The sequence below is a fragment of the Panthera tigris genome, chromosome A2, assembly GCF_018350195.1.
Source record: "Panthera tigris isolate Pti1 chromosome A2, P.tigris_Pti1_mat1.1, whole genome shotgun sequence".
Taxonomy (NCBI): Eukaryota; Metazoa; Chordata; class Mammalia; order Carnivora; family Felidae; genus Panthera; species Panthera tigris.
The window spans coordinates 117,532,383-117,818,183 of NC_056661.1; the positions used below are offsets into that span (position 1 = coordinate 117,532,383).

Here is a 285,801-nt window from a genome sequence, read left to right on the forward strand (position 1 = left end):
TCTCAAAAATAAATAAACATTAAAAAAAAATGTTTAATAGTGTTAAAGATTTCCATATGAAAAAAAAATCTCACTCCCTCCAATCACAATGATCTTGACGATTTAATGTGAAAAGAAACTACGGTTTCCTTTTAACTATTTGGGTTTAGGGTTGTCTGGTTAATTCTTGGTTTACTGAAACTGTCATTACTCTCAGTTGGCAGAGGTATGAATTACTCTGTGGTGTCTGCTAACCCTCGTTAGAAGATGCCATACTGTTTTCCTCCCAGACCCAGAGCCTAACTTCACATAGGTTAGCTGACCTCATGTTGTGACCCTCATACCAGCATCCCCAGGCTTCAGGTCATGACCTATGAATTAGCATCCTGGAAGTAAGGGCCATACCCAGTTTCCCTTACAGAAGTGAAGACGTGAAAGTAACTTCCTATGCCTTTCTTGTTTTGGTTTGCAACATGCTAAACAACCAACCTTCAAATCCAAAGGAAGACAATCAGGTTACCCGCACTCTCAAGTATTTCAAACCAATCAAACTGAACTCCCTTCTTTGAACATTTCCATAGCATACACGTATTCACATCAAAAGAATCACAATGATAATAAAAAAAAAATCATTTGAAAAAATTTTGTCCGTGTTTCCAGACATAAATTGATACTGTCTTTAAGGCAATTGTCCTGTAAAAACATTATTACCTCGGAACAGCCGGCCCCAGGCCCTCCTGAGCCTACTATAAAATCATCTCTGCTGTGGCAAATGGTGTTGGCGTGGTATTTCACCTGTGCTTTACCAAATCATTCCATGCGTAACTGCAAGTATATCCTTTTCTTAACACATTTCGGCCACAACGTGCTTTAAGAAACATTAACACCTAAGGATAGCAAATACATAAGATGTCTGCACCAGATTGTGCAGAGTAGATCCTGGATATGCTTTTTAATTTTTTTCTCAGCAGGGGGAGCTCGCACTCTCATCTTGAAAGTCTAGGTATACAATATGGAAATTTAAATTTTGATCCCAACTATCAAATGTCAGTATGTGTTAGATTACCCTACCGAACCTCTCCATAAGAAAAATAAAATGTCACGTCTGACAAACTTGAAAATTTACCTTTGTCTTGAAATTCCTGAAGATAGCTGGAAAAGAAAGCAAGAACATTATATTTTAAAATGAGGGCTGACAAACCAAAACAAGGTCTGTTTGTTGGCAATAATTCAAATCTATTTTAAAATCTGCATTATAAACACACATTTAGAGAAAAAGTACTTCCCATCCTGAAATGACAATTCCAAAAGGCTTATGGGTTTATAATAAAAGTATTTTTAGAGACTGAAGTTAGAGTAGTAAAATCAGAATCTTTAAAATGCACCACATACATTTACTCATTTCCATATCTAGAGGTATTGATATTAAAATTCTCAACCTACCTTTGTCCTAGCACGTAAACCCAATACACCCTCAAAAAATCAAACGAACAGTTGGATTTTGGTAGCATGCTTAGAAAAAATATATAATCAAGAACATCCACAAAAAAAAAAAGAAAGGATAATATGATAAGCATGTCGGTTTTTAAAAACTATTATAGAGGACATATATTTTGTCTTTACAGTATTTAACACCAACCAAATTGGACATACAAAAAGTTAATTTTGTGATCATTCTTTATTAAAATGTTAACTACAAAGTTGCTTCTAAGTAAGAAATAAGTAACAAATGGCAAGGAAGTGACTTACATAGACTTCACATCTTTTATCTTCTTAATAAGGGATTCTCTCTTTTCCTTTGCTTTCTTGGATAAATTTTCCCCTCTCAGTGTGTCTGCTACAAATGTTTCAACATCTAAACCATGAAATATAAGAAACAGGATACAAATTATTGGAAAGAATCATTTTTTGTGAAGACAAATAGGACAATGATTGTTTCTACCCATAAGTGTTAATATCTGTACAATTTGTTACAGTTATTTATCAATCCAAAGCATAACAGTTGAAATATGTTTCAAATACTAAGTTGGACAAATCTGTTCACCACTTAGCTAATAAAATTTGTATGCTCTACTTATGCTTAGCACAGCAAATGCTATTTGGATGTTTGGCATCATTAAACCGGGGAGAAGCACACAAGTTTTAATAAACTACGGTGCCCCATAAAACAAATTCTCTCATATAAAAGCAAGCACAGAGCTTTTATGCATGTGTTACTATCATTTTATAATATTTGGGAAGTTCCTATGTGAACAGGTCATTCACAACATAATATCGATATAAACTAATGTCTCTGGCAAGGGCCTGTTTTTCCCAGTGTAATCCATTTTGAGGTATGGGCAATATTTAATGTTTTAAAGGAAAAACTAAATCCCTTTTTCTAACCAAGATTCCCAGATCAAACCCCCTCCTTCCTACCTGCTCCACCCATTCTGACCAGCCACCTTCAAAAATTGAAAGAAAAAAAACCCCAAAACCTCTGTTGTGTGGTTTTGTGTGTTCTTGCTTCTTGCCTTGGTATTACCACCTGGAAATATTTTTTTAAATAAAGTTAAGAAGTGGCAAAAATACATTTGTCCACTATTTAGAAATATAGTAACCTAGAAATAAGATTTTCACAGATTCATATAACATTTCCACAGAGCCTCCTTTTTTTTAAAATTTAGTAAACGTGTAAATTATTCTGCTTTCTAGTTCTCACTAGTACAAGATTCCAACTAATCCTTACTGGTTTGATTTTATAATAGCCCCATTCTTATTGTTCATGAAACATTATGCAACTTTAATTTTTATTCAGGAGTTCAAATCTTTGAGATATCTAATATAAAGGACCATGAAAAAATTTAAAAGTAGGTATGACTGTAAACCATCCATATTTCATATTGAAAAGACGTGTGTATGTTTTACTTTCTTTTTATTTATTTAACTACTTTATCTCCTAACTCACACTGACAAAAAGATAGGATAAAAGCATATGATAATAGTATATATAATTAATTCAAAGCAGTATAACAGTCTTTCAACTGTACTTATAATTAACAATTTAAAACCGAGTAGTTGAGATAGAATGTTATAATCGATTTTAAATTCTTGATTACAAAAGTATCTTGACCCAATAAGCAAGTTGATTAAACTGTTATCCCATATATTCATAATAAATGTATAGAGGTAATTTTTCACTAAATCAGTATGACAAGTGAAAGAATTAAAATTTAATCCTGGAATAATTTTTTTAAATAGCTTTCTGGTTTGACGTCCATTAATGACTAATGTTACAAGTAAGTATCAAGATGAAATGAAAGCAAAATGTCACAGCTTCTCTTTACAAAATATGGAGCGGTCCATATTTTGAAGGGGACATAGAGGCATAATCTACAACCAGTGCAAATTAGACTCAGATTTCTAAAGTGAGTTCAAAATAATGAAACTTTTTTTTTTTTTTAATCACTCTCTCCTAAACTCTTTAATTTTTGTACACAGAGAAACAAGCAACCTTTGGACATTCACACATCAGGTGAAATGGAAAAGATCACTGGCTTCTCTGAGGTGGTTAGAATGAATCTAGTAACAAAGTGGAATAAGGGAAGGAGCAGCATGTCTGCTGCTGATTCTTTCTTCCAACCGGACTCAATACTTGGGAGAAGCTCTTGCACAATGATTGGTGAATTGTCTGCTTAATGTGACTCTCACTCAGTGTTTGTCTTTAATTCCCTCACCCACAAGTATTTAATTGCCTATTTTACATTTTCATTATACAATCCAAATTTAAACAAACGGGATCTATTTTAAATCTCTGGAAGCAATAACAGAAGGAATTACAGCCCAAGAGTTATTTCTGTAAGAGGTCATTTCAGTTCTATAAAAACTCGGAGAACATAAAAAGCTGCAATGCTCTATTTAGGGTTTCCTAACACTCCCCCCAAATATTTTTAAAATACTGACCCATGCTATTTTATGAGGAAATGCTTGCTGAAAGAATGTGTGATTCTAGGAAGAATCCGTGTTGTTTGTTTGTTGAGGGGGAGGAGATTCGGAGATCCGGCACGGGGAAAAAGATCTGTATTTTTATAGGTTTGATGTATTTATTCTTAAATTAATCCCAGAAGGGGGGTTAAGGCAACTAAAAAGATTTAATAAACACCGATTTCTTAAAATAAATTATTTTCCAAGGAGACGTGAAAAGTGTAAGAACCGTTTTTGCTGTTTTCGGGGGGGGGGTCTTCCCCTCTTTTTTTTTTTTTTTTTTTTTTTTTAAACAAATGAGTTAGGAACTTGAAAGTGGAATTGATTCCTGAAATCTTAGTTTGTTGGTGCCCACAGATTCAGTCGGTTTTGAAGTTTTTGAACTCCGGGCTATTTCTTAAAATCCACACTGTGCCCATTTATTTTCGAACTGAACCAAAGCAGCCTCTCCCGAGCCCCGGACACCCTCTGGGTGCGCGGGTGACCTTCCACCGGGTCCCTGCGTGAAGCAGGCGCCCCGTTCGTCCAGCGCAAAGACAGGGCGAGCGCTGCAAAGTGACTCGGGCTTTCGTGGGAGACGTTTCGGCTCCGCGGTCCTCAAACACTCTCCACTCCCTCCGACTGTTAAACCCCAGGGTCCGCGTCACGGGCGCTGTGAGCAGGCAGCACTGGGTTTGGGGTAGCGCCCTCGCCAGACAAACGCGACTGGATCTGCGGCTTTGTAGCCCAGAGCCAGGGTAATATTTCAAAAGCGGCCAATAAAAGTCCTGGACAAATCAAGCGCTCCTCCGGCTGGTCGGAAAAGAGATTTGAAGCTTTTGATTGTGCCCTGAGTAGCCCTGCAAACGATAAACTGGCAAGCGTGTTAGCCCTCTCCTACCTTCCTTTAGGGGTCGTGTCCCTCGGTTAGTATGTAGATTTCACTGACTCCAGACTGCCTGTAATTCGGGGAACAGCCGTAATTCGATTGCAGGAAAAGGTCAGCCCGCCTCCTCGCTAGCCTCTCGGCCTGGCGAGTTAGAATTCCTCTTCCTCAGAGGGAGGGGTCTCCATTCACGCAGTCACCAAAGCGTGGGGACCCGCCCGGCTCGCGTGGAGAATGCGCAGCTCCCAGGAGCCCCGATGCAGCAGGTTTAACCCCCACTCCCGCTCCCGCCCCGCCCGCGGCCACACAGACCTCAGGTCAGCGCGCTGGTACTTAACCCCAGAATTAGCTCCATCTCCATCAGCCTCTGCCCCGGAGTCATCACCAAGGAAAGAGTTATCCCAGGGACTGTAAATGTGGTAGTGATTTTTGTTCCTGTTACCCCTTAACACTGTCAAGAATAAACCTTATCTCCCGGTACAACTGTAAAGATCTGGGGGAGAGGGCCCTGAGATCAGACTTACAACTGCTCTGTAGATAACTATTAACGTCTGAAAACAAAATGAAAAGATGACATCATGTCTTGGCTCAGCAATCTTCAAGCAGTTGAAGTTAAAAATCTCTCACAAGCCATAGGAACCCCTAACAGGCAAACAGTAGTGTACCCCAAATCATCCAATGGTACTCCAATTACCCTTTTTTGTCTGTACATATGGACCCCCCAGAAAAACTGCCTACCGCTCATGTCTTCCCTTAGAGCCCAAGTGGCTAGGACAGGTATCTAACACATCACACACACACACACACACACACACACACACACACACACACACACACACACAGCCTCTGTGCTGGCCTGAATTGTATGGGACTGAGTCCACTACCATTTGCTCAGCCCCAGATCAATAACATAAGTGTAAAACCAATTACACCTCACCCCCAAATGGCTTTACTACTTAATTGCACATCTTTCTCTACTTTATGAATTGGGCCAGGTTTCACTATGAATTCACGAAGGTACTATTACTAAACTTAACATGGTAAGAGTCCCAGCCAAACTTTAGGCTGACATCGGAACAAAATAAATAAATAAAATAAAATAAAATAAAATAAAATAAAATAAAATAAAATAAAATAAAATAAGCTTTTTTTCTCAGCTAAAGGGAGGTGTATGGTCTGACCAAACACCTACTGGTAAAAACATAAAAATCAATCAAACGGGGCACATGTAGATCAATGGAGCCAATGCCCAAAGTTGGAAAATGGCTAATTGAAAAGTTATTGATTCCTCAATCAATGTCTTTCTCCTGATTACCTAGCACTTTTACAGGTTACGGTTATATTGTGAATTGTCCAAACATGGAAGAAGAAATGTGAACAAGCACAAGGAGTTCTCATAGTACAATAAGTAAAACATTCCTAAGTCTTAGAATCCAATCATCTGACAAAATTTTCAAAATTGGCTTTGGAGGCTAAATGATTTATTCTGATAGAAAACTGGGCTGTTGAAGAATACAGATGAACATCTTTCACCTCTAAAAGATGACTCTTGATAAATTACACCTTATAATAATCAAAATCTTTTTACCACTCATTTTCAAAGAAGCCACAGTGAATAACAGATTAGTCTGAGATATACACTAGATTCACTGTTAGGTAGCATCTATTGTAATGTGTTCAGTATGTGATTGAAAAAGAAATGTAAACTCAGTGGAATGAAAAAGATAGACTTGGCTTTAATTGAAAAAGACAAACTAAGTGAATAATGAGTATATAAAAACTAGCCTATGCCACTTTTATCACCCATATATGACACTTAATCTTAAATTTATGAGAGACAACTGAACTGTGTTTCAAATCACCAGAGGGTTTTCCAATGCTGTTGTTTCTATCTTCCTTCTAGTAATATTTTAATGCTGATAATGTAGAGATAAACTCATTTGGAAATTTTTTATAGACTTCTCATTTTTCAATATATTTAGATTCCTTTTTTTTTTTTATTAAAGAAAGCCAGTGATAACTTGGGTTGAATAACTATAAAAACCATACATACTATCAAGAGCTTTATTTAGTAATCTGAGATAAAAATACTTTCAATGGAAACCGATGTCGGAAAACAAGTCAGCCAAAGATCCCCTCCTAAAAAAAGGTAGAATATTATATGCTTAATAGAGGCAAATAATTTTTTTTAGTATCACATCTTAATTCATCTACATTATTTGACCCATACAAGAAATTTAAAATTTTTGATCCCTTGACTTACAAACACATATTCCTGTTTCTAGAAGAGAAAACCTTAGAGGTGTCATAGTCTGATTTCACTTTGAGATCAAATGTCTTCATATCAGCTTTATGCTCATTAGCTATTACCGCCAAAATAGGGCAGGCTTATTCTTGCTCTGTAGGAAAATCCAGGTGCTAAAGAAGTAGGTGACTATTGGTGACTCAGTAGGTGGCACTCTTCCCTTTACATACTCAGCCAATGCCCCAGAAGGAAATTATGGGACACTAGACGTACCATAAATAATTCTCATAGGAAAAATAAACCCAAAATGTTGACCAAATTATAAACAGAACTTAGGAAAGGTGGAAATCAAACCATACTATTCTCAGCATTGAAAAAATTCTCCCTCTATTTCAACTGAACTGCATTCTGTATAGATTTTAATGTGTGAAGGTTAAAAAAAAAAAAAAAAAAGAGTTCTGGAAATCCCCAGTAGGGGAAAATGCAATATTTCTAACCAAGCCTGCTGTGTGAAAAAATTTCACACAGATATTGCAGAAACGATACGGCCACTTTGTTTATTGTTGGTTTGTTTTGGTTTTGATTTTTCAGAGTCCTGACAACCACTATGTTTTTCTTTTAAAGTTGGTGTCATTTTCTAATTTAATAAAAAGGAACTTATATCCTCTTACAGGCTTCCTTTTTAAACATGTTGTCCTAAAACAAATGTATGAGAATGAATGGGAATATCTGATTGCAAACCACTAAGGCTCCAGTATTCAAAGGGTGATTAAACAAATGAAGGGGGTTGGGGGCCAGTGTTTCTAGTTCCTCTCACTTTCCTGCCTGCCTGGAGGAAAAACTCACATAAATCAAGATTATTCTTGCTGTTAGCCCTAGTCAAAATATTTGGATGTAGGAAAAGATTAAATGCACAAGATTTGGAATTATCCATTGCTTCCAATTATCCAGGCGAAACCTCTCCTTCCAATGTTGCGAAAAAAAACATTAAAGGTTGCCTGTAGTGCCTATGGCAGGTAGAAATTGACTTTTAACAAAAAATCTGTAAACTTTTTCTCTATTCATGTAACAGAAGAATAATACAACACTTTTATAAGGAGCATAGGCTTTCAAGATTTAATATACTGATTCCACAGAAATATAAATCGCTGACAGTCAAAACTATACAGCCACTTTTCCAAGAGTATCATTAAATGTGAGTTAAGAATGATAGCATCTATGGGTTTTTGCATTTCGATAGAACGTTTTAGAGGGAAAGAAATGAGAGGAGAGGGGAACAAATATCGAAGCCTAAAACTGCTACAATCAGAAAGAAAAATAGAGAGAAAATAATATAAATTGGTAAGAATACCTTTGAGCACCTATAGCGCAATCAAGCAGTTGAAATGTCAAACATTTGATACAGAGGACATATAACGCTTTGGAAAATAGGCACACGAAACACAAAGGGAACTGTCCAAAGCAATGTTATTTTGATAGGCATTATCTTTTGACTTGATATCCTTTTCTTCTGTAGGCAAGGGATTTCAAGTGCCTGAAAAGTCTAGTTCCTTGTCTTCTCTGGCTTGGAATTCTAGCACAGCACCATGAATTCATTGTTAGAGAGCTCAACTGTTAACTACAACCACGGCTACCAAAATCTCCTTCTTGGTTCCAAAGAAAGTACTAGGTAATCCAGCAATCTCTAAAATGTAAGCCAATGCTCTCCCTGTAGAGTTTTAGTAATTTTTAAATCTAGCCATGTACTATTACCCAACACACTTGAATTATGCAAATAATCATGTACAATCCCAACAGAAGTTTTTGGATGGAAACTGTGAAAAGGCTGCAGAGAACGTTTATTCCCGAAACCTTTCCTACCCCCAAAAGATTTTAATTACAGTCAAACATAAAATGTTAAGCAACTTTATTTGAATGATGAGTTAAAAAAGAAAACTGAAAAACACTGGTTCACTTGCTTCATTTCTTTAAAAAGTATAGATAGACAATAGATGTTTTCTCATATCCATACCTCTTAAAAATGTCCTCTGAAAATAAAGTATAAGCCAAATTTACAATCTCCAAAATGTTAGTATTTTAATATCTGTTTTTAATACTTCATGTGTTTTAATATGTGGCTTGTTTTCATTTTTTCACATGAAAACAAGCATTTTTTCACAAGCATTTTGTCATGTGAAAAAATGAAAACAACAGTAAGATGACTTTTAAAACACTCATTTCAGACATTATGCAGGCATATTAACTGACTAAAGAGAAATAAAGGAAGTTAGCATTCGGAGATAATTTAAATATTATGTAATTCTAAGCTTTCAACTAAATTACAAAAATAAGAGCCACACGAAATATGTGTAATTATGGGGATCAGAGAATAATGAGTCTCATAACCTATAAATCATACTATGTGCAAATGTTTGATTATGGACGCAAACAACAAACTGCTTACTGTTGGGAGCTCTCAAGCTTTAAAGGGGTGCACCCAGAGGTCTGCACTTTAGTTCTTAAATTCAAAAAGTTCACACCTAGAAAATCCTGAAAGTGGTGCCATCTACTTTTGGAATAATGATAAACACTTCTCTGGTCTGGTTATTAAAATAGTATTCTAAACATACAATTCCAGCAGTGTAACAATGAAAATGTTAACTGTTGTAAAATAAGAGAAGTACTCGTGTGAAACTCTCATATAATGGAATAAAAGCTGCCTTAAATCAGTCTTTACAGTTCTTTATATCTCCCTTAGTGATACCCATTAATGACAATAAGCAATTCTTAGAGTAAAATACTATACCACCACAAATGCATTTATCACCCTGTAATCATGTTCAAACCCAAGTCTCCATTCACACACTACTGGTTTTATTCTCTTGATCATATTCATGATGCTAACCAGTAAAACAGCATATTAGGAGATTTGGTCTCACACTGCTATAATAGCAACTTACTATTTAAAATGCCACATGTCAGATATTAAGGGTTAAAATAAGCACCTTGTAATATACATCCAAAAGAAACTCTTTTAATCCAGTTATCCATGAGCAATACTGAAAGATAAATACTTAGGAGATGACTCAAGTAAAACAATCCAAATTCAGTTTCTAGAATTCTGATGTACGCAGGACAAAGTGAATGATAAGAATTCCAAGAGCATCAGGATAGGTAAGATTTGTGCTACCCTAAAAAGATGTATTTTCTGCCTTGTGCAGAAATACACATCTCCATATCTAGTATAGTGATGCACTATAGCAGTGGATTCGTCACAGCCTTGAAGAACCGCATCCTGAACTCCTAACGTAAGTTCCTATAAATGGTCATTTAAGACTTAAAAGGGGAAGATGAGGATGCAAAGATGTACTTTCATCGTGTGACACAGGAAGTTGGACCTTAATACATACTTCCTTTTTTGTTTTAATATGTTACTCAGGCTGAAAACAAGTGGCTATTTGAGAATCAAACCCTCTTTCAAAGTCTTAAATATGAGCACAATGAATGTTTAAGAAAAATGGGAGTTTTGGAAATGACAAAACCTTGCGTCCCTGTAGCTCAGACATCTTTTTGCATTTTTACACCCTTCTCCTCCATTGGTCAGGCCACCAAAGAACTACTTCTTTGACTTCTGATCCCTTCCCAGTTCTCACACACGCATTATTATTCCCTCTCCCTCCCTCGCCTCTCTTTCTCACACACGCACACGACGTCCTCACAATGCATACAGAAATGTCCTGATCCAATTAGTGTAGCTCATCAAAAAGGGCTCCCCCAACATCCTCGGACCAAATTTCAACACACGCCCACTCCCTTCCTCAAACCCCTTTCCCCATTCCCAGTCCCGCTCCCACCGGCCAGGACACATGGGAAGCGTGGGGAGGGAGGGCATAGACTCTGAATGCTTCTGTCCCCACCGGCTCGCCGTCCCCTGGCCCCCGCCCCCGCCCCGGCAGCGTTACCCGCCCCCTTCCCGCTCTTTACCTGCCAACAGGTTCCTAATTTCCTCAGGGAGGGGGTAGGGAGAGGAGGTGCTGCTGGGGTTGGGCATGTTAGGGAGCGCGAGGCGTGCGGAGGGGAAAGACCTGTGCTGAAAAGGGAATCGACGGGCTGGAGTTGCGGCTGCGACCTAGACTCGGGCTAGCGGTCCCGCTAAGGGCAGCGGGGCTACGAGTCCGGACACTGCCGGGCCGGGGTTCACAACAAGGAAGTCACTAAAGCCCCAGCCAGCAGCTGCCGGACTCTCGGCCCAGCCCCTCCCGGCAGATCGGGGCGGGGCGATGGGCTGGGAGGAGAACCAAAGGGCCTGAGGGGCCGAACTGCGCATGCGTATCCTTCGGTTTTCCTAGCCTCGGAAAAGCGCTTCAGAACAGGCCACGCCCACCTCTACGTAAGGGAGCGGGAGGAGCCGCTGGTGGGAAGGGAGCGAACCCCCGCTGCATCAGCTGATCCGGAGCCTGAAGCGCCTTGCAGCCATTTTGGTTACTGGTACCCCCACAACTGCTGACCGTTTCTCCAGGATCCCGAAAATTAAGGTGTCCATAGTACCTCTAAGTTTTCCGATTAAGGGACCTCTGGCCAACGGTAAGCCCGGCCGAGGTTTAACACCTCGCGTAGTAACCCGCAGGAATTTTCAGCCTCCCTAAACTATTATGGCTTTCTTTGTCCGATTGAATGAGGTAACCAAGACCCATCTTCCGCCAGTCTTCCCTGAGAGGTCAGTCTGGAACTGCTCCAGAGAGCAATCCGATTGGCTCTTAAAATTACTTTTCTGCCTGATTCTTATTGTTGGGGCGACTTCCCCCGGTACAAATGAAGAGTGAGGAGTTCTAGTCACTGGCCTTTTGAGTTAAAAAATATATATAGCTAAATAGACATCGATACTACTGTCCCATCTGTAAACATCAAAAAGAAAATTGCTAGTGATTAGAATGGAATTATAAAATGTGTTCAATCCAACCTGATCGTTTAGTCAACAAAATGCTTATTGCATGTCTTCTATCTGTAAATCGTAACAATTTTCTCTAAAACCCCAAAGACACGTTCTGGTGTCTTTAAAGTAAGTGTGTGTGTGTGTGTGTGTGTGTGTGTGTGTGTGTGTGTGTGTATTCTGTATACGGTGTATATTCTCTATATATGTATATACCAAATATGTGTGTGTGTGTTTATATATGCCTAATGCCCCCCCCCCCCACACACACATACTTCATATGAGAACTGCCCTGGCAAAACTCTTTCCTTCGTGCTACTATTGTATTGTAAACACTGTATTGTGGTTCCAATCACAGTGTAAATTGTTTATTCCTCTACCCTCCAACCCTCACTAAATCAATAGTCCTCAAATTTCAGTTTGCATTACAATGACAGAACTATTAACAATACAGAGTCTCAAGGTCCACTCCCAGAGATTCTAATTCTGTCTACTTAGGGTGGGACCTGATTATTTGCATTTTAAATGAGCCCCAGGTAGTTCTGATTCTAGACATCCTGAGATTTGTTGGGGCTTTTTGTTGTTGTTGTTTTTAATTTAAATTTCAGTTAGCATACAGTGCAATATTGGTTTTAGGAGTAGAATTCAGTGATTCATCACTTACATACAACACCCAGTGCTCATCACAGTAAGTGTCCTCCTTAATACCCATCACCTGTCTAGCCCATCTCCTACCCACCTCCCTCCATAAACCTTTAGTTTGTTCTCTCTTTTAAGAGTCTCTGGTGGTTTTGTTTCCCTCTCTTCTTTTCCTCCCTTCCCATATGTTCCTCTGTTTTGTTTCTTAAATCTCACATCTGAATGAAATCATATAGTATTTGTCTTTCCCTGATTGTCTTCTTTCGCTTAGCATAATACATTCTAGGTCCATCCACATGGTTGCATATGGCAAGATATCATTCTTTTTGATGGCTGAGTAATATTCCGTGGTGTGTGTGTGTGTGTGTGTGTGTGTGTGTGTGTGTGTACCACATCTTCTTTATCCATTCATCAGTCAATGGACGTTTAGGTTCTTTCCATAGTTTGGCTATTGTTGACAATGCTGCAATAGACATTGGGGTATGTTTACCCTTTCAATCTGTATTTTTTTTATCCTTTGGGTAAATACCTACTAGTATAATTGCTGGATCATAGAGTAGTTCTATTTTTAGTTTTTTGAGGAACCTCCATACTGTTCTCCAGAGTGGCTGCACCAGTTTGCATTCCCACCAACAGTGCAAGAGGGTTGCCCTCTCCCCGCATTCTTGCCAACACCTGTTGTTTCTTGTATTGCTAATTTTAGCATTCTGACAGGTGTGAGGTGGTACCTCATCATGGTTTTGATTTGTATTTCCCTGATGATGAGTGTTGAGCATCTTTTGATGTGTCTGTTAGCCATCTATATATCTTCTTTGGAAAAGTGTTATTCATGTCTTCTGCCCATTTCTTACCTGGGTTATTTGTGTTTTGGGTGTTGAGTTTGATAAGTTCTTTGTAGATTTTGGATATTAACCCTTTATCAGATATGTCACTTGCAAATATCTTCTCCCATTCTGTAGGCTGCCTTTTAGTTTTGTTGATTGTTTCCTTCACTATGCAGAAGGTTTTTCTTGATAAAGTCCCACTAGTTCATGTTTGCTTTGTTGCCCTTGCCTCTGGTGATAGTAAGAAACTGCTCTGGCCGAGGTCAAAGAGGTTGTTGCCTGTGTTCTTCTCTAGTATTTTGATGGCTTCCTTTTTCAACATTTAGATCTTTCACCCATTTTGAATTTATTTTTGTGTATGGTATAAGAAAGTGGTCCACGGGTAGCTGGGTGGCTCAGTCAGTTGAGCATCTCACTTCGGCTCAGGTCATGATCTCATGGTTTGTGGGTCTGAGACTCGCATTGGGCTCTGTGCTAACGGTGTGGAGACTGTTTGGGATTCTCTCTCTCCCCCTCTCTGTCTGCCCCTCCCCAACTTGAATTTTCTCTCTCTCTCAAAATAAATAAACTTTAAAAAATGGTCCAGTTTCATTCTTCTGCATTTTGCCGTCCAGTTTTCCCAATATCATTTGTTGAGGAGACTCGTTTTTTTCCCATTGTATGTTCTTTCCTGCTTTGTAGACATCCTGGGATTTGATGTTGAGAATCACTTTTATCACTTTCCAGCTCCTAGATGGCACAAAATTTGTCATAACATATCTTTCATCCCCACTTGGAACCTTAAATCTGACAGAGTAATGGCTCTGTTAATATTTCATACAAAAAAAAGTCTAGACAGTAATAGTAAAAAATTAACTATGACATTTTTGTACAATTCTGTAAGAGGTACAACAAACACTAATTGGAAAAGGAAAAATTAGAACATGTTGAAGTCCTCTCAAAACAAAGCAAAAAACAGGGGTGCCTGGCTGGCTCAGTCAAAAGAGCGTGTGACTTTTGAGCTCAGGGTCATGAGTTTAAGCCCCACATTGGGTGTGGAGATTATCTAAACAAATAAGTAAACTTTAAAAAACAAAAACAGGACAAGAACTTTATAATGGAAGTAAAATACACAAATAATAATAATAATAAAACACACCCAAAACAAACCGACTCCCTAAAATGGAATCTGAAATTCCTACTCAGATTTAGTAATGTGATGAATTATAGAAAGAGTACTGAGGGGCGCCTGGGTGGCTCAGTCAGTTGAGCATCCAACTCTTGATTTCCACTCAGGTCATGATCTCACAGTTTCATGGGTTCAAACCCTGCATCAGGCTCTGCGCTGGCAGTGTGGAGCCTGCTTGGGATTCTCTCTCCCTCTCTCTGCCCTTCTCCCACTTGTACTCTCTCAAAATAAATGAACATAAATAAATAAAATGTAATTTATTTAAAAAAAAGAATATTGAAAATTAGAATTCTTTTTGGTGGAGGTAAAAGTAAATAGTCTTTTTACAACACAGGCCCTCCAGCTTCAAAGAATTGAGAATTATTACTCTTAAACTACAAAATTATCTTCCTTCCTAAAGAAGAAAGAAACTATTTCTTGGGCATTTTATATTAGTGAGGATTCTTTCCTCCCTTTACAGTTATCACATATAATTCTTTGTCTTGTCACATTTTTTATTAAACCAGGCCTCCAAATGTTCCTATCCTTTGTTTCCTTCTGATAGAACTGACCACATTTTTTCTTTATTCTTGTGTCTCATTTATTTATTTACACTCCACTCATCCCACAAAGGAATTGAAGTGATTTACTCTTGTATCAAATAGACAGTTTTCTGGAGTGGATCAAATGGACAGTGTCTACACTGCTCATTATGACAAGTCATTCTTGTTAGTGACAGGAAACTATTAAGATTGCCTTAAAATATATAGCATCTAGTAGTCCAAATAAAAAAGGCAATAACAGAAAATGGACTTTTTGTGTGAAACACATTTCCCCTACTTAGGAAACCATTCTCAGACACAGGTTTGTGATGGATTCAGTTGGGCAATGCTTTGTATACTCTATCATTTTTACTGTTTATTGTTAAACTTACTGAAATTGATTATAAGACAGAAGAGAAATAAATAGAGGCCAGAAGAAATATTATTTCTCTTGTTTCCAAATGTTTCCTTAACAAAAACTAGGAAGGAAATCAAATCATACTTTACATTCTTTAAACTAGTCCCATTAGGTAAAAAAAAAAAAAACAAAAGAGTAATAAATGAAATTTAAAATCTCAACCTGTTAGAGTAGTAACAGCTTCCCTACCATTCCACAAAGAAGACACTAGAAAATCTTATATTTGTCTTCTCAAACTGGAATCCTCCAGTTCAATGAAGAGTATATATGGATATATATATACTATATATATATATATATACATGTACATATACATATATACTATACATATACATATACATATATATATACTATATATATATATACATATACATATATATACACATATATATGTATATGTATATATATATATCCCTGTAACTAAAGCTGACCCCTTTCCTGATGTTTTTCAAATTTAGCTGAATAAATATTTGCCAATAGGCCTAGGATTAAAAGAATCTAAAGGAGCACTGAAGAAAAACAATGAGCTAAAACACAATTTACCTTTTTTTTCTCTACCCCTCTCCTCTTTCTTTAGTTTGGCATTCATAGGCATGTGGGGAAAAAAATTATATTTTATACTTAGGCATTCTATAGTTCCTTGTTGCTGCATAACAAAACTTGGCTTTAAACACTTAGTATCTCGAGTAGTGTCTGTCAGTCAGGAATCCATGAACATTTTAGCTGGGTGGCCCTGGTTGCAGTCATCTGAAGACTCGACCATAGCTAGAGGATCAGCTTTCAAGGAAGTTCACCCACGGGACTGTTGGCTGGAGTCCTCCAATTCCTCTCTGGCTGTTGGCAAGAGGCCTTAGTTCCTCACTCCATAGACTTCTCCCCGGGCTGCTTAAATGTCCTCTTGACATGGCAACGGGCTTCCCCCAGAGCAAGTGATCCAAGAGATAGCACAGCTAAGACAGAAGCCGCAGTGTCTTTATCACTTAATCTCAGAAGTGGCATCACTTTGCTGCTGCTATATCGTATGGGTGACACAGACCAAACCTGCTATAGAGAGGGAAGGGACTATACGAGGCTGTGAATACCAGGAGGGGAGAATCACTGGGCCTGTATTGAGAGCTAGCTACCACAGTCAGCCCTCTTCCCCCCACCCAGTCATTCACATTTCTCTCCCATGCGAAATATACCCATTCCTTCCCAAAGCCACCTATAAAGTCTCATCCTATTACAACAGCAGCTCAAAATCCAGCATCTCATTATCTAAATCAAGTCAGGGTATGGATGCTGCTGCTTAAACACAGCTTCTTGAGTACAGTTTTCTCAATTTAAAGACCTATGAAGTAAAAAGACAAGTTACCTGCTCTCCATATAACACGCAATGGTGAGACAGACAATGAGATGGTTATCTACAAAGAGATAACCATTGTAGACGTTCCTATTCAGAAGGGGTAGGGACAATAAGAAGTATACAGTGATTACTGGTTCGTAGCAATTCTAAAATCCAACGAATGTTCTTTGATTAAAAGCAATTCTATTCCCACCTGGGATAACATCTCTATGGGTCTTGGTTCTATCTTCTGAGTCATCCTTCTTCGCCCATGAAAGGTAACCCATGTTTTCAGTTGCATAGTTTGCTCAACCAGCTTTCTGTCAATGGTCTTTGGGAAGTCAAAAGACCCCTTTTCATTTTGTACTCTCACTGTCTCCATCTCTGTCAGGGTTCAAGCAGAGAAGTGAAACTACCAGAATGGAGATAGAGATATATGAAGAGATATATGAAGATATATGAAGATATAAGAAGAGATATATGAAGAAATCTGTCACAGAGGTTTGACCCTACAAAATTTGGGAATGTGGTTAAACTGTCTCTGTAAGGCTGTTACTTTTGGATCCGTGGCTGGAGCTTGAAGTCCACAAGGCAGGGAGTCACGAAGGGAAGATAGAGGAGACTCACGACAAGCTGGAATGCAGAAGCACAAGCCATGGTCACGGGGACCGCCTGAAACAAAAGCTACCTTCTGCTGCCCCTGACCCTGACATCCTGCAGAAGCCGGAGTCCTTTGTTCCAGAATTAAAAACACATTTGACTCAAGAGTCAAAACTGAAAGGAGGATCCGGCAGAAGACCGAGCAACTTGCCCTCTCTGGCTTTCTGGCCTGGCTGCTGCCACATGCCACGGAGGTGAACCAGAAGACAAGCAACAATATATGTGAGGTACAAAGTGACTACTGTATCACTCCTGTAAATCTCACACAAGAATCTCTTTTGTGACCCACCCCAGCCAGAAACACATAAAAGGGAATTCCAGGAAAAGTTGGTTGACAGATTGCAAAGCCACCAAGCACACACTTGTACTATTATAAGAATGGAAAGGTGCCTGGCTGGCTCAGTCAGTGGAGCGTGCAACTCTTGATCCCAGGGTCATGAGTTTGAGCCTCACACAGGGTGTAGAGATTACCTAAAAATATATATATATATATATATATATATATATATATATATATATATATATATATATGGTGGACTAGACAAAAGAAGCAATTGAAATCTTGATTTTTTAAAGTTCATTTATTTTGAGAGAGATAGAGAGAGAGCAGAGAAGAGGGAGAGGCAAAGGGGGAGAGAGAGAATCTCAAGCAGGCTCTGTGCTGTCAGTGTGAAAATGAAGAGTCAGACGCTTAACTGAGCCACCCAGGCTCCCTGAAATCTTGAATTTATTTTGTGGCCTAATACCTATTTAATACTTTTTAAACCTGTGTCTTTCAAGGAATCTAGTATGGGCTTTTTAAAGAATTTTCAGAAGTGGGGGCAGGGAACCTGGGTGGCTCAGTCAGTTGGGTGTCCCAACTCCTGATTTCGGCTCAGGTCATGATCTCAGGGTTGTGGGATGGAGTCCTGCATTGGGATCCACACTGAGCATGGAGCCTGCTTAGGATTCTCTCTCTCTCTCTCTCTCTCTCTCTCTCTTCCTCTGCCCCTCTCCCTTGCTCACTCTCTCTCTCTCTCTCAAATCAAAAATAAGAGAATTTTCAGAAGTGAAGGTTTGTTGTCATTTTCTAAATTCTTATCCCTCTCTTCATTTGAATCATCTAGGGCTGCTGGGGATGAGTTTATCGTTGTGTGGTGCCAGCCAGAAAAACACTATTTTCTCACTGGAATTCATATGAGGTCATTTACCCTTAAAAGATATGACACATCAGGGCGCCTGGGTGGCCCGTTCGGTTAAGCATCCGACTTCGGCTCAGGTCATGATCTCACGGTCCGTGGGTTCGAGCCCCGCGTCGGGCTCTGGGCTGACAGCTCAGAGCCTGGAGCCTGTTTCAGATTCTGTGTCTCCCTCTCTCTGTGACCCTCCCCCCGTTCATGCTCTGTCTCTCTCTGTCTCAAAAATAAATAAAAGTTAAAAAAAAAATTAAAAAAAAAAAAAAAAGATATGACACAGAACCCACCAGAGCCAACAGGTTCCGACAGATGCAGCTCACTAACTTGCCTTTTCAGTTTTTAGGTCATGATTATTGTTAATCCTATTAATGTAATTTATTGACAAGATAAGGAAACACATTCATTCTCTTTCGCTCTCCATCTCATTTGCATATACACAAACGTGTGCTTAGGCACTTTGCTGCCCTAGCCAATTATGTTAAAAGAATAATAAGCAACTTAATATAGACCGGATTTGAGCTCTTAACAAGGTGCTGCTATATGCCTTTAGGATTCTACCAATCAGGAATAAGGTGAGAGAATGTCCGTCCCATTCCAGACTTGTCAGTCAGGGGCTACCCAGCTCTCTCCCCAGGTAACAGCCCTCTTCGCCCTTTAACTGATGTTAATTTCCCCTATCCAGACTCTCAATGCTTTGGAGACATCACCATTGTAAGGTCAGTCCTGATGGTAACCTGGCTCTGACCTTATATCCTGGTTCTAGTAACTAAGTTTCTCCAGCCTGGGTTCTGAAACCAAGTCTTTTACCTTGCCTACTTTCAGTAAAAGGGACATATTTGTTTGGATTACTTTTAGCCCTCTTGGACTATGGCTGTCTTATTCTTACAGTCTTGATTTATATCTGGTAGATTCTAGGTAGATCTCCAGAGAAGGGATGGACCCATGTCCCTGTGTTGCCTTTTACTAATCAGGCTAGGTTAGTATGTGCACTAACAACATACCAAGAAAATGCTCATTCTTTATATTATATAAAATTGAATGCAGACCTCCCTCCTCCTTTCCATGTAAACTGTTTTACTCCTCCATGGTTTGGTGAAGTCACCTTGAACTGTGAATAGCTACATCAAAAGACAAGAACTTTTGATTCTCTCCCGTAATTATTTTCTTCAAAATCTTTATTTTCTACCTTAGAGTTCCAAATTGAGTGACCTTGAAGATTCCATTTTATTCTTGGCTCAGAAGAGACAGAGATTATCCTGGAGCTTAATATAAGACATAATGTGCAAGGACACTGGTATAGTTTAAGCCTTTCCAGGGGTGGCTGACTCAGTTGGTAAAGCATGTGACTCTTGACCTCAGGGTTGTTAGAGCCCCATGTTGGGTGTTCACATTACTTAAAAATATATTCAATATAAATTAAGCCTTTCCAGTCCACCCCATTCCCAAGGATGATCCCAACCTGCACTCCCTGAAGTTCTACCAATCAGAGTCAAGAGAGTGGATGGGTAACTGTCTCCCTGTACACCTCAATCTAGACTGGTTTGAGCAGTCAGGTCATCTTATACCTGGATTAAGCACCCTGTGGCTTGGATGAAAGATAACTGAAAACAGTGTTTTGGAATTTCAAACATCCTGAGAGAGGCACCGGGGTGGCTCAATCATTAAGCATCCAACTCTTGACTTTGGCTCAGGTCATGATTTCACGGTTTGTGAGCCCCACGTTGGGTTCTGTGCTGACAATGCAGGGCCTGCTTGGGATTCTCTCCCTCTCTTTGCCCCTCCCCCACTTGTGCACGCATGTTCTCTCTCTCTCAAAATAGATAAGCATTTATATATTTTAAAAACCATATTAAAAAAAAATCCTAAGAGAAGGCAGGCTGCATACACCTTCCAAGGAATGGTTTCCAGACCAGCTGTGTAAACCAAGCAAGGCGTTCATGGGTATATTTTATTCTGTGTGCCCTGCTCTTTCTTTAGGATAGCTCTGGTCCCCACAACATCCTTAACGACATTTGATGAGAAGACAGTCTTCTAGAAGAAAGGAACTGGAGAGCATGACTGCTTTATTAATTAAACTTTGGAAGACTCACATTTGGGCTCTGAGTCTTTTTTTTTTTTTAATGTTTATTTTTGAAAGAGACAGAGAGTGAGTGGGAGAGGGTCAGAGAGAGAGGGAGATGCAGAATCCGAAGCAGGCTCCAGGCTCCAAGCTGTAGCACAGAGCCCGGTGCAGGACTTGAACTCACGAACCGTGAGATCATCACCTGAGCAAAAGTCGTAGGTTTAATGAATGAGCCACCAGGCATCCCTGGGCTCTGAGTCTTAATTGGCTCAATATGAACTATTTATTAAATTTTAATTATTTTTGTTACAGGAATTTTATTTTTGTTTTGTTATTGTAGCTATTTTTTTAAAAAAACACAAATTTAGATGAAACCTAATTTTCTAATACACTTCTAGAGTCATTTTATAGCTAAGTTAGCAGAGATTTTAGAACATTAAATAATTAGAAACGGACCTAGGTTTCTTTCTATATGCAAAGACAACACAGTAAATTGTGATCAGAGTCCTTCCTCTTATTATAGTACATCTATTCTCACTAGGCAATTTTAAAATACCAAGCTGTCTTTAGCAACAGTAATTCAGTGGGTTTGTGCCTAATATATTCATGAAGGGCTTTGATGGATTTGATAACCATAAGCAGCTGTTAACATTAAATTGCCATTTAATTTTTTTCAGTGACTTTCAAAGTTGTCAATATTAAACAGTAGTGTTTTACAAATGACTAAGACCAATAAGAATAAAATTAAATAAAATTTAAAAGGCTCAAATGCTCCTTTTTTTCTGTAATATCCCACTACGAAGCAAACAGAAAGGAAAAAAATTTTTTACAGGACCATAAGTCCTGCTTTGTATATTTGACTATAATTTCCATTGTATATTACTATACCCAGTAATTCTCCCATCTCTTCCCCACCCCACCCCACCCCCATTTAATTTTTGTCCTTTGTTCATGTAGCTCAGCTTTGGTTGAAAAAAAAAATGAATTGGAAAAACTACTGGGCAGGTCCACTTAAGTATGAACCTTAACTACAGTGGCAAAAAAATTAAGCACATTTGTCCTCATCCTCCCACAAGTAGGTGAGGTATGTGCTTTTTTATTGTTATTATTTCTTTTTGTTTTTCCAGCTTTATTGAGATACAACTGACATATATAACGTTGTGTAGGTCTAAGGTGTACAATGTTATGATTTGATATATGTATATAATACACAATGTTTACCATAATAAGATGATTGCCACGTTGAGGCATGTGCTTCTTAATGATCTAGGTGCCCCCCAAAACAGCAATGGACCACAATATTCTCTTAGATTCTGTGCTGATGCCTTACTCTTCAAGAATTAAATAAGAATTCTAGCTCTTATATTAAAATTATTTACTTTTATTTCCTCACCTGAAATAAACTTGATCTGTTATTATATTATGTTTTATTTATTTATTTTTTGTTATATATTATGTTTTAGAAAATATAAAGCCAACACTGAAGCTGTGGCATTTGCTTTGTGAAAATGGAAGCAAGCAGTTTCAAAACCTGTCCAATAATAAGATTCTTTTCAATATTGTGAACCTGGGGTCTGTCAATAATTGCTCATAGAGTAGATCCAATTCATCCAGGACCAAAGGAAGAGGCTGGAAATGCCACAACTCAATGCATGATTAAGAAAAGGCAAATATTAACTCAAAAGATTAAATGGTCAAAAGTAAAAGACAAAAAAAAAAAACCTCCTACAAATCAATAATAACACAAACAACTCAAAACATCAAGAAAAAAAGACTAAATAGGGAAGAGATTGAGAAGATATGACTATAACATAGAAAGAAACAATATTATTTATATTTACATATGTAAAAATACACGGTATTATATATATGTATAAATATATATATCCATCAAAGCCATGTTCAATCCCATTTCATAATACAACATTTTGAGGGTCATTTTTTACCTTCATCCCCCCCAACAGTATAATTTTATGACATACTTAATCTGGATCTCAATTTTCACCCGTATACTTTCTCCTTGTTGGATGAGTAAGGTGATTTTATGGACTAAATTTTGGTAAGCAAAGGAAGTCAGTACTGCTGGTATCTACCTAGTCTCCGCGTTTGTGGACTGCTGCAGATGTGTCTATGGCACAGTGGGGGCGTCGAGAATTATGCCGTGTACCACACTGTTGGGCTTCACTGTCCCTCAGTCCGTTTGCTCAGCATTCTGAAGACACGTTGCTGTGCGTCAGGAACATGCTTCCCCCTTGTTCTCATTCTTTGCTTTAACCCTGAGACCACACTATGGCTTCCTACATTGTGCCTCCAAGAACCATCTATAGGAGGAAAAAGACTGACAGAACGGATCCCTCTCCAGCCAGTTTGCTTTATATCGCCATGAGCATTTAATTTTTGTAATAGCCATTTTAATTTTTTTCAAAGGTAAAAAAGTACTCTTAGATTTTTATGCAATGCTGTCGAAAGGTATATTAACTTGCCAGAACAATTAACTCGCCAGAGTGCGTGCGCACACACACACACACACACACATACACACACACACACACACACACACACAAGGAATTCCTAAAGCATCCTCCAATTATATACTTTCTTTTATTATGTCTCCTCATTTTTACATTTCAAATAAAATATAGCCATGTACTTGTTGGGGGAACAATGTTCATATGGACCATTTTCAGAGAAATATTTGGTTTTTTCTTCTTTTAATTTTTTTAAATGTTTTATTTATTTTTGACAGAGAGAGAGAGAGAGAGAGAGCATGAGTGGGGGAGGGGCAGAGAGAGAGGGAGACACAGAATCCGAAGCAGGATCCAGGCTCTGAGCTGTCAGCACAGAGCCCGACGCAGGGCTCAAATTCACAGACCACGAGATCATGACTTGAGCCGAAGTCGGACGCTTAACCGACCGAGCCACGCAGGCGTCCCAATATTTGTTTTTTTCTATATAGAAAAATAAGGGGCGCCTGGGTGGCTCGGTCGGTTAAGCGTCCGACTTCGGCTCAAGTCATGATCTCATGGTCCGTGGGTTCAAGCCCCGCGTCGGGCTCTGGGCTGACAGCTCAGAGCCTGGAGCCTGTTTCAGATTCTGTGTCTCCCTCTCTCTGTGACCCTCCCCTGTTCATGCTCTGTCTCTCTCTGTCTCAAAAATAAATAAACGTTAAAAAAAAATTAAAAAAAAAAAGAAAAATAAATTCCACATCTGTGATAACTGTACTGTCATGACATTAAGAACTATTTAGCCCATACTTCAACATGGCAAGGTGAAATATTCTCTAAGTCATTCAAATAACATTAGAAACATATTACTTGCCTAAAACAAAACACTATACTTTTAAAGCTAAAACTATATTTTAATATATTTGTTAAAAAAATGTACTGCACCTTGACCGCAAAAGATAAGCACCTACACAAAATCGATGTTAATTAGACAAACTTGATGAAACAGATTCGATATATAATCTGCAAATAGGCCAATCTTAGATAATATCTGAAATGATTTCCTCTGGCAGATAATGGAAACAAATATCTTCTGCTCCTCTAGATATTCTTGTGGTTCACTTTGTTGTAGTTGTGTTTTTATTTTGTTTGGGTTTTTTTTTCTCAATTGAAAATACTTGAAAACCATTATTCATAATTTAAAGTTTCAGTTACTTTGAAATTTTCAGTCTTTTCAGTCATTTTAGTTTCTGTCAAAAGACATGACATGTAAATACAGGAAGACAGACCTGAATGAATGACTAGAAAGCATATCCCATTTTCCTTTTCACATATTATTTCTTAATGTTAAAACTAATATAGAAAAACAATAAATTTGACACATGAATTATTAGTAAAAAATCTCACATTTGTTCCTTCAAATATATTCATGTTCTTGATCTGTCATAATGAAAGACAGTATCAGTGTTACTCAGAGTACAGTCTACTGACAGGTGCCAGGCCACAAACTGTTACCAGTGCATGAAATGATAAGCATAAAATGTAAGTGTATTTAGAAACTTTTATAGCAATTTGTATCAGTCAACATGGATTAGAGGTTTAATAACAAAAAATAAATGTTCCTTGTATGTAAACCAATTTGACAATAAATTTCATATTAAAATAATAATAATAAAATAGAGAGTCTGTTTTCCTCTATATGAAAAAAAAAAAATGTTCCTACCCCATAGATAGCTTGAGAAGCACCGGTATAAATAACCAAAATCAGTAGACACTATCCATACTCAAACGAATAGTCCTAATTTTTTTTCCTATTAAATTATGTTTTTTAGAATCAGAGTTACAATACATTATGAATATACAACCAAATTGAATAGAGCACAAAGATTTCATTAACCTGAGATCATTTTTCAGAACACCGTTATCAGTAACATAATTTCTAAATACTATTTAAAGAAAGTCTGTATCTTCTTGTACGTATCCCTAACATCTAACATACTCACAAACTAGCTACTAAATAAAAATTTGTTTAATTAAGGGCACATCAATGTAGATCGGCCATGATGAATCAAGTCAATCAAATCTTTGCTATCCAACTCAATCACAGAATAACCTCATGTTTCATCTCTGACTTATGCCCTTTCTCTCCTTTAGGAATATCTGTGAGCTCCACATGAATGGAGCATAGAGTTCCATCTGTCCAGAACTTTGCATATATGATTTTCCATGCCTAGTCACATAAGCACTTTTCAAGCGTTTGAGTGCATCACAGATGCTAAAATTTCATCGGTCAAAAGGAGTCAAATGATCGATCTCAGAGCCAAGCAGTGGGGAAATATTCCTTAACCACAGTGGATGCTGCAAAATTACTGCAAAGAATATGGATGTATAATGCTACTTCTGGAAAGAGAATGAAAAGTTGGAATAATAATCCAGTCTACCACACTGCAATAGGCAAGAGTAATGACCCTCACCCAAAGGTGTCCACATCCTAATCCCCAGAACCTGTGAATATGTAATGTTACATGGGAAAAAAGGACTTCATAGAAGTGATTAAATTAAGGGTCTTGAAGTAGGGAAATTATCCTGGATTACGTATGTGGGCCCAATATAATCTCAAGAATCCTTATAAGAGGGAAACAGGAGGGTCAGAGTAAGAGATGTGACAACAGAAGCATAGAGATATTTTAAGATGCTATGCTGCTGACTTTGAAGATAGAAGAAGGGGCCACCAGCCAAGGAACGCACTTAGAGAAGGCAAGGGAAAGGATTCTCCCCCTGGATCCCCCAGAAGGAATGAAGCCCAGCTGACACCTTGCTTCTAGCCCACTGAAAGCCATTTCCAACTTCTGACATCCAAATAATACAATTGTATTGTTTTAAGCCCCTAAATTTGTAGTAATATGTTATAGCAGCAATTGGAAACTAATATACACACTTACAAAAAATCTATAAACTGGGTAAGAGATTTCTAAATCATCAATAGAACCAGAATATGTAATCATACTACCAACTAAATATAATTTTAGTTAATAGGACTATTGGTGTGAAACATAGTAATGCTTATGACATTAATTTCCCTAGTATATAACTATTAAACAGTTTTCTTCATACCTCAAACACATTTCCTGACAAAAAGTACTGAGACCATCATCTCTAAACTCCAGACTTGAATAATGAATGCAGTTTGACGACATCATATTTACAAAGGCCATAACTATGTTAGTCCAACCCTGATGAACTTCCCTGAGTTTCTTTCCATCTCCAAATTTGTGCCAGTCTGCCTTCCAATCTGCTTTTCACAACTCACCATCCACTCACTAATAAACTTACTCCGGTCTGGTTCTCATATTCATCCCTTTAATGAGACTCTGAGGTCAGAAGGCACCATTTCGTTAATTAATCATCTAGAAATCTCTACACTTCTTCCTGATTGCCAAAATGGTTTCATTTTTTCTTATTTATACTTAGAGTAAAATTTCTGTAGGTGGAACTAAGAAACATTCCAAGTATAAACATGTAATTTTAAAAACTGAATTGCACAGTGCTTGTTTAAGAAACTTTTTAAAGTTTATTTATTTTTATTTATAACTTTTAAAGTAAGTTATTTATTTATTTATTTATTTATTTTTAAGAGGTGGGGGGGGGGGAGAGAATGTCAAGCAGGCTGCACATTGTCAGCACGGAGCCCACGAATCATGAGATCACGACCTGAGCCAAAATCAAGAGTCGGATGCGTAACCGACTGTGCCACCCAGGTGCCCCAGAGAAACTTTTAAAATTATGTTGTGGTTCTCTAAACTGCATAAAAGCAACCCAAGCTTCAATCTTTGAAAAGGCTTGACTTTTTTTTAGAGTGAATTTTCATTGAAAATTATTTTCAGTTGTTTATTTTTGATGATGAGAGCCTTTGAATGCAGTATCTATGCTGTGCTGATTCTCTGAAAAAAAAAGCCACTTAAGAGTTAACATGTGTGGGTTAAATGAAAACCATCCAGTTTAATCATAGTGACCCTTACAAACTCATCACACATTCATAGGACCATCTTCTATTATTTCTGTTCATGAAGGTTTATCTGAAGGAAACTAACACTGGAATTTTTCAGTACTACATTTTTTGATGTTTTGGGGATTTGCTGTCCTTATGTGATTGCTTTAAGTAGTGACAAATCAGAAAGCTATCATAAAATTCAGATGAATCAGCCATTCTTCCTGTCTGGGTTCATCATTGGTACTTGGGAACACGTAAATGAAAGTGTGCTCCTAAAAACATAAATAATCTTCTGATAAGCTTAAATCAGAAAATATCTTTTTTTTCCCTCATTGTTTTAACATTTTTCCATGTGGGTCAAACACTCTATTTCTTTTTAGTGATGCATATAATCCTTAAAAACTTCAATAAACATAAAGCATTTATTGTTTCTCTACAAATATTCACTCTGGTTTTATTATAAATGTATTGCTAACTTCTTTTTTTAAGATTTTACTTTTAAGTAATCTCTGCACCCAGTGTGGGGCCCAAACCTACAACCCCGAGAACAAGAGTCACATGATCTACCAACTGAGCCGGCCGGGCACCCTATATTTGTTAACTTCTGTGGCAGTGGGTTCCATGAAAGTAGCTAAATTCTAATTTGTAAAATAGGAAATCTTAACACACTTTTTTAAAAGTTGTTTTTTAATGCTTATTTTATTTATTTTTGAGAGCGAGACAGAGTGTGAGTAGGGGAGGGGCAGAGAGAGAGGGGGGCAGGGGATCCAAAGCAGGCTCTGCGCTGACAGCAGGGAGCGCCAATGCGGGGCTGCAACTCCGACCGCCCGCCAGATTATTACTTGAACCGAAGTCAGACGCTTAACTAACTGAGCCACCCAGGGGCCTCCTTGATAAACTTTTGATGTAAATTCCAATTATTTCAATAAAGTTATTAGGAATAACTTCTTTTTTTTTTTCCATTGGAACTATTCAATTAACATTGCACTTCTTAGTTTTATATACGAAATTTGAAGAACATAAGATCAAATTGTGTAGTGAAAGTATGTATACTGGTTTTGAGGAATTATTTACAAAAATACCGTGAAAACTCGCGCTGTATATTTGGTAGCCATGATGAGGTACTCTCTAGGAATAAAGAAACTGGGAGAATAGATTGCCCTCTGAGAATTAAACCAAGAAATCAACACATAAAAGGGGCAGGAGCAGATATATGAAACCACTTAAAAGAAACAGAAGACCTGTTCTTCTCAGTCCAGAAGACTTAGCTGTAACCTGATTAAATATGGAGACCTATATCTCAGCCTTGTGCTCAGCTACAAAAGTATGGAAAAGAGAGAATCACAGAGGCGAGCAATGACATTATTCACCTAAGTACTAGGGAAGAGACAGCCTTTGCCAGCAAACTCTCATTTGATAGGTGAAACAAGTTTGTTTATAAGCAGAGGGGAATAATCCAGTTGAGAAGACATTTAAAATATTTAAGATCCATGAGAGAGAAGTGATAATCTGTAGCATATGTTTCCTGAGAAGGCAGGAGGTGTTGGGACTCAAAGCACAGGTAGAGAAAGTGACCTTGGACGGGAAGAGAGACAGCTCTTCTATTGTAACAAGAGGGAAGGAGGAAAGGATAATAGACATAGGTGAGTTTGGAAATCTGGTATTAGAAAGTTGAGGGACGTTCCATCTGAAGGCTTTTCTCTAAGAACAAGGCGAGATCATCTACGGAGTGTGTGTGTGTGTGTGTGCGCATGTGGAGGGGGCAGGGGATGATGTGGCAGGGGTGGGAAAGAGGAGGAAATTCAGGTGTACCTTTTGTGTGTGTTTAATAAAGATTAGCAGCAATCCCTTCTTCTTTGGCTAGCAATTTGACTTTAAAAATCTGGAATGGGAATAGTTTTAGATCTACATAAATAAAAGTAAATGTGCTCTTATGACATCACACAACAAAGTGACTATTCACACACCCTTGAAAACAAATCATGCTAATTTGTATCTATTATGATTGATACATCTATTTTATTTCATTGTAAGTAGTGGAAATTAGTGATACAACTAGAATAAGAAGTCTTGCCTCCCTTCCCATTTCAACTGACTTGTAGAAAATGTTTTCCACTATGATGTCTAGTTTGGTTTGTTTTGCTTTTTTATCTGTTATCCACAACAAACAAAGACAGTTCAGTGTCCTTTTAATTGGATTTTTAAATAGGTAGCGGTTTGCTCCCAATGTGGACTCCGTGAACCTGAAAGCTGGTGTATTCATTAGAGTTAGATTTGACTGGGAATGACAGAAAGCCCCAAGTACAGTGGCTTAATCAGAATAAATGTTTATTTCTCTGTCGTTGTAAAGTTCAGCCAGACAGCCCAGGGTGGTATGGCGTTCAAGCTGACACAGGACAGTTCCACTCTTAGTTACATGGCAACACAAGCTCAAAGGGGTCTGGGAAGTATTTACTTGGGAGTGGTCCCAGGCTCAGGTAAAAATTCTGGAAGAAGAGGAAACACATATTAGGGAATGACTAGCAGCCTGCCACAAATGTTGAATACATTTCTTCTTGCTGAAGAACAGCAAAACGTAACCCATGCCAGCACCAAGCTCTGAAATCCTACAGGATTTGTTTAAAACAAACAAACAAACTTTCTGACTCATCTCTCCTGGCTGAATGTTCTTGTATGTCACAAAGTGTAAACTCCTTCGTTTCTCTGTTTTGGTTTGAGAAAACCTTTTTTCTAAATTCTGGCATTTTCTGAATTTGAAAGATTAGCAATCTGTTTCTACCTCCAGGCCAAGTTAATCTACATCTGTTTTATTTCATCCATGCAAGAAATGGGTTTTGCAGGATTTAAAAAATGAAATAGTAATTGTTATTAATGCATTGTCTTAGGCTTAGCTATAGAATCCACTGCCTGTTAGCTAAAGCAGAGCATTATCTGATTAACTAACTTACCAAAGAAAATGTATTAATCATAAACTTAACTGACATTGAATTGAACTTTCACATATCGTTAAGACAATCTGACTCTGCATTTTGGATGTACTATGCAAAGTAAGTGGATTAGAGTGTTTATAAAAATACCTTATTTTAAAATAGGAAAAAGTTGGGGCGCCTGAGTGGCTCAGTCAGTTAAGCGTCCGACTTCAGCTCAGGTCACAATCTCGCGGTCCATGAGTTCGAGCCCCGCGTCGGGCTCTGGGCTGATGGCTCAGAGCCTGGAGCCTGCTTTGGATTCTGTGTCTCCCTCTCTCTCTGCCCCTCCCCCGTTCATGCTCTGTCTCTCTCTGTCTCAAAAATAAATAAATGTTTAAAAAAAATTTTTTTTAAATAAATAAAATAGAAAAAAGTTATAAAGCTTTTTTTTAGTTTATTTCTTTATTTTGAGGGGTACAGGGGGGAGAGGCAGAGAGAGGGAGAGAGAGAATCCTAAGCAGGCTCCACACTGCCAGCGCAGAGCCTGATGCAAGACTCCATCTCACAAATGGTGAGATCATGAGCCAAAATCAGGGATTGGGCCCCTAACCCAATGAGCCACCCAGATGCCCTTATAAAGCCTTTTTATATGAAAAATTAATTCAGTGCTCACTAACAGAGGATGATTTAAGCCTTTAGTAAAGTCAAGGTTAAAGCAGAATTTTGCAGCCTAAAGTATTTTCAGAGAACAAAATTAAAGCAGAGATTTAAAACATTTTATTATTGCCCTATTGCTAAAGCTGGTCATTTCTTGGGATGCTTTCTATTTTTTTCTTTTCTTTTTTCTTTTTTTTTTCCTTTTCCCTCCAGATTTTCTGGCACTTCATACAACAGTAAAAACTTTAGAAAGGCTCCTAACCACCTTACTGATGAAAATTTGGAAGCAGCTTTTGTTCTGGTTCTTCTTGTTGCTCTCCCTGACATTAGCGGTTTAGAGTACAATTTGAATAAATTTGAGGTGGAAAGAGGGTTTCTCCTAAGTGCTTTCAGGCTGTCCAGAAGCATTTTTCCTTGAGCCACTATGTCGTCTGCTCAGAATACAGCATGTGATAACCTATGATGAAGCTGTTATCATGGCACACTAAGCTATTAATATGTCACCATTCTAAAATAAAAAATTCAACTTATGTAACCGATTGGTATTCATCTCCTCTAAGGAATAAAGACAAATGTTAATGTTTCCCTTTACTTTAGAGCATTCCGACTTTCAAAATGCACAATAGTCTTTATTTTTAAGTATTTAACTAAAAGTGATAGTGTAGGAGGGCCTGGGTGGCTCAGTCGGTTCAGCGTCTGACTTCTGCTCAGGTCACGATCTCACAGTTCATGGGTTCGAGTCCCGCATAGGGCTCTGTGCTGACAGCTCAGAGCCTGGAGCCTGCTTCTGCTTCTGTGTCTCCCCCCTCTCTCTGACCCCTCCCCACCCCACCCTCAAAAATAAATAAACATTAAAAAAATTTTAAGTGATAGTGTAACACATTATCATGGAAAAAAACAAATCAAACTGGTATAAAAAGCAAAAGTGCTTTTTCCCTTCCCCAATATTATTACCCTAAATTTTATTTTATTTTATTTTATTTATTTTTTAAATATGAAATGTATTGTCAAATTGGTTTCCATACAACACCCAGTGCTCATCCTGACAGGTGCCCTCCTCAATGCCCATCACCCACCTTCCCCTCCCTCCCACCCCCATCAACCCTCAGTTTGTCCTCAGTTTTTAAGAGTCTCTTATGGTTTGGCTCCCTCCCTAACTTTTTTTTTCCTTCCCCTCCCCCATGGTCTTCTGTAAGTTTCTCAGGATCCACATAAGAGTGAAAACATATGGTATCTGTCTTTCTCTGTATGACTTACTTCACTTAGCATAACCCTCTCCAGTTCCATCCACGTTGCTACAAAGGGCCGTATTTCATTCTTTCTCATTGCCAAGTAGTATTCCATTGTGTATATAAACCACAATTTCTTTATCCATTCATCAGTTGTTGGACATTTAGGCTCTTTCATCAATAGACACTTCTCCAAAGAAGACATCCAGGGGCGCCGGGGTGGCTCAGTTAGTTGAGCGTCTGACTTTGGCTCAGGTCAGGATCTCGCAGTTCGTGAGTTCAAGCCCTGCGTCGAGCTCTGTGCTGACAGCTCAGAGCCTGGAGCCTGCTTCGGATTCTGTGTCTCCTCCTCTTTCTGCCCCTTCCCCACTCATGCTCTGTCTCTCTCTGTCTCTCAAAAATGAATAAACGTTAAAAAAATTAAAAAAAAAAGAAGACATCCAAATGGCCAACAGGCACATGAAAAGATAACCTACATTTTAATAGGTATTTTCAAAATGCCTTGTAAAAGGTTTATACTTACTTACATTCAACTATTCTTGAAACACACTTATAAATAAATGCACTTAATAACTTGGTATTCATTTGCTCAGAGCCTTTCCATATAGATTTGTTCTTGATCTAATTTAGTTTCACAGCTTTCCTACGAGATGCAGATATTAATCTCCCAATTCTATAAAACAAAAATAAGGAAACTTTAAGTTGCACAACAGTAACTCTGTGGTGTGCTAGGAATTGAACTTTAACTTCCTACCTTGTAGTAACATTATCTAGTCACTGACCTATACTCTCAGGCTAATTGGGAAAGACAAAGAAAATCTTACAGAAAATTCTTAGAAAAGATATAAATATTGAGAACTTGGTAAGCATAAAATATCAGCCTACTATTCTGGTCACCTAATTTTTTTCTCTGACTTAGAATAAAAGTCACATTTATGACTAATTCGATATTGTTTCTATACATATGTCAATTGGGACTCATTAGCCAACAGTTATAGAGACTAATACAGGTGTCCACTAATAAACGGCATAGAACACTGCAAACAATGCAGTTCCTGTATTTTAGAGATTCTGGGAAATGCTTTCTTTATCTTTAGTTTCACATCTCATCACAAAATCTCTGTGGTACCTGCGTAGCCACTGTGTCTAGTTGTGTATTATTACTTGGGAGACAAAAAAGCACCTCTGGTGTAGAGTGGTTCTGATTCTAGAAGGCTTAATCTCGACCTCAACTGTGACAGTCACTCTCTAGAGTATCCAGAAAGTAGATGGAGCTTCTGTGAGGATTAAAGTTACAGCTCTCCTCTACAAAAAACCTGATGGGCAAAACTGTCTTTCCTAACGTCCCTTAGGCTGTCAAATCAAATTGTGCCCATCGTTCTCACTCAGATGTCTTAAAAGAGGCTCTTTTCCTGCTGCTGTTACCTCTTAGATTCACACTTAGCCTTCACATGAGTGACGTAGGATAGGAATGCGTAGCCCATTACTCACTTAGACCTCTGAGTAAGAAAAATGGATGTCCTCCTCTCTGTTGAAATAAATAATAACCTTATTCCAGTAACAGCTTTAGAACTAGGTTGTCAAGTTTCCATCAAATTTAATTCTCTAGGTCTAAACCTATAGGACTAGAACCGTATTTATTCAACTAGCGTTCATAGTTTTACGATAGGTTGTCTCTGGATGAGAAGTGAAAATGTTAAGTAAACATCTTGAAGACTAAAACCAAATCTCATTATTTTGGGAATATCCAGGTAACAAATTCGTATTCAAATTCACTTTGAAACTGAAAGTTTGAGGTCATATGGGCACAACCTTTATGTCCTATGAATATGTAAGAAGCAAGAGAGAGACTGAATATATAGGCTGAGTTTTCATACCAATTTTGTTTACCCCATGAAATTTCATCTCTCATCAACAGCTCTGTATTTTCTCATTTTGATGCCTCTCAGTCCCTATTATTGAATCCTAATGGTTTCTGATGGTTTCTGCAGGATTGGATTGGTCTAGATTCAAGGTATCTAATGCAGAATTGGCTTCTCCATTTAATTGTGCATTTGGATGAGAAAGAAGTAGCTTTCCTAGTAGAACTGGGAATACAGTCAGGATAGACTTGATGTATAAATGAGCAGATGGGAACTTGACCTTGTGGATGCACTGAAAAGATAAAAAATCAGTAGCCTGATACCTAGCGGCCACCTCTGTTTTCGGCTCTAACCCTGTACTGCACAGCTTCGGGGAGAAACAGAGCAAGTCTGGAGTTTCAGCTCTATCAATTTATGCCAGAACTTGGGCAAGTTACTTATTCTGAGTACCAGTTTACTCATCTGAAAGATGAGAATCAGATGGTTGTTACAGGAATTATAGATTATATTTGCATGCCTGGCACACACACAATAGGCATTCAGTAAATAGTAACTATAGAGGGGTGCCTGGCTGGCTCAGTCAGAAGAATGTGTGACTCTTGATCTCAGGGTTGGGAGTTCAAGCCCCACATTGGGTACAGAGGTGACATAAATAAATAAATACTTAAAAAAAATAGTAACTACAGAACTAATCAGAAAATAGTAAACAGGGGTGCCTGGGTGATTCAGTTGGTTAAGCGTCCAACTTCTTTTATGTTCATTTATTTTTGAGAGAAAGAGAGAGACAGAGTATGAGCAGAAGAGGGGCCAAGAGAGAGGGAGGCACAGAATCTGAAGGAGGTTCCAGGCTCTGAGCTGTCAGCACAGATCCCAACGCAGGGCTTGAACCCATGAGCTGTGAGAGCAAGCCGAAGTTGGGCCCTTAACTGATTGAGCTACCCAGGTGCCCCAAGTATCCAACTCTTAATTTCAGCTCAGGTTATTATCTCACATTCGTGAGTTCAAGCTCCATGTCAGGGTCCATGTTGACAGTGCAGAAGCCTACTTGGAATCTCTCTCTCTCTCTCTCTCTCAAAAATAAATAAATAAACTTAAAAAAAAAAAAAAGAAAATAGTAAACATTACCAAGCTGCCAACCAAGACATGAGACATTTTTATCACCTCTCTCCCATTAAACTCTTTCAAATGGTCTGGAACCATAGAAACATGCAAAACTGAAGTTCATAAGGAGAAGATGCTGGAAAGCCCATTCATCCATTCAACAAATATAAGCTAAAAGGACACAAAGATGTCAGTCTGTAAGGTGGTAAGTCATGTATGCACATCACCACATTGTACAGTAGAACAAGACACATGCCACAAGATAAAGTGAGTTGGACTGTTATGAGCCTTTGAGAAAGAAAGTATTTCTTTCAACTGAATCACCAGACAATATTATATGGAAAGGGTAAGTTTAAACAGGATGTTGTAGGCAGAGTGGGTAAATACAGTGTGTTTATGATATAGTGACTAATTCAATTTGACTAAAGCATGGAGTAAATGACAGGGTAAAGCGTGACACAAGACAAAAAAGATAGGTTTGGACCATACCATAGAGGCCAGGCTAAGGAATTTGAGATTTTTTTTTTTCAGCAGAGTGATAATATGATTGATAGAATAACAGCTTTATTAATAGTTGACCTGGAAGCTTTGTGAAAGGACCAGTAGAAGGGAGAAATACCAAATCCAGTTAGGAGATTGCACGGTGATACAGGTGAAAGATTGCGATGTGCTGATTTAAGGTAAGAGCAAATGGAAGTAGAGGGGGAGGAGTGGGGAGTGGATTCAAGAGTTGAGGGAACTAGCAAATACGCTGTTTATTCATAAAGAAAGGAGGGTAATGTGGTATTTCAACTTCTTACTTTTGTTATCAACATAAAAATGTATGTTCTGTTTGATCCGGCCTTTGTTCATTTATTAAGCTTAATAAATATGGGATGTTTGACAACCAGTCTTATCAGCTGCCAATATGATTTCATTAGCAATTAAAATAAAACTTAACACTATGAAAAATAAATAAAAATAAAATAAAACTTAGCACTATGTTTGACTTCTGTGTTATTCTTCCTAAGAGCACTAGTCTTTCATTTTTAGAAGAGCGTTCTCATTGCTGGATGCTCATTAGAATCCCCTAGAGAACATTTTTTTTCATGTTTATTTATTTTTGAGAGACAGAGAGAGAGAGCCAGAGCATGCGCAGGGGAGGGGCACAGAGAGAGGAAGACACAGAACCCGAAGCAGGCTCCAGGCTCCAAGCTGTCAGCACAGAGCCAACACGGGGCTCGAACTCGTGAACCACGAGATCATGATGTGGGCCCAAGTTGGACACTTAACCAACTGAGCCACCTAGGCACCCCATCCCCTGGAGAACATTTTTAAAATTCTAATATCTGGGCTCCAGCCCTGGACAAATGAATCAAAATCTCTGGGAACTGGACTGGGGCATCGGTTTTTCGGTTTTAGTCTCCCCACTGATTCCAGGGTACAGCCTCAGTTGGGAACAGCTGACCTTGCATACGATGCACTATAGGCTCTAAATAAGCACACATGCTCACATGCTCCTTATCCATTCATCGTAAAAGTCACTGAGCGTTCTCATGGTCGTTCATACGCAAGTCTCAGCTGAGGGGTGGTTCTCCAGAATTCCCTGACGTCCGGCATTCCTTGCTGGTCTCTCTCCACTCTACACCACTCCATCGTGGGACAATAAATAATCCCAATTCCTACTGTAAGTACAGATATGAGAAAAAAATAGCCTGAAAATAAAGTAGACGCTATCTACTGATAGCAGAGAGCAAAGACAGAAAGAACACACGTCCTTGGTTAATTGAACTACTATATCAATCAGCCCAGAAGCCTAATCTACCACTGGACTTCAGGTTTATATGAACCAAGAAATTTATTTATCATTGAAGCCACTTTGGGTTCGGGTTTCTGTTACAGTCAAAAGAATATTATATTAGAAGCCCTTTATGCTCTTAAAATAAAGGGTTTTAGATCTTGTTGCTATCAGACTTCAGAAGCGACAACATGCTAACCTGAAATGTGCATCTTTTACAGGATGCCAGCTACAATTCTGTTGTCCTAGTGACATAAACACGTGGGCTGCAAGTGCTACACAGCTGTGAAAACCTGGACTTTGAAATCTGATGCATTTTCCAGCTGTACCCTGACCATTTAACTGTGTTCTTTTGTTTCGTTTTTAGCAGCGTAAACTACATTACCTGAAATTTCCTTAGAGCGGTATTTCAGTGTATTTTCAAGGAAGAAAATGATTTCTAAGTTCTAGGCTCTGAATATGCCCTTGAAATGTAATCACACCTATAATATTACCAGAAACTACTATCTATTAAATTATGTGTTGAAAATAAACTGAAAATCCATTTCTTCAAAAGATGCCTACGATACAGAAGAATGTGAAAAAAAAGGGGGGACACAGAACCTACATTTATATTTGATTATATGTACATCAGAAAACTCTAAGAGGAAGAGGTCATGAACAATGGTTAATTTCAAGGAAAGTGGGGGACTGGGCAAATGAGAATGTTGGGGGAGACATATCCCTATAGACTTTTTATACTTTATGGTCTTTGAAGTAATGTGATTATATTACCCATACACAATTTTAAAGTATCACTTTAACAAAAATAAATTTTATAATTCTAAAATATACTTTTTACTAGAAGTACACCCAAATTAATTGACTACTCTACCATCAAGAACCCACCCACATGATACCTGGGTGGCTCAGTTGGTTGAGCATCCAACTCTTGATTTCAGCTCAGATCATGATCCTAGGGTCATGGGATTGAGCCCTGCCCTGGGCTCTGCGCTGAGTGTGGAACCTGCTTAAGGTTCTCTCTCTCTCTCTCTCTCTCTCTCTCTCTCTCTCTCTCTCTCTCTCCTCTCTCTCTCTCTGCCCCTCTCCCCCGCTCATGCTCTATCTCTCTAAAATAAAAAAGCAAGAACCCACATGAGAACCCTACCATTTCCACTCCATGCCATATTAGACTTTTAGCTATAACAATACTCAATTTGAGATTTCAGAGCCTTTTTTGTGGAATGCTCTTTTTAGTGATTCAATTCTATTAGGACATCCAAAACATTAAGGCCACAAGTGACCCTGAAACCACAAAATGGAAACATTGGTTGTCCAAAATGGGTTCAAGCACTCAGCGTAAAGGGAGAGAAGACACGGTTAAAGATGCAGATCAAAGGAGGCTGCGTCGGCTTTCCAGCCCTGAATATCCAAAGAACACGCACAGCTCACAAACCTGATATCTAACAACTAGATGTCCTACAAATGGTACATGAGGATTGATGGGTTACAGCTCATTGAAGGTTGTTTGCGTCTTTGTCCTCCAACTTGCCCCAGCCACCATTTCAAACCAGATCTTGTTTGAAAGATCTAGGGACAGACAGTGGAGTCCAATCCTAATACCAAAAATAATGGTGCCGGCTAACATTAATTGATGATCTGATACTCATTTACCAAGTATATATTTCAGACTCAAGCTAAGCATTTAAGAGGCATTCAGAGACTCAGCCAGATTCATTAGAAAATCAACAAGCAAAAAAAGAAAACAGCCAGATCACTAATAAACCTAATTTTTTTTTCATTTTTTAAGAAGGCTTCATACCCAACGTGAGGCTCCATACCCAACTCATAGCGCTGAGATTAAAGAGCCCTGTGCTCTACTGACCGAGCCAGCCAGGCACCACAATAAACCTAATTTTTGAAAAATTATGGACTGAATAGATTCATAAATTATAGTACAGCAACACTATGATGATACAAAACTGCTAAAAATAACTGACCACTATATTAAAATGCTGAATATATAACATAAGATTTGATCTTTAAGAAGCAGAATGTCAAATGGCATGTAAACTCATTACAATTATGTACAAGATGTGGATGAGGCACAGAAGATAACATACAAATTTTAAGATAGCTGTATTAGGAAAGTGGGATTACAGGTGGTCTTTTTTTCCTTTCTCAAAATTGCTTTCAATCTTGCCGTTAGCCCATGTATTATTTTAACCTATGTTAGTCAGCATATATAAGCAGCTGCAGAACAAGATCCAACATATTGGCAATTTAAATAAGATTGCAGTTTATTTCTCTTTCCTATTACAGCCTCTTTCCTATTACAGCCATGCAGTGCTGATTCGGTGGTTCTAAACTATGTGTCTACCTAGAAATATTGTTACTGAGAGGGAAAGAAGGGATTTGGAAATCGACCAGCAGTTTTTTTGCCTCACTACTCTCTTTTCCTAAGGGTATGAAAATCAGTTTGCAGTTGTTTAGGCTTTTAAACCCATATTAACTGCAAGCTCTCTACTCGCCCTTCCTTATCTAGTAACCAGTTCCTTAAATCAAGGATGCTGTGCCTCTTCACCAAGCACATAGCACTGGTCTTGTCACCAGAATAAGTTTTATGTTTCCCCAGATCCCCATATGGCTGGCTCCTTCTTCTCACTCAGGTCTCTGCTCAAATGTTGCTTCCTCACATACGGCATTCCTGAACTCCCCTATTTAAAGCAGCCTCCCATGTAGTCATCATGTCTTACCTTGGTTTTTTTTCTTTTCAGTCTATCATTACTTGAAATTATTTGTCTTTATGATTTGCCTTCCCCCCATAGAATTGAAGTTCCTAAGAGCAGAGACCTTGTTTACCTCTGTGTCCTCAGCATTTGGTATACAGCACCAAGCACAGTGCCTGATGCGTAGAAAGAAGACAAAAAATTTTCAATGAATGAATGAATGATCAACCCTACTGTAACTACAGTGCTGACGGGATCCAGCAGAGAAATAATAAAAGACACTTGACAATGCGGTGCCTGGCAGGCTCAGTCGGGAAGAGCATGCAACTCTTGATCTTGGGAGTTGTGAGTTCAAGCCCCATGTTGGGCGTAGAGATTACTGAAATAAATAAAACTTAAAAAAATAAAAAACCACTTGACAATGACTAGATAAAGTCCTCTGATGTTTTCTCATCGACCTTAAAAATATCAGGGGGAGGAAAAGGTGTTTTACAAGCTAGTGAGAAAATACCCAATAGTTATCTAAACTCATTTAATCTTGTACGACTGATTCAAGGTACAGGCATATACTTTCCAATAGCAACGTTGTACCACTCAGTTCTATTAAACCTGATCATCCAAATTCCTGATCAACTCATTTTCCTGTAAGCTTCAGAGTTCAATGTAACAGCTGATGGTGTTAACAGAAATCATCCTAACTGGGACTGTAATAACGAATACCAAAAAGAATTAAAAGTGAATTGTTATTTCCCTTCCTTCCAGTCTGAGACAAGTACAACACCCGCAGAATTCAAGGGTACATTCCGGTGTGAATGTGTGGGTGAGGAGAATAAAAACACTGCCATCCAAAAGGGAGATCTTGTTCTAAATTCAGTTTGTTGACTTTTTGACCAAATTTGGCATTTTATGAATTTTAATCATAGCTCTTAAAGCATGCCTTACAGATAAGCCAATAACAAACCCTTTAAATATGCATGGGGGGGCACCTGGGTGGCTCAGTCGGTTGAGCATCCGACATCAGCCCAGGTCATGATCTCGCGGTCCGTGGGTTCGAGCCCCGCATTGGGCTCTGTGCTGACAGCTTGGAGCTCGGAGCCCGGAGCCTGTTTCAGATTCTGTGTCTCCCTCTCTCTCTGACCCTCCCCTGTTTATGCTCTGTCTCTGTCTGCCTCAAAAATAAATAAACATTTAAAAATAAATAAATAAATAAATAAATAAATAAATAAATATGCATAGGAGTTAACTGTAACAAATGTAAAGTTAAATACACACAAATGTGAAGAGGAATTTCTCCTGCTAAATTATCAGTAATCATACCTTGGATACTAAGACCCTACCTCAAATACTAAGACCCCACCAAGGTGTGAGGAGATGCTGAGGGATTATAGAGAGTGTCTGGCAGAATAATACTCTTAGTGGATTCTTGCACTGAAAGCATATAATACATTACATATTATATGACTTCCAAACATGACATATAGGAGGCCACTTGAAAATCCAATTATTCATGTGTTATTGCCTCTGAAGCTACACAAAACTCGAGCTTTCACAGAATCATTGATGTAAGAAATCTTTTCTTGAGGAAATAATTTGTAACAAACCTGAGAACTAAAACACTCACTAGTTTCCAAATGAGAATTCATTGTTTTCCCTCGTAAACCAGACCTTTCTCTTGGGATGCACACTCGTGAGTGGTTACACATTCTTTCCAGGCACTTGTTGGTATCTACTGCTTTCCCACATTTCCCGTGTCCACAGAGAGGCTCACAGTGCCCGTCTCCTCTCCTCTCAACTAGGTAACAACTAATATCTCTTTCACTTTTCCCTCCACCAACAGCATAAAATTTGAATTCTCTTCGTATGACATTCCAGGGGCATTCCAATTTGGATTCATTTCACCTTCCAGCCTTACCTCTTGCTACAAATCCCCCAAGCATATGCCTGATCCCTAAATAAGTTAAAAACCTTCATCTCTCAGTGTCATTGTCCACATTTGTTGAGTCTGAAATGCCAAAATACTATCCCCTTCCTTCTGTTCCTTCTTCCTGTTCATCTTCTAGTGCTCAGCTCTAGTTAACTTTATCCCAATACCATCAGTAGAGACTCCTTCCACCTTGCTCCCATGACATTTTGCTTGTTTATAATAAAATTTAAAATAACATTATTATTATTATTATTACTACTACTAATACTATTATTAAGGCCTTACTATGTGCCAGACACTTTGCTAAGCAGGCATTAACTCATTCAATCATAGCCATTATTATTCCATCTTATAGAAGCCTCTACAAGATTAACTCATTTAACATTTTTTTAATGTTTATTTTTCAGAGACAGAGAACACAAGCAGGGGAGAGGCAGAGAGACAGAGGGAGACACAGAATGGGGAGCGGGCTCCAGGCTCCGAGCTGTCAGCACAGAGCCCGATGCGGGGCTCGAACCCATGAACCGTGAGATCGTGACCTGAGCTGAAGTCGGACACTAAACTGACTGAACCACCCAGGTGCCCCAAGATTAACTCATTTAAAGCCATGCACTTAGGAATTGAAATTAAGATACTCTGACTCTAGAGACAATGTTCTTCTAGAGAATTCTGCCTGACACTGTAATTAGTATTCAGAACTCTGTCTCTCCATTGATACTGTAAGTTCCTTGACATGTGGGCTGGGTCTTTGTAGCTCCGTACACCCAACAGTGTCTACCGATGCGTTTTGTGCGCGATAGTCTTGTGCTCAGATTCTTTAATAAACAGAGAAGAGGATGTGGCAGTTTGCCAACTCCAATAAAGTATAGTTTTCTTACACCACCCCTTTCTTTCCTACCATCCACCTCCCCACCTTATTAGTTCCGATCACCAAACGTGCACATAATCCATAAAGCAGAAGCTGGAGCTATCACAGAGCTCTGGCACCCCGTATTAGTGGAACTGTCCTGAGAAGTGAGGCTGTGCAAGTACCACAGGATGGGCAGCCTAACACAGGCTCACCATCTGAGAGTCAGCTAGAAACATAACAGCAGTTCGAGCTAATTTCCACACGAGCGGCAACAGTTATGTCTAAGCTACAAGCATCCCGGCCCTCCAAGCATTACTACCACAATATTCATTGAGCAATAACAATTGCTAGACGCGGTTGAGAATGTCGAATCGGATGTCATTCTTTACCTAGGAGACTGGTAATTTACAGAAACATAAGAATGGCCATTGCCTTCTCTCCTCCTTCTTCCACCCATACACGTATCCGCTAAGCAGTGCGGCAATATTCCTCCAGTGATTCGAAGTACCCATGGATACTGAATTGGCCATTCAGCAAAGATGCATTAACTTAATCAAGCTGAGATGATCGCATTTAGTGTGCTGCCATACTGACTCACCATATAGATCTTAGCGTCCTACACAAGTTAGTACAGTTTTTAAATGTGATTAATGTCCTCACATAGTTTATGATGTGAGATCAAAGATATAGCCCAGGTTGGCCCTGGGAAAAAAATGAAAGAGAGGCAGAAATATAATTCTCACCTCTCCTAATAGCATCACCTTCTGCTCTGTGATATGTGCCCCCTTTATTCCGCTAGGCTCCATCCCATTTCTAATTTCAACTAATCTCTGCTAACAACATTTCCCTGGCAATGGGCCAATTAAGACATTACATTGTTAATTTTAATTCTGATCAAAGTAATACATGCACATCATTTAAAAACTAAAACTTGACAGAAAGCAGTCCTCTCACCCACCCTTTCCCAGCCCCTATTCCTGTTTCTTTGGAGTGACTGCTTTCAGTTCTTTTTAGCTGTGTCTTTCAGTGCTTATATCCAATTTACAAATAATGTGCTTATGCTGTTACTTCTTGATTTTTGTATTTTAAACATTATTTGCTTCTCTCTGTGGAAGATGAGGAATTACCTCTTTTAATACAACCCCCCCACACAAACACCCAAAAACACACACATATTTCCCCTTCCCCATCTTCCCAAAGTAACTACACCATATTTTTAGGTTAAACCCATAATTGAAGACTACATAATTATGAATCTATTAATATTGTTTACAGTTCAGTCATGCAATTTATCATAATTATATCTCTTGTACAACTTTTTATTTCCTAAAAGTTTATACTGTCCTCTATTTTTTTGGTTGCTTGATTTTCTACATACCTGTCATCAACTCATTCTCAAACTCTCCATTCAAACTGAAAACTCTTCCCAATAGGGTCAAATCCCTCGTGTAGTCTGTCAGCTTAATTTGTTTCCTGGAGACTTCCCTAAGGACTCCTCTGTTCTTCCCTTACAATCCGGACGAACTGTTTTCTAGGTTTCTGGATATCTGCCGCTGTGGGGCTTCCTTTGCGATCATCCTGGGAATTCCTTTTGCCTCCTTTCCGTGTTAGATCCCTTATCTTTTCTATTTCACGCCTACCTCTTTCTTATTTTACTTACTCATTTTCATGGAGCATATCCTTCCATATTGTTTTGAAAAAGGGTCAGTAACTCTGTTGAGACCTCATATATCTGAAAACACATTTATTCTCATGTTTAGACAGGTATAGAATTTTTGTTGGGGGGAGCGCCTGGGTAGTTCAGTCCGTTGAGCGTCCGACTCCTGATTTCGGCTCAGGTCACAATCTCGGGTTTGTGGGATTGAACTCTCTGCTGGGCTCTGTGCTGGGTATGGAGCCTGCCTGAGATTCTCTCTCTCTCTCTCTCTCTCTCTCTCTCTGCCCCTTATATGAGAGTAAGTCTCTGGAATACTGTAATTCTAAAAAGTTCACTTATTGTGCTGTCACCTTCCAAGGTCAACCTGGTATAGAGGTCACTTAAGAAAACTAGAGGAAGGCTCTGGGATAGACCAAAACAGCACGCTGATGAACTTTTCTGCTAGAGCTGAGGTAAAGAATACAGGTTCCGGGGGCGCCTGGGTGGCTCAGTCGGTTAAGCGGCCGACTTCGGCTCAGGTCATGATCTCGTGGTCTGTGAGTTCGAGCCCTGCGTCGGGCTCTGTGCTGACAGCTCAGAGTCTGGAGCCTGTTTCAGATTCTGTGTCTCCCTCTCTCTGACCCTCCCCCATTCATGCTCTGTCTCTCTCTGTCTCAAAAATAAATAAACGTTAAAAAAAATTTTTTTGAATACAGGTTCCGGATTCCAGAGAAGGCTATCCAAACTCCAGCTCCTCTCTGATCCATCATGAAGCTTTGGGCAATAGTTTTTTTTTACCTTTTCTGAGCTCAACTTCCTTGTCTGAAACCTGGCTGTGGTAATACCCAACAAGACTCTTTTGAAGATCACAAGATAATGTTATGTACAAGTTTCTGGCACATAAAGGACTCCTAATAAATATTCGTTGAACCCAAATTGCAGAGTTGCCTGGAGCGGTGCTTGGCTTTTCCAGATTAAAATGACACCGGAGGGCGTCTTTTGGGACAAGCACTGGGTGTTGTATGGAAACTAATTTGACAATAAATTTCATATAACAAAAAAAATAATAAATAAATAAAATAAAATGACGCTGAATCCTCACACCCATTAAAACCCTGAATGTTTTTCCTTATGTAAAGTGCTTTTCCTAAAAGTTAGGAAAAGTTAAGCTCTTTCCTGAGATTACTGTATTAAGATGGCGGGGGAAAGCAGAGGTGATGCCAGTAACAGTCTTGAATGCCAAGTAGGGAATTTGGGCTTTATGCCATGAGGAAATGGTTAATGCTTCTAAACTAGGGAATGACACCTTAGGGGAAATTACTCTGAGAGCATTGAATAAAATGATTTGGTGTTGGGTAAAGAGTATAGTAAGAAAGATTGGTTAGGACACAATTTAAATATTCCACGGGGCGCCTGGGTGGCTCAGTCGGTTGAGCGGCCGACTTCGGCTCAGGTCATGATCTCGCGGTCTGTGAGTTCGAGCCCCGCGTCGGGCCCTGTGCTGACAGCTAGGAGCCTGGAGCTGCTTTGGATTCTGTGTGTCCCTCTCTCTCTGCCCCTCCCCCGCTCATGCTCTGTCCCTCTGTCAGAAATAAATAAAAACATTAAAAAAAAATTTCTTTTTAAATATTCCAGAGCAGAGGCCTCAGACATTCAAAGAATGATAGTAATATTGGCAGACCTGACATGAGGTCAAAAAATCTCTTACTGGCTACAAAGTGCTCATGGAAAGGGAGTAGAGTTTACCCGTCAGATGATAGTGTGTTTATCATACATTAGTAACCACTTCACGAAGTGATTCCTTAAGATGGTTGATAGTCTCACATATCACTCATAATAACGTGAATATAGAAATGTATCTTGGCCTAAAACACTTCAAGTGAAGTTTATTTATTTATTCCAACACAAACTCTTCAGTTTTGAGGGAGGAGGATAGAAAAATGAACTTGGGAAGCCAAGACGTGAATTTAAGAGCTCAGTGAAACAGAGATAAAATTTTGGCTTCAGCCTTTAGTTTATAAACATGTTAATAAGCTTTTTATACAAGGAGACTAGGAAATAGACGAATAGGAACACACTGGGCATTCCCTTGCAGGTCTGTGGGAACCAGAAGGCTCACCAGTTGTAGGTAAGTGTGGCTCACATTGCAGGTTATGCAGGGCAGAAGAAATCGTCTCATTATTTGTGTTCCCTTTATGACTGGAGACTCATCCACTCAAATATTGCCATGGTTTTCAGCAAGCGAGATCATTTAGGTTTGCCATCTCAGGGGCTATTAAGAAATATTGGGTGGACATCACTAGGTTCAAGTACTTGTTTACTTCTTTCATTTTTCTCTTTGCTGACCAAAGGAAATTACAAACCATTATGTGCAACCATTACAGATTTATGAGAGAAATAAATGACTCCTTTGATGGATTTAAGAATGCAGAAGGCTTAAGTGGATGCTTTCCTCAAAACATAATTCTATTTCCCACTTACAACTCTGACCCCTCTCGAACTCCCTCCTTCTTCGTAACTACTAATCCCGATGCAGAGAAAACAGAATGTTGAAGAAAAATAAGTTTCATATAACCCACCGCTACAATATGCAATTCCCCAAACACATTCATAATTGTATTCAATATCTGTGCACGTAAGGACAAGGTAAATTTCAGGGAAAATGTTAGTTCCCTAAAAATAAAGAATGACGTCTGAAAGCTCCTAAGTGGTACACCATGTCCCCCAAAGTATGACAGTTTTAATCAACTACATCTCATAGTGAGGAATCACTGAACATTTTTGAGTATGGAATTCTCCAATAGAAACTGGGAAGAGTTAAACTTCCCAAGCAGACTCAACATAGTTCAATTAAGCACTAAACAAATACTCTGCCAAATACACGGTTCTAGGAAATCTTGATCAGGTAGCACTAAGAAAGCCAATGATCGGTAGGGCAACCAATCGAGGTGCCAACGAAGCCAAGCCCTCTTAGCGCTAAGTAAAGAAGATGAGAGAAACTGAAGTGGAAAGAGAAGGGATGCGACCGAGTGCAAAAGGGGCCCGCAAATGCCTCCCATTCCTGCACGTGTGCCCTGTACACGGACTTTGTATCATGTGGAGGAGCCAGGCAAGCCTAGTGATGATGACAGACATGTGGCTATCATTCAGGCAGACACGGAGCAGCCACCAGATATACGTAGAGCCTCCCAACCCCAACTGAGCTAGTTTCGATGAGAAAAAACAAAAACAAAAAAACAAAACCCCCAGCCAACCCACAAAACTGTAAGAAACACAGCTATTGTTGTTTCAGGGCAAAGCTTTAAACAGCGTGTTGTGTGGCAAAAGTGAATACAGAAAGTGGTATGAGGGGGCACCTGGGTGGCTCGGTCGGTTCAGCGTCCGACTTCAGGTGATGATCTCACAGTTTGTGGGTTCGAGCCCCACATCAGGGGCTCTGAGCTATCAGCTCAGAGCCTGGAGCCTGGAACCTGCTTCAGATTCTGTCTCTCTCTCTCTCTCCCCCCACTCCCCTGCTCATGCTCTGTCTCCCAAAAATAAATGTTTAAAAAAAAAAGTGGTATCAGAACTGGAAAGCTGCTATAACAGCAACTTCAAATATGTAGCACTCACTTGGGACCAGGTGGGAGACAGAGACTGGAAAGGTGGCAAAAATAAATGGTAGCCAAAACTGAGGACATTGTGAATAAATTGTTAGCAGGGGGCTAGAAAATCCGTGGAGGATCTGCTACAGCACCCTGGAACAATGGAGTCTGGGTCATACAGTAGGGACACGATGGCAAAACTGTTGTCTGTGATAATTTGGAAGACAGGAAATTTACCTAATGATCTTGTAGGTTTGGCTACAGAGCTTCTCAGGCAAAAGGTTAAAGGAGTATTTTCTTTTGATTTTTGGTTGCATATGACAAGGCACAAAAAAGAGAGATGGGCTAAAGAGAGAACTATAGTTTTGCTGCAGAATTCTATAGGCATTATAAAGGAGCCAGGAGTTAAGAGCTTAGAAAATAAAACGATTTCATATCTCTGGGCTTTCAAAGTAAAAGATTAAAAGAGTCTCAAAATAAGAACTGATATTGGGGTAAAGATCCAAATAAAGGGTGTGGCTGAAAGACCCTTTGGTAAACTGCTGAATGCTATAGTGGTACATAGAATCTTAAGGATGTCGTATCACAGCAGCCTGACATGCAGCCCGAAGTTGAAAGTGGCCTTCTCAAAAGGAGTTGGTGATATGGCCTGCAGGGCATAGAGTAGGCCCAAATTAGATTCCTAGAAAGCCCACAAGTATGTGTGTGTGTGTGTGTGTGTGTGTGTGTGTGTGTGTGTATAGACATATATATATATTTTTTTATTTTATTAATTTATTTTGAGAGAGAGAGCGCATGTGCACAAGCAGGGGAGGGAGAGAGAGAATCCCAAGCAGGCTCCACAATGCCAGTGCAGACCCCAGCGCAGGGCTTGAACTCACAAACTGGGAGATCATGACCTGAGCCGAGATCAAGAGTTGGATGCTTAACTGACTGAGCCACCCAGGCGCCCAAAGACCACAAGTTTTTAAGAGAGTTGCACTAGCTAAATTCTGGCCAAACTTGGACTAAAACAGAAACAACTCAAAATAAAAAGATTCCTCTGGGCCCCCAATTTTCTACATGCAAGAAGCAAGCTGAGAAAGCAACCCAAATACAAACGTGAGCTGTTGTTTATTGAAGTGGGAGGGAGGGAGAAGAAAGAGCCCTGAAGGCCATAAACCCCCTTTCTCTGAGAAGAGCCTGAAAGGACAATAAGCAAGAGAGTCAACTTTAGGAAAAACTACTGGCCCTTATCAAAAAATGCTCCCTGCTTCTTGAGAAGAGGCAACCTGGCAACATGTGCCTGGCTAAACTTCAGAACTGCTGTGGACAATTTTTTTTTAAGTATTAGCAAAAGTTTATTATTCTGATTGTTCCTTTTTTTTTCTTTTAGAGTAATCTCGGGGTGCCTGAGTGGCTCAGTCAGTTGGGCATCCGATTTTGGCTCAGGTCATGATCTCGTGGGTTGTGAGTTCGAGCCCCACATCCGGCTCTGTGCTGATGGCTAGGAGCCTGAAGCCTCCTTCAGATTCTGTGTCTCCCTCTCTCTCTCTGCCCCTATCCCAACTGCCCTCTGTCTCTCTCTCTCTCTCTCTCTCTCTCTCTGTCAAAAGTAAATAAACATTATATATATCATATATATTATATATCATATATATTATATTATACATTTTATATTATATTATACATTTTATATTATTTATATTATATTATATTATATAAATGAATAACCTCTACATCCAACAAGGGACTTGAACTCACAACTCCAAGATCAAGAGGTGCATGCTCTACCGACTGAGACAGCCAAGTGTTTCTCTGATTATTACTTCTTAAGAACTTTAGTATACAGGGGTGCCTGGGTGGCTCAGTCGGTTAAGCGGCCGACTTCGGCTCAGGTCATGATCTCGCGGTCCGTGAGTTCGAGCCCCGCGTCGGGCTCTGTGCTGACAGCTCAGAGCCTGGAGCCTGTTTCAGATTCTGTGTCTCCCTCTCTCTGACCCTCCCCTGTTCATGCTCTGCCTCTCCCTGTCTCAAAAGTAAATAAAACGTTAAAAAAAATAATTTAAAAAAAAAAAAAGAACTTTAGTATATAAAGTGTTCCAGGGGTGAGGGCTTTGTTCCCTAGGGATTGAAGGTAGAACCACAACAAAATAGCCTGCCCGAAATAGCAGTTCTATTCTTGCTTAGATCTTAAGAAGGTGGTCACTTTCCACATTAGAAAACTATGTGAGATTTAAACAAATAAAAAATAAAATTTAAAAAAAGAAAGAAAGAAAACTATGTGAGGCCACCCATTTTAGTTAGCAACCTTTGAATTCCAGATTATCAGAACAACAGGCTTTGATGAAAATTGTGCCAGTTTCACTAATTTGAATTGCAGTTTTTTTCTTCCCTGCCCCATTTATACATGCTAGTTGTTTGCACCCCAAAATCCTCATCTGAGTTTCCTACCTCATCTCTTATGTTGAATAGAAAGGGGTTTGTGTTGGTAGTTCCGGGGGGAAGATAAGAGGCTCTCTGAAAGTAGTATTTATTAACTATAAACAGAAATATCACAGTTTTTCCCAGAATTCTACCTCCCTAATTACTTTAAGTCATATCCATTATACACCTCAAAGGTCCGCTGAGAAAGTAGCAGCAAATCGCATTAATCTGGCCAAGTACAAGAGCACAAGTTCAGGCCCAGTGTCCCTGGCACTATGATTAAGGATACAAAGAGCGAGGAAGGTAGGACTTCAGCTGTGAGTGTTTATTGGGTTACCCTGTCCCCCTCTCTCTATCTGACACAGGGTGTGAGGCCAGACAACTTCAAGAGGTACTGCACCTGAGAAGCCGCATGCAGAGAGCCTCATCCATACCTGGACTAGCTGTGTATCATAAGATCCTGGACTTTGATCCTGATACCTTAGGATAAAATTACAGGGGTGGGGGGCGAGGGAGGGGAGGGGAAGAGTCCTGTGATATGAATAAGCAGATTTGACAAATAGGAGAAATGTGAATGATTTGCAGCCAGAAGGCAGACTGGTAAACTGTTAAAAAAAAAATAGCCACATATTCCTGCCATCCCTGAACGCAAGCCCTTTTCCTATATGACTTTACAACTCAGCCCATCAAGAGATGGAATCTACTCTTCTGGTAAATCTGAATTTGACCATGTGATTTCCTTTAGCAGATAGCACACTGGCAGGCATGATCTAAGTAGAGGCTTAGAAAGTGCCAGTACATTGGGGCTTGCCCTCTGTTGCTACTTGGAATTTTTTCTGCTACCATGTAAAGGAGCCTGGGCTAGCCTGGGGGACGGTGAGAGCTACATGGCTGTCATGAAGAGCAAGTCAGAAACAGACACAGAACACCTCCCATCCTGTGAGGGAAGATTTCTCAGACCACATTCAGCTTGGCCTAGCCAGCCCAGACCAGAAGAGCTCCCAACCCCCACAGAACAGTGGGAAATAATCCATTAAATTTAGGTATGGTTTTTAGTCAGAAAAATTGCATGGATAAATGGGGTTCTTCCTAAAGAATCTTCTTCTTTGACATTATAACGAGCAGAAAAGATGAAGGAACCTGTGACACAGAGCAAGATTTTACAGAACAGCTTCTAAAAGAAATTGGAAAGAGGAAAGCAAAGGGACAATTACGGAGAGGGAAACAAAAGACAATATAACTGACACATCCAGAATTTGGTCTTTAAAATAAAAGCTGGGGGCGCCTGGGTGGCTCAGTCGGTTAAGCGCCCAACTTCAGGTCAGATCATGATCTCATGGTTCATGAGTTCAAGCCCTGCGTTGAGCTCTGTGCTGACAGCTCAGAGCCCGGAGCCTGATTCAGATTCTGTGTCTCCCTCTCTCTCTGCCCCTCCCTGACTCAAGCTCTGGCTCTGTCTCTCTCTCTCTCTTTCAAAAATAAACAAATGTTTAAAAAATTAACTAATTAATTAATTAATTGAAAGTCAGCCAGGAATCTACAAATTTTCAGTTCATGCATCAACAGTCTTACATGCTACAGTAATGGACAACTGGACAACCTCAGTTTAGATGAGTAGATCATTAAATTGTGCACATCATTTTATAATACTAAGGTAGGAAAATTATTTGATATTTCTGGAAAAATTTGCACCAAGAAGGGGAGAAATGAAAAGGATTGTAGTATTTTACATAACAAAAATTATTCAGATTATCTTATTTCCTTGAGTCTTCTAATTAATCAAGAATATGTATATTTTTTTTTAATTTATTTATTTATTTCGAGAGAGAGAGGGATTGAAAGCCCACATGCAAATGCAAGCAAGAAGAGAAGCAGAGAAAGAGAGAGAGAGAGAATCCCAAGCAGGTTCTGAATGCTGTCAGTGCAAAGCCTGATGCGGGGCTTGAACCCCACGAACCGTGAGATCATGATCTGAGCTGAATTCAAGAGTCAGACGCAGAACCAACTGAGCCACCCAGGTGCCCCCAAGAATATATTTTAATTAATAGATTGCTCTCAACAAGTCTCAGGACCTTTCTACTTGCTCTTCTGTCTGTCACACTCTTCCCCTGTGCATTTCCATGCTTCAAATGTCACCTTCTGGTGATGCTTTTCCTGACCACCCTTTTTGAATTGTAAACTATCTCCTATTTCCTTTCCCTGCTTTATTTTTCTTTGTACTTAAAAACCTCCCACGTACTATATAACTTACTTACTTGTTTGGCTTAGACCTCTCCCCCACTAGAATGTAAATTTCACGAACACAGGGACTTTTTTCTGTTTTTCTCATTGTTGTGTTCTAAACACCCAAAAAACTGACAGGCTCATGGTGGGCCCTCCATAAATATTCACTGATTCCTTCGTCATTGCATTGCTCTTTGGTGTTGTATCAGCGGATACTTGTGGTTTTCATTGCCAAAACAAAACAAAACACACTGTGACCTAGATATGGTATCCTGTTCACAGCAGTAGTCAATACGTTCAAAAAGAGGTAAAACTTCAGTAGGAACCAAGCCACTTGCTCAGAGAATCATAAGGAAATAGAGAACTGCAAAACTCCTGTGATGATCTGTTTGTGCCCTGAAGCATGAGATTCTATTACCTTTATCTTAATATTCGTAACTGCAGTAATATGACTAGTCATAAAATTATCTAGCCCTTTCTAATTCATCCGTTGACTAAATCTATGACCTCCCAGGGTAGTAAATTCCACAGGTTGGCCATACACTGGGTGAAGAAATATTTTCCTTACGCTTTTTTTACTCTACATTTGTATCAGCCATTAATTTTGCAAAATGAGTGACCCTCGTCTTAATAGTTGGAAGACACAAAATTACGTAAATTGAGCCTGCAATAAGGATGTCATCTTAGTCATTTTGTATGGTCGTGTTCCATGTATCATGTGAACATGTGGCTGTGTTCAAAGGGTAGAAATAGCTAATTGTGCTCCCGTTAGGCTTTTACCTTCTTAGGCGTACAGAAAGGACATGTCAGAATAGAGATAAAGGGAAAAGGAGAAAAGGAAAACAAATAAACAAGGAACAAGGATCACTATCCAGATTGCAGATCACTATCGTTCTACTTGGGTTCTTTAAAATTACTATGGCCGAAGATGGTAAGGAAAATTGATGCAATCAGTTTGAAAGCTGAGTTTTTCCTGGGCAACCATAACAAGCATTTGACTACTTCTATCCCTTAGGTTAGAAGCAAACAAAAGAAGGATTTGTTCTTGACAGGATCTTATTCTTAAGGCTAAGGTTGCCTTTAAAACCTATTAACGAAGTCTTTTCTAACACAATGACTGCATGGGATTTGGGTGTGTGTGTCGTTTTTCACAGGCTGTAGTCCGTTTTCGTTGAAATGGGTAAGGTCAGCTAATAAGGGGCAGTCTACTGCCCACTGCATGATTAATCAGGTTGGGGGCCTCAGTGGGATTAAGCCTTGGAATAAGAAGGGATTGTTTGTTTGTTTGTTTATGTATTTTTTCATCTTTTAGCTTTGGCAGTTCAGAAGAACGTTACTCATTGTACTCATTACAAATTTTTGTAAGAACACAAGATTCTCCATTATTTAAGGTTAGACGTCCAACTAAGTCTTGTAGGGATTACATACAGTTTTAATAGAGAGCCAGAAATGGTAGACATATGGGTGTGAGACGGTGAAGCATTTTGGCACCTGGGGTTTTTAGGAGATGAGAAGTGCGCCCACTGAAAAACAGTTAATATTGCAAATTATAATACACTGTTTATCGATATCTATGCGGGTTGGCACACATGCATTAGAAAAAAAATCATCGTAGCTGGAAAGGATTTTGCAATCATCTGGTACAATGTGAACATTTTACAAAAGAAGAAATGAGAGCTAGAGAAGAGATGTATTCATGATAACAGAGCGACGTAGTGGAAAGCACAAAGGTCAGGCAATAGTGCTGGCTTCCATCAATGGCCGACAATTGGGGTCTCCATCGTATCTTCAAGAGGAGGACCTTTTGACATGTGACCAACGGCTGGTCACTTCAAGATTCCATTCCAGGCCAGAGAAATGTGCTCCTCTTTCTCAAGATCTGGAACAGCAAAAGGACTACTTCACTTTGGGCATAATCAGTCAGAAAAGCAACTTCTAAATGTACAAGGCAAGGGTTGCGCTCGCACCCCTTCCTTTGTGACCCCCTGCCCCAACCTCAGCTAAAAGATGACCAGAGTAACTACAGTCTTTTCAGTAGTGCACCTTCAGTGCATATGACAACACTGATGAGAATGTTGATCAAATACCTACTAAAATATTACTTCCAAACCCACATGATTCCAGTTTTCTTTACACTTTGGCACATAATTATAACTTTAGGTCACATATTATGAGTCTGGCCGGAGGCTTGGAATCATGCCACTGTTGCTTCTACTATTACTAATTCTCTATTCTTTAGAGATATTTTTATGCTTTGTGCGTCATTCTGTCACATGGAGTATGTTGTAATGAGTATATTTATGAGTCCAGCCATTGGGAGTGGGGACTGATGTATTATGTAGCCTTGCACCTCGTGTGCAGCTGAATTATAACGCAGACCTTAACAGCCAAGAAGTCTGTGTTCAGAGAAAAAAAAAAAGAATTTCCAAACATAAACCATGTTCTTGGCACTAGCCTCGAATACTGGACATTCATAACCCACAAATGCCCAGACTATAAATTTGCAAGTTGCTTTAATATGGCAGTAAAAGTCACTCTTCTGAAAGCTGCACTTGTAAAATATTTATAAATTCACATGGTTGTTCCTGGCAAATAACTACATCTGTCAGCTCTGTCTTTTTGCTCCCAAAGCAGCGGAGTTGTGTCCTGTGTAATTCACGATATGTTCATAAAAAATTATTTTGGAAAACTCAAGATGGAAGATATTTTGTTCTAGGGGGAAATAGATCTGCTCCTTCAATGGTTTGTGTTACTGTTTGATCTCCTGAGATTTTTTTCTCATCAAGACTTTTTCTCTGAACAAGTTTTCCTTTTATTGGACTTATCTAGTTTCCAAATTAGCAAGCTACCTCTTATGGGGTTGTCTTAAAAATCCCATATTAATACATGCAACACAGTGGACTTTTTCAGTCCCGAGGTCAATATGTATCAGTGCCATATGATGAAGAAATGTTCTAGGTATATTATTATCTCCCTACAGTATTTAGGAGACATTTCTCTAGGGAGATGTCCATATAGACTGTCCAGATAGTTGTTTGTGTATTTTTAAGATAGGAGAAAAATAAAAAGAGAAGAGACACCAGATTACATTTTCATACAGATGTATGCCATCTAGGGTTATTCTTTTCAGCGTCTTGTTTCTGAAAAACACAGACAAACAAACAAAAAAAATGCCCTCTGAAATCACACCTACGAACAGGCTGAGTACTTGACAATAAAATGGGCCATTGTATTTACGTTTATATAATTTTTACGGACATCTAGCTTTTCCTTCCCTCTTCTCCAACAAAAGAAAAAAAGGATTTAGATTGTTTCTAATTGCAATAGATTTGTTATACAGACAGAAGAGTTAAAGGTGAGATCAAAAATATAAAACACCATGTAATACTATGGTCCTTATTAACTTTTTCTGGATAACGCATCCCCTTCAGAATCTGGTGAAAACTTTGGGTTCTTTCTACAGAAAAATACATACACAACACACACACCTTTGCATACAAATTCAGATGTTCAGAGACCACCAATACTATTTCATAGTCTACCAGAGAGGAAGGAGAAAGAAACTGTGTATCAGAAAATTGGAAGAAAATGATCAGTACCACTAGGCATAGAATTTAACTCTAATCTTTGTAACACGGCAAAAAGGAAAATTCAATGGGTTGTGTAGATCTCAGTGTTTAATAGAGGAATACACACCAGGTTTTCAGGAGATACATTTTAAGAGGAAGTTGTCAGGTAGATGGATCTTTGATTAATAATTAAACATTCAATGAACAATGTCTTTAACAGCAGTTTTACAAAGGTGTAAACCTATTTTTCACGTGGCCATTTCTACATTGTTCCCTTAATAAATCCTGAGGATATCCTTATTAAATAGTAATTTTTATGAGCGGTTACACCAACTGAGCCTAGGTAATCTGGCTTCTGTATCTGACCTGACATAGCAGAGAGTGATTTTCCTCTAGAGAAAGCTCCAGTATTCATAAGGCACAATGTGTCCGCAGTGGCCTTCCCTGAACTACACCTAGAAACTGCAGCCTCAGCAGGGCCTCTGGGAAACTGTCCAGATTCACCGACCCACATACCTGGTGGGCCTCCGTGGAAAGAAGGTAACTCTAAGCAAGCAACAGATACATGACTTTAAGAGGTAGAACTAAAAACTACAAATAGGTCAGAGTGGGACTGAAGTCTTGTCTGCCGTGATTTCTGCACATTGTAGGGAACTGTATGGTTTATGTGTTGATCTTTTCTCAGCCAGAAAGCTGTGCCAGTCAGGCATATCACCTGGGAACGGGAGAGAACTGATTTTGGACCAACTCATCCATCACCAAGGAAAAGAGATGCTGGTCAGGGAATTGCAAAGCTAAGGAAGGAAGAGTATTATTAGATCACTAGCTGGAAATGGATTGCCTGATTATATTGACCCATCAAACACTATTCTGGTGATTAGCAGCCCAAATCATACACATATACATATAATTTTTTTCAAAGAGATTGCCACCTAAGCTTCCTTAAAGCACTACGGCATGATGCCTTACCAAGTCAGAAGAGCACAATTTCTTGATCAGATACTTAAGACAGAAAGACCTGGTATCATCTGTGTAAATAAGGTCAGAACAGCTATTGTTTCCCTCCACACATAGAGGGTGGGTTTGGAGATTTGCTTTGTGGCATTCAGTCAATTTTGTTCCAACATTTGGGCCTGGAGGGCCTGGGCTGCATGTTCGTACCAGTGCTTGGGGCATATTCAGGGGCTAGAAAAGTTTAAGAGCAGCAGCCTTCTCCAGAACTTTCTGTTGAGTGACATCTGGGGTAAATTAAGTTTCTGTTCAGTCTTGGCTTTGGCTACAGATGTGGAGGTGTAAATGTGCTTTCCAGGAACAGTAGATTATATGGTCATGATGTAGACCACTTTTATTAGGAGCTCAAGTACCACATTTCCAGAAATATGAAGAATGACAGCAAGGAAAAAAGCCTTTAGAGCTTAAATTACAACCACATCTAATGAACTCAGAGGTGTTTTTCACTTACCAGGGTATTGCTTTTCAACTCCTGTAGCTTAAATGAATCTAGTGATCATAACAGTAAATATGGGTTCCAGAGGTATCCCAAGAGGTATCATTAGTCACATATTACATCCTTTTCTAATTTGTACACTTTCCATGTTTCAGGGTTTCACAGGACTGCTGAAACCTCCAGAATTTCATGTTTCCCTCAGCAGTCTACAATAACCCTTAGTCTGAATGACATGTATTATTTCCTCAGCAAACATGTGATGTGGGAAGCTTAGTAAAAGATTTATTATAAGAAACGGCTCGATGTTTTATTTCCTCCCTTAATTGAATACATTATTGCTCTGTGTTTAGAAATGCTGTGTTGATGTATTACACCTTGGAACAACTATGCGCATGCCATCTGCGGCAGGAAGGTTTATTAGACTACAAATCAGGATACAGATGTTGGCGGGAAAGCTATGTATGCTAAGTCATGATACATTACAGCACATTTTAAATCTGTAAACCGTGGTGGTCCAGCAGGTTTTTATTTTTTTAAAAATTAGATATTGGTACTTATGAAAATGAAGGAACTAGAAACCCTCTCTTTCATCACACAGACGATAGGTAAAGTGATAAGCCGCTGGGGTGGTTGCTATGTCCCTGTAGACGGGAAAAAGGACTAAGTAACTCCAAAAGAAAAATCTCACCTTCTTATCCCTTAATACTAGCTTTAAGATCCATATTTAAAGTCAGCACTCAGAAGCAAATGAGCAGATACATCTTTCGGAAGTGTAAATGATCACATATTTATTGATCCATTTCACAAATTTAAATTTTCATCCATTTATTCAAAGAGCATTTATTGAGTACCTGCTACTTGCTAGGTGATACTGTGCTCTGGGGTTTTATTAAAATGAGACTCACTTGTATTATTTTGATGCAAGAGGAGCTGTTGTTCCAACTATTTCAAGTTCAGTCCTCATAATGGACAAGCTGCCTCCAGAAAGTTTACAAGAATATACCAACTACTTCACTGGTCAAAAGGATTAACAGGCTAGAGCTTGGCCAGGGCAGCCGCCAGAATTGCTTTCCTGAGAGATGATGTGATTCTCTTCCATTGGATTCTCAAAAATATAACTCAGTTGTATCAGTCTTAAATAAATAAAATCCAGGATGCTCACACGTTCAAGAGGGATTAGTGTTCTGCAGATCAATTGATCTTCTGCACGCTTCTTAAAGTATCTGGGGGAAGCATTAACAACACTTTGTTCTGACCTACTTGCCGGTCATCCAAGGCTCTTCCAGCTCTCCATAAATACATTTGTGTTTTATTCATCATGCTTATTCTGTAATAAAGACCTAACATTACTGGCATTTACAACTGGGAGGCTGAAGAACTTTTAAAAGTTAGATTACAGGGGTGCCTGGGTGGCTCGGTCAGTTAAGCTTCCAACTTCGGCTCAGGTCATGATCTCACGGTTTGTGGGTTCGAGCCCCGTGTCGGACTCCATGCTGACAGCTCAGAACCTGGAGCCTGCTTTGGATTCTGTATCTCCCTCTCTCTGTCCCTCCCCTGCTCGCCCCCCCCCTCAAAAATAAATAAACATTTTTTAAAAAATTTTAATGAGATTATATATGCCCTTTAAGTAGGGTATAGATTTTCAAAACAAAGTGGTCTTTTTTTCCCCTGGAAATATTCAGAAGAGAGTTTGCCTTTGGTTGGGCAGCACAGGCAAATGCAACAATTCAAGAGACCACTATAAAAACGCACATGTCACCACCACAAAAAGGAGAACATCTTACTTTCTCTTAAGCAGAGTTAAATGGGTGATTATTATTAACCATCTATTACATTTGAATAACAGTTAAGTTTCATGGCACTGTCACATGCAGTGTCTCATTTGTCACAAAGGAGGGTATGTATTCATCCATTCCTCAAACTTTCATGAATGCCTACTAGGTGCCAGGCATCTGACTCTGTACTAGGGACACTATGGTGAATAAGACACATTCTCAGCAAGCTTACTTTCTGGTTGAAGGGTAAGATATAAGCCATTAGATCGTTCTAACATGTTATAAAGCAGATATGATGAAGTATTGAAACAACACGAGCTAGCTTCATTTTACAGAAAAACAAACTGTGCGGTACTAATGTTAACAGCCTAGGATAGTTTTAAAAGTTAAATGAGAAATTGTATGTACCTAACACAATGTCAGCCCATAGTAAGCACTCCATAAATGTTATTGCTAAAGAGGTAGCATGAGTAACAGGAGCATGGCCTCTGTCAAACTTTTTGTCTTGAATCCTGGCTCTGACACCTCTTAGTTGTGTGGCCTTGGGAGAGTAATAGAATCAATCTAGGTTTCAGTTTCCCCAGGACTAAGATGGGAATACCAAGTGTACCATTTACTAGGGTTGTTATTGTGAGGATTAATTTGACGTACATGCTCAAAAAATGGTATGCTTAGTAAAGATCAAAGCTGGGAGGAGGTCTGAAAACTTTCAATCACACCAAACCCCTAGTTGACTTCTCACAAAATAAAGACATTATGAGCATAAAGATCGACAGGCCCTTAAGTTTTACTATGGCAGAGGAGAGCCCCCTGCAAAGAGTTCAAGACGGGAGAAGGCAGCAAAGGATATTTAGCATCTTGGGGATTTAGGGAAAAACTGGCCCAAAAGAGAGAGAGAGCATGGCACTAGTAAGGGTTGGGTAATGGGACTTGGGTGGGAGTCAGAGTGGACACAACAGAGAGAAATGGCTTTAAGAAGAGAGGAGGGATATGTCATCCACACATCTTGTATTCTTCTGGCATTAGGTGAGAAATAATCTTTTAATATGTCTGATCCATATTTTGTAAGTGAGGACATTATTTTTTATTAAATAACTCCTAAAATGTTATGAATGGAACTTAACTAAGTAAGAGTATCCAAAATACACCAATAATGACCTTTGAAGATATCTGATAGAAATATGGGCTCTTTGGGGCGCCTGGGTTCTCAGTCAGTTAAGTGTCTGACCCTTCATTTGGGTTCAGGTCACGATCTCACCTTCATGAGATTGAGCCCCATGTTGGACTCTGCACTGACAGCACAGAGCCTGCCTGGGATTCTCTGTCTCCCTGTCTCTCTGCTACTTTCCTCGCCTTCCCCCAAAATAAACAAATAAACTTAAAAAAAAGAAATATAGGGGTGCCTGGGTGGTTCAGTCAGTTAAGCCTCTGACTTTGATTTTGGCTCAGGTCCTGATCTCACAGTTTGGGAGTTTGAGCCCCATAGCAGGCTCTCTGCTGTCAGTGCAGAGCCCTCTTTGGATCATCTGTCCCCTTCTCTCTCTGCTCCTCCTCCACTCGCGCTCTCTCAAAAATAAGTAAACATTAAATAAATAAATATACACACACACACACACATATGTATATACATATACATACATATATGTATATGTATGTACGAGTATACATATATATACATATGTATATATGTGTGTGTGTGTATATATATACATATGTATATATATGCATGTGTGTGTGTGTGTGTGTGTGTGTGTATATATATATATATATATATATATATATATATTCTTTTTTCTCATTTGGATTCCCACAAGGAAATTGTTGTACATGAAATAGAAGCAAATGTTACTCCATAATATGTGTCATGATACTGAGAGGGTTTTCATATTTGCTACTTTTTTCTTTTTTTTTTTAAGCAAAAAGTGATTTAAATTTCTTTCTGTACATAATGGAAAAGAAGTGGCTGAAAATAAAGCCCATATATGGTCCTGAAAGTAAACATGACCCAAAAACAGAAATAGTAAGAACAACAGTAACATAACTAAGAGAATCCCATTGTCTTCTATGATAACCCCCCCCAAAGAATCTTACCATGTTATTTTTCAAATATGTCTTCTCTTGGTCACTGAACAACAAAGAATCATGGAGTTTGGGGGCTGAAAGGGAAGTTCAAATAATTTAATCCAATCCCCTATTTTAGAGTTGACAAAACTAAGGCCTTTAAGCAATTACTGACTTGACAGTATTTAACAGCCTGATATACTAAGGGCATTTTTCTGTCTGAACTCAATGATAACTGCAAATTTGTATTGAACATTTAGAATGGGTCAAGCTCTGGTTGTTCTACATGTACTATTTCTGTCTTCCCTCGAAATAACCCTGTTAAAAAAAAAAAAAAGTCCTATTGTAAGAAAAGTCCATTTTGCCAAGGAGATAGGAGCCTTAGAGAGGTTATTTAACTCACCCTATGCCATCCAGCTAAAAGAGCCAGAAATTGGGGCGCCTGGGTGGCTCAGTCGGTTGGGCATCTGACTTTGGCTCAGGTCATGATCTCGTGGTCCGCGAGTTGGAGCCCCACGTCAGGCTCTGTGCTGACAGCTCAGAACCTGGAGCCTGTTTCAGATTCTGTGTCTCCCTCTCTCTGACCCTCCCCTGTTCATGCTGTCTCTCCTTGTCTCAAAAATAAAATAAACATTAAAAAAAAATTTTTTTAAATAAATAAATAAAAAATAAAAGAGCCAGAAATTAATAAAAACTCTAGGTCTGCATGAAATCCAAGTCCAAGTCCTTAATTATTAATATTGTCTGTGGTGACTCTGTGGAAAGGATGCTTGGGCTCTAGTGCCAACTTTATTAATAAATAAATTCTTTTAATTTATTAAAAAATTTTTTTTATTAAATTAATTTTTTATTAAAAAATAAATTTAATCTCTCTCTGCTTCTCAATTTCCTGATACTAGAAAGAGGAATCATTTTCATCCTGTCTGTCCCACAGGATAATTGTGTGGGCAAGATGAGATGATATTTATTACAGTTATTTTTTTATTTGTTTGTTTTTGTTTTTTAGTGACCTATACCTCCAACATGGGACTTGAACTCATGATCCCAAGATCAGGAGTTGCACCTCTACCAACTGAGCCAGCCAGGCACCCCCATATTACAGTTATTTTTAAAGTATTTTATAAATGTAAGGAGCTATCTAAAGCTGGAGAATAAAACAGCAGGGTACAAAGAGCCACTTTTTTCTCTACAAGCAAGAAGGTATATGGCCGGGTAACAATCCATTTGCTTGTTAACATTTTTACTCACACAGTTGGCATGGAAATGCCAGCTGTGCCCCCAATATAAAAGCTGTTGCAAGTGTGGACAGGGAGCTTGGTTTTCTGGAATAACGAAGCTACTTCACAACAGAGTTCAGAATTGGGCCTCAGTTTCTCCACAAGGCAAATGGCACACATTCACACATGTCACCCAGTTTCCCTACAGTAGTGTTTCTCAACCTCAGCAGTACTGATATTTGGGGCCAGTTACTTCTCTGTCGTGGGGGGCTGTCCAGTGCATGGCAGGATGTTTAGCACCAACCCTGACATACCCCGCACTCAATGCAATAGCACCCCCAGAAACAAATTGTGACAATCAAAAGTATCTTCAGATATTGCCAAGTGCCCCTCCCCACTGCACTAGAATATGATTTTTTTTTTAATGTTTATTTATTTTTGAGACAGAGAGACAGAGCATGAATGGGGGAGGGTCAGAGAGAGAGGGAGACACAGAATCTGAAGCAGGCTCCAGGCTCTGAGCTGTCAGCACAGAGACTGACGTGGGGCTCGAACTCACGGACTGTGAGATCATGACCCGAGCTGAAGTCGGACGCTTAACCGACTAAGCCACCCAGGCGCCCCTAGAATATGATTTTAAAGTAACTAATGAATGTGAACTGAGGAAATGAAGGAACGAAGCACGTTGTTTTAAATACTAAGAAATAATAAAGGGGAAAAATGTGCCCCAAATAGCACATTATCAACTTCCAAGGTGAAACCGGTTAGTACAAAATTACACAGCAACAAAATTATAAACAGAGATCTGAGGAGAAAAAAGGAAAAGGGGACCCCAACAAAAAAGTAGTGACTTCCACTGGATGAAAGCAAATGTGGGTTTTTAAACAAATTTATTGAGGTGTGATTAACACACTGTACAACTTACCCACTTAAAATATGCAGTTCAGGGGCACTTGGGTGGTTCAGTTGGTTAAGCGTCAACTCTTAATGTCAGCTCGGGTCATGATCTCACACGTGTGAGATCCAGCCCCGCATCGGGCTCCATGCTAGGCATGGAGCCTGCTTGAGATTCCCTCTCTCCCTCTCTCTCTCTGCTCCCTCCCCTATTCACACACGCATGCACATACACACTCTCTCAAAAATTATATATATACATATATAATTCAATGGGGCGTGCCTGGCTGGCTCAGTGGGAAGAGCATGTGACTCTTGATCTCAGCATCATGGGTTCCAACCCCACACTGGGTATAGAGATTACTCAAATGAATAAACAGATAAAAGCTATAAAATATACAATTCAATGATTTTTAGTATATTCATAGACCTGTAAAACCATCACCACAACCCAATTTTATAACAGTTTCAGAGAATGAAGGGATTTTAACCTGTGATTAAAATGCTGCCAGTTTAATGTACTAGAGATTACCGGAGGTCTCTTCTCCAGAAGTGAACATCCTAACCAGCAATCACCAAATGACTGAGTAAAACATGACTATATTTCACTCTTTGAGTGGCCACCTTCCTGTCAAAGGATATGTACACCCTCTTTCCTCTTTCAGGAGCTCTCTAATATTATTGGTTATGTTGTAGGCCGATTTATTACATTTGAGAACATTTGAAGCAAAAAGTGCTTCAATTAAAACCCTTTATATATAATTATGAATCTCTGCTGTGCATCACTCTCACTAAGATGATTCATAACTATGTAGCATGTCTAGGCCAGTTCAGATCCTTGTCAGTAATAGTAGGATTCTTTTAATGGCCACGCTCCAATAGATAACACTTCGACAAAGGCATTGATTGTTTGTTCTGTTAGCTACTGAGCCAGTCTTTGCATACATGGATGCATAAGCATGCAAAATGGAAATTTTTATTCTAAGTTATGGGCTATACTTTGCATATAGAACAAAAGTTGTTAAAAATATATGTGGGAGGGGCACCTGGGTGGCTCAGTCAGATTAAGGGTCAGACTTCGGCTCAGGTCATGATCTCACGGCTTGTGGGTTCCAGCCCCATATCAGACTCTGTGCTGACAACTCAGAGCCTGGAGCCTGCTTCGGATTCTGTGTCTCCCTCTCTCCCTGCTCCTCGCCCACTTGTGCTCTGTCTCTCTCTCTCTCTGTCTCAAAAATAAACATTAAAAAATAAACACACACACACACACACACACACACACACAGGTAACTCCAATGTGTTTTCTCCATGAAGAAAATTAATCTGTGAACAAAGGTCTAATTTAAAATTGTATAGAAAAGGCAAATACATAACCTCTGATATGCTCTCACTCCTGTTCCCCAACCCACCCTATCCCAATCCCCTCATTAACAAAAAGTTGTCACAGTTCTTTAACATGTTGGAATAAGAATGGTATTTCAACAAAAGATGAAATACTAAGAAATCTCCTTTAAAAAAAAAAAAAACAGGTTATACGTTTATCCCTGAATCAATAAGCCAGCAAAAACAGGAACATATTTGATCTGGCAAAACCTCCTGTGCTTTTAGATTCGGTGAAAATGGAAAAGGAAAAAAAGAATTTCTCCCATATTCCTTACGCATAACAAGAGCACTTATTAAATGATGTTTAGATATGATGGTGACAGAATGTTTAGATTCATTCATTGCTTGGCATTGGAAGGGCAGTGCCCTGGAGTCTTCCCCCAGTTCAATCTTAAATAAACAGCAGTCCTTTTAGTTTTCAATGTACCGACTTGGCTCAAACCATGCCATGAATTACTTTTGTATGAGGACTGCCACAAAAAAAATTGCTACAGAATGCTTCACTGGCAGCTGGGGCCAGTACAAGCTAATGCAAGCAAGTTATGCAAGTTAAAATAAACAGCAGAGAATTGGGTGTGAAAAAATATTAATCAGGTATGTCCATCTGACCGATTTAACTTTTAAAACATCTGTGGCACGAAGCCAGTTCTTGTCAAGGTCACTTACTGTTCCAAAAAAGCTTTTCAGCTTCAACAAAAATATCCAAGAAACAAAATGAAGGCAAAAAATAACATTCAAATACTGTAGGTGTGTTTCATTTTATGCCACTTGTAAGAGGTGGGGTTTTCAGCCTATCATGAGATTCCCAGATCTTTATTCCTCTCTAGAGGCACTGTTCGGATAAGTTCAAGGGCTTCAGACAAAGGAGACATTTAGAAAATGAATGATCACCCATACCATCAACATGTCTCTGAGAGCTGAGGGGACCGTTGTTGGAGGAAGTCACAAGAACCCATTTGTCCCCCCCAGACAGTTGCCCCACCAGCATTCCTCAGAATGGAAAGCTTCTCCTATTAGCATTAAATTGGGGTGTTCTGTCTTCAGAAAGCCCTTGTTAAGTATACATATGCCGTCTATAAGGATTAACACTGCATGCTAGATTTCGATCAGCCCTTTGGATCTCCATTTTACTCACCTTCTATTTAGAGGGATTAGATAAGCTAAATGCATTTACTCAGAGCACAGATGCTGGAGTCAAAATTTAGCCCCATCGCTTGCTAGTTACATGACTCTGGTCAGTGTACTAGCCTTTTCTACGACATTGTGAAAAATACCATAAAAGCGACAGACACAGAAACTGAGCCCATCGGAAGCGGAAAAACGAGATGGTGTGGGCTGGTGGATCCTAACCAGGGAATTGGGGCAGTCCACAGCTTCTGGGTGTTTGTGGCCCCAGGCTAGGAAGGTCAACTCGTAGTTTCTCAACTACAAAAGAAGACTGATACTAATAGTACCCACTACAAAGGAGGGCTTTTAGGGGGATTAGATGAGATAAAGAATATAAAGTGCTCAGCACATGCCTGGCACTCAAAAAAAGCCTGACAGATGTTAGCTATTTTTTCCCTTAGGTCCTTAAGAGGCTCCGGCAGCAGAGAGAAAGAATGAAAAAAGAGGTAGGAGACCACCCAAGGCACAAGTGGGGTATGTACTGGCTAAAGAATCCTTTATCTTTAATTTACAGTGAGAGTGAGAAGAGCCAAGTAGGACTCTGCAACTGAAGCACCACAGCACACGATTAGGCAGGGACACCCTTCTAGGACACCCTTCTAGGGTAACTTGGCAGTGTTCGGCGGATCCTGTTGCACTAAGTGTCCAGGAACCCCCCCCCCCACCCCCAAGCTGGGTATGTGGCCACTTTTGTTTTGGGGGGATTTTTTAAGTTTATTTTTTGAGAGAGAGAGAGAGGATAGGGGAGTAGAAAGAGGGAGAGAGATGGTGGTGCTGTCGGTGCAGAGGCAGACACGGGGCTCAATCACACGAGCTTCTCATGCACTGAACCATGAGATGGTGACCGGAGCCAAAACCAAGAGTTGGACGCCGCTCGGGCACTCCCAGCCACTTTTGGATCCACTGGCATATGGGCCAGACGCTGAGCCTGCGTCTAAGCTGTAACTGTTTCTCTCTTCTCTGGTAACAAAACTCTTATATGCAGGTTATTGGCAAAGATTCCTTGATTTCAGGAAGGTTAGGCCCCAACCTCAGCCGCAAGGAATGAGCTGAAATTGCCTGAATCAGTCATAGTAACCTCCTTCCCTTCTTAAGGGATTGGCCAGAGAGTGGGCACATGACATCCTGGCCAATGAGGCATAGGGTAAGTCCACTAGGGAAGCTCGTTTCCTAAAGAAAAAGATAAGACTTCACAGAAGAATCTTCACAGAAGAATCTCCACCTGTTCTCTTTCTTTCCGTCCTGAAGGTGGATGTGGTGGCTAGAGACACGGCAGCCATATTCTGGCCAGGAAAATGACAAGGAAGTTGGCCCTATAGTCATTAGATCAACGCAGGCAAGCGCCTACCTCCAGACTTCCTGTTGTAGACGAAATAGGAAATGCCATCTACAGATGGGTTTTCTATTTCTTATGGTCAAATGCATTCCCACACAGTGCTTATTTCTTACCCCTGCCTGAACCATCTGAAAGATAGTTTTTCTTACCTGGCTTTATTTGAACAAAGATTTTAATAATCAACCAGAAGAAACCAGTCTGTTGATCCACTGCCCTATATAAAAGGAAACAATCATGTCCTGTAATAAGAATTTTGCATCCAACTTGTTTACACTTTGAAAACATAGGTTGAGCAGAAAGACAAAAACCAAGTGGTCTGTTACTTGTTTCTCATCTCTCCCTGTATAGCAATTAGCTTCAAAGAGACACAAAGGGATGCTATTTCATTATTTTTGACAGAACCAAATATGTAATGCAAAAAATATGCTAAAATTTTACAACGATTTGGATTCCTTGAGCAGGAGTGGGATGAGCCACTTGTGTAATGGTCCCTTCTCTGTGTCACCTGCCACCACTCTAACCTGATGCTTTCTCTGACATCAATGGCCAGAAGCAATGATTGCCATTATTATTCTAATGACTTACAAACGGATGCCCTTTAACAATATTTCTGAGTGCTTTTGCGTATATTCTGTCCCTGAAGGCTCACAACCCTGCCCTTTACCAGCTATATCATCCCCATAAAAGGTACTATAAAACTTCTAAGGGAGGGGATCCTCATTTTAGAGGAGAGATGTCATTTTCTTGCTCCCCTAAGTCTATCTTTGCTACAGGAACTAATGATATACTATCTACTCAGCACCACTGCACTCCTCAACCAATCATGCAAAATAGCATGTGAAAATGACATGCCCACATATGGCCCTCTGGTCTTTCATCCTTATGTGGGTTTTTTCCCCCCTGTGATCAGATATGATGTCTGAATCTCAGACTGGAACAAGAGTTCTATCCAAACCTTGGCCTTCACCAATCTCCTAAGCCCATAGACTGAATTTCTGTTCTAAACTGGATTGATCCTCTATTAGAACATGAATGATATAAAGCCAGGGAAGTTATTACTATTTTATTGAGTTATCCTTAGCACATAAAACAGATTCTGGTTGATTCCCAGCAGCCGCTTCATAAATATTTGTTAAATGAATGAATGATTCTAGAGATTTCTGCTACTGTGCCCTAATCACCAGATCAGACCTGTATGGGGTACTAACATCCACGTAGGCCCATTTTTACTTTCCTTATCTCTTTAAATGACACAATATGGACTGTTGGACACCCCTCAACACTGGCCTTCTATTTCTACCTTCTTGCCTTTTCCATGCAGGAGAGGTCTCAGGATACAGAGCTCTCAGCTGAACCTGCCTAAAATACACCTTGATAAAAGAGACCTTAGAGAAATTATCACACCATAAAAGGGCAGAAGGCCTCAAAAAAAGAATAGAAAAGTGAAAGTAAACCTTGTCCCTTTCATTTTTCCAAGCGGTCAAAAAGTAGCCCCATGAAAAGATGATCAATATCTTTAGCTACCAAGAAAATGCAAATCAGGAACTCAGTGAGATACCACTTCACACCCACTAGGATGTGGGTGACAACACACACTAGGATGACAACAGTCAAAAAGGCCAAAAATATCAAGTGTTGATGAGGAAGTGGAGAAATAATGGTAGCCCTTTAAACAATGATTTGGCAGTTCTTGAAATGTTAAACATAGACTTACCATATGACCCAGCAACCCCATTTCTAACCAAAAACCATTATCCATATTTGTCAAAAAGTGAAAGCAACACAAGTGTCCCTCAACTGATGAAGGCATACACAAAATGTGGTTAACGCACAAATAGACTGTTACTCAGCAACAGAAAGGAATGAAGGAGGATTCTGGGAATGTGACAGAGTAGGAAACACCAGTAATCTGTCCTACCTAGACAACAGTTACACTGGCAGAATGTGCCTGATATAACTATTTTGGAATGCTGGAGTCTATTGAAGTCATGCAACTTCCCCAGTTGAGGAAGACTAGAATTGGTTGATTGGTAAATTGCAGTTAATTTCAATTTCAGCTCTTATCACAATAGCACCTACTCATCACCCACTGGCAGGTAGCTGTGCCTATGTTACTGGAGCAGCTTGCCCACAGCTTGTAGGATTCGGGGATCTGTGCTCTAATCACAGAGGTGCAAACAAAAAGGTGGTGACCACTGTTGTTGCACCTCTCCCAAATGTTGCAAGCCCCTCCCCCTTTGGCTGAAGTGACTTCCCAGGGGATTTAAAGGGCCAATGCCTTTACCCCCATTTTTCTCTTTTCCCATTTTGGAAACCAAATATCAAAGAGTAGGACATTCAACAGCAACTTTACATATGAGGAAAATTAGAAAATCACCATGCATGTCCAAGAGCAGGTATAGACTCAGAAACGACCTGAACAGACCTTAAGTTTACACTCAGTCTGCTCCTTGGCACAGAGACAGCCTACAATTAAAATACAACAAAACAAAAACAACAACAATTTAATAACACCAGCAAACCGGGGCACCTGGGTGGCTCAGTCGGTTGAGCGGCCGACTTCGGCTCAGGTCATGATCTCATGGTCTGTGAGTTCGAGCCCCGCGTCAGGCTCTGTGCTGACAGCTCAGAGCCTGGAGCCTGTTTCAGATTCTGTGTCTCCCTCTCTCTGACCCTCCCCCATTCATGCTCTGTCTCTCTCTGTCTCAAAAATAAAAAATAAACATTAAAAAAAATTTTTTAATAACACCAGCAAACCCTGAAAAAAGGGGAGAATCTGATTTCTAGAATTATCACATTATTGGATATAAATGTCCAGTTTTCAACAAAAAAATCACAAGGCATACAAAGAAACAAGAAAGTATGGACCATTCAAAGGAAAAAAAAAACTAAAATAAGAGAAACTATCCTTGAAAAATGGTGGATCTACTAGACAAAGACTTTAAAACAACTATTTTAAAGATGCCCAAAGAACTAAAGGAAGAGATGGAGAAAATCAAGAAAATAATGTATGAACAAAATGGAAACATTAATAAAAATGTAGAAAACCTAAAAGAAACCAAAAAGAAATTTCGGTACTGAAGAGTGCAATAACTGAAATGAAAATTTCTCTAGAGGGATTCGACATCAGATTTGAGTAAACAGAAGAATCAGTAAACTTGAAGACAGAACAATGGGAATTATAAAATCTGAAGAAGAGTAAGAAAAAATACTGAAGAAAAGTGAAGAGTCCTGTGAGGCACAGATATGTTGTGGGAGTTCCAGAAGAAGAGAGAAAGTGACAGAAAGGATATTTGAAGAAACAATGGCTAAAAACTTTCCAGCTTTGATGACAGACATAAATTAAACTTCTGAGAATCTCAAAAAACTCCAAGTAGGGTCAACTCAATAAGAGCCACACTGAGACACATTAAAATCAAACTATCCAAAGACAAAGAATTTTAAAAGCAGCAAGAGAGAAGCAACTCATCACGTACAAGGGATTCTCAGTAAGATTATAAGATTTTTCATCAGAAACTCTGGAGGCCCGAAGGAAGTGAGCTAATATATTCAAAGAGCTAAAAGAATAAGACTGTCAACCAAGAATCCTATATTTGGCAAAACTGTCCTTCAGAAGTGAGGGAGAAATTAAGACATCTCCCGATAAACAAAGGCTGAGGAAGTTTGTTACCACTATACCTGTCCTGCAGGAAATGCTAAAGAAGAGTTCTGCAGGTGGAAACGAAAAGACACTAGACAGTAACACAGAGCTGCATGAAAAATAAAGATCTCAGGAAAAATAAACACATGGGCAATTTTACAAAAGCTAGTTTTATTGTAACAATGGTGTGTAAATCCATTTTTTGCTTTCTACACAATCTAAGAAACTTGTAAATTAAAAAAAAATAGTCTAAAAGCTACTATTATTGTAACTTTAATTGGTAATTCCACATTTCTTTTTCTATATAATTCAGGAGAGTAGTGCATTTAAAAATTATGAATTTATGGTTTGGGTCACAAAATGTACAAAGATAATTTTGTGATATTAACAACTGAAAGGAGTGGGGACAGACCTGTTAAAGGAGCAGAGATTTTGTAAATTATTTGTATTATTTTTATTTTTAAGTTTATGTATTCTGAGAGAGACTGAGGGAGTGCAAGTAGGGGAGGGATGGATAGAGACGAGAGGGAGAATCCCAAGCAGGCTCCGCACGTGCACAGAGCCTGATGAGGGGCTTGCACCCACGAAACTAAGAGATCATGATCTGAGCTGAAGTCAAGGGTCGGATGGTTAACCGACTGAGCCACCCAGGCACCCCGAAATTTTGTAAATTATTGAAGTGAAGCTGGTATTAGTTCAAATGAGACTGTTATAAATTTCAGACATTAAATGTAATCCCTACAGTTACCACAAAGAAAATAGCAAAAGAATATACACAGAAGGAAATGAAAAAGAGATTTAAACATTTTGCTACAGGGGTGCCTGGGTGGCTCAGTCGGTTAAGTGTCCGACTTCAGCTCAGGTCATGATCTCGCGATCCGTGAGTTTGAGCCCCGCATCGGGCTCTGTGCTCACAGCTCAGAGCCTGGAGCCTGCTTCAGATTCTGTGTCTCCCTCTCTCTGACCCTCCCCCGTTCATGCTCTGTCTCTCTCTGTCTCAAAAATAAATAAACGTTAAAAAAAAAAATTAAAAAAAAAAACATTTTGCTACAAAAAAAATCAACCAAACACAAAAGAAGACAGTAATACAGGAAATGAGGGACAAAAAAGGCTATAAACTACACAGAAAACAAATAGCAAAATGACAGAAGTCCCTCCGTTTCAGTAATTACTTTAAATATAAATAAACTCTCAAATCAAAAGACAGAAATTGGCAGAATAGAAAAAAAAATAAAAGACATGATCCAGGTATAGTCTGTCTACAAGACACAATGGAGTTATTGCTTAATAAGTATAGTGTTCCGGTTTTGCAAAATGAAAAGAGTTCTGGAGATGGATGGTGGTGAGGGTTGCTCAACAATATGAATGTACTTAATACCTTTGAAATGTACACTTAAAAATGGTTAGGATATTAAATTTTATGTTATGTGTATTTTACCACAAGAAAATAATTGGGGGGAATGAAGGAACGAAGGAATGACAAATAATAATGCAACACGAATAAACCCTAAAAACACTATACTAAGTGAAAAAAGTCAGACACAAAAAAACCACAGCTTATGTGATTCTGTTCGTATGAAATGTCCAGGATAGGCAAATCCATAGTGACAGAAAATAAATTAGGGGCTGCCAGGGGCCAGAAGGAGGAGGAATAGCAAATGACTAATGGGCACCAGGTTTCTTCTGGGGGTAACGAAAATGTTCTAAAAGTAGATAGTGGTGATAGTTGCACAACTCTGGGAATATACCAAACACCTCTAAGTGTACATTTTAATGCATCTTACGGTACGTGAATTATATCTCAACAAAGCTGTTACGTTAAAACAAACTAGCTAACGACCACAAACCTTCCCCTTTGCAACGTTTTCAGGGCTAGAAGCCCCATCTTAGGGGCTGTGATGAAAACGTCTCCCCCCCCATTCCCCCCCCCCCCCCGCGTGGTCTCCCACTGCTCAATCACTCGGTCACTGCTGCCCCCAGGCACTCCCTGCTCCATCAGCACACAGAAACAGTAACAGGTAGAAGCAGGAGAAAATCACTGTACCAAGCCCCCACTCCCGGAGCCAAAAAAGGTGAGAGATAAACTCTGCCCCCCAGAACTTCTGCCTCTGCCTTCCTTTGTCTAGGGCAGCATTCTGCTCCTAAATTATGATAACGCCAACAGGAAATGTAAGATTTTTTATCTTCTCTATGACCTAAACAAAAAAATTGTTCATTTGACCTTTAATATATTCTTACAAATAATGGCAATCTGAATTACGAATATTTAACTTTCTCCCCATTTAAACCATCCTGCTTCCATGTTTCCCCTCTTCTTGCTTGTTAAACAAGGAAAATTGCTTTCCTACAAAATATAAATAAATATCATTGCGATGTTCCCTGGATATTCTTTCGGAGCCAGTATGTCCTCCATCTTTACTTTTCAACAACTAATCCTCAGTCTAAAAGGGGCAAACAAGATAATCCCTTATTTAAATGATCAATGGAAGGGAATTAGTATGGCAAAGCAGACAACTCTCACAACTCTATCACTCAGAACCTACAGAATTCTTTTTCTTTTTTTTTTTTAATGTTTATTTATTTTTGAGACAGGGAGAGAGAGAGAGAGAGAGAGAGAGCACAAGTGGGGGAGGGGCAGAGAGAGAGGAAGACACAGAATCTGAAGCAGCCTCCAGGCTCTGAACTGTCATCACAGAGCCCAACACAGGGCTTGAACCCACAAACCGCGAGATCACGACCGGAGCTGAAGTCAGACGATCAACCGACTGAGCCACCCAGAACCTACAGAATTTTTAAAACAGTACTGCAGAAGTAGAGATGCATTAATATTTTAAAGGCAAGTTTTTCCGCCTCTCTTAGGCTTCTGGCATCACATATCCATTGTTGGGCCTTACTGCGTGCCGGGCACTGTGCAGACACTTCACAATTGTCTTCTTTCATTCTCATTACAATTCTTGTGTCTGTCAACTCAGGAGACTTCCAGTTTGGGACAAGGACCAAGAGTGGAAAAAGAGGGTGGTCAACTGGGGAACTGAGTCAAGGGTGCCTGCTCCAAAATCCCTTCCTTTCAGTTTGTCACACTCCCTGAAATTCCACAATTAGATTTTGAAGGCTTTTCTGTCTGGTTTTAGAAAGTGGAGCCTCCTTAACCCATAATCAAGCAAGACCTCGGTGTCAGAGATTCCGGGAGCTCAGACTTAAAACCAGGGGACCAAGCACAAGCAGGCGAGACCAGAGAACACAATGCGGAATCTAGCGGTTCAATCCAGGAGGCTGCCCCACGTGAGGATCATTGGTCACAACTCCTATTTCTCAGGACACCCTAGCAGGCCCGCATTCTACAACGATGCAGGGTGGTTTGCAGAGTCCCTGTCTTCCTAGCTAGTTCGTCTACCTGCTATTTTAGTGCTTCTGAAAAAAGACTGTTGTTTTTTTGTTTTTAATATTTATTTATTTATTTTGGGGAGAGTGCAAGCAAAGCAGGGGCCAGGAGACCAGGGCAGGGAATCTGAAGCAGGCTCTGTGCTGACAGGCTGACAGCAGCGAGCCAGATGTGAAGCTTGAATTCACAAACCCCAAGACCTTGACCTGAGCTGAAGTCAGGACTCTCAACTGATGGAGCCACCCAGGTGCCCCCAAAAGATTGTTTTTTTTAAATTCTGTCCACCTCCTACTGAGAATCAGAATGCTTAAGTGACGTGCCCAATACCATAGAGTAAGTCATTAGAACCAGGATTTGAACCCTCACAAAGTTGGTGTTCTTAATTACTACCCACTCTTTTTCCCCACTACACTAAAAAAAAGTCCAAGCAGAGTCCAGAAGTAACCCCAAAACATTTTGTTTTGGGTATCCCCAACTACTTACTTTGCTTTCCAAATACTATTTCCCTTATGTCTTCTCAAGCCTGACTTTTCAGATTTTTTAATTCTACAAGGGTGAAAAATGGCTAAATTGTTGGCTTTCCCAGAATAGCTTCCGTTTAACAGAAACCAATAACTGCAACTAAAACAATGAAGATTTAACCTTAGATTTACAGGTATTATAGAGGATGGCGGCCAGTCCCAAGACTGACTAAGTGGATTTAGAAGAAATATCTTAAGCTTGGAAAATATGAAAGGCCCTTCAGCACATTGAAACATATTTTCAGCATTATATCACTATAAATAGGACTGTGGCTCAAAGACGATGTTTTCCGAGATCCTAATTTAAATCAGCAAATGAATGGTTTCAAAGCCCGCGTAACACCTGACAATTGATGGAATATTTTCTTAGCAAATATGAAACACAACATTGCCATGGTGCTTCAAAGGGGGAGATAAAAAGAATGGTTGCTAGCTGAAGTCCTTTACTCTTGATTTAAAGAAAGTGGGGGGGGGGGGAAGCTCTGCTTTTTAAATTCTTCTCAGTCTAGTGTCCCTGACAAACCTGTTTGATGGGCATCAGGGACCTGAAGCAGACCTGCCAGGGAAAAAGTAGCCATCATTCATGCTTCATTGGATTTCCATGACAGAATGATCACATTCTGTAGAACCTGGCATAAGCACATCATTATTAAGCCTTGCTTTAGCATTTCTTAACTGATCACGGATGCTGTGGTCCTTGGTGGCTCCTCTCTGCTGGCACTGTTTGTAGTTATTTGACCTTTTCTCAGTGGATAATCCACACAAAAAGCCCTAATTACTTCCCCAGCTTTGACCAGCCAGCAGTGTGAATAATCAATGACACTCATTTAGGTATTGCACAATCAGATGCTTATGGTGTTTAAAGAACATTTTTCCATTGAGCTGCCACAGCTGTAGGACAATTACACGCAGTAAAGCTGCTGTTGTAATCACAAGATGACCAAGTGACCTTGTGGGTTTAAAGTTGATGACTGGGGCCTTGACTGGGGCATAGTCATGATACAGAACATATTTTGGGAGAGAAAGGAAGCTTCATTGTATGCTAATGTGACATGCTGAGCCCCAAGAGCAATGCTCTGAAATATTGACAAATCGGGAGACTCATATTGGCAGGTAAAATTCAGTATTTGTTTCCATGGTTGCAGCTACTTCTTCCTATTGTATATAAAATAGTAAATAAATAAGATCGGGGAAATATTTGAACTCTAGCCACACTCTTTTCTACACCTTTTTTTAAGGTAAACATGAAAATAAAATTGAAGCAATGTGTCCTATCCAAATAGATATTGAAAGATTACGAGGATGTTAAAATATTGTAACATACTCAAATCACAATAAATCCTTATCCATTCTCAGGCCAAACTTTCCCCACAAAGTTCACTGTTAAAAGATATGAAGTCTGTGGTTCTTTGAAATTATTAGTTACCAAATTACATATAAAGCTAAATTATAAAATACGTTGTAAGAAAATGGAATATGGCAACATTTCAAAGAGTGTTCCTTAGGAACACTACTCTGTTGAAAATCTTTTGGAAACGGGAATTCAACATCTAATAAGTTTGGGAAATGCAGCATAGATATCCTCCTCTTAGAGATTTATAATGTTCATTAGTATATCAAAGGTTCTGGGATGTGTTTCTGAAAACAACTTGGGGTAATACTACATCTATAGATCTTTTTTTCCTTGTTACCATCTTATATGAAAACTGAATTTGTAAATATTGGTTCTTGACTCAAGAATGTCAATGAATTGACTTTCAACTCTACTTTTGAACTTCCTTACAATTTTTATAAGCTTGTATACTTACTTATTAAAAGAGACACAAAGTAAAATCGATAGAAACAAGTAAGAAAACTGGCAAGAAACACACTAGCAAGACAGAAACAGTTACGTTCCTGGTAGAAAAGATGGAGGAAAGGAAGTATCCTAAATTGAGAACATAATGGAAGAGTTTGGGAGCCGAAAAAGTCCCAGATAAAAGAAAAGGAAGGAAAGGTCAGAAGTAATGGCACAAACCATCCTCTCCCTTTCCAAACTCCGAAGGCTGTCCTGATTTAATCTGGCAAAGAAGGCAAACCAGCTCATCAGCATGCACTTGACGACTTACCCGGCCTGTCAGAGACAGCGGTATCTAAAGACACAGTAGAGAATGAGGAAAAACAGGCAAAACCCAGTGGGTAAGCCAAGAAGGCGAATCACTGAAAAAAATATATACATCAAGAAAGACTGCACATTTGATGGGGTGATCTTGATTAATCCCAAAACAGCTGAAGCCTTCATGTTGGGGGCTCCTGGGATGTGTAACCCAAGTTTTTCCTGATACTGGCAAAATCCAATTCATAATATTTGTAGTGAATGAGCCTGTTCTTTAAATTTATTTTTAGTTTCAAGAGGCATCACTGTTTTTTCATTTAGTATAAGACACGCTCGGGTGATATTTGTAACTCCTTCCTTATACGTGTTTATTGCTTTGTTAGAAACTGAAACCCATATTTTTTCTGGGCTCAGAAGTACCTGGGGGCTTACAGCAGATCTTGTCCTTACAGCCCCCTTGCAGCACTCTCTTTCAAAGTCCCAGTGACTCTGCACAACTGGTTCCAGCTTGTAATACATCTGGAAATTTTCTTTTGGAATCCAATGATCCCCTCACAAAATATCAATTCTTACATGTTGCCGAACTGTCAAGGATATGAGGCTATTATCAAGGTCAGTAGTGACAGGGGTTAGAAACTTAAGTGGGGAGGGGGCTTAGAAGCAGGGGTAGCAGCATCAGGAAATTTTACCCATGCAAACTGCTGAGTAAGGAATTTCTTTTGCAATTCTGAAAAACTCAGCCTTGTGATTAAAAGCAGTGAATGTGGCAAGACAGGGTAGAGGATGTATTCAGAAGGGCTGCTCCCTTGCATCACACATTTCACCTTCTTCACCCCATCAGGCCCGTACATGGCCTTTATGTGAATGGGAACACTCTAGATCCCATCCTAAATCTAAGCAAGAAATCTCTAGAATAAACTAAGAAGAAAAAAGGATTGAGAAAGCACACACTCAGGAAATTCCAGGAAATAAAAGATATGAATATCTTGCTTCATATTGAGCCCTGGAGTACTAGGAATATGAAATTTTGAGACCTGGTAGATAAGATATGTACTACACACAGCAAATTTTTAATCCTTTGTGGATGAGGAAACTGAGAGACAGAGAAGTTAAATTCTTGACAAAGACCGTAGCTAGCGTGGAGCAGAGTAGACCATAAAGGGCTGACCTTCTTTTAGTGCTTTTTATTTTCACTGTAACATATTAAAAAAAAAAAAGTCTATTCAATATAGGGTATATAAATATGTTACATGTATAACAAGACATTTGCAGATATACCAATTAAACTTTCCTGAATCATTCTCTTTGTATAAGACAATACCAGGTGGAGTGCCTGGGTGGCTCAGTCAGTTAAGTGTCCAACTCTTCGTTTCAGCTCAGGTCATGATCTCACAGTCTGTGGGTTCGAGGCCCGTGTCAGGATCTCTGCTGTCAGCACAAAGCCCGCTTCAGGTCTTCCATCTCCCTCTTTCTCTGCCCCTCCTGTGCTTGCTCTCTCTCTTTCTCTCTCTCTCTCTCAAAAATAAATAAACGTTTAAAAATTTTTTTCTAGGAGTGCCTGGGTGGCTCAGTCCATTAAGTGTCCGACTTCGGCTCAGGTCACGATCTCACGGTTTGTGAGCTCGAGCCTTGCGTCAGGCTCTGTGCTGACAGCTCAGAGGCTGGAAGCTGCTTTTGGATTCTGCGTCTCCCTCTCTCTTTCTGCACCTGCCCTGCTCACACACACTCACTCTCTCTCTCTCTCTCTCAAAAATAAAACATTAAAAAAAATTTTTAATAATAAAAAAATAAAATACCACGTTTACTCTAAGTATCAGAAAAATACTAAAAGAGTTAGAAGTGAGAAATATCATCTGAACCCTATTTGTGTATAACAGAAATTACTTTTAGCCACACCGATTCAGCTGAGAAAAGATGCTTCTTTTACAACACGCAAAATTCCAACCCAGAATCAAAAACAGCAGGACGGTGATGGTGAAGGCATTTGCCCTGCGTTTGTGTCTCCTTGGCTTTGCACCATCCAGACCTGCCAGGAATTATTTGGCTAATCTGGACAAGGACACCTAATTTTCTTACTCTTGTTTGATTAAACCACTGTATACAAGACAGCAGTTTCTCCATTCAGGATGAGTCCCTGCATGATTGAGAAACCAGTCCAAAGGAATGCTTCTTAAACTTGCAGCAACTTAGCAACTCATTATTACTAAGATTGCCATTAAACCATTCAAAGCTTTCTTTACATAAACAAAATTTCTTTTTCTAATCAGTCAGCATATCTGAACATTAAAGCTTGTTTGATTTTCCCAGAGTTTTGATTGGTTGTTTGCTCTGGGGTATTTGGCCACTTTTATAAAGTTAATAGGGTTGAGAAAGGTGCCTTAAGAAAGCTTCCAATGATGAAATGGGGTTTGTTTACTAAGTATTTCCAAGAAAAGACTTTGGTCAGTCGCTTGGGTATTTTATCTACAGAATGCCAAAAAACTCAATGTCACAAATATATTCTTGCACATTGGCTAAATGCTATAAATTGGACTGGTTAAACAATACCAAAGTACTCATAACTTATGAACTTATGTCCCTTATGCAAATGTATCCCAAATTCCAGTTTACCTTGCCAGGAACAAATCTCTGCTCAGTCCCTTGGCTGACAATTTATCTCATGACCCAGTAAGACAGCTCCCTCAGCAAGAAGTAGATACCCTTTTGTTTTTTAAGTACTTTCTACACCCAGTGTGGGGCTCAAACTCATGACCCTGAGGTTGAGTCTGGTGCTCCTCTAACTGAGCCAGCCAGGCACCCCAAGAGGTAGATATTCTTACTAGCCAGTAAGTGTAACTCTAAATTTGAACATGGAAGGAAAATGCTTAAGGCACATAAAGTAATACAAATTGTGATCCAAGAGTGGTCTGGAGACAGACCCCCCACACACACTTGTATAAGACAAGTGAGAACCAGGCTGTCCTTACTCTTAAAAGTACACAGCAGCCCTACCGACTTCTCTGAGTCACACCCTCTAGCCTTCTCATCTCTACAACATTCAGGTCCTAGGACCTCAACCTATTAACCCTATGTTAGGGCTGGTTCTAACATATAGACTGGAACATGTCATAGAATCAGTCAATTTAGGAACATCTTAAAGATTATCTGGTGCCAGAGGTGCCCAAACTTTCCTGGTTCATGGCACTATGGGTGTGTCAGTAATGTTTTTTCATAGTATCCCTAGGCGAAAAGCAGTAAATAATAGCTCCATTTATTAAGTAGTGAGACACAAACACTTAATAAATTTATACTCTTTCCCTTTCCTTCTACCTGTTGGCTAAACTAAAAAACATGATGCGTAGAGTTCAAGCTGCTACCTTAGACCATAAGGAGGAAGCCACATATGGAGGGTGAGGGGGCAACAACACAGAAGGATCTAGGTTCCTGTTGATCTTGGGGCTCCTTATAAACCCTGGTCTGTTTACCTCTGGATCGCATATATATACGAAATAAATACATTAAAAATTATTCAAGCCATTGTTACTTGAGAGGTTTTGTCAATACCAGTTAAACCTAGTGCTAATAGACTAATCTTCACAATATAATAACACATAATGTACTATAGAACAACTATAGATTTCCACTGTTACACATTTAAAATACGTAAAAACTTAGAACACATAACTCCAGGTACCTGTGAGAAGTCATGCGACCACTCACTATTACCCTCTTGAGAATTAACCTATTTCTTCATGCCCTATGTTTCACATGGAGATATAATTCATAAACCAAATGATATCTGACTAGAATATATAAAGAAGTTAATATATTTTCATAAGGGGAGAAATTGTCACATCAAATTGGTCTAGTTTAAAATGACAAATTGAACACATCATTTATCTCTGCTTCCTCCGCCAAACCCATGAACGATGGCAGAGTTTTTAAGACAAACCCACAAGAAGAACAACAATGAAAGAAGCGACGAAGTCACAAATTTTCAGAAACTAGAAGGCAGTTGAGCAAGCAATAAGACTCCAAAGAGCTGAATCCTAAACTGGCAGCGGGGATAGCTGAGAAGCAACCTAATTTGCTTCTAAGAACTCCCGAAAGGCCGAGGATTGACATCACACATTGCAAGGAAGTGAAGAGGTTCCAATTTCACGTAGCTGGACAACTGCCCCTTCCCAATGTCAGTAGACAACAGGAAGTTTATTCTCTGAAGAGGGTAAAATAAAGGGATTCTGGACTGGAGGACTCTTGGCACAAGTGAGAGAGAAGTATCATCCTAAAAATAGGGAAATGAAATGAAAGTTTATAAACAAAACTTTGAAACCTCCAGCTCTCTGCCCTATTCCACTCCTAGAATTTGGCAGCCACGTTCATATCTTCTGAGAAGAAAATGCATGATTCTTTTTGGGGAAATATGACCAGCCCAAGACAACAGACCTAAAGATTCTGATACTGGTGTGTTCCCCTAAAAACAGCCCACAGAGATCAACCCACAGTAAAGCTCAAAGCCAACAAGCTCTCTCACATGCTCACAGCGTTCAAGTGGCTTTTTAATCTCACTACACTTAATCACCAACAGATAGGCAAGATACACCACAAAAATCTCTAATGTTAAAGTCAACTACCAAAACGAAGAGAAAAAAGCAAGGTGGAGGAAATAGAGACTGCATAGAGAAGAAAATTTCCAAAACACAAAAGAGCTATCTACTCTTACTATACCTCAGAGAGATATGAGAAGTTATCGCATTCATGAAAGAAGAATAGCATGCTTTTTTTAAAACAGAGAGTAAGAATGAGATCTTGAGAATTAAAAATCAAACATTGATGGAGAAGTTAAGATCATCTCCAAGAGAGAGGAATGTTAAGCAAGCCCCATGCCCAACACAGAGCCCGACGCAGGGATTGATCTCACAACTGCGAGATCATGACCTGAGTCGAAACCAAGAGTTGGATGCTCAACCAACTGAATGAACCACACAGGCGCCCAAAAACTGACTATTTTTAAAGTACTGAAAATCCCTCTATGCACTACTACTCTGCTTAGGTCATCACTATGGAGAAGAACTTTAGTGTAAATACTAACCCTTCTACTTGATCACATAAAACTACTTAAAAGATCTAATGGAAGGGTGTTTATATTATGATAGATAATGTGGTAAGAGTTAATGTGAGAATAAACTATCTTATTAAATAGATCTTCCAAGAAAGATTTCTGGTTTCTAGCTAAAAAATATAAACAAATAGGGGCGCCTGCGTAGCTCAGTTGGTTAAGTCTCTCTTGGTTTCAGCTCATGTCATGATCTTGTGGTTTGTGGGTTCAAGCCCTACATCCAACTCCAAGCTGACAGTGAGCCTGCTTGGGATTCTCTCTCTCTCTCTCTCTCTCTCTCTCTCTCTCTCTCTCTCTCTCTCTGCACCTCCCCTGCTCTCTCTCTCTCTTACTCTCTCAAAACAAACTTTTAAAAAAATATACATATAAAATGAACACACTAATGCTATAATTATAAATAAAACAATGAAAGCATTGCTAGTAATTGGATATTCAGTACATCCCAAATTTGTGTTTCAGTGTTAGCTTTCAAAGTCACTTAAACCTGGCACCTATTTTTTAAATGTCCTTGATTTTAATGATTTGTACACAGGGCTTTTATTTGAGGATTTATACTGATATTTGACAACCAATTTCAAGCTGGCTTAATTTGCAAGTTTATTCCCTAACACACTGCCTTGGTGTTCTCTGTTTTTTAATTTTACCATTCTTCATCTAAGTGATGATCAGTTTCTAGCAACCAGCTTTTAGTCAGGGAAATGGCTGACAAACTATTCCTTTCTACATACATTTTCTAAAGAGGAAAAAAAAAGGCTATTTAGTTTAATACTAACAGTATTTTAAAATTGTGCCTTGAAATTCATTTAGAAAATAACTTGGAAAAATCAGAATGGCTAGGAGTATTTACCTGCATCCCTAATTAGACTAGAATGGCTTTTTCTAAGAAGACTGTAGGCACTCTCCCTGTTCTAAATGAAATGTAGCCACTGCTTCTCAAATCACCATCATGAGAGCATTACGCAATTTTATCTGTCTACATTCTATTTCTGCTTTATGTTGTTATATGGGAGCTGTACGGGAGTGTGTTTCCTATCACTGCAAAGACCAGATAAAGTAGTTTAACTACTACATCAAATTGGGAATTATACATATAAATTGTCTGCTGCTGTCTATAGATTATGTCTGTAAAAGATAAAAGCATTTTTCTCCTTTTAGAGAGAACACTCCCATGCCTTCTTTGCCTCACATATAAATTATCTTTTAAGGGACCAGGTGCAATAGGCAAAGAATTGGCTGTCTTCCCAACCCAGCTTTGAGTTTTGATTTCTAAATGTACTTGTCGAGTTAGGAATCACAGAAATGCAGAATGCAGAGTTTAAAGACACCAACAAGGACTGTTTTCCTGCACCTTTTGCCTTAAGGGAGAGAAAAAGGTGGGGGATGGCACATTGGGAGAAGTCATCAGAATTGAAATGAACTTAATTGCTTTTCCTGTGGCTCTCCCTCTGCCTAGACAGGTGGCTATGAGAGTCCTATGTGTCCTCACTGATCCATGTCAATGTAAACATAAGAGGGACCTAGAATTTGGAAAGCAGGTTAGACATCCAGGCAGCTCTCCAGCTTTGGTCCAGATGCAGAATGAACATGATTCCGTGGGAAGCATTTGTATGGCATGATTAAGTTAATGATACTCAACACAAAACACCAATACAATAGTGGCCCATTCCTCTCCAACCGATTCAAAGCCAACCCCTGGAGGTATATAGATCTACGCTGGGCATGGGACCTTTGGGTATTGTTGGCACTGTACAAGTATCGCTTCGTTGATACAATTTTGAAATCTGGGAGGACTGCTCCAGAGTACTGTTGGGAGGACAAGAATTTTCTAACTAACTAGGAAATGGCCAGCAAGGAGGCTGGTTAGAGTGGTGTGCAGAGAGAAAGTAAAACTACCCTTTACTCTGGCTTGTGCATTAGCCACCATATCCCTTCTACAATCCTATGTCCATCATGCTATAACCAATCAGAAGAAGATGCTTTTTAGATTCTGCTCTACTTAAGGAAGGAGTGCAATCCCATACATTTCTGATGGATTAAACTCGGGTCTCACTCCCATTCAGCCCAATCTCTCAGAGTACTATTATTATCTGTTAGAAGCTGATCAAGCCGGAAGTCGAAGAAAGACACAGAGCTTTTTTGCGTTTGTTGTTCCCTGACCCAGAATGCTCTTCATGTGGCCATCTTCTTATTCTGCAAGTCTTCGTTTGAATGTCACCTTCTTAAAGATATCTATCGTCAACATGCTTTATGAAGTAGATTATTTCAACTTTCATCTCTAGTTATTATGGATCACAGCACTCTGTTTCTCTCCTTCATGAAATTATTACACCCGCGATTATTTAATTGTGTACCTTTTTTCATCTCTTATCTATCTCTCCCACTGAAAGCTTTCGCACTTGAAGCTTCATGAAATATCACATTTCCAGGATGTAGCAAATATCTGGAACACGAAAGGTATTCAATAACATTTATGAGTGATTGAGTACTGAAGATTATGAAGGGACTTTACTTAAACATTTAAAACATTTTATTTTTGCTAAGTATATCAGTTAGCTTTTAACTATATTATTCAGCACTAACAAACAACGGCCAAAAAATCTCAGAACTTAAAAATAAAAATGTTTCTTGCTCACTTTTCACATGAGCTGCAGGTTAGTTGTGGCTTTGAGCCCAAGATCTTCATCCCAAGGCCCAGGCTGAGGCAGTGGGTCCTCTCTAGCACATGCCCTGGGTCATCTCATCCTCAGAGGGAAAAGAGCAAGAATTGTTGAAAACTTATAATGTGTCTTAAACTGGCATCTGGCACCTAACATTTCTGCTTACAGGAAGATGTTCTCTTAAAGGTAGAAGTTACTGGGGAAAATAATACAATCGACCACAATTCTGCTCAGAAACAGTTACTTACTAATAATTTATAAACGATATTGCTGTCCATGTACTCTTCATTCGCTGGGTTTCTTGAACTACAGTTTTATCAGAAATCCTTTCTACGGTAAAAATTAAGACTTGTGAGTGGTGAGTGGTACTTTAACTCCGTTCCTTTGCCCAATTATACCTTTACAAGTCCAGGGTTGTGGCCTGAGTATTTCCTGGGTATGTACCTGTCTTCATCCTTGAGCCGAGGGCCTCCAATTCCTGTATGACTACGGTTCTACCAGTATCAGAGGGTGGCATGGGAAGTTCTTGTCCCAGAGAAAAGTTCTTCCCAGTCGAAGTAAATGACTGAAATGAACGAAGAGAGGCCATATCTGGCCTAAATCCTCAGGTCGATGTTGAAGTAACAAGTCTCATCTTACATACAGTGCATGAACATGAGGCTCGTTATTTAGTCATATGCTATTATGTGTTCAATTTTAACTGCTCACTTGGGCATCTATCTACCTTTATTCTCTAGCTTCAGTATTTACAACAGATCCCTCTGAAAGTTTTCAGCACTACGCCAGTGAATTGTTGGGAATTCTTATGTAAGATAGAAGTTTTGAACTATGGTCTTAGCCAAGGTTAAAAAGAACATTAAGCCAAAAACAAGTCTCAACTGAGAGCTTCTATATTGAGTTTTTTTGATTTGTGACCTTTCTCCAATCTAGTATCATGTGGAATTACACCCTGTGGTATGCCGCAGATGGTACTCTTTGTAATTTATAAGAAATCTTCTTTTAGAAACTACTTACGATGTAAATCAACATTGCAAGGCTTTATACGTACATGTTTGAAAATTGAAGATGTATGTGTGGATGTGCAAAAAGAAGCTTTTTAAATGTGAATTCTACTTGTCCCTGTATTGTCAGCCATGTCATCCAGAAGAGAGGGTACAGAACTTGAGAGCACAGTCTCCCCAGTTCCATAGACATCTCCCACAGGCCCGAGCCAAAGAGTGTGAATCCCACCCCATTAAGAATTTCCCTGTTCATGTTTCCGGCCTCTTCCTAGATATTATTCTCAGTTGCCTTATTATTTCCTTATAAATCTCAATTTTCCACATTTTGGGTCATTCTTTTTTCCCACCCCTGAGCCTTGGCAAGTCTTGACTTCAGTCTAGGCGTCAAGGCTTATAGAGACAATAAAAGGATGCACCAGCATACGAACAAAATATGCTCCTTTTTACAAGGTTTCTATATCGAAATTAAAGAAATTCCTCAAGTTTCACATTTGCAGATTTGTATAAATTCTATGGGGAACTCTAAAGAGAAACTATCACTTCACCAAGTTTCACTTTCCTCTGTATTTAAAACCTGCAAGGGAAGGAGGCAACGATATCCACTCGCATAAAAGAAATAGGACCACGTTCATTTTCTGTTCCTCTCCTTTAGAGACAACTGCAACCATTTCTGAACCTTTTAGCACCTGCTGTGGTTCAATCAACCTCTCTAATAGTTGTGGAATGTGAAATGTCTACATAAGATTGTGGGAGACCTTTTTTTCTTCCTATAGTTGCTACCAGATGCAAACAAGGTGATGTGTCCCTGCATGCTACTGTTGCTAAACTGAGAGTAAAGGAAAAAGAAAGACTGATTTAGATAATACATCTAAGATGCTTGTTGAGTGAAATGTCAAGTAGATTCATGTCTTGCCTTGTCCATCATCAGCCAATCAATGACACTTGAACCTGGGATGACCAGGTCAACTTGCTACCACTGCTACCAAGTGGGAGAGGGAATGCATAGATCACCTCTCCGAATGACAATTACTATGTGGAGCTATGGTAATTCCACAAGCCCCAGTCATTGTCCTGCCTGGCAAGAGGCTTCCTAGGCTCCCACAGCTAAATACCAGCTCCCTCAGATCTTGACACAAGGGAAACAAAAAGGCCTTTGGGATATCAACTCCCTGGTGACCCAGGTCTGCTCAGAATTGAATTTCACTCTGTTTAGAACAGGTTTGCGAGGGGGGGGGGGGGGGGGGGGGAGAAAGAAGAAAGAAAGAAAAAGGATTAAAGGAAAGGAAACCTTTGAGTGAGCTGTGTTCTTTCTTTTGCATATAAATGAATATGAATACGGTCAATAGACAGACTTTTGCCATCTTCCTCCCACTCCCACCCATCCCAGTGACATTTATTTTTTTAGTGACTCAGACTAGAATGTCGTCATAAGAAATAAATCCATCATATTCCTGTTTGGGATCAATACTACATATTTACTGTTAATTTGTCATGCTTTCATATGTGTACTTGTTGTAGCCTGTAATCCTTAAATTTGCTCTGGAGATTTGGAGATTTCATCAAATCCCTGAGATCAAAAGCCTTAAAATTTTTGTTTGCATTTACATGCAAAGCTTACAAAGTTCTCCAGGGGAAATGGTGGTAAGAGCATTCTTCAAACCCTTGTTAATTGTTAACTGTCAAAGCCTGAGGGTGAAATCTCAGAGGTTTGTTTTAACAGGGGGAAAAAACATGACATTAATTTTAAGTTTTCTTCAAACTCAATGGTGAACATGAACAATATTTTTTCTCATCAGCTCTCTTAAAATATAAATGTAATTGTTAGTCAAAGCTAAAAGGGCATATAAAAACATCAACTTGTTTTTTCTCACTGGAAGACGGATGTAGAGCCTGCCTGGAGGATCATAACCGAGGCGAACTAAGTGGGGAAGCTGGTATTTTAGGTACATTATTTTAAATCACTCAAGTCCCCAAAGAAACTTTCAGTAACAGCTGTTACTTTGATCATCTCAATACTGTTGAAAAATAATATGTAAAATTAGACTACTGTATATTTATCCCTAAAATTAGCAATAAGCTGAAAGACAGAGATATAAATCGCATTTTAAATCTGCCTGTCTTACTATAGAATGACTCAATTACCAGTGATACTATCTGAGAAGACAATGCTAAATCAACTCCGTAGAGACCTACTATTTCAGCATTTGAGATGACAAATTCAAGTATATCATATATACTGAGTGTGTTTATTAAATATTCCATATATTATCATTGTATTTCTATAAAATAAAACCAGTCATTTACAAAAAGAATCACAATTCACTTTAACTGGCTGGCTTTCTAAATAACTAATTTTTTAGGGGCACCTGGGTGTCCCTAAGTCGGTTAAGCGTCCAACTTCAGCTCAGGTCATGATCTCACAGTTCATGAGTTTGTGCTCTGTGCTGACAGCTCAGAGCCTGGAGCCTGCTTCGAATTCTGTCTCTCTGTCTCAAAAATAAATAAACATTAAAATAAATATTTTTAAAACTTCATTCAAATGACAAAAGATGAGAGTTATAGGGGACTGGTACATGAACACCTCTCAAAAACACTTAGACTTTTTAATGAGTCTAATGTTAGAGGTCACATCCGGTCTGTACCTCCCCAAATGAACCTACATATGGCTAACGTTCTCTGTACACATCGGTTTCAGAACTGGCAGGATTTTCACAGCAACTGACCATGTTCAGGTGGCCTTGAAATATTCAGTGATAATGACAGCTATCCCATTTTTTATCTCCAGATCAAGCTACTTAAAAAATTAACACCATCAAAGAAGAAAAGCATAAAGATTATTTTTTTAAATGCAAGCCTTGTTTTCTTTTGGCTAAATAGTATACACAGAAATACTCACTTCCATTCAGGAAATGATAAAAAGTGCCAGAGACTTTTGCCAAGATAGTTTACTTTCTAATATTTCCGCTATATGATATGTACTACTTATTCTCATGTCTCCCATTTTGTATTTCCTGGAGAGATTGAATCAGTGCAATTTCATGCCTGCAGATTTGTAGTTTCCAACACTCACTGACTAAACGACTGGTGGCTGTACAGTACTAAATTATGCTTTTAGGAGGAATAACTGTCCAAAAGAAACTCATTTAGCAGTGCACTTCCTTTGCGAGCATTTGTCATTCACTTTTCTTATGTTTTCTTTAACTGTTTATTGCAATTACTAGACACACTTTTACCATTTCCGTTTGTTTTTCTCTGATTGGCCAGAGCTCTAACATTATTCCTGGAAATGCCAGTCAGGGGAATGAGAGCACTTCCAGGAATATAACCACAATGAAGTGATTTGGCCTAAATACAGGCATTTTAATTGAGTATGTGAAGGCACAGAACGTTTCTTAAAAGCAGTGTGAATATTAGTCTCCTCAAACTGCAATTTCAAATTTACTGGCCTATTTCCTTAGCTCAACGACACCATTTCAACCCTCTGTGGGGAATGGAGTGGGGGGAGAAGTCGTACACAAACTCTGAAAAGGCTGATAATTTTACTCCAACTGCTCTTTTCTTCCAGAATTTGCTATAACCCACATATACCTCTCTCTGAGGAAAGGTAACTACATTGATTTAAATTTATAACAATGACGATAAGGAAATACTTTTCACCATTTTGGATTCTTTGGGGCCAATAAGGCACTAAATTTGCTACTAGTGGTGGTCAGGGGCTGAAATGCAAAGAAAGACCCTATTCTACGTATCCCTACGGTTCAGTGATATTTTAGGTGCATAACGTAATCCTGTATAAAATCCGAATCACTGGAGTTTGAATCGATTATATAGAATTTAGCTTCAGCATTAACTGAATTTTAATCTATTATATTCTTTGAAAATCACTTGTTTATGTAGAGCTACTCTCAGTCATGTGAATATTTTAACAACCAGAACATTCTATTTCCAAACTGCCTATTACAGTTGATATTGGCCATAATATGCTTCTTAAAAGTTTGGTAGTTGACATTCCACTAAAATGCCTCTTTGTCCTCTATCATTTTAAGGTATTTCTTGAGATGCTGCTTCTAATTGAGGGGCACCTGGCTGGCTCAGTCAGCAGAACATGCAGGCTTGCTTGCCTGCATGCCTTGATCTCAGGCTCATGGGTTCAAGCCCCATGTTGGGGGTAGAGGTATACAATGGAGTATTACGCGGCAATCAAAAAGAATGAAATCTTGCCATTTGCAACTATGTGGATGGAACTGGAGGTATTATGCTAAGTGAAATTAGTCAGAGAAAGACAAAAATCATTATGACTTCACTCATATGAGGACTTTAAGAGACAAAACAGATGAACCTAAGGGAAGGGAAACAAAAATAATATAAAAACAAGCAGGGGGACAAAACAGAAGAGACTCATAAATATGGAGAACAAACTGAGGGTTACTGGACGGGTTGTGGGAGGGGGGATGGGCTAAATGGGTAAGGAGCACTAAGGAATCTACTCCTGAAATCATTGTTGCACTATATGCTAACTAATTTGGATGTAAAATTAAAATAAAATTAAAAATAAAATTAAAAAATACAAATAAATAAAATAAAAGTAAAAATTTTAAAAGTAAAATCCAATTGAGATTATCACTCTCCTTGTACCACATTGCCTGGGATCCTTCTTTGATTAACCATGGAATTTGCCACAGCCTTTTACGCAGCTCCTGACTGCAAAGATTGCAAACAGTATTAAGCATCAAGCATTCCAAAGTTTCACTCATACAAATGCACCAAAGGGTAATCAGATTAACTACCCTTACTATCCTAAGCTCACAAAGGACAAAACAAATAGATCTTCTTTTCTGTTTACCCTTGGCACCCCTGCTCTCTACTTTGAATGAATCCCTCAGAACACCACAAGTGAAGACAGCTGGCTATAAGAGCCATTGAGATTCGACCAAAGGTATTTTTTCTCCCCGAGAAAAAACAAATGTAAAATAATTCTTGTTCTGAGAATGAAAACTAACTAACCCCCTGGAGAAAAGCTGTTTCCGTTCCTGTATGTGTGCATCAACGAGGACTGAGAAGTGCCAGCAGCGGTAAGGGGGATAAGGACAAGAGGTCCCATAGTGGGGTGCTCCCCAGCCACATCTGATCTCGAGAACCCAGAACTGTGATGTCCTCTGCTCTGCACTGTGGGCACATCAATTTCTACAGCTGCCCCATATAACTGTTGTCTCACAGCCTTAAATTTTACACGAACTACATGTATTGGTTTCCTACCACTGCCATAACAAATTACCACAGATTAAGTCCCTTAAAACAACACAAATTTACGAGTGTCTGGGTGGCTCAGTTGGTTAAGCGTCGGACTCTTGATTTCGGCTCAGGTCATGATCTCATGGTTCGTGAGATTGAGCCACTTTGGGCTCTGCACTGACATCATGGATCTTGCTTGGGATTCTCTTTCTCTCTCTATCCGTCCCCCTCACGTGCTCTCTTTCTCTCTCAAAAATAAACATTCAAAAAAAAAAAAAAGAACAACACAAGTTTATTCTTGTACAGGTCTAGAGATCATATATCTTAAATCAATTTCACTGGGCTAAAGTCAAGGTGCTGGTCAGGCTGGTTCCTTCTAGAGGCTCTGAGGAAGAATCCATTACCTTGATTTTTCAGCTTTTAGAGGTCATTTATATTCCTTAGGTTGTGTCCCTTCCTCCATTTTCAGAGCACATCACTCTACCCTCTACTTCCGTCATCACCACATGACCTTCTCCCTGCCCGCCCCCCACCTTCTTACTCTTTTTCCTGCATCCCTCTGAAGGACCACTGTGGTCACAGTGGGCCCACACCGATAATCCAGGATAATTTCCTCATCGCAAAACCCTTAATTTAATCACATCTACAAAGTCCCTCTTGCCACATAAAAGGTAAGAGTCACAGGTTCCCTGAGTTAGGACAGGGACATACATGGGGACCTTTATTCAGCCTTCAGCACTAAGGTTAGGGGTGTCTGCACTGATGACGGGGCTACGGAAGTGACTGGACTCTCCCGTATGTATAGCTCTGAAGCCCTTTCAACCACACACACGCGGTTCCAAGTGTGCAAGAGGCAGAGATTAGAATAGGCATTTTCCATCTCCATAATTCATGATAATCAACAATGGGGTAAGAAGAGCTATGCAGAAAAGCAAGGCATATTTAAGCTTAAATGAACCTCAGGTCGGAGATAGAATATTTTATAATGCAGTACAATTATTATAAAGTATAGATCACAAAAATGTAACTTGAAGTAAGTGGTGTTTCGATCACAATGTCTACTAAAGGAAAAAGCTAATCTTGGGAGAAAAATGAGGTGTAGTTCTGATTATTTCAAGAATTAAATGAGACAACTGATGTAAGACCCTAAGCATAGTTTACAACAGTAAAAGCTCAAACATGTTAATTATTATGCTCTCTTCCAATACTCTGAGATAAAAACTGTTTTCTTTCTCTGCGCTCTCAGTGACGAATCTACATGTAGTTCATTCCTTGTCAGATAAGCACTTGTGTTACTCCCCACAAAGAGGGTGCTGACAGTGAGCTGAAGGCAATCTCAGAAGACGGCCATCCCAGCAGTCCACGATCTTCCGCAGGGGACCACCAGCACAATCTTTGACATGCTTTTCTTTCCTACGCTGACCTCCTTTCCCCGGGTTAAAGTTGAGTAGCCGGGCATCGGCTGCTACTTGGAAAAGTGCTGAGTGGCTGATGTGTATTATCAGCATTGTCCACGGCCAGCCGGAGAATGTCCGCGCGGCTCCTTCCCCTTCTGCCTGCATCTGGCAAGGACTTAACATTGTGGTGCTTAGGAAGGTGGGAAGTGATGAAAATGCATAGCTCTTTCCAGCCATATCATACACCCACTTAAAGTGCCATCTTCCCAACAGTTTGCTGAGCTGGTAGGAACAATAATGAAAATGACAACAGGAAACCATCAACTGAAGGGAAGTCTAGTCATTGCAGACAAATTTAAGAATCAGTCTGTCGGTTCCCTAGTCTCCCAACAATGACCTGTAAAAGGCTAAATAGCACTTATTCCCCATCTGTAAAGAAAAAAAAAAAGGAGGGTATTTATAATTATTAAATAAAAACTGCATTAAAATGCACCTATCTCAACAAGCAGGGTAAATAATGGGCAGTCTGCCTTCACGAATCCTCCCTTTGTCCTCCTGACCTGACACAGTTTAAATTCATCCCTGGGTTTGGTGGACTTGACTTTCTCCTTCTCCCCTCACAACTTTGTACCCCAAAAAAGTCTTCTGGCCTAACTATTCACTTTTCATTTTTTTAAACTTAGTGACATGTGCCAGCAAAGGAAGCAAGAGGCAACCATCCCTCATGTTGGAATCATCCATCACTCTTGTTCTTTTTTTTTTTTTTTTTTTAATGTTTTAATTTACCTCCAAGTTAGTTAGCATATAGTGCAATAATGATTTCAGGAGTAGATTCCAGTGATTCATTCCCTAGGTATTATACCCAGTGCCCATCCCAACAAGTGTCTTCCTTAGTGCCCCTTGCCCATTTAGCCCATCCTCCTACCCACAACCCTTCCAGCAACCCTCAGACTGTTCTCTGTATTTAAGAGTCTCTTATGTTTTGTCCCCCTCCCTGTTTTTATATTATTTTTGCTTCCCTTCCCTTATGTTCATCTGTTTTGTCTCTTAGATTCCACACATGAGTGAAGTCATATGATATTTGTCTTTCTCTGACTAATTTTGCTTAGCATAATACACTCAAGTTCCACCCACGTTGTTGCAAATGGCAAGATTTCATTCTTTTTGATTGCCGACTAATACTCCATTGTATATATCTACCACATCTTCTTTATCCACTCACCCATTAATGGACATTTGGACTCTTTCTGTATTTTGGCTGTTGTCGATAGCACTGCTATAAACATTGGGGTGCACGTGCCCGTTCGAATCAGCACACTTGTATCCCTCGGATACCCAGCAACTGCTGGGTCGTAAGGTAGTTCTATCTTTAACTTTTTGAGGGACGTCCGTTCTATTTTCCAGAGTGGCTGCACCAGTTTGCATTCCCACCAGCAGTACAAAAGGGTTCCTCTCTCTCCACATCCTCGCCAACATCTGTTGTCGCCTGAGTTGTTAACGTTAGCCATTCTGACTGGTGTGAGGTGGTATTTCGTCGTGGTTTTAATTTGAATTTCCCTGATGATGAGCATCACTCTTGTGCTTCCAAAATCTTTTTTTCTTCTCTCGAAGTCACCTCTGTTTCCCTATAATGCTGGCAGCCAAGTCCTTTGGTGCTCTGGTTTGCCTCCAGGACATTACTTCTCTCCCTTGGTTTTAATTCGATTTGTTTTTATATGAGATACAGTATAGGCAGAATGAGGTGTTTTTAGTGGTTTTTTTTAACCCCACTGTGACATGTTCCTAAAATATTTGACAAATGAGACTAGCTTGTTAAAATGTTTTTGTCCTCTAAATGGTACTACGGGAAATACCGTCTCAATGAGCAAGAATTATAGAGTGGATCAAAAACCTAAGACTTGGTCCTCTTAGCGAAAATAATTACCACCTGGTATTTGAACAACTATCACTTGCAGAAGGTCATTACAAATATTCAGATTAAGGGCTAGGCAAAAGTAGTTAATTACAGAGCTAAGAAAAGAAAGGGAAGATGAGGTCATAAAATAATAAAGAATTTAAAAAGTGAGGATTAGTGTTCCCTCTTCAAGGTTATCAATTCAGTGGAGGTTTGGGGCAAGGTAAACTGCCTCTATATAAATTATTATCCTTTCAGAGAGTGATTACCCTGTTAAATAGGTTAACTACCTAACCCAAACTCAAATACAAAAGGATGAATCATAAGGGGGATAAGGGTGTGCGTGTGTGTGTGTGTGTGTGTGTGTGTGTGTGTGTGTGTGAAAATATCAAAGTTCAGAGTACAAGGGGATGGGGGAATAAATAAATAACACAAACTCAGAAGGAAAAGGTAAGCAGGACAATATTTATTATGTCAGTTTAAAGACTAAGACCTATTAATATTTCCTGCCCAAGGCTTCAAAATTGTTCTCACTCTCCTATAATCTTCTAGCCTCAGACAATGAGATTACATGTACACATACAATCATGCAGTGAGACAATTGGGTTACATATACCGTTTTTCTACTTCCTCTAGGGCTTCCTAGCATTGCTTGAAATCTAATAGGAACAGAATGTTATGAAAGAAAATGAGTCTGTACAGTCCATTTCAGACTTACTTTCATACAATATATTTAAATGCTCCCATAATTTACTTGAATATCTATGTCCACTATGTCATAAAGAGAATGATTAATATGTAATGACTAAGGAACAAAAAAAGGAATTGGCACACCCAGCCATGAGTCCTAGTAATTTGCATGGCAAATCATTAATACCTCCCTGCCCCTGCGGGGCCAAACTCACACTGAACAATCTTCATCTTGTGTATATTACAAGTCATTGTACATATAAACCGGGTTTCTTAAATAAAATGACCACCTCAGCTTATAGAATGTAGCCTGGTATTCAGGGGCAGGCCCCCTGTACACAGTCCCAATCTTCTTTTCCAACAACGTCTCTCAGCACTTGCTTACAAAAGCTCTCCACTCCAGGCAGACTAGCCTATTCCCTGTTCCCATGCACATTCCCATCTCCCTTATCTTGGGCCACCTAGAAAATCAATGGAATGTCCTCCTACATCAAACCATTAGAATAAGATATCTTAGAACCTTGGCACTAAACGTGATTGATTTTTCAGATCATTTGATCTAATCTCCTAATTTATGAAGTATCCAAAAGTGACCCAACCTAGACCTGAACACCCATTTCTTCCGCCTTTTCATCCTGAGCTCTATTGCTGTGCAGATTATCTTCAGGAGTAAAGAAAGCAAAGAAATGCAGAGCCTTGTATTGAAGAATTACTGGTTAACTATGTGAACGGTGGAAGTCAGAGGAGTGGAGACACCCAGGTTGCAAGGAACACATCTAGAGCCCAGGTCTGGGTCTCTAATACGATTCTCCAATAAAAGAACCCAGGGCCCCTTGGAGAAATGGCTAATTCTAGGACTCATGTACAAGTTGAGCGTGGAGCATCCTGTAGTGCCAGTGAGACTCAGAGCTCCAAAAAGCCCACAATGATCGGACGTGTCCGAGAGCGACAGGAGCCAACCGAGAGACACCCCAAGAGCCAAAACCGGAACTGAAGCAACGAAGTAAATACAGTAGTGTTGGTCATAACCCCCCCAAATAAAATAAACATCTATGAGTTCATACCAATATAAATCAATGATTAAATAGAGGAGACTAGACAAACGTTTTGATTAGAAGAATTCCCAACCTTTTATATAGATACTCCACTCTCAAAGAAGGAAAATTCCCCACTCTTTTAAGCGTGGACTGCACTTCCAGGAAATACACTGTGGAGAGGGGAAGAAGAGAGTTACTTTACAGTAGAGAAACCTGACAAACACTACCTCCGCCAGGACACAAAGGCTAGCATCGACAGTGATAAGCCACGCTGACGGTAAATTCCTTTGATATAATTTGATGAAAGTAGTGCTTTACCTCTATGGTCTTCTCCCGAAAAACACATAACCCCAGTCTAACATGAGAAAAATACCAGACTAATCCCCATTGAGGGACGGTCTACAAAATACTTCATCAGTATTCCTAAAAACTGTCAAGATCATCAAAAGCAAAGAAAAACAAGGAAAGTCTGAGAAACTGTCACAGCCAAGAAGAGTCTAAGGAGGAGACATGACAAAACATAATATGGCATTCTGGATGGAATCCTGGAACGTCAAAAGGATATTATGGAAAAACTAAGGAAATCTGAATAAAGTATGGACTTTAGTTAATACGAATCTGTCAATATCCATTCATTAACTGTGACAAATGTACAATAGTAATGTCAGATGCTAATAATAGGGGAAGCTGGGTGTGGAATATATGGGAACTCTAGTCTACCTTTGCAATTTTTCTATAAATCTGAACTATTCTAGGAGCGCCTGGGTGGCTCAGTCGGTTAAGTGTCTGACTTCGGGTCAGGTCATGATCTTGCAGTCTGTGGGTTCAAGCCCCGTGTCGGGCTCTGTGCTGACAGCTCAGAGCCTGGAGCCTGTTTCAGATTCTGTGTCTCCCTCTTTCTCTGACCCTCCCCTGTTCATGCTCTCTCTCTCTCTGTCTCAAAAATAAATAAAATGTTAAAAAAAAAATTTAAAAGAATAAAAAAAAATCTGAACTATTCTAAAATTAAAGCTTTATTTAAAAAAAAACACAGCAGGGGTACTGAGAAGTTTGGAGGGGTGAGTGGGCAGAGGGATAGAAAAGAAAGAAGAGGGGGGGACACCTGGGTGGCTCAGTCAGTTGAGCATCCGACTTTGGCTCAGGTCATGATCTCATGGTTTATGGGTTCAGGCTCTGCATCAGGCTCGGGGATGACAGCTCAGAGCTGGAGCCTGCTTCAGATTCTGTGTCTCCCTCTGTCTCTGCCCCTCCCACACACACACACTCTTGTTCATAAATAAATAAATAAACAAACAAACAAACAAACTTAAAAAAAAAAGAAAAAGAAAAGAAGTAAGAGGATGAAAATATGGGGCCAGCAGGAAGGAGCCTGAATCTAGCTGGAAGTCAGAGGGTTCCCAGTTGCAGAGTAACTGGGGTTCACCTGGGATCCTTCCATTTGTGCTTCTTGAACTTCTCCCCATTCTACCCCCACCCCCAGCCTACTTACATCTCAGTCTTGGTCTCAGTCCTGAAACGATACACTCACAAATGGGCCACCCTATGGTTTTAAGTAGAGACAGAGCAAGGTGGGGGGCAAGGGGAAATGGTTAAGAAAGACTCTCCCTCCTTCATTCTTTCCCTCCTTCCCTCCCTCTTTCCTTCCTTCCCACATCTTGTGCCATTCCTTTATCTCCTCCTGAGGAAGGATAATGTAAAATTCTTATTCTTAATATGATAGGCATACGAATTAGTCAGAGTTCAATCAGGTCAACAAGCCACTAAGAGTACTTGCAACAAAGGAAATTGGTAACACAAGAGATAGAAGGGCTAAAACGCAAACTGGAGACCGTGAGGCAGTCACTGGAGCAGGGGGGGAGAGGGTCACCTAATAGCAGCTATAACCACAGCTGAAGAGAACTGCTGCGCAAGGAAGAGGGGAAGAGAGCAGTATGGTGGCTTCTTCCTTCCTCTTGCCCTTTAGACTCCCACTTCCATTCTGAAGCCAGGGGGACGCAGCCTGCAGAGGTAGGTCTGCCCTCCTGTAACACAGGGCAAGTAGGGAAAGAGTGGCGATGAATCTGGGGCAATCAGGTAGCAGCAAGCTGTCTCTTTAGAACTATTTCTAGTTTAATGCACGATTACCTCTGGGCGAAAACCAGCAAATTATTGACGTCTTTAGACTTGGAGTTTCTAAAACCCTTTTTTATTTTAACATTTTCTTTCTTTATTTTAAAACCTTCTCAGTAAACATGAATAGCCATTCCCATGTTCTAACTGGAAGGTTGAAAGACAGAGGGCTGTCTGTAGGGGATCTCAAAGAAGGTCAGCCACAGGGCTGGGGAAAGACTGAGGATCTCTTCCATCTGCTGCGCTGTCGTCTGTTTTTCACCTTCTCCCCATTTTAATTATGCACAGGGGTCCTGATGGAGTTGCAGCCAAAACCGGGAGCCTGGTGCCTTGTCCAAGAAAAACTGTTCTTCTACCAAACTTAGCTTATGAAAAGAGTGGTTTGATTGTCTCCTTTAAAACCAGGATTTGCTCTGAACAAAGCTATAGGTCCACACATTTTAAGAAAACAAACAAAAACTACAAGCAGAGGAGCCAGTATTTTGTAGCTTCTGCTGGTGTTCCATCACTTTGGAGGCAGGCGGCCAAGACTCAAGTGGGAAGATGCCAGAAATATGCAGGTAGCAAAACAGAAACATGTAGCAGCTTTTGAGACTATGTCTTGTCTTTCTAAGAGTCTTGTAGCATCCCGAAGGTATTTTTACCGCAAATGTCCTCCAGAAGTTCAGTGGAGCCCAGGGTACGCCACAGCCTCTCATTCTATGTCTTTCTCGTGTTCCTGGGCCAACTGGATTCTCTCTGTCTTAGCAACACTCTGACAATCGGGAAAAGTTTGGACGTTCCTTTCCTTTGCGTTGAAATAACAGGTCTTAGATTACTGCTCTTGTCTGCAGCCACCCTGAAGATTTCCTGTGGGACATTTCTCCACTTGCCTGGGGGTCTTGGGGAGCTGGACAAAAGGGAATTTGATTGTTCCAAGGACACTGAGACATGTAAGCTCATCATACAGGTTTGAAAGGCTCTTAGATTCCTGGGGTGAGAAACCAAGGGGTGAGGAGTAACGGTGGCGGTGGTGGTAAGAACAGAACCTCTGGGAAGATAGGGAGCACGCTTTACAGTTCCTAAGGTCTCTGCCTGAGGTGATGAACACCTATGTCCAGCAGAATGTAAAATGAAATGAACAGCCATGTGGCAAACCACAAACCATGAGCTGATCTAGTCTACTAAAGTTTTGCTACCCCAAATTTAGTCTTCTCAACACACTGTACTCAGAACATAAAGGTAGGGGTAAAATGATGATGAAAACTTTATAAGGGGGTATGAATGAGTTTTATGCCTCTCAAGATACCTTTCAGTTTAACTACAGAATCACTAAACACCAGTGCAGGTTCCATAGGACTTGAGCTCCACGGATGCAAATAGCAATCGTGCTGAGTATAAGCATTCATTCAAATTAAACTGGAGTAGAGCATACAAATTTCCCATTTTATTACGCACAGTGGTGGATTAATTTTATTTCATCTAGGCAAAATAATTTATCACATTTATCAATGTTATTGTTATTGTTATAAAATTCATCCAACAGCACATCAATCACTTTAACAAGCAGTTTCTTTTGTAAAGTAAACTTAAACCAAAAGTGAAGCTGCCTTTGAACTCAAAATAAAAGCTGTATTAATAAAAGTCCTTTGAAGTGATGTAAAAATCACCACTACTTCATTATCTTTTTTTCCTGGCAACTTCCTAAAATGAGTAACAGCCTCATTTGCATTTGCAAACAGGAAACTCTGCAAGCTATACCCAGCGCAAAGCTTAGTTATCAGGTCAGCTGCTTACAAATATTTTGGAACAAGCATTACTCCAGCATTTCAATATTGGCTAAAACAGCTTTAATATGCAAGACAGGATGTAAGAAGCTTAGCTGATCCAAATGCCAGTCTATGGATTTGAAAGACTAAAGATCACATCACTAGAAGGTTGACAGAAGTGACACTTTGCAAAGTGCCAATGATTTATGCCAATGTCGTCCTTGATGACACTGTTATAGACAGCACTGTCATTAAAAAGTCCCTGCTGACTGTCTTCTACATTTATGGTGCACAAATTATAGGTGAGCCCAAAGATCGAAACCTCCCTGCCTTTTAGATTTCAATGGACCATGTATTTCTCAGTTAGGTTAGTTATTGCCTGTACCCTCCTTTCTACCTGCTTCCTTATTTCATCTGTACACATAACAATGAGAAGCCAAGAGATGAAATTTATCCCACTAAGAAATGCGAGAGTTATAGAATGCATTTCCTTCAAGCTCCCAAAACTGGTAACCGAAAAGGGATATTTTTCAAGTACCAGAAGTCCTTCACAATCTGGTCTTATTATGGAAAAAGACACCAAACACAGAGCTGTGGAGTAAACTGTCAGGATGACTACGCCTTGACCTTTAGCAGTGTTTATGATATTCCATCACTGTATGATGACTTGGGCATTTCTAAAGCAACTCATAAAATAGCAAGGAACCGCTGAGATGATTTTCTTAAACACTGAACTTAAAAAAAATCTTCTGCTAGAAAAAAAAAATTTCTGCTAAACTTCTGACTCAAATATACACATATGTATTGTGTAAACAGAACTGAGTTTTTAGAAACACGCTGAAAGCAATTTTTATTCATTTTTCGTTTTTTAAAAGTGTTTAATTAAATTCCAGTGAGTGAACACATAGTCTAACAGTAGTTTCAGGTGTACAATATAGTGATTGACCACCTCTGTACAACACGGGGCTCATCACAATCTGAAGTCAATTTTTAATGGCAGTGTTCTAAAATCCCATTTATAGACACTAATTGTTTTATCTTGTACTTGGAAAAAATAGTCCAAATTTTATTAGCTAATCTCAATTTACTAAAGTGAAGTTGAGATGAAAGGAACTGGCTATCATTTCTTTTTAAAAAAGATTACAAGACACAGGTCTGTTTGTTTTTTCCCGAAAAATCGCAAACACGGAAACATTTATATGTGCTTGATTTGTTTGAATGACTCCTTTCAGTTTCCTTATACCTTTACCTCACAAGAAAATAGACGACTTTCAAAATACAGTGTGAGGAGGCACCTGGGTGGCTCAGTTGGTTGAGTGTCCGACTTCAGCTCAGGTCATGATCTCACAGCTCACAGGTTCGAGCCACGCATCTGGCTCCGTGCTGACAGTCAGACCTTGGAGCCTGCTTTGGGTTCTGTGTCTCCCTCTCTCTCTGCCCCTCCCCTGCTTGTGCTCGCTCTCTCTTTCTCCTTCTTTCTCTTTCTCTCTCTCTCTCTCAAAAATAAACATTTAAAAAAATTAAAAAAAAAAAAAAAGAAAAGAAAATATAGTGTGAGAAGAAACCAGCCCAGAAGACTTCATTGCAATTCTAACATTTAGAATTTACAGTGTTGGTAGGGTTCTTTCCTTAGTAATCCTATTAAACATAAACTTATACTAAATAGAGCTCATAGAAGAGTTTATTTATATATGTATTAATTGTTTAAAGATTTTATTTTTAAGTAATCTCTACACACAATGTGGGGCTCAAACCCACAACCCTGACATCAACAGTCAGATGATCCACCAACTGAGCCAGCCAGGCACCCCCATAAAATACTTTAAAGGTCAAATTTTTCAAAATGAAAGCCATCAAAGATAAAATTTATGTTGAAACCTAAAAAAAATCACAAAACAAGAACTGCCTTTTAGGGTGTTTGTTTGTTTCTTTGTTTGTTTGTTTGAAGAAGGAGATGAAATAGAAAGCTCAACCTAAAATAAACATATGACTAGGGCACGTGGGTGGCTCAGTTGGTTAAGCCTCTGACTCTTGATTTCCGATCAGGTCTTGGTCTCACAGTCATGATGTTGCAGGATGATCCTATGGTCACAATCTCGCTGTCATGAGATCAGGCCCCGTGCTGGGAGTGGAGCCTACTTAAGATTCTCTCGGCCTCTCTCTCTCAAAAACATAATTTAAAAAATAACCATATGACAGTATTAAATCAAGATTTGCTTCTCAGAAAACCAGCCACACTGAGAATTAAAATACATAGTACCTTCTATTTGCTGGAGGCAGCAGAGGCTGACAGCAAGGAGGCATGGGAACCAAAGCTTCAGCCAAAGGGACCGGATTTAGGGACAATGGATACCAGTGCCCAGTAGAAAGCTGAGACACCTGTCCAAGCTGGTTGATTGGCTATACATATTAGACAGACATAGGGCAGGTAGACCAGCATGCACAGGGATGCTGGGTGTGGGGGCAAATATTAAATGGTTGCCCCAAGATAAGTGTTATTAAAACTTCCAAATTTTAATTATACAAATAGTGTATCAATATATCCTCCTTATTTAAAAAATTAAACATAACAGATAAAGCTAAAATTTATTTCCACCTGCTGACTGCTCCGGACCTTTTCAAGTTCGTGTACATACTAAAAATGACCTAAATGTCAACCGACATGGAAGGATAGCTAAACAGACTATGGTATATACACACCCAGAAGTACTATGCAACTTTGGATTAACATAAATTTTTTATGCGCTAACATGGGAAGCTCTCTAAGACATACTGCTGAGTCAAAAAACAAATTACAGGGGCGCCTGGGTGGCGCAGTCGGTTAAGCGTCCGACTTCAGCCAGGTCACGATCTCGCGGTCTGTGAGTTCGAGCCCCGCGTCAGGCTCTGGGCTGATGGCTCGGAGCCTGGAGCCTGTTTCCGATTCTGTGTCTCCCTCTCTCTCTGCCCCTCCCCCGTTCATGCTCTGTCTCTCTCTGTCCCAAAAATAAATAAAAAACGTTGAAAAAAAAAAGAAATTTAAAAAAAAAAAAAACAAAAAACAAATTACAGGATGATGCATACTTTTTGATATCATTCATGTAAAATATGTCACTTATGTAAGTAATATTAACACTCATCTTTGGGAATCGTCTTGTGGATCCTAGCACCTACATCTGCCCCTATCTTTGGCACATAATCATGGATCACCTTGTGACTTGTTTTCTAGTGTTTTACACTCTAGTGTAAAAACTTGTGTTCTAGTGTTTTACTTGTTTGAGTATAGTTTGAGGAACCCTCCATACCATGAAGTATGCCCAGAATAAGCACTCAAGAATACTATTTAGACAAAGACTTTTATGCCTAACAAGACTGGTGATAAAGGGTGACAGCTATAATTCTTGCGAGTCTATTTGAATAGGCTTAAGGGTAAGGTGAGGTTTTGTGTAAATGTTTATCTTCTTTTAGTAAGAAAAAAGCAATGACATTTTTGTTTTCCAATTTTCAGAGTTTTCACAAATACGGAAAGGCTACGGGTCCGTTTCCCACTTACGATACTTAGTAAAAGTAAAAGTCTTTTACTTATTTTACTCTCTCTGTCGCGTGTTCACTATGCAGCTTGGGAGAAAACAGGGCCAGTTTAAGAATTCTCAGACTGGTCTTTTATACTGACTTATAAGTATTTGTCTTGTTTTAAAAAAAAACTTTACTTTGTCTAAGCTAAAGTGCAATTTCACTTTAGAATGGTTAAGTGGCATCCATTCTATATGAATAGAGAACTTGAATTAAGTCAGTAGGTGAGGTTTTCATCTTTAAAAAAATCTTACTGCTTTTTCTTTTTCAAAACACCTCAGTGCTCCTTCTTACTGCAAAAATCGTACTTATAATTACTCTTCTCACCTAAAGGAAGCCATGAGAATGTTGCGTCTTATATCTTGGGTCTATGAAGGCTATGGTCAATATATTTCATATTGTAATAGCTGCAGATAACCTGAAAGCATGCAATGAAATTATTTGTTTTAATCCAAAAGCATCATGCAAACGTTACACTGTTTAAGTGACCAAACTTTAGGGGCACCTGGGTGGCTCAGTCAATTAAGCAACCGACTTCAGCCGAGGTCATGATCTCACAGTTCATGGGTTCCAGCCCCGCATCGGGCTCTGTGCTGACAGCTCAGAGCCTGGAGCCTGCTTCTGATTCTGTGTCTCCCTCTCTCTCTGCCCCTCCCCTGCTTGCGTTCTGTCTCTCTCTCTTTCAAAAATAAACAAACATTTAAAAAATATTTTAGAAGTGACCAAATTTTAGTTCTGTGGACGAGAACTTAATGGATCTTCTGCAAACAAACCTTTAAAAATACTCCTCAGGGCACCTGGGTGGCTCAGTCGGTTAAGCGACAGACTCTTGGTTTCCGCTCCGGTCATGATCTCACGGTTTGTGAGTGTGGGCCCAGCATAGGGTTTGCTGCTGTCAGTGTGGAGCACACTTGGGATCTTCTGTCCCCCTGTCTCTCTGCCCCTCCCCAGTTCTCTCTCTCTCTTCCTCCCTTTCAAAAATAAATAAACATTAAAATAATAATAAAAATCTTCAAGTTTATATATTTTCTCTGCCTTTCACACTGTGTTATTTCATACAGAATGAAATCAGACCTTCTTAGTTATAGCCGGCACCAATCTAACTTTCCAGTTGTATCTCCAGCTATTCCCCCTGAATCATGCTCCTGTCCTACCACATTTCTCACTTTCTGGAGCACTTCTCCAAAAAAAGAAATGCGTCTTAACACGTGTTCTTCCTCCTACCTGGAATGCCTTACCTACTGTTTTTGCAAACTCCCATGGATCCGTTCAGACCCAGCTCCGATGACATCACCTCAGTTTCCCTCCTGCCACCAGGCAAGGAAAGTTATTACATGCTTTGCGCTTTTCTCCTCAATAAGGTTTATCTCATAATACTGTGTTTATCTGTTCATTAGATGCTAAGTTTCCTGATGGCAGAGACTGCCTTCTTCATATTTGCATTTCCAGGAACTAATTATAGCACCTACCTCAAATAAATGTTCACTCAATGTTTATGGAATTAAAGAATTTCTTTCCATTTCTTTTCAATGTAACTGTCCCAGATGACTTCGCATAAGTCGTTCGATGGCTACAGACAGAAGGGTACAGAACAGCTCTGCAAGCCAAAGGGGACTAGATGGATACTAGCGGGAGGCCAGTCTTGGTCAGTGAGCAGGAAATTCACAAAAATAATTTGTTTCTTTCAAAATGCAACATTTCTTCACAACACAAAGGGTCTCAGTTAGTTGATAGCCTTAAAGACAGAAGTTCTTTATTCCATATTACATAACTGGCATTGAAAGAAAAATGACCTTAGAACCTTAACCTAAAAAGTGTAAGTTTTCCTTTGTTTAAAAACAAAATAATAAAGAAAAACTGAGGAAGGGAGCCAAGAAAAAGAATCTCAAGTTATCTGGGAATTAAACAAGTTCTTTCAACTTTTCAGACCATCTAAGAACAAACAAAATGCAACAGAAATAGCAGAAACAGCACCCCCCCCCTTTTCTCATATGTAGCACATTCTTAATAAGACTATAAATAACGGAACACCTGGGTGGTTCAGTCAGTTAAACCTCTAACTTCAGCTCAGATCATGAGGTCGTGGTTTGTGAGTTCAAGCCCCACATCAGGCTCTCTGCTGTCAGCACAGAGCCCGCTTCAGATCCCCTGTCTCCCTCTGTCTCTGCCCTGCCCCCACTTGCTCGTGCAGTCTCTCTCTCTCTCTCAAAATAAATAAACATTTTAATTTTTTTAATGTTTTTATTTATTTTTGAAGGAGAGAGAGAGAGACAGAGCATGAGCGGGGGAGGAGCAGAGAAAGAGGGAGACACAGAATTGGAGGCAGACTCCAGGCTCTGAGCTGTCAACACAGAGCCCGATGCGGGGCTCGAACCCACAAACTGTGAGATCATGACCTGAGCCGAAGCTGGACGCTCAACCGACTGAGCCACCCAGGCGCCCCCTTTTTTAAAAAAATTTTTTTAATGTTTTTCCAAAATAAATAAACATTTCTAAAGAAGAATATAGATGAGTAGTCTTCTACACTGGTTCAAATTGAACTTCAGTAGCTTGAGTGCAAACAGAAAGCAAAGAGCTACTGCCTACTTTATTCTTGCATGTCACCTACAGGCTCAGATGCTTTTGTTTATAAGTGTGCTCTAAGATCTTCAGAAACATTTGGGAAATCTGTTCTAACCTGTTAGCAGGTGTGTAAAGAGCACTTCTGGAAAAAGCACTTCATGAATTTATAGAAAGGGAATTAGCATCAGGGGCATGAGCAAGTTAATTTCCCATAACATTAACGAAGCTTAAGCTTCTAGCAATGTTTTTACACAGTTCAATGTTTTTGTGAAATTTGCAAAAAGGAAATATATTTATCCTCAGTAAGGTGAGACCGCTGTCTCTTTGGTTCTGACTTTCCTTCCATTACACTTTCTCTCTTATGCAGGTGTCTTAAAGTGGCCACAGACATTCTGACATCCAAGGGGATCCAAGATAAGTTGGTACACACTTAGATCGGGTTTAGTGAGGCAGTTATGTGGTTCGCAGTTACCTCCGTGTATAAGTAAGTCGTAACCCGCTGTTCCCAACACAAGAATGACTTTCAGGAATACATCTACCACCCATTGTGCAAACTAACCCACTGTCAGGATCTGAAGGTGCAGGGACAGAGACTGTTTTGTCATAAGTTTGGAGAGTGTGCTGGAGGGTACCACTCACTGCTGGCCTGTTACGCTTGCACTATGTCCTTTGTGTCTTTGCTCTTCTTATTGTTTCCACCTAACCCCGCCTTCCCACTTCCTCCGGTGAAAACCCAACAAGATCTGATCAAATGCCATTTCCTCGGTGAAGCTTTCCCAAGTACAGAATAAATCTCTCCGTCTGTTTTCCAGTCTGTTGCTTTTGTTTGTGTCTCTATTGAAAAATAAACACTAAGTTGTATTTTAGTTACTTGTGAACATGACTATTTCTTCCACTACACTGCAAACTCTTTAAGGACCAGAAAATGTCTTATTTATCTTTGTACTTTGACACCACGGTGTCAAACAACGGTACCTAGAAATGTTGATGTGAACTTAATTTTCTAAATTGGTCTGTTCTTTTGTTAACATGAAGCTGAACATATTTATTTGCCTCATGCACTGTTTCTGCTGTTAGAACAGGGCTCCCACACAAAGATACAAAGACTGAGACACAGATATACGTACATATCATTGATATGTAAACAATTAAACACCTAGTAATCTAAGTCCTTGCGGCTTCATAAAATGAAGTTCTAGGTAGTAAATTAATCTTTGCAAGACTAAGGGCTTAAAAGAAGACAGAAAAGACCATTGAAGGTCACAATTTGCATATTGATCTAACTGTATGCTTATTCTCTTACAAACACATAATTAACTTTGCTTTTATTGAATTTTGGTTCTAAACCAATTTTATGGTCATAGTTTCACCAGTAATTTCGGTGAAGTATGAGAGACAGGTGTTAGTTAAGAAGGTAGCATTATACTAATTTATGTGGATATTAGATTTAATACATACCAAATGTATTGCTTTGTAGGTACTGCATTTGATCAACAGCTGTATTCCCTTCTTATAATATTTCTTAGGGCCTGAAATATTTCACAGTTAAGACTACATTGGATCTTAAGGTTATAATACAAAGGAGATACACAAGTAAGCCATAATTAGAAGCACCAATTACCTGGTGTGAAAGGAGGAGAATTCATTGCAGTAATATGATCTCTCCCTAAGCGCTGTAGTTTTTTTAAAATGTCTTTCCTGTGATCAGAGATAGTAGTAGAAAGTGTGCTGATTTGGGAATCAGAAGATTGAAGCTGAGTCCTGGCTGTGCCATTTATTAGTTGTACGACTCTGAACAAGATGGTTTAACTCAATGGCTCTCAGTTTTCTCATGAGTGTAATAGAAATAATTATATTTAATATTAATACTTGTTCTGCCTACCTTATATGTCTGTTTTGAGGAGTCAATGAAACTCATTTGTTGATTCATCAGCAAGAATTTAGTACCTATGCCAGATAATGGATATTTAAAAGATTTGTAAATTTCAAAGCTCTATAGAAGTAAAGGGGGTTATTTAATACAGAAAATATTTGATTTGGGTACTGAACTAGAGTAAGAAACATAAATGTGGAACTTTTGAGATCTCTTACTGAACAGAAAAATGACATTTTAATTGGCACAAAGCCCTGCCTCTGTAGCTTAGGCAAAAGACAAACATTTCAGCATTTTCTCCATAACTAACAGCAATATTGAACTCATCCTGTATACACAGGAAATTCAAGTGCGTGTATGTATATTTACACATACATATTTAAACACAGTATATATAATACAGAGTATTATGTATACACATATATACATATGCACAATATATACGTGTATTTATGTATGTGTATATATGTGTGTATATACATGCATATATATGTATTCACACACACACAAATATCCAAATGTCACACTCCAAAGTCTCAGGACTTGCACGTGGTTGAATTCTAGGGCAGATGATGCCATAGATTAAATCTGGACCAGGATGGCTCCAGTGGGAGAGCAAAGGTCAGAGTCACATCCAGGATGCCCTGGGAAGTCCAGGATATCAGCTAATCAAAAATGTTTATATGGCTCACATATAAATGTACAGTCAGTCCTAACTGCTCTAGAGAGAAAACAAACAGAAGAAAAAACAGTCCCTAACCTCAAACTGCTCACAGTTCAGCTGAAAATCAGAAAAGACATACATGTCTTCAGAAACATTCACAGAACAGTCCATGTGAAAATGAACACCATATTGTGCAGTTTTTGTCTTTCTTCAGTATCTCACTTGGCCCCTATAAGAATAGTCCAGAAAAGCCACTTGCTTGCCTGAGAGAAAGAGGAAAAAAATGGTGAGGGAGGGGAGATTTACAATATGCTGGTCGCTCAACTGAAGGCTTTACTTGAAGAAACAAACTCATAGCTTTTAAGTAAGCGTTCCAAACAGTGTCATAAATCTAGTAAGTAACATAACCAGGTTGCAAACCAAAGTCTGATTGCAATGCTCTTAACCACTACACCATATGGTAAGTTGTAGGACCACAGTGGAAAAGGTCATAATGCTACTGGGCTCTTTTTTTTTTTTTTCATAATTCTTAGTAATTGTTAAGAAAATCCTATTTAGACTACTTCCACGCCCTACCTCATAATACATGAAAACCACTGTGGTAGACTGAGTGCAAAGGGACTGGACAGTGAAGATGAATCTGAACACATTCCAACTGACATTGGGCTGAAGGAAGGTCAAGATGCTTGTCAGTTGAAAGTTAACCCAAGATGCCCTTCTGCTCTGTTAAAGAACCAAGCAGGAAGTGTAGGAAAGAGTACCAGGCAGGCTGTCATGATGAGGAAGGGGAGTCTTAGTGACAGCTATATACACTATTCCATCTAGAACAGACCCAAACTTTAAGAGTACCCCCAAACCAACTGATGTTCTTAGGAGCAAAGGATTCCCTCTTTTCTGAATAAAATTGGTCTTTGCACATGCTGTGTCCTCTCCCTGGAATACCCTTCCCCCCGTATCTCTGGAAAAATACTTCTTTTAAGACTCAGCTCAAATGTCATGGGCCATGGCACTGCCTTCCCTGATTTCTCCCAGGCACCCAGAATTACCAGTAGTTAACCCCTCTATTATAGAGCTTGCTTGCTCTTGCTCTTGCATTTCCTGTGTGTGTGTGTGTGTGTGTGTGTGTGTGTGTGCACGCGCACCAGCATTCTGACTAGCTAAATTCATTTATACATTGCTTGGTCCATGCAAAAGTCAGTACTGCACAAAAGCGCAGGTTGTGCAAACCATTCTTACAGTAGAGTAAGTCAGACTGCGTCCCTAAAATGTCTGAAATTGTATGCACGTTTACAAAGTAAAGACATCAGTACCTCAAGTGAACGGCATCATTACTTGAAATGATGGAATGTTCTGTCCCTCACATTAGGCGAGGTAGAGTGTTCATTCTACTCATTTTGAAGAGCTGATCTAGAAAAACCTTTACACATTTGAGGCCCCAGAGGGTAATCTCGTTTACCTTAAGACTGAACTACCTCTGAATAGGAAACTATATGGAGAGGCTACATGGTGAAGTAGAAAATCAGAACACCTGGATTATAGTCCTAACTCTGTAGACTTGCGAGTCCTTGGAACTTGGGCCTCTGTATTCTTTCTTTAAAACAAGGGAGTTGGTGAGACGAGATGTTTTCTCAGGTCCTTTTCTGCCTGAAACTATATTATAGGATTCCATTATAAACTGAGCAACTAGACAGGTGCTTGGCTGGCTCAGATGGTGGAGCATCGACTCCTGATCTCAGGGTTGTGAGTTCAAGCTCCACAGTGGGTGTAGAGATTACTTAAAAATAAAATCTTTTGAAAAAATGAGGCACTAGAATTCAAGCAGCAGTGCAAACTCAGAAACAAGCTTTACATGCAAGTATGACAGTGCAGTGAACCCGTCCATGAGCCTGTCCCAGGACATGATGGAAGCACATCAGAGGATGAGCAAACAGGGCCCTCTTCTATCTGCACCCTTAAAAGTCACCTGAGTTGAACCTTGCTTGAGTCTCTGCTTCACTGTCTTTTCTTGACTGCCTACAATCAAACCATTCTTGATTGTATTTCAGGATTGTAAGTTCATCATAAAGTGACAAATTGTGTAGGAATTCTACATTATTATTATTCCTAGACTTTATAGAGAACAACATGTAATCAAAAGACCTACAGACTCTTTCCCCATTGCATATATGTATGTGTCTTAAATTTAATATGCTGTTCCCTTCCACAAAAAATACAATATTTTCACAAAAAACAATAATTTATTACTTTTTAAAATAATATATTGATGAATACTCTGTAATCCAAATTCTATGGAAATGCCTGTTATTTACATTTCATCATTTGATACCTCAGGTAAATATCTAATACTTTTCCAAACTATTCAACTTTGTTATGGACCAAATACCTTTATTAAATGAATATGGGTCAATGACAAAGTACTAACTGCAAGGTTTGAATCTTTTATTTTATTTTATTTTATTTAAAAATTTTTTTAACGTTTATTTATTTTTGAGACAGAGAGAGACAGAGCATGAACGGGGGAGGGTCAGAGAGAGGGAGACACAGAATCTGAACAGGCTCCAGGCTCTGAGCGGTCAGCACAGAGCCCGACGCGGGGCTCGAACTCACGGACCGTGAGATCATGACCTGAGCCGAAGTCGGCCACTAAACCGACTGAGCCACCCAGGCACCCCAAATCTTTTATTTTTTTTTAAGATTTTATTTTTAAATAATTTCTATGCCCAATGTGGGGCTCGAACATACAACCCTGAGATCAAGACTCGCACACCCCACCAAATGAGCCAGCCAGGTGCCACAGGTTTGAATCTTTTAAAATTACTAATCTGTCTCTAGTCAAAATGTTCTAGAAATCCAAACTTCATAGTCTTCATAAAACTTCACAGTCTAATTCATAAATAAAGAAGTATTTATATATGAATGTCATGATATCTGGGACTTGCTTTAAAATACTAGATCACCATCCCTCCCAAATAGTGAGAAGAATAGGTGAATGGAGATTGGCAAAATATTATGATTTAGTGAAGCTGAAAGAGGGATACGCAGGAATCCATTATACTATTCTCTCTACTTTTATGCATGTTTGAATTTTTCCATATAAAAGTTTTTTCTAAGTTTATTTATTTTTGAAAGAGAGAAAGAGAGCACAAACAGGGGAGGGGCAAGCAGGCTCCACACTTTCAGTGCAGAACCCAATGCAGGGCTTGAACTCACAAACCACGAGATCATGACCTGAGCCCAAATCGAGTCGGATGTTTAACTGACAGAGCCACTCAGGCACCGCTAAAAGTGTTTTGTTTTGTTTTTTAATATAATGCCTCTACACAGAGCCTGGCACATCAAAAATTCTTAACAAACATACGATGAATAAAGTATATTAATACATGCAACTGTTTTTATTTTTGTTTTTGTTTTTGTTTTATTATTTTGAGAGAGAGCAGAGTATGAGCAGGAAAGGGGCAGAGAGAGAGTGAGACACGGAATCCAAGCAGGCTCCAGGCTCTGGCTGTCAGCACAGAGCCCCACGCAGGGCTCAAACCCACAAACTGTGAGACCATGACCTGAACCGAAGTCAGATGCTTAACCGACTGAGCGACCCAAATAAATGCAAATGTTTTTGAACTCCAGGGTGAACTACTGTAACCATTGAAAAATTATATTATCTTCTTGGGTCTCTTTAATGTTTGTTTCCCATGGAAATTATATAATTCTTCAACCTATTGCCTTCTTTGGGGATCTAGAAATTATATCAAAAGGTGAAAGGAGGCTTGTATATCATCAACAATTAACACTGTCACAGTGTTCACTATGTAAACACGGACTCCCTTTAATATATAACACAATAGCATTGAATGTTATCTACTGGGAAACATCTTTATGAAACCACAAGAAAGACCACAAATGAAAAACAAAGGTCATTCCCATATACAGAAAATGCATTTCATCACATTTGTGTTAATTACTACCTGTCCTAATTCTAATATACTTGTCATCACTTGCTTACTATATTAATCCAAATGAGCCTACTGCCTCTACATACAAAACCAAACCACACTGACAAAACTCACTATGTATCGGGGCGCTAGCTGGCTCAATCGATGGAGTTGAGTTCGAGCCCCATGTTGGGTGGCGAGATCACTTAAAAAAATAAAATCTTAAAAGAAAATAAACTCACTCTGTATCAACGTTAGTACTAAATACTACTTTTGAGATACTCTGTCGCTCACAACTATGACGTTTTTGCCACATTCATAATGTTTGCATTGCACCACTGTGGCCAATTTTCCCTGACACTTGAGATCTACTCTCTTAGCAAATTTCTAGTATACGGTGCATTATTCTTAACTGTAGTCATCACGCTGTATGTTAGGTCTCAAGATATTGCTCATCTTGTCACTGATAGGGGTATTGTATACTTGAAATTTGCTAAGAAAGTAGATCTCAAGTGTTCTCATCAAAAAAAAAAAGTTAACTATGGGAGGCTATAGATGTATTAGTTGGATTATAATAATCATTCCACCATGTATACATATATCAAAACATCATGCTGTAGACCCTAAATATATATAATTTTTATTTGTCAAAAATAGATCTTTAAAAACCCATGTAAAGGCAGAATAACTTCTTGTCACCATGCACAGATTGAAAAAGAGGCTTATCCCAAAAAGAAAAATCAGTCTGTCCTGAAAGAGTGACCACGGAAACTTAGTCCAACATTTAAACTTGGTAAGAATTTCACCAGCTAGAATCTAAATTGCTTTAGATTTTAGGAGGTAGAGTGTGTGTGAACAAAACACTTTTATCTATTTCTACCTATAAAAGAATCTGAGATCAGTACTTCTCTCTTCACTTTCACCGTGCTTTTTGAACTTTAAAAAAGGAGTTCTTTTGACTTAAGACACAGATGTAATACATTAACCATGAATGAATCCTACTTTGAAAAAACACTATGGGTATTTGGGGGACAAACGAAGAAATTTGAATACGGATAGGTTTTTAGATGATATCTGGGAATTATTGTTGATTTTCTTAGGTATAATGCTGGTATTGTGGACAGGTGGGAAATTTTCCTGACTCTTAGGAAGTGTTTCCTGAAGTATTTAGGGTTGAACTGTCATGATAGCTGAAACTTTATAGTTTTAAAGATTTTATTTTTAAGTAATCTCTGCATCCAACGTGGGGCTCAAACCCACAACCCTGAGATGTAGAGTCGCACGCTCCACTGACTGAACCAGCCAGACACCCCTCTGAAAGTTTATTTGAAATGCTTCAGACAGATAAAAGGATAAAGGCAATAAGGCGAATTACTACAAGTTTGTGAGTCTAGGTGGAGGGTGTACGTTCCAGGATGCTTTTAAATTTTGCAAAATAAAAATTTAAAAAGAAGCTCTTTTTTGTACTTTACTGAGATGTGCTAAAGGGTGACCTCGGAGAATAATGTATGAGGACTGATGTACCCTTTTGACCCACAAGAGTACTTTTAAAACCAGGTTACTCACTTCCTAAGGGTTCCACAGCTGGGGAACACACAATGAGCCCATCACAAAGGTAGCAGTGATGGTTATCATCTCCTCAGCAAACTGCCATATCCTCAGTACACAGTGCCCTCAGCCACCATCTCCAGATCAATATGGCTATCAATGACAGATGGCCAAAGCATCCCTATCCTCTCAGGTCATTCTTAGTTCACATGGTCCGACAGGATTTAGGAGTCTTGTGTCATTAGACTGTCTTTAGAAAACAGTCTAGCCATTAAAGGCGGAAGCAGAGTAACCTTATATGTCAGACAGCACATTGTTGACAGTTTAAATATACTCAGAACGTTTAAAATGTGTTGATTTCCTGCGTGGTACCATTACATTTTTTACAATATTCTTCAGCACTGATTTGATCAAAATCATAATTTCTGTAGAAAGAAGAAGGGACTTTGGATCCAAATAGAATTTTTAATGTGGTTTAGAGTTCACAGAATCTGATCTGAGGATCCATTCAGTTTGGAGACGGCACAAAAACAGGTCGCCTACCTCCAAAGAACCTTTGCAGTAACATTTCATGAGGACGCCAACAATTTTCTAGTCAACGCATTATTACCATCGCTTTACTACATGATCCAATATTTTCACTATTAACCACTCAGCCTGTCCCTTGAGTTACCTAAGGTAAGGTATCACTACTTCTCCCCCATCAGGCATAAATGCTCAAACAACACAAGGAAATAGTGATGAGGGCCTACATTTACGACAAATAAATATCCCTTCCCGATTTTAGTACTTAAAATAAAGCATAATCACCAGTAATCGGGATTTTAGTAAAAATAGTTCTACAAATAGTCACTAAGCTAGTTACAGATGCATCAGAAAATCCATTTTACTAATTTCAAGCAAGACCTTAGAATGCATTTAGGCATTTATGTTTATGAGATACAAATAACAGATTTATTACTATCAGGGGGCAAATTACTTCTTGCACAAGTACTACTGACTTCGTTATCTGAGGCTCAGACTTGGCCCAAAGTGTGTTGACTCACAATATTTTCCTTCATGGCAGAATTTCCATGAACAGTCTCTTCAAATTGAAAAACAGACCCAGATTGTTCAGAGAGGCAGAGGAAGAAGACGGTTCAGCATTGGTGAACGATGTGGTCACTGAACACAATGACCTAGTTCTGGTCAACGAAAAGTCACAAACACTCCATTTAGAAAGAGAACTTAAAGATTTCTTAGGGAAAAAAAAAAATAATTTCTTTAGGGAGCAACTTCCTTCAGGCAAATCTCAAAAATAAACGGTAACATTTATATAGCAGTCACTATAATGCTTCCTCACTGACAAGAGAGAATTCAAAAAACAAGAGAATCTTGGCCTCTAGAAAAGCACTGGGAAACCTCTGGCCCTTCGTTTAAGTTCTTCTAGCTAGACCATGAAAAGTTTTCTAAAACCAAGTGTCTTTTGAGCCTCCCTTCTCTACCATTAAGAGCAACAAATACAGCTGTGCAAACAGCAGGAATGTGTGTTCCTGTGGTAAGATGCGTGCCCAGGCTCTTCCTGGGGGAATTCTCTTCCAGACGTGTGCACGATCCTCTGAGTCAGCAGCCTCAAAGAGGGATGAGGAGATGTTGGCAAAGGTGAATTCCAGCCTGAGCCAGTAAGAGAAGACACAAGGCAGCTGGGTGGGGGTTCGTGGACAACAAAAAGGGAAGATTCCGACAGCCGACAAGAAGGAAGGGAAAGATTGAAACCCCTGCAACTGAAGCTGCAGGGAACACACGTGGAGAAGGCGAGAAATGGTGCTTTTTCTCTCTTATCCACGTTTAGATCTTTCTTTTTAATCCTTTTGCCACCTCCTCTTGTTTTGCTGGTGAGAACAGGGGCTTGGGAGCTGTTGTCAGGGTTTGAATCTCGGCCCATCATGTATTTGTTGTGTGGTTCTGGTGATTTAACTAACATCTCGCCACTTTGGCTTCCTCATCGGTAAAATGGATAGAATGATACTTACTTCACGGATGGAATAAGATACTATAAAATACACAGCAGGTGTCTGCCTCACGGTGGGTGCTCAAAAACACACTAGCACCTTTCTTTTCCTCCTTTTTTAATTCTTTTAGTCTATGTCTTCTTAACTAGTCCATATGTCTTCTTAACTTTCTTTCACATCTGCTAGAACTCTGGGCCCCTCACTTCATTATTCATTTTCCATGGGTCAGCGACCACAGATGGAAAGATTTCCCAATCCCTGGAGTGAATGGGATGTTCAGTTGCAAGGGCTGATAACCTTCATGGTTGTCTGAATCCCAAAAGACTGAGTTTTCTGCTGATCTAATGAAGAGCAATTTTCACAACGGCAAGTTTCGAGGAATCTGGGATTTAGAAGTGAAGAATGTCTGGCTCCTCTTAATCAGAGAATGTTGTATTTGGATTCCCTCTCAAAGACTGATCCAACAGTTAGAGACTGTAAGACACTGAACAGCCTGAACCCTGGTGCAATCCTGTGTCCCCTCCTGTGCAAGAGTGAGACCTGAGCTCTGGGGGACTGCTTTATTAAAAGCAAATTTCAAGAGCAGAGAATTAGTTTGAACTGCATCCACAGAGAAGGATAAATTCTGTGTCCAAAGTAAAATGAATCATAGCTCAAATTCCAGCATTTGTCGGTTCTGAACTAGCAATGCAAGTTCTGTGAATTGTTTTTTTGGGGGGGTGCATGGAAGGAACCCCAAATTCATTTCAGGAAGCAACCATGGTTTTTAAAAATTTTTTAATGTTTATTCATTTTTGAGAGAGAGAGAGAGAGCACCCACGCATAAGTGGGGGAGGGGCAGAGAGAGAGGAAGACACAGAGTCCAAAGCTGGCTCCAGGCTCTGAGCTGTCAGCACAGAGCCCAACACATAGCTCGAACTCGTGAACTGTGAGATCATGACCTGAGCTAAACTCAGACACTTAACCAACTAAGCCACCAGACGCCCCAACCAAGATTTTTTTTAAAAAAGGAGTAAAGAGGTAGGAGAGAACAAGTAAGGGAAAGGAGGTGAGAGAAGGAAACATCTCAAGAAGTCGTTTCTCTTTCTTCCTAGCTTCCAAGGCAGCGCCCCTTCAATGGGCAGCCTGGAGAAAGGCACTTCTGGGTGGTTGGCCTACAGTGTGCAACACTGAGGGCTGCTCCATTCTTCTTGGAGCTCCTCAGTCCCCTAGCTTTCTGGACACATCTTTATTCCATTCCTCCTCCCCCTGTACCCTCCCTGATTTAATCTCCAGAGTTCAACTCCTTAGAACTCTCACTCCAGAAGCTCTAGCTGAACAATTTTATTTACATTTATGGTTTTCCCTACCTCTTAAATAATGACAACTCCCTATCACACACCTTGTAACCCATTCTCTCTTCTAAAATCCATAAGCCACACTGGTCATAGTCAGCAGGCTGGCGATCACGTCTAATATCAAAGTTGTTACCTCCATGCTTCCCAAACCTCTTGCCCCTGTCCACATGGTATCTTCCAGTTCTCAAAGTAAAAGCAGCTCTGAAGTCATTCTTGATGTTTCTTGTACTTCGACTCCCAAATCCAATCTATCACCAAGTGCTCTTGATTCTACCTCCTGAATCTCTCTCCAGTCTATGCTATTCTTCCAATCGTACTGCCACCGTCTGAGATAAAATTCCCATCATCTCCCACCTGGACTTCTAACTAACTTCTCGGTTTCTGCTGTCTTTTCTGGACAACTTTGTATCAAAGTGATCTTTCTTAAAACGTTAATGTAAATCTCACTCCTTTAATAATCTCAATAACCTCTGATGGCTCTTTTCTGCTTCCTGAAATAAAAATCCCATTCCAGGGGCACCTGGGTGGTTCAGTCAGCTAAGTGTCCAACTCTTGGTTTTGGCTCAGGTCAAGATCTCACAGTCATGAGACTGAGCCCCATGTAGGGCTCTGCACTGAGTGTGGAGCCTGTATGGGATTCTCGTTCTCTCCCTCTGCCCCTCTTCCCAGCTCTCTCACTCTCTCTCTCAAAAAAATCCAAATCCAGGGGCACCTGGATGGCTCAGTAAGTTAAGTGTCCAACTGTGGCTCAGGTTATGATCTCACTGTCTGTGAGTTCGAGCCCCGCGTCGGGCTCCGTGCTGACAGCTCAGAGCCTGGAGCCTGTTTTAGATTCTGTGTCTCCCTCTCTCTCTGGCCCTCCCCCACTCTCACTTTGTCTCTCTCTCTCTCAAAAATAAATAAACATAAAAAAAATTTTTTTTTAATCCAAATCCAAACAAGTTTCTTTAGAACTTTGCTTCAGTCATCTTTAATATCCCCATGTCTTGCAATTCTCCCCACTGCATTCCACAACCCTTATTTCAAGCCATACACGTAGTTCAGCCATACCAAACTGCTTGCCACTCCCCAAACACATGATCCTTAATTTTTTGTTTTGGCATGTTCTGTTCCGTGCATATGAAATGCTTTTCCCTGCCTGGTGAGCTCCTCCACATTCTTTAAGATGAAGCTCAAATGTCATTACTCTTAACATGTTCCCTCATTGCCCAATAAATTACTTATGTCCACCTAAGGGATGCTTGGTCTTTTATTGGGGTGCTTTTCTTTCTTTTTCAAATTAAGTTTATGATTTTAATTTCAGTATAGTTAACATACAGTGTGATATTAGTTTCCGGTGTACGAATGATTCAACAATTGTGTACATTACTCAGTGCTCATCATGATAAGTGTACTCTTTTTTTTTTTTAATTTTTTTTAACATTTATTTATTTTTGAGACAGAGAGAGACAGAGCATGAACGGGGGAGGGTCAGAGAGAGAGAGGGAGACACAGAATCCGAAACAGGCTCCAGGCTCTGAGCTGTCAGCACAGAGCCCGACGCGGGGCTCGAAATCACGACCGTGAGATCATGACCTGAGCTGAAGTCAGACGCTTCACCGACTGAGCCACCCAGGAGCCCCTCGTGTACTCTTAATCCCCTTCACCTATTTCACCCATTCCTCCACCCACCTCCCCACAGTTGCCAGTTTATTCTCTACAGTTGAGAGTCTGTTTCCTGGTTTGTCTCTCTCTCTCTTTTTTTCCCCTTTACTCATGTGTTTTGTTTCTTAAATTCCATATCATATGGTATTTGCCTTTCTCTGACTGACTTATTTCACTTAGTATAATACTCCCTAGCTCCATCCATGTCGTTGCAAATGGGAAGATCTCATTCTTTTATACGGCTGAATAGTTTCCATTGTGTATACATACCAATTTTTTATCCATTCATGTATCGAGGGACACATGGGCTGCTTCCATCATTTGGCCACTTTAAATAATGCTACAATTAACAGGGTTCCATGTATCCCTTTGAATCATTATTCAAATTATTAATTATTATTATTAATTATTTGCATAATCCCTTTAAATTATTATTTTTGTATTTTTGGGGGGTAAATATCCTGTGGTGCGATTCCTGGATTGTATGGTAGTTCTATTATTTTTTAATTTTTTTTAACGTTTTTATTTATTTTTGAAACCGAGAGAGACAGAGCATGAACGGGGGAGGGGCAGAGAGAGGGAGACTCAGAATCTGAAACAGGCTCCAGGCTCTGAGCTGTCAGCACAGAGCCCGAGGCGGGGCTCGAACTCACGGACCGAGAGATCATGACCTGAGCCAAAGTCGACCGCTTAACCGACTGAGCCACCCAGGCGCCCCGGTAGTTCTATTTTTAACTTTTTGAGGACCCTCCATACTGTTTTCCACAGTGGCTGCACCAGTTTGCATTGCCACCAACAGTGCATGGGGGTTCCTTTTTCTCCACATTTTCCCCAAAACTTGTTCTCGTGTTCTTGATGTTAGTCATTCCGACAGGTGTGAGGTGATATCTCATTGTTTTGATTTGCATTTCCCTGATGATGTGTGATATCAAGCATCTTTTCATGTGTCTGTTGGCCATCTGTATGTCTTCTGTGGAGAAATGTCTACTGACTTCTTCTGCTGGTTTTTTAATTGGATTATTTATTTCTAGGGTGTTGCATAAGTTCTTTATATATTTTGGATATGTCATTTGCAAAGATCTTCTCTATCAGAGTACTTTTCAAGATGCTCTGCGAGTACTGGTTTACATATTTGTCTACCTAAACAAATGAGATCACGATTGTAAGCTTCCAGGGGCGCCTGGGTGGCTCAGTCAGTTAAGCGTCCAGCTTCGACTAGGGTCATGATCTTGCGGTCTGTGAGTTCGAGCGCCGCATCGGGCTCTGTGCTGACGGCTCAGAGCCTGGAGCCTGCTTCGGATTCTGTCTCCCTCTCTCTCTGCCCCTCCCCCACTCATGCTCTGTCTCTGTCTCAAAAATAAATAAAAACATTTAAAAAAAAAAAAAAGATTGTAAGCTTCCAAAAGACAGGCATCAGCTTATTCCTTTTGGTGCCCCCAAATGTTCACTAAAAACTCAATAAATGCTAATGGATATCAGGAGAATCACCTTTCCACACAAGAAAGGAACCCTAGGACTCCCCAGAAAGTGTTCTGGGAAAGACCAGAGAGAGCTCTTCAGGCCCATGGAGTCTTTTCTATGTATCAGCCCATAGCTGGAATAAGATCAGAATATTTTTCTTCAGTTTAAAAGAGGAATTGAGAGGGGTGCCTGGGTGGCTCAGTGGGTTAAGCGTCCAACTTCAGCTCTGGTCATGATCTCGCAGTTTGAGTTTGAGCCCTGCTCTGTGCTGACAGCTCAGAGCCTGGAGCCTGCTTCAGATTCTGTGTCTTCCTCTCTCTGTGCCCGTCCCCCTCTCATTCTCTCTCTCTCTCTCTCTCTCTCTCTCTCTCTCTCTCTCTCTCTCTCAACAATAAGTAAACACTAAAAAAATTTTTTTTAATTAAAATAAAAGGGGAATTGAGAGGAGATAGAAGAGCTAGAGAGAGGGAGGAAAAGAGGGATGGATGGCCTCTCCTTTAATAATCCAGTGTGCTTTTCCTAAATAGAGAGACCTTATTCCTTGTTTACAAAGTTGGGGACTCAATAGGACTTTCCCACAGTGCTCTGTATTTAGACACTTAAAAAGCACTGGAATAAACTAATCCACAGGCAAATGCTATCTAGTTGGTAGGAAAGTTGCACTGGAAATAAAAAACAGCTTCTCACTCACTTTAGCTTTACTTTCTCCACTGTCTTTCTCTCTCTCTCTTTATGCGCCTCTGTCTCCCTTCCTCTCTCTTTCTTTATTTAGCTGAGTTCATTTCTGACAAGCAGAGAAAAGTTAAAGTGGCCACTAGGAAATTTTTCTAGCCTCTATACTCAAAAACCCTCTGGAAAACATACACTTGATTTACAACCACAACACACACAACTGGGTATCTTAACTGTAAATCTAATGTAATGATTGTTCCTTTAGATATTTCCTTAATTTTATGAGAGTAATAAATACACCCTTTAACGACTATAGGTTCAAATCATTTCCAAATGACGGATTTTCACTGTATTGCTACCGTATGTTTCCCTTATGTAAATAACTAAATATTTCTAAATTGCCCCATTAACATATAGAAAAACATTTGCTATTTATTTTTAAATGGCTAAGGGGCAGGTTATAAGCATATTGCCAAAAAAATGAGCTGTTTAACAATCCTCTAAGCATATTAGATATGAAATGCAATATTTATACAGTAGAAACTATAATACTAAAACCCAACAAGCTTCTATAAATTTGTCCTTTTAAAATATAAACTATTAAAACATTTTGAAAAAACATGAAGAGAAATCTTTTAATGCCAATTCCATATCAAAGTTCTCAGGACTTTGCATTTATACAGAGCAGAGTTCATGAACTCCTGCTAACCATGTTAACAATCTACTAGGTTTCTAAAGACTCAGCGGGGGTTAGAATTAGAAGGCTCTGCCATCAACATCAATAACAGGAGCAGTGACACTCAGGGGAGTTTTCCACTGTGCTCTCGAAGGAGGGCTCAGCATATGCAGGGACTGTAGCCCATAAAGGAAAGAGGTCTATAGTTAGTAATTCCAAATAAAATCTAGAGGGACACATTATTTCAGATTTTGTTTTTAAACAGCGAGAGTGTTTTACAAATTACATATATGTGTGTATGTGTGTGTAGGTATGTATTTTGTGTATTAGTATATATATTATACTAACAGCGATACTTCTTATTTTAAAGAGCCTTACCACTTTAAAGGTATTTTGAGGGCCACCTGGGTGGCTCAGTCGGTTAGGCGTCCAACTTCAGCTCAGGTCATGATCTCACGGTTTGTGAGTTCGAGCCCCACATCAGGCTCTGCGATGACAGCTTAGAGCCTGGAGCCTGCTTTGGATTCTGCATCTCCATCGATAGCTCTCTGCCCCTCCCCCACTTGTGCTCTGCCTCTCTCAAAAATAAATAAACATTAAAAAAAAAAAAAAGGACTTTTGAGTTCAAATTTTTGTTTTGATTCACAGGGAGAATGATGTGAACAAAATCACAAAGGTGTCTCTAAGAGGCAAAAAAATGGCCTGACCTTAATTCAAGATGGAAGGAAGCCTATTGGACATATGATGACCCAAGTCATTGGTGTGTCCTATGCCCAAGGCAGGAAGCAGATCAACTCAGAAATACATAAAAACAAAGGGAATACACCTGAGTTTACAAATATACATTAGAAACTAATTTCAAAAACATCTTTCAAAATAAAAAAAATAAAACCTCATACAATATGAATTCATTACCTATGGATTTTCACTGGCAAGAAAACATGTCCCCTCCTCCCCTCACCCCTCTTTAAAACAGTTCTCAACCAGGACACCTGGATGGCTCAGTCAGTTAAGCGTCCGACTTCAGCTCAGGTCATGATCTCCCGTTCATGGGTTCAAGCCCTGCGTCTGGCTCTGTGCTAACAGCTGAGAGCCTGGAACCTGCTTCGGATTCTGTGTCTCCCTCTTTCTCTGCCCCTCCCCTGATTGCATTCCGTCTCTCAAAAATAATAAACGTAAAGAAGTTACAAAAAATAAATAAAAATAAAACAGTTCTCATCCAATTCCCTTTCTTTAATCCCTTCTCCATAAAAGCCTATTTTGTTTTTGTTTTTGTTTTAACTCAGTGATGGGAGCTTGGTAAAAAAAATAGCTCAGGAAAATGGCAATATTCAAATCTTACGGCTGAGTTACCAATTAATCTTTTGGTATTTTCTCTTCTTTGTGGAGGCCCAAACGGTACAAACTATCTGTATTTCCTGTTGCTGCCTGTGGCATGAAGACGGTGTATCACATTCTATCAATTTGTTTTGAAGCTGAAGCTGCAAATGACAATGATCTCTAAAGCAGTGTTTATTCTGTGGTGCAGTCAACACTAAGAGTATCTATATACGTGATTTGCATTCTGGTCTTCTGGACCTTTAATTTTTAGAAAGCTCAAACATTATAAATCCATTTATTTAAAATGCCCAAATTTGTTTTCCTTTCAGCTCATCACTATTGTAGCAGTTAGTGCACACTAAGCAAAGACTTCTGTGAGGTTTTATGGGGTTTTTGTTAACTGTTCTCCAATTAGGCTAAATAATAAACTCAATTTTGGATCCTTTCCGATAACGCTAATTCAATACGACCAAAACTAGTGATTTCATAATAATCTCAACTTATCTGTCCCTAATTCCAGGAAGCATATCCATGGTAGTCATGGCAATTTACACTAGGGAGCTAAATTGTCTCTCTACATTACCGTATGCACAAATTCTGCCTTTGGGGAAAGTGCTATGTTATTTGCATCCATGGACAAGCTATTTATATCTGAATACATTCGAATTGACAAAAAAGAAAGTAAAAAAAGGGGGGAGGGGATAAGTTAATGGGAATATATAGGAAAAATTTACCAGAGTCAGCAATTTCTCCCCATTACTTTCTTTCTATATTCATTCGCCATAGCAAATGGTCACAGATTAAACCAAACTGTTGTCTGACTGACTCGGTTAGTTGACAATTCCATTTCTGGTGCACTGTCTTCTTTGAGAGGAAGCAATATATTTTTTCCTTTTAATTTGCTTTAAAAATTGAGTGCTTCCCCTTCTTTTATTTTATCATTTTTTAAGTAATCTCCACACCCAACGTAGGGCTCAAATTTACAACCCCAGGATCAAGAGTCGCATCCTCTCACTACTGAGCCAGCCAGGCACCCCTCCCCTTCTTTTTATTTTAATAAACAATTCCGCTTTACTCAGTTATGAACATTTGTTCACCCAATCCACCCAGCCCCTGGCAACCACCATTCTCACTGCTGTCTCTAGGAAGTGACAACTATATGGACCTCATATAAGTGGAATCACACAGTATTTATTCTTCAGTGATGTGACTGGCTTATTTCAGTCAGCATAATCTTTCCAAAGTTCATGCACGTTGTGTTGCATATGTCAGAATGTCCTTCCTCTTTAAGGCTGAATAATATTCCATTGTATATAAATACCATTCTTTGTTTAGCCATTCATCTGTCAGTGGACACTTGAGTTGCTTCCGCCTTTTGGCTATTGTGAATAACTGCTATGAACACGGGTGTACGAATAGCTATTTGAACCTCAGCTTTCACTTCTTTTGGGTAAACACCCAATAGTGGAATTACTGAATCACATGGAAATCCTATGTTTAATTTTTTTGGACACACCACACTGTTATCCACAGTGGCCACACCATTTTACGTTTCTACCAGCAATGCACAAGGGTTCCGATTTTTCCACAACCTCATCAACATTTGTTATTTTTGCAGGGGGGAGCTGTCTTTTGTCTTTATAATAGCCATCTAAATAAGTGTGAAGTGGGATCTCATTGTGGTTTTGATTTGCATTTCCCTAATGATTAATGATGTTAAGCATTTCTTCATGAGCTTATTGGCAGCCATTTGTATAGCTTCTTCAGAGAAATATCTAAGTCCTTGGCCCATTTTTTAGGTTTTGGTTGTGGTGGTTGTTGAGTTATAGGAATTCTTCATATATTCTATATGCAGATATATGACTTGCAAATATTTTCTCCCCATTCCATGTGTTGCCATTCACTCTGTTGATAGTGTCCTCAGTGCAGTTTCAAGCTTTAATAATTTTCTTCAAGCTTTACTAATTTAATGTTATAAATTTTTATCATTTGAGACTTTAATTTTTCAAATTTTTAGATTTATTTAGTTTTATAAATTTTGATTTATAAACTTTTAATTTTAATTTTTTCTTTCGGTGCCTCTAAAGATGCAAAACAAAAAAACCAAAATTAAAATATTATTAAAATTCATAAAATTAAATATAAAATCAAGTAAATATTTACATGATATTTTTATAAGTTTTTACCCTTTATACTTCTGAAACTATTAAAGCTTAAAACTTCACTAAGACTTTTCGAACACCCTGCTTTAATTATGGAATCCAGGTGGTGGATATATGGCTACGCTATATAATTCTTTTGACACTTGTATATTTGAAATTTTTCACAAAAAAAATTGGGGTCAAGAGATATAATTTAATTATAGTATATTAATAAGTATGTATGCAAAAAAGCTAAGCACAGTGATTATAAGCATTATTGTATCCAAGAGAAAAATTCTTGGTACAATCTTTGTTTGCTTTTGGAGAACTTTTTTTTCCAAGATCTGTATTTATGGCCAAGGAGTGCTTTCCAGAGAGGTTTTCTTCCTTAAGGAACAACTGTAATACTTCCCAAGACTCTTTGGCATGTCAGAAAACAGTACCAAGATATTTTTTGACTCACTCAGTTGCTCGCCAAACATTTATTCAGTGTTTCCCACACGCCCGGCACAGCGCTCAGCAGAGCCGACACAAATCATAAACAAAACACAGTCCTTAACCATAGAAATGCATAATCTAGAGGATGGAGAAGGGGGCAGGGAACTAGCCTCATGACAAAGTGTAAAAGCACCGCCACAGTGTGTTCAGCATCACAGTATTACAGCAGACTGCGGAACAAAGGAAGAGCGCCTAATCCCCCTTGCACATACAACTAAGGCTTTCCTGTGTAGGAGACAAGTTTAGCAATGGGGTGTGGGTAAAGGTATAGAAACTAAGAGAGGATTAAGCAATGCTTCAGTTGAAGAGAACCCCGTACGTAAAGTCTTGGAGTTCCCAGGTAACATGGTACATTTGAGAAAAAGCAAGCAACTACTGTGAACAGCAAGTAGATGTCTGGACTAGGATGTTAATGCCCTGGTAAGAGAAGGAATTTAAGACATTCGCAAAAATAATCCATTCTCAGCTGAAAGTGAAAGACAGCTAGCCTATTTGCCTAAATATTTGTTTCAGTTCAAAGCAGATGTATTTTGGTTTTATTTTGTTTCACTTTACAAATCCTTTGAAACTAAATTTTAAAGTTTGAATTATCCAAATACAGTAATTACTTTCATTTGGGATTGTATTCTGTGAACTGAAATGGGCTGATGTGTGGAAAACAGGAAATGCATGCATGGATGGCATGAATACACTGAATCAGATGCACAAAATAACCTTGTATCAGCAGTCCTCAAACCTGAGAGAGCACAAGTGGGCTACATAGAATGCCAGTTGTATTGTCTCACCCCTGAAACTCTCACTCAGGAGATCTTGGGTGAAGAATTTAGATTTTTAAAAATAAATTCTATTTTCTACACATAATCTTTTCCTTACTGTTTATTTATTTTGAGAGAGAGAGAGAGAGAGACAGAGAGAGGGAGCGCTTGAGCATGAGCGGGAGGAGGAGGAGAGACAGAGTGAGAGAGAGAAATCCAAGCAGGCTCTGCACTGTCATTGAAGAGTCCTACATGGGGCACCAACTCACCCACCATGAGATCATGAGCTGAGCTGAAACCAAGAGTCAGATGCTTAACTGACTCCCTGGGAATCTGAATGTTTAACAAAACCACAAGAGATACTTGTTTTAACTGTCTGCAATGGAAATTTTAAACCATATAAAATTAGAGAGAATAGTATAAGATTACCCACATCCCCATCACCCAGCTTCAATAAACACAGAACCAGTCTTATTTCATCTATATCCCAACACTTATCTTTTGCCACTAATTTATTTTAAAGGTAATCCCAGATCTTAATATTTTATCCACTAATACTTCAATTTGTAGGGGCGCCTGGATGGCTTAGTTGGTTGAACGTTTGACATCAGCTCAGGTCATGATCCCGCAGTTTGTGAGTTTGAGCCCTACATTGGGCTTGCTGCTGTCAGCACAGAGCCCGCTTCAGATCTTCTGTCCCCCTCTCTTTCTGTCCCTCCCCCACTCTCATTCTCACTCACAAAAATAAATAAAACATTAAAAAAATTTTAAATACTTCAATTTGTGTCTCTGAAAAAGATGACTTTATTTTTTTAACATGACTACAATATAATAATCAAACCTAAAGACTCAAAGTGATCCTAATATAACTGCTTTACCCCTTCAGAAAAACTGAACTGGCAGACTGTGGCTGAGGGTAATAAGTCAGTGACCATGTGGACTGCTTAGGAAGACATAACTTGATTTATTCCATCCTGGATTCAAAATTTTTTGGTTCAAGAATAAGCAAATTAGGGGTGCCTGGGTGGTGCTCTCTCCCTCTTTCTCAAAATTAATAAATAAGCATTTAAAAAAAGCAACTTAGGGGTGCCTGGTTGGCTTGGTCAGTAGCGCATGTGGCTCTCAATCTCAGGGTCATGTGTGTGAGCCCCACATTGAATGTAGAAATTACTTAAATTAAAATAAAAAAAAAAAAAAAGACTAAGCAACTTAGGATTCATACTGGAAAATCCACTGATTCTGCCTTCTTTTAAAATATGTCCAGTTCTTACCCAGTTAACATGAAGAAACCACTGTCTCTCTAGAGGAAAGCTTGTTTTATATTATTAGTGAATCTCTGAATAAATAGTTTATGTATAAATATCTAAGTTATAAGTTAGCGGATTTTAAATAGTTTTTTGAGCCTTTTGAAAAATAATTACATAAATGTTTCTTATTTCTGGGTGAGAAATACTACTTTATATGCAGTTTGGTTTTCTTTTATTTATTATTTATTTATTTATTGAGAGAGAGAGAGAGAGAGAGAGAGAGCAAGGGGAAGGGTAGAGAGAAAAGAAGGAAGGAATCTCAAGCAGGCTCCATGCTGTCAGCTCAGAGCCCAATTTGGGGCTCGATTCCATGAACCATGAGATCATGACTTGAGCTGAAACCAAGAGTCACATGCTTAATCAACTGAGCCACCCAGGTGCCCCTACAGTTTTAGTTTTCTATTTATAGATATGATTGATGTATCATACCCAAAAAAAGTATCTTCATGTTTATAAAATGTAATTTTTAGGTTTACTTAGAATACATTTTATTTAATAAGTTAAAATTCTTTTGGTACACTATTACATGCAAAAACTTGTTTAAAAAATAAAAATATTTAAAAAAGAACTCCCTTATACTCAATGTTTAATGTTTCTGGTTGCTGCTTTCACATCCATGCAATATGCAGGGTACAGTATGGTGTCCAAGAGTATGCTGTATAAATAGACATTTACATTCCTTTCAGGAGTGGGGATTGATTCCTGATTATAGACACCTATTATTAGTTAGGCTTCTGAGCTTGCAATCATATTGAATGTATGAAGAATGAAATAATATCAAAACCTTATTTTTGTACAGTTTTGAAGTTTATACTTAGAACTGACTACCTCCTGGCCACATGGAGAGCTGTTCAGTGTGTAAATCTGTCTTTACCTAGGTTGGTTTTGCATCTGTGGGATCCACTTTTTTTGTTCAGTAGTTTGAACTATATATGATAAACTGTATAATCTGTAAAGTTTTTATAGAATAAATATTCAGCTGTGAAGCTGGTTAAATAAAACTAATATTTCTTAACACACACACACACACACACACACACACACACACACAAAGAGTAAGACATTCAGTTATGTTTCTGAAATTGTCACCTTCAAATCTTCAAAAAGTATTTTTCAAAAGTGTAAAGTTATTAAACTGACTGAAATTTAAAATGAAACTTTTCCAGTGTTATTGATCAAATTTTTAAAAGAAAATTATATTTTTATATAAATTATATTTTTATATAAATTATATTTTTAGACCTTATCAATCTTCACAAAGGGGAAAACAAGTTACTCAATTTGCTCTTCCTCCAGAGTTACTCAGATTTCACAGTTATTTAGAGTTTAAATATGCTTTTCTCAATGAACCTCAGAAAAGTTCTCCAAAGTAAGTAACAACACGGGTCCTGATAAGTTCCTTATAATTTAATTAACCCCAAATGTTAAAGAACCTTGCTATTTCTAATACAGTAATTATCCCATAAAATGCACCTCTTGAAAATGTTACTACAGAAAATTTTAGAGAAATCTGATTGCGTGGCTTGGTCATACTAAAACTCTTTTTTTTTTTGTATCTGCCTTATTATCCTCACTCAGGAAAAATATTTATAAAAATGAAACGAATTATTTGACATTTATGTCTTCTTTCATCTGGCTCCTTAAAAAAAAAAAAAAAAAAAAAAAGAATAAACCTAAGAAAGAAGTTAGGAAGGAAGGAAGGAAAGAAGGGAGGGAGGGAGGGAGGAAGAAGGTAGGAAGGAACTGGGAGGGAAGGAAGGAAAGAAAGAAAAAACCACCTTTGGGTTTACATGTGAACATCAGTAGTAATATTGAGTTTTCTTCCTTAACCATGCAAATCATGATATTTCTTTGCAATAATAATAAATTAGAAGTATCTTCCATTTTACCATCAATCCATAAGCAGTATGTAACATTGATATAAATTATATATTTGCATATTTCAGGTATATTTCATTTTTTTAAGTACAGTAATAATCTGTTATGTCAGCTTGCAACTATGCCTTATTTATTAACGGAGGGAAAACATAGATCCATATCAAAACTATGACATAAAATCCCACATATATAATTATTAACCTTAGAAAGCTTATGATTAGGGGCGCCTGGGTGGCTCTAAGGTCGGACAAGGTTAAGTGTCCGACTTCAGCTCAGGTCATGATCTCGCGGTCCATGAGTTCGAGCCCCACGTCGGGCTCTGTGCTGACAGCTCAGAGCCTGGAGCCTGCTTCAGATTCTGTGTCTCCCTCTCTCTCTGCCCCTCCCCCGTTCATGCTCTGTCTCTCTCTGTCTCAAAAATAAATAAACGTTAAAAAAAAATTAAAAAAAAAAAGAAAGCTTATGATTAAACTACCTCTTGATTTTGTCATTCCAGTAAGCCTTTAATAAACTGTTAAATATTATACGTTTAAGATATGTCATTTGTATTTTAAATGCTTTACCCTTTACTGAGGTTTTTTATTTGACATGTGTCCAAGATACAAAGATAAATCTTCTCTCTTGCTCTTTGATAAGGTATCAGAGTTCACTTAAAGGTTTAAGAATGAATAGAGCTGTTGAACCATTTTTTTTCTACTGCAAGTTATATATGAGAATTGGTAGCAGCCTGTTGAAAGGACTTTACCTGTGCATAATAGTCCTTATCTCACCTCTATCTATCATGCTATCAATTTCTTTAATACAGGAGTTTACCTTTGGGCGGCTCATACACCAGCTGTCAATCTGTCCTCACCTTGAGACTTTGCAGCAAGCCAAACTCAGGTGTATTGAAGCTTCTCAAGAATTGACTGTTTTCCTTCTTTCTCCAACTAGGGCAGGTGTAGTCAAAATGCAAGCCTCTGGCACTCCAGATGTGCTTTGTCACAGTGCAGAGCCAGAACTTTTTTATTTCTGCCTCCCAGGTCACAACTTCTTATCTGGAAAATTTCTAGATTCTCTTGTCCTCATTTTACCTTTGCCCCTACCCCCACATTCCCTCACTAAAGCATTTAAAATGGTAGCTTTGAAAAGACGGAAACAACTCAAATGTCCATCAAATAAATTATGGTACTCCATAAAATGAATTAGTATGCATTGTTTAAAAAAAAGGAAGAAGAAGAAGGAAAAGAGGATGTTGTCTAAGTACTAACATGGAGAGATTTCCAAGATACATTAAGTAAAAAAGGAAGATACAGATTAATATTACCTTTTGCATTAAAAAAGTTTAAAAACATTCACGATTGCTTCTTACATTCATAAGGAAACTGAAAAGATACACTGAACACTAAACACTGGTTACAGAGCTGAGGTGTGTGGAAAGTAGGCATGATAAAGGACAGAGAGTGGGAGGGACAATTTTCATGATACACCCTCTTATATCTTTTCATTTATTTTTGAACTATATGATTATATCACCTATTCAAAAATTTTAAATTTTTTTAGTGTTTATTTCTTTTTCAAGAGAGAGAGAGAGACAGAGTATGAGTGAGGGAGGGGCAGAGAGAGGGAGACACAGAGTCTGAAGCAGGCTCCAGGCTCTGAGCTGTCAGCACAGAGCCCGATGTGGGGCTCAAACTCATGAACCTTGAGATCATGACCCGAGCCCAAGTCAGACACTTAGCCGACTGAGCCAGCCAGGCACCCCACCTAAAAACGTAAATTTTTAAAAAAGAAATAGTAGCTTTATTCAGTGCAAGGAAGCTAAAAGAAAGAAAGAATATACTAAAGAAAGTCATTGTAAGGCTATTGGCATTATAGTTTGGCAGAGAGAATAAATTATCAGGAAATAGAGAAATAAAATTTAGAAAAGCATCAGTGATAGAAGCTACAATTGGTTCTGACTGAAGAATAGGCTAAAAGACCTCCAAAATATTTACTAATCTTATATCTTTACTGATTTGCATCTGTGTTTTAAAAGTGAGCAAAAAGAGGGGTGCCTGGATGGCTCAGTCGGTTAAGCGACTGACACTTGATTTCGGCTCGGGTCATGATCTCACGGTTCGTGAGTTCAAGCCCCACTGACAGCACACAGCCTGCTTGGAATTCTCGCCCTCTCCCTCTGCTCCTCCCCCGCTCACACGCATGCACACGCTGTCTCTCCCTCTCAAAATAAATAAACTTTAAAAAATAAAATAAAAATAAAAGTGAGCAAAAAAATATTTTGAAGAGGAATTACAGCATAGCAAGTTCAAATGCTCTCTCCTTAAGCGCTTGCCTCAATTTACTAAAAGACAACCAGTGTGTTGTCTCCTTTACATCTCTGATTCCAAAGGCAGCAGATGAAGTGTGATGGCCTGAACCCCAATGCCTGCTTTACCGTTTAGTGGCTGTATGGTCAGTGCACATTATTTAACTCCTTATTTCATCATCTGGACAGTGAGGATAAGAATGGTATCTACCTTACAAGGTCACCGGGAGGATTAATTAATACCCAAGAAGCATGTACCCGACTTCACACTAAGAAGTGTGTAACGTTTGCTACTTTACCTATTCCTCAAATGTCTTACTGTTTATCTTTAAAAGTGCTGTCTCCCTGGGCTAGTACTTACCTTTTGCATTAAGGCTTCTTCTTCTTTTTTTTTCTTCTTTGTCCCTATCCATTCCTGCCTCCTTTCTTTTTAAAAGAAGGATGCAACCAGTCACTAAAATACTCCCACAGAGTTTCTGAGACAAGATCATCCCAGAGAAAGGTACTCATAAAGGAAACAGAAAGTACGGAGTTTGCCAGAGAAATTCAGATTAAAAATAGTTGCGTAAAGTTGGTTCTTTACATTTCTATATCGTTCTGCAAAACTATACATTCATCTCATTTGATGCTCACAACAACCCTCTGAGACCATCAAGGCAGATAAAGAAAAAAGGGCAAAGGAGGTTAAAGGGTTGCCCGAGGCTAAACTGCATAGTACAAGTTAGTGACAATGTCTGACTGGCTCAGTTCAACAATTTATTGAACACCTGCTAAGGCCTGGGCACTGTGCTGACCTCCACATTCCAAAATGCTCTTTACTACAAAGACTTCCCATGGTATGAAGCATCTCTCAGAGTTTCACTCAACTTGATGATCATACTACTTAAAAGCTACTGTGACATCGTTAGAGTAGAAAGGACCAGGGATTCCTTGGCAAAAGATCTTAGGCAAACAACTTAATCTCTTTAAGTCAGTTTTCTTATCCCTTAATGCTTGAGTAATACTTAACCACTAGGTGGTTGTAAAGGTTAAATGAGAGTGAATAAAAGAGAAGTTTGTAAACTGTAAAGTTCCGTAGTAGATATTAGTTATTATCGTTATCTGATTTAGCAGTGGAATGCAAGATCAAACCTAGGTGGGGGGGAAAAAAAGGCCTGATAGAAAAACATCCCTAGGCCCCCAGCCCTTAAAAGACCTCCCAGGGAAAGTAGCAAGATTACAAAAACTCACACTATCTCCCCTGCAGAGGGCACCCACTGAGCCAACAGGGGTAGGCCGCCTGGGTCAGTCCCATTTTAGCAAATGCGTTCCTTTCCATTTGCTCCAATTGGTGGTAGGGGTGAAGGGGGGCAAACCAGACAGCTGGTGCGACATGAAACAGAAAGATCTGCGTTTTACCTTTGGAAGAAAAAAAAAAAAAACTGTGGGAAATAGTAGAAGAACTAGAGAAGCAGGCAAGTGCTTGGGGCATTTCAGCTGGTAGGAGAGAGAACAAGAGAGAGACGAGCTGCCCAAGACAGATGCAATCCACACCCTTCCTCTGCAATCAGAGAGAGGCTTACATGTCAGAAAAAAGTTTGTCCTCCCTCAGGGGAATTGTGAAGGATGTCAATGTTCTAGCCATGAGAAAACAAAAAAATCCATATAGAACATTCCAGCATGTGGAGGCCTGATACAGCTCCGAGTGATGTTCTATGGGACTCTGCCTCTTGCGGACTTCTCACTTGGACCCGGAATGTCAGCAGGAGGCATGCTTCACAGCGGAGGGGAAGTGGTGTCTGAAGCTGCTGGGGGACAGGCCCACTGTTTGTGACTTAGAAAAGCAGTAGAGAGAGGCAGCTAAGTCAGCCAATTGTTGATCAAACTACCCGAGCTCAAATCCCACTCCTTTGCCTCTGTGCTTAACCTGTGTGATTTTGAGTTGCTCACCGTTGGTAATTTGCTTAACTTTGGCAGCGAAGATGCTTAACTTTGCTAAGCTTCAGTTTCCTGATCTATAAAATGAAGGTTAATAATAATACCTTCCTTAGGATGCTGCAATGAGGGGCGCCCGGATGGTTCAGTCAGTTAAACATCCGACTCTTGATTTTGGCTCAGGTCATGATCTCAGGGTTCGTGAGTTCGAGCCCCACAATAGGCTCTGAGCAGAGCCTGCTTGGGATTCTCTCTCTCTCTCTCTGCTCCTCCCCCGCTTGTGCTCTCTCTCTCACTCTCTCCCCCTCTCTAAAAATAAATAAACATTTTTTAAAAAGTGTTCCCTTTAAAAAAAAAAAAAGATGCTGCAATGATTAAATAAGATAATATTTATACAGCGAATAGAAAGTGCCTGGCACACAGTAAGCAGCCAATAAATGTTGGCTATTACAGCATTGTTTCAAAAGGCAAGTTTACTAGCTTACCTCAGTTCCTAAGGCTTAGAGAACAGGAAGTTAGGGTGAAAGAAAGTGAAAACTTTCCTGTAGCATCAAACTTAAGAACAGACCTTGCGTACTCACTGGCAACTGAGGCAATGTTCAAGTGTTTCTGTTTCATGAGTTACTGTAGATGACAGGTTGAACATCTGTATAGAAAGGCAGCATATGCCAGTTACTAAATCCCTGGAATCAGAGCTGGATTTGGATCCCGGCTCCACCTCTCACTAGCTCTGTGACCTCGTACAAGTCACATAAACTTTACACCTCTGTTCCACAATTGTAAAATGAGGATGATAACAATAATAATAGTATCTACCTCATAATGTGGGAGTGAGGATAAAATGAGACAGCACATGTCTTAGTACAGGCCCTGGCCCATGAGAAGTGTTTAATAATCTATAACTATTATTGTTTTCTTCTCTGCAAAAAAAAAAGAAATAGAGGGTTGTTTGCTAATTAAATTTAAAGCCTACCTCTGAGGGGTACCTGGGTGGCTCACTCAGTTAAGCATCCGACTTTAGCTCAGGTCATGATCTCAAGGTTGCTGAGTTCAAGCCCCATGTCAGGCTCTGTGCTGACAGCTCAGAGCCTAGAGCCTGCTTCGGATTCTGTCTCCCTCTCCCTCCCTGCCCCTCCCCTGCTCTCACTCTGTCTCTCTCTTAAAAATAAATAAACATTGGGGCACCTGGGTGGCTCAGTCGGTTAAGCGTCTGACTTCAGCTCAGGTCATGATCTCGCGGTCCGTGAGTTTGAGTCCGTGTCGGACTCTCTGCTGACAGCTCAGAGCCTGGAGCCTGCTTCGGAGTCTGTGTCTCCCTCTCTCTCTGGCCCTCCCCCGTTCATGCTCTGTCTCTCTCTGTCTCAAAAATAAATAAACATTAAATAAATAAATAAATAAATAAATAAACATTAAAAAATTTTAATAAAAAAAAATAACAAATAAAAAATAAAGCCCACCTCTGAGTAGAGAAAGCAAAACATACTGTCTATTGGAAATCAGTTCTTGCTCTCATCAGAAGTAACTTTCTCTTTTAAGAATTTATTAGTCTTTCCTAAGAAGTAATTTACCCAGGCAATCAGAATAGTTTTATTTTTTAAGTTTATTTGTTTATTTATTATTTGAGAGAGAGAAGAATGCGCCCATGTACGCACGTGAGCAAGGGGCAGAGAGAGAGGGACATTGAGAATCCCAAGCAGGCTCTGCACCGTCAACACGGAGTCTGACCCAGATGGTATCCTACAAACCCCGAGATCATGACCTGAGCCGAAATCAACAGGGGGGATGCCTAACTGACTGAGCCACTCCAGTGCCCCCAGAATACTTTAAGATTGGTCTATCATATGATCTGGTTCTCATTATTGTGGGGTTTTTTTTAATGTTTATTTATTTATTTTGAGAGAGAGAAAGAGAGAGAACAAGCAGGGGAGGGGCAGAGAGAAAAGGAGAGAGAGAATCCCAATGCAGGGCTCGATCTTACTACCATGAGAGCATGACCTGAGTCAAAATCAAGAGTTGGACACTTAACTGAGCTATCCAGACACCCCTCTCATTATTGTGGTTTAACTAAACTAAGCAGAAAAATTTTTTTTAATTTTAATATTTATTTATTTTTGAGACAGAGAGAGACAGAGCATGAATGGGGGAGGGTCAGAGAGAGAGGGAGACACAGAATCCGAAGCAGGCTCCAGGCTCTGAGCTGTCAGCACAGAGCCCGACGCGGGGCTCGAACCCACGGACCGTGAGATCATGACCTGAGCCGAAGTCGGACGCTTAACCGACTGAGCCACCCAGGTGCCCCTAAACTAAGCAGAAAATTTATTTGAGGTTTGGAAAATCTGAACTGTCTCTGAGGCTATGAATGATATTCTGCCCATATTTATGTGTTCTATTGTATTTTATAATTAAGTCATAAAAGCAATAAGGCAAATGTCTCAAAAATTCTAGCAAAAATAAAACACATTCACTTTAAGGTGTGCCTTACAATAACTCACTCCAAGTATTTTTAAGTTTGCCAGTTCAGTAAAATTCAGTAGCAACAAAATCTTAAAATGTATAGTAAGCAGTTGTGATGAGCACAGGGTGATGTATGGAAGTGTTGAATTAGTATATTGTACAACAGAAACTAATATAACACTGTATGCTAACTAGCTGGAATTTTAAAAAATAAATAAGTAAAAATAAAAATTAAAAATGTATATTAGGCACATAAAAAATATATATACGCCCATTCATTTATTAGGTCAATAAGCATTTCTGAATGCCCACTATGTGCCAGACGCTGCCCTGTTTTAAATCAAATACACTGTATTCCTTCACTCTTACAAAGTTCTTTCATTTATCTTTACCTACGTTTCATTCAAATTTTCAGATTCGCTGATAATATTGCAACCTGATTAAATCGGTTAAATATGTAAAACTCTGTCACTTTAAGACTCTGTAACATTTTCCATTAACATTCCTCTCTGGCTTTATGTACTTGATGGGTGCTGTGGGATGTAGCATAAATTATCTGCCTTCAGCAAAACGAACAGCTGAAATGCACTGCTTCCTGACAGCGCTTGTTAGGCCGTGAGCTGCTGTGAGCACGTACTGTACTCGCGACTGCCTGCCTTTCAGTTGCCTCAAGAAAAGTAGTTAAGTGGTTCAAAACATAGGAGCTGGTCATCCACTAGCCAAAATAGCCCGGTATTTTAGCACGATGCTTAGGTGTCAATTAATAAACATGATGAAAACAATCCTGGAATGTTTATTTTTAAAGAAAAGTATCATCTCCTAGAAATAAGCCCGCGCCTATATGATCAACTATTCTCCAACAAAGGAGGCAAAAATACACAATGGAGAAAAGATAGTTTTTTCAATAAATAGTGCTGGAGGAACTAGACGGCTACATGCCAAAGAATGAAACAGGACCAGCTTCTTACACCATATATAACAGTAAACTCAAAATAGACTAGAGACCTAAATGTGTCTCTAATCCATGAAACCATAAAACTCCTAAAAGAAAATATAGGCAGTAATCTCTTGGACATTGGCCTTAGCAATGTATTTATAGACATGTCTCCTCAGGCAAGGAAAACAAAAGCACAACAAAAAACAAAAAACTATTGGGACTACACCAAAATAAAAAGCTTTTGCACAACAAAGGAAACCATCAACAAAATGAAAAGGCAAGCTAGTGAATGGAAGAGGGTATTTGCAAATGATATATCTAACAAGGGGTTAATATCCAAAATTTATAAAGAACTCATATACCCCGGGGCGCCTGGGTGGCTCAGTTGGTTAAGCATCCGGCTTCAGCTCAGGTCACGATCTCATGGTTCATGGGTTCAGGCCCCACATGGGGCTCTATGCTGACAGCTTGAAGCCTGGAGCCTGCTTCAGATTCTGTGTCTCCCTCTCTCTCTGCCCCTCCCCTGTTAACGTTCTGTCTCTCTCTCAAAAATAAATAAATATTAAAAAGAACTCCTACAACTCAAAACCAAAAAAAATCAGAGACAATTCAATTAAAAATGGGCAAGGTGCCTGGCTGCCTCAATTAGTACAGCATGCAACTCTTGATCTTGGGGTCACGAGTTGGAGCCCCAAGTTGGGCATAGAGATTACCCAAAAAGAGAAATAAAAAATTTAAAAATGGGCAAAGGACCTGAAGAGACAGTTTTTTTCCAAAGAAGACATACAGATGGCCAACAGATACATGAAAAGGTGCTGAGGGTCATTAATCATCAGGGAAATGCAAATCAAAACCACAATGAGATACCACCTCATACCAGTCAGAATGACTACTATCAAAAGGACAAGAAATAAGTGTTGACAAGGATATAAAGAAAAGAAAACCCTTATGAACTGTCAATCGGAATATAAATTGGTACGGCCATATGGAAAACAGTATGGAGGGTCCTCAAAAAATTAAAAATAGAACTATCATATGATCAGGAACTCCACTACTGGATCTTTACCCAAAGAAAACAAAAACACTAATTTGAAAAGATATATGCACCTTTAAGTTTACTGCAGCACTATTTATAAGAGCCAAGATATGGAAGCAACCCAGGTGTCCACTGATGGATGAACGGATAAAGGAGATGTGGTGTATATACACAATAGAATATTACTCAGCCATAAAAAAGGACAATATCTGGCCATTTGCAACAACATGGACGGACCTAGAGGGTATTATGCAAAGTGAAATAAGCCAGACAGAGACAAATATCACATGATTTCACTTATATGTGGAATCTAAGAGACAGAACAAATGAACAAACAAAGAAACAAATGAAAAACAGACCCTTAAGTACAGAGAATGAACTCATGGTTGTCAGGGGGGAGGTTGGCAGGAGAAGGAGATTAAGAGGTACAAACTTCCAGTTATGAAATAAATGTCACAGAGATGAAGGGTGCAGCGCAGGGAATATGTCAACAGTACTGCAATGGCATTCTGTGGTGACAGATGGTGACTGCACTTACTGTGGTGAGCCCTGAGTAATGTACAGAATTGGCAGATCACCCTGCTGCACACCTGAAAAAGATTTGCCGTATACCTGAAGCTAAAACAGCATTGCATGCCACTTACACTTCAATAATAAATAACTCCTAGAAATACAGTATCACCACATACTAACGCTTTATGCCGCCAATAGGGTAAAAGCCAACGACAGGATAGGATGAAATATTTTTAGCAAAATCCTTCTAAGAGAGCCTAGGAAAAGAATAAGTACAGATTTAAAACGCAAAAGTCATTGTTTATTTATCCAAAACTACTCTTCAGGTATCACCTCTTGCAGTCTCTCTCCTCAACCATTGGCTTGCCCTGTCTGGAATACCCTGCCTCCCCCTCCATCTCCACACCATGTCTCATGAAAATTCTTTCCAGTCTTGCACAGCCAAGTGCAAGCCCACACTCTGGGCACTCATTCATCACCCTTCTAACCTCTTCTGCAGCTGCTTCCAGGTCACGTTGCTTTATAGTTATTGGTGTCTAAAACTATCTCTTCAACTCAAAAGAGTTTCTTCATTTTGTGTTTCCCACAGCACCTAGTTCAAACTCAGTTAATGATCAAGTGACTGAACTTGGGTGAGACATTCACACTTTATGTACCTCAATTTCCTCATGTAGCCAATGGGCATAACAATATCTGCCCCGCCTAACTGGAGTTTGCCAGGCCATCAAGTTAATAATAAATGTAAATGCATTTCTTAAGTGCTACATATTCTTTGGAAAGCCATTTGGCAATATTTATCATGAGCCTTAAATTTTTTCATTTAATCCTATTCACTAATTATACTTCCAGTTATCAATCCCAAGGAAAAACTATAAACATAGAATAATTTTTAAAACACTGCTCAAATATCATTTATTAGTAAAAAACATGAAATAATTTAAGCATTCAACGAAATTAAGTGGCTGAGTAAGTTACTGCACATAAATTCAATAAAACATTATTATACCATTTTTAAATCATTAAAATTATTTTAAAAGATGATGTAATAGTCAACAACATGAGAAATGTTTAAGATGTAGTATTAAAAGAAAAACATGAAGGGCACCTGGCTGACTCAGTCGGCAGAGCATGTGACTCTAGACCTTGGAGTCATGAGTTCAAGCCTCACATTGGGGTAGAGGTTACTTTTAAAAAAATAAAATACATAAAGCATTTTTTTAAAAACGCATGAATATCAAAATTGTACATCTAATTTGATAAGTATGTAAAAAGGAAATATCTACTCACAAAAAAATTGATTAGAAGGAAGTATACCAAAATACTAACTATGGTTATTTTGGAGCAAATGTTTAATGAGTATTTTTCCTTCTTATTTTGTATTTTCAAAATATTGTATAAGAAGAACATATTACTTTTTAAAAAAAGAAACTTTGAACAGTAGTTAAAAAGCTACATAAATTGGGGTGCCTGGGTGGCTGTAGGTTAAGTGTCTGACTCCTGATTTCAGCTCAGGTCATGATCACGGTCACAGTTCATGGGATCAAGCCCCATGTGATCAGCACACAGCCTGCTTAAAATTCTCTCTCTCTCTTTCTCTCTCTCCCCCCACCCCCCCGCTTGTGAACTCTCTCTCTATCAAAATAAATAAACTTAAAAAAAATAAAGTGCATCTCTTAGGAAAGGTTGTCATTCCCATTCTCTTTCTAGTAACATGTATAGTGATTTAACTTCCATAGAGAACAGCTTTTACTGAGGAAAACAAGAAATCTAACCTTTGAATTTATTCCAAACCTAAATCTTCCTTTTAGAGCACTTAAATAAGAAACTTTTTATTTGACCATTGTCATTGTTCTTTCCCAAGTTAATCTTACTAATATGCGTTTTCATTGAAATTGTCCACTCACATCTAACTGACCCAAATGCCTTATCAAGTGCCCAAATCAGGTCAAGGAGAAGGGCTGCTAGTGATGCTATTTTAAGAGGAAACAAAATGCCAGAAAGCTAGACCAGCTCCTATTCTGTCAAAAACACCACTTTTTTGGGCACATACATGTTACAGTTCACTAACGGGAGAAACAGTGACAAGCTGACAAGGTAGCTCATTCCTAGAGAAGAGTTTGGCTATTTTTGTCCGTGGATTTGCATGGAAACCTTTTCCACAAAAGTATAGTTAACATATAAAGTCTTATATTATGGTTTCCGACTAGGACATTTTGGAATTACTTCCTAGCTGTAGAGAATCACCCAGTTCTTTCAAGAACCAGAAGTATGTTCACGTCCTATATTGAGTATCTAGCATATTGCCTGCACTCAGTAGATACTCAATCAACATTTGTTAAGCCAGTGACACAATAACACAATTGACTTTTTGAGAAGCGATTGCCAAGTTGTACCATGCTGCAATAGGCACTAGAGCTAATTAGCTCAGCTTATTTCTAGAAGGAGCTGAAGTCAGGGGCTCACTCCCTAAAAGGTCTTTTGGCCTTATTCTAGTCACAATTTCATATCTTGTTCCAATAAGCCGTCTCTCTCATGGATGCAAGGAGAATCAGACAAAATAGGTTAGCACAATTCATTACCACTCCAAAACAGACCATTCCGAAATTACTTACTTAGAAATCAAACTGGTAACAAATGAGGTTTGCATCATTTTGATATGGAAAGTTTCAATATTTTAGTATGTTAAAATTAGTTATAAGAGTAAAATAGTAACATTAATTACTGATCCCTGAACTAATACAAACTAATATTTGACCCTGTCTCATTTTATTATAACTAAAATAGTTTGTCACACAGGTCTGTTTCTTAGGACAATAATCTTGTGATTGCTAGGAAACATCATTTAATTCGAAGCATTTCACCAAAGGACTTCTATTTTTTGGATTAAAGAATTTCAATAATATGCTTTGCAAAATAAACATATAATATGAATGTATGCAAGACATACAGCCTAAAAAAGATACCTTTTCCAAGGACCCTCAAATAAGCTATCGTGAATAGAGCCAGTTTCAGAAGTTTGAATACAGGCGAGTTTTAATTTGTATTAAGATCTCACTAGCTTTAATAGCTCAGGAAAGTCAAGTAGCTTCTGTCTGTACATTTTCTTACTGTGAAAGTAAAGATAATGCTACTTAGTGCTTCACAGGGGGTACTGCGCAAATCAATTGGTTAGTGTTCTTAATGTTCTTAAAGCACTGCCTAAGTGCTAATCACTAGGGTGCATTGTATATCTCTTCGCAATTATCTGCCACCTTAAAATTTTATGGCTTATGAGGGTGTCTCACTCCTCAAATACTTAAAAAAAAAGGTTAAGGAAAGTTCAAGAAGTTAAAAAAAAAAGAAGCACATGGGCTAAGTTAGAGTAGAAGAAAGAGACATTTGGAATTTGGCACATTTTATTACCTGCTTTTCATTACACCAAGTTACATGCTTCCTAGACTAAAAACCAATTGACTTTATGTTTTAAATAGGTGAATTGTATAGCATGTGAATTATATCTCAATAAAACTATTATAAAAATAATAACATCCAACCTCATTATTATACCAGAAAAAAAAACATATACTCCTTTGAAGTGTGGATCATTATGCTAGGAAAAGGAATTTTATTCATACACATTGAGTCAAAATATGTGACACAGTTTTAAGAAATCAATTTATAATAGAACTAAAACAGTTACATGGTGCATTGAGATAAAGTTATAACTTACTTTTAATAATTTAATTACTAATTATAATCACTACATATTTAATCTCATTGATTAAAACAGTCTATCTTAAGGGGCGCCTGGGTGGCTTGGTCGGTTAAGCGTCCGACTTCGGCTCAGGTCATGATCTCACGGTCCCTGAGTTCGAGCCCCGCGTCAGGCTCTGTGCTGACAGCTCAGAGCCTGAAGCCTGTTTCAGATTCTGTGTCTCCCTCTCTCTCTATCCCTCCCCTGTTCATGCTCTGTCTCTCTCTTTCTCAAAAATAAGTAAACGTTTAAAAATAAATAAATAAAAATAAAAAATAAAAAATAAAACAGTCTATCTTAAAATCAATGAGACCAGATCTAGTAATGCCTATGTTTGCTTTTGCTGACGTTGATGTCTTAGAATATTATTTGGGAGAGAAATCCTTAAATGCACAGAATGAAATTCAGCTGAATTCATAACAGTAGTAGTAGTAGCAGTAGTAAGTACATGTTTGTATAGTGTTTATAATTGTATCAGTTGGAAATAAATGTGAAGGGTTTAAGACTTACCCTACTTGCAAACAAACAAGCCAGCATGCCACAATTTCATGGATGTCAGCGGAAGACACAAGACTCCTGGATCAGAGATAAAGGACAGTTTATTACCTATGGAATGGCAATAGCAAGAGGATCATTTTCTTGTGACAGTTCTCCAAGATTCAATTCCCCCAGGGTGACACAGAAAGGACTAGGGGACACCTACACATATACAGTGGGTTGAATTAAAGAAGAGGAACTCTAAGCTCAGAAAATTTCAATCTTGGGGCACCTGGTGGCTCAGCTGGTTAAGCATCCAACTCTTAGTTTTGGCTCAGGTCAGGATCTCACAGATTCATGAGTTAGAGTCCCGTGTAGGGCTCTATGCTGACAGCACACAGCCTGCTTGGGATTCTCACTCTCTACCTCTCTCTCTGCCCCTCTTCCCCTCACTTTGTCTCTCTCTCAAAATAAATAAACTTAAAAAACAAAGAAAGAAAGAAAATTTCAATCTTTTCTTTCTGCTCCAGAGAAAGACACCCTCTTCCAATGCTGTTTGCTATACCAACATTCTTAAAAAAATAGCCCTGAACTGGGGCGCCTGGGTGGCGCAGTCGGTTAAGCGTCCGACTTCAGCCAGGTCACGATCTCGCGGTCCGTGAGTTCGAGCCCCGCGTCAGGCTCTGGGCTGATGGCTCGGAGCCTGGAGCCTGTTTCCGATTCTGTGTCTCCCTCTCTCTCTGCCCCTCCCCCGTTCATGCTCTGTCTCTCTCTGTCCCAAAAATAAAAAAAAAAAAAAAAAAAGTTGAAAAAAAAAAAAAAATTTAAAAAAAAAAAAAAAATAGCCCTGAACAAAAGGCTGGCAATGGCAATGCTCATAAGACATGCAGAAATTTAGAGAACCAAAACGAATTATGTTCTGACACTCGTGATACATAGTGACCACATATCTTGGTTTGCTTGGGACAGCCCAACCTATTACCTATTGTCCAAGCTTAATTATCAATAGCACCCCCTTTCACTCTCACAAATATCTCAGTTTGGACAACAAATTATATGGTCACTACATTTAAAATTCTTAAGAAATTCCTCTGCCTAGTCAGAGCAGTAATAATCTCACCAGTTAAAGTTTAGGTCAACCAAACAAGAATGAAGGTCAATACCAGACACAAAAGTTACCTGAAGATGGATTAAAGATTTTAATGTAAGACCTGAAACCATAAAACTAGAAGAAAACATAGGTGGCAAGCTCCTTAACACTGGCCTTGGAGATGATTTTTTGGGTATGACACCAAAAGTAAAGGCAACAACAACAACAAAATAAACAAGTGGGGCTACATCAAACTAAAAAGCTTTTGCACAGCAAAGGAAACCACCAACAAAATGAAAAGGAAATATAATGAATGGGAAAAGATATTTATAAACCATATACCTGATAAGGGATTAATATTCAAAATACATAAGGAACAACTCGATAGCAGAAAAACAAACAATCCAACTGAAAATGGGCAGAGGAAAATTGTGGAAAGAGCCTAAATGTCCATCAACTGATGAATGGATAAAGACGATGTGGTTTACATATACAATGGAATACTACTTGGCAAATGCCATTTGCAGCAACGTGGATGGAACTGGAAGGTATTATGCTAAGTGAAATAAGTCAGTCAGAGAAAGATCTCATATGTTTTCACTCATGTGTGGAACTTGAGAAACTTAACAGAAGACCATGGGAGAAGGGAAGGGGAAAAAAATAGTTACAAACAGAGAGGGAGGGAGGCAAACCATAAGAGACTCTTAAATACACAGAACAAGCTGAGGGTTGATGGGGGGTGGGGGAGGGGAAAGTGGGTGATGGGCATTGAGGAGGGCACCTGGTGGGAGGAGAACTGGGTGTTGTATGGAAACCAATTTGACAATAAATTATATTCAAAAAAATAATAAAATGGTCAGAGGATATGAATAAACAATTTTATTTTAAGTTTATGTATTTATGGGGGGGGAGGGGCAGAGAGAGAGGGAAAGAGAATTCCAAGCAGACTCTGTGCTGTCAGTGCAGAGCCTGATGTGGGGCTCTACCTCAGGAACCATGAGATCATGACCCAAGCTGAATCAAGAGTTGGATGCTCACCCGGCTGAGCCACCCAGACGCCCCTGAATAGACATTGTTCCAAAGAAGACACACTAATCGCCAATAGGTAGATGAAAAGGTGGTCAGCATCATTAACCATCGGAGAAGTGCAAATCAAAACCACAACGAAATATCACCTCGCACTCGTTAGAATGGCTAGTATCAAAAAGAAAAGAAATAGCAGGTATTGGTGAGGATGCGGGAGAAAAGGAACCCTGTGCACTGTTGGTGGGAATGCAGATTACTGCAGCCACTCTGGAAAACAGTATGGAGGTTCCTCAAAAAGTTAAAAATAAAAATTGTAGATCAATTTTTTAAAAATTTTTTTATTTCTGAGACAGAGAGAGACAGAGCATGAGTGGGAGAGGGGCAGAGAGAGAGGGAAACACAGAATCCGAAGCAGGTTCCAGGCTCTGAACTGTCAGCACAGAGCCCGACGCGGGGCTCGAACTCACAAACCGCGAGATCATGACCTGAGCCAAAGTCAGACGCCTAACCGACTGAGCCACCCAGGCGCCCCAAAAATCATAGATCAATTTAAAAAAAAAGAATGGAAGACAAAAGAGGGAAAAGTCAAATTATGGACATCATTTTAATAACCACTAAGTAAAAGGAACTTCAGGTACTTATCTAGGAAGAAAGAGATTATCTCAGGAAAAATTAAAAGCTGTTTTGATCATTAAGACAAGTCATTGAGAGGTGCCTGGGTGGCTCAGTCGATTGAGTGTCTGACTCTTGATTTTGGCTCAGACCATCATCTCATGGTGTGTGGGTTCAAGCCCCGCATCAGGCTCTGTGGTGACAGTGCAGAGCCTGCTTGGAATTCTCTCTCTCTGCCCCTTCCTGCTCACACACTCACTCTCCCTATCTAAAAAACAAAACAAAGCAAACAAAACAAACAAACTTCAAAAGACAAGCCACTGAAAGGGATGCCTGGCTGACTCATTCAGAAGAACATGTGACTCTTGGTCTTGGGGTCAGGAGTTTGAGCCCCACACTGGGTATAGACGACAAGCCATTAAAAATGGCGACTGCAGGGGCGCCTGGGTGGCTCAGTTGGTTAAACGTCCGATTTTGGCTCAGGTCATGATCTCACGGTTTGTGGGTTCAAGCCCCACATCGGGCTCTGTGCTGACAGTTCAGAGCCTGGACCCTGCTTTGGATTCTGTGTCTCCCTCTCTCTCTCTGCTCCTCCCCCACTCACACTCTGTCTCTCTCTCTCTCTCTCAAAAATAAATAAACATTATTATTTTTTTTTAATGGCAACTGCAGGGGTGCCTGGGTGACTCAGACACTTGAGCATCCAACTCTTGATTTCAGCTCAGGTCATAATCCCAGGGTTACGGTATCCCATGTCAGGCTCTGTGCTAAGCACAGAGCCTGCTTAAGATTATCTCTCTCCCTCTGCCCCTCTCCCCTGCTCACACAATCTCTCTCTAAAATTAAAAAAATAAAAAATAAAAATAAATGGCAACTGCAGCTTTCAATAGCTGGTATAATAATTATATTATCTTGCCCAAATACTGTGCATCTTTATGAAAAAAACTGAGGTAATATTTATCCCAAGTATCCCCAAAACTAAGAAATAATTTTCTGACTCCTTATTTGGAGTTGTAAGGAATATTAAAAACATCCAGTGCGTTTCAGCCATATCCACTCAATCCACACCTGCTGGGTTCCCTGTCCTCTCTCACCCTTCCAGATGGTTCAAACTGACTTCAACCACATTCCACTCTCGTCCTCATCCCTTTCCCCTACTCTCCCACTCCTGTGCTCAATTCTGACCCTCGTCTCTACAATCAATCCTGACCTTAGACAATAATGATTCAATGAGTTTTAACTCAATGCTATAGAACCAAGTTCAATGTACCCCTTTTGACTGGCCCAACTGGCTCAGTTTTTTGTCGTGTGCCCTTCGGCCTTATTCCATAGGGCCATGTCTATCCAGATCTCACTTCTGGCAAAAGGCCTTCTTGTCAGGCCCCTCTCAGGGAAGAGGAGCCTTGCAGCACATCCTAAATCCTGAGGGAGGAGGTTTTGTTAAACCCACCTGACCATGCCAATTTTCAAATAGCACAAGCTCCCGGATTCTCTGTACCTAAGCCTTGCGTGGCTTGTTGAAGGACAATATCCCCACATGGGAATTTCAAGATATGTATAATTTTACTGTCACGTCTTCGGCCTCATTTACCAGCCTGGACTTCCTCTCTAGACCCACCCAGAGTCTCACAACAATGACCATTTCAAAAACCTCAGTTTGATTAGTCATATTCCTTCTCCTCCTGACACTTCTACCCTAGGTGGCCTATTCGTGCCTGACTCTATTCTGAATCATCATTGAGAATTTCTGTATTGCTTTTCTCCGTTCACAACTATACCTGAAGAATTAATTACATGATTCCAGCAGGTTATCAGTATGAAGTCAAAAAAGTTTAACAAAATAGTCTGTATTGCAAAATAGTTTCAGTATGCAACAGATTATTAGAATGTCTAGCTTTGTTTGAGTTTATGAATTTTCAATTTATATGGGTCCTTAGGAAATCCCCTAAACCTCAATGTAAAATCAAATTTTGAAAACAGTAAAATTTGTATTTCTATTATTGCAGTTATGTTTTTAAAAAATCATGGGGGCACCTGGGTGGCTCAGTCGGTTAAGCGTCTGACTTCAGCTCAGGTCATGATCTCACAGTCTGTGAGTTCGAGCCCCGTGTCAGGCTCTGTGCTGACGGCTCAGAGACTGGAGGCTGCTTCAGATTCTGTGTCTCCCTCTCTCTTTGCCCCTCCCTGCTCATGCTCTGTCTCTCTCTGTCTCAAAAATAAATAAAAACATCTAAAAAATTTTTTTAAATCATGATGTGAGGGGCACATGGGTGGCTCAGTTGGTTAAGTGTCCAACTTCAGCTCAGGTCATGATCTCATGGTTCATGGGTTCGAGCCCCACATCAGGCTCTGTGCTGACAGCTCAGAGCCTGGAGCCTGCTTCAGATTCTGTCTTTCTATCTTTCTCTGCCCCTCCCCTGCTCGTTCTCTCTCTCTGTGTGTGTGTGTGTGTCTCTCTCTCTCCCTGTCTTAAAAATAAGTAAACATTTAAAAAAATTAATTTATGTAAATAAACAAACAAACAAATAAAGTCATGGATGTGAGCAAAGCCAGAAAATCCACAAACATCAATGTACTTTATACATGAGTGAGAGTAATGTAAAGTGGTAATGTAATTACGGAGTTGTTTTCTTTTTAAAAATATATCCATTCTTGCATTTTGATACAGAAAAGGAAACTGTAGTATTTATTTATAACACTTTCCAAGTATGCTGAGATAAGTCAATGAAAAATACTGTAGTTATCAATGCTTCCTTTTTAATGAGCTCTTCCTCAATCAAATCTTGATTTAGCTGTGTATTTAGAACACTCCCCCTTTCATATGCACATGTGTGTTTTTCCAGAGGCCCCAAAAGGTTAACAACTGTTATACATCATTATATACCAACAGTTTGGTCTAATGGATAAGGACTGAGTCAGCAATCTTAATATCTCCCTCTTAGCTCTATGACCCTGGAAAGCCACTTAACATCTATCACCTCGTTTTCACTTTCAAAATGAATAATAATAATTGTTGAATTAGGAAAATACCTATAAAATATATTAAGAGACTTTAGTGAAAAATGAGAAATGAATGTAAACTAATATATTATAAAGACCCAGTTCAGCTAGCCCACTTTTCTAATATAATATGTGAAATTATAACTTGATAGAAATGTGTTCTTGGATTACAACTAAATTATTGGCTAGGGAATATAGACTATTAGTATATTAAAACACTTTACTAAATATCAGAACATTTTGACATACATTTTCAATGAGGAACATAGCGTGGACATAGAAAGACATGTAATTCTTTCTTTAGCCCCAAATTAGGATTTATACTTATAAAGAAAAAAAATTGTTAATTGGTAAAATGGCTCTGTCAATTTGTAAAGGATAATCTCTAATTAAAATTTTTGAAGTTCCTTTAAAATGTACAGTAGTAATTCTATTGGTTCACCAATGGTAATGCTACTCTTAACAAAAATCGTGCTTGTTCAACAGTCATTGAAGAAATATTGCAGCAAAGATTAATTAGCATTCTACTGTCTAAAAAGTGTACCTTCAAGCTGTTAAATGAGTGAACAGAGATCTATTATGACTTTAACAAGAACGTTATTCTCCATGGGGATTACTGCTATTAACAGTAGGAAATGTATCATTTAAAGACATTAAAATTAAACGGAAATGTTTCACCCATTTAAATAAAACTCTTGTTCTTTACTTCACAATAAAACTTGCTTTTGCTAGCTTCCTTATTGTAGGAGTTTATGCAAAATTTCCCTGGTAGTGCCATTTCAGATTTATTTTCTATGGAGATAGTGGTAGAGAGGTATTAGTGTAATTTAACAATGTTTACAATCTGATACACGAGGACTCTCTCTATTCCAACTACAAACATCATTGCTCCTAATGTAGCACTATTAGTCAGCTACTTACTTCACATTTCAACAAATTATTTACATTCAAGGATCTTAGATCCTAAATTTTTTAGCTTTCTTCCCCTGTGTACTAGATTCTATGTAGGGAATTTGACAAAACATAAAATGTATGTGCCAATATAAAAAGAACAAGTGGGGAGAAGAAAATAACCTCTATATTTTAAAATATTGGAAATGATGAAATACCATCTCCAAAAACAAATAGGAAAGTATTGTAATTTATTTTCATTCCCCATACTGGCCAGAGTGCAATGAAATGGACATTTATGTTCACTTCATTTTGGGAAATAAATTGGCCCTTTCTGGAAATCAATTTGGTTATATGAATCAAAAGCCTTATAAATCATCTCACTCTTTGACCCAGTATTAATACTTCTGGGAGTCCATCCTTATGAAGTAATGCAAAATGTTGACTATCCCCAAAGATGTGCCACAATTGCTTATAATAGCAAAATTCTGGAAACAATCTAAAAGCCGAACAAAGGGAATGCTTCCAACCAATTATGGTAACGGAAATAATGGGATATTTTACAGCTATTAAAAATTATGCATACAAATATTTTTAGATGAAAAGCCAAGTGCTTATGATGCAATGTTAAGTGAAAAGGGCAGGATACAAAATTGTACGTGTTCTTTGATCTAAATGGGAATGGAAAGAGCAAAGTGGACTTAAAAAGACCAAAAGGAAATATGCCAAAATAACACTTAAGATAACTTCTAGGTTGGGGAGACCATAGGTAAATTTTTTCTGGTTCTTACTCCTCCTTTTCAGTATTTTCAAAACATTTTGTAATGAGAATGTAGTGTTTTCATAAACATAAATTAATGGCTTAGGAACTGAAAGCAAATAACGTTTACTTTTAAAAATGTTTATTTATTTATTTTTGAGAGAGAGAGGGAGGGAAGGGCAGAGAGAGGAGAGAGAGAATCCCAAGCAGGCTCCGTGCAGTCAGCACACAGCCTGAGGCAGGGCTCGAACTCACAAACCGTGAGATCATGACTTGAGCCAAAATCAAGAGTGGGACACTTAACTGCCTAAGCCACCCAGGAACCCCAAATGCTACTTTTTTTAAAAAATGGGGACATGGTCAAATTTTAAAAAGCAAATTACTTAAAAGTAGATATAGAATGATCCTATTTTTGTTTTGGTTTTTGTTTTTTAAGTGTATGAAGTAGTCAAGTTCATAGAAATAAAAAGTATAATGGTAACTACAAGAGGCTGAGGGGCGGGAGAAATGAGTTGTTTAATTGGTATACAGAGTTTCTGTTTTGCAAGATGAAAATGTCTGGGGATCCTTCGCATAACAATGTGAATATACTTAATACAACTGAACTGTACACTTAAAAGTAGTTAAAATGGTAAGTTTTATGTTTTTTACAACAGTTTAAAAATATATATAATTATATAAAAATGTGTATGTATGTGGGTGTACAGTAGAATAAAATACCATATTGTCAGCAAGAGTTTTCTTAGAAGTAGGGAAAAGGGATGGTCAGGAGGGGGCTTTTTTGACTTTAAATACTTCCAGGTGCCCCACATGGAAGTCGGTTATGTGTCCAACTTCGGTTCAGATCATGATCTCGCAGTTTGTGAGTCTGAGGCCCCCATCAGGCTCCGAGCTGACAGCTCAGAGCCTGGAGCCTGCTTTGGATTCTGTGTCTCCCTCTCTCTCTGTGGCACCTCCCCACTCACACTCTGTCTCTCAAAAATAAACATAAAAAAATTTTTAAATATTTCCATATAATTCAAATATTTTTAGTGAGCCAGTATTACTTTTATACCTTTTTTTTTTTTTTTAACTTTAGGGTAGGACCTAGATCCATTTATGGTTTCTTGATCCTAATTGCTAAAACTTTCAATGAAAGAGTAACAAGCTAAGTCACTTGTATCCAATTCAGCAGTCAATAGAAGCATGCAGCCTGCAGATCAAAGCAGGACTGAAAAACATTTAGACACATGTATCATTTCCCTAAGAAGTTACCTGAACTTCCACATCAACTTTTCAATGTCAATGTGTTAGGTAGTTAAAGAAAAGATTATTGTATTTAGAGGAAAGAATGTAATAGATGAAAAATATCAAACTGCTTACAACGTCATTGATCAGTTCACATTCAAGTATAAGAATAAAAATTGAATTGGACAAATGCTAAGTACTTACCAAAATTACCTACATAATTTCAAAAATTCATAAAGTGAACTAATTAATCAATAGCAGAAATACAACCATTTGTAATCAAAATGTGTATTTCCATTGAGTATGGCTGTTTTATTTACAGCACCAAGCAGCACATTAACAGATACAGAGAAGAATCCATGCATCGGGCTTGGTGACCATATCTCACCTGCTCAGAATTATGACAATCACTGTCTGAACTCTCTGGATATACTAACCAAGAATATTCATTCATTCATTCACTTATTCAACAAAACTTTACTGAGCAGCTACCACTGTGCCAGATATCATGTGAGTCTAAAACAACAAGAGTATCAGTTTTAAAATATTTCACGAGGATGCCTGGCTGGCTTAGTCAGTAGACAGTGTGACTCTACATCTCGGGGTTGTAAGTTTGAGCCCCACGTTGGGTGTAGAGATTGCTTAAAAATAAAATCTTTAGGGGCGCCTGGGTGGCACAGTCAGTTAAGTGTCTGACTTCGGCTCAGGTCATGATCTCACGGTCCATGGGTTCGAGCCCCGCGTCGGGCTCTATGCTGACAGCTGAGTCTGGAGCCTGCTTCAGATTCTGTGTCTCTGTCTCTCTCTGCCCCTCCCATGTTCATGCTCTCTCTCTCTTTCTCAAAAGTGAATAAACTTTAAAAAAATAAAATAAAATCTTTAAAAAAATAAAATATTTCCTAGGTACCACCTATGTATTTAGCACTGTGCTAAGTATGTGGTGATTGTTATAAAGTAATGTAGAAAGGTAATTATCATCTCTAAACAATCAGCATTTATTTTTTAAGAGAAATTTATTTATTTATTTATTTATTTATTTATTTATTTATTTAGAGAGAGCACAAGCAGAGAAGAGGGGCAGAGGGATCTCAAGCAGGCTCCATGCTCAGTTGTAGAGCCCTACACAGGACTTGATCCCACAACACCAGGATCATGACCTGAGCCAAAATAAAGAGTCAGACACTCAACTGACTGAGCCACTCAGGTGCCCCTAAACAATCAGCAGTTAAAATAGAACTTTAGGGGTGCCTGGGTGGCTCAGTCAGTTAAGTGTCCAACTTCAGCTCAGGTCATGATCTCATAGTTCCTGAGTTTGAGCCCCACATCAGGCTCTGTGCTAACAGCTCAGAGCCTGGAGCCTGCTTCAGATTCTGTGTCTCCCTCTCTCTCTGCCTCTCCCCTGCTTGTTCTCTGTCTCTCTCTCTCTCTCAAAAATAAACATTAAACAACAATTTTTAAAAAGAACTTTAGAATTAGAAAGAATATTTTAGCAGGAATTTCTTACTTTTTTGGAGTGAATATTTTTTAATGAACTGATAATTTTATTAGACAGTATTCCAAGTATTTCTTACTTGGCGGAAAAAAAAATCTGCAACCACATATGAGTTTCCTGATTTTATTTTAAAATGTTAGAAGTTCACGAAATCCAAAAGTCTAGAAATCATTGTCCTAGAGGTCAGCTAGGAAAAAAAGCATATTTTTAATCCCATAAGCAATTGAATGGTCTCTAAGTAATAGAATGGTGAAATTGGGGCAATTTAATGGTGACAGATTAGAGGCCCATCATTTGTTGACATCTACTTGATAATTTTAGGAGAAGTAATTTAATAAAATGTATAAAAATACACAAAAATAAGAAACTATTACACAGAGTAATTTAACATAGAAACTATCAAATACAAATGGTCCAAACTATTTCCAAACACACACACATCCGTGCAACTCAGCAACAATAAGGTTAGTGTGTGTGTGCCAAACTGAGATATCAGGATCAACTTAACAAACATTATGCACATCTGTTTCCCTCTATTTTTCATGAAACTTAAGGAAAAGAGTAAGTTTGGAAGTGTTGCCTCTAATTTTTCCAAGCCACTAAGATGCATTATTATTTATTTAACATTTTTGTAAACGGAGTTAGTAGTACCTCAGTTTTAAATCTGGATCATGACATTGGCCCAAGTATAATTTGTCACTGCCTTGGCTTTCTCAGAGTATACGATAAGAGAAAAAGTAAAGACTGATAAACCCTGTAATGTGTTCTGTGTATGTGTACCAAGAACAGTTCCACAAATCACGGGATGAATCACTGGATTGCAGGAGACGGCGTCTGCCAAGCATTTTTAAAGCCAGCATTTCTATAGCTCCCTTTGTTCCTCCCTTGCTGTAGGGCAGATGTCTCACACAGTTTAGAACATCAAATAGTGGCTAACCATCAGGACTCAATAATTTGACTGTCAAATTGATAGCTTCATTTTTATTTCTCTTCTGAAATATGTTTGTTACCTCTGATTTTCTTCTTGTATCATTTTTCTTCGGTGAAGCTGCTCTTTTAATTTTTTTTTTCTTTATACAAGACTCATCAAGCTACCTGCTCTGGGCTTTGTGATTATCTCTTGAACACATTTCTTTGCAATATGAATTTCTGGACATGATATAAGTTACATGATCCCAGCCTTGATCTTCAAGGAAACCTTCCAGCGAGCTGTACTTGTGGTTTCTTGAGGGAACCTGCCTGGAAAGTACCAACATCTGCCCATTAGAATCAAGCCTTTGTCCTCACCAGTAGTTCAGAACCCAGATGACATTGGAATCGTCTTCTTCCTTTTCTTCTTTAATGTTTATTTATTTTGAGAGAGAGAGAAAGAGAGAAAGAGAAAGAGAGAGAGAAAGAGAACAAGCAGGGGAGGGGAAGAGGGAGGAGAAAGAGAGAATCCCAAGCAGGCTTCGTGTTGTCAGCGCAGAGCCTAATTCAGGGCTGGATCCTACAAGCCATGAGATCATGACCTGAGCAGAAGTTGAACACTTAACTGACTGAACCACCCAGGCACCCTTAGAATCACCTTCTTAATCAGCTTCTTAAACACATGGAAGTCCAATCTCAGCTCAGTTCATTAAAATCAGAAATTTGGGGGATGGCACCCAAATATTTCCTAACTTTCTCTGCTTTGCAGCCAGATCTGCGAACCACTTATAGGAGGTAGAAATCAACTATTTCTTGGTGACTTGTCTTTATTTCTTTATATGTCTGTCTCTGCTAATAGACTATGTACTCCTTGAAGACAGCATCTGGCAAACCAGGTTTTCAATAATTTCATTAAAAATGAAAATCCACATTCCTTTCCATGTTTTTCATGGCCTGGTATAATCTTTTCCCTGCCTGTCCACCTCACATCTCCTCTTCCTCCCAAGTTTCTTGCAAACATGCCAAATTTATTACTACCTACAGGCCTTTGCATTCACTGTGCCCTCGACTAGAAACACTCTTCTCCCAGTCCTTTATTCCTCTGGCTCTTTCTCATCATAGAAATATCTTCTCTGTTCTTAGAAAGTTCTTTCCAGCGGCGCTTGGGGGCTCAATCGGTTAAACGTCCAACTTCAGCTCATATCATAACCTCGCAGTTCGTGAGTTGAAGCCCCGTGTGAGGCTATGTGCTGACCACTCGGAACCTGAAACCTGCTTCGGATTCTGTGTCTCCCTCTCTCTCTACCCTCCTCTGCTCACACACACACAAACATACTCTCTCTCTCTCTCTCTCTCTCTCTCTCAAATAAACAAACATTAAAAAAAATTTTTTTTAACATTTATTTTTGAGACAGAGAGAGACAGAGCATGAATGGGGGAGGGGCAGAGAAAGAGGGAGACACAGAATCTGAAACAGGCTCCAGGCTCTGAGCTGTCAGCACAGAGCCCGACGCGGGGCTCGAGCTCACGGACCGAGAGATCATGACCTGAGCCGAAGTCGGACGCTTAACCGACTGAGCCACCCAGGCGCCCCTAAAAAAAATTTTTTTTTAAAGAAAGTTATTCCCAGCCTATATAAAATGACTACTCCCTCTGCAGTTCCTATCACCTCCCACTGTCTTACTTCCTTCATGGAACTTACCTCTATCAAAAGTCAACTTTCTAATTTATTATGTACTTACTTATCACCTGTTTCCACCCAGCCATTCCCCACACCCTCACACTAGGTTGAAAATTCTAAGGAGTCAGAATGTTGACTTTGCCATTACATTGCTAGGGCTTACTTATTATGCCTTATATTTTGGAATGAACATTGAATAAGCATATGAATGAATGAAAGCATCACCCCAGCAGACTGTTCAAAAGTTCAAGACCTCTTGGCCTATAATTTAGTAGCATCTTTTTGATGTGACTTTCTTATCACCAGCTCTCCCTTTAAATAAGTGTCAATAAATGCACCGTCCCATTTTTAAAGTTATTTAATGTTGCTTTTAATTCATTGCACTGGTTTTTTTTTCTATAACTGACAACTTCTTTTGCCGAGACCAACTGGTATTTCCTTATGTCAACAATTTTTAAAAGTACCAAGAAACATGGACACCTGAGTGGCTCAGTTGGTTAAGCACCCATCTGACTTTGGCCCAGATCATGATCTCACGGTCATGAGTTCGAGCTCCCTGATTTGGATCCTCTCTCTCCTCTCTCTCTGCCCCTCACCCGCATTCTCTCTCTCTCTCTCTCTCTCAAATGAACATTTAAAAAAAGTACCAAGAGGGGCGTCTGGGTGGCGCAGTCAATTGGGCATCCGACTTCAGCTCAGGTCACGATCTCACGGTTTGTGAGTTTGAGCCCCGGGTCGGGCTCTGTGCTGACAGCTCAGAGCCTGGAGCCTGCTTCAGATTCTGTGTCTCCCTCTCTCTGTGCCCCTCCCCCACTCACACTCTGTCTCTTTCTCTCAAAAATAAAGATTAAAAAAAATTTTTTTAAAAAGTACCAAGAAACAGAATATGAAAATCATATACCACCCTGCTGTAGCTTATTAAGATTTGGAGGCTGATAAATTATGATTATCCAGTGTTGTATTATATCCAAGCAAGTCATTAGCATCTTTCTAGACTGGCCTTTAGTTCATTGTCTTAAAACTAGAAAATATCCTAACTCTTGTAAATTTATGTATTAAATATATATCATATATAACTATACATTTATAATTTACATAACTTATACATAAATACATGTAACATATTTACTATATAAAATAATATATATTTAAAATACATCAAAATAAATCAGTTTTTATATATTAAAACTTGAATTGGGGCACCTGGATGGCTTAGTCAGTTAAGTATCCGACTTTGGCTTAGGTCATGTTCTCACAGTTCCTGAGTTTGAGCCTCACATGGGGCTCTGCACTGACAGCTCAGAGCCTGGAGCCTGCCTCAGCTTCTGTGTCTCCCTCTCTCTCTGTCCCTCTCCCACTTGTGTTGTCTCTCTGTCTCTCTCTTTCTCTCTCTCTCTCCCCCCTCCCAAAAATAAATAAACATTTTTTTAAATAAGTAAACATTTGTTTTTTACTTGAATTAAGTTATATTTTCAGGGTGCCTGGGTGTTTCAGTCAGTTGAGCGACCGACTCTTGATGTTGGCTCAGGTCATGATCCCAGGGTCGTGGGATCGAGCTCCAAGTTGAGCCTTGCGTCAACCCCTGCATCAAGCCCTGCATTGTGCTCCATGCGGAGCATGGAGCCTGGTTGAGATTCTCTCTCTCTCTCTCTCTCTCTCTCTCTCTCTCTCTCTCTCTCCCCCTGCCCCTCTCCCCTGCTCAAGTGCATGCTCTCTGTCTCTGTCTCTGTCTAAAATTTTTTTTAAAGAATTTTTAAAAAGTTAATATATTTTCATTTCCTTTTAACATGTTTGAAGGTTTAAAATTTTTTTTATTTTAAGGTCAATAGACTTTACAAAAGGATCAATCTCTAATTCTGTAAAGAAATTTAGTGTGGAAACGAGTTAAAATTCAGAAATTAATTTTATAGAGAAAAGAATCTATTCCATAAATTCAAGTTCAGCTAAATGGCTCATATAAGAATCAGGATAAGAAAAATACCAGGGGTGCCTAGATGGCTCAGTCAGTTGAGCATCCGACTTCAGCTTAGGTCATGATCTCACGGTCCGTGAGTGAGTTCGAGCCCCACATCAGGCTTGCTGCTGTTGGCAAAAAGATCGTCTTCAGATCCTGTCCCCTCTGCCCCTGCCTCACTGGTGCTCTCTCTCTCTCTCTCTCTCTCTCTCTCTCTCTCTCTCTCTCAAAAATAAATAAACATTAAAAAAAGAAAAGAAAAAATACAAAGCAAGAGATAATCAAGATTAAATGTATTATATCATGTGATATCTACTACTGTTTACTACCCTGTAATCTAATATTCAACTTTTTTTTTTCAAGTTGCTTATATTACATCTAGATACTCTTGGATCATACACATCATCCCTGATCAAATGATCATGGAGAGCCTTGCTTGATATAATGGAATTCAAATTTTACCTTAGGAGCAATGCAGTGCCACTGAAGGGTTCCTAAGCAAGAAGAAATACTATCATTTCTGTGGATTGGGAGCTGTGGAAATTTCATTCGGCAGGATGGAGACTGGAATTGAAAGGAGAAGAGCTAAAGGCAGGGAATCCTAAATGGGAACTATCAACCTGGAATTGGATAGTGAACATGAGAAAGAAACAGATTCAAGAGACACCTAAGGAGGTAAAACAGAAAGTTATCATTGCTACCTATTATATATTATCCCCTTTTATTTACACTTTTTGTGCCTTTTACATGTGGGGATTGGGTTCAAAATTTAGGAATTAAAGTTATTTCACATGAAAGACTGATGGAGGCCATAGCTTGTTCCCTATTCTTCCCCAAATCCTAGAGGAGCTACAGAAGCAAAGCTACAACAGATTCACAGAGCACTGGTAAGTATAGCATTAGAATATCTGACGAGTTATTTCTCTTGTCCCTTCTACAATTCGTAATACATAACTTGTACACAAAAGTAATACATAAAATTGACAAACAGCAATACCGTCTGTTTGTCTGCACACCTGAAGGACTACAGCAGCAGCCTCCTAAGGCTGTGCTGCAAAGGATACAATGATCTGGAATAGTCCGCGGAGCTGATTTTCTTTCCTAACCATGTCTGCATGTCCAAATTCAAAATATATTCCCCAGCTCCTTTCATCTGCCATCTCTCCATGCAGCTATCTCAGATCCCAGAATCGAAAAGGAACAAATCTTTTCCTCTTCAGAATGCCCATATGCATTTTACGACACTTCGCGTTCTACTTTGGGTAAAGGTCTTACCTCTACTCCAGTAGACTATAAGCTCCTTGTAACCAAGGTTCTTGTCATTTCTTCTTTAATTTACCCAAGTACTAGCATAGTGCCCAGCACATAACAGAAATTCCATAAATATCTGTCAAATAAATAAATCAATAGCTCTTTCCAGCTGCTCTTCCCACCCCTGCCTTGTTTCACCTGGATCAATAACAATGGCAATGCTGTCAGAGATCAAAGGCTCATGAGACTTTCTGAATTATAGGTTCAGGGAACAAGGTTCCCTGGAAACTTTGCAGAAACTAGACCAGATATTTTACTTAAACCACATATTTAAACTTTGACTTATAATCTCTCTGACAACAACTCCAACTGAATTTTTTGATGTAAAAATCCTAACCCCAAGTTTCTTCTAGAATTTGATTATCCCTGCATATCAAACTGTATACAAGAAAATGTCTCAAGCTAGCCAGATTGGGGTGCCTGTATTGAAACCCAAGACAGTATTAATACATCAAAATAAATTTTGAGTTTCCTACTCATAAGTAGTTTTCTGGAGAGATCAATTTCCAGAAAAGAAAACAATCAGTTGAAATCTCAAAGGAGGAAATGTTAAGTCCCTTAAAAAAAAAAAAGACAACTGTTAAATATGATTCAAATCCACCCACCTAGCAGCCATGGTACCTTTCAAATGTCTGAACTGCTTCAGTAGGAAACCAGCCAAAGTTCTGTCCATGTAGGCATAGAATACACCTGTCTTTTTAATTCCTTTCATATTGTTTGGAATGCTGCAATCTTTTCAGTATTGTGAATACTCAGTAGGCTTGGTACTGGGTCAGAGATGTATTTGGCTTCTGTGGTCTTAGGAGAAAGGAGTTGAAGCTCCTGATGCCCCAGAATGTTTGGATTTCGGGCTAAATCATGCCCAGCTGTAGTAAATAACAATGATAAAATAAGGCTACTTTAAATTTTTCTCATAATGAGAAATGTAGGGGTAAAATGGCATGATACCTGGGATATGCTTTAGAATATTTCAGCAAAGGGGGAAAAAGAGATGATGGATGAAGAAAATGACAAAATCAATATAGCAATTTAATTTGGGTAGTGAGTACATGGGGGGTTCGTTATACCATCTCTGTACATTTGTGTATGCTTGAGGGTTTTTTTTCCTTTTTAAGTGTTACATTATTGCAAAAACAACTTCAGATTAAAAACAGCAATCCAGACAAATAGTGCCCAAAGTTCTGAATCGTTCTTGAAAACTGCAGGGTGTATTCCATCTTGGTCCATCCATCTCAGTTTAGCTCTAGACTCATGTCCTTGAAGTTGGTGTCTCAGTTTTTATTTCGTCTGTTTAATGAAAACAAAAATGCTTGCAGAGAGTCAAATGGATCTGTGGCCCAGACACTGAAAAACAGCCAGAAATTTCAGGATCTCTCTTCATATCTGTTGAGTTTCTGGGGACACAGTATCTTCTTTGTACAGGTAGTTTGCCTTCTGCTTATGGTGGACTTACGTTGCTTTTGCTATCTGACATCTACTCTGCTTCCTATGACAACAACTCCTCAATTCCCATTTAGGGATCTACTCCGGCCCCATTCCGAAGAAGCAGATTCTATCTCTGGATCTCAGGATAGAGTTTAAGCCCAAGACTAAATCGATCAGAGCATCCCATTCCCCCAGCCACCAACTGGTTCCTAAATAGGCCCATGACCTAAATCAGGCCAATTCCGGCTAAGGAGGTTTAGGTCTTAGTCTCCAGTTTGTGCTTTGGGAAAGTGAACTCTCTTTGTCACTGGCTTTGTTACTGGGTTGATGTGTTCTTGCAGTTGCTTGAAGCCATCTTATACAGCTTGGCAATGAACCGAATACAGCAGAACGTAGCTATATATCCACTGGAGGGGAAAGGAAGACACGTTCTAATGATACCACGTGAGCCTGGACCAGCTGTCCTTGAAGACTGTCCCTGGCCTCTCAGGTGAGTCAAGAAGTTACCTGAAGAGCTCTAACACATAGCATAATCGCTCTCTTTTGTAATTAAGCCACACTAGTATAGTCAGATGGCTTGACAGCATAGCACTTTGTAAAGTCTGCACTCCAAAGGAAGATGCATAAGCTTAGAGCATAATTCTTACCAAAATACCTGAATGAGTTCTGAGAATGTGGCATCAGGATCACCGAATTCCATCATTATTCAACCAATGTAGCACGCCTACTCTGTGACTGTGCTAGGTGCCAATTCCAGCAAAGTCAGGGCAGCTCGGCGATGGAAAATAAATGCAGTCCCTGAGTGTTTCTATTTACTCAGTGACATATCTAGCTCTGTTTGAGATTTGAAGTTTATTTCTTTGAGAGAGAGAGAGAGAGAGAGAGAGAGAGCAGGGGAGGGGCAGAAAGAGAAAGAGAGAGAGAGAATCCCAAGCAGGCTCTGTGCTGCCAGCGCAGAGCCCAACACAGGGCTTGAAATCAGGAACTGTGAGATCATCCCCTGAGCGGAAATCAAGAGTGGGATGCTTAACCAACTGAGCCACCCATGCACGACTGTTTGAAATTTTTATAACAAATAAATTTAAGAACATTTCAGTGACATAACTGTTACTGGCCCAACTCCCTCCTGGATGATTGGGGGTCCAAATGACACACCTAGGCTGGGGTTAGAAGAACAGAGGTGAGCATTTGCTTAAGGCTTCCTCTAGCCCCTGAGCCTAGAACAAGGAAGATCCCAACAATAACTTCCAGTAAGAAAGCTGAGTCCAAAAAACCCAATCCCACCTAAGCAATAATGTGAGGGGAATGGGCACAGTGAGACAAAAGCAAGTGGGAGCCAATGGACAGTTCCAAAGCAACTGGTTGGAACACAAGATGGAAGAAGTTGAAGAATCTCTGAGACCCAGGTTAGTACACCTTCAACCCATACCTGAGAAAGGACTATAAAGTTGCCAATATATTTCAGACAAACAGTAGAAAAATATTGTAGAATCATCATTATTTTTATTACTTTTCTGGAGGAAATTCACTTGTCTAAATGAAAACCAAAGGGCACCAGGAAGAGAAGGAGAACCCATGGATTTCCTATCCTGTTACATGTTTTTGCTTATTTAGGCTATGAGATGGAAATGGTAAATTAGCAATCAACATCCACTACAACTCCCCTTGGGGGTGCCTTCCAGTACTGCAGAGACTAGAAAGCTCACATTCCCTTGCAGCAAGAGTTCTGAAATCGGGATCCACCAAGAAGATGTACTCACATGAGATCTTGAGATCTGGAAGGTGGGAAAGAGGTGGGACCAATCACCCTGCTATTCTTTCTCTTGCTGCTAGCAGGTAGGGCTGGGGAGGAGACATACTGGATTTTTCCACAGCAAAATTCCAGCATCCAGTCACTAGTTTTGTTGAGGCTATTGTGGTGGGCTTTTGGATCCATAGTTCTATGGCAGCCTCCTGATTCCTGGCCTTCCTGATCAAGTAGCAGCTAACACTTCAGGCTAGTTCCGCAGTACTGTTCTGGGAGTCGCTCCTGCAGACTCTGAGAACACTGAGCTCATAACTCCAATTGCATAAAGACAAAATTCTCTGTATTTAAATCTCTTCTTACAAGAGGTAAAATGGAATGGTCTCTCCTTCCTGAAACTGAACCATGAAACATTCTACTTCCTAAAGCATTCAAGATTTGTGATGATACACAAGTCAAGCCAAAGATGAGTCCCACTTACAGGGAGGTATCATTTGGGCAAACAAGATAGTGCCTACAAAATAAAAAGCATTGGGGTGTATGCAAATGAGCGGAGCAGCTGAACACACAAATTGCAGAAGGAGCTGATAGCAAGACTGTGTCTCACGATCTCTGTCCTCAGGTAGAAGGGTTTCCATGGGGCACACTTCCATAATGTCAACCCATCCGTTTACCAGTATTAGCCAAGTTAATGAAGTCACCAGTACTCACTTGTTGTCATTTCCCCATTGTAGGCACTTAGGCCCAATGTGAAACATTAATAAATTGAATAGGTCACCAAATACAGTGCTCTGGTCAAGATGGAGCTGTTTGTAAAAGGTTATGAATCAGATTAAAATCCTCATTTGTCACAGAGCCAGGGAAGTAATACTCTTCTCTGAGTCCCAGATCCCTCCACACTTTCCACAAAACTATTATATAAACCCAGATTACAAGATTATTAGAAAGCGTTACCAATTAGAGTATGCACATCACTACCTGTTTCTCTCATTAAAAGGACAGCAAAGAACAATAACCATGAAATGCCATCCTGAGAAAAGCAAGGGTTTGGGAGTGAATGTCACAGTTGAATTTGGCATCCTGCAATGGCCCCGGAGGGGAGGTGATTCAGCTTAAGTGTGGTATTTATGAAGATCTGATTCAAAACCTCTGCTATTTTTCAGCACTGTAATTAGAAGGCAGCGGTTCTCCCTGCCCCCCCCACCCCCCAACCCCCATGGAGTCAGGGTGGGAGCTCCAGCTCTACTGTGTTTAGCACAGCCTCAGGTCACAGACCCCACAAAGACCCTGCAGAACTTCCAAAGTGACTCTGGCAAATTCCAAATGCAAGATTGACTTGCAAGCTACAGTGTTCTTTGAAAAACTGAAAACCAGAGAAATTTCAGAGAAACAGAGTATTGCTATGATTGTTTATTGTTTGTGAATCATTTTTTTAAATGCATTTTGCACTTGGAGGAAACTGTATAGATACCATCCCAGTTACATTTTCCCTGATTGAACATTTTAGTCATTATGCATATGCTAATAATACAAATAATGTAATTTATATCTTTTGTTAAGGTGAGTGTATCTACTTTTCATTCATGAGAATCCTAGGAAAAGAACTGTTACGAAAGAGAAACTCTCCACTTTAATCACTGAAAGCTAACGAGGTAGCCTGCATTCCTATTCCTTAGCTCCTCTGAATGTCTATCCCCTTATTAACATCTCTGCTTTATTACAATAACTGTTTCATATACCATTTCTGAAATAAGGGAGCACAACAACTGAGCCTAAATGCATATTCTGCAGCCCTGTATATGTGTTTCCCAAAAACCATAATTACTAACCAAGTTATAAAGATTTAAGCAAGAAATTTAAAATGTAAGCAAGACTTAGGAATAAAGAGCTACCAAAAACAAAACAAAGGGTACATTTTAACATAAAGTGCCATGGACGATTTTGAGCACTTTAGAATATATTGTTCCATTGCTATAAAATCAATTCTTGATGAGTGTATGTGCAAAATGTGTACACGCACACAGTACCAATATTTGCAGATACAGTCAAATTAGAGTGTTTTAAACAATATAAAAACTTGGTGAGTGTACTTTTATGAATCTTAACAAGCTTACAAAGGAGGGAACAGCCTAATAAACATGAAACGTTCACAATTCTGTCTGTTTTGAAATTTAAAAAAAAATAAAAAAGAGCATGGAGTTGACATCACTGTTTGTCACCTAATCTGTGTGTCAGACCTTGCAAGTGGTTCTGCAGTTGCCACACAGTGGGGGCCTCCAGGCCTGTTAGATATCCGATTCCTGTGCTCTGCAACATATCTAACTCCTGCACTCAGAGGGGCTCAGGGTCATTCTTAGGTCATGGTGGTTAAAGATGGCTGTCAATTCACTGCTTGGGCTAGGTTTCAAAACTCCTTTATCTCTGTTGTATTGATGATTCCTAGTGATAGCTGAGGAAATTAACCACACCATCCATATGCATCTTAATGGCGTGTTTTGTAGCACCAAAGTGACTGTATTAAAAGCTCAGTGTGCTGTATTTGAAACAGTCTGTCACCCTCTGAAAGCTAAGAACTGGAACAAATATACTTTTATCTGAATAAACAGTTATGGCTCTATGCTGCCTTGCAAATTTTAAAAAGGAGGGTTGTAATAAAACAAGTTTAAACTAGCTGATCCTGTCTTTTCTCAGTGCAAAAGTAATTATTATTCAGTCAAAAAATATGCAGTGAAAAAGAGTAATTGCATAAGAAGATATTATAATCCTGAGACTATCCACCTGGTGTTTTTATTTTGATGAATACTCTTTTGGATCCCTATGACTGTGCAACTTAATGTTTGTCACAATTCTCTACGGCTAAGGAGAAAGACAAGCCTTAATTGTAAATTTGCACATGCTTTATTGCCAATGCAATGGCATGAACACATTTAACAGGACTGCCATTCCATTTAATTACTCTGATTTTGACATGGACCTACCACGTATAAAATTGATGGCATGAATTACAAGCACCATAAAAAATCACTGCTTTCTCTTCAAGGGGTGAATGTTAAGGTATTCCTCCATATTCTCTACAGCTATCTGCATTAGGTGAAGAAAAAATAAAGCATGGTAATAGGATAGCCATCCTCAAATTGCTTCCTTCCAAGCTGAGTTATGCTTGTGACATGACAATGATGCATGGTCTTTTTTTTTTTTTTTTTTTTTTTTTTTTAGCTTACCTGGGTAAGATCTATGACATCTAAAGAAAAATAAATAAACAAATAGGCAAGCGGACAGAAATAGAGAAGAGCCTTCTGCCAAATTAATCCTGTGTTTCATCTCTATTATAGTTGCCATTTTCTTAGCTTTTTCTCGGCAATATTTGATGGTACTCGTTACACTTTTGCCTGAAACAGGTGAAAAAAAGCTAAGGAACTGGAACTGCTCAAGATCTGTGTGGACGGAAAAAAAAAAAAAAAAAGGATCTGTGCAGATGGAGATGGGGTATGGCAGGGCGATGGTAACAGTCATTGCCAGAAATCTAAAACTGACAGTAAGAGGAAGTCGGCAGCTAATTCTACTCAAGGGAGAGAGTGGTGGTGTGGCACCTGGCATTCTGGCGTGTATAGCCAAAGGGAAAGGTGTCAGTTATTGGCTGGAGGGGCATATAAAGTGCTGGCTTTCTCTTCCATAAGTTGAGAAGAGCTTTAGTAGCACATCAATGTTTTATGTAGTCACTTTAAACTGTCTGCTACTTGAGTTCATTTTCTACATTCTTGTTTATGACTCACTAAAAAAAAGAAGCTAGTGTCTTCTTAAAATGTTTCCATAAGCCTCCCGCCACTGCCCATGGGAAAAAAAATCTAAATTTCTAAATACATCTATAAATCGATTATCCACATAGATGATGAATCAAAGCATTTCCTTTTTTTTTTTTTTTTTTTTTGGTCTTTTAAACTTGAAACTGTCACTGAAAATAAGTTCATATTTATTTGGCTATTGATCAAGTAGAAATCTTCAATAAAGATATTCTGTGGTTTCATCCAAGCTTCCTTTGTCTTTCAATTAAGAAATGGTTTTATGCTACACAAATAGGGTGAGATAGTCAGAGGATTAAATCAATAGACTATAAATTATGAGTAAAAGAAAACATCAGGTCACTGCCCTGACACAACAGATTTATTATTAAAGTAGGTAACTCCATGGCAATTCACTACATTAGTTTTTATAAAGTAAGAGACAGGGAGAGATCAATGATAACTTTGGCTTACTGTTGCTTTTAATGGTTCATTTATAATAGCTACTTATCTCCTATTATTTTAGCTTGCTATAATAATGTCAAGCCAAGAAAAAAAGATAATAACCATTATGGGAATATATATTTAATTCAAGTCCGACTGACTATTCTTTAATCTGATTCATGTATTTGTAGAGTGGCCAGAAATACTCTAAAATGCACAGTGATTCTTAGGTATACATAAAAACTCCATTATACAGTCTACATTAGGTGTAGAGTACAAAAAATCTCGCAGTTTTTAGCTGTACTCTCAGAGGCATATTTTCAAATGAATAACTACATTGCAAGGCCCACCCATAGCCCACCAACTCAAACCTGCTTGGTGCTATTAACATCAAGAATAACAGCTGAGGGGCACCTGGGCGGCTCAGTCGGTTAAGCATCGGACTTTGGCTCAGGTCATGATCTCGTGGCTCATGAGTTCAAGCCCTGCAGTGGGCTCTGTGTTGACAGTTCAGAGCCTGGAGCCCATTTCAAATTCTGTGTCTCCCTCTCTCTCTGCCCCTCCCCTGCTCATACTGTCTCTCTCTCCTTCAAAAATACGTAAACATTAAAAATAATAAAATAAGAATAACAGCTGAATTCAATGAGGTGCCTGGGTGGCTCAGTTGTTTAAGCGTCCAATTTCAGCTCAGGTCATGATCCCATGGCTCATGGGTTGGAGCCCCACATCGGGCTCTTGTGCTGACAGCTTTGGAGCCTGCTTCAGATTCTGTGTCCTTGTCTTTCTGCCCCTCCCCTGCTCATTCTCTCTCTTTCTCTCTCTCAAAAATAAATAAAACATTAAAAAATTAAAAAAAAAAAAAAAGAATAACAGCTGAATTCTAAATGGACCCTTCAGCCTCACTATGTTTCCTGGAAACTACTATCTTTGCAAATATGAAGCATATTTTTGCTCCAGACACATACATGGACCCACACCCCATTCATGGATTCTCTGTAACTTCCTTGCCATTCTTGAATATTTATTACTCTGATTTCAGTGGAGGTTTGATACAGGCCTCCAAAGGCCATCTCAAATGAGGAGGAATAAAGTCACCTATTTCTTTTGATAAGGCCAAAATACGGAGGTCCTCACCAACCAACCCCCTAGATATTTCCTTCCAGGGAAACTAGAATTAAATAAATATTAAAGGGGAGGTGGAGTCATTGAATCAGGGAGGGAAGGCTCCGTACCACAACCACCACTATTTCTTAGTGATACAGATATGATAAATTTTTAAAACTTGGGTCCTTTTGGTAATAAAAGGTGGCTCTACAACTGCTTGCCCCTGTTGGTTGTCTTGTCAGTAACCACTCTTGATTCTCCAGACCTCCGAATTGCATTATTGGTACTGCACATGCAATTTCACTCTATTTAAAAGTAGTATTTACTAATATCCAGAATATAAAGAGAACTCCTAACACTCAACAACAAAAAAGCTAAATAGCCCAGTTTAAAAATGGGCAAAGGACTTGAAGAGATATACAAATGGCCAATAAGCACATGGAAAGATGCTCAATAGCATTAATCATCAGGGAAATGCCAATCAAAACTACAATAAGATACCACCTCATACCCAACAAATGTTGATGGGATATGGAGAAATTGAACACTCGTGTGCTGTTGGTGGAATGTAAAATGGTACAGCCATCATGGAAAACAGTATGGTGGTTCCTCAAAAAATTAAAAATAGAATTATCATATGATCCAGCAAATCCACTTCTGAGTATATATACCCAAAAGAAATGAAAGTGGGGTCTCAAAGGGACAGTTGTACACCCATATGCATAGCAGCATTATTGATAAAAACTAAAACATGGAAGGAACCCAAGTGTCTACTACTGAATGAGTGAATAAGCAAAATATGAATGTTATTTAGCCTGAAATAATATACAGTGGTTGCTATTTAGCTTTAAAAAGGAAAGAAATTCTGCAACTTTGCTACAACGTGACAGTTTTTAGAAGAACCCTGAGCACATTGGGCTAAATGAAAGAAGCCAGTCACAAAAAGACAAATACTGTATGATTCCACTTATATGAGGTACTTAGGGTAGTCAAATTCATAGAGACGGAAAGTAGAATGCTGGTTGCCAGGGGCTAGAATAAAGAGGGGAGTGGGGAGTTACTGTTTAATGGGTATAGAGTTTCAGTTTTATAAGAAGAATTCTAGAGATGGATGGTGGTGATGGTTGTACAACATTATGAATGTGTTTAATACCACTGAGCTGCACACTTAAAAATGGTTACGATAGTAAATTCTGTGTATGTATATCTTATCACAATTTTTAAAATGGGGAAAAAATAGTGGTAACTATTTAGAATTGTAGAACTCTCCAGAAAGGCTAAACTATGACTGGCAGTACCAAGCATTAAAAAGGCTGTGGGGTGGGGCGCCTGGGGGGCTCAGTCGGTTAAGCATCCCACTTCCGCTCAAGTCATGATCTCGCGGTCCGTGAGTTCGAGCCCTGCGTCGGGCTCTGTGCTGACAGCTCTGAGCCTGGAGCCTGTTTCAGATTCTGTGCCTCCCTCTCGCTGACCCTCCCCTGTTCATGCTCTGTCTCTCTCTGTCTCAAAAATAAATAAACGTTAAAAAAAATTTAAAAAAAAAAAAGAAACTGCATTTCAAAAAATAAAATAAAATAAAATAAAAATATTCAGCAAACTGTACACTTAAGATTAGTCCACAGTGTGTATTTACCACACTTTATGTATGCTACGCTTCAACAAAAAAGCTTAAAAAGTAAAACAAAAGCAGAGGTTAAACGGGTTAAAAGACATGTGTTCCAAAACTCTGCTCACTGGTTTGCTAAGTCAAATGCTCACTCTAGTTGTTGCAATGGAATACTAACATGGAAAGCCTTAGGTCTGCAATGAGCCCTAAGGATTCATGGAGTCTCACCTCCACCAGAGAGAAGTGGTCTGTGATATGTTACATAGCTACTCGGGGTGAAGCCAAAACAAACCTAGGACACTGACTCTCAACTAATACTCTAGCTCAACTGCAGCTCAAGGAGGGGTAAAAAAAAAAAAAAAAAAAAAAAAAAAAAAAAAAAAAAGTCAAACTGATAATTTGGCATTGAATAAGCAGCAAATTTTATTTTTTTTAATTTTTTTTCAACGTTTTTTATTTATTTTTGGGACAGAGAGAGACAGAGCATGAACAGGGGAGGGGCAGAGAGAGAGGGAGACACAGAATCGGAAACAGGCTCCAGGCTCCGAGCCATCGGCTCCAGGCTCCGAGCCATCGGCTCCAGGCTCCGAGCCATCGGCTCCAGGCTCCGAGCCATCGGCTCCAGGCTCCGAGCCATCGGCCCAGAGCCTGACTCGGGGCTCGAACTCACAGACCGCGAGCTGAAGCTGAAGTCGGACGCTTAACCGACTGCGCCACCCAGGCGCCCCTGAATAAGCAGCAAATTTTAAACCAATTGTGTAGCACTGGGCCTCTGCCCACATTTGCTCTCCACTTCCAAAGGTACTGAGAAAACTAATTGGAAGTTTGCAAAGTGCCTTGAGCTATTTAAGCAGCTCTATCTGTAAAATCTGAGGAATCGCAGATCCTCTGATAACATAAAACACAGATTATAGCAGTCTCTTGATCCAGAGGCTCCACTCGAAATCAAATCTTGGCATAACTTCTACCCTTTCCTGTCCAGGCACATCTCCAATATCACCTAGTCAGCCATGCAAAGTACCCCAACTGTTCTACTACCACCAGCAGAGATATTTTAGGGTACAGTCCAGGTTCTATGACCCTGAATTAACTCTTCTGAAAATGCAGTTCCTCTGCAACAAAGTCAACTTTTTTTAAGTGCACACACGCACAGCCACCTAAATCAAATCTGTGTGCGGGCAGTTCTCAACAATTGTTCTCACGAAATTGCAAACAGGAGCACAGTGGGCCTTACTTCTCTCCCTAAAACTGAGATATTAAGGAAGTGCTAAATCAGTGGCCCCTAGTTCCCCTTTCTTCTGCTTCTACCTAGATGACCCTTTGACCTCCCATCCTCTTCCACCCCCACTAAGGCCCGAGCACCAACTTCTCTCTGACCTCCACCCCCTGTCAAGACAGAAAAGACTCTATCAGTTATTTACACTTTTTGATTGACTGACAGGTTACACTTTAGTTTCATTGAGTTTTAGTTGTATGTTAATTCAAACATTTACATTTAAACCATTTTACACCTCATTGCCTAATGAAAAGCCAATTTTCCATTAAAGAATTCTGAACTTCAATTTAACTTCAGCAAGCAAGTAAAAAAAATTTTTTTTTGGAAACAAGGAAGAATTTGGAACCACACTTTGGGTTCCTAAGCCTCAGGAATAATGAGCACATTAGAATAGCTGAGAAGCTACAGACAGAACACAAAGAATTGTTCCCTCATTCACTCAATCATTCTCTCATTCATGCATTCCACAAACATTTATATTTATCAAGTGCCTACCATGTGCCAGGTATTGTACAAGGCAGAGAGAATCAATGACTAATAAGATACGGTGTCTATCCTGGAGAAGTTTACAAAGAAAAGGCACAAACGGAAGAATTTCAACTCCAAAAGTAATAAGTACTCTGAAAAGTAGAAAATGCTAAGGGAGGACAGCAGACCAGGGATTCAATCTCCTTGGAGCACATTTCACAGAGGACAGACCCATGAGCTCAGCTCCAAGGAGTTTGATAGGGCAAAAGGCAGAGAGAGGGGTTGTTTCCTAACCTTCTGGCCAAATATAAGGGGAGGGTGCGTGGGGGGTGGTTACTTTTTTTGTGAGGAGGGAATTTAAGGAAGGAGAGGCTAATAATGCCAAGCCCGGCGTCTCCTGCAACCGCAGACATGAAGACAACTTGGGCTGTGGCGACAAGTGGGCCACTTCCTTTCATCTGCCCGGATGCGGTGAGGCCAGCTGCTGATAAGCCTTGCCCACATGCCCTTAGCCCCTCAAAGGGGAGGGCAGGTGCAAACACTGTCATACAACTCCATACTCTGCCTGCGCTCCTTAAAATGTTGGGTTTTGCATCAGGATACATCGGTGGAAAATAAATTGTATCCACGTCTTTTAAATGGTTACTATTTGGTTTGGCTCTGTTTTGGAACTTAGAATTTCAAGGCCTTTGTTAGTGTGAAATTTAGGATAATGGAGAGAAAAAGTCAGTAGTCAAGTAATGTCTTTGCCTCAAAATAGCTCCCGTCTGGCAAGGGAAGGCTTGGAGAGAAGCTAATCTTATTAGCTAAAGGCTTATTTCTGGAAGCTTGCCGAAGGCAGAGATTTTATATCCAAACTGTAACAAAACCAGGTGTGTAGTCAAAACACCCAGAGCTGCCCTGCACCTGCCTTGCTCAATTTCTTGGTTTTTTAATCCTCCCTTGCCCCCCAAATTGCAGGTGAACAGGTTGAAGCACAGAGTATATTTGATGTTATCTTAGTGTCTAATATTTTTTTTAAATGTTTATTTATTTTTGAGACAGAGAGAGACAGAGCATGAACAGGGGAGGGTCAGAGAGAGGGAGACACAGAATCCGAAGCAGGCTCCAGGCTCTGAGCTGTCAGCACAGAGCCCGACGCGGGGCTCGAACTCACGGACCGTGAGATCATGACCTGAGCCGAAGTTGGACGCTTAACCGACCAAGCCACCCAGGCGCCCCAGTGTCTAATATTTTTGTATCACATCCCTATTTTCTGGAGTTCTAAAACATACTCCTCAAACCCCTATGTTATTCCAACCTCTGATAATATATGAATGAATATTCAGGGGAGCCTGGGTGGCTCAGTCAGTTAAGCGACCAACTCTTGATCTGGGCCCTGGTCATGATCTCAGGGTTTGTGAGCTCAGAGCCCTGAGTTGGCTCTGAGCTGACAGCATGGAGGCTACTTAGGATTCTCTCTCTCTCTCCCACTCTCGAAGCCCCTCTCCTGCTCATGCACTCTTTCCCTGTCTCTCTCTGTCTCTCTCAAAATAAATAAACTTAAAAAAAAAAAAAAAGAATATTCATTCTTTCAGCAAGCATTTATCCAACAATGGAACAGATGGTTAGTTAATCCCCAATTCTCATTCTCACCTTCTTCCTGTTTACTTTTTTCTCTAAAGTTTATTTACTTCTTTAAGGAATCTCTACAGCCAAGTGGGGCTCAAACTTATGACCCCGACCCGAGATCAAGAGTTGCCAGCTCTTCTGACTGAGCCAGCCAGACACCCCTCCCTCTTCCATTTGAGATGGCTCGTGGCTACACCACCCAGAGACAGCATTTCCTAGTATTCTTTGCAGCTAGGTGTGGCCGTATGACTAAGTTTATCACAATAAAATGTGAGTGGAAGGGAGGTGAGCCACTTCCAAGTCACTTACTTTATAGGAAATTGCTTGCCCTCCACTTTCACTCTACCCCTGTTCCTACAAACAGAGTGGGAATGTGGAGGTGGCATGGATATACCATGTGGACAAGACCTAGGGACACTGGAGCAGCGCAGTGGGAGAAACTCAGATTGTGAATGACCTCACGGTGCTAAGGCACCCCACCGATCTGGGCTCCTACCTTCCTCTGAAATTTTACATGTCAGAGAATTAAACTCCAGCCATGTTTAAGCCACTATATTTTTAGATTCCTTTGTTACAGCAGCCTAGTCAGACCCTTGTTAATATAAACATTCATCCAATGTCTATTTAGTAGTTACCAACAGGAACCTTACGTGGGGGAAAACACTATGCGTTTCAGGATTTAGGTTGCTTATGGTCAAGAAAGAAAGACAAAAAATATAAAACTACATTTTTGAACCGTGATAAAGTGCGTAAAGGAAACAGAGGGTACTAGGTTAAGGTCTCTCTGAGGAAGCATCATTTAGCTAAGGCCTCAAAGTCTCAGGGGAAAATGGGGGCGGGGGGGGGGGGGGTGGATTCATCCCAGGTTGCAAACTCTCTGGGGAAGAAAGAGTGTGGCTCTTTGGAGGGAATTCAAGAAGGCAGGTGAACAATGTGAGCAATGTGGCCTTAGGAGGAAAGGCTCTTCCTAAAGAGACAAATATGCATATACATGCATAATTGCACAGACACATTAAATTATGGGTAAGTTATCTTTGCTTTTACAGTTGTTCCTAACTCTGGTTTTCTTTCTTTCTTCTTTTTAATGTTTATTTTTGAGAGAGAGAGAGAGAAAGACAGAGCATGAGCAGGGGAGGGCAGAGAGAGAGGGAGATACAGAATCTGAAGCAGGCTCCAGGCTCTGAGCTGTCAGCACAAAGCCCAATATGGGGCTCAAACTCATGAACCATGAGATCATGACCTGAGCCAAAGTCACATGCCTAACAGACCAAGCTACCCAGGCACCCCTGTTTTTCTTTTTTATTTTTATTTTTACTTTTTTAAATTTTTTTAACATTTATTTATTTTTGAGACAGAGAGAGAGAGACAGAGCATGAACGAGGGAGGGGCAGAGAGAGAGGGAGACACAGAAACGGAAGCAGGCTCCAGGCTCTGAGCCATCAGCCTGGATCAACCCGACACGGGGCTCGAACTCACGGACCGCGAGATCATGACCTGAGCTGCAGTCGGACGCTTAACCGACTGAGCCACCCAGGCGCCCCTGTTTTTCTTTTTTAAACTAAACCATAGTTGAGTTTGTTTTGTTTTTAATTTCTTCACCTCTCACATATTCCAGCACTGGATCTAGAAAAACAGATCACCTTGAAACCATAAAGGCTTTGTCTGACTTGGTAGTATCCTTAGATTCCATCTACAGAAGTTTCCCAAAATGAGATCTCCTTTATCCTAAACACACAATCTCCCCAGGGTCATTTCCATCTATCTTATCCTCCCTTTTCTTCCTTTCTGATTCACAAGTACTTGAAGAGCCCCAAGTTTCTATAATTCTTACTTTCTTCTCTTTCCATTCCCTTGTCTTTCACAGTCAATCTGGGGCATGTAGTTTATGTTAACATTTACCAGATACCTTGTCTTCTCCAGCAAATGTCATCATAAAACCTTAGCATTCAACCCAAATCACACGCTGATCACTGCCCCAACCAGAATTAGAGGTTTATTCTCAAGTTACACATTTTGGAGAGAAAGGAGTGTCAACTGCAATTGTTCTAGAGGACTTGTTTTAACTTATTTATTTATTTATTTATTTATTTATTTATTTATTTATTTCAAGTAATCTCTACATCCTATGTGGGGCTCAAACTCATGACCCTGCGGTCAAGAGTCACGTGCCCTTCCTACTGAGCCAGCAGGTGCCCCCGTTCTATAGGACTTTTATAATAAAATCCTAAAGCTTAAATGTCTAACTAAATTCTAATAAAAATATTAATAAATAATGTAACATAACATAAACTAGGTAGTAGATTATATGCTTCATAATGATTTATAAACTCCTTGAAAAAGGATGCTACCTTCTCTCTGTAAAATTTCACATCATCTCTGAATAAGTGTTTTGATTAATGAAGGAGCAAAGTCATGAGACAGGATTCAAATATAACACAGCAAGAAAAACCAGAGTGAGGAGATGAGAACAGAAGTTCCAAGGGGGTGGGGAGGGACAGAGATAGTGGAGGTCAGGAAAAGGTGAGGTCAGAAGGAATTCTTAGGGCCAGAAGAGCAAACCAAACGGTGCTTCTCAAGGGCACCTGCAGCTGATAGATACCCAACCAGTCACCTCACACAATTACAGATGCTCAATTAGGGACTGAACAGGATGCTTTCATGTCATTCTCAATTAAGAAAGAAAAAAACAGGGGCGCCTGGGTGGCTCAGTTGGTTAGGCATCCGTCTGACTTCAGCTCAGGTCATGATCTCACAATTCGTGGGTTCCAGCCCCACGTCGGGCTCTGTGCTGACAGCTCGGAGCCTGGAGCCTGCTTCGGATTCTGTGTCTCCCTCTCTCTCTGCCCATCCCCTGCTCGTGCTCTGTTCTATCTCTCTCTCTCTCTCTCCAAAATAAAGTAACATTTAAAAAAAAAATTTAATAAAAAAAGAAAGAAAGAAAAAACTAGAGATAGAAAACGAGAAAGAGGAAGGGTAAGAAAAAAAAAAGTTGGATCAGTCAAGCCACTTAGGGGGAAGAGAATATACAATGTTTTGAAGAATAAATGCTCAGGAACCACAACGCTAAGAGTGAACTTTGCCATTTTCTATGTGGGTGACCTTTCCTCTTAATTTCCTCTTCTTTAAAATAGGGGTAATAACAGTACCTACCTACACCTCATAGTTGAGAGGATTTAAATGAGCCAATCCATGTGAAGTGTTCAGCATAGTGCCTAGCACAATGTAAGCTATCAGCTACTGTTGTACATAAAGGGTCAGCTTCAGAAGAATAATTACTCGATGAGATAGGAAAACCGTAAAATAAAATAGAAAATAAGCTATGTTCTACGACTCAATGAAATGCACTTATGCTTTCTTGGTGGGCACAGGGTCATCTTTAGCTTTTTAAGTATATTTATTTAGATTTAACAAGGCCAAACGGGTGTGCATTAGAAGAGTCCAGGGGCAACTGGCTGGCTTAGTCGAAGGAATATGTGACTCTTTCTCTGGGGGTTGGGAGTTCAAGCCCCACAATGGGTGTAGAGATTACTTAAATAAATAAAACTTAAAAAAGGAAAAGAGCCCAAAGGTAGGGAAAAAGAGAAAGTAGAATCTGAAGAAGCTGCCATCTGGCCCATATTATATAGATACTTTCTACATTATAGAGTCCAACTTCCCTCCCACAATTCCTAGCCGCAGCCCACTGGTCTTAAAAAATTTCAAAGCACATTGGGGCACCTGGCTGGCTCTGTCAGTAGAGCATGCGACCCTTGATCTCAGGGTTGTGAATTTCACTTAAAAATAAAATCTTAAAAAAAAAAATTTCAAAGCAGCATCATTTGGTATATCACATGGTACATGAATCAGGATTCTTAGTTGTAAGCAACAGAAACTGACTATTGGTGATTTAAGCGGAAATGGAAGATACATGTAGCTCAGAAAATTGCCAGAGAGATTGAAAATCAAGTTAGATAAATGGAAAGCTTAGCAGCCGGAGCCAGTCTGATGAGACAACTGCCCCTGCCCCGAACCCTGATGCTTAACCACTAGACCTGGTACTGCCATCCCTAACACCTTCACTATGGCTGTGCAACCTTTTCTGACTCACAGTGAGAAATTCCCTAACACCTAAAATACAAACATTTTAAAGCTAAAGTTAGATTTAAGGTTAGTCTTACATTATTCTCACATTCTTAAGAAGTCAGGCTTCAACATGTGAGGATTTAACCGTAACAGGCTGCAAATTTAACTTTACTAACCACTCATTATGTTCTGGTGAGAAACTTCTAAAACTTCAGTAAGCCTCAGTTTCTCCATCTGTCAATGGGGATAATAAAACCCACATCATAAGGCTATGGTGAAGAGTAATGTATAGAAGGCTCTTAGCTCAGCATCAGATACAAAGAAAGCCTTCAATAAATGTTAACATAAAAAAAATAAGTTGTCACAGGGTGCCTGGGTGGCTCAGTCAGTCAAACATCCGACTTCGGCTCAGGTCATGATCTCGTGGTTTGTGAGTTCGAGCCCCACATTGGGCTCTGTGCTGACGGCTCAGAGCCTGGAGCCTGCTTCGGATTCTGTGTCTCCCTCTCCCTCTGCCCCTCCCCTGCTCACGCTCTGACTCTCTCTGACTTTCAATAATAAATAAACATTAAAAAAAATAAGTTGTCACAACTTGCTAAAGTCTGGATGTCTCTAGTAGAGGGATTCATTTTTATATAACATAATGAATTGCAAGTTTAGTCCTTGTGGTCCATGGGGAACACACCAGTGTCCCAGAATGCCCTCAAGTTCATGGTGCCTGAATCAAGCAGCAACAAGGAAGCTAACATGCTATCTGAGTGCGTTGGGCAAGACAGTTAAGAAGTTTGGCTTTCTTCTTGATGCTGTTCCTGTCTCATCTGTCAAACCATATAAAGAATTTCTGAAGTGGAAGAAATAAAATGGATCCTTCAGTTTCTCTTTACCCATGGGATAAGAGGGATCTCAACAGCCACCCTTTCTGTAGGATTCACAGAGGTAAGTAGGAAGGAAGAAACCCTCTGGCCATATATCTAGTTATCCAAATCCATCTATTCTTAATAACATTTAGATCTTCAATATTTAATAATTAGTGTAATTAATTACTATAATTACTATATTTAATATAGTAATTAATTACTGATGTTATTAAGATATCTATCCTGAGATTAATTTTGCCTGCCATTTTTAACGTCCACTTTAGTACGTAGTAAAGATATAAGCAAATGTTTTTTCTTACCACTATTGCTGCCAGCACCTTTCTGGGCTTCAGTTTCTTCACCTGTTAAATAGAAAGACCAGATTAGATGATCCGTGATTCTATAACTAAATAATATCAGTACTATTATAATGCTTGTAGTTATGCCAAGTCCTTGTTCACTTACAAAAGTTAGAAGAGTAGGAAGAAGCAAAGTATGTTCTTCTACATACAACTCTTAGTCTGTCTTTGTGTAAATTGAGCACTGGGAATAACTGGCTTTTAAAAACTGGCTCTCTTTAGGCCTCATGATATATTTCTTCAAGTTCTTGTTCAGCCTGGTTCCTCTGGTTATTCTTAATCAAGAGGTGCAAAGTTGGGGTTTCTTTTAAGTTTTATTTATTTAAGTTATCTCTACACCCAACACGAGGCTCGAACTCACTACCCTGAGATCAAGAGTCACATGATCCTCTGACTAAGGCAGTCAGGCGCTAAGTTGTAAGTGCTAAGTTGTAAACTACGAAGACTAGTGCTTTCCAGTGAAGATAAATTCTTCTCTTCTTTTTCTTCAAATGTGAATTGTGACTGGGTTTGCAGTGTATAAAATAACCAAACGAAAACTGGGAGATGGAATATTGTGCAAATGCTTCCAGTCGTACGGATGCTTACTTTCATGGAGACAAGACATCTGTATTTCATATTGAATATTCCCATTTTTGTCCACTTGTTAGGCGTGTGACAGACAGAACTTGTGCCTATAAAGGGTATCTTTCTTCTCCCTGCAAATTATTCCCTTAATCAATTAGTGCCAGATTTGAAAAAAAAGCCTCTTATTGTTAAATTACTTCTCTCATGGACTTTATTGTTAAATTTGATCTCTCTCTTTAGCTTTGTTTTCATGCAAGTATTTGTCATTTGCTTATTTTCCCAAGAATGTGTAGCTACAGTTTGCATATATGTCTGATATTAAAATCATTTTCTCCCGCTAATTCTTTACCAATGAGCAATTACCCACTATAGTCCTTGAATTGAACGGAGATGGCCTGATAACTCTTTGTAGAGGGTTCATGTGATTGGCCCTGTGGAGAAGCACTACTATTCAGGGGATAAGAGTTTGGGCTCTGGATTCAATGGACAAGTTACTTAACATCTTGGACCCTTCCATTTCCTTTGCCGTAAAATCAAAATACACTAAAAATACCTCCTGCTTGAGGCTGAGTAAGGATTAAACGAGTTAATGTATGTGTAGTATTTGGCATAGGGGTTGGCTCAGAGTCATCCAGGATACATATCAAATTTTCAGGATACTGAGAAGCCATATACATTTTAGAGAAATACTTAAAAGTCAACAAGAACAATCACCTTATTTTATAACTTAAGCTCCTACTGATGCTACAGAAACCGTCTCTTCAGGTTACTGGAAGTCAAGGGCCCTGCCCTCAAGAAGCTTGAGATCCTCTTGGGGGAGCCAAGACTAACACAAATGGATAGTCTAGTTCACAGTCTCACGGTCACAGTTAAGTACTGTAGAACAAAACTCCCCGTGTAAAAGGTGGCGTTTTGAGGAGGCGCTCAGCTGAAAGAGTGGGAAGTAGTACAGGAAACTTTTCTAGAAACTTTCTAGAAGTGAGACTTGAGGCAAGGCAGGGTTTGACTCTGCAACTGAAATGGGGGCGAGGACATTAGAGAAGCAAGGAGTTCCCCCGACTAGAAAAGCACTAGTCTAGTCTCTCTAGGAACATCCAATGTTCAGAAACTTCTACTCACCACTCCTGCAACCCCCACGTCTACCCTAGTTCACCTTAAGCTGAACTAGGAGGAGAATGAATATGTTACTCAATTAAATGTATTTTGGAAATAGCCGGTAGCAAGCAGGGGGTAAAATCTCCCTCCCCCCTTCACATCTTAAAAGATGAACCCGGGGGCTAGGCTTCTGCCCTGGGGTGGTGAGTTGAGGGTCTGGAAGCCCTGAGCCCTCACCAGGAGAAGGCAGGCTCCCGTCTGAGGCATTTGAGGCCGCAAGTCTCCGCTCCGGCCACTTCCTGGAGCACCTGGAAGCTAGGCGAGGCTGGCGGGGAAAGAAGGAGGGAACGCGGGGCCCAGCGGTCCCCGGAGACAAAGCGGGGCTCTTGGCAGCCGCCGGGGACGTGCCCCGACCCACGCTCGGTTCACTGCCAGCCGGGGCCGGAAGGGCCGCGCCGCCCGCACACCCGCGAAGGGCCCGGAAGCTGCTTCCGCCCCGCTCCGCGTGGGGCCCGCGCGGGACGGGAAGGGAGAGGCAGCGTTTGCCGAAGAATCCGGAGAGAGAAGGGGGGGGGGGGGAGCTAAGCACGGAAAGACGTCTTAACCTCGGTGGCGGGGCTCCCCGCCACCGCTGCGGGGCGCCGAGGACCCGGCGGCCTCTCCCCACCGCAGGAGGCCCCGCGGGCGGCCCCAAGGCCGGCGCGGCGCTGGCGGAGCGCGAGCTCGCGCGGCCGCCGCTGCCCCGCGAGCCGATGGCCCGAGCCGAGCGCTCCCCGGGCCTCGAGCAGCTGCCCCTGCGCGTCCTAAAGGAAGGACCTCATTTGTTCCTCCGAATGAGACTATTCCCGGAACAGTAGTACTGATGGGGGGAGGGGGGGTCTACTTGTTTAAATCCTTGCTTTCTGCATTCTCGCTATGGTTCTGTGGCGACTTTTCTTTTTAAAAGGAAGCAGGCTGAAATGTCCAGCGTGGCTAAAAAGTATCCCAGTTTAAAAAGGAAAAAAAAAAAAATTCTGTAATTTTCCCCCTTTATTTTCAATCGCAAGCCGTGGCGTCTTTTAACCCTAAAAGACCAAGCTTCAAATGAAGACGCAAAACAATCTTGATTTCTATCGATCAGGCTTGTGGCTGGACGCTTTCCACCACGTTTTTAAATAGGAAAACATTTAATGGGCTGTTTAAAAAATGGAGACACATATTTTAGTCGTGTCTGGAAATGTTGAGGAAAGGAAACGTCGGTCTTTTCATTTGTTTCCAATAAACCCAAAATGCAGTCTTTCCAGAATATTTTACAGGAAATAATTGGGGGGTGAGATTGGGCGGGGAGGGGGGCAGGGAGGGGGGGTGGTTCATAGACTAGCTTCCACCAGCAGAGTTGCTTGATTGGTATTTGCTTTTCAGTTCTGCAATCGAAGGTCAACTGTATTTGATGGCTCGTGTTAGTAGAAATAAGGCTCCCAAGCGCTGAGGATTCCAGTTCAGATCTTCAGACACTGACAGCCGTAGGTTTCCCCTTAGGCAGCAGGTTCTACTGAGACCAGTAGGACCCCACCAAGCAAGGAAAACGTGGAAAGTTGTATTACAAGGAAATTTTATGTTTAAGTTGTATGTGTGTTTGGTACATGAGTGCGTCGTTTAGAAAATTAAGAAATATAGACAGAACAGTGTTCAGGAGGCTATGCTGTGTCACAAACCAAACAGAAACAAACACAAAAAGATTCAGAGTTAAGACACCTCCTGGAATGTTCCTTGCTTTCCAAGCCCTTTCTAGCTGACACCTCTTGACAATTTAATGGAAGTTGAACTTGGGCACAGGCAACTCGTCTTTCATTTATTCTTCCCTTGTCTAGGTTCAAAAACAACAACAAAAATATGTGTGTGTTGAATTTTACCTGTTCTATTTTTATATTTTAAGACATATATCTTAAACATCAAGTAGCCCAACATTGCATTGTTCAAACAAGATGGCAGAAACATTCAACTGGGAGGTTGTTTCAAAGATTCAAATAATCTTGGTGGCTTCAAAATCAAGGACTTGATTGAGTGGATGGCTAGTAAATCAGAAGTGGAAAAACATGAACTATCTCCAGACTGAAATAAATCACATAGAATAAATGAGAAGGGGCAAAATCAAATCAGGAATTTAGAATCAAGAAGCGCAGTGGCCTCAGATTCTAAGCTATCCTGGATTTTATTTAGGAAGATACTAAGGCAAACTAGTCCACCTCTGGGTGCCTTATCTTTCCAATGCATAAAACAAGAGGTTGGGTAAATGGGCCCCTTTCAGTTCTGGTCATCTACACACCAGAAGTCCTAAGGCAGGACTTTTGTGTGCTTTCAGAAATGCAGGCAAAAAGAGTAGGCTTACCCACAACAGAGAGTCACCAAAGCTAGCCATCTAGGGAGTAGCCTCTCTGATAAGGACATGCTAACTTGTGTCCTTGTATGTACTGAAAAAAATCATAGCATTTCTAAGAGCGAGAGAGTTATTTTAGGGTCCCATCCAAAATAAAGAAAGTTGTTGTCCATGCACTGATTTCAAAATTTTAAAACAGAGGGGTAGCCTGTCATTCAAAACAGTAAATTAAAGACTCAGACTCCAAGAGCTTCTACTGCTTAGAATGATTATTCTTTGGGAAGAAACAGAAACAGCAGTGACCGTTTTGTTTTGTTTTGTTTTTTTCCCACAGACGTGCTCAGCCATCAGAAAAGCTTAATAAATCCCTATTTAGTATGCATTTATGCGGTGATTACATGAACTTTGACCTCTGAAGAGCTGTAGCAATTAGCTTCAGTGACCAGCACCTTCTCCTTCCATTCCCCACTGGCTTCCTTGCGTCTTCCTTTCTCATCTCAATAGTCTGTGCACTAGGAGAGCATAAAATGTTAAAGTTGACTTTCTACCTGAGATACTTGCTTTTGCACGAGTGAATTACCTCCTCCTCCCCTCGCCTCCTGTCTAAAAAGTCATCTCAGATGGATATTGGGGCTCTGATTGTCGATATTACTCAAACGCAAATGGATTTCAATTCAATCTTGCCCTGTACTTTCGCAAAGGAGATAAGCTCTAACGGCCCAAAGAGCCTCATTTCAGAGCTCTTGGCATCTGAAATAAATTGGATCTTTTCTGTCAGGCTAATTTAACATTTTAAAAATATTCAGTGTAATTTATTTTAAGTCAAATGAAACCTAGTGGATTGGCAGAACGCTGGAGGAGAAGAGAGGAGAAGGGCAACTGGAAACTCCTCTCCCCACCTACCAAAAAAAAAAAAAAAAAAAAAAAAAAAAAGCCAGGAAGGGAGAGGAAAGTGTTTTAAGTTTCTAGTAAACACTGTTTAGCAAAAGAATAATAGGAAAGTTGCCCCTTTCCCAAAGAGGGATGGCACTATAATTGTTGCCTTTAGCGGAGAGCTCAGATAAACCGCTGGGACTCATTCTAAAGTGACCCATCGCTACATTCATCTCTTCTTGAACTTTCGGTGATTCTTGAACTTTCGGTGAACCTGAGATTAAACAGGGTGAGCAGCTAAGCAGTTTGTTGTTAGCAGCCTTTTCAACAACCCTTTCAGACTGAGTAAATATTGATCGGTTTGAATCTGATTGCCCCAGAGGAAAACACCAAGGCATCTGAATAGCCTCCAAAAGTAAACTTTCAAAGGTGAAGCCGAGAGCAGACTTGAGAGCCAGATCTCAACTCAGCCTAGGTTGGGGACACCCTGAATTTCAGGAGGACTTTGAATGAGTGTGAAGGAAGTGAGGAGAACGCATTTGAAAACTGGAATTTTGTCTCGCAATTATCCCAAGTCCCTAATTGAGACTCTTGTCCTTTTTAAATTTATCAATAAAATGCTATGTTCTGTGTTCCCTCTTTTGTTGTTTCAGTCACCATTGCTGTCATTTTTCAAGGAGCTAACCCTGCTCCTCAGAGACCAAAAAGCGAGACCTTTTTCAGAGAAAAAGAGAGACCTAGAAATAGGATGTGGTAAGCGCCTTTGATTTAATCGATTGGGACAACTAAAAAGATACAAATGTTTTCCTTGTTGAAAGGTATATTAATGTTTCCTAAATGCATTGCTTGTTAACTGATTTATTCCATGACCTAGAGAAGGCTTGGGATGTTTAGCCATAATTTATCGTTCTCCTCTCTCTCGGCTACATTAAAACCAGCACCTTCAAGATTGGAATCTCCAGGATTCCAGCGGGTCGGGCCCTGCTTTTAGATATTGAAATTACGGCAGTGGCATGCAAATGACACTTTAGCACATTAAAGAATTTGGAAACCAGCCATCTGTTTTGCTGTGTGGCCTTACACTAATAAACAAAAGATACTGTATAAGGCCAGGGTGGGAACTGAAAGAAAGAGTTGGCCGACTTTGAAGTTCTCCTCCATCCACTTGAGTCTTTTAGAGGCGAGCCCAGAGCCCAGGAGCCAAGAGGGGAGGGCAGCGGGTGCCCTTGATATGGCCGCAGCAACCGCGCCTGCAAAGTCCAGGCTTGCCCCTTTGACGGGGAAGTACAGGAAATCTCATGGGTGCTCTAGGAGGCCTGCAAATTCCAAGTTTTGTAGGATTTCTCCTCCCACCCTCAGCCCATCCTCTGTAAAACACCCTTTGGAGAGGAAGGAAGTCAGATGCCTGTATTTGTGATGCTGTAAAATTTCTGCTCTACTCTCGGGGCTAAATGAAAGCTTCTGAAAATGTGTGAAAGTGAAGGAAAAGTGGCAAGAGGTCTAGGAGGAGAGCCTTTGATTTGCTGGCTTCCTCTATTTGAGAGCAGACACCTGCCTCAGTTTGGAAGCAACTTGAATATCGGAAGACCTCATAGAGGCTTCCGCAAGTTCAACTGAAAGAAACTGCTGAGCCCAGAGAAGAAAATAACAACTTTTTTTTTCTGAGTTATGGGATTAGAACTGGGTTATGGATTTAGAATTAGAGCAGACCCATTACAGCCATGATGGCTATGAAATCGAAGCTGAATCTAATGGGGATGAGATGTGTAACCCAGAGGGAGTGGGCAGGGGGACATGTAGAGAGTGGCAGGAAGGGATGGATATTGACAGGAGGGATGGGAGGAGAGACGCAAGGGTTTACTGAAAACAGACCACACTCAATTTAAGGGGCGAAATATATTGGAACACTGTCTAACAAGCCAAAAAAAACCAAAAAAAAAAAGAAGAAAGAGGGGTGAGATGGAGGCCTCACCCTCAAACAGCTTTATACTGGAGCTAATTAAATGTGAATCTCTTAGCTCTTGGTTCACTGATGTGAGGAAAGACTGACTGAAGAGTTTGGGCTTTGGAAGGGGGTTCTGTTTATATATACGTCAACATTCAGTTGGAGGTGAAAAGGTTAGCACTTGACCCAGGAAGTATCCGTGTTTGTTTCAAAAATAGATCTGCTTCATAAATTTCTTCACCATTCATTTTTTCCAGTATGAACTTGGATTATAATAAAGGAACTATTGTTATTTTAAAGAAAATCAACCTAGTAAGTAGGTATTAGCTAGGTGCAATGGCACTCATAGGGGAACTTTCAGCTACATAATGAAAAGCATTTGCTTTTTTTTTTTTTTTCCCAAGAAAAGGCCCACCTCTGAAAATGCACAGCACCCTTCTCCCCTTCCCCGCATGAAATGAGCCAACGCTGTTGGAACCAGTAAATTGTAGCCAAGCCAAATTCAGGGCCGCGTAAGCATATGTGAAACTTGAATATATTTATTACAGACATCTTAAGACCCGTAAACTCTGCTCTAGATCACATCACTCCAGGATCTCAGAGCTGTTCATGATTGTACAGGAAATGGGGAATATCATAGGCTCACAAGGAATAACTGATATAACTCAGTGTGGTACTTCAGGGACATCAAAACATTGTGCGACATGCAAAAGACTATTCACGAATCACACAAAATATACATTCATTGTGCCATCCATCACATTAACAATTGAGCTGAAAATACATCATATCCAGCTAAGATAACTGTGGAAGGAAGAAGCTGGTTCGAATAATACCTTTAGGTTCTGAATAATCCAGCACAAATTTAAAAAAGAGTGTGCCCAGAGAAACACTAAATGGGTGGTGATAGGGGGAGACCCAGCACAGGAAGCAAGGTTTTTGAACCTCGTATTCCGCAGGCCTTCTTAACTCACTGAAAGAACAAATGCAGGCTACCCTCTGAGGCATCTGATTGAGTTTAAGTGAGCGATTTTATTCTTTAACCCATAACATATAAAATTGTACCAGCTTTGAGAGTTGCCTACCCTGTTTTAGTCACTTAATCTAAACATTTCTAGAAAATCCGTATAAAGATAAATCTCTCAGGACAAAGTATTTACAACCAGCAAACTCACACACATGAAACTGAATTAAATTAAGGGATGAATTAATTGTGTAAACAAGCTCATAGTGCCTCTCTTCCTCATGAGCTCCTGGACCCTCCTCTCTCTCTATCCTACTTTGAGGGCAAAGTAGGGGAGAACTGTAAATATACAGATAGGTAAAAGATAGGCCTCCCTCTGACATGTTTCTGCTGGCAAAGGAGACTATATTCCAAAGGACATCTGAAAGGAACAGACTGTGGAAATCTCCAAAGTAGGGAGGAGTGTTGGGGGCCATCAGAAAATTGATTATGGCACCCAATCTGCATCAAGGAGTTAGCACACACACACACACCCCAATCAAGCCTCTACTCCAGGACTCTCTGGAAACACATTGTCCTGGCCAGGAGCTCCCCAGATAGGATCAGAAAGGAAGAGAGAGACTGTAAATGGAAAGGAAGATAAGCTAAGAATGTGCTTTGCGTAAGGAGTCCCCAGCCTGCGGAATAGCCTGGGCTGCGGAGTCTGGGGCTTGGTCGGCCTCAGTGAGAGGTAGTCAGAGTGTCTGAGGTAGAGGATCCCGGGGAAGGAATGCAGGGCGAGGAGCTGGACTTCTCTGAAGATTCTTCGGCCTTCTCCTCACTTCCTGGCGGGGTGGCAGGAGAGATGGGCAAGAGACCCTCCTTCTCTCGTTTCTTCTGCTTCATCCGGCGGTTCTGGAACCAGATCTTCACCTGGGTCTCATTGAGCTGTAGGGACGCGGCAATCTCCACCCTGCGGGCACGCGTCAGGTACTTATTGAAGTGGAACTCCTTTTCCAGCTCAGTGAGCTGCTTCGTGGTGAAGTTGGTGCGCACTGCATTGGGTTGACCCACGTAGCCATACTCTCCAACTTTCCCTGGGGGCATGGTGGGGAGCGATGAGAGAACAAGGTAAAAATTTTTACAATCGATATGAGATCCCCTAGAAGCTTCAGAGCAACATTCAGATAAAGGGGAGATCAAGAATTTCTCAACAGAAACTCAGCTGGGAAAGGTGACTGATGAGGTGTAAAGTGTTAATCTGAAGTCAACCATTAGCAAGGTCAGACCAGTGATGAATGGAGCCTGGAGATATTAACAGAACCACCCCCACCCCCACACATCACTACCCACTTCCTATTCCAGAACCTCTAAAACTCAGCCCCTTGGGAAACACGACAGCCCCAGATGTGCCTTTGCCCCAACACACCTGGGCAATCTGTCCACACCGGACACCAGTGGGAAGCAAGAACTTTAAAAAAAAAAAAAGTATTAATTTTCCTTGGCAACTCAACATACTAGCTCCTTCCAGAACCATCAAGGAGCATCCAAGGAATGGCAAGACTGACCTGTTTTGGGAGGGTTTCTTTTGACTTTCATCCAGTCAAAGGTCTGCGCTGGAGAAGATGTCTCTGATGTAGGGGAGCGACAGGCTTCTTGGTGGCTGGCGTGGAGAGGGGACAAGGAGTTATTATACGTGGCCAGGGCCAGGCTCTGGTGCTCTTGTCCATATGAGTGGTGAATGTACTGAGGCGAGCCCACCGCGCCCCCGGCATAACCCTGGTGGTGGTGGTGATGCTGGACCATGGGAGATGAGAGATTTCCAGAGTAAACAGCGGGAGCGCACGAGGGGTACCCACCACTTACTTCTGCTTCCTGATTTAACGCGTAGGGACTGTAAGGCGCGCCGAAGTTCTGCGCGCCATAGCTTGGACCACAACTCGAATGGGAGTAGGACACCCCCAGGTTCCCGGGAGTCTGGTAGGTGGCCGGTTGGGGGTGATGGTGGTGGTGGTGGTGGTGGTGGTGGGGCGGGCTGATCTGCACCCCCCTGCCCACTAGGAAGCGGTCGTCGCCGCCACAGCTGTTAGCACTGACCGCGCACGACTGGAAAGTTGTAATTCCATGGTCGGAAGGGTAGGCTCGCGCTGAGCAGGTCCCTGAGTCGCCACCGCTGAGGATGGGGTATTCCAGGAAGGAGCTCATTCTTGCATTGTCCATCTGTCACTGAGGGACCGGGTCCTGCGAAGCCCTGGGTGACCGTGCCAACTTTCTCACTTCCTCCATGGGGCCAGAGAAGAAAAATGATATGAATGTACAGTGCGCAAGAGGGGGGGCGCGAGGGCGGAGGGCGCAGGGGGAGGGGCACGTGACTATGTCAGCCAATGGCTGAGCCTCCTGCGAAAGTTTGCTGGCTCCCGCGGTGATGGATCACCGTTTCAGTGGCATTTAAATCCCCGGCGCTCCTCCAGTCTAGGTGACGCGCAGTCGCCCCCCCAGGCGGCCCAGGCGGCGGCAGCTGCTGCGGCGGCTGCAAGGGCAGATTCGGAGCGCTGGGCCGAAGGGGAACAGAAGCCACCTTCTGCGCGCGCCGACTCCGCTCTCCCCCCCTCCGGGAGGTGGGGGCTGGGAGGCATCCCCGTCTCCGCCCCCTCCCCACCGTGCACAGAAAGATGAACTGGCAAGAGGTGAGAAGGGAAGGGGGCTCCGTCTCTCTTGGGTCGGGAATCAGTGGGCCGGAGCTCGCTGGCCTCCCACTAGCTCAGGAGCCGAGCCCGCAGAGCGCGGAGCGGAAAGGGTAGCTCCGCGGGCGCTTTCACTACACAGTCCCTGCTGTGGTGCCGGGGCAGTGAGGAGCGCAGAGGACCGTGGCGTAGGACGAGGCTAGGCCACCAGCTCCCCGAGCTTCGAAAGGAGAGGGAAGTGCGCAGAGGGTTGGCTGGGAGGAACCCGGCTGGGCGTGGAGGGGACGTGAGCAAGAAAAAAACAAAAAAACACAAAAACCAAAAAAGCCTTCCCTTCCCCAAGGAGGGTCTCTGAACCCTATTCCCCCACCGCAACTGATTATTAACGAGGCAATGAGGAGCTTTTGTAATTCGACGCCCGGGAGCGGGTGATTGGTAGTAGTTAAGGTTGCCGGAAAAGGCCGAGGGTGGCCGGCTCTTCGCCCTCCCTCTTTCCTCGCTCTCCGCCCCTTTCTCCTCCCCACTCAGCTTTGCTCCGGGAGCCCTATGGGATCCGGAGCAGCTCGGCCGCTGGATTTTGAAGGGTAGGAGGCGGGGGGAGAAAGATGACGCTAGCGGACGTGGCCAGCGTGGGGGCCGGGCGGTGCGCTGCAGGCCATCTGCCGGCTCCCCGGGACCCAGGAGTCTGCGCGCTTCAGCGGGGGCCTCAAAGGGCGAGACCACAGCCCCAACTAAATACGCTGAACTCCCCCCACCACGCCCCAACAGTGGTGCTTGTTTTCTGGAGGGGGATGTTAGGAGTGGTAGGGCTTCCTTTATCCACTAACCGCCCCCCCCCATTCTACTGCATGTCTGAAGTGGGGGGTTAGGGGCTGGCAGGTGGGAGGGGCGGTGGACAGATGGCTGATGGTGGACGGGACATTTTCTTCTTCCCCAACAACACCTCCTCCCCTTTGTATCTATGTAGTTCCTTGTGTGAACGTTCAAGTCTTTCTCTAGAGAGACACGTGCAAATCTGAGCGTCATCCCAGGCCAGGGGTCCTGTTCTCCATCACCCTCATCCTACCCTGATGCTGACGGGGTCGTTAATTGCTGTTTACTATTAGGTTTCGTGTCAACCCTTGGCTTGTAGAGAGAAAATGCCAAACTGAGACCGAGAATTGATGCATTCTTAGGTAAAAGAAATCCAGAGATCATCCAAGAAGCTTTGCAGCCAATGCAGTATAGATTTTTCTCTGACCCTGCTTATCACATCGGAATGGGACAGATAAAATTTATCTGAGGACGGAGTTCCCACTCCCCTCTAGTTTTCCCTCCCCAGTTAGAAGAAGGAAGTTTTGTTTGAAGCAGGCACATCATAAATGTGTTAGCCAACCTTTCAGGTTTCTGCATTCTGTTCTTCACATACAGAAGTTCCCCCACCAAACCTGCCCCCACAAGAGGGGAACTCTTGCAGACATTTGACTATGGATTCCCCCAGTAGCAAAGACAATTTTTCCCTAAACATTTACTTTTGAAATAGTATTTTTCTGTGACCTTTGACCCATCCCCAACCACGGTTAAGAGCGAGCCCAGCCAGGAAAGGTCACTCCTACCCCATTTCAGCACCTGGGGACACTTATTTCCGAGAAGGGAAAAGGAAAGGAGGCCCTCCTGGAGGCGGCTTCCTTGGGAGTGCCAGGCCTCCTGAGATGGGGAGGGACGCGGCTCCTGTCGGGGAGGCGGTAGGACGTGAGAGTGTAGGTGCTGGCACCGCGGACGATCTGCTTTCCGAACCAAAGTACGTTCTTTCTCCTTGCCTCATTCCTGTCCCTTTGTTGGCTTCTTCGGCCCGGGTTTGCGCAACCCCCTCGGCTGCAGGGCTTAGCGCCACAAAGCCGCCCGGGACCGCAACCGTTCTCCTGCCTCTGCTAGTTCTCGGCCTCTGTGCTGCTCTCCTTCCACTTCTCTTCCTCCCTCCGGGCCTCTTTCAGAGCCAGCGTGGGTGGGGGTGTTTTTCTTGGGACCGCTTTCATGCACTTGCATAGAGGCCCGCAATCTCTCCGGCAGGAGACAAACCTGCCTCCGCGCGCTGCTCCCGGCTCCCGGAAGGCCGGACTCCCGCAGCAGAGCCTGCTCCGCCCCGGCTGGCCGCCCAGAGCGCTGCTCTCCCGGTGTTACTTACAAAGGCGGTCTCCTCTGGCCTCGAGCCCGCAAGGCTTCCGTAGCTCGGTTCTTCCCCCACCCCCCACGAAATCGTGGGGCTCATCCCGCCTTGTAGGAGACTCTTGGTTCTCCTGGCTTGTAGGCCAGTGCCCCACGACTGGAGCTAAAGTCTCTTTAAATGCCCTGGGAGAGTGGGTGAAAGGAGACCTTGGTCACTATTTAAATGATGGCCTGCAAGCGGCTTGCTGGGCTCAAAGCACCTCTTTCAGGGCTCTTCTAGAAAGGGAAGGAGCGAGGAGGAGACAAACGCCGCCGAGGCCCCGAGCTGCTCGTGGCATCCGCGGCTCAGCCAAGCTGTTGTTTTAAAAGAGCAATAAAAATGAATTATGACTAAACGCCTTCTAACTTAATGCTTTCGGACGGGGATCCCCGGCAAATACGTAAGAGGATTTTTATTTGTGCATGTGTTCCTGCAATTGATCTCTTTGATGACATTCTCATTCATAGAAAGCGTTTGATTTATGAGCGTAGGACGAATCGCAAACAGCAGCGGCTCAGCCCTGGCTGCGGCCGGGCTGCCCGGCTCAGCTCCGCGCCTGGGGCTGGAGACCCGCCGGGGTCCTTACACGCCTCCGCCGCTGCCAGGATGTAGGGGGCAAAAGGGTGAAGGAAGATAGGGTGCAAACCCATGGAGAAAGATCGCGATTTCATTGTAACTTCCAAGCCTTAACTATTAAGAGCCGGGTTCCTAAATCAACCCGCCCCCCACACATGTTGCTTACACACTGCGTTTTCTCACGGTAAGTAGCCATCACAACAGAGCTCAGTAAGGAAAAAATCAGCATGGGGAGATATAAGAAGGGGGGGGGGAGCAAGACAGCCCAGGAACGTGCCCTAGATTACATTTTATTGATATTTCATTTAAAGTGCTTTTTCTCTTTCTCTCTCTAGAAACTGGGTTAATTTATAACCTAGGGCGCAGAAACTCTCCATTTTAAATCTCAACTTGGTAACCTGGCTTCAAAGCTTTAATGATCCATTATTTGCCATGTAAACAGATTTAAGAATGAAATATTGATTTTTCTGACCCTGAAAAAAAAGAATCCTAGAATGACTGGACCAGAGGATTGGAAAGAACGCTTTCTGAAGTGCATTTTCCAGCTAGTAACCATGTTTTGTTTTATTTTTGTTTTCTCTACCTTTTAGGTCTGTTTGCCTGGACCCATCAACATCTGGGAGACTAATCAACCACACTGAAAATGTTTCCGGGGGATTGTGGGGGAGGGGGTTGGAATGTAGATGTTTGAAACAAATGTGTATAAATAAATGAATTGTTGATAACTTAGTTATTGACCTGGAGACTGGTAGCTTGTTAAAGAAACTCCATGTTCCTTCTTCCTGGAGTTGGGCGGTTTCTGTAGGCACTTTTATTTCTCCACTTTCAAAAGCTTGGGCTTGGCCCAACTGTGAGGCTGCCCAATCCTGTTTCTATTACCAATTTAAATCTATGGCTTGAACCTCTACACTGAAAAACCAAATCCATTCCCTTTAAAAAGAGAGAAAAAAAAAAAACATTTCTCAGAAGTCCTATGTTCTGGCTTTCTTTTTTGTTATTGACTACTGAAGACTTTGAACATGCCCCCTTAATAAATATATTAAAATTGAAAAAGAAGATGAATTGTGACCAGAATTTTATTTACCAAGTTAGACTAAAAGAAGAAAAAGAAACCGTTATGAGCCTCGAGAAAGAGGGGGGAGAAAAAATAAGAAAGCTACTTATAGCAAAGGAGAATTTATTCTACCAAAAATACTCATGACAATGCATCCTAATGTAATACAAAAATAAAAAGAAAGTGAAGATACAAGTATATGATCACTTTCTTGCAGGCCTCATATATTGCTTTCAGGAAATCACATAGAGGGGTGTTGGATTAGATTTAGAACAACTAAAACTCCAAAATAATCTGTAAAAGATGGCTCTGAAACTGGACCAGGAGAATCACTAAACAGAAAATCTTCCACATTTAGAGGAGAGAGAGGGTAGGTCAGGAAGAAAAGAAAATAAAAATCAACTCTCAGAATAAAAGAAGGCAAAAGCACCTGGTCAAAGGGGTTTTTGTTTTGTGATGCTTTGTTTTGCTTTAATGTTTTTAGTAATTCAGATGCTGCAAGTCGATTGTGGTGAGTGTGTCTGTAAAAAAGTCAAAGCTGTCAGCTGAAATATCTACGGGACTGTCGAGGGAACCTGGCAAACTGGGCGAGACTGCATCTGAAAGCTGCAGGCAGGAATCTGTGGAAAAAACGTTAAAGTCCTGCAAAGAGGGGACCTCGAGGGCCTCGGGACTGTCATTGTTTAGGCCTGAGCCACAGTTCTGGCCCATTGTTGACAAGCAGTTAGAAACAGTGGGTGACTGGTGCTGAAAATGTTTCAGATTTTTCTCATTGCTGGTTAAAGGCGAAACTGGGAAACTTTGGGAGTCGCCATTGTGTCCATTGGGAGCCTGCTGCTGAGAGAGGGCATTTTGCTGAAAAGTGTAACCTTCCCTCTCCAGAAGGGCCCCGGAGACGCTCAGGGCTTGCTCAAAGAGCGACTTCTCTTCCTCGTCCTCCTCCACTTTCTCAGAGTCTTCGAGGCTTTTAAATTTCCCCTCGCTGTTGTGGTTCTCCTTGCACTGGGTCTGCCTCTTGTGCTTCATCCTCCGGTTCTGAAACCACACTTTCACTTGTCTCTCAGTCAGATCCAGCAGCGCTGCGATTTCCACCCTTCGGGGTCTGCAAAGGTACTTGTTGAAATGAAATTCTTTCTCCAGCTCTAAAAGCTGCGTGTTGGTGTAAGCAGTTCTCAGGCGTCGGGAGCCCCCGCCGCTGCCATCGGCGATTTCCAGGGATTCTGCGGAAAGGGAAACCAACAAGAGACACGCGCACAGTTGGAGGTGGAGGGGTCCGAGCGGGGTTATTCCACTGGAGAATAAATATAGCAGAAAAGATCAACTGCAACAAAATGGCCGCCCCTGGATGCAGTGGAGCTATTGTGCTGCCTTTCCTGGGAGCCCAGCCCGGGGAGACCCCATCTCTTTCCACCTCCACCAGATTCCTGCCTGTGGCTCCCCCCAACCTCTCCATCCGGGAGCAAACTTTATATTAGCCACACCACAATTTATAATTAATGCATCAGCTGCTTAGCTGAGCAAGAGCGATCTATCACTCTTCATTACTGTCAAAAAGCCAAACTCTAGGACAACTAGACAAGAGGAGGTCAGTTCCAACTCAAATAAATCATCCCACATTACACAAGTTAGGGAAAGTTCCCCCCCCCCTTCTTAAAAATATATATATGTCTCATTGTGCAGCGCAGGATCCCTTTTCTCTCCATCACACCCACTCCTGAGCCCACAGGGGAAGGGAAGGCAGCCAAGCATCTCTCCCTCTCTCCCCCTTCTCTCCCAGCCCACGCTCCCCTCCCCCATAACCGCTCCCCGGGCAGCCCCGAAGGAGCAGAGGGTCCCGGGACCTGGGGCCAAGTCTTTGGACTGACCTTTGTGGCTGAGGCAGGCAGGGCCGGTGGCGGCGGCGGCGGCGGCGGCGGCCGAGGCGGGCGGCAGCGCGGTTTTCTTGGCCGCCTTCTTCTCCTTCATCCAGGGGTATTCGGGCGGCTGCAGGGCGCCGGCGGGCACTGGGCTGCCGCGGCTGCCCGCGGGGCTCGGCTTGGGGCGGCCGCCAGCGCCGTGGCGAGGGTGACTGCCCGGGTTCAGGCTGGGAATGGTCTGCTCAAAAGGAGGAGGAATCAGTGTCGAGTGTGAAAGCGTCGAGGTCTTGATTGATGAACTTTGAAATGTATCAGCGACAGGGGGAAAAGATGTCAGGCACTCAGCGAGCGACGGCTGGCTATTGATAAAACCAATCTCTCGCTCAAATTCGTAATTCATGGCCTTCTCCTTGGAGCCCCCTCGGAGAAAAAGTTCCCTCTTCTGGAGGGGCTTTGGGGGGGCAAGGCCCGGGAAAAAGGCGAGAGCAGAGGAAAAAAAAATCTATCATAGAAGATCGCTGCTGGGGTGTTTTTTTTCTAATTCACTGATTACAGCCGTATGGGGACCGCGCTACTATTAAACTATTGAATTCATGGAGACAAGGTTGAAATTGGACCGAATTGGCTGTCACATGATTGCTTCTGCCCAATGACAATTTGGGCTTTAATCAAAAGAAGCCACTGTCTGTTTGATTGATCCAAAAAAGTCGGGAAGGAACGCCTCATTGGGGGCCAGCGAGGCTTTATTTACACTTTTTTCAGGGCAAAAATACATATATGTGGGTGTGGGTGGGGATGCCCGGGAGTGCGTGGGGGCGAGGGTGCCTGCCTGCCTCCTGATCAGCACAGAACCTGGTGTGTGCGCTTGGGAGTGTGTGTGAGTGTGTGAGTGTGTGCGAGTGTGAGCCCTGCTGCCGGGCCCGCCGGCGGCCGCCCTCTAACTCCCCCGCACACTCCGCGCATTGTTTGGGACTGTCGGGAAGACGCCTCGCACCTCACAAATCATCTAAGCACCTCAGTCTGACGCCTGCAGTCATTAACAAAGTAATCCATTAATCTTCAAAGTTTTGACACCCGAGAGCCCCGCATCCCAGCCACATAAGTTCTGCTAAGGCAGGAGGAAGGAGCAGAGGGAGAGGGGAGATGAGACTGGGAGAAGAAAGAGAGAGGGAAGGAGGAGGGAGGGAGAGAGACAGACAGAGACAGACAGAGAGAGAAGACACAGAAAAGAGGATTCATTTTGGGGTCTCCCCTCTTTTATTTCCATTTTCCTCTGCCTTTTCTAAAACCAGTTACTGGATCTCAGAAGTGATTCCTGTTTTCCTTCCTCTCTTTCCTTCCCTCTTTTCCTCTTCCCCCCTGTCCCCTTCCCTCTCTCCTCTGTCCACCTCTCCTTCCCCAAACCCCTCCCGCATGCCCTCGCCCCCCTCCCAAAGCCCAGCTCGGAGTCTGCGCCCCCCCCCCCTCGCCGGACCCGGACCCCGGCCCATTGTTAGCCGGCTTTTCCAAGGCAGCTATGCATCTGGCTCCAGAGGGAAGCGGAAGACGGGGAGGCGGCTCTCGAAGCTTCCCAACCTTCCGGTGCCATCAACTTTTCAGGAGTGGCTCAAGAAAGATAGATGCATGTGCCAAGCAAGACAACAACCCCAGGTTCATGTGTCCAAATCTCTGTAGCCAGGGCGGCGACCAACCAAAGCAATGCCACCCGGAGCAGGCTCCTGCGGCTCCTGGCATTCTGGGTTTCATACCCGTAGGGCTCGGGTGCGGTGAGTATTTCTGATTTCCAGGAAGTCTGTTGGAAGTTAGCAGCAGGGAAGGAGAAGGCGCTTATTCCTCTCTCTCTCTCTTTCCCTTTTTCTTTCCCTCTCCTTCTTCTCCTGGTCCTTGTCGCTCTGATTGGGGGCTTGTTGGTTCAGATGCAATTCGTGTTCCCTGGCAGCCCAAATTGTCTCCCGCACCTTTCCGCTCCTTGGCCACCAGGGATGTTTGCACTCAGGTTCTGTTGTGGGCAACAGCATCGCAGGTGAGAGAGGGCAACCTCAGGAGGAATTATAAACGTTCTCTTTTCTCTGCTCACTCTCTCCTTTTTCCAATTCGGAGACTTGAGACTGAGGGCATCGTGGACTGTGCTGGAGGGTTCAAAAGATAACACCTTTAGGTACCAAACAATAACTTTTTAAAAATCCACCAAGCCAGAAAGAGGGGAGGAGGCTGAGAGAGAAATCTGAAGGTATCTCTTTTCCCTCAAACCCTGAGGATGATGATTCGCTTTTGCTTCCTTTGAAATGGACCGAGTGATCAGACTCCCCCAGGCCGGCAGGCATCCGTGGCAGGAAAATAAATCATTCTGATGGCCAAGGAGAGAGAGGTTGGTGGGGGAGAAAAATCTACGTAGAAAACAAGAAAGGCCGACCGCAGCACAAGGCTAGGACTCCTTCTCTAAGGCCGGCATCAAAGGGGGCTTGAGTTGGAAATTACATATAAAGTGGCCTCCGTCATTGACTGGCCCACAGCATTGCCTTACAGATAGAGATGCTATTTTGGAAAATGTGAGGTTTTTCAGTTTTCTTGCTTTTATTCCAAACAAAGCTCTGAAGGAAGTCTGGGCGCGATCAATCTTGCTCACCAAAAGCCTTGACAGCTTCTGGCCCTTAAGAACACATTTCAGCTTCGAGCTCTTTCCAAGATCAAATGTGGCCGAGCAAAGAGGAGAGCAGGAAACGCAAGTAAACAAGGAAAACTAGTCTTTTAAAATATATCTTTCTGGCAGCAGAAAGAGTTATAAGGCTGCTTTTAGGAAAGGTGCTTTGCAGATTCTGGGATAGCGGCTTTTGCCATTTGCTTTTACCAGAAATAATATTGAGGGGTTAAGGGGAGGGGGAGCTACGGAGAGAGAGCAGCGCTGCCCCCATATCGCTGAGGCTTTGTCAGGGGCTGCGTGGGTGAGAGCTTTCTGCTCGCCTCAGCGGCCTTAATTCAAACACCATCTGGAAGCAAACCCTTTTCTTTGACCATTCAACACTGAAATCTTCCCCAAATCTATTGCTTTAACCCAGGAATCTTTTAATAAGGACTTATTTTTAATATCTTGGAAGCTGGAGGTGAGATCAATATTTTTTCTTTGAAACCCAAAACGAATGTTTTGATTGCCAAGATATGGGAAATCATATTGGAATTTCATTTAAAAATCTGTGTCCTGAGGGAGGAAGGATTCCTCCAAACCAGTTGCCTCTCAGCTAAATAGCAGATTTTGGAAACGGGTTCAAATAGTGATATCCCTGAAAGATTTCCCTCTCTGAATGGATAGAGCTCCCTGGCTCGCTCTCTCTCTCTTTCTGTCTCTCTTTCTCCACTGTTCCTTATTTTACTAGGTAATTTTATACACTTCTCTAAAATTATTACTCATAAGACTTCCGTGTTGCTTAGCCTGCTCAGTTCAGATCTGAACAACTAAAAGAGCAGACGCTCCAGTCCTCACAAAGACTGGTTTTCCAGACTCTGCATTTCTGAGGTGCGCCATATTTCGGCAGGGAGGTTGGGGTGGGGTGGGGAGTAGATCTACTCCTTCTGTAACCCAAACTCTTTCAAAAATGAAAAAAAAAATGTGTATCAGGAGCCCCTGAACAGATATGGGAGAAGCATCTCTGGCTGTGAGAGAAAAACTCAGATCCCTACAGCTACCTGGCTTTATACCTTCAGAGCCTTTTTCTTTTTCTTAAAATGTGAAAAGGTTCCCTAAAAGCAGCTCCCGTGGACCCAGGAGATACCCAAAAATGGCTCCAGTGCCTGTTTCTAAAGATCAGCTGAGGGAGCTTCTCAGGGGAAAGATAGTGGCCATGATGATGGATATTTTGGATTGCAAACAAAATGGCGACATTTTTCACCTCCGTCTCTGAAAGATACAATCCAGGGAGAAGGAGGATTTATTTCTCACATCAGATGCTTCTGATCCCCAGACGCAGGTGGTTCCTTGCTTCCAATTTAGAAAGGGGATGTTGATGGGGATACAGTTCTGAGGCTTACACTTTCTGAATTTGGTTCCTTCTCCAAGCAGTTCTTTAATCTGAAGATGAAAATATTTCCCTTTCCTGTGCCTGCTTTTGCCTCTGCCAGCCAGTCAGTAGGTAGCCTTATCTTAAATCCAGGAGTAGAAATGTAACATTTAGCTCCTGAAGCATCATGAGAAAGAAATACTTATAAAATTGCATTTTTATTAGAAAGATGCCAATCTCCCTTATCTCCCCTCCTCCCCCTGGGGCCACAGAAGGAGAACGAGGAGGGATGAAGGAGAGGAAATAAATCCAGAGAATGCCAGATCCCAAATTCCAGGATGAAGCCAAAGCTGGGACTCAAACAGTCCAGGGAAGGGCTCGGGGAGGCTCCTGGGAGTTCAGCCTTTCTTTTCTTCAGCCGGAGACCTCGGTGAGGCTGTCCGGTTCGAGCCTCCTAGCTCCCCGTGGCGATTTTAGGAGTGATTCTCTCCTCCTAGTGCGATAAAGGACCGAAAAGCATCTACAGAGAGTCCGGTTGCTCGAAAAATGCTCGCCATCCTCCGCGCGGCTGGCGATTCCCAGGGTTAAGGCATTGACTGGTCCTCTTCGACCTAGAGGAAGATCTTGGAGAAGACCGCCCTGCCTTACTCCCCAGCGGGGCCTCTCGGGCACCTGTGCGTCCCCGCCGCGCTTCGGCCCGCGGCCTTTTGTTTCTCCCGCACTCTGCACTCACGCAGCTTCTGCGCCTGCGGCTGGCCCCTCCGTGGCAGCTGGGAATCAGGCTGCCCAGCGGGCTGGCGTTCGGCGGTTTGCAAAGCTGCCCGCCTCCGGGAGCTCCTACAGCCTTCCGAGAATTCGCTGCGCTCCCGGGCGAGCCGCCCGGCCAGGCCCCACTCCGGAGCTAGAGGGCTTGCCGCGGCCTGCTCAAGCCAGTTCGCCTCTGCCTGAATTCCACGCAGACCCCCGTCTTCGGCCAAAGAACCCCTTCTGAACACGGATATTATTCAGAATAAAAACTTTATTTATTTTTTTTTGTTTAGTTTCTCAGAATGTGAGCAGCAAGGAATGTAGAACTCTCGAAACAAATCTAGCATTTTTCACGTTTACAGATTGTTTTGTTTTTTTTTTCAGTTTGGCCGGATGTTACAAACCTAAATCAGTCTTTTCAAAAGCTGGATCCTCTCTGGTATTATTGCATCATTACCGTTTTTATAAAGGAATTATATTTCCCTTTCAAATAAAAAAAATTTTTCTATGTACGCCAATACACTATTGAACAAAAGGCCCAAGAAACCTTCTGAACAATCAGGGTACAGAATTTCTTTAATATAAATACGAACGGATGGGGATAAATAATATTTAAAACTTAGATTATTCAATGCTTGCAAAAAAAATATAAATAAATCTGACTGTTCACCAGCATACACACACGGAAAGACGTACACTTAGTCGTCCTTGCACAGGGAGCCCCTGTTTCAAAGCGCCTTTGATTTTTTTCTCGCTCTTTACAAGAAGTGCAATTTAAAAAAAATCTAAAAGTTAAAAAAAAAAAAAGTAATTGCTTCCCCTCGGGAGCCATAATGTACGAACAAATTCACATTGAAGAACTCGGCTAGAAAATTTGTTCATATACCCTGTTTCTGATCAAAGAGTAGAGAAAGTAAAGGGTGCAGGGCCAGCGGCCGAGCGAGGGGGTAGGAGGAGATAAACATCGCTACTGATACTGACAGCCATTCCAGCAACCAAGATTGCTACGTCACATAAACTATAAAAACGCGTTACCAAAGAAAACAAAACGAGGGGGAGGGGAAGGTAGAAGGGGCGGAGAACAGAAAAGAGAGGACAGGAAGAATCTTAAAACAAAACAAAACAGGGAAACGACGAAGAAAGGTGGGGGCGGGGGGGGGGGGGGGACTCTCCTGGCGCGCAGCCCCGAGCCCACCATCACAGGTGGGTGAGCTTGGGGGCTTCCTGAATTCTTCCCTGAGAAGGATGGTGGGCGGTAAGGTCCGTGTAGGTGGGGTGCGGCTCCCCTGGCCCGGGCCCGTGATGGTGGCCGCTGCCCAGTGGCCCAGCACCCCCGTAGTCCATGGCTGCCGAGGCGGCGTGGGGGAGGTGAGTTAGGCCAAAGAGGGCAGGCCCAGAGTTGCTCATGGGCTCCACATAGCTGCCCCCCACGAAGACGGGGCTTCCCTGTAAGTGTGGGGTCCCATAGCTGCCGTTGCCCTGCAGGCCATGAGCGTGCGGGTCATAGTCGGGTGTGCCCCCTGCCCCCGCCGCGGTGTAGCGCTTCTGTGGGGGCGGTGGGGGCGCGCAGCTTGGCAGGGGTGCGGGGTAGGAGGCGGGGGGCAGCCCATAGGCACCCTGGGGAGGCTTGGAGAAAGGCGGGGGCGACTGGGGCTCGTATGGGACGCTGTTGACCAGCGAATGCATAGAGTTCAGATAGCCGCCCGCGCCGGGGGGCACCGGGCTACGACTTGGGGACTGGCCCCCTGATGACGTCAGCATGCCCTTGCCCTTCTGATCCTTCTTGTACTTCATGCGGCGATTCTGGAACCAGATCTTGATCTGGCGCTCTGTGAGGTTCAGCAGGTTGGCCATCTCTACCCGGCGCGGCCGGCACAGGTAGCGGTTGAAGTGGAATTCCTTCTCCAGCTCCACCAGCTGCGCGCTCGTGTAGGCGGTGCGCGCCCGTTTGGACGACGCTTGCCCAGGCGGACTCTTGTCGCCAGCGCAGCTCTCCCCTGCGAGGACAGAGGAGAGAGGAAGAGTGGCGTCAGGGGCTGCCCGAGGCCCCGCCTAGCCCCTGAACCCGCCAGGCCCCTCCTCACTCCAGGGCCCAAGATCCCTCGGTCTGTCAGGGCCCAGAAAGGGGGAGGAGGAACTAGGTGCTGTCCTCTGTCCTGGAGGGGAAATAGTGCCAGCAGCTGGGTAGCTAGCACCTCATTCAGTTAAGGTGCAAATCACAGGCTTCCCTAAGGGCAAGAGATAGGAAAGCAGAACCCCCAGTTTGCCTTCCTGATCTGTATTTCCTTCCTGGAGCTATTCACTTTCTGAACCATGTAGTCATTCAGGCCTATCAGACTACAAGCTCCCTATGGGCAGGTCTCCCATCTTCATTCCCTTCACAGTAACTGGGATGTGGGGCACCTATTATACACTCAATAAACCTTTCTCTCTTTCACTGTCTGATGGAAGGATTGCACAGTTGCCTCAACTGGCCACTTATTTGGTCTACCCAGTGGAGACAGGTGGAGTGGAAGCCCCAATCTGGAAGGCCTTCTGTGCCCAAAGGAAGAGATCACATTGAAAGTACCAATTTCTGGTGGGGAGGCCCAGGCCCCTGGCGGGGTCCCTTTAAAGCGTTCTTCATGTTATCAAGCTGCCTCCCCAATTTAATCCGCTAATCTTGTACCCTCCTATCCTCCCCTTCGCCCTACCCCCACCTTGGTTCTGCAGGGTCCCAGATGCTCAGGCTCAGAGCAGAGTACTGGGAACTGGAGAAGGCAGGGGGAAAGGTAACCAAGATGCTGGGAAGCCTAAGACCCAGGCCCTGTCCTCTAGTCTAGTTTCTGGTAGGCCCAAGTGGTTCCTATTAGTATGACAAGTCCAAATCCCCACCCCCAGGAGATCCCTGGCTGCCTTCATTGTACTAAATCTGAGTAGGGCCTTCCCAGAGGTAAGGCAGCCACTCCATCTACTGGAGCAAAAATTAAAAATAGGCTCTGTTTATAGGCAAAGCATTGATTCTGACTTGGATGGTGACTAGGCCTGCTTTTATTCTACCACATTTCAGTGTGGGATGGATGTCACTGTTCCACTAGAAAGGAGTTATGCTAAAAAGAGAGTGTGGAACTCAGGTTTGCTATGCCCAAAGGTCCTAACTCCTAGAGTGTAACAAGAAGGGGTTCCAAACTCACTAGGCCCCACTTGCTCTTGAGGAAGTCAAGAGAGACTCTCATCAGGTCTGTCTGGGGGTTTCCTGGACACAGAGTCCTGTCACCCCCCTAGTTGAAGGAGAAGGAGCTGTTAGTTCTTGAAAATGTTCCAGCGCTCCCAGACTGTGACTGGAGGTAGCTTGGGGAGCCGGGAGCCAGGCCAGGGGACCCCTCCTCTAGAAGGTACGGCTTTACCTGAGCTGGAGCCGCTGGTTTTCTGCTTTGTGTTTTGCCGAGACTCTTTCATCCAGGGGAAGATTTGTTTGGCCACGGTGGGTGAGTTGAGTAGGGGGCTCTTGGCTGCGCTGGCAGGCGTGGGGTTACTGCTGGCATTCTGAGGTGGGGAAACTGAAGAGGGGGGCGGGGGCGCGGCAGGAGCGGGTGCTGGGGGCTGTGGCGGGGGTTGAGGCTGCTGTGGAGCAGGGGGCGCGGCCTGGGGGGGCGGCGGGGCCAGGGGGGGCTCGCCGAGGCCTGGGGGTTGGCTGGGTGGGCCACTCAGGGTGCGCAGACACGCCTCGCTCAGCTCGTGCGCCTTGGGGTGGCCCCCGGCGCTGGCGGGCGACTGGAGTGAACAGGCAGGTCGGTGGTACTCGCCATCAGTGCCCAGTGCCGAGGACGCCGGATACGGCTGCTGATTGGCATTATAAGCGAACCCGTTGGCTGCCTGGTAGGGGTAGCCACCGTAGATCGCCGAACTGTCGTAGTAGGTCGCTTTTTGCATCGCGTTGTCTCACAATCTTGATCGCACACTCTGACAGGGGCTTGACACCCTTGAGGGCGCACATTGGCACGCCCCCGCGGTCACGTGATACTCCGCCGCCAATGGCTGCCCCGCGCAGACCTGGGGGGCGAGAATCGCAGCGCGGTGAGGGCTCCGCGCAAATCCATCTTACTCTCAATAGCTAAGTGACATGAAAGCCATAAAAGAAAAAGTGGTCAGCAATATTTAGCAGCACGACTTGGCCCCGGGCGCAGAGAGCCGCGCTATAAAAAGCCGCTGGAATTTACTGGCAGCTACAAATATTTGCTTAACTTGCGTCTGGAGTTAGGGGGTTTTCCGGGGAGAGAGGAGGAGAGTAAGTGAGGGCTGGAAGCCGGGACTCCAGAACCGGAGTCCTAAAGAAGAAAGGTTGATGGGCTAGAAAGGAACAGGGCTGGGATTCTTCTTTTCCAGGAGAGAAGAAACTTGGGGTGTCCCTTCGTCTCTGCTCTTTGGCCTTGTCCAGCGAGCCCTGCGACTCCTTCCCTCTCAGGATCATGGGGAAGGGGGCAAGGAGGCAAAGGAGAGCTTAGGTTGCCAATTTGTTCTCCAATCCTCGCTTTAGGACTAATATTTGGCAAAAGAGCCCTGATGCGGGGTGACTTCCCATCGAGCCCCTTCTTGGATCTTTCAGCACCCAAGACAGGTATGCACAAAACATTTTCAGGCAATTGCCCTACTACCCCGCTGGATTTCAGAAGCTGAGCTTGTTGGGCAGTTAATCTACCCTTGGGCAGGGGATATGACCTACCTCCTCCAAATGAGCCCCTTGTAGCCAAGAAGGGAAGAGAAAAAACTTTGGAGGGGACATCCTGCGTGGGAAAGGACCAACAACAACACTTGCTCCAGCAAGTCAAACTCAAATCCTGGACAGTTCTTTACTCCTTTCCTCTCCCTATTTCTCAGGCTTGACCCAGCAAGCCACTCCCACCTCTTCTCCCCTGTTACAGAAGGTCCCCAGACCCTCCTGCCTTGGACTTTCTGAGGTGCTGTTATTCAGGATAACTATCAAATTCTACCTGTTAAAACATGATGGATTAGAGAAAAAAACAACCCACCAGGAACCTGAAAAACCAGCGTTCATCTCCATGACCACGGCTTGAACTCTCCCTCCAACTTAACGATAATAGGTTCTGTCTTAGAAACTGCTATGTAATTTGATGTATGGGGGTCATTTGGCTCCGGACGAGGGATGGAAGCACAAGCCATAAAATCCTGCCAGAGTGCCCTGATCTTTGTGTGCTCTTGTTGTTGATGTTTGTTACTTGGCCTATTTACCTGCTTCAGAAACACCAAGTAAAGGTCAAGACTGGAAATCTTAAAAGCGACTGAAAGCCTTCTCAACCCCTTATTAAAAATATATTATTTAGAAAGCAGTTTGCAGAAGTGAAATCTGTTTTATTTTTGTTTTCAACCTGTGCATGGTCAATCTCTCGTTCTCAGCTGAGAAAAGTTCTACGTGAGTTAATATGCATACACACACACACACACACACACACACACACTCAGAATGTTAGTGTGACCATTTAAGAAAAAATACAATGACAAATTCAAGAAGAAAATGGTTTAGTTCATGCCCCAACTATGTATATTTGAGTCCTGGAGTCATTCAAGTTCTCTAGGAATAGCAGACACTTTGTTAACTAGAAAAAGCCATCCACAAGCAGATGACTACAATTTTGTTTTTAATAATGGGCTCCTTTGGATTTCATTATTAAACCAACAATCTGACCAACATATGGAAAACAAGCACAATTAATTTTCCAGAACCTCAATTAAAAATTACAGCTTCCCTTATTCGAAGTTAGTGTGTGTGATCCTGAGCCCTGGAGTATTGTTTCTATTTTGGAAGCTACAGATACTATGATCAAAAATTTAAAAAGGATAAAATAAATTTTAAAACTGAATAGTAATTGAATGTCTCAGTTTCCTGCTCTTTCATTGAAAATAGTTCTATTACATTTGGCAGTGTTACTGTCTGCCATTATAAATTTTTAAGATACCAGGCTTGTGTAAAATACAATGTCAGGTTAAGAAAATTACTCCAGACACCTGAACAGCAAGATATTAGATAAAACAAAATAAAGGTGATTTTGAATGTGCAACATTTCAAGTGACTTTTCAATCCATTATCACAAGCTACACTGACCTGCTGCTTACTTAAGCCTTTTCATCAAGTTGATCATTGTCTTGTAAATAACAAAAATACCATTAAAAACCAAAGAGCACACAACAACCCCCATAAACTAAAAATATGAATTCACCTTGGAGATCCCACCAGAGTCCTTCCTATTGTTTGAGGTCAGCAGACAACCACCTTGGGACCCACACAGTTCTCCCCTCCCACCCCACCCCAGCCCCCAAAGTTTGCAATCCAGTAAAGAAGTTGGAGATCTGCCAGTCAGGAAACTTGCTTTGCACCCCCTCAAGCAAGGGCTGGGGGTGGGAGGAGATTCCTCCTAAAAGATCTGTTTCTGGACAATAACCCCCAGGTGCAAGAGCTGAAAGAGAGTTGAGGAGGCTAAATTGAGTGCAGAAAGCAAGCCCTATTGTCTTTCTGGAAGATCTGCCCAAATTCAACCTCCTTCCTTCAGACACCGCTCCCTCTTTCCACTCCCGCCCCTTCCTCAGCCTGCCCTCACCCCGAGTTTAAGCGGGAATATCGGGTAAGAGCCCCCTCGTCCCCTTGCCCACCCCTCCCTCCCCAACCCAGAAAAGTTGGGGCTGGGCTAGGGGAGAGGGAAGAGGTGGGGGCGGGGATGGGAAAGCGGCCTGAACTCGAAGTGTAAGGGTATCAGTCACTGCCGGGAAGGAAGCTCCGGCTTGTGAACTCTTCTTGAACCGAGATTTAAGTCTGCAGCCATAAATCACCGAGACGTAAACTCCGCCATTCAGCGCGGAGAGCGGCCGGTTGTGGCCCTGCTTACCTTAACTTCTGATGAGCGCCGCAAGCTCAGGCTCGGGCTCGGGCTTGGGCTCGGGCTCGGGCTCCGGCCCCCGGCCCGGCTTAGCGGCCCGGCCGGGTCCCCTAGGCGCGGGATGGGCACCGACCCTCAGCATCAGCCGAGACGGCTGGCGGGAGGGAGACCCCGAGGCCCGGACGCCGCGGCGCAGAGCGTGGCCGCCTCGCTGCTCCGGCACGGCTCGCCCAGGGCGGACTGGGGCGGCTTGGACCCCCCCCCTCCCACCCACCCCACCCACCCACCCCTCCCCCACACCCCCGCCCCCTGCCCTTCCCGAGGGCAGCAGCCGTGGCCCGGAGATAAGCGCTAGCGCGGCGCAGGGCTCTGCCTGAGCTAGTGGCACCGACTTGGGTATGTTTCTTATGAATATTACACGCGGAGCAGCGTCTGGCTGGGGGGTGCGGTGGGGGGTACTGGGGGCGGGCGGGAGGGGAGGCCGAGGCGGCTGGGGAAGCGCGGGGCGGCGTGGGGGATGGGGCTGAGGCGAGGGGAGGGACAGGAGCGAGAGGGGGAGCTCCGCGGCGGCGGGAGGAGGGCAGCCTCCCCCCAACCCCCAACGCCCTCCCTCTCCTCGCTTCTAGGCGTCACTAAAGTCCAGGAAAATTATGCTAATGAGGACAAACGGCTCTCACAAAGGGGCTCTCTTGCCGGGCTCTATTTCTTGGGAATCCATTTGAGAAACCATGTAACCCTCTGCCCTGAATACTTCCAGTTGGGGTGCAAGGGAAAAGAGAACCATAAGGAGAGTCCCCCAGACTTTGAGCACTTTACCAAATCTTCCACCCCCAACCTGAGAACCTCAAAGGCAATCCTTGGGGGACAGGGATAGGGCCTCCCTTCTCAAGAGACCTCCCCAAGAGCCAACTGGGCTGTCTTTCATTATATTTTTAGGCAGAAACTCTTAAAATCCTGGCAGCCAAGAGGGAAGTAACCTGGGGGAAATGGACACAAGTCCAGGCAGTGAAGTGGGATGCGCTGGGCTCAGGTACGTACTAGGGTGCCTAGAAACCCGGGTCTCCAGCTTTTCTATGCCTACTTCATAGTACAGACGGGCAGCTCACTCACAGGAAAAGACAGATAAAACTCTGACCCCAACACAAACCGACATCTATAATGTTTTCTTCTCTAATTAGTGGTATGCAGGGACACTGAGCAAAGGAAAGGCCTGGGTGTGCCCCGCAACACTGCCACAACTTTAAGGAGGATGGTCTTTCTCTCTTCTAATGCCTCCCTCCACTCTCCAGCGAACTCTGCAAGGGTATGTGTGTGGCAAAAAGAGAAATGGAGCTTTCATGCAATTCCAAGGTGTCAACGGCCAGTCCTTCTCAAAGGAAGGTGTTAAAAATATAAGTAGTATGTTTAAACTGTCAGGGAGCCAAAGTGTCACCTTAAAGCAAAAACAAAGCCAAGGGAAAAGGGAGAAATCAAAAAGCACTCCTGGCCAGGGTGGCCTCATGCATACCAATGGTTTTTGTCATTTATGGCTGGGCAAGATTTATGACTCGGCGCCCCAAAGCTGTAAACAGAGCACAAAACAGCAAACACTTGCTCCTTATGGCATATTGCGGCAGCGCAACTTAAAAGGGGGAGCCGGGCGGCGTAGGAGGTGAGAGCCGCCGCAAAAATCGCTCGGCTGCATTTTCTCTTCAAACTGGCCTGGTCGGATGTGGCATTTGAAGAAAGAAGGCGTGGGTCAATAATCAACCCGCACTTTCTCCTCCAAACTGCTGACACGACTCTCACCGCCTTCTCAGCTAAGCCAGCTGCAGGGAAGGCCAGCTTTCCGTGAGAACCTGCCAGGGGAGGGGACCGCCTGGGCCAAGAGGGCCGAGGGTTCCGAGGTGAGGGCTGGGGCATCTGGGGCGCCTACCTTTTCACCCACACCAAGACTGTGCCGGGCAAAATGCTGGGACTGGACTTGAAGAGCCATGGGAGTTGAGGGAGAGCTGGGGTGGGAGCTTGGGACAGGGTCTCTGCTGGATGGTCCCAGACTAGATGGCTTCTGGGCAGCTGGCTGCAGTGGGCACAAATCTGGCTCTGACCTCAAGACTGGTCTCACACCCTGGCATGCAGACCTCCGGGTTTGGGCCTCTCTGCTGAAATCCACAGGACTGGCTTTTAGAGCAAGGCAGGCGATGTGATTAAAGGTAATAATTTATGATTGCTGAAGGTTCTGTGTTACTGTTTTTTAAGAGAAAAATACCGCCTGCCGATTTTCACTGCCAGAAATTGCCCACTGCTGCGGCTGCGGTGTCTTTTCTAGGCAAATCCCGCAGCCATTCACCCTGCTCAGCCAAAACCACTGAGGTTATCTTTGTGGAAAGGACCCCTTCGCTCCCCCAAACCCCCCTCCTCAGTCCCTGTGCTCCCTTATGTCTTGCCCACCGGGACTAGAAGAAAACATTTTCCCAGCGCTAGAAAAATACCTGAAATAGCGAAGGTGTGCTTGTGCCTCTCTACCCTTTGCAGGGGCCTCCTTGAGAACAGGTCTGCGGGTTGGGGTGGGGGGCGCTGGGGTCCCTGCAAGGCTGTCTATAAGCCAGGGAGGAAGGTAAGGCACAAGAGGCACTGAAATCTGGGAATGGAGAGGAAAATTAATGAGGAAATACGCTTGCCTGTGAGGGTGAGGCTGGCATTTTGAGGGTAAAAGGGGACTAGCTTGTTTTTTATAGCTGTAGTTTAGCTATTATGGAGTGGCTTTAGCTCCTTGCATGAAGGAAAAACCAACTGGTGCTCTATAAACTGGACTACTGGTTTCTTTTCACTGTGCACACTTTTATACAGAACCAGTTTGAGAGTCCATCCCTAGATATTTATTCCGCTGGCTGGCACTGAAGTGACAATAAAAAGATGCCTTTAACAAACCTCTATTCCCTCTCTCATTCTTTCTAGCGAAACTATATTATTTATGAGTCTTTAACTGGGTCAAAAATGCGCCAGAACTGGGTCATAAATCATATGAAATGCTGACAAGTAATTGAACAGCAATTAAAGCTTACATTTTATTTCCAAGGGGTGTTTTAGGGCACTTGAAACCGCCTCAGTTAAACACGGTTAGCGCCCGAGGACGGCAGCGGGGGAGGGTAGAAGCAGCGTTTCCCTTCTGGGGATGTAAATCCCTCTCAAGTAGGGGAAACCTGATTTGATTTTTTTTTTTTCAAGTACAGAAAGAAATAAGATTTTTTTTTGTTTAAGTCACGGAGAAAATCTGATTCCCGACTCCTTGTAGACACCCCTTTCCTCCACCCCAAGATCTCCAAGAGCAGAGAAAAGTGAAGTTTCCTTCACCGTTTCAGGGAGTTTTCATCCTTCCCAGGAGTGCTGGGTCTCCAAAGTGCAATTAGCACAGGCTTTCCCAGTAACTTGCAAGCATGGTTTATCTCTCATCTGCTTCTATCCTGGCTACAGCACTGTTTCTGGGGTCTGAAGCCGGAGAAATGTCTGCCTCTGCTTCCTGCGGACTCTGCCTCGAATTCTCTCTAGCCCAGGGTGCACCAGCCAGTCCTTAAAACTCTGCAAGCCAGCTGGGTGCATTACAATGGGGCATACAGGCCATGCACATTATGAAGCCCAAACCCAGTTCTGGCTCCCGAAATTTAGACTAACAGAGCTTCTGGGCGTCGGGCACGCTTACCCCTACCCTAAGCCTCTCCTAGATCTGAACTGTCTTCACCCCTACCCGGGTAGAGAACTGGGGAAACAATGGCGCGTCCTCCGTCCTCCGGGTCTTGCACCTTCGGTCCCGCGCGTGGGAAAGCGCGTCCTCCAACCAACCCAGCACTGAACAAAGTGGCCTGAAGCATCATCAATAAAATGGCAGCGCGTCTGCACACTCATTGATTTCCCTCTCCCAGCTGCTCTGGCTGCCTAGGTCAGCCCTACCACTCCATCCCTGGCCGCCAGCAAACGCGGCCAAGCCGGGAGAGATTCCCCTTCCCATCCACCCAGCCCCCACCCCCTCCAGGCCGTCTCGCCGAGCAAGCACCGCGCGGGCCACCTCGGCCAGAGCCGCTGCTTCGGGACCCTCCCTCCGCCTGCGGCTCAGCTCCTGGGACTCAAGCCCCGCTGCAGTGGACAAAGCCGCCAGAGCGCTGGAGGCCACCGGGCTCACCTCGCAGCCCCCAAGCGCCCTTTCCTTTACATCCCCCTACACTTTCCAGAGAATTAAACTCAGTCTGAGGTGCTACTGGAGATCTTTCAGATGGTTTCGGTTCTATGAGAGAAACAAAGGAAGAGAGGGGCTGAGGGTCCTGTCGGTGAACCAGGGTCTCCTCGCCTGACCTTTGTCTCTCACAGCCGTAACTCACTCTAAATATGAACAATCGGCGGAAATACCTTAAAATAAATTCCATCCTCCTGGTGTGGCCTCGAGTCCCATCGGCTAGCTCGCCCAGAACCGCTCCATGAGCGCTGAAAACTGCAACCCGCTAGGAGAGCGCTCTCCGGAGAAGGGGAAGGAGAAGGAGGAGGTGGGTGCGTGGGGGTGGGGGGGAAAAGCTCTCGCTCTGTAGAGAATCTAGAAAACGTAATCACAGGCGAAGCCCGCCCGGGTCTCCGCTCCAAATGCCACAATAATGCGCTGTATTATGTGCTCACGTGGTCATACGTCAACTTAAATCCTTTTATTTGAAATAGGAAATCACTGAAGGGACTAGGTTTCCAAGCAGAACATTCGGCTTTGGGGGAGGGGAAGTGGGGAACCTTGCCCAGCAGTGGGGAAGAGTTTCATCTAGGGCAGTAGGACGCTGGGGGCACCCCCCCCCAACATGTGCCACACTGGGCCACTTATCTCCACTTATATTTCTTTACAAATGATCCAAACAGCAATGCTGTCCCCATTCTTAGAGTCCATGTAACTTTCTGTACAGCCTTCCACATGCAGACAAGCTGAAGCCTGCACACCCAAGCACACCCGTCTCCTCTGGCCTGCTAGCCAGTACGTCAAAAGGCAAGGCCCGGGCCCTGTTTCCAGAAGAAAACCCAGTAATGACTGGCTTAGTCAGTGGACTCCCCCATGGCCTGCCATTGTATGGAGTTTGCTACCACCCACGCCAAAAGGCCCCAAATTACCTGACAAAAGGCTAAGTTGATTTTGTTCAATGGGAGCCCTCTAGGGAAGAGGTGCTTGCCTCTAGAGTGGTGGGTCAGGGTTTTGCAAAATCTGGAGGGACTCAGTGCCCTGGCTAAACCTACACTTGCGTACTTCCTCAGTGCACAGCTGAACGATACATGAAATTATAGGCTTCTAACAATGGAAAATGTAAGGGGAAATGATCTAATTGACTCTGTAAGAGAAAAACTATACATACAACCAATCTTTGCTGGCATCCCTTGAATTAACCTACAAGGTAACCTGGGACCCTTTTGCAGATGGGTCTGTCCACCCTCCCCTAAGACAAATCTGTCCACCAGCAGAAAATGAACAGGACCAACTCTGCTCTGGAGCAACCGAGCTGAACCAACCCCCGCCCCCCCCCCCTCCCCGGCCCTGCCCTGCTTCTACTCCTGACTTCTGCTTGGTGATACTGTCTACTGATTGTAACACTTCACCCTCTCAGGACCTGCCTTAAAAGTTTCTCTTTTCAGGTCTTAGTTTCTGAACTTCTTAGTTTCTGAAGTGATGGGCTCCTGGTGCCTTATTCTTTTCTTTCTTTAGAGTGGGTCTTCAGCTGGCTAGGCCTCTCTAAGAGTGAGGACTCACTTATAGCAGCTACAGGATTCCTCCTCCTCCTCTCCTGCCCTGCAGGGGCCTAGTGAGAATGTAAGGCCCTCAGTAAGGGGGCCTGGTCACGGGGGTGTCCAAATCAGAAGGGCAATAAAAGAGGAGGAGACCTAATCCTTTGGAAGTGAGCCCTGGCCTACGCTGGTGGCAGTATTCCAACAAAGTTCTGTCTGTGGTAGAGCTGGGAGAGAACCTCTCTGTGAACTGACCCAACTCTGACCTAAGCCACAAGCTGGAAAGTGAGAACCCAAAGTGCAAACCTACTTCTCTCAGGTATGGGGTGTGGGGGATAGAACCAAAGGCTGGTTTCCCAAAAAGCACTCTGCAGTCCCCCAAGGACTCACACAACTAACACATTGTCCTCTGCTCCCCTTATGCAGTCCCCCCACCCTGCCTGTGCCAAATATTTCACACCGAACTCTCCAGGTAGCCTAGAAAGGACCTGGAAGTATTGCCAAATTGCTGGCAAACTCCCATCTCCCCCAACCAAAGTTTCTGCAGAGACTTCAACTCAAAGATGAGAAGGGGCCCCCTTCAGAACTCTCAGAACAGTCTGGAGCAAATCGTAACTCCGAGGCCATAAATCAATGAGAGAAGTATTTGGTACTGCTTCAGAGAAATGCCTTAACGCCAGGAAGGCCCAGCGGCATCTCGGCTCTAGCCAGGAGCCTCCATTGCCGCTATTAACAGCCCAGTTAATGCTCCAACTGCTGTTTAACAATTAACATTAACGACTTGGGTTGGAATGGGGTGATTTGGTGGGATGTGGAGGAAAAAATCTGAGGAAGTCAAAAGAAATTTAACTTTTGAGGTGAAAATGGCTTTCCTAAGAGAGACCTTGGTCTCGGCAGGCCACCAGGGAACCAGCAGCTGAGAGTCCTCCCTCACCACTCTGAAATCCACTCTCCTTGAACAAGGCTATGGACCTTTTAAAGTTCATTTCCAGAGAACGAGAATAGAGATACTCAAGTATCGAAGCCCAGCCGGGAAAATCTAGCTGCCGGTCCCCTTCCACTCCAGCCCCCAACCTGGCCAGGGCTGGGGACACATGCCCTGAATCCATTTCGCCAGAGCCAAAAGTTGTCTTGGAAGGAGCAGGTGAGCATGGATACAGGGCTTTAGTCAATATTTGCAAGGCTGTTGGCAGATTAGATATATCTGTATCCAAACACTGCAATCTGATTTCTCTGTCAAAAATACACTTAACATTTTTCTCCCTTTAGTTAGCTCTAGTGGTTTTTCTTAGTGTCTGGTAAGGCCTGCTTAGCCCACTTTTGTCTGTGTGTGCGTGTGTGTGTGTGTGTGTGTGTGTGTGTGTAGGTTATATATCATTATTTAACATGAGATATTTCCTGTGGGTGCAACTACAGTACAAATGGGCTCCAAGTTCTCTGGACACATATGGATGTGTATATCATTTTATACACATGGTCTCCAATTCCTGTGACTATGTACACATGCAGTGATTCTGTTGTGTGCAGAGATTCAAATCATATGTACACAGTGAGTTGCAAATTCCTAAAATACTCAACCTATACTTGATATAAATAGACATACAGGAGCTGAGAAAGTAACCCAGGTTTACTATTCCCCTGTTTACGTTCTATCTGATAAGATAATAATTGTATCCAGAACAACATATCAGCCTTACGGCATCACTGAATAGCATGTTGCACTTAATTAACAACCTGATATCTATTTGAGGAGCAAATTTTAGGGAAGACTGAGGCCCGCGGAATAGAAAACAAAAACTCAGAAAACTTTTTAAAATAAATAACTCCTGAAAGAACAAAGCAAACCCATTCCCTCATACCAAGCTTCTGAAAGCTATTCCAACAGCCCCTCCCCCAAACAGGCACAAAATTTATGGATCTTTTACAAGGTAATAAACCACAGTAATTACCTCCCTGCATCCCAAACTAAGAGAACAAATTAAGCCAGAACTTGGAAAGAATTTTAAAGAGTCTTCCCTTGTTTCCAGTAGGAAAAGAAAACGCAGAGACCTGGGAAACGCGTGCTTTTCCCGTAGGAAAAAGAGCAGTTCCGCCCACCTAAAGGAACGGAGAAGACCCGCTGCCTGCGACGGTCTACACATTCGAAAGGCAGCAACCTCCCTCATGCCGCGGAAAGGCAAAAGGATAGGAGAAACTGCAAGGCGGCGAGACAAGTTTCCTCAACGCAGATCTGTGACTGACGACCATTCCCGAACTCACAGTCTCCGCGGGCGCCGCAAACAGTCGACAGGGAGCGCGGCCCACGCAGCGGCCGCCGCACCCGTGGCCTCTACTTGCTTCTGCCCTGCTGCTCCGTGTAGGGGTTTGTTTGGAGCTCGCTCGAAGAAACAAACACGCTCCTCTGACACCCCCGGCCGCCCCCGCACGCACATCTTTGGTCTCTGCAGCCGCCCCGCCTGCACAGTGCCGGCCGTTTTTCGGGGCGGACTCTTTGTCTGCCTGAAACCCCGCATTCCCGGGGCGTGCAGCTCAAGAGAACCCAGCTCCAAAACGTCTCCGAGGTTAAATATTGACCAGAACCTCCTTCAAGGGGCTGCAGCTGCCTGGACGAGGAAACTCCTTCCAAAGGCCCGTGCAAAGCCCGGAGGAGTGAAGAGTTGGCGCAGCGCTTACCTCGAAAGATGTTTAAGACTGAACCAGTGATTGTCTCCAACTCCGGGCACTCAGGGAATCGCCTTTTCCGGTGTCCTGGCGCTCTGCGGACAAATAAACAGCAGAGTAAACGGTGGCTGCGAAGGAAGGGAGCTGGAGAACCGGAGTTGGAAGTGCGGCCCTGCGCGGGCGCCAGGGTGGCCCCCGGGGTGACGCGGACACGGAGGAGTCGCCAGGGCACTCGTCCATGAGGCGCACTCGTTGCTCGAAAGGGTCCAGTCTAAGAATGGCCTGCAGATGATGATTTATTTTTGTAAAATAAATACATACTCCATCTCCGCACCCACATTCTCCTCTTTCTTTCTTTTTACGGGGGCTGGGATGGGGGAAGGGGGTAGGGAGAAGAAAATGGATTAGGCGGAGGAAGATGGGAAGGTGGAAGAAGCTTTGCCGTTGGTGCCAGCTCTGCTCCAAGAGCTCCTCACGCACCTCAACTTGGGGAATGTGAATGCACGCTTTATTTTCTTTCGCTAACAAAGGGAAGCCCTGTCTGGGAGCATTCAATCACAGACTCTCTTGAAACCTCACTAATAGTGCTCATTTCTGTTTGACTCGAAATTAGACCCCGGCGCAGTCTTTGGGCTGGGGGGCAGTCTTGAGAGGTTTTGTCTTCTGGTTTATTCAAGCCCTGGGTGCCTCACTTCTCGGTCCCAGTGGGCTGGCGGGACCACCGCAGCGCCCAGTCCCTGAGAGTAGGCCAACTGCGGCTGGTTGGAAATAGGGGAAGACTAGGAAGGATGCAGACATCTGACAATACCCCGATCTGGGGGCCCTAACCAGCCTTGCCTTGCACAGCAGTCCCAAGCCAACCGATGCCCTAATTCTGCTGCCAACTTGTCTTTCAAGGTATCTGCAACCCTCTCTTGCTCTCTAAGTAGCAAATGGTCAGCCAACTTTCCGGAGATGGAGAGAAGACACTGGGGAAGGTGGAGAAGAATCATCCCCAATGCTGAACCCTGGCTAGGTTCTCCACTGCCTGGGACTCTGCTGGGCCGGTTGCTTCCACAAACCTACTCCCCACTACCCCTTCACCCCCGGGCCCGGTAGCCTCCCCACATGCCAGCCTGCCCCCAACCAGCCCTGGATGCCTGATTCCCAGTCCATGCAGTCCTGTTGATGGCCTGAGAGACCACCAAATAGCTGACAAGCCCCCTGACCCTCAGGCTTCAGGGCCCCCTAGCACACTGAACAAATGGTGGAAAACCAGCAACTAGTTGCCCTCTGCCACCCTCTCGACCTGTAGCCCTCACCCTCCATCAGGCCCTTGGGACTCAGAATCCATGCTGGGCCCCTTTCTCTTATTCAAATTCGCCCTCTATGTCCCCACAGGGAGTGTCTCCGGCCTTGGGGCTCCTGGAGGGACCCTGAGCGTGGTGGGGCTTAGCTACCCTGCACAATGCCACTCAACTTCGCCCCAGAAAGAACCGCTATGCCGCCATCCGCCACCCCTCCCCACCAACGACGCTTAGGAGTATTGTAATTATTATGGTTATTATTGTTGTTGCTATTTCCTTATCCCCAAGTCAAATATTCATGGCTGCCGTTCCCCATAAATCGTTCAGACTAATGAGTCACAAAGAGATGTTGCCCAGGTCTCTTTCCCCCTGCAATGGCCGCCGCCGCCGCCACCGCCGCCGTGGCCTCTCTCTCGGCGTTTTTGGCGCTCGCTTGCTCCCTCGCTCGCCCGGCGCGGGTGATTTATGAACACCGGGAAAATTGAACAAAGCCGCGCGCCGGTCCTGTGGTATCTCTGCAGCCTTCCCCCGTGTGAACCAGAACATTATCAACTGTCTGCGCATCCGTCCCACTTCATCACTAAAGCCGGGATGTGACCGCAGAAAACCCAGCCCAAACTCACGTTTCCCCGGACGCGGCGCGCTCCCCGGACTTGCAGAAACCCTGAAGAAAAAGCCCCCAAACCCGGCGTGGGCCCGCCAGCTCCGGTCCTCCCCGCCGAAGGGCTCTCTCTCCAAACCTCCTGAAGGAGTTAAAAGCCTTTGGAGATAAATCTGAGGGTGTGTGTTTTTAAAAATCAAATAGGAAGTTGGGGTCTCACTTCTGAGAGATTCATTCCTAGTGCGGCCCTGAAGACTCCGATCCATTCCTGACGATCCGCATTAATTATTTAATGAGTCACGTGACCTCAAAAGATTACAATTTCAATATCTCCCTCGAACTGGCGCTACACCTTTATCTGCTGCAACGACGGTCCTTGTTTGGCTTTTTTAGTCCCCAGGCCTCCAGAACGCAGACACTCCTTGCTCCTTGCTCAACTCCAGGGCAAGCGACTGCCATGGAAATCCCAGGGCCAGCACAGAATTAGTCATTCTGGAACTATGAGCATTGTGGACAGTGGGGTGCCCACCGCTCTCCCAGGCACCCAAGCATCTGTCCCCTCCTGGGACCAGAGGTCAGCCCACCTGTGTCAGTGCCCTGGCTAAGGCGCTTTGGTGACCTAATCTCCTGGGGCCGCTTTGATGGCGCTTCAGGCGAGAACCCACCCTACCTCCCTGGACACCTCAGCACACCTGTGGCCATCCTTGTCAAGTGTAAGCCCAGAGGCAGGTCCATTCCAGGCAGAATAGGCTTGCCCAGAGGAAAGATGCCTGTGCACTTACCCCTCTCCAAGGTGAGACCAAAGGCTCTATTCAACCTGCACATTCATTAACAGGAACATGGGGGAACATTCAACTGCCTTAGTTTCCTCTACTGTAAACTGAGAAGATTGAACCAAAATGGCCTCCAAATCTCTTTCACCTCGGACATTCTTTGAAACAAGGATCTCTTGTAGCCCCAGAAATCAAGCCCAGAGACAGGGGAGCTGGCCTGAGTGGGCGGCAGGAGTTACTCCATGAGTGTGGGGCCTTGAGAAGTGATACCAGAATTCCAAGAGAGAAGTTTCAGACTAGAATGTTTCATTAACAGCCCCAGCACCCTCCCTGATTCCAACAAGAAGTGAGAACCCACATTCTTTCCTCCTCCTATTTTTCCTAGCCCTTAGCCTTTGGTAGAGGAAGCAGAGTTCTTCTTGGGCCCCTGGGGTATAATATAGAAGAGGGGCAATAGGAACAGCCCTTGGGAAGGCTGAGTCTATGTTCTTCAATACAGGGCTGCCGGCTAGGCTAGGGATGCAAGCCAAAGGAGTGCAAAGAACAGCCTACTCCCTGCACAGAACCCACCCATTCAGACAGGAAGCCCCCCACCCCACTCTCTGTTTGCTACACTGATTCTTTGGGTGTCTTTTTTCCCTTTCATTCTAAAGAGTCCTAGATCAGTTTCTATGTTGCAACTGCTGGAGAGAAGGCAGTGGTGAGAAGAGCAGCCCAATTTGGAAGCTTAGAAGATCAGGGGGACAGAGTAGAGATGGAGATACCCACCCCTCGGGGGAAGAAGCTGAGAGGTGAGGGGGGGCGGAATGTGGGCACCCTCAAAGAGCTGGGTATAAAGTCAGAGATTCTGTGCAGAGGGCCCACTCCCCATATATCTAGGTAATCTTCCCAGGAGCCCCATCCTGGGTATTAAGTACTCTACTATGCCTGTCACAGTTGAATTCCCGCTGTAATAAAACACCGGGTATATCGTAGATTTCAGCAAAACTAGGAAAGAGAGCCTGCAAAGTGCCATTTTTCTTCAGGGGGGAGAGTGTTAAGTACTTAATTCAAACTGTGACCATTAAAGTGTCTCCCATCCGATTTAAGTTGATTTCAGATGTTGACAAAACTTTTATCTCCAGAGTCATGCACAGCTTGGCTCTGTGACTAAAGCAAAAGAGTGTGTGTTAGAGGGAAGGAGGGGGAAAGAGAAAAAGAAGAGGGCAGCATGTGTAAGGGTCATTTTGGTAGGAGAATTATAGAGCTTACACAAAATACTGTCTTTAAAGGTCAAGGGTTTGAGGGGCCACTAGGGTTCGCGTAAAAAAAAAAAAAAACAATTAATGAGATAGAAAATTTGTCCTCTGGGTGAACTCTTATGGTTGCCCTAGCAAAGGGAAGACAATGCATGATTTTAAAGCACAAAGTGGGATTTTTCTAAGCTGTTATAACAAGCTCCCTTAAAGACCAAATCTAAAACAGGAAAAACACTAAAGAAATGACACAATCCTTTGGGTCATTTTGGATCATTTTGGCTTTGTAACACTTACCAATACCTTAATAATTAAGACAGCTTAGACAAAAATGCCATTTTGTCCTGGTATATTAGAAAAACAATCTGTCCATCCTTTCTCTTCCTTTCCTGGACAGACTATAAGAGTAAGTGAAAGAAAGTTATCCCCTTTATCCCCACACAGCTGCCTCCTGTATGAAGCTGGAATGAATGCCTCTATACCCCTCCTTCCCTACAAAGGAGAAATGTAAGAATTTACCTTAAATGATGATAATCTGCCATTTGAGGTTTTGCAGCTTGACACTCAGTTTCCACCAAGAGTCTAGGCATTTTTTGAGCAGACAGCCGAGATGCTGCGTCTTTGCCCGAGACCATATTATTTGCAAGAAGATCCCTCGCTTCTCCACAGACTTTTCCCAGAGAATGCCTTTCAGAATTGCTGTTGAATTACAAAGAAGTATTTATTGTATGAGGTGATTAATGATTCCTGGGAAAATTGCTATTTTCAGCGTGATTTAATTTCGTTTTACAAGTGCGTGTAGTAGGGGGAGGGTTAATAAGTTTCAGCAGCAGTTGCAGTGTCCCCAGAAATCCCTGGCACCCGTTCACATCATATAAAACGTACTTCACGCCAGGTTTGGCCTGACTTGGGAAGGCATGCATTTGTTTGCTTCTGAATTTTCTTGGGGAGAGGTGGAGGCCCTTCAGAGACTGGTGTCCATCACTCTCCTCTCAGATATGGTTTGTTCATAGGTAAAGAACTGATCACCCTTGCCTCTATCACACACAGGGCGGCAGCGGCATGGGGAGGAACAGCACTGCCCGCTGGCTGAGGGTTTGCCATTGACGGAAAAATGTGCTTAAAATTCCTCTGATATTCCAAAGGTAGGTGAGCGCCCCCTCCCATCTCTGCTAAAATTATAACGCGAACCTAACATTGCACTCATATAAGGCCAGGTGACAGTTATATTCTAGGGGTGGCATGTGTTGGTTTTCTGCATCTTGTTGTAGAATACTCCTTCAGTGACAACCAAGTCTAAATCCTCTTTACTGATTTTGTAAATCAGCACATAAACACTATGGTTATAGAGACAGCCCTGGGTTTTGATTTTCAGCCTTTGAATCTAGATCTTTAGGTTGGGCAGAAAGATCCAGGAGCATTTAAGAAAAGTGACCCTCGCTCAGAGTTGAGCTTTCTTCCAGCACTGAATACTCCCAGGTCTGCCTTGCTTGGGGTATATTTTGAGGGTGGCATTATGCTTTTTCTTTCCTCAGAAGAAACTTTGGAGGGTTTATTGGGAAAATTCAGTTTATTTTGAAAGCTCTGGCTTCAGAAGGAAAGAGGTAAAGAAAGAAAGACAAAAACCCCGAAGCTGTAGTGAAGTGAACCTTAAAGACAGCCAAGAAACAAAAAAGCAATCTCAATTCTTTGCATAAACTATTTTTTTTTATCTCCAGGGAAACAGGCAGATTAAGTGTGAAGGTGCAATAAATACCAAAGGGACCACTTCTTTCCAAGTGTGCTCAGAGTTCAGCCTGTAGAACAGCTGCAGAAACTCCTGGGCCCGAAGCACTGCGTGGTTTCACCTTTCATTGCAGGGAAGGACACGTTTCTATGCCTTACAGAGACTTGAAGCCTGAAAGCCTGGCCAAGTTTGGGAAGAAGAGGAGCCCTCTCAGAGCTCAAGAGCCTTCCTGCTCTTTGGAACTTTTCCCACCGTGGGTCAAACTTGACAAGAGTTCAGCTCAAGTTGAATACACTCACACAAATTATGTGAGCAGTCAGAATCCAAGTGAACATAACTTGAGCCATCTACAAGATTTTTACACACAAGGGCAGACATCTCCATCCAGAGAACCTTTTTTTTTTTTTAATTAAAAGTAGGAAACATACAAATGTGTCTTAGAACTTTTAATGGTTTTTAAAACAGAGTTTATTCTTAGCACATGGCTTTTTATATAGCCACACCACAATTTGTACAGTTGCACATGGGTCGAAATGCACTCCCCTCTCCCCCAAGATTGTGCCTCAGAATAAGACAACAATATCTCTACAACAATATTTTAAATAAATGCAAGGAAAGGAAACTAACATGTGTCACATCTACCATCAAGGTCTATACATTTTGAGAATTAAATAATCTTGTGAGGTCCACAATGTCTACTCGTTTATTCAGTTCAATACAAGCTTGTATGAGCTGCCTTAATGTGGAAGGGGGAGGTAGGGAAGGTGGGGGAAAGGATCTGTTTCCTTCTGCTTGCAACAAACATACATGTTTACGTCCCCCAGTCAGCGTGGGCTATCCAGCTGACTTTAGCCATCTCAAAAGTATTGGTTGCCAAGTGGTGCTCCTCAGGTACCCAATCCTGGCGGCCTTATTCAGGCCAGCCAGCATCCTGGCTATTGTCTGCTCTTAGCTGGCAACCAGCACACACTCTTTTGGGGAGAATGTCTTCTTTTTTATTATCCTTTTCGCCAAGCTGGGTTTTGTTTTGGGGTCTGTTATAGTCCAGATAGGTAGGAGTATGGGGAAAGGGGCAGAAGAGAGGAGAAAAACAGGTGGGGGGATGAAACTGGTCTAGATCTCTGAAGGTTATATGGAGGAGGGAATGGGTGTTGAGGCGCCCTGGTGGGGGTGAGGATGCAGGTGCGGGCTCTGAGTTTGTGCTTTCCCTGGCGGGCCTGCTGAGGCCGAGGCCGAGTTGGAGGATCGCATCTTAGTGTTGGGCAATTTGTGATCTTTCTTCCACTTCATCCTCCGGTTCTGAAACCAGATCTTGACCTGGCGCTCGGACAAGCAGAGCGTGTGGGCGATCTCGATGCGGCGCCGCCGGGTCAGGTAGCGGTTAAAGTGGAACTCCTTCTCCAGCTCCAAGACCTGCTGTCGGGTGTATGCGGTTCGAGAGCGCTTGGGCTCCCCTCCGTTATAACTGGGGTTGACTGAAAGCCCATAACCCCGAAGGAGAATGCCAAGGAGGAGGGAGTGGAAGAGAGGGAAAGGAGGAGGAGAGAGAAGGTGGGGTGGGGAAGAGCAATTGGACATCATCATTATATAATAACCTGACACCAAGTTCACGCAAGATACATAAAACGGCAAAGAAAATGTTTCACAGGCTATTGACAACGGGAAACACCCGAGAGCCATAAAGAATGGTGCTGGGCATTGGGGCTGAAGAAAAGCTTCAAAGACACATGGCCTGAAGCCTCTGCCAGGGCAATTAAATTTATGGGGGCTATAATTACTGCCCTAACAGTTTGGCGTCTCGTAAATCTCTCGATAAAGGGACCCCGGGTACAAAAGGGTTCTCACGTTAGGATCAGGCGGCTGGCTGGCGCGCACACACCCACATCCCACTGTAGCTTGGGCCAGATGGGGGCTCCCCTCCAGAGGCCCCCTTTCCCTCGGCCTCTCCCCCTGACCCTCACCGCGACCCCCGAACCCCGACCCGGCCCCAGCCCACCCTCCCGCGCCTCCCCAGCGGCGCCACATACCGGCGCTGACATGGATCTTCTTCATCCAGGGGTACACCACGGGCTCCTTGCCTTTCAGGCCCGGCGGGCTCTTGTCGGCCAGGAGCAGCGGGCACGCGGGGGCGCTGCCCCCTGCCGGGACGCCCGGGGTGGCGGGAGCCGCCTCGCAACGCCGCGGTGGTGCGGGGGGCGCCGCGCGGTGCTGCGGGGGAGGTGGCGGCGGCGGCGGGGGCTGCCGCCCGGGCGGCAGGACGTGGCTCGCGTGCAGGCCGTGCGCAGGACCCTTGGCTCGCGCCGGGGGCTGCTCGGGCTGCGGCTGCCGCCCGGGGCTGGCGCCACCGCGGTAGCCATAGGGGTAGGCGGCTTCGGCGGCACCGTGCGCGGGGTAGAGCGCGGCAGCGGGGTAGGAGGGTTCGCGGGCGGCCCGTGGTGCGTAGTAGGTGGCGGGGGGCTCGCGGCTGTTGCCCGCGTGGGGGAGCTGGGGCTGCTGCGCCGGCAGGTGCTGGGCCGCGGGCGCTGGGGGCTGCTGGTAGCTGGGGCCCCCGCCTGGGCCGCCGTCTCCGCCGCCCGGGCCGCTGTGCTGCGCGTACTCCTCAAAGGGAGGGAACTTGGGCTCGATGTAGTTGGAGTTTATCAAAAACGAGCTCATGGTCATTAATTTGTGAAGTGCAAAAATACTAATTTTTCTCGCGTTGTCGTTTTTCTGGGCTCGCCGAGGCCCCTCCCCCTCCTGCCTCGCTTCCCATCCCCCCTTTCCTCAGCTCCCTTCCCCTCCCCCGCTGTCAAGCGCCCACCCCTCCCCTCCCCTCCCCCTCCCGCCGCCTCCAACGCCACCAAAGTTCGCGCCGCTCCTCCCCCCCTCCCGCGCGCACGCGCGCGCGCGCTCGCCTCGGCCCCACGCGCGCCCCGCCTAGTACCCCCACGTGACCCGCCCCCGCCAATGGGCGCGCCGCGCGCGCGGACCCGGATCAGGAAGCGCGCGGGCGAGTGATGGATGCTGCTGTCCGGCCCCGGGCGGAGGGAGGGAGCTGGAGCTTTGGTCCCCCCCAGCCCCCCAACTTTGGGTCCTGCTGGCAATTCGGGCCCTGCCAGGGCTTCTGGTCCTCTCGGACGCCCAAGTCGGGCCCTTTTCGTGCCCTACTCCTGGTCTAGGCCTCGGGGCAGCCGAGTGGCCGCGGCCCATCGCTGACCTCGGGCCCAGCCTAGCCTGTCCTGGCGTCTTCTAGGGTTCGAGGCCGGCGGAGGGAAGGAATGGCGTAAGGACCAAGGAGATACCCTGATTTTAACCGTGGCCCCGGATTAAAACGAATAAGGCCAACAGATCCATATTTTCACCAGCTGATCCCCTTCCCCACAACGTGCTCGCCGAGTCCGCCCGAGATCCCCTGCTTTGAGAAGCCCGGCAGGAGCCGCAAAGGGTGGGTGGGTGAACAGCTGGGAGAAATCGGCCAGAGGAGCAAGGCCATTGCAATGTAACCGGGTGGGCGTTTTTCATTTTTCCTTCCTTTTAGAGACAATCTGCTTGAATTTTTAGCTAAGAAAAATCAAAACCTTTCTGATAGCATCTCATTTTGATGGAGGTGTCGGTATGAGACTTAAACATGCTTGCATTTAGTAGGTGCGGCCGTGAGAGAGAAGATAGCCAAAGGGTGGGAATAGATAGCGACGCCTCCACAAAATCGAGCTTGGAAACCAGCAACTTCCTATTTCAGAACAATCACCAAACAAAAACAAGCTAGGGACAGAATAGGTACCGTGCCCAGTCTGATCGCTGACGGGTCTTTTCCCCCCCGCTAAGAATTTTAGATTTTATCTTTTGGACGCTGCTTTCTAAGGCTGTATCTGAGGCTAAAGTTACACCTACAGGACAGTCTATAATTTCTGAATTGCTGAAAATTAGCATATTAACGATATCAGTAGCTCTGGAAAGTGGGGGGGTGGGGAGAGGACTGTTGCCTGCCATTTGGTAATTGAAATCTGATGGGTAAACTAATTACGCCATTATTAAGAAATAAATTACTTATTAATTCCACCTAATGTTGATCTTTGAAGTAAATACTGATGCCTTAACTCATAGTGTGTACTTTCCCTTTCTTTTCCTGAGTGACAGACACACCTGGCTCCTCTACTTTTCAGCCCAGATTAAAGCAGTGCAAAGTAGCACAGTCACCATTCTAAAAATACTTTCATATTGGCATGCAAAGCAAGGATTTTTCAGCTGGCGCACCTTAGTTGGTTTTTCAGAGAGCAGGATAAACAGCCTTCTCACAACTGAGTCTCAACCGCAGACAAGGAAAGTTATAGCCTAAGCCTGGAGATACTTCAAAAGGAATGTCAATTCTATCTTCATTTATATCGGTTACTCATATGAGTTACTAAATGCTGGAATATATCCATTTGATGGATAGTCATTTAATGCTTAGCCACATAAAGCCTATTATATGGGACTAATCTTTAAACTAATTTAGGAAAAGAGGTTAAAAAAGGGATCATGTTAGCTTTCCAACTGGAATCACCCTGAAGCGGTACAAAGAGGTTTCCCACATTGGATGTGTGTCTCTGAAGAGTGCTGTCCATCGACATGGGGCACCCTGAAATTTTTTGAAATGAAATCTGAGCCACAGACAGAAATCAATCTTTAGACATCCTCTCTAGAGTTGGGGGGAAATCTAGCCTGTGATACAGCTGCCTAAATCTGTATTTCTCAAAAGCAAGAAAAAATAATATAGACATATATACTATTTTATATGAACAGTATATACATATATAATATAATTTGCAGAACATGGCTTTCTAAGCTTCAGGGGGAAAAAATGACAAGGAAAATTTGCCTTCCTCCTTATGTCGTCAGCCTTGAGTACTAGGGTCTTAACTATGTCTGTTTAGTATTATTTACAGACACTAAAACACAAAATTCATGTTGTTTAGCCTCAGAACCTTCTACCGAGTTTCTATTTTAAAGTATTAATGAGGCACAGGCACTGTTTTGTATATGGTTAACCTAAACGGGTTAACTGTGCCTGTGTTTTATGTGGTTCTATTACTTGAGGAAGATGGGCTTACACAGAATCCCCCAAGGCCTGTAACTTGTCTTTGTGGTTCCTATCATAAACACAAACGGAGCCAGGACCACCAAGTGTTATCTCACACACCGACATTTTGACATTTTACTGCAAGATTTATGGCTGTAATAAACAATCTCAGTACCTTTTCTGATCCTTCCACAATCTCTCTTTGCAAGCCATAGCATCGTTCCACTGAATCAAATAATCTTTTGAAAAACACTTTAAAAAGCACACACACAAAAACGTCTTGCCTTTACACAAGATCCAACACACCAGAGTAAAGCCAGGAAGAGTCTAACTCAATTAATAAATAAACTGAAGTTTACCAGCAGCATCTCGCCAGAGAAAAGATGGGATGCCCTGAAATCGAGCAGAGAGAGAGCATGCTAATCTTCTCACACCAACTGGCTCCAGTCCCTAGCAGGGTGAAAGCGTTATCCTTTTCTTGGGAAACTGGTGAGCACATTTGCTCATTTCCACGTGCAGAGATAACATATATTCCCAACAAAAGCTTTCTTAAAATCCCATTAAATGAAATAACTTTTCATCATGTCCTCGAATCCCAGATGGAAGAGGAGAGCGAAGGGAGTCTAAGGGAGAGGGAGGGCGAAAGGGAGGCAGTGTTTGCAGCCTAGTTTGAATCTGATTTGAATCATTTTGAATATATTTGGAACAGCCTTCCCTCTTGAATGCAACCCTGTCCCAAGTTTCAAAGTGACCGAACAGTGACACCGTGTGCATTTTGTTTCTTATTAATCTTACACATTGACAGTCTTTGTTAAATCACAAGGCGCGCCCTTCACCAGCCGACATTTTCATATTTGTTAGACGCGCTGACCTGAAGTTCACCTCGGCCTTGGACTTTGCGCTTCTAAAAGGTCTATACAGTGCCTTTTAGAGAGCAGGGTGCTTTGCCCAGGTCACTCCTTCTCAGGGAAAACCAAGGGGGAAAAGCAAAGGAAATGTAAACGTTATGGAATGTATTGACTGTATTTGTCCTTTGTTCTTTAGAGCGAGAGTTCTCCAGACTGTTCTGTGTCTGGAGCGCATACGGGAATAGCTGGATTTCAAAATGCCTGATGGTGGTATTTGAGGGCTTCCCCAATACCTACACTAGGCATACGATTTTAGAGAAGCAATACTTAATCAGCCATTTGACCAAGTAATTGTTTAAGGGCAGTTTGCTTGTAGTAGTTTATAATAGTGGACACAACCCACACATCAGGATTGAAATTGATATCAGGATTAAACCTGAATTTTAACCTGGATTGTGCAAGAGGCCTAAAGATAAAAATCCTCCAAATAAAAAAAAGTAGGTACTCTAAAAGCAGTAACTTCTGCAGGTACTTTTTTTTTTTTTTTTTAACTACAAAAACTGGCTAAGGGGTGTCTATGCTTCTTGAAGCTGACATGTTTCTAAGGTGTGGCATGCTTTTAACCAATAACACAATAGCAAGGTTTTCTTGAAGAGACACATAATTGTCTTGGTGAGTAATAGAGGGGGTTTCAGTTTTCTTCATTTCGCTAGCCCAGATGTGGTGAAGTGTTCATTGTTGTAACAGCAATCACCACAGTTGTTTCCTTCTATTTTCATCTGGCACACCCCCATTTGGCTTCAAGCTCTTGGCCAGAGTAAAAACTTTACACATTGCACAGTGGAAGCAATCTGATGACTTCCATGAAGTCAGTGCTTGGGAAATATTTACTTTGCCACTAAACGTACCTGGCACCAGGAAATCCAATCAACCAGAGTATATTGGGATGATCTCAAAAATCCCTGCAAGAGTCCACATTCTGAGTAGTTGAATTAACTTCTCTCTAAAGTTAAAAAGAACAACGTAGAAAAAAATTTCATTTTTCTCCTCTGTTTTCCTACACTGATTACTTGAAGTTCAGTAGATAGAAAAGGAAACTATGTCCCCACCCCCCAAAACAGATTCTAATGGCACCAATGGCTAATGTCGGTGCATGAAAAATAAAATATTGTTTAGTTTTCCACTTGCAACTCACACATGAGGCATTGGTTCCAGTTGGCTTCCTTAACACACTATTCCCTTTCTTTTCGACCCTCTCACCCTTCCTCCTGAGCTTGCTTCCCCTCTCCTTAGCTTTTATTCCAAATGTATTTTTAAAGAGTCTTTTCTGGAGAATAGAAGTCCCTCACGGTGGTCTTAACGAAGTGGTCTGGCATTTATGGATTCCATTTTCCTGTCCAAATGGAATCTTCTTTACAGTTCAGTTATTCACCTGCAGACGGTGGCATTTCTCTTATATTTCGTTCAGTGTTAACAACAAACGTAATGAAAAATTTCCAACAACAAGAACATGTTCACGGTACCCATAAGCATTTCCTCGCTGGTGGAAGGTGGAAGAATCCTGCCCTTTGAGGAGCATTTCCACTTCTTTCCTCCCCTTCCCAGCTCTGAGAACTCTTTGCGACTGGTGGGTGGCGGTTTCACAAAAACCATTCTGTGTTTGAAAACTGCAAAGAATACATTTTGCAAGGAGTGCCTATGCTTGCCCTTGTCCTCACACACTTTCGGGACCATTGTATGTATGAAAAAGAAAAAGAAGCTGGCCAATCAAAATAACAATTTTCAAATAAAGGAAGTTTCCTGCGCCGTTCTCTTGCCTTTGAAGGTATGGTGAAACATTGGAGACTTGCTACATTATTTCTTAAAGATCCACTGATGAGTTCTGAGCTTTTTAATTTTGTGACAAACCCACAAACAGCCTCCTGGTTCCCCAACATCTGAGGTGTCGGTGCTTCAGTCATCTATGCCTATTTACCTGCTGCTATTCCCTCAGAATGGGAGCGATAATTCAAGATGAAATACAGCACGTATTACTCTTGAAAAGAGGAATTTTCTATCCTTTCCTCCGTAATTGAGGTCATTCAACCACTAGGGTTCACCTGGAGTCCATACCATGATACACGCGTCACTCCGAGCCATTTTATCTTTTGTGCTGATAGTCAAGATCGCGGCTCTAACATTGACATCAAACTCTGTCTGGGCAGATGACTAAGAGTGCTGCACAACATAAACTTTTGACCCTCAACTTTTTGACCCGCAGTTGCAACGCACTAACCACAAAGATACACAAAGCTGTGCCTCTTCTTTCAGGGGGCAGGGTTCCCCCCTCCCAGGACACCCTGCTTCTGCCGCTACCTTTTGGATTAAGAGGGTGGATTGGATATTTTTGTGTTTGTGACTGTATTCCCTGTCAAACCAGCCTCCTACCTCTTCTTGTCAGCACTTAAATAGGAGGGAGATTGTTTTTAAAATCACTCATCATCACATTTACAGGGAAAATTTGGAATAGGACGGTGGAACCTTGAAAAAAGTGAAAGAAAATAGAGGATGGGAGAAAGCAGGCAGTGGGAGCCGGAGGCATTTTTCCCCCCTTTATTTAAAAATAAAGACGCAGCCCTAATTGTTGGGAGAGCTGGCCCAGGCAGGCGAGTTGACTGTGAACTTGTACTAAAGCGTGCTCTGCTGGCGATTCCTAGGGTGTGCAGATTTATCTTCTCTGCATTTACTTAACCCGGCAGTGAACTGCACGAGCGTCATTTGTTAGGCGATGACAGACTTCACCTCCAGCAAGGGCTGCTTCACAAAATCGCAATAATTACCCAATAACCTTCATAACAAATATTATTATTGAAAAGACCGGTTTGTGGGGAGGGGACCTGGTGGAAGGACAGCTTCCTTTGTGAAAAAACACCAAACAAAACAGACCTAGGCATATCTTCACTTCTGGGGTTTAGAATGGCCAGCACTGTGGGTCCCCTCTCCTATGTGGGTGGGAACCTAGGCTGACCCCCTCAGCCCCGTCTGGAAGCCCCGTTTATAGTTCTGTCATTGACTAGAAAGAAATTCTGCCTAAGAAGCCAAAGGGATGGAACCCACAACATTCTGCACTCTCCATGGTAGAAGAACCTCGGACAGACTCTGGAGCGAAGGCAGGGGAGAGGCTTCAAAGGGCAACTTTTAAGCTAAAAGGATTGTTTTCCTCTTTAATAGCCCATCTTTCAGGATGTAATTTGCTCCCCCCTCACTAATTGTTTGGCTATAATACTCTTCACATCTCAACAAATGAACATGACTCTGTTTCTGGTAGAAAATTCTGTCTTGCTCTCCCAGAGCCGCCAACAACGAAGCAGGGGAAAGAGCTGGAGAAAAGGAACCTCGGCATAATGTTGTGAAATCAGACCATGGAAACCCTTACAAACCCCTAAGTAAGTGTGACCAGAAGCTTCCTATTATATTTATAGTTCAGGAAATATTGTCTCTTCAGCTTGTAGAAACAAACGAGGCCCTGCACATACTGAACACCTTCTCCTCTTACAAGATGAGGAGCACAGACAGACATTTCTGCCACCGGCTAAGGCTGGATGTCTTCATAAAGACCTTAAGGACAGAGATTTTTTTTTTCCTTCTAAGTAAGTTCCTCTGCAAAAACAACTCCAAAGAATGTACAAGAAGAAATACCTTACCTACAAAACGAGCAGGTAACAAGCCATCCTCTTTGCTATGCCTCCTATGAAAATAGGAAGAAAAAAATTCTCCCATAACACTCACATAGGTCTGATTGGATGCCGTATGTTTTTAAAGTCATTTAACTCCATGTGAGTTAACCTGCTCTCTTAGAAACTCTGAAGTTTTATAAAGATTACAACAGACAGAAATAAGCAAGCTGACCACATTTATAGGCTGTATTTTTTTTTTTTTAACTCAGGGGAAAGATTCTCTATATTGGGTAATGCTGGATATCGGTCCAATAGCCTTTCTGCCCATCCCTACACCCCCGGGGTGAGATGTGGCCACGGAGGTGGTGTGGACGCTTCCTCCAGGCAAGTTACTCAAATGAACCTGCCAGAAGCCTTATCACTCTTTTCTGCTACTAATTTTAGTCACCAAGAAATCACTCAACCAAGATCACCAAATGAGTAACTAAAATAAAACCTTAACCCAATATTTTCCAGGAAAGAACCCAAAACTCAGAGCAGCAAAACAAAAACTCCAGAATTCTCAGAGACACACAAAATAACAAAAGAGAACGCAAATAGAGTTCACATTCTAGTTCCCACTAAGATGCGGACACTGAGCGCTGCAATGCCAGTCTTTTCACAGGTCATGCAAGATGACTTCAGGGATTTGCCTTGCCACTGGTTCAGAGAAGTGGGACTTGTGGGAGGGTTTTGATTTTTCAAAAAACTTCCCAGGTCTGTTTTTGGGCCTCTGACTTTGGAGACAACTGTTGGACTTATGTTGAGTGCACAATAAAGTTTGTTGAAATTCCAAAACTGCACTTGAAATCTTTTCACTTTAAGCCCTTAGCAAATATCTTTAGCAATTAGCACTTGAGAAAACTATCCAGCTCCTAAAGAGACAGAAGGTCCTAATTTTTTGTTTGTTTGTTTCATTTCTGAGTTGGAGAATTTGGCTTAATTATTCCAGGGAATGGGGGAAATCTGCAAGGTCCCTTGTGGGTATCCATCCAGAGAAAGACCCCAGGACAGGCCACAGCATCCCCAGTCACTTTGTCACTGAAGAATGTGAGGGTTTGGGGCCAGAGGGGGTGGTGGCTGAGGCCAAGTTGGAATTGTACCCAGGAAAAATTTACTTCACCTTACTTCGTGGTGGTGCAATATTGGGAACTGTTTTGGAAATCATAGATTATGTAAATTTCCTGGGATCAAACAGAAAGAGCAGCTAACAAAAGAAAGGCGGAAATCTCCTACTGACAAACGACCAATTTCTTCCCTAAACTACCCTTTATGATGTGTCAGGAAAAACAACCTAATGGCTCTGGGGACTTTTAAGTTGGGCATTGAAGACACCTCGACTTCCCCTCAAACTTTAGGGCACAGTTTGGAAGAGAGAGTTTGTCTGTATGTTGAGGGGGAGTAAATTTCTCTAATCTTTAGTGTTTTCTAGGGGGATCCCTAAGTTGCCTTTTGAGCGTCCTTTGCCTGCATGTTTTAATTCTACAAAGGAGGAGAGGAAAAGGAAAGGAGAGAGCGAGAAGAAAGGGAAGGCGGAAGAAAAGAAAGCGCTTTAACTCCTTTCATTTAGCCTGGGGATTCAAAGACTAAAGTTAAATCCGGCCATAAAGTTTATTGCTTTAGACTCACAGGCGGGTGAGAACAGTCCCACCGAAATAAAAAGAACGTGCAGGCAAACAAGGTTCAGGGCCTGGTCCCGGGTGCGGGGGAGGGGGTGGTGAGCCCTTCCCCCCCCACCCCCACCCCCACCCCCAGGTGGGGACCCGCGGTCCCCGGCGTCCTGGGCTCGGCCTGGCAACCCAGGGGCCCAGCCTGGAGGTGCGGCCGGCGCCTCGCCGGCCTCTGCCACCCTCCGGCTCTCCCGAGCCAGCCTGAAACTCGGCCCCGAAGGCAGCCGCCTCAATTCAGTGCTGCCAAATGACCCCGGCCCGCGAAGACATATTGCCACAGCCCCGTAAGGAATCCCGCCAGAGTCCGCCTCGGCCCAGCCCGGGCCTTTCTTTCAAACTCCAAGCACTCCCCAGCGCAGCGCGGCCCTTGGCGCCCGCGGCCGGCGCCCCACTGTCTCCCAGCCCCCACCCTAGGGCTCCGCTACCCCCCGAAGAGGCAGCCCCGCCAGCCCCGGAACGGGGGGCGGCCACGCCAAGTCCCCCCCACACAGGCCCATTCGCACACAAAAATCATCTTTTGCGCCGGCGAGAGCAGCGGAAGTCATTAACATTCGCGGTGGTGCAGCAATTAAAGTTAGGCCTGGGGACGCGGCGGCCACAGGCGCTTTTCACCGGGGTGCCTCCGCAGAGCTGGCTCCTGGCGCTGCTCTTGTGGGCAGAGGGAGAGTTGGCTCTGCCCTTTTGAATTCAGAGGCAACCTTCGAGTTACTGAACCACAGAGAGAGAGAGAGAGAGAGAGAGAGAGAGAGAGAGGGAGGGAGAGAGAGGGAGGGAGGGAGGAAGGGAGGGAGGGAAGGAGATCGAGGAAGAAAGTTTTCAGAGTACAAATAAACTTGAAAGCGCTCAGGAGGCAAGCTTACCTTAACTCGGAGGGAGCCATTTTTCAGAGAGTTTTGAGAACTTGTGGTTTGGACACTTCTGGACCTAAAATTGACAATTTGAATGACCAGGCGGCACACGTAGCCTGCAAAAGAGTCAAATGGAGTCCAGCGTCAGTGAGATTATATGTTATGTGGTATATAATGTTGGATGTCAACTCCCCAAAACCATAAAACTTACTTTAATGGCCCCACGTGACGTTTTATAGCCAGTGAGCCGATCTGTCTGTGCTATGGATGATTTTACGATCTAATTCATAGACAAAACCCTATTCATTTGGCACCCAAATGTCATATAGCCGGAACTGGGGCTTATAAAGTTTACTGTTTTATAACTTTTAAAAGGAAAGACGGCATCAGTGTAAGCAGTCGGTAAATGTGCAAATCTCTAGTTGCGCTTTAGCTGCCCTGAGGAGTTTCCCAATCGAGCTAGGATGGGGTAAGTACCTTCCATTTGTAGCAAATTAATTGTAGCAAAAGAAGCCAGCCGGGCTCAGGGTGAGGAATGGGAAGGGGTGCCTGGGTGGGTCAGAGGCAGAGGGTTTGGGGGCCACAATGTGGCACAGCAGCCTCTTCAGCAAGTGGAGGCCTAGGATGTGACCTCAGGAAAGAGGCAGCATCAGTGTGGGCCCTGAGGGCTGTTAACAAAGCCCTGTGCTTTGCTCCTTTCTCTCTCTTCCTCTTTTTTGTACCCAGCAAGTTAACTTGGTTTCCTCAGAGATGGGCAGGTCGGACTCAGGCTTGAGAACCACCTACCGCGTCTCCACCTTCTGCCCTGAACTCTGATGGGTCACAGTTAGGGAGGTCGCGGGTCAGGGTGTTGGTCTGAGGTCTCCTTCACAGGCAGGCTGCTCAGGTAGCCTCAGACTCCCTGCCTTCCAGCACTGGACAGACAGACGGAAGAACAGAAAGAGCCGCTTGCTATTTGGCACAAACCAGACCAGGAGAACTTACAATAGAAAGTTTATTTTTTTGTTTCCAGTCAGTATTTTTTCCTTAAAAACAAATACAAAAAAAAAAAAAAAAAAGCTGATCACAGTTTGCTTAAACAGCCAGACTCGGACAATATTTGTAACTTTGTTCACAAAAACATACATCACTGAAGCTGCGCTTATAAGAGCCACTTCCAGAGTTCGTGCAAAGGGTCCTACAAAGGCACGCAGGGACACACCGCTTGGAGTCACAGTTTTCGTCACAGAGTCACTAGTCACTACACGTCAAACAAGTTAAGTTGTGTCTCATCAAGTCACCTCTACAACAGCATTAATTACACAAGGAATATAGGTAGTTTGAATAAAAATATCTTTAACAGCTTGGAGCTATTGAGACAGGAACACTTCCACTCACATGCACAGTTAAACAACTGGAGTGCAACACAACATTGGCACTAAACGAGGTTGAAGGGGGACTTTTTTGTGTGTTTTTTTTTCCTCTTTTTTTTTTGTTATAGTTACTTCAAGTAACACAGCTTGCTTCATATAAATAAGTTAAAACATCTATTTTTTTTTTCAAGACAAAGCCATTCAGGACAAAGAGATGAACAGAAAGCAGATCTACTTATACAGGCGCTATAATGGCAATAAACAGGCTCATGATTAAAAGATGAATTAGGGCAACAAGAACAGGGCTTCTTCACAGAAGGAACACAAGGGAGTTTCAGAAAGTCACCTTAGTACTGACACTACGCGGGATCCGCTAATACTGCTCAGTACTTTAAACGCTCAAATACTCAGGGGCGGAAGGCCCCTCCCGCCGCCGCCATGCTCATGCTTTTCAGCTTATTATCTTTTTTCCACTTCATTCTCCGGTTTTGGAACCAGATTTTAATTTGTCTCTCGGAGAGGCAAAGAGCATGTGCTATTTCAATCCTTCTTCGGCGGGTCAGGTAGCGGTTGAAGTGGAACTCCTTCTCCAGCTCCAGGGTCTGGTAGCGCGTGTAGGCCGTCCGGGCCCTTTTGCCTTCCGGGCCGCCTATGTTGTCTGCAACAGAAAAGTCAGCGATTTAGCCACCAACTCCTCAGTCCCTGGTTACCCAAGTCAGCTGGACGAGCCAGGGTTCCTGAGCAAGGAACAGGGGAGAAAAAGCTCAACAAGTCCTCTCTCCTCACCCGCCCACCCCTCCCGAATTTCCTTCCCTCTTCCTTTCTAGAGAGAAAACAATACAATTTGGACTCTGGGAACAATCGGCCCATCTGAGGCTGGAGCCGCGTCCCGAAGGATCGCCCGGCTTGCCTTCACCCCTCTCCTGCCCTCTGGCCCTGCCCCTGGCACCCCGAGGCGGGGAACAGCCCTCCCAGGCAGCCCACCTCTCAGAAACCCACGGAAGCCAGGCCCTTTCCTGAGCGTCCAAGTGGCCTCCAGGTCACCCTCCCTTAAAGTTCCAGCCCCGCGAGCCGCCTTCTGTTCCAGCCTGCACGCTTGGGGCGCCTGCTTTCTTTTTCTTCCCTTTCCTGCTGTCCCTTCTGCTCCCAAACTTCAGAATCCCGCCGGCTCTCGCCTCGATTATTCCCCCCCAAGCCCCTTTTCGGGGACTCTAATTAGTAACGCTGTTTCCCCAGCGTAGCCCTCCTCATAAATTATCCGTCCTGACAAGCCCGATTCACGGCCCCTACTGCCATCCTCTACCTCTCTGCGCCCTGCTCGGCTGGCTTGACCCGGGAGCGCGTTCCGAGGCGCTGGGGTTCGATATGGCATTTTTCCTTTCCCCCCCCGTTGCACCGTCTAAACTTGCTTGGCCAGCGGCCCTTCTCCACCACCCCCCTCCCCATTTGCGAGCGCTGGGCGCTGCAGAGAAGAGAAGGTGAAAGGAGGGAAGCAGGGGAAGGAGAACGGCGGGGAGAGACTCCACAGGGCTGGGAGAGGCGAGACCAGGAGAGAGATGGGGAGAGAGGGCGGTAAAGGAGAGAGGGGGGACCGAAAGCCGCGCCCCCGCGGCCGCGTGGATTTAGAAAAAGGCTGGCTTTACCATGACTTATGTGCAGCTTGCGCATCCAGGGGTAGATCTGGGGTTGGGCGGGCGGCGCCGGGCTCGGCTCGCTCTGCGCGCTCGCCTGCTCGCTGCTGGCGGGGGCGTCCTCCTCGGCTCCGGACGCCGTGCCAACCCCCTCTCTGCTGCTGATGTGGGTGCTGCCGGCGTTGGCCGAGGCGCCGCTGGAGTTGCCCAGGGAGTTTTTCCCGCCGTGGTGGCTGTCGCTGCCGGGCGAGGGGGCCACGGCGGAGCAGGGCAGCGGGTCGGGCGGAGGCGAGTGCGTGGACGTGGCCGGCTGGCTGTACCTGGGCTCGGCAGGCGCCGCGCTGGCGCCGGCCGCGTAGCTGCGGGCGCGCTCCCCGGAGCCAAAGTGGCCGGAGCCGGAGCGGCCGACGCTGAGATCCATGCCATTGTAGCCGTAGCCGTACCTGCCGGAGTGCATGCTCGCCGAGTCCCTGAATTGCTCGCTCACGGAACTATGATCTCCATAATTATGCAACTGGTAGTCCGGGCCATTTGGATAGCGACCGCAAAATGAGTTTACAAAATAAGAGCTCATTTGTTTTTTGATATGTGTGCTTGATTTGTGGCTCGCGGTCGTTTGTGCGTCTATAGCACCCTTGCACAATTTATGATGAATTATGGAAATGACTGGGACATGTACTTGGTTCCCTCCTACGTAGGCACCCAAATATGGGGTACGACTTCGAATCACGTGCTTTTGTTGTCCAGTCGTAAATCCTGCCTGATGACCTCTAGAGGTAAACTCGTGCACTAATGGGGGAGTTGGGTGGAGGCAAGAGGGGTGGCGCGCGCGCCCCAGGCGCGTGCCCGCCACCCGCCGCCGCCGTTCAGTCGGACTCGAGCGCCACCCGCTGGAGGCAGGGCGCATCGCTCCGCTTCCGACCGAGGGCTGCAAGGGCCGGGGTCGAATTGAGGTTACAGCCCATTATGGCAAAATTATTGCATTTCCCTCGCAGTTCCATTAGGATGTACCAATTGTGAGGCCGTCAGCTGCCGATCGCGCGCCCGGCGAGGATGCAGAGGATTGGGGGGAGACGGTGACTTGGATTTTATTTACAACAACTTTATTTCCCCGCTGTGCAGCCCCTCTTATTTTTGTGTTGAGGTTGGGGTCGGTTTTGCCCGTCGTGCCGGCAGCTCTGAAATTTGAAAATACAGATATCACCTTCGGGGAAGGGGGGAGGCCATTTAGCCAATTGGAGAAATAAATCCTGCCCGCAGCAGCAGCTACAATTACGGCTCTGTTTTTTTTGTGAGTGCATGAGGGACAGTGTCCCTGCCGCTCTTAAATGACAGGCGTCTATTAAAGATAGCTTTTGTGTAGTGTTTCTCCGAGGCGAGGTCAAATTCCATACACTTTTATAACCGGAGTCGATTTTTCTTTCGTGCAAATATGGTTTTCGTGTCATTAGTTCGCTATTTGATTTGCTTTAAGTATCCAGCCTGGAGAATCTTCACCACCAGGTCCCTTTCCTCGAGCCAGCCGGGCCCCAATTCGGAGGGTTCTCGGTGAACCCAGCGAGTGGGCCCAGGCTCCCCGCAGCCACAGAAGCTGTTTGGGGGCTGGGAATCCGTGGGCCGAGTTATTAGGGTCTTGCTTAGATCTCCAGGAGTAAAATGAGGGTGCTAATGGAAGCATTTCGTGTTAGTGCCTAGGATCTTCGTAGTTATTTTCCTGGGTCCTGAAAGACGAAAGTGAATCACGAATGTAGCCGAAAGGCATGGAGGGTACTTCCCGCTGGAGGCTGAGAGTCGCAGGCACCCCTGGCACATTTGGAAACCAGGACTCTTGCCGTTCCCATGGCCCTGGGCCCCCTCCTTAGGTCCTGAAAGCTACTCTCTGGTGGCTGCGCAGGCACTGTCGGAGGCGGGGATCCGGGATCCGGAGCTGGAGACTTCGGGAGCCCAGTCTCTCCCGGGGCTGTAAAGTTCCACCCGCGCTCAGGTTGGGTCGGCTCAGCTGAGGCTGCTTCTCTTCCACGGACGGTCGCGCGCGGGGCCGAGAGACAAGGCTGTCTCAGGGCCCCCTTTGTTCCTCACGCTTCTTCCTGTCTAGGGGCGGCCTGGGGTGCCACCAAAGTGCTGGGGCCCCAGCCTTTATGCCCCCTCTTTCCAGTGGCCGGAGTCGATTTGGTGGTGCCCTCCGGGACTTGGTGGCGAGGGACCGAGGCGAAAACGCCCAGGCACCAAAAGGGGCTCGGCCCAGGTTCTTTCCTCTCCAGCAACCCCGCGTCCCAAGCTCAGGGGCGCGCAAAGGCGCTAGCACAAGAGCCGGGGACGAATTCGGGGCGCGCCCTGGGATCCGAAGCCGGCTAGGGCAGCCTTGGAGAGCCGGACTGTGTGTGCAGTGCGCCCCGCTCCACCGCTGAGATTGGCTGTGTGTGGGATTTTGTGTGTGTGTGAGAAATAAATGCTCAGGCGTTTGCAAAGCTCCCGGCTCCCCTGAAGCTGCAGAAGCCCCCCGGATGGGGGCAGGCGGGGGAGAAAAGTTGGGGAGCAGGCGAAGGCAAGGGGGCAAAGCCGAGGGAGGTTGCGGTGCTGGCCTGGTCCCTGCCCAGGCGTCTACTCGCCCGCCTTTGCCTCAGCGTCCTCCCCGCTGGGCTGTGTGGAATTGATGAGTTTATTTTCCTTTTTCCACTTCATGCGGCGGTTCTGGAACCAGATCTTGATCTGGCGCTCGGTGAGGCAGAGCGCGTTGGCGATCTCAATGCGGCGGCGCCGCGTCAGGTAGCGGTTGAAGTGGAACTCCTTCTCCAGCTCCAGCGTCTGGTAGCGCGTGTAGGTCTGGCGGCCTCGGCGCCCGTGACTTCCATACACGGCACCTGCGGGCAGAAATGGCCGGGCGCCAGTGAGCCAGGAGGATCCCGGCCGCCGAACCAGTCAGACCCGCGCCCCGCGCCCCTGGCCTCTAAGCTGGAAACCACCCCTCTCCACTCCAGCCTCTTTCACTGTGTCTAAGGCCGAAAGCGGGAAGGATGGGAGAAGATTATTTCATACCAAGCGAGATGTTTTCCACCTAAGACAACCTGAAGTGAGAACTTATTGTTTTTGAAAAATCTGCTCTGCAAGAAAACCATTACAGGCAAAAGGAATAGAATGAGCATTCTTAATTCAGGGTACCTGGGTCGTGTTTTTGTGGGAGTGCAGAGCTTGTGTCTGGAAGTGATGGGTGTGGAGCCCTGTGAGTAGGGTAGACACTCGGAACTCACACACGAATCTCTGTGAAGGTGTTACTGTGGCCAGACATGTCAGGACTCAACATGTTTTTTTGGAAAATGAAAACTGGTCAGCCCTCTCAAATCTTTGCAAACGCCCCCAAATTGTATGGCTCTTCTGCGAAATGCAGAGCTCCCTTGGAACAAAACAAAACAAAACAAAACAACACAAGGCTTTTAAAGCAAAACACTAGAAGCTTAAAAATCTGCACTGGGTTCTGTCCTAGGATTCTCTGTTGAGTTTTTGGAAACCAGAGGCAAAGGGATGGAGCTATGGGCCATCTGGGGTTTCTGGAAATGTAGGACTGTGATGGGCTATCTGTTCTGGTGCCAAAGGAACCCAAGGTTGGGGGGCTCCCCCCAGGCTGGGTGTGTGAGACTCAGGCAGGGCCTCAAAAGGAGGCAGAAGTTGGCTAAGAGTGAGCAGTTGAGTGGAAGGGGGAGGAGGGAAGGGAGGAGAAAGAGGAAAAAAAAATCCTGAGGCTGGGGATGTGGCCCTCCAAGGCTTTGGGGAGACACTGGAAGAGGCCAAGTGAGAGCCTCTAACTACATGGGGTTTTGAAGGGCAGAAAGGAGAGGGATTGGGGGGTGAAGGGGAATGATCAGTGATGGGTGCAGAAGGCCATCTTCTACTTGGGGATCTGTGCAGGGTGTTTCCAGGGGGAAGTGTGGGCAGGCACTCCCTCCCCTCCAGCCTCACTCTCTGTTCAGGTTGCCCCTGTCACAGGGTCTCACGTAGGGTGGCAGTGACCCCTCTCGATCCCCTAGGGTGTCACCTTACATGGACACCAGTGCCGTGCCTTCACTCTGCCACAGCTTGATTGCCTCAGTGGGAATGGGTTAGTTTTCTTTTTTCTTTCTTTTTCTTTAATCTCTTAAAAAAGCCAAAGAAACTTTGTTCATTCTTTCCTCCTTTCTCTCCATTTCCTCTTTCTAATTTCCGTCTCCTCCTTCCTTCCTTCTTTCCCTGCCCCCTTCCCCCTCTCCCTCCACTCTCTTGGGGGGGCTGCAGGGAAATGCCTTACCCGCGCAGGAGTTCATCCGCTGCATCCAGGGGTAAACAGGGCTCGTGTACTTCCGGTCGGTGCCTTCGTCATGGAGGGCTTTGCCCGGCACGCTGCTGCTGTCGGGTTTGTACTGCTGCTCGGGAGAAAAGTGCAGGTAGTCCCCGGGGCCCCTCTGCTTGCCACTGCCTGAGGGCGAGGCGCCACTGAGGTCCTTATCAGAATAGAAACACGAGGCCCCGTACTCGTAGGACGCCCGGTTGCAGGCCAGGACCGAGTTGGACTGTTGGTAGAAACAAGGTGAGGTGTACGTCTTGTCCGGGAGGCTCGACGCCCCGTACGAGGCCGGGAAGGGCCTCAGCGCGTCATAGCCAGCCGGGTAGAGGGGCAGCTGGCCCAAGAAGGAGTCCTGGCCGCTGGGCAGGCTCCCGGGGAAAGTGGGATTCACAAAATAGGAACTCATTTGCGCGCCCCTCTGCAGGACTGTGATTTGTTGTGTATTAGTACATCTGGCTATAACTATTAGTAGTCATCGAACTGGTTTGTTTCTGGATGGCCGAACGCCAAAAGCGACAGCAGCAAATCGCACCAGCTGACGCGGCGGCGGCCAATGGGAGCGAGCGCTGGAGCCCGCTCCCCGGGGACCGCGGCGACCGAGGCAGCAAAGTTACAAACAGCCCCCAGCCCGCCCGCCCGCCGCCCGCCCGGCAGATTAATGGGCGCGCACAGCCAGCGGGCCCGGCTCTCTTTCCGAACGCCAGCGGCGGGCACGGCCCGGGCAGGGGCGTGCGAATCAGGCCGGGGTAGGGGCACTAGAGTCCGGGCCGCCGCAAAGGCCCCGCCAGGCCCGCTCCCTCCTCCTCCCCTTCTTGCCTTTTCGGATTTTGCTGGTTTTTCTTTCCAAACAGGAAACCTGACAGCCCCGCTCCGGGAGGGGCGGTGACCACGACGGCTTAGCTCCCGGCCGGCTTTCCCGCCCCGCAGGGCCCTGAGCGTGCCCCTCCCTCTGCACGCCCCCGCCCGTGGGTGCGGGTTCCGGGACTGAAGAAGGGGGCCTGAGAAACCAGGCCTTCACGCCCAGCTCCTCACTCCTGCGTCTTAGGAATCCGTGCATCCCTTCCCTCTTTCCTTCCCACTCCCACCAAGGGCCTGGGCCTCGCTACCGCCTGGAGCCGAAGGCTCACCTCGAGCTGACCAGGACGCGGCTAAACGTCTTCCCCTGGCAGCCCCATCCGCCCACATACAACACGTCTCCTTTGAGTCCAGACGGGCTCCCCTCCAATGGCCAGCGACCGCCTGGCCTCAAAGCACCCCACAAGCTGTGCGTCCCCGTACCACCTTTGAACCCAGGAATCCAGAGGCCAGAAACCACTGGTTTCAACAAGAAAGGGACCTACAGGGGAGTGGCCTGGAGACTGAGCTTCGAAGCAAAACGGGGGAACCTGCTCCCCTCACCCAGCCCTTGGGACTCCTCCTCTCAACACCCGAAGTGCTCAGAGCTGAGACAGATCCAGATGTGGAATATCTGTCCTCTTTCTGGAGGCACAGCATCCCAAGGTCCCTGCCGAGCCAGGCATAGAGGGCAGCTGGGATGTCCCAAAGGCTGTGGGATAATTGATGTGCTTGGTTTCTGGGGTGCCCGACAGCCCGCACTTTCCTGGGGTGTACCCTCTCCCCTGCCTTTCCTGGGACTGCTGGGGGCCTGCCGGTTGCAGTTGCCCCAGTGCCGGGAACAGTTGCCTCACGGGCTCCAGGAATCATCTGCATTGCTTTTGCCGTTGTCACAGGCCTGGCCTTTCCCAGACAGGAGGTGAAAAGCGTGTCCCTGGCTGCCCTTGCTTGATAGGTGTGCCTTGGAGATAGTTGACTTTTACAGCACATGGATCAATCTCATTTTGTAAAACGTGATATCTTTCCAATGGCATTTTTACAACTGTATTTGTTGGGCTTGTAAAACCCTTGAATTAGCTTTAAAATCCTCAATTCTGTGGAGGCTGAAGAAAGACTATTTATACAATTTGGTTGAATTTCCGGAGGATGTTTCTAAGATCTGTAAAACTCTGATGAATGCAGGCTGATGGGGTTCAGGACTTGGGGGTGGCAATGCCCTCCTGGAATCTGACAACGACTTCCTTAATCTCCTCCTTGCTTTTTGATTTTTTTTTTTGCCCCTGCCCTCACTTCCCTCAAAGGGAGAAAACTGGGAAAGGACTGGGCTAAGGGTGGCCTCCACAGAACCTAGCAAGCACCCTAGAAAGTGGCTGTTGCCCATACGATGGGGTCTACACCCAGAAGCCTTCTCCCTGTGCCCCAATCAATCCACGCTGGGAAAGTTTCTCCTTTGCATATGTAAAAAGGGCCTGGCAGGAGAAGAGAGAATGTAACATTTCCCTGGAATTTCTTCAGGGAATGGACCCGATAGGTGAAAATGAAAACTCAAGTAAACAATTTTAAAGGGAACTATTTTTTTTAAGGCTATGTCCAAAGAAAATCATGTTTGAGTTATTGTTTCCTAAACAAGACCATCAGATGACAGTGACGTCAAGCAAATTATTATTATATAAGACAAAAATAACTGTTGGGAGATGTTGAGAAATGTTTACATTTATAATTTCTGCTTCATACCTCCAGGTCTCACACAGCATTGGGAGTGATGGCAGTTGACTACGTAGACTACTATTGTTATTATTTGTTATGGTTTGACTTAGATTCTTGATCTAATAATTACCCCCAGACAATGACAGAATTTGATTTCTCAGCTAAGAGCCAAAAACCATTGTGTTTCTAGCTTCTATAGGCAGTGAGACAGAAAAAAATAAATTAAATTGAAATCTCCAGGTGTTAGCCAAGGCTGGTACATATCAGGTTGGCAACGGCCCAATTTATTTCTCCAACCAGCTTTAGGTGCATATATATATATATATAGAGAGAGAGAGAGAGAGAGAGAGAGAGAGAGACAGACACACACACACTCAGGCAAGAATAGGAGCCCCAGACGCTGGAGGGAGCCTCTCCTGGGATAGTGAGAATGGCTATCAGGACACTCTTTTCTAGGTCAAAGCCACAGAGAACGTCTACTTACCTTCCAGCTGCTCTTCAAGGGGGACTGGATGGTGAGCAGGGCCCCACAGTCCGCCCTTTCTCTGGGCTGCCCACTCGACCTCCGCCAGCTTGGAGGGCGGCCCGCCGGTGTGTGTGGGGGACCTTGAGGGCCACCCGGGCCGCCTGGATCTGTAGCCCAGGCCAGAGCCCATAGCATACAGGTGCGGCCTCTGCCTGTCACAGGCCCTCGCCTGACGCCAAAGCCCGCCTTCCTTGCCATAGCCAATCCTCCTCAGGGCCAGCCAGGCCTGCAGGCCTCGGGGCCAGGAATGGTCTCTCCGATTTGAAAATCCCAAAGCGGGCGCCTTCCCCGAACCAGCGTGCGCCCCGGGGACGCCTTGGGACGCGCAGTTTGGACAGAAGCAGCCATAACGTGCCAGGCCGCCTGTGCAACCAGTCTCCATGGCGCTGGGGGTAGGGGGAGGACCCGAGTCTAGTCGGGCTTCCAGCTCCTATCAGGGGTGGCCAAGGCGGGGGAGGTTCCCGACAGGCCCTGGGAGGCCGCCCCTCAGGTCCTCCCTTGCCCCCCTCTGCTCGGCCTGCTTGGGAATCTCTGAGGGGCCCGCGCAGCAGTCGCGCCAGGCTGCACGACGCGGGGCTGCGGCTGGCGTCGGTCCCAGCGACGGCCACAGCGTGGCAGCAGCGAGCGCCCAGCGCGGTCGCAATAAATAATCTGCCCGCGGCAGCCGCAGTCAGGCAGCCCGCGGCCCTGCGACGCAAACGCGCAGCTTTATCCGCCCTGAGTGCACCCACAGCGCCGGTGGACGTCCCAAACATCTACAGCCCCTTCTTAATTTTCGAATGCACATCAAGGTATTATCTTAAGGTGGAAAAACAACAACGACCAGAACCACAGAACAAACAAAAAGAACTCGAGCCCAGAACCTCAGGATCGTTTCTGGTCGCAGTCCCAGGAAGCTCCCGGGGCAAATCTGGCCGACGCGCACCCAGGCCAAGCAACGGTCTGTGCCACCGCTCCACATAAAGTCAATGCCCACGGTACCCTCCGTGCCTCCCGGGCGGCTTCACAGTCCCCTCCCGGCTCGCGGAAAGTGGGGCCCGCGGTCGGCGGCCCGCTGCGCCGATGTGGGGGTGGTGGGGTCCCCCTATCGCCCAGACGCGGTTTGCGTCCTTCTTTCAACCTTAGCTGCGGGCCCCTGCCACTCTCAATAACACCACTACATTCTCTGCACCGAAACTTCCCGCCAAGCAACACCCAGCCAATTAACCCCATCCTCTCCTCCAACACAGAGTTCCACCCACGCACCTAGTCCCTCTCCCCGCGCTTCAGACACATCTGTCATCGGAAAACCGCGTGAAAGGAAGCAGGCAATCAGCAGAAGAACCTGGCCGAATTAGTAAGTTTTTGTTTGTTTGTTTTTTCCCCCTCATTCTACCTTTCTCTCCAGAAACCGATTCCCTCAGAATAGAAGGTGCTGTGTTGACACTAATAAAAAGCAGGTCGATTAATTCACTTTGCCCTCACCTCTTCCCACCTCCCCAGGTCGGGAACTGTCTTCAATTGTTGGGAAATTCAACCGAGCCAACTGGGTCATGAATGAAAAAAAAAAAAAAAAAATCCAAACCCGGGAGACTGGCAAGGAACGCGGAGGGCAGGGCCACTTCTTTTTGGGCTCGGCAAGGTCGCTGGGGAAGAGGGGAGAGACCTCAGTGCTCCTGCCCCATGCCAGGGCGCTGTGCCACTGAAAGGAGGCTGGCATTCACTGCCATGGTGAGCAAGAGAGAGGAGAGAGGGAGAGAGAGAGAGTGTGTGTGTGTGTGTGTGTGTGTGTGTGTGCGCGCGCGCGCACATGTGAAGGGGGGCAAGTGTGAACGGTGAGTGTGGGCGAGGGTGAGTATGCCCCTCTTCAAAGCCGCCCTAGTGCCCTCTCCCACCGCCGCCGGCGCCTGCTGCCATCTCACCACCTTTGCTCCTGTCTCCCCACATGTCTCACCTTCAGATGGCGGCTCCCAGAAGCTCCTGCCCCTCTGACAGCTGTCGCTTGGGCAGCCGGGGAGACGAATTGTCCTCCTTCCTGGTGCCAGAGGACGCAGGAAATTAGCCAGGTTGCGAGTTGCGAAGCGGCCGCCGCGGCGCCGGGAACTGGACGCGCCCCACCTCCAGCGGGAGCGGCCGGGCCGGGCCGGGCCGGGGCCTCGTCTCGCTCGCCATCGCCGGACAAAGCGCAGCCAAGCCCGGCTGGAAGGCAGAGCTCCGAAGCAGGCAGGACGGAGCGGAGCAAAAGAATGCGGCTCTATTCTCGCAAGGGAAATTATAAAAAAGTTCATGTTCACGGTTCCCATCCACATGACCGACAGCGGCCAATGGAAGGGCCGAACAACTCATAAAGTTGTATTGCAAAGTTGTAAATTTTCATAAACAACAACGGATTTATGACCCTTTCCCCATCACTAAGAGGAGGCAGCTCTTACACCGGCGCCATCTTACCACCGAGGCTGCCCCGACTTGGGGACGCAGGTTTTACAAACCCAGTTGGGCCGGGTTTTATTAAAAGAGCAATAAGAAGCGGGCCCAACCTAGGCAGGAGGCTGGAGTCGAGGTCTTCGCCCGCCGAGCTCAGGCTATTCTGCGCTGTCCCCATCGCCCTTCGCCCCTTACGCAGACCCTCATCCTTCCCCGCACCCGGACGCCCCCGCCAAGGCTCCGCAGCCAGGGGGTCTGCGGTCCCTGCCTCTTCCTCTACCCCTCAGTTGCAGTGCTGTGCCCAGGCGCCCTTGCTTTGCCTGAATGCAGGGTGGGAGGGGGGCTGCGTCAAAGGGCCTGAATCCCACCTCCTAGCATGGGGCTGGGTTCATGGAAAATTCAGGATCATTGGCAGGGTAATACCCCTTCCCAAGCCCACCCCACAGCAGTAGGGGAAAGGGTGGATTTTGGATTTGCTCATGGAATTTATGGGTTTTTAGAGAGATTCATAGAATACAATGTATCTACCGAAGATTCCGTTTTCTAGAGATCCGGGAGATGTTTGTGCACACACACAAAACCAAGACAAAAATCTCCAGAGAAATGCATATGTACAATTATAGGCACACAGAAACACACACACTCAATTATGGACACAGAAATACATAAAATTATGGATTCCTGTAGTAATACACACATACATAAAAATGCACATACAAAAGAGGTACACACGCACCTATACAAATCCACACAAAAAGGGACCTGCCACACATAAACACCAAACCATGGACACTCAACACCTGGATGTTATTCATCCTTCCATTTTTGCTTCCCCAAGACCCCTTTGGGCATGCAGACATACCCAGGGCTTGCTCTCCAGCCATGGTCACCTCTCTTTCCCAGGCCCCCCTAGATAAAGCAGTCCATGTTTCTTTGTCACCAAGCATCTTTATTTTTCTGTTACATAAAACACGGTTAGCTGGGCAAGACAGGAAGCATGCCTTCCCATTCCTGGAACCCCAAGCTAAAGCCTAAAGGGACAAGGGGGGACGCAGGACAACACAAGAGATGAAGGGCATTGAGAAGGGCATTAGCCCTCCCCACCAGCTATAAAGTTAGCTCAAGACAACACACCATGCTACAAAGTCACCCCATTAACACATCCTTCCCAAGTCAAGACATTGCCTTACAAATGACCTCCAAGACTATATAAATGACAAAAAAAAAAAAAACTTGTTCAAATATACAATATTTGCTATTGTAGGAAAAGTCAGGGTGTACATATTCAACATGGCTGGACAGTAGGACATGGGGCCAGGGGAGGTGCAGGAGGCTGGGAGCATCTCTGCAGTCCTACTAAGCAAAGCTAACCCAGAGGTCTGCAGCTAGCTTGGGAGTGCTCCCCTCCAGAAGTGGGAGTAAAGGGCCTGAACTTGGGGTGCCCAGACCAGAGATGGAGGGATTCTAGGTTGCAGCACTTAGAATGCTTTGGAATAAATATATTATTTTTCAATTTAAATAGAAGCCAATACCCTGGTCCCCGGACCCCAGCGTCTTCTCAGCGCAGCCTCAGGGACCCCAAAGGCTGCTGGGCAGAAGCAAGAGGGGCCTGGCCCGGGGAAGGGGCCGGCACTAGGTAGCAGGCGAGCCAGTGAGCACAAAATAGGTAGTTTGGGGCGAGTAGGTAGTACTGAGAAAATCAGGTCCTTGTCGGTATGGGGGAGGTGCTGGGTGTCTGCCAGTGTTGGGACGCGTCTGGGCTTCCTGGGAGTGGAGGCCTACTGGGGACTGGGCCCATAGGTAGTTTGGGGTTGCCTCTGGCCGAGGCCTGTGCTAGGTAGTATTTTAGCCGTGCCAGTGCAGAACTGGGCGGCCGGGGTAGGGAGAGTGTCTGCTGGGAGTCCTTGGGGCAGAGGGATCCCCAAGGGGACCCAGTCTAGGCGGCTGCTTAGTCCAGAAAAGGTGGGAGCTGGGATAGGTAATGGGGTAGATGGGTGCAGGTTGGGGATTGTTGTTTTTGTTTTTGTTTTTGTTTTTCACGTTTTCTTTTTATTTTTTCCACTTTTGTAAATAAATTCAGTGAGTCTCTAAAGACGCTTTCCCGACTGTCTGGTGCAGCCAGGGCCCCTACTCCGCCCCTCATTCCTCTTCCTCGTCGTCTTCCTCTTCGTCGTCTTCGTCCTCATCGTCGGCCTTGTCCGTGGCGGCGGCGGTGGTGGCGGCGGCGGCGGCGGCGGGCACTGAGCCCTCGGGGGCTGCGGCGGCCGGACCCTCATCTTTATGCTCTTTCTTCCACTTCATGCGGCGGTTCTGGAACCAGATCTTGATCTGGCGCTCGGTGAGGCAGAGCGCATGGGCGATCTCGATGCGGCGGCGCCGCGTCAGGTAGCGGTTGAAGTGGAACTCCTTCTCCAGCTCCAGCGTCTGGTAGCGCGTGTAGGTCTGGCGGCCCCGCTTCCTGTCGGGCCCTGGAAGCAGACATGTGGACACACGGACACACGGACAATTTAGCCAACACAGACACAAGACAGTGCATTAGCCAGACCGCTATCCCAGAGCCTGCACCTTTCTCCCAGCGCTAGCCCGGGCGCGCGTCCCCCTCCGCCCGCGCCCCGGAACGGAGCTGGGGGAGGAGCGGGAGTGTTAGCGGAAGACCCCAACTGCGGTGCCAGACGCGCAGGCAGCTCTGTGAGGAGGCAAGGCGCAGAATCCCAACTTTACAACCGCCCTTTCCAGCCGGCTAGGCTTCCACAATGTCCTGCTTCCCCCTGACAAAGGGAAATTGTAAATATAGAGTGTGGGCAAGTGGGAGACACTGCGCTTTTGCCATTCAAAGGAGAGCTGGACCGCTTCCCCCCCGCCTCTTGCTAGGCAAGTGGGTGACCATCGGGCGGTCCGCTCTCCAGGGGCGCCTTTCCTCGCTAGAAGACCGCGCCCCCCATCCCCGGAACTTCCTAGGGCACTCCGACCCCCTGTCTCCGCTCTGGTTCCCCACCCCGCCTTTAAATGGCCCCTGGCACTGGGGCGTTAGAGGGGCCCAGATGAAGGGTTTGGCTCTTCCTGCTTTTGAGAAAGAAAAGCCAGGCTGAAAGGAAAAAGAGGAGGGAGGGAGAGAAGAAAGGGAGAGAGAAAGGGAGAGAGAAAGAGGGAATAGCGAGCAAAATGTTAAAATTCCAAGGCAAATGGAGTTAAATAAATTTACGAGGATCGAACCCATTAATTGGGTCATAAAAAGTTTTATGAGCCTCATTTACATACAATGCTACGGGCTCTCCACGCTATGGCGCCTCGACTCTAATTAAAACCAGAAAGGCAGCGCCGCCAGGAGTCACGGGGCCGCCGGCTCCCAGTCGCCTCTCTCGGCTCTCCGCGCTCCCCAGCCCCGCGCTCCCTTCTGCCTGTCCGTCCGCCCACCCACCCGGCCCGCCTAGCTGCTGCGCCTACCTGAAGACCGCATCCAGGGGTAGATGCGGAAATTGGCCTCGGCCGGGCCGTGCAGCGCGCCTTCGTCCGCCTTGTCGCAAGCGCCTTTGGCGAGGTCACTGCAGAGCCCGGGGATGTTTTGGTCGTAGGAGGCGCAGGGCAGGTTGCCGTAGGCGTCGGCGCCCAGGCCGTAGCCGGACGCGAAGGGGCTCTGATAGAGGGGGCTGTTGACATTGTACAAGCCCGGTACGGTCGAAGCGAAGGCGCCGGCGCCGGCCCCGTAGCCGCTTCTCTGCGAGTTGGGCGCAAAGGAGCAAGAAGTCGGCTCGGCATTTTGGAACAGAGAAGCCCCCGCCGTATATTTGCTAAAAAGCGCGTTCACATAATACGAAGAACTCATAATTTTGACCTGTGATTTGTTGTCCGGCAGCTTTCAGTGTCGGTTTTACGAGGTAGCGTGATATATGATAACATTACACCCCCAGATTTACACCAAACCCCATTTTCTTTTGGACCGAGCTCGCCGCAGCACGTGACCGCCCACATGACCGCCTCCGCCAATCTCAGCAGCCCTCACAGGTGGTCTCGCTCCGCGGGGCCAGCGGCAGCCTAGAATGGAAGGGGAAGAGGCTCAAATATGTGGTCAACGAATCTGCCCGCGCCTGGCCCGCCTGGCGCGTCCCGCGGGAAAGGGACCCCGAGGCTCCGTGCGAGCGCTCAGTCCACCACAACCTGGACGCCTAGTCTGCAGAGGCCGCGCGGGGTCGGCCCAGCACAGCCTCCTTTTTGCCTATCACTGAACTCTGGACCAAGCCTTCGGGCCCTCCCTACCCCCGTCCTGTCCACTGACCCAGCCTAGGGAGGGTCTCTGCGCAGTGCGCACCCGCCCGCCATACAGCAGCCCATGGGCAAGTCTCAGCTCTGGGCAGATGGGTTCTTTGCCCGCGTCCCCCGACCCGCCCCCCACGCCCAGGTCCACTGGGCGATAGGCCGGCTTAGACTCTGATCCAGATGGGGCCGGCGCAGTGTCGCTTCCAGCTGCAGTGAGAACGCCACCGCAAGCTGGAACCATGTGGTTCGAATAAAGTCAACGTCTCCCAGCTTCCTTTCCTTAATCGGCAGCACACTGTTTATCCGCCTTAAAGGAAGCAGTGAAATATTTATCTATTGATGAGCCTCATTTGCCAACAGATTTATTAACATGGGGTTCCCCTCCCTCCTTCTGGACACCGCTGTCCTGGCAGGGTACGTGCATTCGCTCCGGGGCACCTGGCTGGTCTCTGGCAGCTTAAGAAACAGCTGGTTACTCTTTTGTCCTCCCTGCAACCTCTGGTTCCCCCTGGTTCAAGGGGAACCAAGTCTCTTTCCCCAAGGTTGGAGGAACCTTGGGCCCCACACCTTTCCAGGTACTCCTAGCGCTGGGACTGTTCTGGAAGACGTCACAGGGGCCACCCATGGGCCTCTGCCAGCTCCTCAAGGGCTTGAGTGCCTGGGAACAAGCAATACATAATGTAGAGCCAGTTTGGAAAGGAGAGAGGGGGTCCAGGTGCCTGGGGACTTCAGCCCACTCTGGATTTCCATTTCTTTTGGAGACCACCAAAACAAATAAGAGGACCCCTCTCGAATGGCCACCCAGACTCTGGTGTCTTCACATTTGCAAGACTGGCTCACAGAGAGCGGAGCACACAATAGTCTCCCTCCCTCCCGTCAGGTCCCCAACGCGCATGGAGCTTACCTTTCCAAGCCTCCAACCCCTGCTCAGGGTTGGACCAGCCGAAGTCCCTGCTGCCCACTGCTCGGTGGAGTGTGGTGGGGCAAACCCTTCCCCTAAACGCCTCATAAACTGCTCAGGCCTCGCTGGAAGCCCAGCCGGCAGGTCAGTATGCCTTTTACTGCTCAGCTCGATTGCACACCATAAACCCGACCTCACAATGGAATTGCCCCGGAAATTCTCCTCTAAATTATAGAGTTTGGTTCCTTGTGTACAAAGCACTTCCCATCACTTTCAGAGAGTCCAGGCCACCCCCCCTTCACTGCACCCTCTCAGGGGGTCCCAGGAGCACAAAAGGCAACCAGAGGGTCCAGACCCGGATGCAACGGAGTCCCAGCTCCTGCCCTAATGGACTGCCCAGGGGAGTGGGTGGGGAGGCAGGGGCTGTCCGGGCAGGTGGGCGCCTGCTGGTTTCCCCTGGGGGTACAAGGGCTGTGGGGGGGGGCAATATCCGGGGATGCCCTTTTTGAAGCATCAGGATGATAGCGTGTCTGGATTGGAGAACGGAGGATGTAACATGGGAAGGGAAGAAACATCAAATATTCCAAATAGCATCGCTTTCTGGCAGGAAATAAAAACATAAGAAAGTTAAAGGAAGACGAAGCAAGCAAGAAAGCTAGGAGATCAAAGAGGCGGAATTAGACAGCTTTAGACCAATAAATTGTTCCTCGGGTGACACAGAGCAAGATGCAAAGAGAAAGACCGGGCCCCGCCGCCGCCGCCGCCGTCTGTCTAGACTCGGGCGGCTGGAGCGGCAGACAGCGATGGCGTTTAGAGTAAAACCTGCCCTGAAGTGAGATGACCCAGACCGAGTGGGGAGAGATTTCAGGGAGCGCGGGAAGGAACGCAAGAGGGCTGAGAGCCCACGCCACAGGCTCATCCCTGCCCAGCGCAGGTCCGGCGCAGGTCCAAACGGTCCTGGCAGGACGCGCTGCCCCTCGGCTGGGGCCAAGGAGAATCCAGATACCGCCGGCAAGGCCTTGGCCTTTCTGGGCCCAAGTCAGCCAACTGGGCCGAGTCCCGCGGGTGCAGAATTTTTTCTTTCGTTTCCGGGCTCCTCTCTCTCCTCCTGCCTTCTGGGGCAGGGTTTTAAAACGGAAAGGCCAAAGTCAGGCTTTCAGTAAGGGCCCCTTATAATCGTGTGTTCTCCAGCCATTGGTTTCCTACTTATTTGGCTGAAAAGACACAAATGCACTGGGTTATATGTGATAATATTCACAGAAATACTCGTTGACGCTCGGCCTGGAGCAGGCACGTGTAGGTGGGTTTCTCATCAGCCGAGCTGTCTTTACAAAAAAGCATTTTTCCCCCCTCACCGCTCTCATGGAGCTGGGTTCCTCCCTACCAGACAGAATGTATTTCCCTTGCTTCTTGTTCCCAAATAGTCCTCAATATTTAAATCCAGCTGAGAATGTTAAGGCCAGCCCTGGGGTTGCGAAGGGAGCCTGTCTCAGGTCTGGTGACTGGCGATTTGCGTGTCTGAACGTTTCCACCCGCGCCCCTCGCGCGAGCTGCGCATCCGTTCTTCATCCACTGAGCAATCCCCGGTCGCGGCGCGGGGACAAATCCATCCCCGACGAGTGCAAACGAGCTGGGGCTGACGCGGGGGGTTTTGTTTGCGCGGCTAACAGGGAAGCGCTTCCCAGGCAGCCGGGCGGGAGAGCCGCCTCCCAGCCACCAGCCGGCCAAGGGCAAGAAAGGCCCCGCGTGGCTGTCCGGGAGGCCTCTGAGATCTCGGCCGGCCGGCACCTACCTGGGGCCTCCATACTCGGTGGAGAGAAGCGGTGGCCACCGATCTGCTCCTTCGCCATTTATTTGTAGTTACATAAATCGAGCTTTGTATCTGCAGCTTGGCTACATGGCCCCGGGCGGCTCTCGGGGAAGCTACAAAACCCTTCTTACAATCGGATGCTGTGAAATACTGCGTATTATAGGAGGAAAGATAATGAGGGCGTGTGTCTTCAATACCAACGTGTGTATATAAATGGAGAAAAAGAGAGGAGAGGGACGGCCGGGAGGGAGGAAGGGAGGAAGAGAGAGAAGGAGAGAGAAACGCTCAGGAGATCTGTCAGCCAAAATCCAGTCGCCAGTTTTACAGCGTGTACCGCGCGGAGATGCAGGTTGTAAAGATTTTGTGGGCTTGGCAGAGACTATTACAACCCAAATAAATACACCGCGTGGCGTGTTCACAGGGCTCCGGGGTGCTTCGAAGTGTTTGTTCTCTGTTTGCTTTGCGTGTTCCCTCTGAAAGCATTCTGCACCAGGGGCTGATCCTCGCACCCGCAACTCGTGGCCGCCTCCTGGAAGGTTCCGGGGCGTGTTCCCCGCCCAGGGTCCGGGATAGGCTGGGCCTAGATTGGGGTCCCCTCCCTCCTCCTCGCCTCCTGAGCAGGGGAAACCGGAGTAGCCTAAGCAGCTCCACTGCCAAAAAAAAAAAAAAAAAAAAAAAAAAAATCCGGTGGCGAGAGAAACCAAGGGCAGCTTTCACGACGTGAGCTCCCATTCTGGAGCTAGGATATGTTGTTATAATTATTTTAAATATTGCATTTATTTTAGAACAATCAAAACAGTTCCCGGTGTGCCTGCTCCCAGGGATTCCCCATCCCGCGCAACTTAACCGCTAAACCCACACTGGAAAGTCACCAGAATGCCTCCCCCCCCTCCCCATATTCAGCCGCCAAATTTTATTGTCACTTATGCAGCCCGGGTCCTGGGGTCCTGGCTCTCCTGCGGGTGCTGGCTCACAGGGCTTTGTAACGGGGCGCAGCGTTAGGGAGCCTCCCCGGCCGCCGCCGGGCCCTTGGCCAAGGTATGCGCCCTGTGCACACCCTCTGGGGGGGGTCACCGAGTCCCGGGTCTGTAGACCTTAGTCCTTGCGTCTGTCCGCTGGTCAACCGGGCTTTCCGAGCGTTGCGCTGCCCCGAGGCTTGTCCTGGGCTGGGGACGATGACCCTAGAACCACCCCCGCGCCTGGAGCCATAGCCCCGCAGCCGCGGGACGGCTGCAGCCACGCAGCGACAGGCCTCCGGAATCCGGGAAAGAAACAGGGGAGGGAACGGTGCAGGTCCGGCGAGCCCCACCGCTTGCTTGTTTCCCAGCGAGGTTTCCGGCCCGGCGTGAGCAGCACAGAAAATATACGACCGCAGTTCATTCAAATCTGGGGCTCCCATTCGAGAAAGGCTAGCGTCAAGTCGACATCTTAGGAACTTCCCAGGGTTGCGGCGGCGGGAGATGGCGGCGCGGGCTCCTCTTGTGTGGAGCCATACTGCCATCTGCTGGCCGAATCTGGGCACTGCAGCCCCAGCAGCGCGGCCTGAACTTCGTCCGCTGGCGCCGCGGGCCGGGCACCCTATCCCAAAGCTGGGCGAGGGCCCTGTCCCTGGGGAGTGTGCATGGAGCCCGGAATCTACGCTGCCGAGAGGGCAGTGCCCATAAAAGAGCTGTTTCCGCAGCCGCTTTATCGGCTGCAGACAGCAAACAAATGAAAGGGCTTTGGTGGAAAATCTTAATTGGGGCTGGACAGTTGTAAACTCATTAAGGGCCGAATTCCAGACAGTTCGCAGACCCGGCCTTTATGGCACACCCTTAACTGCCCATTCTTTGAAGTTCCTTCTGTCTGCAACAACAGAGGGCGTCCCAACCTGGCGGCGGGGTGGGGGTGGGGGCGCGAGGGGAAGCCCCATCCTCCGGCGCCCTGGTTCCCCCTTTACGCATCAGGACACAGATAACTTTCCAGAAGTCTCGGGGTGGTGGGGGGAGGGCGGGGAGAGCGAGAAAAGAATGCGGGGAGACTAGGCTGAACCCTCTGGCCACATCTATAAGGCGCTTGGGCCTCCGAAGTTGGAGCCATTCCCCCCGCAGCCTTTTACACCCCATAAACGGTAACAGCCCTCATTTTCTTTTATGGCGCTTCAGGCTCGTCGGCTGCCTAGGCCCTGCCTCTGTCAGGACTTGTGCTTGGGAGGGGAGCGTAGGGCAGGTCCCAGAATCCCCTGGGCCAGCTTGACAGGACGCGGAGGTGCGGGGGCGCAAGGCTTGGGTCCCCTGAGAGCCCCCAAATGTCTGTCCTGGCGGCCGCGTCGGGGCAGTCGGGCTCCTGTTTCTCCTCGGAGACTCCTCAGGAGGCAGGCCCTTCAGCTCTCTGTCCTGCCCTCCTGTTCCTTGCCCTCCCCCACCCCTCCCCCCCACAATGCCAGGGGAAGGCTCCGCGAGTCTCAGTGGACCACGGCTGCGGAAATTTCTCGGGGCGCCCGGAGCAAAGAGTGGCCTTTCACTGCTACTGGACAAAGATACTGGGATTGCAGCCCGGCCCCTCAGAGGCCTCTGGGCCTCCCGGCAAAAGGGACAGGTCAAAACCAGGAGCCGGGCCTCGCCTCCCCTTGTTTCCTAGCCTTCCTCGGTTGCTTGTGCCGCCAGGCAGCTGGCCCCAGTGGGAGCGAAGCCCAGCAGGTTCCCGCTCTAAAAGCCGGCCAGAGGTAAAACCGGGGTTCTGTCCTCCTCCACCCCAGTCCGGCCCGGCCCCCACCCAGAGACTCTCCCCCACGCTCCCCTGTCCCAGAGAAGAAGGTGCAACGAGCTGACCCGCAATAAATAGAAAAGAATCAATATATTTTATTTGGCAAAAAGTTAAATATCTCAACACAACAATTTGGTCAGTAGGCCTTGAGGTAACTATTGCAAAATATACAGTGTATGTTGAGCCCGATGGAGACCCCAGATTCATCAAGGATACAAATCTACAGTAGCCCAATGGCGGTTTCATAGTGTATAATTTATTATCAATAAAATTAACTCCATTACAATAAGCATTCATTTTCCCCCCGACTAAAATTAAATGTAAACCATAGGTAGTAACCTTCTGCACATATGTATAGCTCCGAATTTCTTCCATGTTCATCCGGTGCAAGAACCATATGCAAGCTTGTCTGATTAATTTTTCTTTAATATGTGGATTATATATACAATGGATAAGACAGGTTTATAGAGTATGTAGAGACTAAAATGCCCGCATTTCAAAAGAGGAGAAAACCCATGAATCTGTGCATCCTGGAGAACACTTTCTTTCTTTTAAAATTTTACTTCACTGGGAAATCCTTACAGCTAGCTTACAATCAAAGGTTAACAGCCTAGTTATACAGAAGACATATTTCACTACCGAGAGCTATACTCTATGCAACTGTTTTTCTCCCTCATCAACAACCTGAGTTGAAATTGAATTTTCTAGCTTTCACAATCACAACGGGTGCATCACCCAGCACAGAAGTTTGAGTCACAAAACATAATTACCACAATAAAACACAGTGTTCAAGTATCTGGGCAGATCACTCTGCCGCACAAAGAGCAAATTAAATTAACTACACAGACTAAAAACTATACAGCTCGCCATCAACAGTTGTGCATTACAAAAAGGTAGTTTTTTTTTTTTGTTTGTTTGTTTGAAGTCAGGAACAGGTAGATTTTTAAAAATATATATACAAGCTAGCACACACAGCCATCAGCACTAATGCTCTCCCCGCCCACACACACCTTTTTTTCCTCTTATAGAAAATGGAAAGCTTACAATACCTCCTCCTTGAAAGCGGCAGGCTGAGGAACCAGCCTGAGCCGGGTCTGCCAGGGGGAGATGAGGCCTGGAGTTTAGAGCCGCTTTGTGCGGGGTGGTGGAGGCTGGGGTGGAATGGGGGTGGGAGAAGGGGACGACGGGCAGTCCTTTCTCTTTCTCTCTAGCTCGCGCTCTCTTTTCTAAATGAACTCCAGTCGAATCACTCGTCTTTTGCTCGGTCCTTGTTGATTTTCTTCATTTTCATCCTGCGGTTCTGGAACCAGATCTTGACCTGCCTCTCGGTGAGGTTGAGCAGTCGGGCCACCTCGTACCTGCGGTCCCTGGTGAGGTACATGTTGAACAGAAACTCTTTCTCCAGTTCCAGCGTTTGGTGTTTCGTGTAGGGACAGCGCTTCTTGCGCGTGGAGCGCGCGTGGAGCCAGTTGGCAGCCGGGTTGCCTGCGAGGGAGACAGACGGGATTTAGGAGGAGGAGAAGCACTACCCACCCCCCTCCGCTGGGGGCCAGGGAACCTCCTAGGGTCTCCCGCCAAAGTGCAGGGCGCTGCTGAATTGGTTAGGGAAGGCTGCCGGACCTCCGACACAATGGAACGGTGGCAGACAGACAGAGGAACGGTCACTTACAATTGCACGCAGTAAAACCTCAGCTTCCCCCTCCCTTCAGAGGCCCTCTTTTCTCTTCCTCTGTCCTCCTGTCCTTTTCCTCTCCTTCCCACCCTCTGCACTTAGGGCAAAGAGTGAAATTTGGAAATAGATCTTCCTCTTGCCAGGCAGGGCGAAACCACCCTGCCCTGTGTTCGTGCAGCATTAATATTCTCTTCTCCCTCTCACTAACACACGCGCGCGCGCGCGCTCTCTCTCGCCTTCCCCACCTTTCCTTCTACTTTTCCCACTCCTTTGACCTCTCTGGAAGGCCGTGAGAGCTGGGCAGCCGGCCTGGCGCCCCTAGGCGCCCCGAGGGCGTTGATCACTTCTCCACTTTATTTGAATAATCTTGCACGGGGACCCTCGTGGCCCGGTCTCCTACAGCCTCATCTTGGGCAGGATTTACGCCGCCACTGGCTGAAGGCAAGAAGTGGAAGGAATCGGCCCCGTCTTCTCCAGCGTCTAGGCTGCAGTTGCTGCCGCCGCTCCAGGACATCTAGCCGCACAAAAGAGTCTCTCTGCCGAGCTGCTTTCGAAGAACGGCCCAAAGTATTGCTGTCCTGGTACCGGGCAGCCAGGAAGAGGGGCTGCTGGTCTTGGCTCGGCCAGCAGCGCCCGCCCCTCTCTCTCTCTCTCTCTCTCTCTCTCTCTCTCTCTCTCTCTCTCTCTCTCTCGGCGGCAGCCGCCTCCCCTCCCCCCGAAACCCGGCGACCAGCTTGTCATTGCTCCCTGGACTTGGGGCCCCATCCGAGGCATCCTAAACAGCAAATTCTGGTTCGCGGCCCCTGCTCAAGAGGCTCCCAGCGCAGGCGAAGGCAGGCTCAAGAGAAAGCTGAAGGGCTGGCAGATCCTGGTGGCCGGCGTGGAGGCGGCGGCCGGCCTGAAGGGAGGAGACACTTACTGGGATCGATGGGGGGCTTGTCTCCGCCGCTCTCATTCTCAGCATTGTTTTCGGAGAAGGCGCCTTCACTGGGCTGTTTTTCTCTATCAACTGGAGGAGAACCACAAGCATAGTCAGTCAGGGACAAAGTGTGAGTGTCAAGCGTGGGACAGTCACCCCTTCTGGCGGACAGTGGTTCAGGTTTAATGCCGTAAGGCCGGCTGGAGGGCAAGCCCGCGAAGGAGAGCGCGCCGGGCGTGGGCTCCAGCCAGGAGCGCATGTACCTGCCGTCCGGCGCCGCCGCCGCCACGGGCGCCTGGGGGTGCACGTAGGGGTGGTGGTGGTGGTGGTGATACACTGCGGCGGGCACCGCGTTGGCGCCCGCCGCGTGCACCGGGTTCCACGAGGCGCCGAACACCGCCGCCTTGGACTGGAAGCTGCACGGACTGAAGTCGGGGTGCTCCGCCAGCGCGGTGGCCTGCCGGGGAGGCTGACCCAGGGCCCCGGGCGCGTAGCGGCCAGCGCCCAGCTCGTCCGCAGCGTCGGCGCCCAGCAGGAACGAGTCCACGTAGTAGTTGCCCAGGGCCCCGGTGGTGGCCATCGCTGTGCCCCGCGCCTGGCCGGTCGGCCCGACCCGCGGAAATTATGAAACTGCAGATTTCATGTAACAACTTGGTGGCACCGGGGAGGGGGGGGGAAGTACAGTCACCTAATAAGTTGCCGGCGCCCGCGCCCCCATTGGCCGCGCGCGTCACGTGCCCGCCCGGCAGAACAATAACGCGTAAATCACTCCGCACGCTATTAATGGCCCGGTGTTTTGCAGTCATAATTTTTATAGCAAAAGCCATATGTTTTTATGCAAAGGGATCGCGGCGCTCCACGATCGGGTTTGTTTTAATTGTGGCCAACGAAGATTAAAAGATCAAATCTGGCCTTGCCTCTGTACTCTCCTCCCCTCCCACCGCCACCACCAGACACACACTTCTTAAGCGGACTATTTTATATCACAATTAATCACGCCATCAGCAAGGCGCGGGTCCCGCGTGCGAGTGCGGCCAGTGGAGCCCCTCACATAAAATTAGACAATAATTGAAGCCATAAAAAAGCAGCTAAATCGCATTCTCGCTCTACTGTATTTAGATCTATATTTATGATATTTCATAAGGAGTTATTGTTTCAGAAGCCACACAGGCTGGTGGGAAGTTGGGAACGACCAACAGATTCGTTTGCTTCGCCGTGGCTCCCAGCTGTAAAAATTTACGAGGACTTGGAAAGGTTAAATTAGACTGTTGTGTTTGGTTGGCGAGCTCCCTGTAAATAATTCCTGCAGTCCCCGGAGATGCGAGTTTACCCCGGGCCGGCCGCGAAAAGTCAAATTCAACGCAGTATCCGTCCCAATCGAGCCACCGCCGCCCCTGCCCGAGCGCGCTGGGCAGGGACAGGCCTCTGAGTGGGGCACCGCCTATTGTGGGGCCCTGAAATCTGCCCGATTGGATCTCAGGGCGCTCGGGCAGCTCCCAAATTTGCCGCTGCGCCTCCAGCGAGCGCCCCACCGAGGAGCGGCCAGCTGTCCCCGAGCCCAACGGTTGGAGGGCCTGGTTCCCCGCGCCCCCGCTCTCTGCTTGTTGTCAGCCGGGAATCAGGATCCCCAGGCAGAGGCAGCAGGCGACCCAACACTGTGCCCCGACCTCGAAGGCCCTCACGCTGAGTTCTTCAGGCTTTGTCGCACTCCCCAAACCCAGCTGCGAAAAAAACACGAGGCAGCCTCAGTGGAAGGAGAGATCGGCTTTGGAGAAGGTAGTGCCTCCAATGAGACCGCGCGGCTCCAGTAGCTGGGAGGCCCGCACCAGAGCGGCTGGCCTCGGGGCCCAGTATGAATTCTTCAGGGTTCGCTCCTTCCTTCCTTCCTTCCTTCCTTCCTTCCTTCCTTCCTTCCTGGCCACTGTCCGTGTTCCCCCCTCGGTTTCCACCAGGCCAGACGACTCTGCAGAGTCACAAGGCCCAAAGCTAGGCAGGCCACGGCAGCTCAAGTCCAGGGCTAGAAATTAAAACGGGGAGGGGCACGGGGCATTGACTTTAATCCCATCCTTTAGCTTGGCCAAATTGAGGAAGGTATTTCTCACCCCTTAGAGTCTTTAAGGGGTAAATTAAAAGGCCTCTGCCTCTGTTAGTTGGAAGAAAATACCCACCCCCAAATCCGAACGGAAAGCAGCGACTCCTAAAAACGGGGTAATTAAATTCACGTGTGAACACTGTGCCTGCAAGAGTGTGTTTCTCATTAACCCACTTCCCTGGCGGCGAGGGCAGGCGGCGAGGGCGCTTCCATCCCCTTTTCTGCCTTCATTCTCCCCAACAGTTCCAGTAATCCTCCCCCAAACCCTGTACATCCCTGTCCCTAACGGGACCCTCAAATGCCAGGCTCTGCCTCGGGGCGAGGCTGAGACGCCAGGCGGAGACCAACTGGGTGCCCCTTTATCCGCCCGCGCCGGAAGAGGGAAGTGGCCGACACAGTGAACTCCGACGACGTGGCTGGTCCTGGTCGCCTCAGCCTCCTCCCCTCTAATATTTTCCTTTCCCTGTAAATTCCTCCGCGTTATCCCCACCCCCACCGCGGCCCGGTGTGTCCCAAATATCGGGCGGTTCGCGATGCCTCTGAGATTTTCATGAAGATTTTCATTAAGAAATATTAACCCTAGAGGAAACCTCGCTCCTAATTGTAATTGTCTGCGAAAAGGCTGGACTCGCCTTGTTGTTTTTTCGGCTTTTTGTGCCCAGAGAAGACACAAATTATTACTAGTATATTTTTTAAAACAAAAAGGCTCTTCCTTTAAATGGCTTTAGCCCCCAGAATAGGACAGTTACTACATAATCAGCAGGCGCTGAATGTTCATCAGTACTTACTTGTGCCTAGACGGTGAGAATAATTACAAAAACAAAAAAACAAAAAAACCCTAACGTTATCCCCTTTCAGCCCAGAGATTTGGGGAGAAAATATTCAGGCTTTTGAGTCAGCTTTTATTTTGGAAATGAAAGGGACTGCGTGTGTATAAAAAAATAATAAATGGGTATAATTACAAACCATCTCTTTTCGCCTGAGAGTTCTAAAACCTTGGCCTCCAAAACAAATCCAATACTCTGGACCAGAAAATAGCACAGAGGAGTTGAGGGGAAAGCAGTGTGCCGGCCTTTCAGATAACAGGACCGCAGGCAGAGCAATGGAAACAGCTCCTGCAGCTGGAGCAGGGTGGGGAATCAAAGCTTGGTGGGCATGAGTCTGATGGTGTGTGTGTGTGTGTGTGTGTGTGTGTGTGTGTGTGTGTGTTTGGGAGCCAGGGAGGGACGAAAGTTGTTTTCAGTTCCGTAAGGATTCAACTGGCTTCCAATGGTGGACTACAACTGGGAACAAGGGCTCAAGTTTGTATTACAATGGTTCTGGAATTTAGGATTTCTTTCTGCTATTATTTGAAACAGACTAGAGCTGGAAGGGTCCCTGCCTCCAGCACCTTTCTGCACAAGGATGCCATATCTAACAGACTCTGAACCTGACAGAAGCTACTGGCAAACAGGCAACCAATCTTTGCCCTACCAGGGTTCCCTTACCGCCGCTAAAGCCTGAGCTGGGACCTGCAGGCCCAGGAGACTCGAGGAAGCTTCCAGGCGGAATTCCCTGTGTAGCCAGGCTCCACATAGCTTGGCTGGGCCTCAGCACAGGTCCCAGCCTCAGGTGCCCAGTTAGGGTAGGGAGAGCCTCCTTGCCCTTGGTGTGGGCACACAAAAACGCCGCCAATGCCCTCTAATCGGATCTCTTAGGCTGCGGTTGCCAATCCGCAGAGTAAGAACGCAAGGCCGCCGCCATCCGGTCGTGATCATAACCGAGGCCTTGTCTGTGCAGCAGCACACCAGGCCCAGATCCACAGCCCTGGACAGCTGTCCCACGCAAGCCCTTCCTTGGCAGATTCCGACCACAACTTGAGCGCGCAGAGAAAAATAAGTCCCCAGCCCCAGACTCTCCCCAAACCAGCCCTGGGTCCCTCCCGGAGTTAGAGCTAGGGAGGCAAGGTGGTAGAGATAGAAAAGTAGGCACAGAGAGACTGAAGATGAAAGAAAAATAAAGGCAAGGGAAGACGGAAGAAGTAAAGGAAGGGAAAAAACAAAAAAGCAAAAAGAGGAAGGAAGCGAGGAAGAAAAGGAAGAGTCAAAGGCGACTCCTGGGAGCCGAGGGCAGCTTACAGAAAGAAGGGTAAGTGACAAGGCCAGGATCCCAGCCCCTTTCCGCCCTGTCCCTCCTAGTTTGGCCTGAGTCTCTCTCAAAGGGATCTTTCCTGATCTCGACCCTGGATTGGGACTGGTAGTATCCCAGCCTTGCAGGAGAATGGCAGGATCCTTGGCCAGGCACAGGCCTGGAGTGGGGGGAGGCCCAGGATGGAAGCGTGCGCCCCTGACCTTGAATGGCTCAGGGCCCAGAATTCCTACCACGCCCCCGGCGTCCGCCAAGGAGCAGCTAACCTGACCATACCTGCTCGGGGCCAGGTGGGCACGGGGTGGGAGGTGAAGCCAGCAGCCTGACAAAGCGCTGAGAAGGAGGCAGGGACGCGGCTCCTGCACGGGGAAAAGCCGAGGTTGCCACCGCAGGCCTGGCACGACCAGGGCCTGGATGCCCCGCCCGGCCCGGCCCCCGCGCGCACAGGTACCTGGAGACGATTTCAACTGAAGTAATGAAGGCAGTGTCGTGCTGTCGAGAGAAAGGTGGATCCCAACAACAGGAAACTACCTAAATCACCGACCAGTTCTGGTGCTGCCCGCGCGGGGCTGCCTCGCCCGCCGCTGCCGCCGCCACTGCCGCCGCCACTGCCGCCGCCAAAGGGAGAACCCTGCGATCGCGCCCGGCCGAACCCCCCCCCCACCCCCACCCCTTGCCAACCTGCGCCTGCGCTGCCACTGTGTGAGCGGCGCTACCGCTAAGGCATCACGGAGGGAGAAGCCACCGGCCCCGGTAAGGTAAACCTGGAAGAGGGAAGGAAGGAAGGTAAAGGAGAGAGAGGAAAATGGAAGGAGAGGAGAACGCGAGAAGAGAGGAGAGCGAGCAGTGTGCGTGCTCGTTTCCCAAATCTTGCTTCTCAGCGAGCACGCGCCGAGCTGCGGCAGCCCCGAGCAACTCGAAAGCGCCAGGGTCGGCACGCAGCCCGGCTCCCAGTCTGGTCTCGGCCTCCGGCGGCTCGCTCCCCGCCACTCGCTCTCCCCCTCTCTCCCTCCCAGCCAGCCAGCCAGCCGGGGCGCGCGCTCCCGCGCCCCCTCCCCCTGCCGTCGCGCCCCCCCCCCCACCTCCCGCGAGCAGGAAACGCGTGGCCCCGAGGAGGGCGACCAGGTGGGGGAGGCCATGCTGGGGGAGGGGGCCATGCAGCCAGCAGCAGTCTACCTAACTGCTGCCGCGGATGCTAGTGACGCGCTCTTGGCCCAGCCTGCTCCCCGGATTCTTAGGCTGGGGGTCATCTGGGACCAGGGGACCCACAAAACAACCGGCGTCTGCGAGCCTCCCTGGGGCTCCCGAAAGAAATCCTGTTTGGCTTCCTCTGTCTATGCAGCTCCCCTCGCAACTGAAACCACTGGTCCAAGACAGCCACAATCCAGATATACTAGCAAGTCATAAAACTGAACAAAAGCCGACAAACCTTACGGCACCAGGGCTATAGGGCCCAGACAAATTACGACCGTCTAGGTAATATTTAAATAGATGCCTAAAGTAATTGCAGGGGGCGCGGGCTAGTCCTCCTGTTGTAAAAGTGGTGGCCGGGATAAAGTGGAAGGTGAAGATAAGAAGTCAAAAAAAGAGGTAAAATTAAAAAGCTTCATTCCACAGCTTTTATTCTTCTATAAGAACATAAACATCGTCTTTTTTCCACGCACAGCAGCATTACAATATTAATTTATTCTGATTTAAGATTAGAAGTAAATAGAGCTAGAACTAACATTTATAATAACGATAGAATGCATTTGCATAAAACAAGATTGGCAATTTTTCATAATAATAGACATTTATACAGATTTGTATTTATAATTTTTCTTTTTCTGCACCTACAGGTTTGACCCTTTTATGCATGTAACTTCACAGTATAAAGGAAACCCAAACAAAGTCTCCCTTCTCTAGTCTATTCCGCTTGCCCCAGCCCTCCTTGGGTTCTATGAATTTTAGAAAGGAAAAAGAAAGAGGAAGAAGAAAAAAGAAAATGAGAAAGAAAACTCTCCACAAGACAGGGAGAATTGCGGTGTGCTTGTCGTGTGTTACCAGTGGTAACAATTACTTAATGACAAAAAAACCCCCACTAAATCCACACGCATAAACAAAACTACCTTAGGTTATTTATCTACAGGCAGAAGGATATGGAAATTCAGAGGTAAGTGAAATAATTTAGTCCCACAATGCAAGACTAACACAAACTGGAAGAGAAGTTTCCTTCTCCTGGTTGCTCTTTTTTTTTTTTTTCTTTTTCTTTTTCTTTTTTTTCCTTTTAAAGCTGGGATATCTTACAGAGGAAGGAAAGATTAATCTTTCTTACTCTCAATTTTTTAATCAGCCAAAGTCAAGCCCTTTTGCCAGCCTGCATGTCCATGCCTGTAAGCCCTTCTCTTTGCCAAGGAAGAAAGAAAGAAAGAAAAAAGAAACCCAGGGGCCTGTGTCCCCTGATTAAACACAGCCCAGCACTCCAGGCAGGCGAGCCCGGTGGCGGCTCCTTGCACCATTGACCTCAGGCCAGACACCTCAGCGCCTACAATGGGACCTCGGCCTTCCGGCTAGGTTTGCCCGCCCCCGCAGGAAACCAGCTCCACCGGGAGGACCGGAGCCATTTCCAGCAGAGGAACCCCGAGACAGCAAACCAGCCCAGTCGCCGCTGGACACTTCAGGATAATAGTTCTCTCTCTAGAAATTTAGCACGATATGGCTTTTTCCCCAGAAAACAAGTAAACCAGCACCAAGCAAACAAAGGAACAAAAAGTCAGAACAAACCAGCCCTGCACAGATGTAACGGCCAGCGAGATGGCGAGTGTGGGAGGGAGGAATGGGGCTCCGGCACAGGTGCGAGTTCCTGGGCAGAGGCCGAAGACAGAGGGAGGAGAACGGCTCTCTGGCAGCGGGGAAAAAAAAAACGGCGTTGCCTGGAGCTTCATCAGGAAAAATTAAAATTGGCTGTGAGCTCCCGGATCCGGTTTTCTCGGTTCATTTTCTTCAGTTTCATCCTGCGGTTCTGAAACCAGATTTTAACTTGTCTGTCCGTGAGGTGGACGCTGCGGCTGATCTCTAGGCGCCGCTCTCGAGTAAGGTACATGTTGAACAGAAACTCCTTCTCCAGCTCCAGCGTCTGGTGCTTGGTGTAAGGGCAGCGCTTCTTCCTGCCGCTCTTTGCTGTGAGCCAGTTGGCTGCGTTTTCGCCTTTGGAATTGCCTGGCATTCAAGAGAATAAAGAGGGGAAGGTTAAATCGGGGCCAGGCTAGGCTGTGCGCAGGGGTGAATTTGGGACTTCTCTGCCATGAGAGGGATGCCCTAAGTCACACGGAGTTTTGCGGCCGCCCCCCCCCCCCCTTTAGCTTGCTCAAGAAGAGCATTCCTCCAACAGGCATGTGCAAAATGGACAGGGCCTTCAATCTACACCTACCCTCCCAGCTCACATGTCCCTCCACTTCCCCCAAACACCTGTTTTAACACAAAGCTGCCCAGGCGCTCCCAGAACGAAAGAACGAAAGTCTGCTGCTGTACGGCAGGCTGTACTGCTTGAACTTAACGCCTTTCTCTGCTTCTCGCCCCAAGGCAGACAAGCACTTCCTGCAGCCCCCAGGCAGGGGGCATGGGTGCCTACTTGGAAGGGAGGGGGGCCGTTTGTGTCTCACTCCAGTCCCCTGATTGCCTAAGGCCCAATGAGGAGAGGGACAAGGACACAGTTGGGACCTGGAGAAGGCACAAAAAAACTGATTCGGGGTCAAGGGCCGTCCCTCACGTCCTTCCAGGAGCCAGGGACGTGCAGTCTGGGCGATTCCGAGTTTCAGGGGAAGTGAAATGGTCCCTTTCGGACTCTCAGCTCAGGGCCCCGGCGTCCGGGCGGGATTTGCCTTTTCTTCTCCCGGCAAGGAGGATTCCCGCCCCTCCAGCAACTTTGAAAAAAGCATGGGGGATCGTAAACTCGAACTTCGCCGGTTAATGGGCTTATTTATTGGTGCTGGCGGCTGCTTATTTTGGATGCCTTACAAACATCCGTGCTATCTGCGGGCGAGCCACTTTCCTCCCTCCCCCTCCCCCCGCGTGGGCCGCGCCTCGCAGACTGGGCCCAGACCACGGCTTAGGGTGCTCCGGGCCACGGAGAAGGGCATGCACGAGAGGGGGGCTGCTTGTCCCTGTCCTCGGCCCCAATTGGGGTGAGCTGAGGCCAGCGCGGAGGACGTCTTGGTGTGGGGCTCTAAGTCGGACATGAATTTTTACTGCGTCCCCACGCCCAAATATTAAAAAGCAAGTTCACAAGGTCAGCCTGCCTGCAGCTTGGGCCAAGGCCGGTCGGCTGCTGCGCGGACTCCTGGCTCTCTGCTCTTTCCCTTCTCTGGGTCGGCTTGCCTGTCTGCCCGCCTGACTGCGCCCCTTCAGCGCGCCCTGCTTACCCAGGGAGTCCTTCTCGGGCGAGGCTTTGCTGCTTTCGGAAGGGGCTGGGGAGAGCTCCTCCGCGGCCGAGGACGACGCGTGCGCCTCCTCGTCGCCCTGCGAGCCCCCGCCGCCGCCACCGCAAGTCAGCGTGGGGGGCGGCGGTGAATCGAGGGCTCGCTCTTTCCGGGCTGCATCCGCTGAGCCGGAGGCGAGTGCGGGTGGCGGGTCGAAGCCGCGCCCGGGGGGCTGAGCGGGGAACGGGCCGGCGCCGAGCTGCTGTGCGCCGCCGCTGCTGCCGTAACCCTTGGCCGTGCCATAGGCCTGGGAGAGGCGGAAGTAGCCGGGCACTGGCACCCCGCTGGAGGTGCTCAGGGCGCAGCCGTCGGGCGGCGGGCCTCGCGGGAAGGGAGCCAGCTCGGCTGCGGCGGTGGAGCCTTTGGGGCATTTGTCCGCCGAGTCGTAGAGGCAGTAGGAGCTCTCCTCTTTGATGTTCTGCGCGAAAGAGCACGAGGTGGCCTGCGGCGGGGGTTGGGGTGGTTGCGGCGGGGGCGGTGGCTGTTGCTGGGGCGGTGGCGGCGGCGGCGGCCCCTCGGGCTGCTCCATCCGGCACGACCGGGGCGCGTCTAGCCACAGGTCTATAGGCGCGGGCGCGTAGCTGTGCGCCCCAGGACCTAGGCCCCCGCTGCCGCCGCCGCCGCCCGGCGACGCCGCCTCATTGCGCTTGCCTCCCAGAGCCGGGAAGAGCCCGCAGCTCTGCAGCCCGTAGGGCAGGTCGGCCGCCGGTGGCAGGTAGACCCCGCCGTGGGCGTAGTAGCCGCCGCCACCGCCGCCCCCGGCGCCGCTGCCACCGCCGCCAGCCTCGCCTCTGCCGGAGCTGATGAGCGAGTCGACCAAAAAAGAGTTCGCGGCGGGGCTCTCCGAGCATGACATTGTTGTGGGATAATTTGGCGAAGGGAGCAGATAGCCCTTTCTGGCTGACATTTCTTGTGCAAAACATGCTGAATACGATTAGCAATCCCCCCGCACCGCGGCGGGCGCCCGCAGCCAATCCTGAGCCAGAGTTTCCGCGCGACCACTCCCAGTTTGGTTTCGTAGGCGCGGGGCCGCTCTCCGAGGGCGCCCTCTGAGCCCACGATTGATATAAATATGTAATCTGTATTGATGGGCCAGGAGACGCACACCCAATACCTCAGCCCAAAGGCCAGGAGCTGTGGGGGCTGCCCCAACGTGGCTAGTGGGGGGCCTGGTTCCCGGGCTAGCCCCGCCCACGCTCGGACGTGAGCCCTCCTGCGGGGTCTGTTTCAAGGGCCCTTGGGCCCCCGCGCAGTTAACAAGTGGGGTGTTTATGGTGCGCACCCCGGCCCGCCTTGGGTGCTCCCCACTCTTATTTCGGAATTAGCCACTAGCCCTCCGTATACTCTAAACACTAAGCGGGCCTATTGTAGGGCCTCAGACTCTTCCCATTCGGCTCCGGACCTGGAACTGTCTCCTACAAGTGGCCGACCTGGCCGTAAGGCCACCAAGAACCTCAGAGTGTCCGAGATCCAGAGCGCACTGGAAGCCGGCTATTGCCACTTCTTTCTTGATTCCCATACGTAATTTCCCCCCAAATGTATTGCCCTGGCTTCTCAACCCCCACTCTCTCCCCAGCCGGTCGTTGATCCACTTAGGATCTTTGTCTCTGGTATGCTCACCTGGCTTGCTTTCTCTGAAGCTGCTGTCGGTGGACCCTGGTGAGCTGGAACGAGAAGGGGGGTGGGGATGGTAGAAGCGACTGGCAACCTTGGCTGAAAGACTCCCCTACCCCTATTCCGAGGTCAGAGCCAGGTCCAGGCACCCCATAGCCCCATTTCCCCGGTAGCTTCCAAGCTCAAACGCCGTTTCAGGGAAGTGAAAGAAACATTGCTCTTCTGGGTCTTGGGTTTGACTGGAGGCGACGACCTGGAGGGGTAAACTTGGAGAAGGGGCGGCGGATGAGCATCTCTGCCGTACAATTCTCAAGCTCTCCCTTTAGCCTTGGCATTCGCACGCTCTCGGAGGTTATGACTAGAACCAGTGTCACCACACTCCTGCCTCTTCGTCCCCTCCCCTCTTCCCCCCTCCCCTCCAAACCCGCGGCTGGGGCAGCCCTCACTCCCGCGGTGTGCGCATTTTAACGAGGCCCGCGGTGAGGAAATCCGTTCCCGGCAAGCCCGGGCTGGGCTCGTGGCCCAGTTATAGCAGCATTTGGAGGCCAGGCCCTTTGCTCAGCAGACACCGGGGCCTCCTTTTTCCCTGGCCGTAGGAACGCTCTCTCAGTCAATGGAAACTGCTGTCCCAGGGCGCTAGCCCCTGTGTGGGCCTCTTACATGTCTCAGGAAATGCGACCTTTTCCGGCCCGGATCCAGTAGAATCCAGGAGGTCTCTGCCTTGCCCCTTGCCGGTGGGCTACAGCTCTCCAGGATGCCCCAGGCCTGCCCGCCGCACCAGCTCCAGCCCCTGCAGAGGCCTAGACTGGGGCTGCTAAACGCCGGGATCCCAGGAAGCAGACCGCTCAGGCCTCTGCCTGCAGCGGGGAAAGACCCTTGCATCCCGGGTGATTTGCCAGGCACTTGGCCTTGTTCCTCCCGGTGTGAACCCAGACCGAGAAGGAAGCCGAGCCTGAGAAGACCCAGAGAGGGTGCACGGGAGAGCTGGCGGAAGAGCCCTGACGCTGGCTTCTGAGATGCAAGCAGTTGCGGAATCTGCCTGTTGTGGCTGCTCTTCGCCCGCCCGCAGCGCGGGCGGCCGCGCCACAGTTTGCGCTGCGCTCTAGCCGCTTCCACCCAACTGGCCTGCGCCTGGCGGTGACCGGATCCGCAGACTGGGCATCGGGGGTACAGAGGAGGGGGATAGGGAAAGACAGAGAGACACAGAAGGAGAGAAGGCCAGAGGGAGAGAAGAGAGAGGGGGAGAGAAGGGGAGAGAGTCTGAGAACTAATTCTTTCCAGTCCACAAGCTCCTGAGGCCGAAGTAGCAGCCGCAGCCGAATCAAGTATGTGTGGAGAGATCAGGAGCTGTCCTTCACTGCCCACCTCCTTCCCACGAACAAGGCCAAGGCAATTTCTAATCTGGCTAGGCCCACGAGATGGACAAACTTACATATGGAAAGCTTCAGAGCTCGGAAACCTAGGACCCTTCTCTGGATGGGCTTGGTCCTTATCCCACTCACCAGGAGGGTGTAACGCATTGGGACTGTGGCGCTCAGCAGTGCTACTGGGAAATGCCACAAAACTGAGGACTTCTTGAGAAGGGGCTTTGCCTCTTAGCACTGCTCATGCCAATCAAGAAAGCTCTGCAGAGTGTGAAGTAGGTCCCAAGAACAGGAGAGGGTTCCTTGAAAAGAACACGTCCCAGCAGGCCAATGGGCCGGGACTTGGTTACTCTCCCCACTAAATGCACAAAGCAACTTCCCAAGGCTGTAGATTGGAAAGGGTCAGTGGCCATGGGAGAGGATGCTTGAGATGGCAGAGGCTAAGAAAATAAAGTGAAAAGTCAATGATCTAAACCTATCTTTCTCTTTGAAAGTTAAGGCCCCTTTGGAAAAGCTAAGGCCAAGCTCTGATTCTTATCCTGTGAAAAATGCACATCTGGGCATTCCCACAATTTGACCCATCATTCTCAAGGAGTTCACAGACTCCTCACAGTCTTCTCCTTGGGCCCTCCAGAATGTTCCAGGACCCTCCGGAATTCAGCAGCCCTGCCAGTTTGACTGGTAAGACAAGCCGGTTGCCCCGGCCCTAGGCAGTTCAGGCTTAGTCTGGTCAGGGCTCTGTAGGGTGACCAAATGGGCTTCTAGGCTGGATAAGATCCAAGAGCATGCAGGTGCCAACCAAGGTTACAAAAGTCAGCTTGGTGCTGCATCTGCTATATGAAGGTCCCCTTGGCTGCCGACTCAGAGGAGGTGGAAGGCTTGCTGCAGCCTCTCAGACCATGGCATTGGCACTTGGGTCTTCACTGACCTTTGGGAGAGCTGGATGTTTTTCTCCAGTGTCTTTTCTACCCTTGCAATAAACCAAACGGGATGTTGAGTTTCTTGCTTAAAAAAAAAAAAAAAAGGATGACGATGATGAAGAGTGTGTAAGCCCATGTGAGAGTTCTTCTCTGGCCCAGGACTGCCACCCCACCCCCACTGGGGCTTGCCGAGCCTGAAGCCGAGCGGAATGGACAGCCTGCCGACGCGCCGGGGCGCCGACTGGCCTGCTGCCGCTGGTTCGGAAGAGAAGATATCCACGCAGCAGAAACTCAAGTTAGAGGCTACTGCCCTTTCAGCTGGTCTTGGAGCTCCCAGCATCCCCAACTGCCCCCAAGCCTCTGCACTCCCCAGACTGTAACACTGAGGTGTTAACTTTCTCAATAGAATATTCCGTTTATCGATTGCCTGGGCTTTCCCAAGGTTCTCCATTCCCGAGAGAGATTAAGAAAAGCGATTTAGTTGCAGCATGTGTAGGCTTCTGGACACTCTCTTCCCTCTAACCCATTTGCCTTCTTTTCTTCTCTCCTCTTCTCCCTCCCTCCCAGCTGCTGAATTTCTCTCTCTCGCCCTCAGGATGCTTTTGACCTAAAACTCTCGGTGCCTGCTTCCTTCAGCCAGGCCTGTGTAGTGGTTATATGGCAGCCCCTAAAGCCCACGTTTTATTTAGGAGTAAATATCGTCTGTTTCTACCTGGGTAATAACGCTTCCCCTCCCCATGGCCATGGAGCCGAAGTAATCGCCAGGCCAGTGGAAAAAGCCCTTTGGTGAGGATTACGATGCATTTCACCAGAGAGCGGCTTCCTACTCCTCCTGAGTAGGCCCTCGCAAATGACCAGAAATAACAAACTGTTATTACCAAAAAACACCTCTTTTTAAAAATACTGGGTACTGAGATTGAGATAGCCAGTAAACAATCTGTATCTGTAAATTGTTCTCAGGGCTTTCCGGGGTCAGAATTAACTGACCCGTTGTGGAGTTGGGCTGTAGCATCACAGAGGAAAAATAAATGCTACTTTCACATATCTGTTTTAACAAAAATTATGGACTTCTCTGATTCTCTCCTTTACTGTATAGTTAAAATATTTTTTATTGTAAGCGATGACATTCTTTTCTCGTTCATCTTTAAGAATGTCAGCATTTCCAGGGATATTTGCTGTGTCTGCTTTGAATTAATCAGGTGCAATCTATCCCTCAACAACGCACTTTAAACTTTTCTCTAAATCCAGCCATTAAACTGGCCCTTCTCTCCTGATGGGGGAATGTTGGGGCCTTTTCTCATGCTCCCTAAGTTACAGTATCCTTAATTTTGTCCGTAATAAACTGCTTCTGGCCTTGAAACTGGAAGTGGTTCTGGGATTTTAGGGAAGGCTCAGGCTGCAGACAGCATGGTGCGGGTGCCCACTCGGTGTGGTTCCTGTGGCTGCCTTATTCTGACAGAATTTGGAATCCCGAGCTCAACAAAGACTAGTGACTTTTGATAGACAAATTTACGAACACACACACAGGCACACAGGCAGCGCCTGTTTTCTGAGATTCCTGCCCCCACTCACCCATGCACTGTATATTTGTAAAAATAAAAAAAAACCATTTCAAGAAACTAATGAAAACATCGGAATAAAAACTTAAATATAAGAAAAGAGGACCTTTGAATCCAGCCTCTGAAATCTTAAGTCAAACGATTATTTTAAAACTTGTTTTATGACAACGCTGATGGACAGATTGTGATCAGAGTTGATTCTCAGTGCGAGCTTTCGAAAACGTATAGGTATTTACCAATACCCTTTTTGCATATTTTGCAAAATATGCAAAAGATATCATTTTTACATCTAAGAAATCACCACAAAACCCCAGCCCGGTTTATAATGGTACATTCCGAATAAGCAAATACAGACTTCTCTGGAAGCTTCAAAAATCATATGTGACTTTTTTGAATTGGCCTTCTTCAGAACAAAGGTTTTCCCCAGGCTGCTGGGGCACCTAGTAGGAAACCAGCAGCCTCCCGGATGTCTGCCCCAGGGAATAAGCCAGCCCCAGCGGCCACGGTTGCTGACCACCTCATTGTTTGGAGTAGAAACTTTATTTTTCCCAGCCCCGCCATCTCTCTCTCTCTCTCTCTCTCTCTCTCTCCCTTTCTCTCTCTCTTTTCCTCTCTCTCTTTTCCCCTCTCTCTGCCCCCCCCTCTTTTTGTTGCCACCACAATCCCGATCCCAGTAGAAGCAGAACTCTTTCTCTTGGATGCCCCCCATCCTTGGCTCGTCCCATTCTGAACATTTCTAGAAAACTGAAAGATCGCCTTGGGTGAATTGATGGCGCAGGGAGCTTAAATCGTCAACTTTTCCACTTAGGCCTCCCCCTGCTTTCCAACCTTAGTGAGCGATGGGAGAAAGGGGGGGGGGGGTGGGCTGAGTGTCTATAGCGTCACCCAGAGCGCACAAACCCAGCCACTTTTCCCAGTCCTGCTCTGACATCGGCCACTTCCCCACTCCCGCCTCAGCCAGATTGAAATTGCTAAACTTGTGGCCTCTTACCTTGACACATTTCCGAAATCACTGCCAAGGGACAGCAGGCTTCTCCGTGCCGCGACGCCTGCGAGGCCTAAAGAAGGAGCGTTGCTTTAAATTACACCAATTACTTCTCGAAGGTGACCCCCCTTTTTTTGATACTAAGGGGAGCGGGACAAGTGAAATAATGTAACGTGCTGCTCTTAGTATCAGAAGCGAACAAAGGCCGAGAATCGCGCTGGGGTTCCCGGCTCCCCGGCGGCTTTGACATTGATCGGACGTGCGCCATCTCGTGGCGGCTGAGTGACTAGGCCTAGCCCGAACTTCAGCCCGGAGCCCGGGAGAGGGAAGCAGGCTCCAGGCATAGACTGAGGGAAAGAATGTGCCCAGCCCGCTGCTAAAGAGATCTCATTTTTACATCTAAGAAATTGCTGCAAAACCCCAGCCGGGTTTATAGCGGCGCATTCCAAATATGCAAATTGGCCGGCCCCGGACGGGTTTACGACCACATTGTCACAGCCATCGGAGGATGGGCTTTTATAGGGCTCAGAAATCAAACCCGCGCCCGCTCGCCGCCCGCCCGCGAACAGTCCTCCTGGCTAGACTCTCTCTAGCAACTTGCAAGACTTTGGTTAATCTTTAACCGTCCCAAAGGAAGTCTTTCCTTAAACCCTGGGTTTCCCTGCCCACCCCTCACTGCCCCCCAAGAGAGTCGTTGTTCACCTCCGTGTGTCTGTTCATCAACCTAGACATTCATCTAGGGGGTCTGTCCCATTCCCTTTTGAGCTCGATTTCCCCAGTCGCGCCAGTTAGACAAACACACAAACACATAAACAAAGCGCGGTCTGGGGTCTGAGGCCTCTCTCCAAATTCCACCTTCTCTGCAGTTCTGGCCCTGCCTGGGTGGCTAGGGAGGGGGTGGGGGTAGAGGTGGGGGGGGGGTGGGCAACAAAAGGCTCTGGCCTTTCCGCTCTGCCCCTCAAGGTTATGGGTGATGTCCAAATTTAAGGCAGAAGTTCAAAGGCAGGAAACAAAGAGGAAACCGGCATCTTTCTTTCCCCAAAGGGAAAAGGCAGCCTCAGCTGGGAGCTTGGGACAAAGTGCCCATAGAGGCTCCTGAGAGTCTACTCTTTGTGCCCAGACCAGTCTCTGTCTTCCTAAGGAGATCCCCAGGGCACCCTACAGTGCTTCTACTTCAGGCCTCCTAGTCCTGAGGTGAGCAAACCCAGCTTGGGATCAAACTAATCAGCCACTTGAAAGCCCAGGGCTTTCTCCCAAGCCTCTCTCCAGTCTGAAAGGATGAAACCCCCAATTCCAGGTCCTGAGATACTCCATTCCTGGGACCCCGCCCCCCACCCTTCCCAAAAGGACCTGGCCAGCCACCTTGGCTTCCCAAGCCTGGCTTCCAGTGGAGTTAAATCCCGACTAAGTCACCTCCCCACCCCTGCAGGGGCCTGATAACTTGCCCCTTTTTGGGGGGGGAGGGTTGGGGGGGCAAACATTTGGCAGTAAAAGGCAAACAGGAAGAGGACTGTCACACCAGGACCCAATACTCAAGTTTCCACAGTCTTTATTTTCCTTGTGCCCTGTCGCCTGTGTACATGCTGCGACATACGTGGTGGGTGAGAACGGAGGACAGGCCAACACTCCCATTACAAACAGAGCCATCAGACACTTCTTAAAACAGGGAGGCAGAGGAGATTCCATGGGAGGGTACCTGGCTTTCTCAGCTGAGGTCCCCAGAGCCTGTAGGGCCAGACTACCTTAGAGCTTACCCCTATGCTTTCCGAACATTCCAAGAAATCAAAAAGATCATTCCCAATACCCTTCCCGCCCCTCCAATCCCCCAAGGAAGTCAACGAATGGCAAAATTTAAAAAGTATTCAAACAAAATAGGTTATGGTTCTTTTATTTACAAGTCTTTTGAACACCATCCCTGTATGAAGCGTACATTCAAATATTTTTAGCAGTGAGTGAGTTTAATCGTGGAACACTGTAAACAGATAGAGCCTTTAAATATTCTCTTCATCATCTTTTTCCCCCTCTACATTGCATCTTTTAAAATTCGCTTTGGTTCCTGCAGGGAAATATATATATATATATATAATATAATATTTATTTTTTAAAATAATTCCAAACTCCCTTGAGCTCTTGGAAGGTCGCCGGAAGCTTCCAAGCTCAGTTCTGGGGCGGCGAAGGGCAGAGTGCGGTGCCAGAACTGGGTATTTTGGGGACTCAAGCCCCTCATAGCTGGGGACCGCTGGCCCGGCCCACTGTGTCGCTGAGCAAATCCAAGCCTCAATTAAGTGTGGTGGAAACTTTGCCAGGCTGCCGCACTCCACAGGCATTTCCTGCAGAGATCTTGGGGCCAGCGGCCTGGATGCAGCCTCTTAGCTTTTTGATGTTTTCCACCTCAGGAAAGGTCTGCTCTGTGACCAGGCTTTAGGCCTGAGTGGCAGGCCAGGAAGAAAACCCTCACCGGTAGGAAAAACTAGGTGGGCTGCAGGAGACAACTGCTGGAAGCCCAGGCCTCAGACAGTGCATTGAGTGGCTAGGAGGGGTGGAGAGCTGCTAATGCCACCTGGAATAGATTTTTTTTTTCCCCTCCAGGATCAGCAGCCCTCTCCCACCTCACAGTCACCTTTTAGTCCAGCCGCCGTCTTTCACATTGGCTTTGGAAAGCAGCCCCACTCGGAACATCTAGGAATCCTCCCCCCTTCCTCCTGTTCCTGTCCCCAAGCTGAACTGGGTTTAAAGACAGAATAGCTTCTTGACGCAGGGGTCCCGGGGGGTGGGCAGGCTCCATGTGGAGGGTCCTGGGCCCAGGTCGTTCTCCAGGGCGCTTGGCAGGGGGCCCAGTCCTGATGGAGACCACACCCAGCCCAAAGCTCCACAGTCTCCAAGAATGAACCACCAGGGGTCCCAAACCATTTATTCTAGTTGATGCACAACTCTCCAAATCCAATTTTTGTTAGGAATCTTAACCACAGATGCCCAAGAGAGTCCCGGGCCGCCTCCTTAGAGGCTGTCTCCGTGTGGCCTCCTCTCTTTTGCACATCTCTTTTCTTCGAAAGTCACCACGTGCCTTGACCTTGTCAAGGGCAAAATCTGCATATAATCTCACGTGTATGAAACCCCCCACCCAATTCCAGCAGGCTGGAGCCTTAGAGGAGCGGGTTGGCCGAGTAGTACTGTAAACGGTCTCTGTTAATTTTTTTTTCCTTCATTCTCCTGTTCTGAAACCAGATTTTGACTTGACGGTCAGTGAGGTTGAGCATGCGAGACAGCTGCAGGCGCTTCTCTTTGTTGATGTACACACTGAAGAAGAATTCCCGCTCCAGCTCCCGGATCTGGTACTTGGTATAGGGGCAGCGCTTTTTTCTGGTGCGTTGGCCACCTGTGGAGGGAGAAAGAAGCAGGGAGTGAGTCAGGTGTGGGGGCTGCAGTCTGTCCTTGAGCCCCGAGTGGAGGAAAAGGGCTGGCCCAAGGGACTGGCCCTGTGCAAACCCCATCAAGGTCTCCTCAGTCCCCTGCCTTCAGACTCCTACTGCCAGCTGGGGACAGGCTGCAGGCGGAGACTCAGCCCCAGATAAAAGCCAGCTTCCTAGATAGGCCCCCAGGGAAGCTGCTCACGCTGCCCCCAGAGCAGAAAGGAGGGTTCCTTACAGCAACAGGCTAGTTTGTGCCGCAGAGGCGGCTTTCAAAGCCGCCAAGTGGGGGTTGCCGGCTGCCTCCAGCCCCGCCAGACTAAACAAACAGCCGCCCGCGGACATTTCACCTTCAAGCACCTGGGCTGCTGGTTCCTGAGGCAGTAAAGTCGGCCCCAGCCCCAGTCTTTCCCGGCTGCGGCCCTGACTCGGCCCTTGTTAGCATCTGAGTCAGCTGCCGGGTCTTTGTCAGCCTGCGTTCTGGCCACCAACTCCTGCCTCCTGGACCAGCCTCCTGGCTTCCACGAGGTGAGGGGGTGGCAGCGGAAGCCCCCTACCCTGGGCCTTCCCTGAGCACCAAGGCCACAGAGCCACCCAGGTCCCCAGTAGGGCAGGGGTGCTGATTTAGATAGGGTGGAGGGAACAGGGGCTTCCCAAAAGCTGCCGGCAGGCTTCACTTGCTCCCCTTTTCAATAAAACTTCACAGGAGGAAAGGAAAAACCCGCTTTTGACAGATTGAATAACAATTGTTAGTAACATGCAGTTGGACAGAAGGCGGCACGTAATTGCCACCGCGCCAGAGGAAAATGGCTTCCTTTTGGATAAAAAGGCCAACTTTGGCTTAATTTGTTCCTTTTAATGTGTTGCTCGAGCTACAGCGGGCTATTTTATCTGTAAAACACGCTCCTAGCGCCGTCGTTAAACAGGGATGCCTTTGAATCCCGGCTGGGACTGGAGTCCCGGCGCAACACATGGCTTTTATAAAAATCTCCGGATTACCTCGCTATCAAAGGCTCCCGGAGCCTTTGCAGGGGGAATTTACAGGCGCCCACCTCCGGCTCCCCAGCCCGATCTGGCCCTGAGCGGGGTCGAGCTGCCGGGCTTGGGACTGAGAAGGGAAAAAAGGGGAAAAGGAGTTGTGTGTGTGTGTGTGTGTGTGTGTGTGTGTGTGTGTTGTGTTTTTTTTTTTTTTTTTTTTTTTTTTTTTGCAGGCATGCCTTGGCCGGTGGGTATTTCACGGCCAATTTCAGCACTCGCCACGTGATCCCGCCTTTTATAACAAAGTTTTGTTGGGGGAAACCTAAAGGCCCTTCATAAACCTTATATGCTTATAAAACAGCATATAAAAATTTAACAGCGGTGCTGCGCTAGATTTCCAACTCCCCTTTCATAAAGCGCAGGGCGCTTGCCTTTATACGTACTGGAGCCGCTGGCCTTGTCCTCAGTGTGGCCGGAAGACGACTCGGGGCTGCTGCTGCTGTCAGGGCGCCGTCGCCGCTCCTTCTCCTCCGCCGCTGCCGCCGCCGCCTCCCGGCAGCCGCCGCCGCCGCCGCCGTCCGAACTTGAAGTTGCCGGCGTGCCCGTGCCCGTGGCCGCTGCCGCTGCTGCCGCCGCCGCCGCCGCCGCCGCCGCCGCCGCGGAGGTCGCTGCGGCCGCCGGGGGCCCTTTCTCGGCGCTCTTGTCCCCGGGGTAGTCGGAGGAGGCGAGGTTTTCCGGGGTGCCGTAGGCCGTCTCGAAAAACTGGTCGAAAGCCTGTGGCAGAACGCCGTTCCTGCCCACGGTGCTATAGAAATTGGACGAGACGGCGGGGGTGGGGTGGTGGTAGACGTTGGCCGAGCTCTTGGCCAGCACGTCGCCAGGCACGCCGGCCGCGCTGGGCGCCTGCAGGCAGTCTCTGTGCACGAGCTCCTCCGCGGAGTAGCAGTGAGCCAGATTGCCGCGGGGGTGCCATTTAGTGGCGGGCTCAATGGCGTACTCTCTGAAGGTCACTTCGCGTACGGGTTGGACCTGGGGCAGGTTGGAAGAGTAGGAGTATGTCATTGGGCGCGAAGACGGGGTCTGGGGCAGAAAAGAAGGGAGGCTGGAGAAATCTGGACCCGAGACGTAGTAAGTACAACTTGGCAAATACATGTTAGAGGAGCAGGGACCACGCTCATCAAAATCCATCATTGGGCTACCTTGGGCTCTCCGCAGTAGCCGAGCTTAACATGATTCTCCACTGCAGCTGCCTCTTTGAAGCGGATCCGTGAAGTAGAAATTTGGAGACGTAAACTGACGTGGAAATCTATCCCCATCCTTAGCAGGGAGGTGCTGGTCATGTGACCCGATGTTGAAATTGACAAGCTGCGAGCTGGTCCGGGCCTTTTTTTTTTTTTTTTTCTCCCCTTTCCTTTCCCCCCCTCCCCTCCCTCCCCGGCTTCCTTTCTTTGTAGCCACCTCAGGGGAAGCAACAGATCGTCACTCGGTGTTCTCACCGAAAGCACGTAATCGCCGGTGTAACTCATGTTGGCTGGGGGGCCTCCCGGCGCGCGGCGAGGCTGGGGTGCGTCCCATGCCACTCGCTTGTGCTCAGCTGCACGGTCCTGGCCCTCAAGTGCGCCGGGGGCGGCGAGAGAGCTCAACTCCTGCCACCCATCACTCCCCGGGTGAGGGATGCCCCAGGCTGGGGGTGGCCGGGTGGGAGCTCGTCGCTGCGTGGCCCGTGCGCGGTCCTGGAATCTATTCTCCTGGAGGCTCGCGTTCGCACCTCCTTCTTCGCTATCCCCCTCCCACAGGCTTGCTCTGGAAACCACCTCTGCCTCCGACTCTGGCCGGACCCCCTTCGGGGCCAGGGTTCGCAGCCGTGGATGTGCCTGCCTCGTGGCTTGCCCGATTTGCACGGTGACTTGATTACACGCTCGCATTCATGGTCACTTCCGAAGCGCTTTAGTGCCTTCCGTCCCTAAACCGCCAACAACCAGGGCGGCTTCCCCCGCGGTTTGTCAGGCATCTGCAGGTCCCGGAAGGGCCTTCGTCTTACCCGGGATCCACCTCCACTTCATTCTCCCCGCCGGCCTCCTCACTCCACCCCCTGCTCTTGAAGAACCCCCCCCCCCCCCGCTGCCTGCCGGGGTTCGGAGTCGCCCGGCAGAGCCGGGGGCTGTGGGGGCTGCGCCACGGTGCATGGGTCCGCCCGCCTGCCTGGTCTCATGGAGCTGAGGACCCGGGAAGCCGTGCGGTTGAGGCGAGCCTTGGGCTGCTTTAGGGGCGCTGACAGCCGAGGAGCGTTTTCCTGGGTATGCTGCACCTTCCGCGGGCTCAGCAGGCTGCCAGCGGAGCTTCAGAGCTGAGTGGGGGCAGTGAGGAGACGGCTAGGGACAGGGAGCCGTGGCTGAGAAAAGGGTAACATGCTTCCTCTCCTTCCTGGCGAAGCGTGAGAGCCAGTGATGTGCAGGGAGAAACTCAGAAGGCTCGGCGCCTTTTCTGCTACTCATCCCACAGAAGAAACACAATACCAGAGGAAAGAGCGCTGCTTCCCAAACTCGCGGGACCGGGGGTGACAAGAACGCCTCAGAAAGGCTAGATTTGAGCCCAAGGTAGAGACAGGGGCCATAGCTGCTAGTAGGAGTCTTAGCTTTCTTGGGAAAAAGAAAGAAAAATATTAAGATGGTGAAAAATGCTTGCCATCCTGCAGGATTGAATTATCAACGTTTGGGAGAAGTGAAAGAGGGCACAGGGCTGCTAGGCAGGACCGCAGCTGGGAGGGGCCCAGCCCTGGGGCCTCCCCACACCTATCTTCTTGGAAGGAGCTGGATGTCGCTGAAGCAAAGTTGAAAAATGAAAAAGGATAACCTTTTCCCTTTCCCCATCCAGGAAATAGCTGAAGGTATTTATATATCTCGGGGAGATTTAGAGTATAAACTCTAAGATCTTTGGTATTTAAGTGTCAACATCGATTTATTTATTTATTGCTGAGCTGACTGTAACTGACTCAATAACAAATCTAATCATGTATTGCACTGGAAAAGAACTATTCTCATTATGTGTTTTCTCCAAATGATGGCCCACCGTTGCATTTGAATACCTGCTGTAAATATCAATAATATCGAGTAATTACTCTGCAGTGGAGTAAACTAATTTATTGGCATTAATGTTTATGTGGCTCCTACCCCCTTCCTTTACAAGGGTTGCTTATCACAAATCAAACTAGTCGGACACATTGGTTTAATGAACTCTTTATTCAGGATTTGCTGCAAGAACTTTCATACCCCTTGAATCCCTAAGAGTTGAACTTGAAATTATTTGTGCATCTTCAGCTTGACATATTTGTCCACTGTGGCTTGTCCACTGTGCAGAGGGCAGCAGTGGTGTGAGTGAGGTCTGGTGGGAAGGAAGGTTATTGGGGAAAGGCAGCTTGAGACCTCCTAAAGCTGGGAATCGCAGTTACGGGATTGCCCTGCAGCGAAAAAACTTCGATTTCCAGCAGTGACCAACAAGGCAAAATATTTATTTCTCCACAGCATCTCTTTCTTGGAGACAGAATATAAAAGGGAGAAGGAGAGGTTTGCGAACAGTAGTGTTTGAGCCGTTCCCGGACTTGATTTTGGCTCTCTGAAACTATCTCCCAGTAGCCCACCCAGTCCCCCGCCACCCCGACCCTCGAACAAAAGGAATGCTTGAGGGGTTTCAGTGACTTTGCTGTAACAAAGGCGCCACCATTTCAGGGCTTGCCCCGCCCCTGGGTGAAGGCAAACAAATTCTTGCACTTGTATTAGGGCTTTTAAGACTATAATTGAACCCGGGGGCGTCTAGGAGAACCGAAAACAGTTCTAGACAGACCTGGGGTTTTATAGCAGTTTTGGCAGTCAACTTCAGCTTGTGCCTGAGCAGACCGGCTGCGGTGGCCCGCCAGCCGGGGACGCCAGGCTACCTCCCCCAAGCTGCACGCAGCCCCTCTCCTAATTAGATCGGCTTTCCCCTTAGTGCCAGGGAGAGGGGGTACCGGCAGAAAGGTCAGTATGGGGATATACACTGTTCTGCGTAATCAACGCCTCCCGTGCCCCTGAGAGCCAAGCCGAGAGGGTGCCAGCAGGTCTGGATCCCATGGGTATCTGTAGGAGACAAAGGCAAATTTCCGAGAAGAGGCTGGGATGGAGGAAGGCTCTCCCAAAGCAGCTGGCAGGGTAATTCAAGAAGGCTGTACCGATGCGGGGTGCCGGGAGGGACACACAGCCCGGAAGAGGATATGTTGGGGTGCTGCAGCAAAGATGGATGAGGGGAAAGGCTTTTGATGCCAGGAGAAGAGAAAATGCCTGGAGTGGCGAATGTTTTTACTTCCCCAGCAGCGACAGGAGGGGGTGCTCAGATCCCCAAGGCTTCGGACTTTTCCCAGCTTTGCCCGCTCCTGCCCCTCTTGCCCAGAATATACTGGCAGTGTGAATGTTTGCGGGGGTGGGAGGGAATAGTTGGGGGTGGGCGAAGATTGGAGCATCAGACCAAATCTGGGCAAGCAGGGGAGGCACAGCTGCAGGTACTTGGTTTTGACTTTGCTTTGAGCCTAACTGACTCTTCCGCTTTGCAGGAGGCCCTACACCCGAACTGAGCCCACCCTGCTCAGGGGAAGACCTGACGGGTGCTAAGGCCACCTGGAATGCCAAGTCCGAGTTGTATTTCTTAAAGAGATCGAGTGGATGAGGCTGTGACATTGGCCCCTGCCGACTGGTTTCCCACGAGCTGTTCTTTCTCAGGAGCTCCACAAAGCGGAGCCATCTCCAGAAAGCAATCTTCAGCATGTATTTCCTTTTATCCTCAACCCAGAGCCCCACGGCAGCTAATGCAAAAGGCCAAAAATGTTTTGGAGGAAGAAAAACAAAGGCAGGAAGTGGCGGCGGCCTGACGGTGCGTGTGTGTCTGCGGAGAAGGGAGGGAGCCGTTTCAATCTCTTCTTGTTGTTTTTCCAAACTTCAAGGTCTAGGCAGCCCTCGCAGGGCCGGGCCCTTTCGTTCCCCAAGCCGCGTTTGGAGATGGCCACCCGGAGAGGAGAAGGCTGGCGCCCCCGCGTCAGCGTGGTCAGGCGGAAACGGCTAACGAGGCGATTTGCTCAGCAAAGCAGACCGAGCCTTTGCAAGGCTCCGTGTGATTTGGCCTTAAATGGGGGGGTGGGGGGTGGGGGTTGAGGGGTTCGGCAGCACCTCCCGGATCCTCCTGCTGGGGCTGAGTGCATCTTGGTGGAGATGATTCCTGCGTCCTACACTCCACCCACCTCCCCAGGCAGGATACTGGAATAAATTGTGTCCAGGTGCCTCTGCCCAGCACTGCCGCCTCCCTCCACTTCTTTTTGCAGCCAAAGGGTGCCTGCTGGTGGCGCCCGGGCCAGGTAGCTTTGGTGCAGTCGGTGCGCACCAGGGCAACGTGAGGCTCTTTCACTGGGGGGGGGGGGGGGGGTTGTCATGCTGGGGATGTCTGCAGCACAGCCCTTTGAGGGGCATGAGCCGAAAGGACTGTCACTTGATAGTCAGCTTAACACCTGTTCACTCAAAGGGAGAATAAAACCGTGGGCAGGGAGCAACTCTAGACTGGGGTTCCCAACCCCAAGTGCCGCTGCTGCTAGGGTGCCCTCTTTTCCCCTTAGTGCTAGCTTGGGCACTGAGGCCAGCTCACTGACCTCCAAATCTGAGGATCTGAAGTCCCCAGTGCCTGCACTTGCAACCCCTTCAGGCAAGTCAAGCCCCTCGGCAAGTAGCTAATAGTGGGAATGCCAATACCAGGCTGCTCGCTCACCATATTCCCTCCCTAGCTGGTCCTGTCTCCCTGCAGCTCCTGTTTGCCTGTCTCCCCATCCTCTTTCCAGCGGAGTCTCCCCTTCTCCAGCCTCCGGCCTTTTCTGACGCCCCTCCTAGGCTAAGCAAGAACTGAGGTGCCATGGGAGGGCACCCAACACTCAAGCACAGAAAAGGGGGCTGTTAGGTTCCTGACCACCCCCCACCCAAGTTTAGGACTTCACCAGGGATCTGAACTAGATCTCTTACCTCATTCTTCCGAACACTCCATTCCAAGGCTCTACCGTGTTATTTTTCTTTCCTTCTCTCATCAATATTTCCTTCTCTTCTTGGGACCTAGCTCCAGGATGGCAGCTAGCCTGGGAGGGGTCCGGCCCACTTGACAGACCAAACCTCACTCGCAAAGATCTACAGTCATTTACCTATGGATCACTTAGGGCACCAACATTTTTTGCCTTTTCTTGTTGTACTGAGCCCCTAGCTACCTCGGTCCCTAAAACGTCACACTTATTTCTAGAAAAGCTACACAGAAGACTATTTCAACCCCAGTGACCACACTGCATACAGGTGCAAAAGCCAACTGATGGCCCGGTGTAGAAACAGCCACTGAGCCCTTCCTGGGTTTGGAGGCCAGGCTTTTATTTGAGGGCCATCTCCTTCTAAATGGGAGGTGTCTGGAGGTGCGTTGTCCTCCATGGTGATTCTGGATAATGGGTTGTCTGGGGAAGCCCAGGGGATCTCCCAGGATTTGTTCTCCGGAAACAGTTTATCGGCAGATTTTGGCCAATCTATATCACATTTCGAGGCGTTGTCCAGAGGTGGCACTGAGGCTGCCATGAAATATCTGGAGACCCTCTCTATCACTAGTAGGTGGAGGCAGCAGTTAACTTCTCTCCTTGCCTTGGCAAGGCACCCGCCTGTCCACAAGCTCTTCTACCCTTGCCTATAGCACAAGAACAGGTAATGCCTTGAACTTGACCTTACGGTTGGTTCTCATCTGACTCACAGGTTCAATCTTCCAAGGTCCCTAAACATCTGAAGAAGTCCACATCCTTCCTCTGGTTGCTAAAGAGTGGGGCATAGGGCTCAGCTGAGGGTCCCAGACACTCAAGCAATCTGGTTATATTTAGTTTAGTGGGTCCCAAATGGATGGGAGAGAGTTACTTCCTTTGAGAATAACTATTTTTACTTTTATTGTTGTGGATTCATTATTTAAAAAAATCACCCCCCTCATCTTATCAAGTGGGAACAAATGGAGTAGGGGAAACTTTCAAGGACAAAGCCCTGGTTCTCAGCATCTGCTTTCTATTCTCCCTGAAACTTCGGCCCAAACGGGTTTCTCCAGCAGAGGGTATCTGCAATAAAGTGGACAAAAGAGGGCGGCCCAACCAGAAGGCTAGCCCTGGCCCTCAGGGTCTTGTCCCTACAGCTGTGGTTCACAGGAAGCCTCCAAGGCCCCAAGCTCCAGCTGCCTCCTAGGTCAATTCTCCAGGCTCCTTCACGTCTACTCCGGCAGCAATCCGTGGTTCACATTGCAGACTTAAAAAGAGCGAGCCCATGCCCAGCCCATGGCTACCCTAGGAGTCTCTCCCACATGCCCTTCCAGGCAGTTCTGCGACCATACCTATTCATGGACAATTCCTCCAGCTAGTGTCCCTTCAAAGGCCCTACTTCACCCATGCAGCTTTAGGTATAAAGCCCAGCTATTCTGTCCTCTGTGGAGGTGGGCGGGGGGGGGGGGGGGGATGAAATCCTTTACAGGGCCTCTTTGATTCACCTGGAGCCTAAGCTCAGGGCTGACTCTGCCTAAGCTATTTGTTTACCACTGGGCCTGATGGGTGACCCTGTGCAGGCAGGCTACGGGGCAGAGGGCAAGGCTCCCACCCCTCCAGAGCACAGTGAGTGGGTTTGGGGGCCCCGGGAGTCAGGGATTTTTACCTTTGGCAGAGTGCACCTCACTTCTTGGCACAGATTTTAGGCAGGAGAAGAAGAGCATCAAAGTGCACAAAGCATCAGCATGCACTTCAAGGAGCAGACCTGGACTAGAGGACCTTAAGAGAGGTTCCCAGCAGGGTCCTTGCTCCCCTATCCTATTCCTGGCTCTGCTGGCCCACAGGCCCTGCGGGTCCCCTGTTTCTGCCGGAGCCCAGACCTCTGATCCAGCCACATTCGCTCTCCGGAGCTTGCGGGCGCTGCCTCTCGCCGGGGCTAGGCCTCCGCGGGCTCCGAAGTGTCCTGGACCAGCTTTTCCAGGACTCGACGGGGACATAGCCTGGGCCACCTCTGGCTGCGGGAACTCCTTTTCAGTAGGGAAGCCAGGAAAGAACCCTGGCCTCCAGTCCGCGAGTCCAGGCCATCAGAACCCGCTTGCAGCCGGCCAAGTGTGGGTCCCGGGCCTTCCTGAGTCCGCCGCGGCCCTGACTGTGGAGGCGGCCATCCTGCGGAGGACTTGACCTTTGCGGCTCGGCGAGGGGAGGGCGCTCTCTGAGCTGCCGGGAGGGGGATTCTGCTTTCTCCAGCTTCTCCCACCCAATAGCAGCCTGGACAACCCACGCATGCAGCGCCGCTCACCTCCATCCCCCCTCCATTTTGTGCAGTGTCCGCAGACCCGCGGCCGAAACAAAGCCCCCAGCAGTGCTCTCACCACCTCCTTTGCGAGCTCTTGTCCCCAACTCCCCTTGGCTAAAAGGTTCAGAGCTAAAGCCAAGCGGTCCAAGGCCCTCCCCAGCGTCCTCTTCTCTCGCTGGACCCCAGCCGCCCGCAGCCAATGCCAGGGTACTACTGAGGGTGCCAACCGGGCCCCTGCCGGTGCCATCTTCCCGGGAGAGGGGTCCTGGCCTCGGGCTGCGGGCGGCGCCGGGCCTACCGCCGAGCAGAGCCACAGAGGCGCTGGGCGCAGCGAGGCCGGAGGCCGCTTCCCGGCCCAGGCCCAGGCCCAGGCCCAGGCGGAGACCCGGGGCTGCCCGGAGGGCCCGGATTCGGGTCCACAGCGTGCTCCCGCGTGCCCAGCTCGCTCTCCGCTCCCTCGGATGTCACCCCACCCCTCGGCCCGGGGCTCAGAAAGCGGAAGTATTTGGTAGAGAAAAAACACGGTTTCTTTTCAGTCCGTCCTCAGAACCCCTTTTAGAGAAAATACTCCTGTCAAGTTTTATTTCCCGTGCAAACCACCTTCCACGCTGCCAAGAATTAAGACCGGGAGAGATTAAATACCCGATTATTCTCTTGGGGAGGGCGGGGCGGGGCGGAGAAGCGGGCACCCGCACAAAACATTCGTTTCAATCGGCTTGTCCTCATCAAATCACGCCTGGAGAGGCCCGCCAAGGCCCCGCTCTCGGGCGACCGTGACGTCAGCCTGCAGCTGCGGGGCGACTCCCCGGCGCGGGTGCCCGGCCCTCGGAGGAGCCCGCCAGGCGCGGGCCTCGGGGGTCCAGCGCCCTGACCTCGGCCAAACGTGCTGCTGCGTGCCTCCTGCGACACACAAGCCTTGCAGGCAAGGCCGGCTCTGGCAGGGTCGGAGCCTCCATTTTGAGCAGAGGGTTCGCTTGGAAGCAGGGAGGATTGGGAGCGTCGCCTCTGCCCCGGGGGCGCGACATCAAGCGGCGCTCTGCGTCCGCGGCTGGCGCTTCTGCGGCTCGTCCACACGCCCGCACCTGGGCCGAGCCCCGCGCCGCCGCGCCGCCGCCCGCCAACGTTCCAGCGTCTCTAAGGGGCCGTGCTCATGCTTTCTGCCGGGGTCCCGGCTCTTCAGCTGCGCGACGGAGCCGGGCAGAAATGGAATCAACTGTGACAAGGCCGTAGCTGCTTTCATGGAGGGATTTTTCCGTGCCGGCGTCTTTCTTCCTTCCTTCCTTCCTTCCTTTCTTTTTCCCCCCCTTCCTTTTGAAATCAAATTAAAAATAGCAGACACCTCTCAGGCATTCGGCGGCGCTAGGTAGAGGTTGGAGGATTGAAGCAGCCGATCAGAAAGTGGGTGTTTTCGTAAAGAATGAGGCCGGCTGCTATTTACCCGGCGGCCTAGCCGATGAAAACTTAATTGTTGTGTGCGGTTCCTAAAACCTACGCATAAATCTCCCCGGGGCCGCTCGGATAACGCCACATCGTTGTTTATGAAAACTGGGATGTGAGCTACTCGCTGCACATTTCTCTGATTCACCAGGTCTTGGGCTGCTGACACGCATTCGATCAACTTTAAAGGAACGCGCATAAATCAGGAAGCCCCTAGCGTCTCCTCCGTAGAGGTCCGCAAATCCGGAAGGGCGCCTCTGAACCCACCCGGGCGGGGGGCTTAGCAGTGCTGGACAGCCTCCGTCTCCCCTCCGAAACTCCGGAATCCGTAGAGAGGAAGCGAGAAGCCG

At 44.4% G+C, this 285,801-nt stretch overlaps 12 protein-coding genes and 1 long non-coding RNA gene across 19 annotated transcripts in view; 1 reads left to right on the forward strand and 12 right to left on the reverse strand.

Moving 5' to 3' along the window:
• SKAP2 (src kinase associated phosphoprotein 2) overlaps positions 1-11,300 on the reverse strand; it is a 194,147-nt gene extending 182,847 nt beyond the window's left edge. For 3 of the 4 annotated variants that reach the window (XR_006211749.1, XM_042968681.1, XM_042968675.1), the window contains exons 1-3: positions 11,016-11,300; positions 1,729-1,834; positions 1,106-1,131 (exon numbers count right to left, since the gene is read on the reverse strand). Coding sequence is in view for 3 of the 4 variants with exons in the window: in XM_042968681.1 (XP_042824615.1) it covers positions 1,106-1,131; positions 1,729-1,834; positions 11,016-11,082 (199 nt within the window). In the remaining variant the exon portion in view is untranslated. The remainder of the gene's footprint in view (positions 1-1,105; positions 1,132-1,728; positions 1,835-11,015) is intronic. The other variant, XM_042968687.1, reaches the window with a different exon arrangement.
• A 98-nt stretch (positions 11,301-11,398) lies between these two features.
• LOC122234043 lies at positions 11,399-44,759 on the forward strand. Its single transcript, XR_006211762.1, has 3 exons — positions 11,399-11,615; positions 17,247-17,742; positions 44,557-44,759. It is a non-coding gene; the product is annotated as an uncharacterized LOC122234043 (long non-coding RNA).
• An 8,837-nt stretch (positions 44,760-53,596) lies between these two features.
• Positions 53,597-181,339, reverse strand: LOC122236343 (collagen alpha-1(I) chain-like). Its single transcript, XM_042977214.1, has 5 exons — positions 181,281-181,339; positions 179,150-179,715; positions 177,212-177,253; positions 142,596-142,661; positions 53,597-53,932 (listed from the first exon to the last, which is right to left on the reverse strand). The coding sequence occupies exons 1-4, from the start codon at positions 181,337-181,339 to the stop codon at positions 142,597-142,599; spliced, it is 732 nt and encodes a 243-aa protein (XP_042833148.1). The 3' UTR covers positions 53,597-53,932; position 142,596.
• A 4,409-nt stretch (positions 181,340-185,748) lies between these two features.
• On the reverse strand, positions 185,749-187,249 carry HOXA1 (homeobox A1). 2 transcript variants are annotated; one of them, XM_007077115.3, is made up of 2 exons: positions 186,598-187,249; positions 185,749-186,126 (listed from the first exon to the last, which is right to left on the reverse strand). In XM_007077115.3, the coding sequence occupies exons 1-2, from the start codon at positions 187,247-187,249 to the stop codon at positions 185,771-185,773; spliced, it is 1,008 nt and encodes a 335-aa protein (XP_007077177.1). In that variant the 3' UTR covers positions 185,749-185,770. The 2 variants fall into 2 exon arrangements, with proteins under 2 accessions (XP_007077177.1, XP_007077178.1); XM_007077116.3 differs by lacking the exon at positions 185,749-186,126 and having other exon boundaries at positions 186,611-186,692; positions 186,896-187,249.
• Positions 187,250-191,466: 4,217 nt separating this feature from the next.
• Positions 191,467-194,137, reverse strand: HOXA2 (homeobox A2). The gene is made up of 2 exons (XM_042968710.1): positions 193,394-194,137; positions 191,467-192,748 (listed from the first exon to the last, which is right to left on the reverse strand). The coding sequence occupies exons 1-2, from the start codon at positions 193,782-193,784 to the stop codon at positions 192,009-192,011; spliced, it is 1,131 nt and encodes a 376-aa protein (XP_042824644.1). The 5' UTR covers positions 193,785-194,137; the 3' UTR covers positions 191,467-192,008.
• Positions 194,138-199,286: 5,149 nt separating this feature from the next.
• Positions 199,287-213,701, reverse strand: HOXA3 (homeobox A3). Of its 2 annotated transcripts, none has more exons than XM_042968729.1 (3): positions 213,387-213,701; positions 201,510-202,155; positions 199,287-200,120 (listed from the first exon to the last, which is right to left on the reverse strand). In XM_042968729.1, exons 2-3 carry the CDS (start codon positions 202,033-202,035, stop codon positions 199,321-199,323), a joined length of 1,326 nt encoding a protein of 441 aa, XP_042824663.1. In that variant the 5' UTR covers positions 202,036-202,155; positions 213,387-213,701; the 3' UTR covers positions 199,287-199,320. The 2 variants fall into 2 exon arrangements, with proteins under 2 accessions (XP_042824663.1, XP_042824653.1); XM_042968719.1 differs by lacking the exon at positions 213,387-213,701 and adding an exon at positions 212,973-213,037.
• HOXA4 (homeobox A4) lies at positions 213,410-221,744 on the reverse strand. Of its 2 annotated transcripts, XM_042968755.1 has the most exons (3): positions 221,023-221,744; positions 217,789-217,968; positions 213,410-213,469 (listed from the first exon to the last, which is right to left on the reverse strand). In XM_042968755.1, exons 1-2 carry the CDS (start codon positions 221,654-221,656, stop codon positions 217,790-217,792), a joined length of 813 nt encoding a protein of 270 aa, XP_042824689.1. In that variant the 5' UTR covers positions 221,657-221,744; the 3' UTR covers positions 213,410-213,469; position 217,789. The 2 variants fall into 2 exon arrangements, with proteins under 2 accessions (XP_042824689.1, XP_015390772.2); XM_015535286.2 differs by lacking the exons at positions 213,410-213,469; positions 217,789-217,968 and adding an exon at positions 220,036-220,470.
• A 10,388-nt stretch (positions 221,745-232,132) lies between these two features.
• Positions 232,133-235,633, reverse strand: HOXA5 (homeobox A5). Its single transcript, XM_042968739.1, has 2 exons — positions 234,090-235,633; positions 232,133-233,104 (listed from the first exon to the last, which is right to left on the reverse strand). Exons 1-2 carry the CDS (start codon positions 234,982-234,984, stop codon positions 232,854-232,856), a joined length of 1,146 nt encoding a protein of 381 aa, XP_042824673.1. The 5' UTR covers positions 234,985-235,633; the 3' UTR covers positions 232,133-232,853.
• An 870-nt stretch (positions 235,634-236,503) lies between these two features.
• On the reverse strand, positions 236,504-238,798 carry HOXA6 (homeobox A6). The gene is made up of 2 exons (XM_007077113.2): positions 238,357-238,798; positions 236,504-236,938 (listed from the first exon to the last, which is right to left on the reverse strand). The coding sequence occupies exons 1-2, from the start codon at positions 238,796-238,798 to the stop codon at positions 236,679-236,681; spliced, it is 702 nt and encodes a 233-aa protein (XP_007077175.2). The 3' UTR covers positions 236,504-236,678.
• Positions 238,799-244,805: 6,007 nt separating this feature from the next.
• On the reverse strand, positions 244,806-247,787 carry HOXA7 (homeobox A7). The gene is made up of 2 exons (XM_042968766.1): positions 247,307-247,787; positions 244,806-246,330 (listed from the first exon to the last, which is right to left on the reverse strand). The coding sequence occupies exons 1-2, from the start codon at positions 247,683-247,685 to the stop codon at positions 246,002-246,004; spliced, it is 708 nt and encodes a 235-aa protein (XP_042824700.1). The 5' UTR covers positions 247,686-247,787; the 3' UTR covers positions 244,806-246,001.
• Positions 247,788-254,504: 6,717 nt separating this feature from the next.
• On the reverse strand, positions 254,505-256,743 carry HOXA9 (homeobox A9). Its single transcript, XM_007099086.2, has 2 exons — positions 256,164-256,743; positions 254,505-255,057 (listed from the first exon to the last, which is right to left on the reverse strand). Exons 1-2 carry the CDS (start codon positions 256,741-256,743, stop codon positions 254,819-254,821), a joined length of 819 nt encoding a protein of 272 aa, XP_007099148.2. The 3' UTR covers positions 254,505-254,818.
• Positions 256,744-263,291: 6,548 nt separating this feature from the next.
• Positions 263,292-265,746, reverse strand: HOXA10 (homeobox A10). Its single transcript, XM_042977404.1, has 2 exons — positions 264,783-265,746; positions 263,292-263,580 (listed from the first exon to the last, which is right to left on the reverse strand). Exons 1-2 carry the CDS (start codon positions 265,744-265,746, stop codon positions 263,306-263,308), a joined length of 1,239 nt encoding a protein of 412 aa, XP_042833338.1. The 3' UTR covers positions 263,292-263,305.
• Positions 265,747-274,297: 8,551 nt separating this feature from the next.
• Positions 274,298-276,920, reverse strand: HOXA11 (homeobox A11). The gene is made up of 2 exons (XM_042977405.1): positions 276,110-276,920; positions 274,298-274,657 (listed from the first exon to the last, which is right to left on the reverse strand). Exons 1-2 carry the CDS (start codon positions 276,855-276,857, stop codon positions 274,425-274,427), a joined length of 981 nt encoding a protein of 326 aa, XP_042833339.1. The 5' UTR covers positions 276,858-276,920; the 3' UTR covers positions 274,298-274,424.
• Between the last annotated feature and the right edge of the window lie 8,881 nt (positions 276,921-285,801).

Bases quoted from the DNA above. Each gene is read 5' to 3' on its own strand.
- HOXA9 (XM_007099086.2), bottom strand. From the start codon at position 256,743: ATGGCCACCACCGGGGCCCTGGGCAACTACTACGTGGACTCGTTCCTG. The intron at 255,058-256,163 runs GTAAGTGTCTCC...TCTCCCTCGCAG, and splicing joins CAAGCCCCCCATCGATCCCA to GCAACCCGGCTGCCAACTGG.
- HOXA7 (XM_042968766.1), bottom strand. From the start codon at position 247,685: ATGAGTTCTTCGTATTATGTGAACGCGCTTTTTAGCAAATATACGGCG. The intron at 246,331-247,306 runs GTAGGCGCAGCA...GTCTGCTTCCAG, and splicing joins CCCCTGGATGCGGTCTTCAG to GGCCCGACAGGAAGCGGGGC.
- HOXA3 (XM_042968729.1), bottom strand. From the start codon at position 202,035: ATGCAAAAAGCGACCTACTACGACAGTTCGGCGATCTACGGTGGCTAC. The intron at 200,121-201,509 runs GTAAAGCCGTAC...CTGTCCTCGCAG, and splicing joins AACCAGCGGCTCCAGCTCAG to GGGAGAGCTGCGCTGGCGAC.
- LOC122236343 (XM_042977214.1), bottom strand. From the start codon at position 181,339: ATGTCCTTATCAGAGAGGCTACTCCCTAGATGGCTAGCTTTGGTGACT. The intron at 179,716-181,280 runs GTAAGCCTACTC...TCCTTCCTTTAG, and splicing joins TTGGTGACTCTCTGTTGTGG to GACGCGCAGGGGCAGCTGCT. The intron at 177,254-179,149 runs GTGAGGGCTCAG...TCTATTTAACAG, and splicing joins CGGGAGCCTGCCTTCTCCTG to GTGAAGAAACTGAAGCCCAG.
- HOXA1 (XM_007077115.3), bottom strand. From the start codon at position 187,249: ATGGACAATGCAAGAATGAGCTCCTTCCTGGAATACCCCATCCTCAGC. The intron at 186,127-186,597 runs GTCAGTCTTGCC...CCATGCCCCCAG, and splicing joins AAGAAACCCTCCCAAAACAG to GGAAAGTTGGAGAGTATGGC.
- HOXA6 (XM_007077113.2), bottom strand. From the start codon at position 238,798: ATGAGTTCCTATTTTGTGAATCCCACTTTCCCCGGGAGCCTGCCCAGC. The intron at 236,939-238,356 runs GTAAGGCATTTC...TTCTGCCCGCAG, and splicing joins GCGGATGAACTCCTGCGCGG to GTGCCGTGTATGGAAGTCAC.
- HOXA2 (XM_042968710.1), bottom strand. From the start codon at position 193,784: ATGAATTACGAATTTGAGCGAGAGATTGGTTTTATCAATAGCCAGCCG. The intron at 192,749-193,393 runs GTCAGTCCAAAG...CCCTTTCCGCAG, and splicing joins TGCCTGCCTCAGCCACAAAG to AATCCCTGGAAATCGCCGAT.
- HOXA4 (XM_015535286.2), bottom strand. From the start codon at position 221,656: ATGACCATGAGCTCGTTTTTGATAAACTCCAACTACATCGAGCCCAAG. The intron at 220,471-221,022 runs GTATGTGGCGCC...ATGGGCTTTCAG, and splicing joins GAAGATCCATGTCAGCGCCG to TCAACCCCAGTTATAACGGA.
- HOXA10 (XM_042977404.1), bottom strand. From the start codon at position 265,746: ATGTCAGCCAGAAAGGGCTATCTGCTCCCTTCGCCAAATTATCCCACA. The intron at 263,581-264,782 runs GTAAGCAGGGCG...CTTGAATGCCAG, and splicing joins GCCCGAGAAGGACTCCCTGG to GCAATTCCAAAGGCGAAAAC.
- HOXA5 (XM_042968739.1), bottom strand. From the start codon at position 234,984: ATGCGCCCTGCCTCCAGCGGGTGGCGCTCGAGTCCGACTGAACGGCGG. The intron at 233,105-234,089 runs GTAAAGCCAGCC...TTTCTGTTGCAG, and splicing joins CAAGCTGCACATAAGTCATG to ACAACATAGGCGGCCCGGAA.
- HOXA11 (XM_042977405.1), bottom strand. From the start codon at position 276,857: ATGATGGATTTTGATGAGCGTGGTCCCTGCTCCTCTAACATGTATTTG. The intron at 274,658-276,109 runs GTACGTATAAAG...CTCCCTCCACAG, and splicing joins GGACAAGGCCAGCGGCTCCA to GTGGCCAACGCACCAGAAAA.